Source organism: Thermobia domestica, chromosome 13, assembly GCF_964235325.1.
Source record: "Thermobia domestica chromosome 13, izTheDome1.hap1.1, whole genome shotgun sequence".
Taxonomy (NCBI): domain Eukaryota; kingdom Metazoa; phylum Arthropoda; class Insecta; order Zygentoma; family Lepismatidae; genus Thermobia; species Thermobia domestica.
In genome coordinates, this window is record NC_137466.1 from 177,876,802 (window position 1) to 178,122,934 (window position 246,133).

The 246,133-nt window shown below is 35.7% G+C and overlaps 2 protein-coding genes across 5 annotated transcripts; one reads left to right on the forward strand and one right to left on the reverse strand.

Annotated features, from left to right (window-relative positions):
- The first annotated feature begins 1,204 nt into the window (after window positions 1–1,204).
- Window positions 1,205–1,943, forward strand: SmF (small ribonucleoprotein particle protein SmF). Its single transcript, XM_081736963.1, has one exon. It carries the CDS (start codon window positions 1,366–1,368, stop codon window positions 1,630–1,632), a length of 267 nt encoding a protein of 88 aa, XP_081593089.1. The 5' UTR covers window positions 1,205–1,365; the 3' UTR covers window positions 1,633–1,943.
- Window positions 1,944–23,894: 21,951 nt separating this feature from the next.
- l(1)G0289 (plexin domain containing lethal (1) G0289) lies at window positions 23,895–228,163 on the reverse strand. 4 transcript variants are annotated; one of them, XM_081736965.1, is made up of 10 exons: window positions 227,923–228,163; window positions 80,437–80,960; window positions 58,327–58,455; window positions 55,024–55,216; window positions 52,206–52,415; window positions 50,703–50,854; window positions 49,018–49,168; window positions 46,328–46,453; window positions 33,092–33,228; window positions 23,895–28,911 (listed from the first exon to the last, which is right to left on the reverse strand). In XM_081736965.1, the coding sequence occupies exons 1-10, from the start codon at window positions 228,011–228,013 to the stop codon at window positions 28,843–28,845; spliced, it is 1,782 nt and encodes a 593-aa protein (XP_081593091.1). In that variant the 5' UTR covers window positions 228,014–228,163; the 3' UTR covers window positions 23,895–28,842. The 4 variants fall into 4 exon arrangements, with proteins under 4 accessions (XP_081593091.1, XP_081593090.1, XP_081593093.1 ...); XM_081736964.1 differs by having other exon boundaries at window positions 48,973–49,168; window positions 227,923–228,161; XM_081736967.1 differs by lacking the exon at window positions 46,328–46,453 and having other exon boundaries at window positions 227,923–228,161.
- Between the last annotated feature and the right edge of the window lie 17,970 nt (window positions 228,164–246,133).

Here is a 246,133-nt window from a genome sequence, read left to right on the forward strand (position 1 = left end):
GGTGGAAGTACACAATCAACTAGGGACAGTGCTCAAAAGCCATGAAAATATTAATGATTTCAAGCGAAGGTGCAGGGATTTCTACATTGCAGGCTGCTTAGAAATTAAAAAGAGATTCGATTTTGGGGACGAAATTCTTTCAAAATTATCATGGCTAACTTCCGGTATCGCGCTGAAGATAGATCAGTCACGACCATTATCTATTACGCCTCTTCTATCTAAACTTCCTCGTATAGTTGATGCTAATGATCTTGATCTGCAGCAAAAACTAGACGATCAATGGCGAAAGCTGCCGTATTCTAATCTTCCCGAAGACATGATTTCTTCTGATGTGGATAATTTTTGGCTAACCATTCGAAATAGTGAGGATTTGCTTGGAGAGCGTGAATTTGAAGAATTAGGAAAATTTGCTCTTGACGTACTTATATTTCCTCATTCCAGTGCTTCATGTGAACGGATTTTTTCGAAAATAAATTTGATGAAGACGAAAACAAGAAACAAACTAATCACGTCGACAATAAACGGTCTTCTTTTGACATCGGAGTGCCTAAAACAAACTGGTTGTAATAAATTCCAACCAACAGAACGAATGCTGGCCTCAATGACAAAAGCTTCATTGTATGCCCCTTCGACTTCATCTGCAATTCCGGAGGAGGAAGTGGAAGATATTGAATTTGAAGTTGAGTATTGAAAATCTGAACAGTTGTGTAAATATTTGTGTAGATATGTGAACGTGTGTGTATATATACTGTATATATATGTATGCCTATGTTATGTGTTGTATAGACTATAGACTAAGCAAGTTTTCATATTTGGTTTTCATCATATATCGAGGACTTCAATGAAGGTTCTTATTTTTAGGTAAGCAAACTATTTTGTTTAAGTACGTTAAATCAATTTACTTTACAAAATAAATTTTGCACAATAATAATAATAATAATAATAATAATAATAATAATAATAATAATAATAATAATAATAATAATAATAATAATAAATTTCACAATATTATTATTATTATTATTATTATTATTATTATTATTATTATTATTATTATTATTATTATTATTATTATTATTATTATTATTATTATTATTATTATTTGAAAATATTAAGCCTAGCATAATTTTCTAGTAAATAGCATAATTCTGAGCAACAACTAGGATAATATTCTGTGAAATAGTTGGCAACGCTGGAAGCACGCCATATTCGTGAGTCTGTGCCTGGAACTATTGTCTTTTACCGGTTTGGGCGCCATTAAATATTCTCTCGTGGCTGCAGAAGATAGTGTCGAAGTGTGAGTGACAAATCTTATTTTATAAGCAAAACTTTTATTGTGCTCTTGTTTGTATAATAACCAACACCATGGCTGCTGCTATGCCGATTAATCCAAAGCCTTTCCTGAATAGTTTAACAGGAAAGCCGGTAATGGTGAAACTTAAGTGGGGACATGAATACAAAGGTTTCCTTGTGTCTGTCGATGGTTATATGAACCTTCAGCTAGCGAACACGGAAGAATTCATAGATGGAAATTGCACCGGAAGCCTTGGTGAAGTACTTATAAGATGTAATAATGTGCTGTACCTTCGCGGAGTTGAGGAGGAGGATGAGGAAGGTGAAACGAAAGAGTAATTCATGGCGAAGTTTGCGCCATAACCAATTACAGAACGATTTGTAATTGTGACGTTTCGAGACATTTTATAATTTACAAGAGAAACAATGTTAATAGTTACTAGTGTGTTTGTTTTCTTCATATGTGGATGAACGTTCATGTAATTTGGACTATGAGGAAGAATAATTGAGTTGTATTAAGAAAAACATTCCTGTGTTGTGTTCCAAACCATTTTATTGTGAACTGGTTTGTTCCAAGTTCATTTTAATTCAGTGTAACAATATGTTACTCAAGCTAGTTTATTTGTAATAAAAAAGAAAACTAGAAGTAATACCGGTGTTAGTTAATTGAGGGATAACGTAATTTTACACTTCCTTTCCTTAGCATTTAGTTTGGTATTTACTCCGTTAATCCCCGCCAGCTTTTTCATGCAATTATATGAATAGCTTAAGTAGGTTATGCTGAGATTGGTTTGATGTGGCGGATCTTAACTCCAAATTTATGATCATGCTGTGTACATTTAATAACATTAGTAATTTAATATCTAGTTGCATCTTTACGTACACACGAGAGCTTCGTGGCTAAGCGGTTAGCGTTCGCTGGTTGCATGCTGTATCTCCAGACCAATTTTAGGAAATTTACCAGGTCAGTTGGAGAATTTAAGTTTCTGAGGAAGAATGAGTGAAAGATAAGCGGCACTCTATGTAGAAGCGGAGAGACTGTTTCGCGGAGAGATATACTTGGTTATGATATAATGGTGTGAAAGGTGTTGAAATGCCTCGTGTATTTCAAGACTGTGACATAGATTGTAAAATGTACAGGAAAGTTTGGGCAACTCTATTTCATGTCGACAGCAGAACCCAATGAACCCTTGGGAGGCTTCTAACCCGTTCTTACTACTACTTATACTAGGGATTGTATAGTAAAGCTGCATGCCTAATGTGACGTAATCTAATGTAACTCGATCTAATCCAACCAAATATAACTGAATGCACTACATTTTTGTACTTTTTTTCCGACTTTCAAATTGGTCCGGCTACACAGCACTAATGCCGCGTGAGAGACCCGGGTTTGATTCCCGGTGAGCTCACATGGTTTGGATTCCACGTTAATCAGTAGGTCCCGTCTCATAGCCCTGCTGCTGAAAGGGGCATTAAATTCAGAATCAATTCAACCCTTACGTACACACGAAATGTAGGTCTAATTTAAAAGTGTTTAGCGATTGTTGAATCTTCAGAGAATCCTTTAAGGCATCTGTGGTACGCCTGTGCGGGAAGGTTCTAGAACACAGGGTCCCCCGTATAGGTTAGTGACCAGGTTGGTTCCTTTCTCTACCAAAGTTTAATTCACGTAGTATTGCCGAGCGAGCATCAGCGAATGAAAGCGGGTTACAGTCCTACGGAGCACGTTGTTTTCTGCCTTGATTACAGCTAAATGGGAAGGGACCTGTATTCTAGAGCCTTGCCCACGTATGCGATAGACACCATTCAAACTGTGGTAGATAATTAATACTAGGTAGAATTGTATCTTATCCTTGTCAGGACTGAGCGAAGCAGGACGCTGGCTTGAACGGTATGTATTTTGAACAGGCACGTTAGTGAATGTTGGTATATGCATAAAGCAAGATTTCTTGGGTATACTTCCACAGTTGACATAAGTTTGGCGGAATTTATATACGAGTTCAATGAGCATTGCTGTCTGTGGAGTTGCTTTTATTGAGCGTGGATTGCATCTTTTTCTTAATTGCATAGATCAGTTTGTTTTCGTTTTACAATAAACATGTTCCTCCTTTGAGTTCTTTAGTAATTAGTCTCAGGGTTGGCTGGTTTAAACCAAAAAACCGAAAAATGTCCGTAAAAGCGTAACTATTCGTAAAATCTTGATGAACACACATTTCTGGGTTATCACGTTTCACTCCCATATATTATTCGTACTATATTCAGACCTAAATTCCCCATCCTTTACTCAGAGATTATATTACTAAAGCAACTTTTTTGTTATGTAACTTTATGGATGTTTCTTTTGTGATTTTTTTTTAAATAGTTTGTTATTATTGTTATGCAACCAAAGGAAAATTATAAACATTGTTTCGTTTTAATAATGTTTACTATTGATAAAATACATCGAAATGCCGTACTTTTTTGGGGAGGCGGTCATACAAACCAGGGTTGGCTGGTTTAAACCAGCTGGTTTTTTCAAAAAAACCAACTGGTTTAAACCAAAAAACAAAAAATGTTCGTAAAAGTGTAAGTGTTTGTAAAATCTTGATGAACACACATTTGTGGGTTATCACGTTTCACTCCCGTATATTATTCGTATTATATCCAGACCTAAATTCCCCATTCATTACTCAAAAAGATTATACTACAAAAGCAACTTTTTTTTATAAGTTTATAAATGTTTATTTTGTGATTTTTTGTAGTTATTATTGTTATGTAATTGCAATCGAAGAAAAATTCTAAATATTGTTTCGTTTCAATGTTTACTATTGATAAAATACATCGAAAATGCCGTACTTTTTGTGTGTGTGTGTGGAGGGAGGGGGGGTCATACAGACCCCACGAGAGGCATTTAGTGAAATAAGTATCTTTGGTATCTATTTATGTATAAATGAGTCTGAGCCAAAGTGGACTCAAATAATTCGTATCTTTATTCACTTTTCTTATTGATATGCAGATTAAGTCGGTGTATTTCTTTAATTTGGACCTATAAAAGTCGGTATTAACTAACTTGAACTAAATTAGCTCTTCTGTACTCCGTACTACTTTGAAATTGTTCATATGTAATTCTGTGTAATGGTTTCACTTGTGCAACTGTTTATCTTTTTATCCTTCTGAAATGACTCTTGACAGTTATATTAAGAAGCATGTAAAGATCAGTACAACGTTTTTTTTTTATCAGGATTCCTTCGTGAGTGAGTCGGCATACGTATCGCATTTGTGGCCAATTAGTCCTGGTTCCGAGTTCAAATGGAGGACAATTTCTCTCGGATGTAACTCGAGAAGCGGTTTTTATTCCGCTTTAAGCTTATGTGATCCCTTCCAGCATAACTCGGTTGTCGCATAATAACATCAAAGCGAAACAAACTTATTTCTGTCCATATATGATATGAATATATAGAGCAAATTATTTAAACCATAAAAACCTGGTTTAAACCAAAAAAACCATGGTTTTTGCCAACCCTGATACAAACCCCACGAGAGGCAATTATTGAAATAACAATTATCTTTGGTAACTATTTATGTATAAATGGGTCAGAGCCAAAGTGGACTCAGATAATTCGTATCTTTATTCACTTTTCGTACTGATATGCAAAGTAAGTCGTTAAATTTCTTTAACTTGGACTAATAAAAGTCGTAGTGAACTGACTTAGACTAAATTAGTTCTTATGTACTCTGTAGTACTTTGAAATTGTCCATATGTAATTCTGTATAATGGATCCACTTGTGCAATTGTTTGTCTTTTTGTCCTTCTGTACTAATGATTCTTGACGATTATATTAACAAATATGTAAAGATCAATAAACGTATTTTTACCAGGAGTCCTTCGTGAGTGAATCGGCAGACGTATCGCATTGGCCAATTAGTTCCGGTTTCGAGTTCAAATGGAGGACAATTTCTCTCGGATGTAAGCCGAGAAGCGGTTTGGATTCCGCTTTAAGCTTATGTGACCCCTTCCAACATAACCCGGTTGTTGCATACTAACACAAAGGCGAAACCAGCTTACTTCTATCCATATGTGATATAAATACATAGAGCAAATTAATTAAACCACACACACACAAAAAAAAAAAAAAAAAAAAAACTGGTTTAAACCAATTTTTTTTTTTTTTTTTTTTTAATAAAAACCATGGTTTTTGCCAACCCTGATTAGTCTATATTTCATCAACTTTCTAGTCGTAAAGAAATTCAATGTAACCGTTAACCGTTGGTTATAATATTCATAACGTTCGTCATTTTAGTTTAAAGTTATGGTTGTTTCTTATGTATTTTTTACCCTTTTGAATACCGGTATTATTCGTTTCGTTTTAGTAATCCGGAGACGTATTATAATAGCTTAACTCGATCAATGGAATTTGTACTATTTCCCGCGATCCCATTGAGAATATTTTGATCCCCAGTTAATGCATACTTCACCATAGTATTGACTCTGAATTCGTGGTATTACAGACTGTGTGTAATAGCTTTATGGATTGTGATTTGATTTTTGCTGTGTTGTGCTAGTATGAGTGGTGGTCAGGGTTGGCGAAAAACAGTTTTTATTGAAAAAAACAAAAAACCGGTTTTTTTTTTTGGTTTAAATAATTTACTCTATGTATTTATATTAGATATGAACAGAAGTTAGTTTGTTTTGCCTTGGTGTTATTATGCAACAACAAGGTTATGCTGGAATCATATAAGCTTAAAGCGGAATCCAAACCCCTTCTCGACTCACATCCAGGAGAAATTGTCCATTTGGACACGAAACCTGGGCTAATTGGTCACAAATGCGATTGACGATTCACTCATGAAGGATTCCTGATTAAAAAAAAAAAAGTCGTACTGATCTTTACTTGTTAATATAATTGTCAAGAGTCATTTCAAATGGATAAAAAGATAGTTACACAAATGTAAACAGTATACCAGAATTATATATAAATCGGGAAATTCCCGTCTTAGCCATTGGGAAAATCCTGTTATTACTTTAAATGTATTTGTATGTAAAATTTTAAGGTCAACGTATCATAATCACTAGGCTAAATCTGAGGTATTAAATTACAAATTTGGTATGTGGACAGGGTTTGCCCAAGTGGGCTCGGGTTGGAGCCACCTGAAAAAACCCGCCTGGGTTTTTGAGCTTTTTGTTAGTATATGGTTGGTATAATTAAGGTGATCACATTGAAAGTTATTTTTATCAGATTTTGAACTTTCCTGGGCGAATAAGATGCTTTCACGTTAAGGTATACAACAACAAAATACTTTTATAAACTTCTGAATGCACTGAATGAATTAAAAAAATAATTTTAAAAAAATTTAGCTTGAGATAATTATAGAACAAATTAATGTATAGATTATGCTTATAGCCTGTTTGAAGTAGGATATGCAATTTTATATTTTAGAAAATACTTTCCGTGAAAAGTGTGCTCGCTGACTCGGCGACGCCGAGGGACGCTATCCCTTATCTGGTTTAAGGTCATAGGTACCGGTACTACCAGTAAATATGTAGTGCATTAGCAAAACTATTATTGTTTCAGTACCTTTGATGGTAACACAAGTATTCTTCAGTAAAATTTGGTTTTCCAACAACAACAGTTTAGTTCAGTTATTTGTTGCTACTCTTCAAATAAGCATTCTGCAGAATCAACACCAGCAATAGCGTAATAATTCTTGTAAAATGCTCGGAGTTCCGAAGATTACGTAACTCTCACTATTTCAAATGCTGAATCCAAACTTCCTTACTAGTGGAAGTTTCGATGTACACCAAGAAAAAGCTGCATTTTCGAAGAAAGAAAAAAAAAAGTCGCAAAAGTGCTCGGGAAATTCCCGCAGTTCAACGCACAAAGCGTCGCAACTGAATAATTCAACAATAACACTATTTATTTTACGAAGGAAGATGCTGAATTTCATTTAAGACATTTACTTTATAAAATATGAATTATGTTTGTTTTAAATTAATTTTCTGGAAAGAGCCGTCTTGCAACAAGTGCTCGGTAAATTCCCGTAATTGAACGCACAAAGTATCGGAAGTGAACTCCAACCAGTGGCGGCGGTTGGACGTTAAAAGTGGGGGGGCTAAGACATGATCTTAATATTTGATATCAATGTTAGTTTTCCTGGTTGCGTGTAACACTTCGACGAAAGGTTGTATAACTATTAGGATACTGTCTTTTTCAGTTAAAATACCGTATATCTTGTTACATATTTTATTAAGTAATTTGACAAGAGCAACGCAAGTACATACTAGCCCTTTGTACTCTTAAAACAACGAAGGTGTAAAAGGGATTTGATTTCTTGCTCATGAATATCTGTCTGGAAAATTGTGTGATCAGATTAGGGGCCTATTTAATAACAAATTTGCAAAACAAATAAACAGAAAGGATAATATTAATCAAATAATCATAGTAATGAATAATGAGGCTTGTTTTGCAAAAGTTATATTGAAACTGGAAATTAATGAACAACTTATATTTTTAATTCCATGCATGCTATTATATGTGTTATTACTCTTAGAATGACAGTGAATACTACAAGTATATGCTACGACATTTAAAGAAATACGTTTGCAGCTTCCCGAAACATGTTCGCTTCCATTAAGTACAGTTTTCACTTTCTTGGAATATATCAAAACTCAGCAATACTTAATCACTCCACATTTCAGCTATACAAAATAACCCTAAAACCTAGGATTATGCTCACGTGGTTCAGACTCCACGTCGATCATTAAGTCCACGTCTCATATAACTTCGCTGCTGAACAGGATGTTAAACTGAAAAAAATCAAATCAAAATATTCCTCATTATTAGAAAGAAGAAAATACATTTTAGGAACTGTCGATTTTTGTGCAATTAAAGAATAACTTGTGAAGGACATCTTTTCTTGCAGAATGTTATCTCAATTAGTTCCAGAGCGGCTGACTAACATATCGAGCCCTTGCAAGAAGAAATGAACGTACGCTCGAATTGTGGCGCTCCAATAGGTTAATTTTTGGGCCATTTTTAGTGACAATTCAAACGCAATTCCTGTAGCTTTCTTAATTCCACAGGAAGACAACCAATACGTACTCGTGGAATGACAAATATTTTATGGCACCATTTTTATTCTATGAACCAATAATACAGGTCTTTGTCTTTGGAGTATAAGTGTTAAAATGTGATTTATATTTCAAGATTATCATTGTCACAACTTGCAACAATTTTCTGTTCACTGCTGTTTAAAAGAATGGTCGCCATTTTGAAATTTTACGTTGGATTGCCGCCAAAATACATACAGCTAATTTAGAGGATCTCGTGCTTCTACTCTTGACACTTCCAACCTAAAAGACCGAAAATTACGTTTTGTAGCGTGGATACCTGCTATTTTGAAAAGAAAGAAAAAAAAGCCGTTTTGAAATTTTACGTTGGTATGCTGCCAAAATCTGTACAGGAAATTTAATGTGTCTTGTGCTTGTGTCCTGCAAATTTAAACTTAAAAGACCGAAAGTGCCTGTAATATGGGTGGTACAGGCAGACGAACGAACAAATGTAGATCTAATCATCCCAGGAGCCTCAGTGACGTTCGCCAAATATGAACAACGAATATATTAATTTAAAACAAATATATAACCCGTATTTTATAAAATAAATGTTTCAAAATGTCTTAAATGAAATTAAATATTTAGTTTTATTGTTGAAGTATTCAGTTCCGATGCTTTGTGCGTTCAATTACGGGAATTTCCCAAGCACTTCTTTCGCCACTTTTTTTTCCCCTCGAAAATGGAAGCTTCTTTTTTTACTGTACATCGGAAGTTCCACTAGTACGGTAGTTTGAATTCAACACTTGAAATAATAAACGTTACGTAGTCTTCGGAACTCCGAGCACTAAGCTTCTTAAATTTGACAAGAATTTTTACGCTATTGCTGGTGTTGATTGTACAGAATGTTTATTTGAAGAGTAGCAATAAATAACTGGACTAAACTGTTCTAGGAAAACGAAATTTTATTGAAGACTGGTTACTTGTGTTACCATCAATGATGATAAAAAATAATACCAATAGTTTTACTAATGCACTGCATATTTACTGGTAGTGCCGGCACTTATGGCCTTAAACCCATCAAGCGTATGAAGGAAACGTCCCTCGGCATCATCGAGTCGGCGAGCACATTATTCATGGAAGGTATTTTTTAAAATATAAAATAGCATATTTAACTTCAAATAGGCTATAATCCATACATTAATTTGTTCTATAATTATTTCAAGCTAAATTTATTTTTATTATTATTATTATTATTATTATTATTATTACTCATTTAGTGCATTCAGAACTTTATAAAGGTATTATGTTGAATGTCATTGTATACCTTAACCTGAAAGCATCTAATTCGCCCAAGGAAAGTCCAAAATCTGAAAAATAACTTTCAATGTGATCACCTTAGTTGTACCAATAAAATACTAACAGAAAGCTCAAAAACCCAGGTGGGTCCGACCAAAAAAACCCGGTGGTTTTTTTCGGGTTGGGCCCCTTGGGCAAACCCTGGTTGGGGGAAATACTAAATGTTTTAATTTTATTTTTAAGAAATTGGTGATAATAGGAGGAATAACATCATTGCCATATTGCAGCCTTATGCATAAGTTGTTGACTTCTGAACTCGAAACATTTTTTTCTCTTTTATAATCTACTTCTGCTTTCATTTTGGTTTTAATTTCGCTGAGAAATATAGTTCATTACTGTGTCACTATTTCGATAACTAAGTTCCATTTTTCTTTATTTATTTTATTTATTTCATTTAAAAGTGAAATGAAATCTTTCAGTTTTACGTTCCACGGTTATACCGGTTAGGCTAAAGGAGACGGTGATGATGAGAAATGGTGGAATGAAGAAAGTGGGAGGAAACGGGAGAACCCGGAGAAAACCCACGAGCACGGTGTTTGTTCACCACAAAGTCCACACGGCGCGAGTTGGGATCCCAAGCACCGGAGGTGAACGCTCTACCACTGAACCACCGCTAGTTGCACTTGTGGCGGATGTCAGTGCTTTGAGTTCATCCCAAATAAAGAAAGAACTGAAAAACAGGTCTATGTATAAATTTGGGAGCATTAGAATGTAGAAAATACGTTAAAAAGTGGTTGGGGGAAATACTAAATGTTTTAATTTTATTTTTAAGAAATTGGTGATAATAGGAGGAATAACATCATTGCCATATTGCAGCCTTATGCATAAGTTGTTGACTTCTGAACTCGAAACATTTTTTTCTCTTTTATAATCTACTTCTGCTTTCATTTTGGTTTTAATTTCGCTGAGAAATATAGTTCATTACTGTGTCACTATTTCGATAACTAAGTTCCATTTTTCTTTATTTATTTTATTTTAGGGACCATATTCTCTTTTTCAGCTTCATTAATTCTACTATTTGTTCCCAGTGTTGAGTGTAGTGCCACTGCTCACTGGATACCAATTGGAGCGTGCTTTGAACCCAACAACATGTGCATTCATTTGATTGGTATTTTTGCGAATATTCATCAATGCAACCTGTAAGTCAAATTACACGTTTGTTAGGTTGGGTTGAGTTGATTTTAACGTCCCTTTCAGCAGCGAGGCTATACGTTGTGGATTGTATGGTCAACATATGGGCTAGGTCGACCAATAATTTCTTGTTGGTGGAATGAGAAAGTAGGATGAACCGGAGAACCTCGTACAGCGTGTTTACAAACTTCAAACCCCATTCGGTGGAAATGAATCAAACTAGTAACCCCACCAATAAATTTTCTTTGACGATATAGTTATACATTTCCAATCTGTTCTTATGAAAAAAACATGTGTTTATAGTTTTCTTCTGAAGGGAGCGTGGTGGCTTTGTGATAAGAGTGCTCACATGGAGTCTCATTCGATTCCAGTCTCTGCCGAAGAGGCTTTGTGGAGGATCAACACCGTGTGCGTGGGTTTCCTGGGGTGTCGACTCTTTCGTCATTACACCATTGTCATTATCATCTCAGACTCTGCATATTATTGGGTTTTTAATGAAAGAAAAAAAAATCTGGCGACTAAACTATAGCTGAAAGTTTACACATACATTAGGAATGAGGATCACCTCTATTGCTGTTAATTGATCATTTTCATACAAGAAGTCTAATTTCTTGAAAACTACAAATTTCCTTTTACTACTAATTTTTCCAAAGTAAAGGGTGTATCTATATGAATATAAGCTGCCTTTTGTCACACCATCTCTTGCCTTAGTTTCATAAGGCGTTTTCAATGGATTTTATTTCATCTATTTGGACTGAGAGAACCGGCGAAAGCAAAACCACCTAACCGAAAGTTACGTCGCTATGTATATTTGCCATGGCTTTCTATTGAAAGTTCAATTGATGATTTAGTTCTTTCCCCGAGCATAGCAATCATTGTAACTTAGCAGTATAGAGCACCTTCATAAAAGTAGTATTTTGGAATAGTAGTGAATCTTTTCTTTGTATTGATCTCCTATTTATGTTATGGAGTTTCCTATTGTAATCAGAATTTTTTTATCACTATACTTCCAAAGTAATGGTTTTGTAATGTAGCCTTTACATTTCTTACAACTATTCTCGCACACATTTACAATATGAGGGCACAGTGATGAGTATAGAGGTTCCGTTATATATTAATTCTTTGTAATAATCCATATACTTCCAACTTCATGTTCACGGGAAAAGAAAGAAAAAAAACAAAAAAACGAAGTGTACAGAAAGTGCAAATGTAGCGCTAATTCCTTTAAGATTCTTAATTTTATTGGTAAGTTTTCACTTTTAGTAGGTGTGGTTGCACGAGATTTGTTTCCTAACCAATTTGAGGATTGAGGTGATCAGTTTCTGAGTTCCTTTTAGCAGTGGGGTTATATGAGACATAAACCTACAGTTTAACGTAGGATCCAAACTCCATGAGCTTCCACTGGGAATCGAACTCTGGTAGATACGCGAACCGCTTAGCCACGAGGGCTTATCCCTCTTCAGGGCAGGGCGAAGCAGAAGAGCCCACATTTTGCGACCGTAGGAATAGACGCGTTGGCGAAGGTGGATATGCGCATAAAGAAAGGTTTGTTTCATAATTTAGTAATATTGCTCTTATGGTTGAAAGCAATGCCATTGTTCGTGTGTAGTCTGCGAAAAGAAAAACTGATGCGGGCGAGATGAAATTGATCTTCTGTTTCCTACAGTTTAAGTTCAGTTTATATATAATTCATTTTCTCTTACCAAAAGGACCCATTTACAATTCTGTCGCGAATGTTTCGGCAGAAGATTATTTCCGAAAACTTTATGTTGCAGTGTTGATAACCTTTCCTGTTCACAGAATATAGGAGATGTAAAGGTACAAGGAAGGTTTCGGTAAGATAAACATTCGTTTTCTAACGACAGAAGATTATGTAAAGCACAGAACTTCAGATATGTTGGTCCAAAGAAGTTTTAATTTTTTTCTTTCTTTCCGTGTTTCAAGTACTTCTATAAAACCCAGGCGAAACTTTAAATCAGCAAGTGGTAGACAAATACAGTTTGCTTGTGTTTTCTCGGGGTTCTCCCGCTTTCTTCATTCCACCATTTCCTTCATTTCTCATCATCACCGTCTCCTTTAACGTAGCCGGCATTATTGTGGAACGTAAAGCTTAAGGATTTTTTTTTTTTTTTTTTAAATCAGCAAGTTAGTGCGCAAGAGTAGAACTTGATTCAAACATGACTACTGAAAGTGCATAAGATATATACTGTTATATACAGGAAAGGTTATAAACACTGATGTAGTTCGTCGAGCGTTTGTTTTGTAAAGGATCCGTGCTGAGGATCGCGATGAACATTCGCCGAAACGTTCATAATAGAATTGTAATTTGGGTGTTTGTTAGTATTTAACATGCATCTTATCAAATTATATAGCAATGCCGCTTAATCTTGCGAAACCGTTACGATCGTGGGATGTGATACGCTGTTTCCGTGAAATTGGATGATTTTCCTGTGTGTGTAACAATGTGTCTTACGTATCTAATTGCCACTTGCATACTGATTTTCTGCAGCGAAAAATAAAGTAAGCGCGCACAACGTCGATTCAGTGAAAATAGCTTCATTATTTGTACACATGATCTGCATCTCCTATTACCTTGAAGTGAACAAAATAACATTCATACGGTAATTCATTACTATCAAATTGTTTTCCAAAGTAGTTGTAAATCGAAAAAGAAAAATGAAATCTTTCAGTTTTACGTCCCACGGTTATGCCGGTTAGGCTAAAGGAAACGGTGATTATGAGAAATGGTGGAATGAAGAAAGTGGGAGGAAACGGGAGAACACCGAGAAAATCCACGAGCACGGTGTTTGTTCACCACAAAGTCCACACGGCGCGAGCTGGGTTCCCAAGCACCGGAGGTGAACGCTCTACCACTAAACCACCGCTAGTTGCACTTGTGGCGGATGTCAGTGCTTTGAGTTCATCCCAAATAAAATTTGCATTAAAGGTTCCTTTACCGAAAGAACTGAAAAACAGGTCTATGTATAAATTTGGGAGCATTAGAATGTAGAAAATACGTTAAAAAGTGCTTCTGGGATGTTATTTTTAGTAGGACGTATTCTTTAAGAATTCAGCAGCACCTTAGTGTTACGTCACTCGTAACCTTATAGAAGGAAACGCAACTGCCATAGATACTCTGTTGAAAGGCGATTGATGGTAACATTGGTTTGTAACGGCCGGATAACACGTACGTTGTGAATGAGATGAACAATGTAGTAGCTCTGCTAGAATAGAGTAATATATACTGAGGCCAAGTGAGTGAGTGAGAGATAACATTGTGTGTGGATGTCGGATTCTCCCAGATTCTCATTCCACTTCTTTTATCATTCAGTTCATTAATCATCCGTCTTCTTTAGCTTAAGTTATGTAGCCATGGGACGTAAAACTATTTTTTCCCATTATTATGTATATGCAAGGTGGACTGTTTATCTTGATACTCGCTTGTAACTTTTAAACTAATAGATGCAAAACAGAAATTTTGTACCATGCAAATATGGAGAGAGTAACATTCTTTGATATACTCTTGCTAGCAACTAAAGATTAACTAAAACTAAAGCTTACAATATCACATTAATTATTCAATGTTACAAGTAGGAAGGAAGATATTTGACTTTTTTCAGTTTTCTTTTCCTTTTTAGCACAAAGTTGCATTAGACAGTGAGTTGAGTTGATTTTGAACTTTAGCGTCTCTTTTAGCAGCGAGCCTATATGAGCCTACTGATTAACATGGAATCCGAACCACATGTACTCCCGCCGAGAATCGAACCCGGGTCTCCCAGCATTAAAGAGTGAGTCGAACGCATCGAGAGCATTCCCTCTTGTCATCTCATAAATTTGTTATACAGGTGGTATTAAAAAAGAATACATGAAATTCTAAGCACCTTGCTAAATCGTACTATAATGAAGTAAGGTCCAGATGGAAGATAACCAGTAGATATTACTGTATGTAACAGAAAAATAAAGCAACATAAGATGATAATGATAAACAGGCCAATATTATCAAGACGAAGATAGCTGCGGACTGTAGTGTGCCTTTAATTTTAAAATGAACGGCGAGTAATAACAGAATACTTACGATTATGAATATATAGTAAGAGACACTTCTGGATGGTACACCGATATGGAAATTTACGGCAAAAGTGTACCATCTAGAAGTGTCCCTTACTGTACATAATCATAGAAATGTGATAGCATCATAGTATCAGGATATGAAGTGGTCCACTTGCAAGGAAAACCTCAAAATCGGGTTAATTCATTTACCTAAAATACGGTATGTGGAAGCAACCACACTTGCAAACACCTAAATTCTATAGAGTTCGCTCTTCTTTTCTATAACAAGAACTAACTGATACAGGAACGTTTTGTTGGGTTCGCCCTTACTACTCGGAATGCTTCATATGTTCCTACAAAACAAGAATGCAATTGAATGTGAGTAGATTGATATTCCGAAATATCTTCATATTTTGTTGTATGGTATGGACACTACAAGTCAAGCCGCGATATTTTAACTACGTGACTTCAAAGTTCCGTAGGTTTATCTCTGCAGAAATATCCTAATGCCAAGCCAATTTAGTCAGGTTGCATTGTATGTCTTAATCTAGTTTAGTGAGATTATAGATAATCTAATGAATATTGTAAGCAATAATTTAATTTCAGAGCATCAGGATTTATGACTGGAATATTCCATATATTTCAGTAGGTTTTTCAAAACTTCAACGGTTCTACTAGTGTAGCACCACTGATTTGGCCATAATTGCAATAATAGACACTGTGTAATCAGTTCTTTCGAAGTTTAATTTTTTGCTTTTTATATACAAGATGTTAATGAACTATACCGACAAACTTTATAAGAGATGATTCCTCACATCAAAATAAGACAAAAAGTTCATATGGACCTATGGCGAAAAATGCATAGTTTCAGATCTAGGGCTGTCCAAAATCGCGAAGAAGTTAAATTTCAAGAGGCCGTATTTCGAATTCGATAGACTGTGGATGGTGGTCCTAATCAGCGTAAAGGAAGTCACGCATATGCAATCTAAAAATGCATATTTCATTAGTTCAATGGGTGTACAGATTATTTCCTGCAGGGTGAAATTCCCAGATATGCCATCAATCGAATTTTGAGATATGCTCTGACTTTATGATTGGTCCAAAGCAGGCAAACGATAAGGGTTGATAGCAGTGAACACGGAATCCTATGGGGTGATGTCGGAAATGTTAAGGATTGTCAGCAGCACGGTCTCTCTCGTACTCGGGAAAACGCATGGTGCGAGGTTTTCTTTCACGTTTATAACTGAAGAAAACGTAAAATATACCGGGACGAAATACATATCATCACACATTATTCCGAACACACAAACATGGAGCTGCCTGCTCCTAACACTTCTACCTTCTCTCCGAGGCATTGGATGTCCATTGTTGTCAAGGTTTACATCCTGCCTACTTTGGATCCTTCTTGAAATTAGAGTATATCTGAAAACTCTATTGAAAACATATCTGAGAATTACACCCTGTACGGAATACCATCTACTATTGACAATTGATGAAATATGCACTTTTGGATTGTGTATGCGTGACTTCCTTTACCCTGATAAGAACCACCATCCACAGTTTCTGGAATTCGAAATAGGACCTATTGAAATTTAGCTTTTTCGCGATTTTGGACAGCCCTAGCTCTGAAACTATGCACTTTTCGCCATAGGTCCATATGAACTCTTTGTCTTATTTTGATGTGAGGAGTCACCTCTTACAGTTTGTCGGTATAGTTCATTAACACCTGTATATACTATACGGCACCAAACATTTCTCTGAATCTGGAAAGATATAATACCTGCGACAGTTTTTTTTTTTTTTTTTTTTTTTTTAAGTTAAGCATCATTGGTGTTTTGTTGATATTGGGTGTTCAGATTAGTAAATCTTGCGACTAGTAAACATAGTTCTTCATTTTAGTTTTATTTTACGTATAACTTAGTTACCAAAGGTGTATACACTATCTTGTGTAGCAGGTCAGGCTTTACAACCATATCTAGTTTGATCCAGATTGGATGAGTTTTGTTGATGTACCCCGAAGATGAAATGAAAAGGTTCTCGTTCTTGCACAGAGATGGTTGTTCAGGGTGTCTATCGGTCACGAATGTCACGAAATCAGAAAACGGTCATGAAAGTCAAGAAAAAGCACGAAATTCAGCTTTTGGGTCACGATTTTTTAAAATTTGTACACATATAAATACTGACTGAAACACTTTGTTCTATAAAACGTCAAAATTCACGGCCAAAAATGTCTATGGTCAGATTTAGACGCTAGCAAATCGCAAGTAAAGCACGCTTTTATCACATGCATGAAAATCCGGCCTAATTCGCATCCAAATTCGCTTTAGAAAGTGAGACAAAATTTTGTAGTTTGGTAAAGAAAAGGTCACGAAATTTCATTTTTTAATTTTAGTAGACACACTGTTGTTGGTACATGATTCGCAATAACGTAGGTCAGTTGTCAACTTTACGAATAGTTTTGTTGATTCGGTTTTTAGAAGTAGTTGTATGTTTCGTTCAAAGGGATAAACTATAATATCGTACAGTCATAAAATTATTTGTTTTGGACCATTTATCGGCAATGGAAGTCTATTCAAAGATGATGAGGATTTGTAAGAAGTCTCTTCTTTCATTTAATGCTTAAGAAATGGTGGCTGAATTTAAACGTGGTCGTACTTCCCTTGAAAGTGAAGTGACATCCATTATCGAGAAAGTTCACAGTATGGTATTAAGACTATCGGCAGTTAAAGGTGCATGAAATAAGTAATGCCATATATAATGAAAAAAAAAGAAAGAAAAAAAAGGTGAGTACGGCATTCATTGAATGCTGACAAAAGAAAAAAATTCAGCAATGTTTGTCCTTTCTAAACAAGCAAATTTATTACTGTAGATGAAACATGAGATCACCAGTAGACGCCAGAAATTAAACAAAAATCAAAGCAGTGGGTGGAAGCCACTGTTCTTGCGCGCGCGCGCACACACACACAAAAACTAAGTCAATTTAATCTGCCGGAAGGATATATAGCCAGTGTTTTCTGGGATGCAAAAAGGTTTTCTTCGTGTTGATTGTTTTACGAAGTAAAAATAAAAATAAAAATAAAAATATTTAAGATTTAGGTTTTTGGACTTTCGGTATTTATGGCCATTTAGCCCGCCACATATGAGGATGACGTCTTCGGCTAGCACACTATCCGGGGAAAGGGCAGGAAGGAAGCGGCCTGGGACCTGTAAGTTAGGTACCAGCCCAGCATTTGCGTAGTGTAAATGAGGAAAATCTCATTTATGATGGATGACCTAGAAAAGCTTTTTACACTTTTTCGACCGAGTGGCCTCACCGAAAATCGAACCCAGGACCACTAGCACAGAAGGTGAGAGCGTTAGCGACTAGCCAATATTACGCAAAACGACCAATGGACGAGAAAATACGTGTGAAGAAACCTGGATTACAAAAGAAAATACAGTAAACCTTCTTAACGGACTTTTTTTTTTTTTTTTGCCGAGGCAAAAATATACGTATTATGTCGGGACAACCCCTTTTACGGACACGCATAGTAGGCAAGAATCATTCTCAGCTCTCATGTATTTAGCATAGAAAATATTTGAAAATCTTTGCTTCCAACAAATCTACGAATTATAAGCAAGTTTCGATCAGAAACTAGTGTCCGCAGAAGCGGTCCTAGCTTTTTCAAGCCAGCAATCCCGAGTAAGACTTTTCTTAGGTTTTCCTCGTTTTCACCAGGAAATGCCGGGATAGTACATAACATACAGGTCCTAGGCCGCTTCGTTCGTTCTCCACTCCCCGAATAGTGTGATCATTGAAGGGCGTCATCCCTCATTTGTGACAGATTTAATTAGCATAATGCCGAATGCAGAAATATACTTTCGAATTCTGGTGTTCGCAGAATCACATAGCAAACAAATACTGCAGATTTCTTTTCAAGAATTTCCTAGAATGTCATGATAGGTTAGCTCTGTCAATATTGTCATTATTTAGTAATATTATAATTTAATATATTATTGGGTTACTTCCACTTTCAATACCGTGTCAGTAAAATTCACACAAGCATTACATTTTGTAATGCACGCTTGTATAAAAACATCCCCAAGAAAAACTTGTTTCTTACAGAGAAAGATTTCCTCAGTAATCTGAACGCTGGTTACAATATTTCGAGAGTATCTTATACTTACGACTAATGTATTTATCGTATACTATCATCATGTGTTGTGTGATTTAAATTTTTGTAAACCTCTCATTTGCGGATAAATAAATTATCTTGTACCATCATCAGTGTCCGTTATTAAGATGTTTTACTGTATCATCTTGCAAGACACGACAAGTACATTGGCAATGGGAAGACTAAAGGGTTTGAAGTACGAATTGTTGGAATGTAGATCTATGCTTCTTTCATTGTCATAAATTTTCAATGATCATCAGCTACGTGCCACTTGTAGTCTTCTGCCATTGCTCATTTCCTTTGCTGTGTGCCGTGGTGTAACCCTATGTACAGCAAGAGGTTACGCATAACATCGCACACCAAGGGAGGGCTTAAAAAGAAAAAGAAAAAAATCACTATTTTGTTCCAGAAAATATAATGTTCACTATTTTGTGCTTTCAGTTGTCTTAGTTTACAGTTAGTGCAAAATGGAGAATAATATTGCATTATCTGGACCAGAAATTTTTTTGTGGTAGACATTTCAACTCCCTCCCTCCTTTAGTGTGTAGTGTTACGCATAATTTCGTGATGTACGTAGGGTTTCCACCTCTAATATCATCACTCTGAAACCAGCAGGTCTTCTCTGTTTATGTGTACGACGCTTTGCGTCAGCTATACTCGTAGCGACGCCTAGTGTCAGTCAACTTCAACTGGAAATAACCTCATGCACATTATGGTAACGTGTTACACCAAAGGAAGGTACTTTATGTCCACCACAAAAACTTTTAAAATTTTGCATTATTTTCTAGAAATTAAAAGAATTGGATGGCAGAAAATAAAATTTATATTTGACACAAAATCTGAGTTATGATACTAAAGAAACATCCATAAAAATTCTTATTCTAGTAAGTGGACAACCCACCTTGGTGTACGTAGGGTTAATACGTACATGCTGGCCTTGCAGACATTTTCAACCTCAATTTGTGATGGATTACACGATTTACTGTTTACGGACCACATGTAATAGTTTGGTCACAACACGTTGCAGTATGGATTCTCACAGGCTGCTATATCGCGGATCATCTATCTTTATCACAGATCTTGTGAGTCAATGTCGTTGTTTTTGGATGCAATTTCATTAGTGATGTTGGTTGTGGTCGAGGCTGCCGTGCATAACGTTCAATTATAACATTAACAATGGCCCATCCTACCACAAAGCCATTGTTTTACTATGCAGGAAATAATAAAGTTCGCATGAGAAAGGGCTATGAAGTACCCTTCCTGTAAGTGACTCTTTCCGGTGACATTTTGGCTACTACACCACCTCCAGTCTGTAACAGAACAGTGTATGTGCTTTTGTTATCCTATAAAATCCAGTTCGCCAGGTGTCGCCATCTGCAAGTTCGGACGGAAACTGGTCCACCTCTGCACAAATTAGGTAACACTTTTCTTAGGCTTGTGTTTACAACACGCATGGCAATCAAAACAATTATTTTATGCGTGTCATATGCTTAGTTTTACGTCCAATTACCAATGAAACACAACCACGTTACGTATTGAGCCACTATTGGGGACATACTGAACAGGGAGAAGATACTCTGATCTCCCCTTCCCCAGGCTTTTTAGTACTGAAAATGTGTCCTCCCACTGCCCAAGTACTTCAGCTAGTTTGTGGATTAACATAGGAATGTGATATTCATCGTGGTTAGAATTTTCTGAAAACATGAATATAATACTCACTTTTCTCCCTCTCTATCTATCTATCTATCTATCTATATATATATATATATATATATATATAAAATTCGTCTTTCTCTCTCATTTTCCCAGCTGCGCCACGACAAATCACAAGTCATCCAATACTTACATCCTATTGCAATCGGAGCTGAGAAGCGGCGGACAAGAATATAAGTACCGTAGAATAAAGTGTATATATATATATATATATATATATATATATATAACTTAACTAGGCACAAACAACAAGTTAAAAACTAATTTCATGAGCGAATGTCAAAACTTGGTTTAAAATGTATAGCATATGTAATGACACTCAATATGAATTATAATGCACATCGAACATACAAATAAACAAAACCCTACTTTTAACATTTACGGCCGTTCATTAACGATAGATTTCGGTGGTTTGGTGGCAGTTCGCAATGTATTATCATACTCACGATAATCTTCGACCGGTCACCTCGTTCAGGGTCGTTGTGGTCCTGGTGTCGAGTCCCAATTGGATGCAGGGGTCCACAATAGGCTCCACAAATGGTGATTCAAACTGGTTCACATTAACGCGCTTACAGCTACACAATAACTACCCCAAAATTTCAATCGTAGGATCCAAATGACGCACAGTTACTTAACACACAAAAGCATAGGCTAGTATTCTGGTATACCAGCGTTTCCCAACCTTTTTCAACTTGCGGCACACTACGGGTGTAACTTGAATTCTCGCGGCACACTCATATATTATTATTATTATTATTATTTGCAAATATATAATACCATGGTAATTTTTTCTGTGATTACTGATCTCCTCACTGAGATGAAAGCTCGATTACTGGTTTTTCCCTATGCTAATTCATTGTGCTTATTTTTAATTCTAATTTTAAAATAGAAAACAATTGGAATGAAATATATAGAACTCAGATTTTTAAAAATAAGCTTTCTGTTTCGAAAACTGTATCCAACCTCTGACTAAGAACGAAGATCACTAAATAACGAACGAACAAATGCCTTGTACTTTTAACTTTGCTGTTTTAACCAAAATCAGTGCATATTATTGCAATCACACAGCTTGCGATGCGTCGAAGTCAAAACACAGCTGTTGAACAAAGTGTTGTTCTGTCATTCACGTGCGAATGAGTGTTCTACGAACGTTCACTTGACGCGTACCGTACAAGTGCTTCCATTTCTCGGTGTTAGTATGACTCTCAATTGAAGCTTAACACAGCAGCTAAACGTGGAAATGTGTACGAGCCGAAATACTGTCTGGTACACAGTAATAGATGTAGAATAATATATTACAATTACAGTAATTTTTTCCATGTTAGAAATTCATAGTAATGTGAAATACGAAAACAATTTGGTTGATATAGAATTAATAATTTTGTTTCGATTTCCTCGCGACACACCGGTTGGGAAACGCTGTGGTATACGAAAAACAATATGCGCCACACAACGTACAGTATTTCACTAATTGCAACACTATTGATAGGCAGAACGGCCCACTTTAATATTCTAATATATACGATTGATTTTTTCAAGTTAATGTCTCGTCTCCTAAAATACTCAACCCAGGCAGGGGAGTTCACTTTATGCACTCTTAGAAAACAACTTCGAACAGCACGGACACAAAGGCCCAGCGGCTACGACTGCGAATAAGATATTACCTATGGTGCCTTACTAATCACAACACTGTCAAGGAAAGAAAAATTCACTCTCATAAACACTGAGTTCCTTTTACACTTGGGAATAGTTAATTGATTTCTGATTAATAGCTTAATTTTTTGATGCTCAACCATCCAGGGGAGCGCATATAGAGCAACGGCACGGATCAACTTAGAACGGCACATCCAGCTTACTTCAGGGGTGGCCTACAGAGCAACGACCAAAACGGGTCGTGCGTCCAAGTGAGCAGAAATACCATAGCTAACTATGGCTTGTATATGGTCAGCCGGGAAAATCCCGATTTTCACTCGTAACATTGGAACCAGAATCATGGCTAAAAATATCGACGAGTCTTCCTCGTGGAACGAACGCTGGGCGATTTTTCTTTCTTTACCATGTAAGGGAGTTCTGAACGATTTGGTTAAAGCCAAGAGCACTAACACATAGACAAACATATCAAACTTGTGAGAGAGCAGCTTCGAGATCTTTCTTTCATATACGAGGCTTGGTCAATTGAGTTTAAAATTGACACTGTCTTTCCCATTTTGATTTAAATGCGATAGATGGGTTTGGGAGGCCGGTGAAGAGTAAAGATAAGTGGTGTATGGGAAGTAACGTACTCACGTTTCATGATTTACGTAATTTGGACATCTTTTTCTTCAATCCTTTTAAAATAATTTTTAAAAGGAAATTTTAGATTTTCATTAGGAAATTCTTGCTTGTACCGTAATTAATATTCATGGTTTGCACGTGCGTAATTGCTGAAGAAAAATAAGTTCCTCGTATATTAATTATCTTAAATTCAGGCTTTGAAAATTATTGCCTTTAAAATAAAACAAGCTTTTGAATATGCCAGACATATGGATCCACAAATTCGGGAGAAATAGAGGGGGGTGGGGGTGGAAATCCGAAAATTTTCGTTTTTTAAAAATTTCAGTATCCCTGTGGGGTATCTGCATCTCGAAAAATATATCGTGTTCTAGTCTATATATTATCCAATTTCATTTGTGAAGGTAAAAATACTTCGAGACTACATTACGACATTTTGGAAAATTAATAATAATAATAATAATAATTTATAATTATTTGGAAAGTTTTCTTCCCTCGCTAATCTTAGTTAATAATTGTCGATACATCACGAATAGCTTGTTATCGAAAATTCACGATGTATTCTTTGATTTTTTTCTTTATCTCGAATAATAAAAGCCTTATGGTAAATGGTATGATAGCCTTCAGTATTAGCATCAATATGGAGTTAAGCTCAACTTGGCTGTGGTTTCTGTGTATAATTTGATGTAACGCATCGCAACGTTATTTGCATTTCATTTACAACACATGTAGTGCTCAGAAGTGTAGGTGTTATAGAAGAGCTTAGTCAACCATCTTTCTCGTTACATTCATCCTATCTTGTGAACTTACTACATACACACACTTATTTACTTGAAGAGTACAAATCTACTCAAAAAGATATGCTCGAAGAATGTTACTTAAAAAAAATCTATGCATACATTTCTTTACACGCTTTATTTTTTTATTGATTTAAAATGATGTACAATAATGATGCGAACAAGTTTTTTTTTCCTTTCTTTATCTCTTCATTACAAAAAGATGACAATAACGACTAACGAACGATTTAAAATTTGAACAATACAAAACTCCACATCATTAAGCATAAAATATTTTTAAAAAATACAGAAAGTTGTGTGCAATCATCACTGCAGAACATTCTATAAAAATGATTGTTTACACTGTATATACACTTTCAGGATATTTTTCTTGTTTTGCAGTATAATACAATGCTTACGTATCATTAATCTGAAATATCCCTTATGCACCGAGTTGAAAATGGCGTCACAAAATATATTTACACCAACATTTTCTCTTCAAAATTTAATAACATTTGTTTACATTTTTTAAAAACTAGAAAACGGCGTTTTTAAATTACAGTATAGGCGTTTAAGCAATAAAAGTACAATGTATTACTACGTATGCAACAACCCCTCTGGTAACTCCTTTAACCAGAAAATATATTCGACGTTACTGCTTATTCTTAAGAGTACATACAGGTCTTTGTATCACACTGTGCAATTACAAAACACGGTTATCACAACAAACGAACAGTGATATCACTAACAGTGTCTCATTTTTTTACATTTTAACAAACCAAAATAATGAATTCATATCATTACACAAGAAAGCAGCACGTATAAACACGGCTAAATATTTTTAAATATATTCTACTAACAAAACTGATGACCATTTAAGTAACGTTAAGATACTACAAAGAGAACTAATTTCTGTTCAGCATAAGCTTGAAAGAGATGTAGACAAGAGCTCCACATTGGCTAGACCTCTGTTTGTTAAAAGTCAGATTCTACATGTACTTAGACACTAAAATATATACTGTAATGTTTCCACTTGCTTCAAACTTAAGTTCACCAAAGATTAGTTACCGTAACAATTACGAAGAAAACTGGGCTTAATATACCGATACTGGAAACTAGAATATTTAAAAGAGTAAAACTGGGACACTTTACTGAAACTCCATAATGGATACGTAACTTTAAACTTATTTGAACACACAAAATCATAATTCGTTAAAATAGCTAAGCGTCCTAATTACCACATTCAAAAGTATCAGGAGAAAAGTAGCACCACTCACAAGTGAAGATATTCTTTCTTATCTAGAATAATTTATTAGTGGTCAACAACACTTACTTGTTAGTTGAAAGCTTCTTAAAGGATAAAAGCGCGCGGTTTTCCTTTATAAAAAACATTGATTTCTTTCGATATATTCAATGAAAAGCCATTGCAAGCTTATTACTATTTAACATCATGTTATCGGCAATCTACCAAAATATCCCCTGATCTTAAAAAGTATCTCCGTATACATAAAAACTTTAATTTCTTGTACACCATATATTAAGTTTAGAATCTCTGAAGTCGACTTTCTCATTTTTAGTTCCTAACAACATAAAGTGAATCAAGTAGATTCCTCTTCTGAGTTCGGATTTATATAGAATATCTATTTAGAAAGATAGGAAGTCTTTATGTCTTTCCAAAACAGTATAAAATTTATAAGAAATTGTATATCATGGTATAAAATTTATTTTAGTACAAAAAGAGAGCACTTTCTTTTTCAATTCTATAATTTCCAGTATTTAACCTGATGAATTAATTTATAATTTTTTATTCCCACTACCGATCAAAAATATTTAATATTATTTGAGGCACATATAGTTTTTATGTCGTAATTTCATTTTTGAAGTTTTATTTCTCCATATCGTATATATATATATCGATAGGGTTTCTCAAAATGTCGCTCGTTCAAGAATGTGTCTAAAATATAGCAAAATTGAATAATCCCTTGCAATTATTGGGGATTAATCACTTCCAGTGTTAACAATATAAGGCATTTACCTAAACACTAATGTAGTTTCCCTTCTTTTTCTTTATTCACATTTTTAATTATTATTGTAGCAAAATCCGTTTCTAGCAAGCCAACAATTATATACTACATATATAAGACTATTATTATAGAAAATTTAACTTCCGTCTGTTTAGGACGTTCAATGTTTAGATACAACACTCCTATGGCATTACGCTGCCTCAGTTAATACCATATTTATAGAGGTAAATGGTATTAAGAAAGCAACACATTATAAATAACTAAATCTATATCAACAATAGAACTGTAACAATCATTTACACTGGCAGCTGTAACATTGCCCTTTGTTTCTGTATAGAGGGAGACAAAAAGTATAGCATGTTCCATAACAACTTGACTACTCACCTCTTTTTTAGAAGCTTGCTTTCTGGATCGAGTTGGAGTCCATTATGGTCCCTTCGAACACTTTATTGCAGGATTATGATAGTATCAACAAGGGAGACACGGCTTTGCAACGAACAATTTTTGAACATGACTGTACGGTCTTTTTGAAAGTATTCTGACGCGTTCGAGGAAGTAAATCAAAGAAATGAGACGCGTATTTAACTCTTCATGATCTTTGTCTGAAGTCCAAATATTAAATTATCCTATTTACGTTTGTGAGAATAAAGAGAGGTGAATAGCCAAGTTTTTTCTTTCTCTTTTCAAATAGACTTGTACATATTAGGTAACGCACATCATGGGTTTCAGATGGAATGACATAACAAAGAAAACGTCTTCCTTACGACTATGCCTGTAATTGAAGAAAGAATTAATCAGAAAAAGTAATTCTGTGTAAATGAACAAAGTTTTTGATGTTTCTATCGTAGACATCTCTATCAACTGGAATTCTGTATCTGTCTTCTATGCACATTAATTTATTTAATAGAATAGTTTATTTTCCTTATTCAAACAATTTACCATACTAGACTGTTTGTACTAGTAGCTGATCCGAAGATTGAAGTTTAGCAACGCTATTATTATTATTATAGTAAAAGTATTGATCTTTTCAAGAGAAATGAGTTTTACAGTTAACCAGTTTCTTTATGTTTAATTAAAAAGAGTTCCTTGCTTTCTAAAAAATAAACACTCCGATATATAAATTTAATACTTTATAAATCAGTTAAGGTAATATTAAAATTTATATACAGAATAAATATATACACTTTTTATACAAAAGGAGACATTAAAAATCTAGAAAGAAGAAATCCAAGCTTAATTAATATTCCCATTCATTTCCACTTTTTTAAGTCACAGATGGCGTTAAAAGTACAGATTTAAATTTGAAAGTATCGAATAGATGGCAACACCCTTCTTCTTTCCAAAATATTTTAATATGACAATATTCATAATTCAGTCAATTTTAAGAGAGAAATTCTGATATTTTACGCAATGAAAAATAGAATAAATGATCATATTACAGTGTGCTTTCTAATCACAAATTCCATTTTCCTTTACGTAAAATTTTATCTTTTCCACAAATTGACTGAACTGGAATGAATATTTTCACTCCGTATAAATCCTTTTTTATTTTCTACATTTTTCTTTAATTCTCCCTACATGTCTTGGTTAGGATTCAGCCTCTTGTTTTCAATAAACTGAATTGGTATGCCCGTTTGCAGGTTACTATGAGTACTGTGTCGAAATTTTAAGGTTCATAGTCTGCGCGTGGAAATATTCCTTACATTTTGACACATTCAGTACTCGATAAAATAAACTGATTTTCTGCTTATAATGTGAAGTGTTTTAAGCTTACACATTTTCTTATCGAACCATGCTATAACAAGCGTCACGTTATATTCCATAGTTACACATTAGAAACACTCATTTCTTACAAAGTTAAACATAATCATTATATGTTTCTAATTACCAGCAGATCACGATTTAAAAAGAGCGTGTTCTATCATGTAGTAAGTACCATTTAAACAAATGGAATCTGGTCCCAGGTCAAGAATATGAAACACCATACGAGGATAATCTTGAGTAGCTTGTACACCGTACAGAACATACACAAATTTGTTAAGCACCAGTGTTTTTTTTTTCTTTCTTTTTCAACTTTGTGCCTTCCAAAAGTTATAGCACCTCTTTTATAAAGACAATATCTGTTTTTAGATAGAATCAATACCATGAAATGTTTACTGCAAGTGTTTCTCCGGTTATACGTTTAACACTAAGAGGGATACATAAATTCAGAATAAGAAAAAACATGAGAGAAACACATGCAACAAAGAGACTATTAGATACAGTCTCGTTTTTATTTATTTATTTATTTATTTATTTGGCCTTCTTTATATTCATGGTTAAATTTATACTTTAACATTGTTGGGAATCTCTATAATATTCTACATAGCAAAAAAGTTCCTGCTTTAGATATGAATACACAACTTACCAGAAGCATAACTGACCAGGTTTTTTTGAAATCGATATAATACATACAGATTAAGATAGAGAATTTAAAATTTATGTTTATCTGGCAAACAAGCTACTCAAGATAAACTGTTACTAATAAGAAATTCCTATATTTTATACAATAATGTTAATAATGTTATCTCTTAAAAAACAGAAGGCACATATCCAGGAAAAATGTTAATATTTAATTCCAAATTGTACCATTATTTATCGAACTTCATTATATGCAGATAATCATCGTACAGTGTCTTCTTAATTATTTTTCTTAATTTACAGCTTTACATTATCTTTACAAAATATGTTTTATATACACACACTAGTGTCTATTAACACACCAGTTCTGTATAATAATGGAATGCAGGTTTAATTAAACTTCACACGGTATCGATATACACTAACAAAAAAATTGACTTAATTTTCATTTTAATTCCAAAAGGCACTTTACAATGTACTGCCCTTCTTGCAATCACTATCTTAAGAATCATAAGGCATCTTGCTTCTGAAAATAATAATAATAATAAAAAAAAGTCCACATTATCTTTTCCACTTGCAGAGCCTTGAAAGATTGGCAAGAGGTTGCAGATTACTTTCCAATTCATATCAGACTTTCTCTTCCATCACATATGAATCGTCGCAGCGGTGTATCTTGCTTCCCCTCTCTTCCAACTCCACTGACTTGGACGATACTGAAATCGGAAAAATCACGCGTGTTAATGCCAAGAGTTAACGAAATTAAATATAGAAGTCGACCTATTCAAAGTCTAGACTTAGAAAGAAAGAAGCTGCATAAAATATGTACGTACTTACACAAATGGTTAACTTTTACCAAATATTTCAACAAATTTATTATCGGAAACTAAAAACGGCATGATTCTAGAGGTAAGTATATAGATACATCTAGGATTATTTAAAAACAGTTAACGGAATTATCGTTTAACGAAAAACAATATTAGCGTTTAACGAAAAATGTCCAAAGACAAAACATATATTATTTTTTTTAAAACGTAAAAAATTATGCCGGACGATAAACTGATGAAGATGAAAGTGGTGCTGAAGCATATTCTCACCAAACTTTTCATAATGACACAAGCAAGACTACAGTACATAGTATGATTAATGAGATACAGTCCAGAACTGTGACTACCTCTTGAGTTTTAATTTTTATTGAACTATACCATTATTGAAAGATGTGAAATATCTCAACTGATACGAAAGTGCCTCCAAGCCCACTACTTGGCCAATAGTACTGCAAACATTCTGAACTGTTTATTATTAATGCACTAATGTTGAAGCTATGGAATGTCACTTGTTTTACCTTCCTATCTCTTCTCGTCCCAGAGTAATGGAGTAATCCATGGCATCTAGTGGGGACGTCCGGTTGAAACAGCGGGCTGTCATTGAATTTCTGGCTGCGGAAGGTTTGCGCTCAGGGACATTCATTGCCGACGACGAGTTGTGGATACACCATTATGATCCGGAAACGAAGCGTCAGTCGATGGAGTACCGCCACATGTCCTCTCCTCCGCCAAAAACATCCAAGTTGTTTCATCTGCTGGCAAAATATTGGACTTTTTGCCTCATCCTGCGCCCTACGACTTTTGGCTCTTCCCCAAACTTAAGGGTTAACGCTACAGTTATAACGCGGAGGTGGAAGCAGCAGTTTGGCAATGGTATCGCCAGAATCCACCACAATTCTTCACCGACGGCATGAAAAATCTTGTTTTCCGTTGGCGCAAGTGTGTTGCCCGTAATGGAGAGTATATTGACAAATGATGCCACCATTTGTAGCTGACATTGCAAGCTTTCCACTAATACTTTTATTTGTGTTTGACAGATAGCACCGATACAGGTATCACCTTGGAGGGATTACTTTCTGATTCACCCTCGTAGATCACATCCATCTGAATAAAACATTCTTCAGCAGGAAAACGGATTTTATAGCACTAAAAAGCAAATCGTTCGTTACCAATAATAACTCAAATTTTTATTCTGCTGCAACAGATAATTTATTTATGGTCTGTGTAAGTTCTTTGGCGTGGGAGATCCGGGTTCGATTCCCGGCGGGAGCTCATGTGGTTCGAATTCCACGTTAATCAGTAGGTCCACGTCTTATATAGCCACACTGCTGAACGGAACGTTAAACCCAAAATCAACTCAACTCAACGGTGTAAGTTAAAAAAAAAAGTAGATTGTATCTACACACTTGTTACCTCCTAACGGTGACACACACACATACACTTTTAGCAGTGACGTACTGTACATTTAATTTGGAAATTAAGTGTTAACAGTAAATAGATCTGCCAATTGAAGTCCAAAAATCTACTACTCACTTTGCAATGAAGATATCAACTAAATACGCTAATACGTATTAAGATATCCCTGCTCTGTATCTAATGTAGTCACTCTCTTCTTACTAGATACCGCTTTTTAAGTCTTGACAATGTTAACAGCTGTCAACGAAAATTAAACATTTAATACACGGATAATCATAAGTCTTGCAATATTCGGGTACACTCCACGTTTGTATTTATTACAGATTAACATTCAAAGTATAGCACATCGTGTTGGACTTTCCGCAGCCATTTTCCTACTTGTTCCTCGAAAACTCACGTCTTGTTCTTCGAGACAATGAAGTAAATCATTGGTCTTTTCTATCTCTTGCTGGTTGGTGAGGACTATATGCGTGTACATCAGTTCGGTGCCATGAAGTTCTAGCATTTTTTGTTGGTTTTATGGTCGAGTGTGGTTTTGCGTCATCTTGTCGCACCAGGATGCGCTTTCGGTTTACAAATATTTTTGGCGTATTGCAGTATAGATCTCCACTCCAATTGTTCAAAATAAAGATCAGCATTGGTGACACGACCGTCAGAAACCAACTTGAACGAAACCTTTTATTTCGACTACACCAGAGGAGAACTTTATTCTCCAAACGGCCCTGTTTGACGACCAGTTCTGGAAGTTGGTCCTTGCTCAACCATTGTTTTCGCACATTCGGATTTCGGAAGAGAAAAAGGTCGCATGTGTCAATCCGTTTCAGGAAACGGACATCATGCGGATTTTGCAGTTAGTTTGACAGTCATCGTGTGTTGTGGACGGATCTCCCTCTATGGTGTGTCGTATGACTTCATAATCTGTTACCCTGTTGCGGCTGAACCTTGGCTGATCTTCGACATTTTTACAACCAATGAGCTGCTACGCTGCGGTTCCCTGCACCTTCCCTTTTCGCATGACAAATGTTTTGGGTTGCTGTAGCAGCGTTATACACGAGTTCGAAATCACACAACAGTTCACATATCAATCTCATCGTCACTGCCACTAAAAATCGACTGAAGATACTGACGGTGTGGCAATCTCCGTATTAAATAGTCCGATTAGCACATTACGTTTTGGGCCAGGTTGACCTTGTACTTGCAGTCAATCACGGCATATACACGCTGTTTAGGTTGTGGAAATATTACAAGCATATGATTCACCCTGCTATATATATTTAAATATTCCATAATAATTTGGAGGAGGAAAAGTTGTGCCATTTTATTTACGGTTAGTTTTAATAAGAAATACTTTTCATGTCGATCTCTCTATTGATAATTTAGGTTTGACATCAGATTTCGATTTATACTGAATTAAGGCAACCAGTATTTGAGAATTACTGTAGTAACATTTTTATTCTGTAAGTGATATTTTGAAGCTCTTTGGAGAAAAAAAAAAAAAAAGGTAAAAAGTATACTTCAAGAGGACTGAACTTAAATTCTGGGAAATGACCGGACACAGGAATGCTTATCTAGTAAGTTTAACTAGCTTTACTATGGGTACAATTTTGATTTTTTAAAGTCATTTATATGTCACCACTGTGTGCTGTCAAGGTATACATTTTGTAGTAACTAAACTTCTGATAAATTTTCCTGAGTGACAGACAATTTGTAATCTCTAAGGAAGGATATTTTTCTAAATATTATTTTTGTCATTTGTTAACGACAACCATCGGCTTCCGCATACGAATTGTGCACATGAACTGTGTCAGTTTAATGGCTATCCTATCAATTTGCAATTAATATATTGAAAATGTAAGAGACGTTGCTTCTAGTTTCAACAATTTGCTATGACTTTATTATTATTATTATTATTATTATTATTATTATTATTATTATTATTATTATTATTATTATTATTATTATAACGAATAAACTGTAACCGTGTTTCTTACTGTTAGAGAACAGAATATCATTGACGTACCTAATATATCTCGTGTGTAACTTGACAGAGTATGTTTTGTTTGTGCATTCGCAATGATCTAGTACTAAAACTGACAAATAACGAAATCATTTCTATCAAACTGTAAAACCGGTCCATGTCACTTTAACTACTATGATAGGAAGTAAGTATAGGAATACATAACTTCAATGACAGCGTCAGAGAAATATTTTGTTTTTCAATGAGATTTGTTGTAACGATCTGACAAAACATAACAAATGTGAATGTATTATTTCGATTTTTTAAAGACTTTATACAAGCATCAAAATTGATTAAATTGACGCATATTTCACTTCCGAATTCAAGCAAATACTTTTTAAGAACACACTATTATGACACAATATTGCATCACATTCCAATTTTTAAAAATAATAATTAAGAAAATCCTAGAGTTTAATATAAAACAGAAGGGTAAATGTACACTACGTAGAAGATTGATTAGTCCTATGAACTCAAAATTATCTTTTATCCTTATCGAAAAATAATTACAGTGATACTATATTTTGCTTACAACAACACTTCCAACTTCTATTTATTATTATTATAACCATGATATACATTCTATATCGAAAATACATAAAATATTGACATTATTCTATATCGAAGACAACTTACTTTTATAAGGAACTGTCCAGAGGCTGTATGTGGATTTCTGTACGCATATAGTAGCCATACTCCAAGACCTCCAATCAATGCAACAACGAACAGAATTGTAACAATTCCTGACATACCCATTGATACTGATTCAGCACCTGAAAGAAGATCAATAATTTTATAAGAGGTCGAGAAAAGGAATAAATGTATCAATCTATTGGACAAATATTTGTTTGTTACAATAGCAATTGAATCAAGTGGTTCATATGGCAAAGAGGGGTTTAACTTTATCAATGAAGTTGGCCAACGCATATCGTTAAAATCGGGAGATACCCGAGCTAGATCATTTTTCATTTAAGGGATTAGTACAGCAATTCAACGAGGAAATGTGGGAACTTTGCCAACCGGAAAAGAATTAGAAGAGATCTTCCTCTTGTAGGCAATTTATGAACTATTCGGGATAAAATTTTCAATTAGCATTAATAATAATACGAAGATGATGATGAAGAAGACTGTTAATAAATATAAATTTGAATGTTATAAATTTGCATGAGGCTGTGGGTTATAACAATATGTCAATGTTACATTTTAAATGTATATAAACTTCATAAGCATATATCTCAATAAAAATACTCGAGATAGTATACGTAATTAAAACATGCTATCTTGGATCAACTCAAACATGTTTCAGCTATTTACACTACAATGATGCTGAAGGTGCATTCGAACTTAGCTCTTAGCTGTTAAGGAAAAGACAAAACTCACGATATAATTCAACATAACGTTTCTATTATAATTAAGTTCACTTCAAAAGTTCTGTCCTTTTGGAGGTACACTTTGAAGTAGCATCACATATAGAGTATTGATAGTTGCTCATGTAGTCACCACCATTGTTTATTACCTTTTCCAATTCGGAAACCAGTTGTTGATACAATATTAAAAATGTGAGGAGTTTGAAAATACGTTTGATACCCTGTTTAAAAGACACTTATGCTTGGAAATGTTTCGCAGCTAAGAAGTTTGCAGGGATCCCAACAAAATCGTAATCAGACAACGCTATCCCTTGTTATAAGATGGGGTGAGGTTTGATCTAATCATATTCCACGATTTTTTTGTTTGTTTGTCGCTGTGTACTTACTGAGGCATGCGGATGTGCATTATTGTGCAACAGTAAGGTCCCTTTTTCTGTTAGCAAATGCCGACAACTTAACTGCAGTTTTCTCTTGTAAACTGGTGAGTTGAGCACAGCAGACTTTAGAAGTTATTATTCTATATGCAGAGTTAAGAAGCTCATAATGAATTACACTTCATTATCCTCACCAAATACACCACGTACATTTAGCGGTGCAGATAAATAACTTAGCGGCTGTGTTTGATGTGTCATCGGTTGCTCATCGTAGTCTCTTACGCACAGTATCGTGATAACACTCACTTTTTTATCATTTGCAATGATCTGATCCAGAAATTAATCCTTTTGGTGCAGAGACAAAAGGACGAACAAATATTAGCGCGTTTTCTGGTTCTCCGTCAAATCACGTGAAACCCATTTTCTAGCCCTCTTTGCTTTCTAATAGCATGCAAATGCTAGAAAATTATAAACGCGATTTACGCCTGATATTCCTTCGATTTCATCCATTGTCTTCTACTACAGATTGAAAGTGCATTTGATCAAAATGAGAAGACTGTTCGGATCTTGGAGCTTCTTGTAAAGAGAAATTGCTACTTCGAAAGTTTTAAAACCACCTTTGGTTGTCCTTAGACTCACTGCTACGTTTAATTACATACATATAATACAAGATACATTCAATTAAAGTCATCTTCTGCTGCAGTTTTTTTTTTTTTTTTTTTTTTTTAAATTTGTAGCGTACAATGGCATATACTTTCTCTTGGTAGATTACTCGCCACTCTGAAATCATTACTAGAATTTGACAACATATTTATTTCAGGAAGACTAGAATCCCTAGATTTCAGTGTGTTTTATTATCTACGGAACAGACGAACTCCCCAGGGGGAAAGAATGCACCTTCAATTATCGTTGTGCAAATCGCAGAGAACTAAGTTCCATATGCTACGATTTTAACCATGAATCATACCAAAATAAATGTCTGCCTTTTTTCATGCCTTCTAGAGTTTCTAGGACTACTCGTGATAATTATGTAGTCTGCAACTAAATAAAATAGAATATTTTACATATAGTCTGTATAGATGTGCATGCTCTCTAATATACAATATTCTTTGTTGTATCTCCTGAATAAATTGCTAAATTAAATTAGTGTGTCTAGTTTTATTATAATTATTAAAAAAAAAAGCTCTTGGAGAAAGATGCACTTAAATCCATTTATCCATCCTTTTAGTTCTCTAGAGCAGTTGGTCTAGTTACTAACTATACACTTTGATACCAGACAAAACCGTTCTTACATATTACCGATGAGTGTGACAAAACACCAGAAACATGCAGGAAACATTAGTACTGGACTGAGTGGTGAAGATGATTTCAATCTACATATATAAAAACAAATCACACCGAATCTTCCGCCTGGAAGATGGAATGATAGGGTTTCATTTTCCGAGAGTCCAGTTGTAACTCCTTTTCGGACCTTCGAAAACTTGAATTACATTTCTTTTAAATAAAAACAAATCCTTGACCTCAAAATTGTTATCTATTTTGGTAGTACAAGCACATCTTTAAAATACTGCCATTGATTAGGTTACATTCTCCTTGTGCAACATCGTATGCGAAGATTATCTCGAATGGGTTATACACCATTCAATCATATATTCGCTAATTTAATTAATCTATGTTAATTCTTAACGTATTGTGGTTCTTTACGAAAGACTTTCTCTTCTAAAAGGAATATGAGAAAACAAAATATTGAGCTTATATAACCTGTTTTCACTTCTATTAACAAAATAATACGCACAAAGGATCTGGTAAAACCAGTAAGAAAGATCACGCAACACGTAAGTAAGTGCCCCCCATATTCTTAATCTGCACAGTACCAACTCCATTAACGAACTTGACAGACATAATCGTTCTAGGTATCTATTGAAAAAAAAAATATATTAACTTTGGTTCAAGAGTTAACATGCACAGTAACGGACAAAAAGAAGCGGCCTTCATACTCTTAAATGACACGAGATTGATTCTATTAACGAGCTCAGCAGAGATAATTGCTCTAGTTATATTGAGAAAAAAAAAGAAAAAAAAAGCTATCGTGTGGACTAACAGACATAAAGACATGGCCACCATATTCTTAATCTGTACAAGGCTTATTCCATTTTCAAACACGGCCGAGGCTATCTATTGCAAAAACAATTCAAAATTTGATTTCGTTCACGAGTCATCGAACGGAGTAGCGTACTAACAGCACAATCTTGTCAGTGTCACTTGTGTGATCCTAATAACCGAGAGCTCGATTAGAGGGTTTCGGAGCCCTTTCCGGTGGTTGTCCTCATTATGACTTGTTCAGTAAAACGTAAGAGACGGACAACCTCGAAATCATTTTTATACGTAGTTACTGAGAAAAATATTGAAAATGTTCCCCTATCCTACAGTTGCTATGACTTTTCCAAAATTTCTGACACGTGCCCGTTTATTTTCAACGAGGGGTATTTTATATTGAGTCTCTAAGTTTTAAACCCCCCTTTTCCTCCCTTAAGACACGGATTTTTAAAAAGTGACATGATAAAATCCCAGTTTATGGTAGGAAGCGGGTGATCGAAAAGTCGTGCACATCAAAATAACAATAATAAAAAAAAAACATTAATTAATACTATCTGATATAGTATTATATTTTTTTTACAACACATGCTCAAAATGACTACCCCATTTAGTAATGCACGTACGAACTCTTTTTACCATCTTTGAGGCCACTTTGTGGAGCACGTGTACATTGATGTTGTTAGTCTCGTTTGTTATGTTCATCTTTAGTTCCTCCAGCGTGTGTTGCCTGTTGTTCTAGATCTTACCTTTACGATAATCCCATAGGAATAAATCAGGGAGCTCAAATCGGGTGAAAGTGGGGACCATAATCCTTTGGAGATCATACGCTCGCCAAAAAATTCGCACAAGAAATGGACAGTGTTGTTAGATGTGTGACATGTGGCACTATCCTGCTGGAATCAGTAATCACGATCACCCTCGTCAAGAAATGCAATAACTGGTAATGATATTTTTGTACAAAACACTGTTCACTGTAGTTTGAAGAAAATGTGGCCCACCATACGACAACGTGATATGGCACACCAAACTCCCAATTTTCTGAGAAAGTAAGGGGCTTTCGTGTAACACATGTGGATTTTCAGTTGACCAAATTCAATTGTTTTGACTGTTCACGTAACCGCTAAGGTGAAACCACACCTCATCGTTGAAGAAGAAGAAAAAAAAATTGAAACTCTGCAATTCCATGGTTGTGCACAGATGAGCGAAACCATGTACAGTACACTACCACTTTATCTGGCTTCTTCAATTTCTGAACACTGCGAACATGATATGAATGAAAGTGTACCCTCTTCGTCGTTGTCTGACCATTTCATATGGAATTTAAGAATGCGCTGATAGCTTCCTCAAACAGTTTAATATAGTCAAAATAAGCAATCTTCCGGTTATCTTCTTGTCTGCACAGATCTGCATTCCCTAAAACGAGCGATTAACCTCGTTAATGGTTGAATTGTTAGGCACTGCCACATCAGGATATTCCCTACGAAATGAAATATTTTAGTTTAACATCCCACGATTATGCCCTTTAGGTTAAGAAAAACAATGATTAAGGCAAGTGAATGATGGAATGAGAAAGTGGGAGGAAACAGGAATACTCCGAGAAAACTTACGGACACGATGTTTTCTACCAGAAACTTACTTGGCCAGGGACCGAACCAAAGACTCCACACGCACAAAGGAAGCGCTCTACCACTGAGCCTCCTATTTCCTACGAAAGTTGCTAGAATATCCAATGCCAAAATAATGTTCAACAATGAAAACTCTTTGCTCTTGAGAAAACATCTTCATGAAGAAATACACAAAGCACTAATGCAACCGTCGTATGCTCAATACATATGTCGATGGCATCTAGGTGTGTTATTAATACCCATGGTACAATTTTGAGATAGCCGATGAAAACTTTTCAACTATAATACTATTTAGAGGCAACTGAATTTGGATGCGCGCGCGACTTTCGGATCGCATCATTGTATACATATTCAAAAATTCATTTCGAACGATTGAACCATTATTCGGTTATGGTGAACAGGCAACGTCTTTTTTAATTTCTATCAGAAAGTTCGTGCTATCACTTAGAAGTTGACGAACTATGAAACCCCCTCACCCCTTATAGTTAGGTCCTTGTATGTTAACCATGCAAATTCTGAACAAGTTAGAACAAGTTTCTTTCTTTCTTTCCTTTTTTTTTCCTCGGGTAAATCACTGAAGGTGCAATGATTGACAAGCTTGAGGCACGGAGCGTCATTAAGTTCCTCCATCTTCAGGGGAAATCATCAATACAAATCCGCGAAGAAATTAAAGAAGTCTATGGGGATGAAAGCCCATCCTATGAAATGGTATCCAAGTGGCAACTGCAATTCCAAACTGAACGCATGACTACCGCGGATGTATCTAGATCTGGAAGACTATTTTTCACTGATGATGTCGCCTTGACGGAGAAATTGGAGATTATCATAACACAAGACAGGAGGGTAACCGTTGAAAGTGTTGTATACGCAATAGGTATGAGTTTGCCTGGAGTATTATTCCCACCCAGCTGTATCTTCAGAAAGTGTCAGCACGGTGCGTGCCATGACTACTCACATCTTTCCAAAAGAGAAATCACGAGAACGTTGCAAGAAGAATGTTGCATCGCTGTGAGGTGGATAAAGAGGATATTTTCGGCAGACTAGTGACAATAAATGAAAGTAGGGTTTATCTTTATGATCCAGAAACAAAGGAAATGAGCGAACAATGGAAATACCCCTTCTCCCCCAACCCTAAAAAGGCACCAGTGCAAAAGTCTGACGTCAAGGTGATGCTTTCTATTTTCTGAGTCTGTGAAGGGGTCATCATGACAGATGGGGCAAATTATTACTAGTACTTATTATTCCTATCTCCTGACTAAGTTATGGGAGAGACTGAAGAAGAAACGTCGAGGATTGCTCACAAAAGTAGTGCTGCTGTTGGCAGACAATGCACCAGCTCATTCCGCCCATGCATCCATGATGAAGGCAGTAGAATTAGGATATGAAATATTGCTCCGCTCCTATACTCACCAGACTAGCACCAAGTGACTTCTTTCTCTTGTCAGAAATGAAATGTCCACTCAGAGAACGCCAATTTGGCAATAGGATGACATAATTTCTCAGGCTGAACTGTGGTTTCAAAGCCAAAATGCAGACTTCTAAAAAACGGGCTTACGGAAAATGAACAACCGATGGAAAAAATCCATAATTAAGGACAGTGAATACATAGAGAAGGATCATAATGTCAGAGTTCTCCAGAGTAGATTTTTTTCTAGGTGATTGCACGAACATTTTGATATCTTCTCGTATATATATATATATATATATATGATATACACAAGACTTGATCGTGAAAAAATACTCTGGGGGTAAGACACCGCTAGGGTAGGTTGGCATGTAAAAATAATCGAAAATGACTTATATTATTGTCGAATTTGTAGTTTTCGGGATCGCTAAGTTGATTGGTGATACTTCAGATGCACTTGAGCCCAAGTTTAGGGAAGAAGGGACGTGGCAGCTGGTCCAGAAACTGACTGGGACGTTGCTCTTCGGTATTTATTTATTTCGCTCATATTGAAAGTGATGATGCCGAAGACACTGCTATTCGTTGTTTATTTATTATATTCATATTGACAGGGGAAACGCCAAAGGTGTTACTCTTTGTTATTACTTTAATGATACTGACAAGGCAACGCTGAAAGCGTTGCTCTTCCTTATTTATTTACTTCACTCATTTTTCACCTTCAACTATGATACATTGCATAAACCTTGTCTTCCCTGTGCGAAGAACGGGTGTTTCAGCTAGTAATTTGATAAATCTAATACACCTCAAACTTCCCAAATCCTCTGTAAGTCTAAAAGTAAATAACCAGACAGTGATTAGATCAACGTATTTACAAACAAATTGAAAGAAAAAAGTCGGACATTTCCGTGAAAGAAAGTCAATATGAAATAACAAATTATCAGCTTATAATTAATTATAATTTACCAGCATTTAATTTTGCTATTCAACCATCCATATACAACAGCAATTCTTTCAAACATTTGATGTTCTACCGATGATAGCCACACATCAGCTATATGAACGGATTAGTTACAGAACTCTTTGGCGCAACAACGCACCAAAGAAATGTCCGATCAAACCACACATGTTCAACTGACCATCATTATTTTATGTATTTTTAGATAGAAGTTCAAAAGACCATAGATCAAGTAGATTTGAACTTTATAATATTGAGTTAAGACTGAAAATCATATGCTTCCCCGGAAATTGCAATCAGGACTATAATTAACAATTTTTATACGCGAGTCCAGCTTCCTTAACGGAAAAGTGTCTATGAACATCCAGTTTAATGCTAATGGATGTATTTTAATTCCAGCTGAATTGGATATAATACCAGATTCATTCATCAATTAACCGGAAAAGTTGTGTAAAATGTCTAAAGTACGATTGTAATTGTTGTATGTTTGTTATTTTGCGGGGAATCTTAGGGCTATTCATAGCTGGGGCTTGCATACATGCGTCGAACACGGGACGCTGGGACACAATTACACAATATAGGGACACTTTTATAGAACTGCTCCAAGCTGGAGTAGCAAAGTGTCCTTAGATTTCTATTGAGTGAAAACGTAAGGCCCACAGAAATTCATCGCCGCATCACAATTCAATACAGTATGCAACGAAAACAGAAGTTTACGAGGGAGCTGAGAAGTTCAAACAAGTCATAAATAATGTTGAAGATCATCCTCGTCCAGATCGCTTTCTCATCGAAGTCACGTAAAGCAACACTGCTAGAGTGGACACGGGAAAACCGGCGAATTATTGCATGTGAAATTGAATACTGTGTTTTCCAGATGGAGGGAACAGTAGGATCTACCATATCATGCATGGCATGCTGAGGTTCAGCAAAGTGTGAACCCAGTTTTCGCATATCAAATTTTCCACTTCAGCATTACTTTACGTAACTGCACTGAAAAAGCGAGCTGGACGAGAAGAATCTTCTTCAACACTGTTTGGAGCCTGTTTAAACTCAGGCTCCTCGTAAACTTGTATTCGACTCGTACAGTTGTCACTGTATTGAACTGCTATGTGGCGATAAATTTGTGCTGTCGTCAAGCCTTCACTCAACAAAATTGTAACGACAGTTCGTTCATCCAGTTTGGAGCAATTCTGTAAAGATTCTATTACCTTGTGTAACTATTTTCCAGCGTCCCATGCGCGATACATTCGTGCCAACTCAACTATGAATAGCTCCAGGATGGTTCACAAAATAACAAACATATAAAACACTTATAATGCATTAATTAACACACTTTAGAAAAAAAAAATCTTTTTAGTTCTGAACTACAGTGCCCGAGAATTAACCTGGCAGTGACGTAGACTTCGCTCTTGCTCAAATGCTATCCCACTGGTTATAGCAGACGCTTCGTTCAATTCAACGTCCAATCACAGGAAAGAGAAAATGCGCGAACACAAATACCAACTTACAAGCACGCTCCCTTCTGTACAACAGGAAAGCGAAAGGAAATGAACCGAAATGGGAGATTCATTTTTGATAAATATACTTCTCATCTTTGTATAACGATAACTGGAGTTCGAGGAGACATAAATGCTACATTTTTTGCTATTATATTTATATAACTTTCATGAAGAACATGGTTATTTTATATTTGAATTTTATATTATAAGTATGTGGAAAATAATTTTAAATGATAGCCATTTATGTTTATTATGTTCTAACAACACTCAGATTTCAACATGCTACAAACTTTCGTTCTATTGAAGATAGACACAAACATGCTGTGGACGAAATGGGAAGGGAAGTCCAAAGTTTATTTTAATGACACTCCCATGTCTTTACATATCTCGGTTCTTGAGTTAGAGGATGATATGTCAACGTGTTTCCTGGTCGCGGAAACAGAACGTGGGGGTTAGTGAATGTAGCTTCGAAAAGTATAACATTTACCAATAGGACATAAGAACAGCACTTCCAGGAAAAACAAACAAATTCAAAAACAAAAGCTAAATGAAATGAACTGAAAAGCGCATGTTTTCTTTGTGTAGGGCTGTACAGTCTGTGCTGACTGGTGAAAGTTGTCAATCCTTTGTTTTATTCTCGTTCTCGAAATTTTGTGCATAAGAATGGGTGATGGTACTCTAAAGAAAGGCAAGCCGTTGCATTGTGATACAGGAGACATTGTTTTTAATGTTTACAACTTTTCTTGCAGCAAACAATAATAAATCTGACAGTGTTCATGAAACCTCCCGAGCAACATGTGTCATTGAGAGATCCGTGTGGTGAATTGTGAAAGAGAAGGAGTAAAGTCTGGACAACATGTCGTAACACCCTGTAAAGCAAGGCTAAATACACAGAAAAGATAAATAAATTTAGATTCTTTCGATGAAGTAGTAGTTCGTAGAACAATTCACAATCTCTATGCTGAAGGCATTGTCGCCACCTTAACCCTTATCCGGGCAACCGGGGCCTCCTAGGCCCAGTAGCTTCATTTTTCTAAAATTTCTCAATAACCATACATATTTCGAAGACATAAAATACTGAATTCTTCTATCTTTCGTCGAAGTTAAAATCATGAACATATCGAGTTGGTAAAGCTTTTTTTTTTTTTTTTTTTAATTTGAAAATCTTTTTTCCTGACGTAACCGGGCAACCGGGGCCTAGGAGGCCCCGTATAACTTTAGTGAAATTCCTGTCAAATATTAGATCAAATTGTCACATAATTATATATTGAACACGTGACTATTGTAACCTTTAGTCGGAACAGTATGCGGCAACAGACATTGAATTTTGAGTGTTCTGCACTTAAAATATATAGTGGGCCGGACAGGCCCCGGTTGCCCGTTGACGTTACAAAACTGTCTGGACCGGATTTGCTATTCTGCTTGGTCGGCTTACAAAAGCGTGACACGAAGTTACAGAAATATATACCGGTACATTCTAGACTAGTCTGAACAGTAAGTGACAATAGGCATTGATTTTGTGTATTCTGCACTTAAAATATATACTGGGCCTCACAGGCCCCGGTTGCCGGTTTACGTTACAAAAATGTCTTGCCCGGATAAGGGTTAAATAAATTATTGTGCGAACTTAAGAAAAGCATTGACTTCAAAGGTTTTGAGTGGGCATTACAACAAATACTGCGCATGTTGAGATTTAGGTTTTAAAAAAAATTCTATTGGAAATAGAAAACTGCTTTTTGAAAGGAAAGATATTGTCGTTTGACGACATAAATATAGGGTCTAATCTTATTTTTTCTTTCTTTGTCGTAACAATGCACATATATATGCTAGTATTATTCAAATACATTGTTATCTAAATTCTCTCTACTTCGCTACCAGCATTATTTTAAACTAGTTACGACGTGACGTGCGAAGCGTTCAGTGTGCCATCTAAGCACTATTTGTGAATAGCGTAAGTTGGTAGCCTTGCAACTGAGAGCGTTGACGTCACTGCCAAGATAGTTCTCGCCGACTGTAGTGACACGATTGATGAATAGAACTAAATAGAATATAAGAATGGGCTTAAGTCAAATGAATAATTGCTACTGTATAAATATTAATCTAATTAATTAATAAATAAAAAAAAAAGCAGCAAAGATGTTTTCTGAAATATCTGCAATTGCCAGGGTCATTTAAGTGCAATATCGCATATCTAATGAAACCTTTTCAATGAATAAATTCTAGGTATGAATGGAAGTATAAAGATCGAAGTATTATTTAGCTCCTTAAGCTCTATGAGACGTGAACCTTCAGTTTAACTACAGATTTGAGCTACATACACACCCATCTGAGTCTGCTGCACCAAAAGCAAACACTGTAACTGTTTAGCCACAAGCAAGTTCTGTATAAATTATTTTTACGCACATTAAGTATCCATGGAGTCAAGAATGTACACGCAATGAAGTAAACTACTGGGATAATCAAATTTGAAAGCAATTATGAAAAAAGCATAACTATTACTTAAATGCTCTTGAAATTATTCTAAACTTCAATCAGTGACACAATTTATTTATTTATTTCCAATGTTACTATTTAAGTATTTAATCAATGATGTAAGTAATGTGCTCACTCATACAGTGTCTTTGCATATGAATATTTAAATATGGGCTACGGTGGCTCAATAGAAGCAGAACTCCCAAGATAATACTAGCTTATAGCAAGTTTGTTATGTCTTTCTCGCGTTCTCCCATTCCCTATCTTTTATGATTTCCTTTTCAGTTATCATTTACTACCTTGAACCTATAATGCCTAATCTCGGGGTCATTTAACAAAAGATTTTCAGATATTTATTTTCTATATGGCTGTCACGTGTAAATACAATTAAACATGAACTCATGCACACAAATCCCAAACAGATTCGGTTAGTACTTTTATAAAGCGATTGGCTATACATCTACCAAGCAATATATTATAATTTACTAATAATACAAACATCTCATAAAATAATCAAGCAGCGAAAACAACACCATGTAGCAGTTAGTAACAAGCGATCAAACTCAAATGAACAAGACAACTAGAATATTGTTTAACTACATTACATATTACACAATTTTTATACCAAAAATAAAATAACTAATTAAATCTAGTGGACTCAATAGTAATTCCGATTAATTGGAGTTTAACCTCTCCCAGTACTGAGACTACATGAGACGGGACATATAGCTTGAAAGTGGAATCCGAAGCACTTACTCGGGCTTTTATTGAAGACAAGTACACTACCGACGATTGTATTCAGGACTACGTACGTTAGCCGCTTGAACACAAAGAGAACCAATTCCCAAGGAAATATAAAATTATGTTGATTTCTAACGAAGGTTATAGTCTTTGTAATTTTAATATGTTTTAAAGTATTCCTATTCTTGGAACTGACAAAAACTATTGTTTTCTATCCTTTCTCTTTCTTATCACACACAAGCCCCAATCGATAATTTGTATTTTATTACGATAGTAATTGCGCAACAACATATACAAGTACTTCTAAGATACACAACATGAATGTTTTATCACAATACTCGGTTTTAGCACATAAGTGAAATATTTCCGATTAGAAGGAAGATGTTGAAGTGTTTTGCCTAACAAAATCACAAGATACTTAATGTTGTGAAGTCTTAACCTAGCAACCATTTCTGAATAGTCATTCAGAAGTCTCTCTCATTTTTAGATGTTGAATTCCTAGAGTATTTCCGCTGAAAAGGAACTAAAACTTCTGAAGGTTTATATTATATTTCTAGCAATAAAGCTCATGAAGAGGTATGGTCAGCCAAATGATGCACGTTAAACTGTATGATGAATGGTCAGTGCATAAAATTCCACTGGAATTATGACTTTCTAGGTTGGAATTTGCTATCTTTTACTTCAAGTAGCTTTTTCCCGATTGCCTTACATGATACTGGACTAACAACAAATAATTTTTGGTACCACCTTAAATCGAACCACCAAGCGTACGAAATGTGATCATTTCGCTATAAAGAAATACCCATATCCATCTCTATTCTTATCTAAAAAAACACGAAAGAAAATTAAACTTAATCGACAGCCGGTATCGGAGCATTCAACTGAGTTTTTTTAAAAATACCGATGAAAAGCGATTGTTCCTTTATCTGCTTAATAGAAGAGTAACATTCATAGTTGACTCAAAAAATGTATTTGTTTTACAGTATTTGACATTTCAATCTCTTTGGAACAAATATATAGATCTGATATTAACATGATGTAACTTTCTTTCACAGATAATATTATATTTTAAAGCAGCAAGTAAATTTATTAGACAGCATACATTTCTTTGTTATGACCACACACTAAGCAAGGTTTCTAACCCTTAAGATATCGTACATAAATACAACATTATTGTGTGTATTCGTACGCATTTGCTGTTCTTTACTACTAGTAAGCATGCCTGTGTGTGTGTTAGTATTAAAGCTTTGAGTTTATCTTTAAGTGTTATGTTAATGTCTCCAAAATAATATTAATAAAAAAAACAAGAGAACAGAAAAGATGAAGGAGTTGTTTACCTTTAACAGAACAGGCACTACCTGAAGAGCACTGATCATTAACATTGTAGGCTACTGGGGTAGTAGAAGGAGTGGGCGAAAACATGGAAGTTGAGGTAATTGGAACAAAAGAATGTTTGGTGTCACCTGCAAAAACACAACAAATATTTTGATGCTGCCTTCTTTTTAAGATAACACAAAGAAAAAAAAATGATTAAATGTTATTCTGGGATCAAAATAGCAAAGAAAAAGAAAAAATACAGTTTTGTTCTAAATACACTGGCTACCCAACTATTTCCTAGAAGTCTAATGTAATTAGGAAAAATGTTTCACTAAGTTGACTTGCAGTGTAATGAACATCTAAAAACTATGAACATAATCCTATCTAGGTTGCATATACAGAGCTCTGGACAGAAAGATGGAGAGTTAAGGCTTTTTGCTTTTCGACCATAACTATAACAGATTGATCTTGCTGAATTTTCTGTAGATGTGGATTTTCTAATAATGTGAATGTTAATAAGATGTTCAGACGTTGAAAAATAGAAGAAAAGATACCGGAAGAGAATAGTGCTCTTTTGCACTTCACTTTTTAAAGCTACAGATAAAAAGCACTACTGCCACCTATTACTAAATGTACTAAGCTGTTATATATTATAATATATATATATTTGGAAGGTAACGATATCTCGCGTCTATATCGACGCGGGCACATGCACTCGAATTCTGCGGCCAGTCACCTCGAGACTTCCGACTTCAATCCAACGGACTGCCACCTCGAGAATTTCCAAAAAAAAAATTCTGTCACATCAGGCGAATGCTGGTACGATATCTCTAACATACAGCCCTCGAACGACTTCCTTCTAAAAAGAAATTCCTTCTCTTGTTTAATTGTTCTCACTATAAGATGGTTTCGAAGTTGTACCTAACACTATGTTAGTGAATAAATGAATTAAAATGATCAGCATCCTTTTCCTTTAATCCTATTTAAATATGAACACTAACAGTTATTTTGATACTTTTCTGAAGAAAGCATTCTCGTGGCAAACTGTTGACAACGTACAACATCCTATACAACAGCTTAGTACTTTTAAATCAACTACATCTTCCCTTTAGGATAGATGAAAAAATAGCACCAGAATATTTACCCACTAAAAAGCACAAAAAAGTTAAGTTAAACATTCAGTTCCAAAAAAAATTTAAAGATAAGCAAAGACTCTTTAGATAGTGTGTTCTATTAAAGCACAAACTCACTCCAGTGAAAAGTTATACCAAATAAAAATAGTTAACTGTGATGTTTGGCTGAAGTTTTGAAATTGACAGCAACCGATATCAGAATTGTTTCTCTTACAATAAAATAAAATAAAATAAAATAAAATAAAATAAATAAATAAATACTGAAATAAATATTAAAAATGCACTATTTGTTAAAGAACTATGTATTATAATATAGTACTATAAACAAAAGTCGTCTTCTGCTGGGCGATGTCAACATATACACGTATAAGATCCTATACAACAGCTTAGTACTTTTGAACGAACTACATTATCTCTTCATAATAGATGAAGAAATAGCACCAGAGGTTTTAACCGAGAACACATATTTCTCCAAAGATAAACTCTCAAAAATAATTTAAACATCAAAGCAATACTTTATATGGCAACAGAACTTAAAACTAAACAGAAATTATACAATAAAACAATATGAAATATTTAGTTAAGACTTCGATGTTAATTATATAATATACTTACAATATAAATACTAATCTTTACTACAGTATATTCCAACTCAATTTAAGAATAAACGTTATAATTATAGTTCCTCATACACTCCAGTAAGGTTATTACAAACTATCATTTCAGTTATAAATGAAATCTTTAATTTGAAATTTTGAATATGTTTAATTTTGGGAAGCTTTGAATAATAAATCATTTTTTATTCAAACAGCGTCTATGATTTTCGGGTACTTACAAAAAGACAAATCTCTGATAACCGTATTTAATAATGACTCTCAGATTAGTTTTGGTCAAAAGTATGGGGAATATACCTTATTATTCTTTTTTCTTACCTGCATGTATTACATTTTGATACGTTTTAGTTCTTATATAACCGAATGTAAGGAGTACAGAGCCTGAACATACAATATGTGAAGAGAGTTTTCCTTAAATGAACTACAACAAATAGTTTCATAGCTTTAATAATATTGTAGCAGTGCATCAAAGGAAAGTCTAAACATGTTTCTTCATGCAAACTGACATCATAATGTTTTATGCGAATCATTTGCTCATTTGACTGTGTCCTTTTTCACATAATCCAAGTGAAGTGAAGTCAAAACTAATCAATATCAAATTTATGAAGAATATCAATAGTATGTGCGCTTCTCAACGAAATGGTTTAAATAACTGACTCTTACAAATCTACATAATTACTTCTATTTCAAAATAATCAAGCACGGGAGTTATGTCTAAAGTGGTAGGAAACAATACTATAATACACAATTAAGCCTGTACAGACAAAAGGCAACATGTGGACAGCATTTCACATACATCACAAAAACTTCCCTGATGTGCACGTTTGATTGGCAAATGTGACCCATTCTTAACGCTCCTTATTTCAAAGATTAATTTTTCTAGAATATGCTAACATACAAACAACTGAGAACACTTACTCTGCGTTGATGCTGAATGATTTGTATCTTCGGCATATGGCTCACCTGTGGGCGTAATTGTGGAACTTTTCGTGTTAAGTTCGTCGCACTGAGCGCTTGTCCTGACACCCTTCAAGTTACAGTTATTTAGCAACCACTCCTGTCTGTATCTATCCAATCCATTGGAACATCTGTCAACTCCAGGGCACCATACACACTATAAAAGAAATTTAAGTTACATTACATTTTGATTGTGATTATAATAAAAATATGACTTTTTCCCCCCTCCAAATGTGTGTCATCTACATAAGTCTTCAGAACAGAATAATTTTAATACTTTATGCAGGTTTACATATCTTTCTAGTCATAGGGTCCCCCCCACCACCACCACCAGAAAGAAAAATCCTAGCGAGATTACCAAAGAAAGGCCAGCAGAATAGGCAAAACACAAATCAAACCTAGCATTCATTGCGTATCTTCATTTAATCGACTATTCAAATTTTATACTTTTCTTTATCTTAGTATTCGGTTACTACAACACATTCCCCGTTTGTACTACGGAGGCAGAGAATTAAAGAAAAATATACAAAAAGACATGAGAAATAAATTCCTAATGCAAAAATAATACAACAACATAATTTCATTGTAACAGATATATATTCTGCTTTTTTAACTTAATAAATAATTATGCACAGTTCATATTAAATCAAACCATGAATATTTTATGTATAGATGAATACTTTAATTTAATTATGCAAACAAGAATTTTAGGAATGATCAAAAAAAAAAAAAAAAAAAAAAAGCATCGAAAGATTGCCATCTTGGCCAATAATTAGTTTTTGGATTAGGAGCAACAACATTTTTGAACGGACTTTACATCGAGTTTTTGTATTTTGTACGGAATAAGCACATCATATTGAGTTAACTGCTAGTTTGGGTTTGGCTCCACTATATACAGTTCTCCAAATATAAGGCTAGAAGAAAATTTTTGACTGAAATATATTGAATCTTTTGATCTAAGAAGAAATCTACTCCAGGATCCAGAATATTTTAAGAACAATGAAAATCAAACAGAATATATCTGGCTACATTAAGAAAGAAAAAATTAAAGAATCTAACTTATTTAATGTATCCTTGCGATAATTTTGGTTGAACATTCTACTGCTATCTACAGGCTGATTATTCAAAAGGAAGATTGAACAACTAATTTGTTACATTTTGCTACTTGTCTTAAATTTACGTCGTAAATAGGTACGAAGTTTTATTCTTTACTCTAGAATGTACACAAAAGTGCCAACCTTAACGTACTGAACTTCAACTTCTTTAACGTGAAAATTACGAACAATGAAGTTAGCTATTTTCTAGTAATTTGTACAGTCACGAACATTAATAAATGGAGGTAGGAGCCATAAGAAATAATGGTTTCAGCCTCCATTTATTAATGTTCGTGACTGTACATATGATACTATATTCTAACTTTTCAATTTTTATAATAATAAAAATCATATTGTAATAAAATACCAGACCGCGATATACAGGAAAGGAAAATTGTAGCACATGAACTTCCTGATATACGTATGCAACTCACAAACACATCAATACAATTTGTTAAAATCTTAATTCAAAATTCAATTCCAGTAGCTACCTTTAGCTTAATAAACGAAATTTATTTGTGTTTGATAAAATACAGAAATAAACGATACAGAAATTTTTAAATGCTAGTGCTCAAATACTGGAAATCATAAACATACTTCAAATCCAATCTGTTCAGAAACGCAGGACGAACAATCCTTCATGTTCAAACACGTGGGCAACGCTCTCAAGTAAATGACTGTCCAGTTACGTATGTCGTCTTTCTTGAAATCCACTCTGTGGTATTCATAAATAGTCTTTCTTCTGACAACTAAAACAAAAGATTTCATAATAATCAAACACACGCACTAGATTGATCAATCATTTTCTTCTTACTATAGTTTTTTTTTTTTTTTTTTTTTTTGAAATTAATAAAATTTACTTACAATTCCTAGGTAAATAACACAATAAATACTTATATATTTCTTTTTTACTTCTAATTTGTGATTCCTGAAAATCTTTTGTACTTCCTAGCCTTCGGCATCTCCCTAGAGCCTAGTTTACGGAGGATAAAAACAGAAAGAAAACAATAAAAACATAAGGAAAAACAACCGATTCACCGGGACAGCAGTGGAAAGATACCTTATTTGGCTGCTATTCACAAGTCAAATGATAGGCAAAGCATTGTGGAATGGCGGGCTCAATTTGTGGATTTTTTTTTTTTACGTATATTGCCAGCCTACCTTCCTCTCCCCGTCCCTTTTCCCCTCTTCCTTCATTTGTATTTTATTAGTGGGATATAGAAGCTATTTGATTCATTAATTGTTCTTTTTTTATTTTATTTTTTTCAAATTTATTTACTAGCTATTATTTGAAGGGATACTGCGTACAACGTAACTGTTTTGAGCCATGATCATGAAACTTGGATGGGATAGCACCCTGCCCAGAAATTTTTATTTTACATCATAGTTCTTCCCCTTTTGTATACGATGTTCTGTACATTCAACCAGGATTGGTAAATATTTTCTCTCACGTCACTATTTGGGATATGGGCATGGTATCTGGGCCAAACTATTAATACCCGAAAGTATTTCTCAGGGTACATTAGGACTGCGTACTCTCACCCGGGGCCGCTCTAGCGGGAGCTAAACTTGAAACGAGAGATATTTTCAGAGAAGTTGCCCGAATTTCTCCAAATTTTCCTTTCTTCTAATGTCATACGGACATGCGCCATATTGCGTTTGAAAGTCTGCTTTATTCTGAAGCGGATGACGTACTAACCACGAAATTCGGATACATACTGTTGAAACAGTAGCTATTTAAATAAAGGTCTCACTTCGTACTCCCGAGGTTTAATAGATGTATCTCCACCTGCACAACGAACATATTGATTAAAATAAAGCCATTGACAGAAAGAAAGAACTGCACCAACAACTCTCTATATCATATTTCTTATATCTTGAAAAAATTTACTCACTGTATAAATCGTTCCTTAAATTATGAGATAGCTCACGGATGTTTCTTTAAATTTGTACAACGATTACACATCCAAGCAAACTTAATTTTGCTGATAAAAGTAAAGGCTATTAAGATTAATCATTAAAACGTACATCAAATATTGAGAGAACAACAATAATAATGTGCATAGGTGAACAGATTTAAAACCTATAATGTTTACTTACGAAATATTGTTCTGTCAACGATATACGCATCTGAAAGGCCGATTTTGACTGGATGAACTTGGTCTGTCATTTCCTTTATAACATATGGCACATTCTTGTATACAAAAACTATGTCACCATTTTGATGCAATGTGACTTGGAACGTGAAATTGCCTCCATCTGGATGTTCTTGTACTATTACTGTATCCCACTGGACTGTGAAGGCGGTGCCTGTGAAGAAACAATAATAATAATAGTAATAATGTTATATCAGTGTACTTCGTACTTTTCTAAAATTATTTCTGGCAAAAGTTTGTTAGTTTATTGTACACCTTCGAGAAGCTAAACGTTTTACACGATGCCTTTTGGTATGTGTAGTTTGCTGGTTCATTATACATAGGTATAGAATTTGAGCTGACACCGAGATCTAACTCTAAAGCACTACTGTACAATTACAATTTCAAAATTACTAAAAACGATTAACAACCCGATATATAGAAAGAAAAGTATATACAACAAAATAACACTCAGAAAAATCTGTAAAGAAGAAATATACATGTGTTTTATATTATATATATATAAAAGAAGCAGCAAATATTTGAGAATATACATTATAGGTGACACGGTATCCTATACATCATGGTTACGTTTTATTTATTTATTTATTTATTTATTTATTTATTTTTGTTCATCATAAGTAGCAAAATTAGTTCTAAATCTTTCGTGTGTAGCGAAGGCGACGTGACGCCTCCACATTTGTTTTGTAAGGTACTAGATTCAACGCCGTCGCTTACACCAAAGTGTTGAAACACGGTTGTGAAGCCCTGGAATACTACTAGCGCACGGGACGCTGTTATCTTTCCAACAGCACTCCGTTCCATCTCACATATATTTTTATAATCATGTCAGTCCTAATACTTGTGCCCCCAGCTCCCTAATGTTAACCCAATGAAATTTACGTATTAGGCGTGGCTGAGAGGGAGCTCCTATAGGCAACCACATCACAGTTCTGGCTCAGAACAGTTGTTGTGGATGTAATGGCAGACAATCCCGAAACTTATCTCATTACTACCTGCAGGCGGTTTTGACAGCACATAGTGACTGTTATTGCGGCTGAGAGGGTTTCATTGAATGTCGTCGTCCAATGGCGTAACTAAAGGCTTGGTGGATCCCCACAGACAGTGTTGAGTGTAGCGCCTTCTCTATGTTTTTGTTGAAAAGACAATACGAAGCACTGGCCGCGATTATGGTAATTTTCAAGGATTTATTGATGCTACAATGACTTGTGAAATTCAACACTATAGAACGGAAACCACCACCGCACAGTGCTTAAAAAGGAATGAGTCGTTCAGTTCCAAACCGGTTTTTGTTCATTTATAGAAAATTTCGGATTTTTAGTTCTACAAAACATATATTCCGGAATATTGATTTCTGATGCGAGCTCATGTGGTTTGGATCCACATTAAGCTGTACGTTCATGTCTCATACAGGCTCAGTGCTGAATGGGATGCTAAACTTCAATCAATAAAATACATTAAGAACTCAAGATGGCGAAACGTTGTGTGTATATTCTGATAAATAAAATACTATATTAATTGTATATGTGATTTCAGAACAAGAAGTCCTCAATTCTACGAAAAGCTGTAACAACCTCATACTGTATGCTCTTTTTAACACTCGATACCAAAGGAACAGCTGCCAGAAAAAAAAGTCAAATTCCTCTTTGTTTTCTCTGCAGAAGTTATTTACGTTTTTATTTATCAACCACCTAATGTTGATGATGAGGCAACTTCTGCAACCATTGTTTTAACACATGTTCCACTGCTTTTTTGGCAATGGTGTGAGACAACGATCTTACGCTTTGAAACAACCAATCTTTACACTTTACAATGTAACTGGAAAGCAGTATTGCTGGAATATAATACTGCCTCCGGAATCCAAACGACTCAGAATTCGGACAATAAGGGAATCCGAACGCAGACATCAAAACTCCAAGAAATGCAAACTTAACTACAGATTTTTATGCTTTTCACTTCATTAATTTACATTTTTACTGCAATATTATTACTATTTGTTAGTGCATTACTGTAAAATCATTTGGAAAATTCAAGTTCGTGGAGCTCAGGAACGGATTAATCCACATTCTATTATTTTAAAGCGGAAAAAATGTCTTGGAACTCAAACCGGTTCTGGAACACATTACGTTCGGATTCAAAGGTATTATTCACTGTATATACCAATTGGATTTAATATAAAATCACAGAATCGAGATGTAAATTTATTTAAGACGTAATGGATGGTAAGAGCGAACTTGCGAAATGCAATCTGTATGCTCAGAAATTACATTTCAGATATTCGAGTAGTAACACCAAACTGCTCTGAGGCAGTCAGTTCTCATGCCTATAGAAAGAAATATACTATTGCCTCTACACAGAAAAAGAAAAGCACTGATTAAGATAGCTTCATATAATTTTCTGTATCTAACATAAAAAGATGAATTCGAAAATATGTATTTGTCTTAGTTAAAGTTAAGTAGAGAATTAGTTAAAGTTCTGTTTTCTAAAACTGTCATATTATATATATATATATACAGTGGCGGATCCAGGATATGATCAAGGGAGGGGCTAAACCATAGTTTGCCGCTTTATCCAGTGTAAAGCAGGAATGAATCCCATTTTATCCAGTGTATACCTGAGCGTCAAGGGGGAGGGGGAATCTATAGCCCTCCTTGGATCCGCCTATATATATATATATATATAAAATCAACTATGATAGTAACTACCTGTAGTTACCTAAACTGCTTAGAAGTGTGAGATAATGCAATACATAACAAGCTTACCGTTATCGGCAAATTTAATGTGAGATTCGTTATGTAAACTTGTATCAAAATTTGCCATTAATGGTGCTATATATTGCGTTGCTGCTAGCCACGAATGTACATAATCTCCTGTGTAAAGAAAACCTCCTGTAGCAATCGTTATATTCCTCACTATATGGCCATAAAATGGAAAATCGAACTTCAACTTGACAGTCTGCAAAATAATAATGTATCAATATTATTAAGATAATGAAACACTGTATGTAATAACAGTCACTCGATCCATGGCTTTAGAACGTATTACATGAGTAACTAACATTTTCTGATTAGAGCTTAATACATTTATTCATTGAATTTAAAATAAAATGTTATTGTTTCAAGCTCAGCAATGTATTAGTTATTCATGTAATAACAGTCCATATTTTTTAAACTAGATCAATGATGGAACAAATCTTTATCGATAAACACAACGTTTCATTTCAGTAGCCTATACACCTGCCGCTGATTGAACAAACTTGATCTATTCTGTTTCTGCCACACAAATCTCTCTCAACAGAATATATTACACAGTTTGGTAATCTCCAAATCTCGTATGATATTGTTATGTATAATATTAATATTCCAATTCGTTACAACAGAAGTGTACCTTACTTCTTTTTAAATTACAGTATTTTCGTTGTTCATTCGTTGGCAGGGTACAGGTTTGTTTTCTGGTAGGAATAACACTAAGTTTGGACCTTACATTAAACTGAACGTTTATGTGAGGTGTTCCAGGCAATAAGACCAAGCTCAATATCGGCTCATTTTTTTATATTTATCCAAGTAATAAATAACAAAAATTCATATTAACATACAACAAATATTAATAACTGATAAATAAACATTTTGTTGAGTTCGCCTTTATAAAAAATTTAAAATGCATTTTTCCCCACAGTAAGCCTTTGTTCAGTTTTCCCTTCCTACCAGGAACGCCTCGTATCTTATATACTCTAATGCAGCACAAGTAACGCTACACTGCAATCAAACATTAAAAAGCTAATTTTCCGGCAGCACAAAAGGAAACCTCAAACAAGAAGAAATGTTTGCTGTTATTATGCATACGATAATACTCCAGAAAAAAAAAAAGTAATTTATTGTTGAATCATTGGAAGTTCCATATAATGTTCGTATAGATTTTGAAATGGAATTTCTTTACCTAAAAAGAAATAATTTCATAAACCGTATTTGGAGCGCAGAGTACACATGACACTTGAAGTAAGCTATTACCCACATCCTCGCTCCAAAGAAAAAAAAAAAATCCTATTACGAGTACACATTCGATACGTTCTCCAACTTTCCTCTGTACACGATTTGAATCCGTTTTCAACTTTCAGATTAGCGACCGAAGAAGGTGAAAGAGTCTATCGAATATTATACGGAACTGGTTTCTCTTTCGGGCGGAGAGGTGACTAATAATTCTTTTAATAAAATAACTTCTTGCATTGTGTTATTCTTCTTTAAATTTTCTTTATCTGAACGGTTCTTTAAAATACACAAAAATGTCGAAATTGTCACCCCTTAATTTAGTTATTCTTCTTATAAAAAATACATTTTTTTCTCTGAATGAGACCCTTTGATGCCACTTAACATGTTCTTGAATCGAGTTCATTTCGGTTCTTCTATCTTGCATTTATTTTGATAGCAAGTTAACTGTGCGGTTTATTCATCTCACCCTAAAAATAGACTTACCAGGGAGTTAGTTAAAGTCAATTAGTAGTATGATATTAGACGATTTACTTTCTTTCGTTCTTTGTTTACCAGATTCCAATCATCACGAGTTATAGGGGCAGTTGCCACAAACCTAGTCAGTTCTATGTTTTTTTTTTTTTTTTTTTTTTTTTTTTCCCTCTCCACAACACACGCCATGTCAAATGCTAACTACTCGTAATCAGGTTTGAAAGTAATTTTCTTTCCGTTACACACAAAAATAGCTTAAAAAAAAAAAAAAAAAAAACTGAAATCTTCAAAATCACAGTAATGATTTACAGTACCTTAAGTTATGGTAATTCGTCACAGCAGAAGTTTATCAAGAAGAGGGTTCAAGCTCCCAAATTCATATTGTTTCAGGTGATTGTATACATATTTTAATATAGTAAATATTTCTACAGTGTGTTTTAAAACAACACCGACAACGTTTGGGAGGTGATTCCTGACACAAAGATAAGGCAAAAAGTATAGACCAACCTGGGTGCACAACTGCTTCCTTTTGGAGTTATAGTCTATAACTGCCGAAAACATGGAAAAATGAACTTTAAAGGGACCTCTAGTTCTAAAACTAAGGGACCTATTGTAGTCAGGTCAAGACTTCACTTAGGAACTAGTATGTGCCCTATCCAAATTTCCAAGTTTCGGAATCCTGCGGTACTTCCACAAGAATGTTTATACAGGTAGTTGGAGAGTACTTCAACTTATACGTCCGTAGACAAACTCCCTCTATAAAAATTGCTTCGAGAGTGCCTTAGGATTCTGAAACATGTATTTTTGGACAGCACACATATCCTAAGTGAAATCCCCCGATTGCGGTAGGTCTCAAATTTTTGGAGCTTTACTATTACTTTACTTCAATGCCACTTGACAACCTTAATGTTTACGCCAGTGGCACCCTTTAGGGGGAGGGGCAATTGTCTCCCCCCCCCCAAGAGTTTGAAGAATACATATACTTGAGTCGATTGTCTACTAATGTACTAGTACAAGACGTGAAAGTCTTATGTCGGTGGTGCTCTTGCTCCCCCTTCTCCCAAGCGAAGTTTGAAATGACGCCCCCGGTTTATGTCTGAATATATATATATATATATATATATATATATATATATATATATATATATATATATATATATATATATGAGAGAGAGAGAGAGAGAGAGATACATACATATATACATATAGATAGATAGATACTGTTGCAGACACACTTAGAGATCTCTTGTCCCAACTACTACTCATTTCCCCCCACACAACCCTCGGCTGATCTTAGGCAGCACGTGCGTTGTCATTCTCTTCAATGTTACCATACTTCAGTAACACTTGTATAAACTGAACAAAATTCAATTAAAAAAAAAAAACATGAATAGAAGATAAAAAAAAAAAAAAAAGAATACCAGAGGGATGTGACAACGTTGATTTTTAGGTAACAGGGGTCATAAATCTCTAACAAATGTCGCCAAGAACTTCAGGAAGAGTTTTGAGGATTTTCCAGACTCCAGGAAAAAAGTATCTCTATCCATGTTTGCTAGTATAAATAGATATATAGTAAGAGAGAGCTTATAGTAATTTACTTTTACTTACAGCTGCCCGCCTGTGTGAGAATGACAGCATATCATGAATAGTAGAATTGTCTGGTATTAAATTCACCCAGTATGTTTGGCCCACAGTGGCATTCACAATAAAGGAACTGTTGTAATATTCGTGATGATCCTGTAAAATAAGAATATGCAATAACTTAATGTACATGCAATACAAGTTCTTCTTCTACTACTACTACTAAAAAAAAATAAACTTTAATATGGTCTTAAAATAAACAAAATTAATAAATTTTAATATTGTTTCTGACAATGTTCATTTTATTTTTCTATATTATATATATTTTATGGATTTTTCCCCTCTGCTTGTGAAAAATACTTCGAGATACAAACGCATCCATACGCCTTGTTGCACTTAGTAGTTTTCGCACCTTTGTCGTAAACATTACCTGTCAGAGGTCTGTTTTCAAAAACTCTTTTGTTCTTTTTTTCACTTTTAGCACTCATGTCATTTTGTTTAATTTTGTGATTCTTAATTTTCTTTTAAAAAAGGATAATATTTTCATTTTATATTCTTAATCGAGAAACACTTAAAAATTTCTTATATTTGTATAGTACCATGTTTCTGTGGCCAGAACGGACTAAATTCATAACCCATGTGTCCACTGTAATTCATTATTCCAATATTAGAATAAAATTCTTTATTCGAGTAATTGTTTGAATACTGAAAATGAGCATTCGAATAATTCTAGCAGGGATATCGAAGATAACATACACAGGACGATGATGATTCTAGTTTGGAAGTGGAAGACTACGGGAAAGAGAAAGACATCTTTCGGTAAAAGAAGACTGGGAAACAGAAAGAGGTCTTTGGGTAGAAGACTATGGGAAAGAGAAAGACGTCTTTGGGTAGATTACGGGAAAGAGAAAGACGTCTTTGGGTAGATTACGGGAAAGAGAAAGACGTCTCTGGGTAGAAGACTGAGAAAGAGAAAGAAGTCTTTGAGTAGAAGACTGGGAAAGAGAAAGAGGTCTTTGGGTAGAAGACTTCGGGAAAGAGAAAGACGTCTTTAGCTGAAAGACGACTAGGAAAGAGAAATAATTCTTTGAGTACAAGACTACAGGAAAGAGAAAGAGGTATTTGGGTAGAAGAAGACTATCAGGTAGATACGATCTTCGGGAGATGGATAACAACAATTCTGACCGCGACTGGCTTTGAGAAAGATATTAAACTTTCATCTGCAAGATAAAAATAGTTTACATGAGGTAGAGGTAAAACTGACAGCAACTACCGAAAAGAAAATTATCTAGAAATAGAAAAAAATGAAATCTTTAAGTTTTACGTCCCACGGTTATGCCGGTTAGGCTAAAGGAGACGGTGATGATGAGAGATGAGTGGAATGAAGAAAGTGGGAGGAAACGGGAGAACCCCGAGAAAACCCACGAGCATGGTGTATGTCCACACGGCGCGAGCTGGGATCGAACCAGGGATATCTAGAAATAGAATTAAATAGAAGAAAAATACATAGGAGTCCTCCAGATAAACTAGACAGGCTGTTCAAATGCGAGAATACAATAATTACAATATGACTGACAGTGATTTAGTACATAAGTGGCGGGTTGAACATAGGTTTACAGAAACTAAAGATGGGTTTAACGTACATTCTATACCACCCGCGTTATTATGCGTGTAAGCGTTCCTTGCAGGAGAATCATTTCCCAAGGACATATATATAAAATTGTGCACAGTAGGGGGAATAAATGCAAAATATAAGCGGAAGTGTAAAATAAATGTGCAACAATAATCAGTAATAAGATGGTATAGAATGGATAGTGTACAACACAAGATAGCACGAATAGAGAGCAGTAGTGAAGTAAACTAGCTGCCATAGAATATAGATCTGTGTGCAAATTTGATCTTGCAACGTGTATAAAGACAGAAATGATTTGTTTAAAAGTAAAATGGTAGTTATCCCCATAAAGTAATGCATACTGTTCGAGTATAATATCCTAACAAGATATTGTTACTGATATTCACCTTTTTCTCCTATGTGCAAAAGGCGTGAGCCCTCTAAAGAGAAGGGTTATATGATGAATTTAAAATCAATTTTGTATTATTTGTGTTTTTATGCGAGTATCAGTGTTCCTTATTAAGGAAACACTTCAAGGACAGCATCTGTGATATATATACATGCTAGCTTACATATATGTATGTATTTTTAAGTACGAGTGCTAAGTTAGAGCGTACCCAAGTATTAGGCTAGGATAAGATATGAGTAGTTAAATCGAATTACGTTAATTCCTTTATCGTAATTGTCCTTGTGAGTTCACTTGAAACATGACGATTGAATTGCTGGATAGTTAATCGTGTATATCAAATCTGAAAGAAGTTCTGTACTATTTGGAAGTGTATAAGTGTCTTACTGGTAAATTACGTTCCAGAATAACATTTAAATATAATGTACACGTCATGCTCAACAGTTGAGAAAACTTTCGCACTCCAGTGTATGTGTAGTAATAAATAGAAAAGAAGTACATACATAGAACAGTACTAAAAGTCCAAAAGCATGTGAGCTAACTGTGACTTCCAGTATACTCTGAAATTTCAAATTGACGTTTCTGGTAAGACGATGACTAGCAAAGTAAATAAATAAATAAATAAAAAACAAGAGATTAATTGATTGCATGGGCGTCAATGGAGGCGTCAGCACTGTAGCTATTTGTCCTCGTCATGATATAGGACGATGGACTGAATATCTGCCGCGGCGAAGGACTATCAATCTAAAACTGATAAAAGTGTGTATTATATATATTACAAGAAGTAAACAAAAGTTTATAGTAAATATAATAAACAATAAAATACTGTAAGGAAGGTACAATAAAACAGATAAAACTAAGAATGGTGAGAATAAGCATCAAAATAAATACTAGCACAATAATAATAATGAAAACATGATCAAGCATTACTAGAAAACACATGAATATTTAAAATAATATTGGAGAAACCTAAAAATGAGTTCGGTAAACAATACAAAGGAAAGGGGTAATAAAATGGTTGTTGCCCGTGAAAATCTGTTAAAATCCTCTATAGGACAAAGCCGAACAAATTAGAAGCGGAGATTCAAAACTGAAAAGAAGCAAGAGGACATATGAAAGAAAATAAGTTACAAAGTATTCTGAAATAGTGAAAACTGCAAAGAGAGAGAATTTTAAAAACTAATGCAGACACCATGAGGGAAGAAAGAGAGGGCTTGAAAAAGTAAAGACAAGCTCACAGAGGACAAGAGATCAACTGAAGAAAATAATTCCAAGAAAAAGATGTTCCAAGTAAGGAAGAAGAGCTATTACAAAATAGGAAAAATCAACATAAAATGATATGAAATCTTTCAATTTAATGCCTATTGGGCTAAGGGAGACGATGATTAAGGCGTGAATGATGGAAAAATTGGTAGAATGAGAATGTGGAAGGAAACGGGAATACCCCGAGAAAACTCACGGACACGATGTTGTCCACCACAAACTTACTTGGCTGGGGACTGAACTAGGGAACCCACGCACCAGAGATAAGCGCCCTATCATTGAGCCACCGTGCACCCCTTTTCAGAAAATGGAGAATCAATTAAAGCCAATGACACAAAACAAGAAAACCTGACGAAGAAAAACATAACCAAAGAGAAGTTCTTACAGGACAAGGAATTGATGAAAAAAATGTAAATGGGCAAGAGTCAAGCCGAATGAAAAAGAGGATTTTCAAGAAATAACATTACAAAGAAAGTGGAAGACTGTACAGCAAGCAGGGGAAAATATATTGGAAAATAATAAAATATTGGGAAAAGAAGATTAAAGCAACATACTCCTAACACTAAACACAAATTGGAGGGAGAAATATTGGTAGTAGGCGACTCAATTATGTGTTTCATTTCATACTAAATTTCTTTTTTAAAAAAATAAAATAAAATAAAATAAGACGAAAAGCTGAAGAAGGAATGGATACAAAGAAAGTGACAGTTTTATATTAGTCTTCCTCTTTGTCCAATTCTGCTATCTGAACATAGACGATAGCGATATATTATGGCTCCCACTTGTTATATCAGTTATACTGTCTGTCTAAATTTAATATGGCTATTAAGATAATATATTGTAATAACTATAAAACATTATGAGATAACAAGAATTGTCTGTAGTATATGTTAGTAACTTCGATAAATATAATACAAAGAAATGTTTATTTTTAAAGATACAAATATACAAAGAATGTGTCCTTTTACTTATCGGTATAACGAGTGTACGTAAACGAAAATACTTCAACTTATTAAAACGTTCTTTCCACAAATTTAAGCAGTTACGAACTCTGTTCCGTATGTAGTTTGAAAATTTACACGCAAAATTATCCATTCCGTGCACTTAAGTTTTAGCAATATTTAAATCAAAACAATGAAGTGAAATAAAACAATAACTAGTGATATGAACATAAGAGAGTGATTTCAACTGGTTACTGAATGGATAAGAATGCTTGTCATGGTATGACGCTTGATTGGTTGAACTGAAATTTAAAGTCCTTTTCAAATAAATAAAGACTACTCGTATATGCGTACCCTACAGCTTAACCCCATGAGGTCCTACCTGGAGTCGAACTCGGGTCTTCCGCCGAGAGAGAGAGAGAGAGTACACTAACCATTTAGTGCAACATAAGTAAAGTATTAATAACGAACTAATATACCTAAGGGAAGCTAACCTAACCAAAGGACCAAATTCTAGCAAAACTTGAATTTATAAGCACAAATACGGTCAACGCAAAACACGAAATGGTAATATATGAAATGTACCTTTTCGTAGTATGGCATTTTGGAAATAAGTTATTACATACTAAACTCAATCCACAAATACCTTTGAAAGCGCTAGGAATTTTTACGTTAATATCGTTCTTTATGTAATTACAAAAAAAGTTGTGTTTAAACAAAAGTAGGTGTGACAAGTAATTACACACTTCTTAATACAATATAAAGTGGCAACCTATTTAACGTCAAATCCACTTCCATAAAAAGACATTAATAATACACTCATCCACGAGTAGAAAGTATTGTTTGTTCTGACCAAACAAGTATTACGCGACCAATAACAGCTAGTTGGTTTGCGCCAGCAAATTATCCTTTCCCTTTCGTTTAACACAGTCGAACATACGCGAAAACTGCCTGAAGATAGGAAACGAAAGCGCCAGAGGGAGATTGAGGAAAGGTGCAAAAATATTTTATTAATGACACACAGTCCGTAATATATTTCACGCACTACACGACTACTATTTAGCAGTACAATGTCAAAATCTCAAAAATAGCTAAGCACATGGACAAATAATCAGTCACTCTAACATAACTTATCTAATACCGGATAACACAGCCTAAGTTCTGTTTGAAAGTGACTACCATGTGCTGAATGTATGCAGCATCATTTGCTAATCAGTAGAACCAGTGGTTTCAGCAAAATACAGGAATGCCTATTTGTGCATTTCAGCCGCTGCTATGAATAATACCAAAGATTTTCACTTGGACTTAAGCCTGGGGACTTCTCAGGCCATATATCACGTGCAGGCCCGTATTTAGGTAAGTGCTATTGTGTGTTCGAGCACAGGGCGGCAAAATTTCGGATTTTTTTAAAGATCCACAATAAATAAATATTTAAAACTAACAAACCACAGACCCGCGCAAGCGCGAGAAAATATATTAATGTGTTTAATTCGCTCTAATTACAGTAGTTATTAATTAGCTACCTAGTCAGCTTATCGGATTATTTTTAAAGTCATCCTCTCTCCCCCCCCCCCTTCCGAAGGAGTGAGAATGAACTTGAACTTAAGAGTAATATTTAAGAAATTTAATCATAATTCAAGTGAAATTATGAAATAAAAATGACATAACGGTTGATTAAGAATTAATAGAATGCATTTTCTCCGGGCAGTAAATTAAAACCTACATGAATAAATTACATGCCAGTATTGAGAGAATGTGTCCCCAATGAATAAGTGGTTAAGCTCGTTACCTTGTAATCAAGGGGTAACGGGTTCGATTCACGGTGGGCACACAAGTGGTTCGGATCCCAAGTTAAATCGTAGGTCCCGTCTTTAGTACGCCTTCATCATCTCAGGAAGGCAATGGCAAACTACCACGGGTTCACTTTGCTCAGGGACCTTCGGATCAAACACCTACCTTCGGGCACAAGACCACATCATAATCATAATTGAGAGAATTAGGCCATTTAAAATTACGATGTAACTTTTGTAACTTGTGATATCTAAACTGCTACTCAACAAGAGCTGGTATGTTTGCTTGTTTTCTTATTTGAGACATAAGTTTGTGCAAGAGGGGGGGGGGAGGGCGTCAAATTATTTAGAGCACATGAGCGCACAATACATAAATACGGGCCTGATCACGTGTGATAGGGTGACTGAATATTGAGTCTTGTGAATACGATAGTTATCATCTTGAAAGATGTGAGTGTCTACTATATAATTATGACTAAAATATTGGAGAAAGGCAACACCTGGATTCTAAGAATTACAGTAGTTCAAGTTCACGTTTCCTTGCATGAGTTGGGCCAAGCACGATACACAAATCACAAGTACTACCATGAGCAAAATAAATGACGCGTCTCTTTATTTTGAAGTTTTTTGAAAATATCTCCGTTTTCTTTATATGTTCGAAATTTCGGAAGGTTTCCCCAGCAGGACAGGTTAATAACAAACCCGTTTTTAATATTTGTGTTAGATATTAGCTTAAAATAAAGAAATTAGAAGCAAAAAACATTAAATCGACAGAAATTTCGAGAATTACCAACTCTGCTAAAGTGGGAAATTTTCAAGAACGCGAGGGAATTCTGCAGTTCAACACGAAGCAGCGACATCTATGTCATTGAGAGAAGCGTGGATTAGATCTACAAACGAAAATTTTAACGAAATATTTCTAGTATGTCTTATTATATGCATTATCAGCGAACTCCAAATATATGAATCTATGCTCAGTATTAACGTATAGATAGTGCAAATAGTGGAAATTACCTATGGAAAAAGACGAATTGTTAGCCCAATCGTAATGAAAAATCGTCTTTACTGTAGAACAGGTTCAGCTTACGTAAGAGAGCAAATAGCTCAGTTAGTTAAAGCAACGAGTTTGTATGCCGAAGGTAGACGGTTCGAATCCCGTGGAAGTACTGTTGTCATTTTTATCACTAAGGTTATTTTATTTATTTTTTATTTGGGAAAGAATCAAATTGTAACATATGTGTAAAATTCATGACGATACAAAAAAAAAAAAAAAAAAAAAAGAAAATATCGTCGCATTTGCATTAGTGTCTCTAATTTTTGTTTGCAAACAGATTCGTAATTATTTCCCCTGTGCTCACTGATGCATAACGAATGTTTTCCAGTAAATGTTAATTCTAATTTGGAGAATTTTATTTTATTTGGAAAATTTTCACAATGTTTCTCACTACATAGTCTTCTCTCTACGTGTTTGGATATTTTGATAACAGATTTCCCTATTAAATGTTTAATTTTCTCTATAAATATTTGTCTTAAATTGAAATTGTTTTGAATTTACACATAAGCAAAGTTGCCCGAAGGAGGGGAGCTCAAGTAATAGATATTCTACGTAAAAGCAACCTATTGTAGAATGATGATGCTTCTTACCTTCAGCACATAATTTTAACGTTAGAGAGTCAGAGAGAGAAAAATCCTGGTTTTTCCTCCTCTATGACCACCCATCTTAAACCTCTACATATCATTGTTCGTCTCACATAATTTCGGCTCTCCAAAGACATTCATATTTATTATTATTATTATTATTATTATTATTATTATTATTATTATTATTATTTAACACTCTTTATTCTACATGCCATCTCTCAATTTTTCGATACAGCCCCTTTAGTACTATGAAACTCTCTTCTTCCATAGTGAAATGGAAAAAGATCATATAATTGCCACTACTTTACAAGAATATAAACCAAAAAACGTCAGTAGAAAGCACATTATAAAATATACTTTTTGAGGCTCGTTTTGGTGCCCCTCTTTCTCTGGCGCCCCGGGCAGTCGCCCGGCCCTTAGTCCGCTCTTGAAAGTACGGACGCATAACTAAGGACTGCGGAGGAGAGGTTAACCTTCATGTTATGCCACTGGTTTGACGTGTTTGAAATGTTCAGTAAGTGATCAGTTGGTGAAATAATTTCGACGGTTACTGATGTTTAAAGTTTAGCTAAGACAAAGCTACCTAATCAAATACATTTGATATCGCGATGTCACAATTTGATTTTTCCTCACATAAAAAAGATAAAAACAATAGTAATAAAAACCCTTACTCGTACTGGGCTCCTAACTAACTAACAACCTAATTCTTACAGACTAGTTGCTCTGACCAACTGAGTTTCGATTTCTTACGCGAAAGAAGTCTGTTATATTAAGAGGCATGCTTTTCATTATCAAAACTGTTCGAAGTAATACGAACATGGCTTAAGAACAGAGACGGAACTGAATTACCACTCGATTGACCTTGAGGGCAAATCACCAAAGCGTAGCTATAAACGTAAGTTCAGCATGCATTTCTCTGGAGTTGTGTTCAGTATTCCTATCTGCCAGTCATGCTTGTTCGTAGGAGTAATATGTTACAAACCTAACCTTTCGATAGAGCACAATGACAGAGAATCAAAATTAATGAATTCTTGCCCTTGTGAACTTGGGATACCACCATGTGCAATAAAACTGTCGCGTCTTCTGAAGTGATATTTTATCGAAAATAACTCGTTTTCCTTTATATATCCGAAGTTTTTGAGGGTTTCAAAATGAGGAAACGTTACTGACAAACAAGGACGCATTTAGGGGTGGGTCCAGGTGGTCCGGACTCCCCTCTGAAATCCCAACTTCTCTGTAAATTTAGCCTAAATTTAAGGATTATCTTTTAAATTTTATTATAATTTATCCTAATATTGAAGTCGGACTTCTCCCGAAATAAATTACTGCATACATGCCTGCTGACAATTTTCAATATATTCCTTAAATAAGTAAAATAACTAAATTAGGAGCAAAAAGCTTCAACACGGGCTAACTTTTGTCTACTGCCAATATTGTCAGAAGGGATATTAATAGCAAAAACTGCTAGGCAATGCTGAACCTTGGAACTTCACTCCGAACAGCAAGCTTATTATTGAGAACTACATATGAAACATTTTATCAAAACTTATCTAGCTTTTACCTGGCATGAAATTATTATATACACCAAAATTCACTTTCCTAAAATGTGTATCTAAACATTGCTCTACGTATCTACGAAGCAATGAAAATTATTTATCGAAATATGTGAGCAGGGAATTCTAACAGCCAGCCATTTTATTTAAATCGTAGTAAACCCTGTAACCGGGCGTTAACGTGAAGACAAAGCTTGGTCCATTGGTAAAGTGTTGGAAGAATATAAACTCAATGTTCGTAGGTTCGAATCTATCCACTCACCATAACATTTTGTTCTTATGTGTAACGATGAAATAAGAAAGAAAAAATATATAACCGTTAAGACAAAACTTCAACCAAGTCTGAAGAGAACAATACTAAAATAGTAATACAATGCCGTCAACCAAAAATTATTTCATGTAGCGTTTGGACGAAATTACAGCTGTTAACAATTGCAGAAATAAAAACAGGCTGTAATGCAGTCTAGACTTCTGAATGCATTTACTTCCTGAAAACTTCCGTCTCGTCATTGGTATGCCGTTAATCATTTTAAAACCTTTCAATTGGAAGTGAAATGACACAAACTAAAACAGTTTTAAATCAATAAATGTCTATGTGTAAAAGTAGGTGTCTTTTATCTGTAGTTCTGAGTTCCTTTTACTTTGAAGTGACAAATGAGAGAAGAAAGTATGGTGTTCGAAAAAAAAATCAAATTTGAGATTTCAACGAATTTACACGTATTATAGCCCCTAACACCGAAAAAGTTATTTTTCGATACATGTCCATCAGTTCGTCCGTCCGTTCGCTACACTTTTCTGTGCACTCGCCTAGAAGCCATACCGTTCAACTTATCTGCACCAAATTTTAGTTTAAGATTTTCATAGTATTTCCTATAGTTTTTTTTATTTCCCTCCTACTCCCAAAACAAGGGTAGTTTCCTGTACGATGAAAATTAAAAAAAAGATATTTTCTCATAACTGGCTCTAACGATCTTGTTTTCTTTCTTTTTTTATAAATCAATATTTAATTAGCAACCCTATTTTGTGGTATAAGGCATTTATCTGAGAAAAATCTACAAGGGGTAGTTTATACTAAGGGGGTGAGTTTTTTCTCAGTGATTTTCTCAAAATGGACTCAAATGTTTTCGTTCATATTTCATAAATAAAGATTTCATTAATAACTTATCAATATGGCATAACTCGTTTGTCCTAAAAAATGCGAGGGGTAGTTTATTCTTGGTGGAGTGTTGTCTGGGCGATTTTCTCAAAAACGACTCAAAAGAGTTTATTCATATTTCAAAAATAAATATTTCGTTAATAACCGAACAATATGGCAAAACTCGTTTGTCCTGAAAAAATATGCGAGGGGTAGTTTACTCTTGTGGGTGTTTTTCCTCCACGGCTTTCTCAAAAATGAGTCAAGCAATTTTGTTCGTACTCAGAAATAAATATTTCATTTAAAACCTAGTAATATGGAATAACTCGCTTACCCTGAAAGAATCCTCAAGAGATAGTTTATTCGGGGAGTTATTTTTCCCTCACGATTTTCTCAAAAATTACTCGGACAATTTTATTGATAATTCATAAATAAGTATTTCATTAATAACCCTATATTTTAGTATAAGTCATTTCTATGAAAAACAATTACAACGGATAGTTTATTTTTGGGGTCAAGGTTTTTTCCCCGACAATTTTCTCGAACGACAGGCGATTTTGTTCAAATTTCGCAAATAAATATTTCATTAATAACCAAAAGTATATCTTAACTCATTGTTCGAAACAATTCACAAGAGGTAGGTTACTCCTGACGTGTTCTTTTTGAACGACTTTCCCAAAGTGACTCATTTGATTTTTTTCATATTTCATAAACAATGATTGCATTAATTGGTCTATTATATGTCTAATGAAAATATGCTCAAAGTGTGAGTTAGTTTTGTAGTATGGATTTTCTTCAATCGAAGTTTTTTATTCGATAATCTGACATTCGATGTATTTGAATAATACGATAATTTTATTCGTATTATCCAAATACACACTTCAGTAACAACTGCGGCCTAACATGGTTAAGAAATTGAATTGAAAAAGTTTAGTGCGGTGGCCCTGTAATTGAACATTTTTTGAGAAACTCCCTAGCTTTTTGTGGTAAACTCAGGCTTTTCTTTTTCGAGCGACAAAAGAGAGAAGAAAATATAGTGATTGTGAAAATAATATCAAATTCAGATTTCAACGGATTTACATGTTTCATGGCGTCTACATACCGAAAATGTGACTTTTCGACAACCGTCCTTCCGGTCCGTCCGTTCGGCACACTTTTATATGCACTCGCCTAGAGGCCATACCGTTCAACTTATCTACACCAAATTTTAAACTTAGGGTTTACTTAGTATTCTTACAGGAGCTTTTCCATTTTTTCCTACCACCTAAAATAAGTGTGGTTTACAAACAGCCGAAAATCGAAAAACGCTATTTTCTCAAAAATAGTTTTAACAATTTTGTTTATTTTTCATTAATCAATATTTAACTAACAACCCTATATTGCAGTATCAGATATTTCTCTTAGAAAAATTTACGAGGGGTAGTTTATTCTTGGAGGTGACTTTTTCTCGACGATTTTCTCAGAAAAGACCCTGGCGAATTTTGTACACACTTCATAAATAAATATTTGACCTTACAACATGGTATAAGTCAATTGACCTGAAAAATATATGAGTAGTAGTTTATTCTTGGACTTGAATTTATTCCCAGTGAGTTTCTCAAACACGACCAGTTGGCAACCCTGTATCTCGACAACGAAGCTGAATTCGAAAACTGCAAGAGGACCATTTGTCTCCTTTTGATGTCACGAATCACCTCCCGAAGTTTGTGGACATCTTTCAGGTTCACCCTTAATGAAGCTTCTTTTCGAAAAGTTAACTATTAACTTTAGGCATTGTTTATCTTTTTTTAAATCACAAATGTCGTTATTAATTTTAAGGCAGAGAACTACTTCTGAGAGAATAGATCTTGAAAAATAATTTTAAAACTTAGACTTTTGTTTTCGAGACATTCCAGACAAGACGAGACATTTTACAAGCTATCTCGTGTCCAAAACATTTGCCTCGTATTATCTTGGATGTCACAAAGCGCGTCTTGTCTCTTTCTCGAGACATGTCTTATCTCGTGCGCATTCGTTAACACTTGGGAAGGATTATCTTTCTACTCAAAGCATTGTTTTTATAATGGTTGCATATTTATGATAATTGCTGTCCACATAAATTACAGTCCTTTCAGTTGAATTAATTATTATTATTATTATTGAAATTGCAATATCTAGTTTAACGTTGGACGATTATGCACCTACGCTAAGGGAGAATGATGATGAATGAAATGGTGAAATGAAGAAAGTGGGAGGAAAATGGAAAATCTCAAGAAAACACATACCCATGCACACGGTATTTGTCCACCTCAAATTTCACTTGGCACGAAGTGGAATCGAGCCACGGACACCCTGCACCAAAGGTCCCTGCAATGCTTTATTATTATTATTATTATTATTATTATTATTATTATTATTATTATTATTATTATTATTATTATTATTATCATTAATAATAATAATAATAATAATAATAATAATTGAAGTGAGCTTAACGAGTTTCAACCGTACGACTCAACCAACGTTTGGGTGCCTGTTCGTTCGTCTGCTCCTCTCATAAAAGACATTTCATTTTAATGAAACTAGTAAGTGCCTTCTTTTAGCTCTGCGAAGTAACTATTGCTTGGAATATGAATCTGTAAAACATAAGAGGTAAAATTAACCAAATGGTGCAAGTTTCCACTTATATATACAAAACAATTTTGCAATATCAACTACGTGAATCTTGTCCCATAAAGAAGCCGAAACCCCTACACCGAAGAGCCCTCCGAGATTTGATCATTGTCCACACGGACTGAAATTGTCATTTGAAGCCAAGACTTTAATATGAAGCCAATAATTTCTTTAAAATAGACGGAAAATTCGGAAGTTATAAGCATTTTCATATTTTTGCCTTTTCCCATAAGGGAGCCGTAGCCCCCTATACTGAAGACCCCCCGGAGATTTGATCATTGTCCACTCGGACTGAATTTGTCATTTGGAACCAACACTTTAATACGAAGCAAAATATTTCTTTAAAATAGACGAAAAATTCGAAAGTTATAAACATGTTAATAATTTTGCCTTTTCTCATAAGGGGGCCGTATTAGCCTACACTGAAGAGCCCCACGAGATTTGATCATTGACCACTTGGACTGAAATTCTCATTTGAAACCAAAACTTTAATATGAAGCCAAAAATTAAACTTTTACATCAATTTAAACTGACTGGGTTCCGGTTCCCCCCACTATTGTTTAGTTTAGTTAAGTGGTAATTTGGGACAGCTTCACATCATCAAAAGAATGTTTCACTTCCCCTCCCCTCCCCCAGGAGTTCGTGCTGGATCCACCACTGGAATCAATAGACACTTTTCCTATACTTTTTGTCACCCTTGGTTGTGTGGGAGCTCCCTCGAACAAATAAAGAAGCTGTAATATTACAATCAAGGGGCGCTATATATTAGGTATTTCTTTAGTTACCTACCCCTAACCACACAGGGCTATCTTCGGTAGAATAAAAAAAGCTATGTGATATTCCAATTATTAAGGGGGGAGAGGATGCTATAAATATATTTCTTATGTATTTTGTCTGCCCTGCTTATCAGAATTTTTTTTTTTTTTGTTGGGAGGGTACTGAAATGAGAGGGGCAAAATAAAAAGTCGTACCCCCTCCTACATGGTTGCTCAAATAAGTACTAAAGAAAGCATTTTAAACTAAGATATTTAAGATTTAAACTAGGAAATTAAGATATCCTACATTATGTAAGGATGGCATATTCAGGATTATTATTATTATTATTATTATTATTATTATTATTATTTGAATGTTTTTGGAGCACCGAAATTTTGTGAGACGAACAATGATATGTAGAGGTTTAAGATGGGTGGTCATAGAGGAGGAAAAACCAGGATTTTTCTCTCTCTGACTCTCTAACGTAAAGATTATGTGCTGAAGGTAAGAAGCATCATCATTCTACAATAGGTTGCTTTTACGTAGAATATCAATTACTTGAGTTCTCCTCCTTCGGTCTACTTACCTTATGTAGTAAATTCAAAACAATTTCAATTCAATACAAATACATTGTAAAACTTTTCCGTAATTAAACATCTAGGGAAAATTAAACATTTAATAGGGAAATCTGTTATCAAAATATCCAAACACGTAGATAGAAGACTATCTAGTGAGAAATATTGTGAAACTATAAAATTCTCCAAATTAGAATTAACATTTACTGGGAAACATTCGTTATGCGCCAGCGAGCATATGGTGAGCAGTGAGCACAGGGGAAATAATTACGAAACTGTTTGCAAACAAAATTAGGGACGCTAATGCAAGTGCGACAACAGCATTTTTTCTTTTTTTGGTATCGTCATGAGTTTTACACATACGTTACAATTTGATTCTTTCCCAAATAAAAAAATAAAAAAATAACAGTAGTGTAGTGATAAAAATGATAACGGCACTTCCACGGGATCGAACCCGCTACCTTCAGCATACTGACTCGTTGCTTTAACTAACTGAGCTATTTGTTTTTTTACGTGAACTGAGTCTGTTCCGGTAAAGACGATATTTCATTACGATCGTCCTACCAATTCGTCCTTTTCCATAGATAATTTCCACTATTTGCTCTATCTTTATGTTAATACTTAGCATATATTCATATATTTGGAGTTTGCAGATAATGCATATAATAAGACATACTAGAAATATTCGTTAAAAGTTTAGTTTGTAGATTTAATCCACATTTCTCTCAATGACATAGATGTCGCTGCTTCGTGTTGAAATGCAGAATTCCCTCGTGTTCTTGAAAATTTCCCACTTTAGCAGAGTTGGTAATTCTCGAGATTTCTGTCGATTTAATGTTTTTTGCTTCTAATTTCTTTACTTTAAGCTAATATCTAACACAAATATTAAAAACGGGTTTGTTATTAACCTGTCCTACTGGGAAAATCTTCCGAAATTTCGAACATATAAAGAAAACGGAGATATTTTCAAAAAACTTCAAAATAAAGAGACGCGTCATTTATTTTGCTCATGGTAGTACATCTCGATACTCTGGACATCTGGCATCGTATATCTCGGAAACGCAGTCTTGCCGGAACAATGGTTTAGTAATTTTGTGTCAATGAAAGATTGATTGTTATACTATGAAAGATAGGTATATAGATAACTATGTTGGAAGATAACTGTAATTAAAGTGATTACAATTTGTTTGTCTATATCTAGGTACGTATTTTTTCGTTTGTAACTGCAAGTAAAGGTTTTATGTATCGCAAAAGTAAAAATATACCTGAATACTGAAATGTTAACGTACCAGTAAAAATTTATTTTGCATCTAAATGAGTAGATTGTTTTCAAATAGTTCAATATTTAAAGGCACCATAGAGTCGCTTATTTTTAGTTGTATGGTATGCTGATTTTTTAAAAACGTGTTATAATTGCATCTATGTTTAAGATGATGCTTATATTACAAAGGCAAAAGGAGTTAAAGAAAATTTGGAAGCATATATTATGAATACTTTGTCAATAAAAGTATTAAATTTAGCTTACGTACTTGTATAAGAAAAAATGATGTGCAAGTAAAGAAAAAAATACATCTGTATATCAAGGTATTTTTAGTAACTTATTTAGTTTTAGTGTCATTTCCATGGAAGTAAAGGGTTTTTAGTATCAAAATTTGTAAAACTAAAGAGTACACTTGAATGCTGTAATATTAGCGTCTCAATAAAAATCCATGCTGAATCTATATGAACATTCATCTTGTATTTTTCAATATGTATGCAGAATAAGTGAGTAGAATATTTTTAAATAGTTCAATATTTAGAGGTTTCACACAGTCGCTTATTTTCAGTTGTATGGCATGCTTATTTTTATTTTATTTATTTATTTTTACATGTGTTACAATTGCTTATATTTAAGATGATGCTTACACTGTATTACAAAGGAGAGAGAGAGAAAAAAAAGGAAATTTGCAAGTATACATTACGAATAGTTTGTCAATAGAAGTATTAAATTTAGCCTATTTGTTTATTTAGTTGTATTACAAAACATGAAGTGCAAATAAAAAAAAGGTACACCTTAGATCAAGGTATTTTTTCGTGCCCTTTCATATCTATTCATCTTTATTTAGTAAAGTCTTAAGTTAATGTGACACATAGAGAAGAGAATCATGAATATATATATATAGAGAATTATGAATGTATGTTCCTCTGTGTCATCTGACGTATTAGTGAGGGTCCATGAGATCTGAAAAGAAATGCCTTGCATTATGTAACATGAAACGCGAGCTTATCCCTAACGGCATAATTAGGAAACTTGCAGAAGCAGTAACTCTGAAATAACTTGGTTTTAGGACTAAAATAATCGCACAAGCGTATTTCTGGTAAAATTCTAGTCTTTAATCAATATAACACGATCCCTTTTGCATTTGAAATTTCGAATTGACTTAACTGTAATTGTCATTAATCTTGAGTAGCGCTAAAAATAAATTACTAAAAACTAACGTGTTTGCCGAGCATGTGTGTGTTTTGTATTTCTTGTCCCGGGTTTGGTATCCAACACAGGCAAAGGAACCAGGAAGACTACACTAAAAGAACGCAACTTCAGTTTAGAAAGCCACAAATAATTGTGATGAGAATCGATATGATGACCTCGCATCAGCCAATTAAAACGCATCTGACAGCCTATGATCCACTGTGGGCAGTGACGTTAGAAAGTTTATTTTATTAGAATACAACTGGCTTACATTCTATTAATATTTCGCTAATCCATACGAATGACTACTTGGGAACGAACACACATAGGGGAGGAAGTATGAAGGTGATAAGGTGATAAAGTGGATGAAGAAAAGAACAAAGTCAAGGTTGAATGACGTATGCTATATAAAAGAAGTTTCAGCGGAAATAATAGACAAATCACTTTTTATAACATGTTATAAATATCTTGATGAAAATGATACTGAACAAGTTTAATCAAAAAGTAATTTAGTGACACTTATAAGTTCTAAATTCAATTTTAATACTAGTCTAGATCCAACGAAGATTTCCAGTTAAAATATGTCGAAAGATTAAAGTATAAAAGTTACAAAGGATTGCATCAATGAGAAGGACACCAAAGCAATTTGTGGTGAGAGGTCATTTTGTTCCTTGGTATTAGTAGAGGCGCAGCTTTAAGTTCGTATGCAAGTTGATGATACAAACATGCCGTTTGCGACATTCGATTATTCTCACGTTCCTTATGAACAACTACCATGGTAAAACTCTTTCCAGACCTTAGGACGCGTGTGGTGATGTCATCAATATGGCCGGCACTTCAAACTACTTAACACGTATTATCTTGAGAACTGCTCAACCGATTTTTATTCTGTTTGCGTCAAATGAAAACTTTAATTTCAAGCTAAACATTATGTTCAGTGACATTTTTTCATATAAGCGATAATTAAAAATGTACGAGGGACTTTATATATTTTCCGAAATCAAAATGTTTTTTTGTCAAATTACAAAGAAACTACCAGGTTTACGAAAACACGTAACGGGACATAAATTTTAGTGTAATTTAAAGCCTATAATTTGCTGTAAAGAAAATCAAAATCGGCCTATTAGTTCTCGAGATATGGACATAAGTATTTAAAAAAAATCGTAAATGCTCGTCACTACCCAGACGTCATGAAGTAGACTCCATGTTGAAGATGACCACATCTTTAGGATAACGAAAATAAAGATATACGTAGGTGCTGATACCATAATATTGCAACTAACAAAACAGCGCAGACGGATTTACGTGATACGCTGGGACTTTTTTTTTTTTTTTTTTTTTTTGTACCACGTTCTCTTTTTAATTTAGATGAAATGATGCATCTATGCAGTAACAAAAGCAAGTTAGCTAAAATTTTGAAGACTACCAAAATCTGATACTTCTCGAGGAGAAGTGCAAGTGCTGCCGGTTTCGACTGACCAAAGAAAGAACTAAAAACTATCCTATGCGAAAGGGACTTCTCAGTTGCTTTAGTTGATGGAATGCCGGAGCTACATGCTCAAGTAAAGTGCCAAACGTGAAGACACGTCATAGCAAAAGAGTTCACAAAATTAATTATTAAAAAATACTGTGACTTCCACGGAATTCATCTGATATTTGATAGATATGAAAACAAATCCATTAAGAATCAAGTGAGATATAAGAACTTCAAGGCATGGCTCCAGTTTAATATAGGATTGTAGAAAGTACGATAATAGCAAACATTCCCATGAACAAACTTTTTCCGCACATAAGCACTAAAGATGAGTTAATATACTACTTATCAGAGAAAATTATTTCACATGCTAAATGCTCTCAGAAAAACCTTGTAGTTGCAACTCTCTGCAATTTGGAATACCTAATTTAAGTAGCACTCAGGAGGAAGCAGATACCAAGATAACTGTTCAGTTTATAGATGCAACACAAGGAGGCGCTACAAAGCTTTATATATTTGCTCAAGATATAGATATCTTAGTTTTATCATAAGGAGTTACCCAAGACTTCCCACAAACTCCTACTTTAGACCGTCTGCACGGAATTGTGTAGCTTTGTCAGATATTTACCACATCGTAGGCGCTACAAAGGCTTCTGCACTTCCAGCGTTACATGACATCTCTGGATGTGACAATACTGGATATTTATTCGGCAAAGGAAAAACACATTATTGGAATGCATTTGAAAACTCTAATGAAGAGACCATCAATTGCATTACAGAATTTTGGAAGGCAAAAATTTTCTGCAAAACTAATAGATCAGCTTTGAAGCATTCATGCCAAATTTATCAAGCAGCAACAAAAATTACTTCTTTTGCAGAACTTCGTTGGAATATGTTCAACAAAATGCACACAAATTGAAGAAACTACCTCCAAATCGAAACTCACTCATACCAGCTTTAAAGAGAGTAAACTACCAAATGATTGTATGGAATCAAGATGATAAAGTTAACCCTTGTACACCTTCGCCAGTTGGCCATGATTGGTGTGAAGAAAATTGAGATATTACGTCTGTGTACTGTGAATTACATATCTTGTGCGCCAGATTCTATTTTAAAGTTAATACATTGCTCGTAAACTAGAAATAAGTGCAATCTTCCGTGCAAATGAATTATTTTGTTATAATAAATTTAAGAGTAACCCTCATATCTAGATGACGATGTTAGCTGCGCGGTGATGAGTTTGATCAATAAATATAGAGTGGTACCTTGGGTTGGCCATGTGCAATGTGTGTATGAGTTGATTTTGAGTTTAACGTCCCTTTCAGCAGCGAGGCTATATGAGACGGGACCTACTAATTAACGTGGAATCGGAACCACATGAGCTCCCGCCGGGAATTGCAATGTGTGTAGTGATTTCACTTTTGAATGGTAGTATTTCTTCGAAAATAGAAAGGTACCTTGTTCGCAGGGGTGAAAAATAAAAGTTATTTCTGTATTACATATTTTCTTTATGTGCAATATATTTTTAAAAAGTGTAACAGAGTGCCAGTAACTGCTCTTGTGACTCCATTGATTGTTTCTATCGAGAGTTGAAAGAAAATAAATACAAATTTATTTACAGTTCATTTGTTATTGATTCATATGCTATTATCCAACAATATTTTAAGTAAATTTTACCACAATTCAGGAATTCACATCTTTCATGCTATCTTGAATGGACACAGTATGTGTATTATATTTGATGGTGTATTGGAAAGGTTCGTCCTTATCGCCGCCGGCTGCGGCATTTAAAAATTAGCTTTTCAGTTCCACATTTCGGTTACGGTCGGATGATCAGTTTGAGATGGTTCCCTTTTGGGGGTCGGTATGTGAAACAGAATTGTCATGGGACAGTAGCCGGAACTTAAAAATCTGGATCGCGTTGTCGAAGAGCGAAATGGCGCTAGCGGGTGGCCTCATCTACCGTTTTATAGAAGCAGTACCTACTGTAGGTACCCAAATTACCTGCAATGTTATGATATCAGCACCTACGTATATCTTTATTTTGGTTATCCTAAAAATGTGGTCATCTTCAACATGGAGTCTTCTTCATGACGTCTGCAACTGGATAGTGACGAGCATTTACGATTTTTTTAAAATACTTATGTCCATACGTCGAGAACTAATAGGCCTAATTTGATTTTCTTTACAGCAAATTAAAGGCCTTAAATTACACTAAAATTTATGTCCTGTTACGTGTTTTCGTAAACCTGGTAGTTTCTTTGTAATTTAACAAAAAACAAATTTTGATTTCGGAAAATATATAAAGTCCCTCGTACATTTTTAATTATCGCTTATATGAAAAAATGTCACTGAACATAATTTTTAGCTTTAAACTAAAACTTCCATTTGATGCAAACAAAATAAAAATTGGTTATGTGATTCTCAAGATAATACGTTTCAAGTACTTTGAAGTGGCGGCCATATTGATGACGTCATCACACGCGTCCAAAGGGAGGAAAAGAGTGATAATATGTTAATTATTCATTAGGAACACGAGAATAATCAAATGTCGCAAACTGCATGTTTTTATCACCAACTTGTATGCAAACTTAAAACTGCACTCCTACTAATTGATTTATGTCCATACCTCGAGAACTAATAGGCCGATTTTGATTTTCTTTACAGCAAATTAAAGGTCTTAAATTACATTAAAATTGACTTCTGTAACATTTTTCATGAACCTGATAGTTTCTTTGTAATTTGCCAAAAAACACAAATTTTGATTTCGGAAAATATATAAAGTCATTTGTACATTTTAAATTATCTTGCATATGAAAAACGCCACTGAACATAATTTTTAGCTTGAAATTAAATTTTTTATTTGACGCAAACAGAATAAAAATAGGTTGAGCGGTTCTCACGTGCCGGCCATATTGATGGCGTCACCACTCGCGTCCTAAGGGCTGAAAAGAATGACACCGTGGTAATTGTTCATCAGGAACGTGAGAATAATCGAATGTCGCAAACGGTATGTTTGTATCATCAAATTGCACACGAAAGAGATTTTTCCTACAACTGCGCCCCTATTATACATACCAAGTACGTACCAAGGGACAGGGATTTTTATACCTAGGAACAATATTAAATCTAATTATAATCAATTGTTTTCAATGAATAATTTAGATTTGTTACAAAACAAACTATAAAATTACTATCCAGAAATCATTGCTTGCCTCTCTTTTTTCATTAGAATTGAATTTCTTCACTATAAACTAACTTTTAATGCCAAGGGACATAATCTTCTTTTTAAAGTAAATATATTGCAGCTTTATCAGATCATGTGTTGAAAGTGCTTGCAATAAATATGGAATTAGACATCTTGGTCACAAAACCAGATATATTCATAAGATAATTAGAATAAATAGTGTTTATTATATGCAAAGCATTGTGCCTTGGTACATCAAGACGTGTGTTCTTTGGTATGACAATTGCCCAAAACAAACGCCAATTCTAGAAAAGAAATGCACAATAAATTAAAACATAAACATAAATGACCTATTATGTTTCACTTGTTTCACTGTCGGATGCAACTGTTTCATGGTACGCAAATCACTCATGAAAAAAATGACTAGAAGGAACAAAAGTGCCTAGGAAATTCAGGAGGGGTGCAGGTGCCATGTCCCATGACATATTCCAGGATTCAGGGGAGTAGTTTCTTTTACGATGCCAATTTTAAATAAACAAATTAATTTTGATATACTACGATTGTAGATGGTCATTCTACATCAAGACAAAGAATGCATAAAAAATCTTCAATTTTAAGCAACTACCTACCAATGTCGGTACAATACTTTTAATAATAAACTAACAAATTGCTGGAAAATTAATATTTAAAAATACCACTTTACCTCTTGCTCTTTGGTGATATTGTGTTCCGCCAATGTTTCGTTTGTCAGCTCTTTTGGATAGCCAGGCAAATCGTCTTCCGTTGTAGCTTCATGAACAGTGGTAGTCTCTGGTGAAGGCTCCAGTAATCCATCGTCCACCTTGCTGGCGGGTGTTGAAGTCGAAGTTTTCGTACTGTTCGACGAAGTTCGATTCTTATCCACATCTTCCACTTGCGTCTCATTCACAGGAACACTACTATTACTTGACACTGGAACAGTAGTGTTAACAGTAGCGTATGTAACAGTACTACTAAGTTCTACGTCCCCTTTCACTGCGGTCTTAACACTTGCATTTTCACTATCAGTATTGTTTTTCGTATATAGATTGATAGGTTTCTTAGCACTTTGGTTTTTATCACTTTTTTCAGGTTCACTATGTTCTGTATCCCGCCTACTCAACAAATGTACACTAGGATAGTTTTTTGAACGTTCTAACAATTCATTTATTTGGTTGGACGATCCTACATGATATGTGTAATATGATTCTGCAAAAGAAAACAAGCAAGAATTAATATTGCATGTTTAATGTTCAGTTTACTTACATTCTAGTATTCAACAGGGGTGTAACAATGCTATAAAGAACATTTTATGATAATGTATGAAATAAAATGTATTCAGTATACCTATATCAAAATACAGGTGTACATTCTAATAATGTAACCGCTGATTTGTCACAATTATACATACAAATCGTAAAAAGGCTGTTAATTTTTTATCAGTTCTACATTAGTATTACTTTTCGTCGTATTACTTTATTACTTTTCCTCAGATACAAATGTCAGGGAAAGCCTTCTTTGACTTCACTTGAAGTGTGCACTTGAACAGAACTAAAGCACTAATAATAATTTATGACACCCGTTGCCACCCCTATATAATTAAGACATCATATTTACTATAACACTGCCAAAAAGAAAAAAAATCGCCGGAAGTAACTGCGAACAACTATTACGTTTCTGTAATGCTTTAAAGATATACTTCAGAGCACTAAGTTTTCAACCTGCCAGACAATGCGGGCCACTAATATTTAATACGAGCATTATGTTAAGCTGTTTTTATGTTAAGCATTTTGTTTGTAAGAGTGAGGGCCAGGGCCATCCACTGTTAATCCCTAATAATTAGTTTGTTTCTATTTATGGGCATTTTCAGCACCAAGGCTATACGAGATGTGGACCCTGAACTCCGCCTTGGACCCAGGTCCGGATTTAGAGTTTTGCCGCCCTTATCGGGGTTTGACCACTTTCCGGAAAATTTTGAATATATATGGTACTTAGAAATAGGTTTTATGCTACTTAAATCCTCAAAAGTGTTTCAAAACCTAATATTCTGCAAGAAATATATATTTTTAAAAATATAACCATTTAAGTTTACCTATAACAAGGTATTGTCTATAGGAGTCTCAGGTCTTAAGGCAAACGACAAAATACTTACCTGGTTTATTTTTCCCATTTAAACAACATAAAACTTGTAAATCAGCTAATCTACCTTGTGGTCTTTTCTGCCATCGGTTACATTCCTGATGCGAAATAGCTTGAGGTTTTTTTTTCGCTCCACTTGGACTGAATTTTATCCGAGGCCTGAGACATCGAAAATCGAAATGTATAGTGGTCTATCGAGTAAATATTCACTTTCTTTGTTTAGTAATATTCTGATACTCAGTAAGAGAAATAGATAGACAATTTGTTAGTTTTACAGCTCAAAAATAAATATATTTGTTTACTTAATATTTGTCAGTTTTAAAGAGGATAAATAAGTACACAAGTTTTTTCTTTTCCGTAATTTGCCACTTTAAAAAATGTTAAAATTTGCCGCTCTAGGTTGCAGTCTACTTAGTCTATTTACACAGTAATTACTAAAAGACTACAAATAATAATATCTTGCGAATGATTTAGAACAAAAACACACACACAATTTAAATGTATTTTTCAGCATATGCTGAGGCCAGTAAAATAAAGATCTCCATAAAAATCCAGCTTGTTCAGATTTTTTTCGAAGTTAAAATCTAATTTTAACGGGACAAATATTGAAGCAAAAATTTCACTATCGTGTGCACCAATGATGGATGGTTACTTTCACATGATTGTGATTGCACTATTGTTCTTTGACATTGAGCAATTTCCTGAGACTGTTTCTTGTTGATTCAATGTAGATATTGATATTAGATCTCTGCATTAAGAATTCCAACTTCATTAGTATGAAGGTGGATGATTAAACTTTTCTTTTCAGTTCATTTCATACGTTTGACACACTCCTTGTCTGGATAATTCGCTGGCAAAGTGATTAATTGATTACTTGAGTTTGACATCCCTATAATACTACGTACAGAGACTAATTCAGGAGGAAGATCGGGGGAATTCTTACCCTGGAGAAAACAAATTTTCTCTGGGTAAACTTTCAATACTTCAATTATACTTGGATAATTCTCTAGTCTCTCTTCGAAGTTCAATATTGTCTTATTTTGCTCCGAGTATAGTTATACGAAAGAAAAAAAAAATTCCGGAAGGTTTATAATCATCCTGCCTGTCTGCCAGATCATAGTTAAATCTGTCTCTGCTGGATTATTTACTACTATGCTAACATTCCAACTCTATCTCTCATGTCTTTATCTTCAACTTTACGAACTATTTATGAGGTGCAATTTGATGGAAATAATCTAATTGAATCACTGGCGTACTATCTATAATATAACTAAAAGGATAAGTTTTAATCTTAAAAAGAAAGAAAAAAATAATACACAAATGTCTTAATTTCGTGTGAAATGTACAAGCTAAAATTTGTTCACTATAAAATTACTTTAATAATAATAATAATAATAATAATAATAATAATAATAATAATAATAATAATAATAATAATAATATCGTCTAAGAAATTTCTTATGAACTACTGTCATTACATGGTCTTATGACCTCACCACAGAAGCACTTCGAGTGACAAAGAAGACATTTCGTCATATCCTGTTATCCCGGATCTGCGGACATTGATAAAAATAATTACCCATCAAGAAAGAATTAAAAATACTATTGGGACTGCATTAGATATGATATAATAATCTCTGTCTTGTAAAGTTAATCTTGAAAAGGATTTGGGTATTATCTTGCAGACAGGGCCGTAACTTGTGGGGGACTGGGGGCAAATGCCCCCCAGGGAAGCTTCCCGCCGTTCGAGGGGGGCCCATTTAAGACAAAATTTTCTTACTCCATATACGATACCAACATGAAATTATAAATGAAGCATCAAACATGTTCACTATATTACATACACAAAACAGCATACAAAAGCTAAATAAAACAAAAATGAGTCGTGGGCCCATTTCAGTAAAAAATAAAAAAAAAAAAGTCTACTATTAGCGGCCCTAGAACTAATATTTGTTCATGTTCAGGTCAAACTGGATGAGAGTGGTTCGTGGTGGGTCAGAGTGGGTCACGGTGGTTGGTTGGTCAGTGGGTCGTGGGTCACGGTGGGTCGTGGGTCAAGTTTTCATTGACCCACGCCAACTCTGCCCACGGTTATGCCGGTTAGGCTAAAGGAGACGGTGATTATGAGAAATGAGTGAAATGGTGGAGTGAAGGAAGTGGGAGGAAACGGGAGAACCCCGAGGAAACCCACGAGCACGGTGTTTGTCCACCACAAAGTCCACACGGCGCGAGGACAAACTTATTTGTGATAAGAGTTCTCTGAAATGGAACTATGAAGCCATCATGGATTGTGACTTATCTGATATCTCAACACAAATCATTCCGATTTGATCAATAAACTTGCTGATTTTTTTAAAATTAATATGTGAAAGAGACGCACTTAGCTATCACTTCCGTTGTTTCCACAATGAATAACATAAAAGGCAGAAAACATTTCTGTTGTAATTCAAAATCTTGATCACAGTCGGAACTACGGCAATATTTAGAATCGAGATGTTATATATCTGTTAAATTAATTTTGTACGCGTAAGAAAATTTATTGTTTATTTGTTGAAGTTTAGCTGGAGTTATGTGAGTCGTGAATCTAATGTTTAAAGTGGAATCCGAACCACTGTAATGCGTTCAACGGGGAGGATATGTACCATGTAGTAAAGTATTTGTATCTATCTGACAAACATTTACCTGCTTGTGTCCTGCTTAATCGACTCCTATGATGAGTTAACAATGCATAATACTTTCATCACATGTTTAAAACAAACCATCATTATTAAAACCAATTTATAATACAATAATCAACTTTACACTGAATAATATCCTTATAAATGTTTTATCAGAATGGGAGATGTGAATGAAAATCAGGAGAATTTAACTTAATGCTGCTGCTATCAGAAGAATCTACAGCAGAACAAAACATATAATTAGTCCACCTATTTCTTATTATCAGTTTGCAAACTGTAGTTATATATTAATCGATTTGTCATGTCTTATATATAAGTATGTAAATAAGCTTCAAGATTACGCCATAATTAATTATGTTAACTGAATAATGAATTTTAATTTGTACTGGTTTCCGATTGAGCAAATAAGTATAATGAAATATAAAATTGTTCTTCATTGGTTTTAGCAAATCTTTATATAAGTATGCACTGCCAGGGTATCTACTAAAATTCCACAATGAAATTTCGTGACTTTATCGTGACCTTTTCTTTGCCAAATCATAAAATTTCCTAACATTTTCAAGAGCGAATTTGGGTGCGAATTAGGCCAAATTTTCATCCATGCGATACAAACGTACTTTGCTTGCGATTTGGTAGCGTCTAAAGCCAACCATAGACATTTTTTGTGTTGAATTCTGATGTTTTATAGAACAAAATTTTCCAATCTGTACTTACATTTCCACAGTAAAAAAAATCGTGACCCAAAAGCTGAATTTCGTGACTTTTTCGTGACTTTCATGACAGTTTTCTGATTTCCTGACTTATTCGTGACTTTCGTGACCGATAGACACCCTGACTGCCTTTATATGTTCATTAAGTTTAACAAATTTGTTCCATGTATTTTCCCATCATTTTTGGTATAAATATCAAATAATGTTTGTTTATATATATATATATATATATATATATATATATATATATATATATATAATGTGTATGTGTGAAAATCTGACCAAGTTCAAACTCAAGCTTTGATGGCTCAAATCGAAACCGAAGAACTGTACAGGAAAATATTTAGCATGATTACTAAAGAAATCAAGATCTACATTCATGCAAAGTTTGGGAAGAATCGGATGAGTGCTATAGACTGCGTGCGATATATATACTCCTCTTGTGATTGATGTTTTAAGGAAAGAAAAACCAAACGGATGAAAAATCAAAGATGGCTTTCCCCTATATAAATAATTTACAGAGTCATAGACTCACAAACGTTGAAAATCATTAGTGTTTTTATTTATTTTGTTCCAAAACTATTCGCCCATTTCACCCTATTACCGTTTGCTTAGTTCACTGTACTGTACACTCCCGTTCTCTGCTCATCCATGTAGTATGGAATTTGCCCAACACACCACCACCAACAGTCCGGCGCTGCAGTCACCGCCTGACCGCTGCAACCCATATATTGGTGTGTTTCCATTAAATTGATAAGGATTTGTATATAACAAGTAGCAAATGGTCCCATGTTTATTGCGGCAATATTTTGTGTTCCTTCTCCTGTTTTCCATATAAAGTTCATCTGAACTTTTAAGTCTTGCACGAACGTCTCGTATGGGCATCGCAGTGAACCACTTCGTCCCTTTTAGTTCCCTTCTAGGTCAAGTTAAAAAACGCTTAAACACATGTTTAATTATTTAAATTAAGGCTCAAAATACTAAATTCTATGCCTAACTTGAAGGGATTCTGGGAAATGGACCGAGGCAAATTCCCAAATATATTTCTTTAGTGGTATATTACGACATAAAGTTTATATACTGTCCAAATTTCTAGCTTCTAGCTTAAGCAGTTTGGCTTAGGAACTGATCAGTTAGTTTTCTCATTATATATATATATATATATATATATATATATATATATATAGATAGATAGATAGATAGATAGATAGATAGATAGATAGATAGATAGATAGATAAATACCAGTAGGCATGAATCCATATCAAAACCACAGATAATCAAAACAACAAAAACTTTTGTAAATGAAATGAAATGAAATCTTTAAGTTTTACGTCCCACGGTTATGCCGGTTAGGCTAAAGGAGACGGTGATGATGAGTAATGAATGAAATGGTGGAATGAAGAAAGTGGGAGGAAACGGGAGAACCCCGAGAAAACCCACGCACACGGTGTTTGTCCACCACAAAGTTCACTTGGCGGGGGCTGGGATCGAACCCGGGACCCCAAGCACCAGAGATGAACGCTCTACCACTGAGCCACCGCGGCCCCACAAAAACTTTTGTGTGTCAGTGGCTGTGTATGCTTGTATATTAGAATCTCTCCTTGCCAACGAAATTCTTTTTGAGTGTACATAGAACTATACATCTTCATTCAAGTTGTCACAGAACAATCAAGGTTATTTAATAAGAGGAACCTGGCACCATTTCATTACGTAATTTGTGTGAGATGGAAGTGTCAAAAGAAAATCTGTTCAGTTTTCAAGGATGAAAGAGCCCATATATACTCTCATTTACTACCTACTAACTTATATAGACATCCATAGTAGGCCATTTTACTGAATCTATCTCAATTTAAACTCTTTAAATTCCCGTGGCGATAAACGTTATGAAGGGATATGGTATTCTTGACGCCATCACGTTCAAATTCAGTAATACACAATCGGCACATCAAATAACTATGGTTTAAGGAATCAAAATCATCGCCGCAGAAACAAAAACTCATCCAATGAACTCTTGTCTTGTGCGGAAGCAGCCCATTGTTTATTATTCTTTGCACTAGTGTGAATTTCTGAAAAGATGCTCCATCACCATTCTCCTCAAACATTTTTTAAGGGTATTGGAAAAATCAAAGAATTATATGTGCATAATTTTGTCCTAAGTGAAAAAAAAAGTGTTATTCAGAAAACCTGTGAATGCTGCTGAGACTGTCTTCGTTCTTGCTTAATTCACCACCTACGTTTATGACATCATAGACGATTTGAAGATATTCCTTCACAATGTGGCACATATCGACAGCACAAACTGTATTATCAGAAATAAAATAATCAGATTTAAATACTAATACGCAGAGAGAGATATTCCAGTATTACTATTTGATTTACATATTTTGAAAAACATAAAAAAAGATGATATTGTTTAGCAGCCTTAAGGTCTTACTGTTTATTATTGTCTTAAGGTTTTACAGTTATTATTGTTTCATTTTCTAACTTCTTAGATACATCGGCTTGTTCCCGCATTGGTTATCAAGTCATTTCTGGCTTCTCTAGACCGGATTTCGGTACCTCTTAATTGAACCAATGCCTCAACTGCTACGCGAAGTTGGATACAATTGAAAATTCGGATTTTCATCGGGAACCTAGGCTACACATATTAAAAAAGCACACACGCTAAAAATTGGCCTACACAGAAGTGCCTTATTGCAAACACTACTATTTTCCAACTTCTATAAAAATACGTTGTCAAATATTAATAATATGGAGTTAAGACGAATAGATGAATACTAAACACGAAACAAATTGAAGAACTAGGACAAATGAACTTCATTCAACTTTTGCCAACCTATACCAGTGGTTATCATTTTTTATTTTTTCAAGTGAGGAACACTTTAATTAGTCAGAATATTTTACGGACCATAATAAACTCGACTCTTTTCAAAGCAAATTTATAATTATTTATTTAAAATTTCTTGTTCATATTTAATATTAGTATACTTATGTTTTGAAAGTAGTACTAATTGACATTCTCTTGATTTTATATTGGTATAACTGAAAACTATCAAGAATAAAGATAATACGGGAATAAAGAACAACCCACACTTCTTATGGAAAAATTGCTTCCGTTAAATTTCTTGAATGTGCGATATTTCGATTCTTTATATGGTCCAGAAAAGAAGTCATGATGGGAACAACCGGAAAGCCTGTATTAATCTATATATATAAAAGAGAACGTACAAATCCTTTGTTAGCTCATCACGCTAATACGGCTGAACCAATTTCTTTCATTTTTGGGGGGTTATTAAGATTTGGACCCTAGATGGTTTTTATCATATCACTTTAATTTTCAATTACCAGTGTCTTGAGATAATTGACCATTCAAGTGTCCATAACGTAGAAATCCTTTGTTAGCTCATCATAGCTAAATCTAACCGTATTTATATGCAACCCACATGACCGTGTCACTCGGCGGGTTAACATAAATGACAGGCGATATAATGTTAACATTTACTGCAATCTTCTATGGTTTTTATCATATCACTTGAAAGCGAAAAAGTAAAAATTATCTAAGTAACAAAGTTTATTGCGTTCCGGGGTGACCCCAGCGAAGCGGGGTGAACGCTGCTAGTTCCATATATAGAATTTTCTACCAACAGTTTTTGTAACTTCAATATGGTCATTTCTAATTAAATATTACTTTCATTTAACAAACCATCGAAAATTGCAGCTGTTTACATAATTGGATATTTAAATTATTAGATGACTGGACCATAATGAAGCTCGTATGATATAGAAACAAGAAATGGCATCTGTAAGACACCTATTTTTCGAGGGTTCGTACTGTCGATTTCACATCGGTTCCGTTCGACATCACCAGAAACGTTCAGTATTGGGTTCTATCACCCGTATCGCTATGCAGATTGAACATGTATTTCCGTACTGTGGATAAGTCCATCCAGCAGCTCGTATCTTAACATTCCCGCTCTTACACAAACATCCTAGTTCGTCCAGATGGGTTTCGGGTTGCAATCGTACGTAGAAGGTCGTGCCAGACTTTTCAATCGGAGAACTGGTCAGCGTGGTGGCCACTACACATCTGTAATATCCTTGTATTCCAGGTATTTCTCTATTACCTGCACTGTGTTGGCGGCCATTATCGCCTACTAGACGAAAACTAGTGTCATATACACCACAGAATAATGTCCCGATAGATCACACTCAACATTCTATCCTTTGAAAGTACACACAGGGGTGTTCGTATCCCTAACATGACGTCATCCAATATCATTACCCCGGCACCGCCATAACTATCTTGTTCTACAAAACTTGCAGTGAGTAGAGTAGACCATAGACACGTTATAAGTACCATGAGTGTGGAGTGGCCAGTACGCTTCCCGGTTCTTAATATAACTGAACGTGTCTGGGAAGCCTTTGTAAGTCTGATTGCAAACCGAAAACCAAACACCAGGGATTCTAGGTGACGTGGGTCGGGTTTATGCAAGAGAGACGTATTACTATACGAGCTGCTGGATAGCCTCATTCGCAATATGGAAATATGATGTGCAATCTGTATAGATAAAACCCAAGTAATTTCTTTTTTAGATGAAGATCGAATGTGTTAGCAATTTCTATTTCTATTTGCGAAGTAAAAAATGTTAATTCTATGCCTGACGTTTCGATAGTGATCTGGGCAGCATAAACAAGAAGCGCATTGAAATGTGTAGTATACTCTATTTAAAGAAGCATACAAAGGCCTTAATGAAATGAACATTTTTTTACTGTATAAAATATTGTGCTAACACTAACTTACAAGTTTAAATTTCCAAGTCCTACAACTATTTTAATCCAACGTAATGTTTTATTGAAATGCTTCAAATGCATTTATTTAAATTTTATCCAGAATAGTTTTCACGTCATAAGGTCATACTCTTAGTAATGAACCTTGTCTATTGTAAATATAGTAAGTGCAATCACAATCATGTTGAAGTCTTGCCAAAAACAAATTCTACACTGTCTGCCTGTTTAGCAATCCAAATAGGTATATTCACACTCTTGTTTCGTAATTTAATATGAGAAATTTATTTCAAAATTTACTGAGTACTTCTTGGATCGAATTGATTACCAGTGTAGTAAACTGTTGATTACCACTTTACATGTTTGATGTAAAACCAACCAGATATAACGCATAAAAACTCATTATTTGCGAAACTATATGTTCACAGTAACTGAAAATGCAAATTAAATCTGTGTGTTTGATAGAAAACAGGAAAGAATCCAATGTACATCAGTATTGTGTAACGTCTGGAGTTTCACCACAAGACTCTACAATGTCTTACGGGAGAGAAAGAGAGAGAAAATAAGGCGGCTTCAATCACGAAACAATTTTGAGACACTGCCTAAAGCCATTTTTAATATGACAGATCCGGCAACATTGCTTACAAACATTGTTTCTCGATTCAAGAAAAGGAGCTGTTTGTAGCCTATCCTGGGGAAAGTGCTGTGGAGAGATTTTTATCCCCTTCAATTTACCACAGAATACGTTAAAGAGTACTAATGGAGATTATATCGTGCAGACGCTCATTCTCTTATTATTTTGCCACCTCCTTCCAAAGCATGTATTGATTACCATAATGTAAAGGACAAAAGATTTTTCGATGGGCGATATAGATATGCTGTTTATTAAGGAAGTTAATACGCATCATTCGGTTAGCTTACAATAATAATAGGTACCAATAGGTTACAGCAAACGTTACATCAGTTTCACTCATTTCGTATCTTTACCAGGAAATAATACGAAAAAGTACAGGTTATGTGACATTATTACGCACGATGTGTTTAAAAAAAAAAAAAAAAAAAAAATTGACGAACTTCAAGCAAATGATGAATAATTGTCCATTGTCGCCAATATTTTTAGGAAACTAATTCCTATGGCACTACTATGATGAGTAATATTTTCATTCGTTAAAGCTCAAGATAATTAAGTTGAGGCCAAGTGGCTACCGTAAGTATTTTATATTTACGTTCTCGTGTTCTATTCGTTGTGCGATACTTGCCTAGAATACAAACCCATTAATTAGTAGGTTCAGTCTCCAACAGCGTTAATGCTGAAGAAGACAAACATCAACTAACCCACTTAATCAACCTCCGAAATCCTCTTCTTACATAGTTGTGCACACTTTCAGGCAATGTTTAAATGAAGGATATACTAATTTAATCTCACCTGAGGATGATAGCGGATTCCTATGGGTCAATACACAGCCAAATCAGTCCATCTAAAGACCCGACACGCTACTATGGGATTTTTACAGCACCTAAACACCCTCATCCCCAACAAAGTTTTGGCTATGCTACTGATAGGAGCGAAAGGGGTTACCAATCCTTTTCCTTAATAGGTAATGCTAGAATCAGAAAAGATTCCTATCAGTATTCCTGTCCATTGTTCCTCCCAACATTAAAATTTGATGCATTTATTTCGCTGTATAAGGTTTTTATGCAGCCTAACGTTATTAGGGCAACAATTACGCTTAAAGACTTTCAAATTAAAGGCTATCTATTATTTTTTTATAGTAATACAGTATCATAATACGGACAGCACTTCAGATATATTTAACTTTCTTCTTCATCCTCCTGTTTGATTAAAAAGACACCGTTCCAAGTCTATTCTAGCAGCGTAATTGTTTCCCTACTGACCACGTGGACGAATAGGCCTTTCGTTAGTCAGTCAGACCCTTCGTTTAAAATGAAACATAACCTTGTTCGAATCTGCTATATAAATGTTATGAGTTTTTACAGTTTTGACTGACAAATAACTTTGTTTGTTGATTACATATAAACATTTTTAGGACAGCCTTTCATTACATTTTAGCTTTATTTCCTTTTCCTCTCTTTTAGCACTTACAGCAGGCATTTCCAACTGGACGTAGACGCCCGCTTTTATGCTACGGAGGAAAGGGGATAAGATAGGAGAATGGAATTAATGGTGTTGACAGTGTACACGTAGTCATGGATCCATGAGTAGTACGCCTGTCACCACTGTCTATCAGGTTTCCCACCTTCTTCTTCCCATCTTTACGTGGTTTACTCAGAAGGGAAGCAGTAGACCATGACGTCACAGAGCATTTAGTTGGAAATGACTCAGACTTTCACATTCTATTCTAGTTATTCTAGTGTTTTCTCCAATACCGGTAATTTACTTCATTAGTGTTTATCGTGACAGGAACGAATAACCTCGCTGCTATCATTATACACATAATAAATCAACCAATACTTAAGCGTTAAGTTCGCAATTGCGAGACACCTCTGTCGCAGGTTCGAATCCCGCTCGCAACATGTTATATATTGTCCGCTCTTTTATAATTCTTTTTATTATCATCATTCATTGCTCTTCGCCTACTTTAACCTAATAGACGGAATCGTGAGAAAAAATCCTTAATACACAAATTATCGACTGTTGTTAATTCTAAAGGTTATTGAAAAAACACAATTTACAATTTTTATATAGGTTCACGAATGAGTTAACACATTTGAAAAACCATTACCTACATATTGATTTATGAAATCTGTTCAAAGGCAAGTTTGGAAAAGTCAGAACTTTCAGTTTTCGTTTATCAATTAATATCCTCATAAAAAAAAAAAAAAAAAAAGCAGGAATTAAATAAAGTTACAAATTAAAAAGGGATCTGGAAGCCTATATGCTAACCGATCATCATTAATGTTTATCTCAACTTGAGGCCTGTCTAAAAAGTATCCGACCTTAATTTTTTCCACGCAAAGTAGTGATTCTCAGGCGGCGCCACCGTGTACGGTGGAAGGAGGAACCTTAATGCGCATGCTTGAATTTTTTCACCGCGTTCACGTGTGCCAGTCGTGAGCTGGTGGTCGCGAAGTGAGGTGCTGTTGGTAGTGTTCGTCGGATTTAGTGTTTCTCGCAAGATGACTGAACGAATTGAGCAAAGATACTGCATCAAATTCTGTCAAAGGCTGGGTGATTCTCAAAGCCAAACAATTCGTAAGATTCAGCAGGTGTTTGGAGAAGATGCGATGGGTGTAACACAAATTAAACAATGGTTCAACCGATTCAAAGATGGCCGCACATCAGTCGAGAGTGAGCAGCGTAGCGGCAGGCCCCAAACTGCTCGGAATGCAGCTGTTGTTGAGCGGGTGCGAAATTTGGTGATGGCAGATCGCCGTTTGACACTGCGGGAGATTGCAGAAGATGTTGGAGTGAGTAAAGATTCTGCACATGCAATTTTGCGTGACGATTTGAACATGAAACGAGTGGCTGCTAAATTTGTACCCAAGTTGTTGTCTCAGGAACAAAAAGACACCCGTTTTGACGTTGCACAGGACCTTCTGGACACCACCAACACTGATCCTGGGTATCTGAATTCCGTGATAACTGGAGATGAGTCATGGGTGTACGGGTACGACCCAGAAACAAAACAACAATCGTCTCAATGGAAGCATCCCGATTCTCCAAGGCCGAAGAAAGCGCGGCAGGTGCGAAGCAAAATCAAGGTGTTGCTGACTGTTTTCTTCGATGCCCGTGGAATTGTGCATCACGAGTACGCACCGGAAGGACAAACAGTGACAAAGGAGTACTATCAAGATGTTCTCAGGCGACTCCGTGACGCAGTCCGGCGCAAAAGACCAGACATGTGGACAGCGAAGAACTGGCACGTCCATCATGACAACGCCCCAGCACATTCATCCCAATTGATCCACACGTTCTTAGCCAAACATGGAATTACAACCGTTCGTCAACCTCCCTACTCTCCAGACCTGGCTCCTTGTGACTTCTGGTTGTTTCCAAAATTGAAGACGCCTCTGAAGGGATCCCGTTTTGAGAGTAGAGAAGACATAATGCGGAACACGACGACGGAGCTGAACAACATTCCAAAAGAAGACTTCCAGCGGTGTTTCCAGCAGTGGAAGGATCGGTGGGCTGTGTGTGTGGAAGCACAAGGGGCCTACTTTGAAGAGGATTAGGGTCCCAAATCTGTCAGGTATTCGCAACTATTTTTCTGGCCAAAGGTCGGATATTTTTTAGACAGCCCTTGTATGGTGTTATGTTCTATGAAAATCTACGGATCGGATGAAAGACCTCGCATCAAATCTCAACGGCATTATTTCTATGTTTGTCTGTCTACAGAAAGAGTTTGAAACATCTTAATTCAAGTTGTTACCCAATTATTTCCTACTGTGGATCCACAGCGGAAGAAACTATCCACCAACTGAGAACAAAACATGAAAAATGAAAAGAAATCTTTTAAGTTTTACGTCCCACGATTTTGCCGGTTAGGCTAAAAGGAGATGGGATGATGAGAAATGAATGAAATGGTGTGATGAAGAAAGTGGGAGGAAACGCGAGAATCCTGAGGAAACCCAAGCACACGATGTTTGTCCATCACAAAGTTCACTTGGCGCGGGCTGAGATCGAACTAGAGACCCCACGCACCAGAGGTAAACGCTCTACCACTGAGCTACCGCGGCCCCAACAGAACATGGAATCATACGCCAAAGACACACGAGCTATGCATTTGGCTATATCTCAACCAAAAGCTGGCGTAAGTTTTGTAGTTCGTTTTTACGTTTCAGTTTCCCCATTGCCTCTATAGAATTGCATTATTTGTAACCTCTGATAAAAAGTACCAGCATATCTTAGCTTAATTTCCCATAAAACTTCCTTGGCCTTAAGTCTTTATTAAATAGATTTCCTAGTACCACAATTTGCAAGGAAACTTGAACTTCTTTCCTCAGTAACGCATGCGAAGATTTACTTTTTATGCCCAACTTACTCAACAATTTTATTCACTAAGGTCAGAACAATTAAGCATATACAATGAAATTATAACCATACAATTAGTATTAAAAAGTAAAATTAAAGAAAGCATGAAAAAGGAAACAACTGCGCTGAAGCTCACTGAAGTTATTTTTCCTAATGTACGCACGTAACGACACTACCATTATTATCCTTCTCAAGGTCAAGTAGTGCATGTTGAATTGTTAGAAGCTGGCAATGAATATCAGCGTTTGCAATCTCAAGTCGATTAGTGTCTTTTTCTCACCTGGAAGACACAAGTTTATCAGTCGCGTAATAAAACCGCCATGGGCCACCACGACAATTAATTCGAGCCCGTCTTCTTGTACTGTAACACAACTTAAAACAGCAAACATCTGTCCCACGTAAATTGTCTTACTTCCTCGTGGTTGCTGTTTGGGACAATGATAACTAAGCAACAATATAAAGGTAGTTCACCTCAGAATAGATTTTCAGTAGGGATGGCCACAAAGTTCCGGTTCCGGCGGAACCCGTTCTTGGAGATCCGGTTTTCAGAACCGGTTCCAACCTGGATCGAAAATCTCCCCAAAGACCCGTAAAGGAGGCACAAAGTTCACCTTCGAAACAGTGCAAAGAGGACCATACGCTTGTGTCCTCCCCACCCTGACCCGCTTGTGTACCCCAGAAAAAAAAATTCTTGGTCCACCAGTAGGTGTTTAGGCAAATGAGTTCGCCAGTTTGCCTGTTTAGCTAATGAGTTAGCAGTTATAGTGCTGCCAAAATGTCTTAAGATGTGGCAAAAAATACGAACTCAAGCTCATATCTTCGACATACCCACGCGTTGAGCCAATAAGAGTTCAGCTCTTGCTAAACGAGAGTGCGAATGACGAAAGGGAGTGGAATTCCTTCAGCCGATAGCAGCGCTTGGAACGGAAGACTAGGTGTCAAGTCAATGTGGTATATATATACCAAGTTTGTTTAGCCAAATTAGACAAGCGGCCGCCGCCTGTCGCTTCCAGCATTTAATCTAGCACACTGTTCACAGCCTGCCAGCAGCTCGGATTTAGCATAGGAGTGGCCACAAAGTTCCGGTTCCGGAACCGGATCGTAGTAACCGGTTCCGGCCATCCCTAATTTTCAGTGGGATTTTCGCATCAACACAAATTCCCTTTTATGCTAAGTGTAATAAATTCAGTGATTATTGTTTTTCTCTGGAGAGGAACTGGAAATTTGTTGTTCATTTTAGAGAGGACAGAAGTAGTACATATACACATTAATGAGGTATTTTCCAGTTAGCACGTGTGAGCACGTAGGACCAGGGCTGCCAACAGAACTGTATTTTACCGGAAGGGCAGGATATTATGTTGCTATTCTGAATAAGGTCGGTTGCCGGTACAAACTCCTTACCTGCCACATACATGATAGGTAGTTTTTTTTTTTTTTTTTTTTTTAATACACAATTTGGATGAGTTATAAAGGGTTAAATAATGCATACCAAGTGCTATATTAAACATAAATGCATTGTTCTTAAATATTGGGTCGATGCATAAGTTCGTGCGGTTCTTATAGTTTATATTTTATTTTTATTCTGCTGTTCTGTTAATTCAAATACAAACACAACATAGACATAACATAAAAATATTCTACGAGTGTGATAATACATTGCATACACCACATTCAAAAACTTGGGCCATTTCCCGAGTTGTTTGACGAAGATGCTCATTCAAGGGATTTTCATCAAAATCTGAAGATTTTCCAGAATGCAGATCATTAGACAAGTCAAACTGTCCTGCTCGAAAGCGGGGAAACCATTTCTCTGCTGTTCTTTCAGCAATGGCTTCATTCTGGTACACTGCACAAATTGTTCTCGCAGCTTCTGCTACACTGAATCCTCGGTTAAACTCGAAGAGTGAAATATGACGGAAATGATCGCTTTTCTCAACTTGACATTTTATATTAGTTTGTCTTAAATATATACAATAATACGTTCACAATTAAGAAAACCTGTGTTTTACAACACACAAACTCTAAACTATGGTAAAACAATGGAATAACGATAAACAATCGCTTCACGCCGCATTATTGCCAACCCAAAAGAAAACCGCACGACCCTACGCATCGAACCAATGTTTATTTTTATGGTAACATTATTTACTTTTTTATACTTTTTATACAATATCCTGCAATCAACTGTTTACTTGTAACTTCGTTAACTTGATATTTACTCAATCAGTCATAATACACACGTACGTTGGCTTCGAACACATGATAATGCAATAGTTTGTGACTTTTGCGTTCGAAGCTTCAAATAAAGGTCTCGAACCAGCGCAGAACCATTGTGGCTTTATTGAAGTAATGCTTAATAAACTGACGTTCCGTATTCATACACGCAACCTAAATATAGACCCTATCTGTAATAACTTAATTCACTTTACAATAAAACGGTAAATTAGTAAGAACTCTCTCAAAGCTATGTGATTAGCACAAGCGCATTTGGCGCAGAAGAACAAGGTTCAATTCCTGGTGGAAGCTCATATTTTGGATCCCTTGTAAAGCTGTAGCCCTGTAGGTCTCATAATCTCGGTGCTAAAATGCACGCAAAATTTCAATCAATAAACGAAAGCAAAAATCATGTGAAAACATTATATTGCCATTGGGTTTATGTCCCAGTAAAACATTTCAGAGATCTAATCAGTATGGACCAATGGCAAATCTAGGCCGGGGACAGGGGACTTAGCCCCTCAGTTTCTTGAATGACAAAAAATCCACAATGTCAACGTCCAACTTAGCCGTAACATCCACCAGCAGAAAGTTGGAAACTTCTGCAGGACCCATGGAAAGTTGTACACTTAATAAATGTCATAGTTTGAGTTCTGGCTTCCCCTTCCCCTGTTTTTACCTTCTAGATCCGCTCCTGAGAAATGCGTGAGATTTAAGCTACAAGATTGACTCTAACAAATAGAAAATAACTTAACAAAAGCTTTGTAAAAATTACAGGTACTATAAATAATAAGCATTAACAATTCTATTCCAAACAAGCGACTTTTACATCTGATATCTTATTACAGAACTATTTACATATTTCTTAGCACTGCCTTTCTCAGTGATAAACCTTTTACTATTCCCTCATTTGCGGAAATGGTATATTTAAAGAATTTTTTTTTCATTCATTGCTATCGGTGAAAGTAAGTGGTGTGACAATTTAATGCGCGAGGAAAGTACTGCGCAGTAACAAACACTTTTTGAAAAAGAAGAAATGACTAACCCGACAACTTACGCGACAGGAAAAGTTGTATTTTGATAAAGTTGTTCTCTCAAAATGTAACCACTAATGTTCCACGAAATTATTATTATTATTATTTTCAGTAAAATATTGACAATATTGTATATCGTACTTTGATTTAGCATCTTATATGTTTCATGTATTTCATTAAGATCCTGGTTATCTCAATCTTTCCCCGAAATTTATAGACATGATGACTCAGCTTTTTCCGGTTTGAACCTATGACTCACAATTAACGTAGTTCTCATTAATAAAGTTTGAGTAGAGAAGACATAAAAAGCCAAAAATAGTCATTATAACAAACAATTATTATTTTAAAAACCCAGTCCATATAAAACTAGTTTTATGAATCGTTATCCCTAATTGATTAACTATGTTGGCTCAAACCAAAGACACACTCAAGCTACAAAACCACTATTCGCATCAAAGGTACCCACAACTATTTCTTTATATCCACAAATGTTCCTCTTTTACAATAACTTTTACTGAAATTCTTATGAATCGTTACTCAACAACAATTAGAAAATATCTGTGTCCTAGGTACAACTTGGTCACAGTCCTAGCACACAAGTTCTTTCACAGTCGGTTCACTCGAATACAGGAGAGCGTTATGATTCTTCAATAGTAAACGTATGTAAAATACTAGGAATTCGCCGAAAATTAATAACTAACGAATAACAAGAGAAAACCACTAGTTACGATTTTCTAACCCAATTAATTTCGTCGCTTACAAACGACAGTCAACCGACAGATTAAAAAAAAAAAAAAAAAAGGAGTAAAAAGTAGGAAATTGCATTTTCACTTGTAACTCTGGAATTCTTCTCTTTAAAAAAGCCTCATAACCGCACGTACAATTTAAGAATCGCAACAGATAAAGGAGAGGAAATTATTTGCAGTGCACATACGCCTTTCCTCTATCAACAAACCACACAGCCGGCAACATCACACAAATGAACTGCCAGCCTGCATGCTAGAAAGGGGTTTTACACAGCTACCACACCGCTCGATGCTCACAGCGCGGGACAGGACAAACACAATATCAAATGACGTAGCCACTTTTAATTTCAAATATGGATTAAGAGATCACTTCCGTACGAATACTTCCATCGAGATTTTATTTCCCTCCCTCTCCGAGCTCGCCTTTCTACAGGTATGTTGTTATTACTATACATTGATAGTTATTTCATATCTGGAGTACCTGAAAATACACTGACACATTAATAACTTAAAACATGATCAGACACGAGAAGAAAACTGTGAAACTAATATACTACCTCTCGCTATGATCGAAACATTTTTATTCGAAGTCTCTAATGTTAGGGAAAAAGAATGAAGTGAAATCTTTCAGTTTAATGTTCCACGAGTACGCCCTTTACGCTACGGGGAACGGATAGTTAAGGCAAGTGAGTGATAATGGAGGAGCTGCTGGAATGAGAATGTGGGAGAAACAGAAATACCAGAAGAGAAACCCACGGACACGATGTTGCCCATCGCATACTTACTTGGTCAGGGATCCTATAAACTATCTACCACTGAGCCACTGTGCCCTCCGTGTTAGGACAAGAGGATGAATGATGTAAGCTAATATGTGTAATAGATTTATTTTAGGAAAAATACTAAGAAACTATAACATACTTTTTTTTTATTTATTTCATTGGAAATATTTTAACAAAAAGAATAGTAAGCCCATAAGTGATTCAACAATATAGCTCAATCTGGAAACCATGATTAATCCAAAACTTTGATTAAGGTGATTATTTTTTCTTACGTATGTATTCTTGAATGTATAAAAGTTCTAAGCGTTGTATCAGCTTGACTGGTAGTCTTCGCACTATAAATTACATTATTATTATTGTAATCTATTTTTCAAGAGATGAATCTCCAATGCCAATGAAGTGAATACTAAATAATGTCCTGCAATGATTAATACTGATTTGTAATTATGTCCTTTGCAGCAAGACTCCAGTTTTTCAGTAGGATATGAACCACTGCAGTCCGTTCAATGCTTTCTCACCAGCAAAAACACATGCTCCACCCAATAGAATAGAGAGGGAGGCTGTAATACAGGCATTTCCAACTGTTGGAACATTTTGTTAAAATTTATTTCCATATTGCACTCCTATGAAATTGAACACAAAACATTTTTACTTAGATTGTTCCTCCCCAAAAATGCACCTTATATATGATGTAAACGTTTGACGTAACTGGCATCGAAACTGAGTATAATGATTGGAGGAGACGGAGCTAATACCAGTTTTGACCTTTTTCATTACATCTGCTTCCAACTCCCGCATTCCTTATTAAAGGTTCTTAACCTATTTCTACTGATTATACATTGTTTAGACATTAAACAAAGGTTAGGGTCTTATCCGTCATTATTAATTACTTCCCTTGTATCCCTAAATGATCCAATGTGCACGTTCAAAAGAACCACTCCCTGAAAAGAATTAACATTTTTAAACAGGGTGTCTACTAAATGTTCATTTTCAAATTCCAGGTTTTTTCAAGGTTTTCAAGGTTTTTTCTCCTTTTTTTCCAGGTCTATTCAGTAGAGTGACATTTATTATAACACGTATAAGTTAATGCAATTTTATATAGTTCTTAACAAAAATTGGTTCTAATTAGAGAATGCATATGGGAAGTGATAGTTTCTTCAAGTGACAAAGATGAAAAGAAAAAACTGAGTGAAATGTAGTTTTTCAAAACATTCTAACAAGCAAATGTTTAATTAAAATATCTCCTACCAAAAGGCCGGTTGAGAAAAATGTGCAGTAGCTTTAAATATCCTAATGTAGCAATACTATACAGGGAAATGATTCTCGGCACCCAAACAAGAAAGAAAAAAAAAAAAAAAAAACATTCTCTAACTTTTCCAGGGCGCATAGTTTCCGAGCTAAAAGGTGCCGAAAATGTGGAAAAATGAACTTCCAACGCCTATATTTCCAAAATTATCCAAAGTAGAGTGTGCTGCTTAAAATCTCACAAAGGAAATCATATGTTCAGAACAGATAAGACTTCCTTACAGAGATATTAAGCTGCATTCTCTACGTTGGATAGGTTTGGAAATATAGAACTCGGAAGATCATTTTTCCACACTTTCGGCACCTTGTAGAGCCAAAACTATGTACCGTGGAGAAAAGTTAAGAGGAATTTTCTTCTTGTTTCGGGCTCGAGAATCGCCTCCTGAAGTTTATCGGTTTAGTTAAGGTTTACCCTGTATAAATTTCCGTCAAAAACTATACTTCAAATAAACTATTATAGTAGTAGCACGTGAATGTTTATGAACAATGACAAAATGGCGGGAAAATAGCTTACTCACCGCTAAGTTATGGGATAAAATACCACAAGAGTATTTTACTACAAGCACTCCCCTTTAAAGTACTCTTGTGGTATTTTATGCTAACTACTGGTAGGACTTAGCGGTGAGTAAGCTATTTTCCCGCCATTTTTGTCAAACTAGTATTAGTTTAGAAGTAAAAAGAAAATGATCATATATAATACAAAGTTTTAACGCAAAGTAGTCCATATTGTTAAACGTTACTGCACATTCTTCTTGGATGGGGACTGGCCATCAGTTATATTTTATTTAAAAATGTATTGTAACGTGAAAGTTTAAAAAACTGAAAATGTTATGGAACCACGCACACTATATGAACAAATATAGAAAACAACTTTCACAGTGAACAGTTTTTGACATTTAACTTCTAGAGCTCAACATCCCTTTTAACTTTTTCGCCTGTTCTTCCAACGCATCTACTTCTGCTTCGGCGTCAGTATTCTTTTCTTTAATTCCAACTCTTATTTTCTTCTTAACATCTTTCTTTTCTCGAGCTGCTCTGTCTTCTTTTTCATCGCGATCTTTCAGATACTCATTTCTTCTGCTTGATGCATTCCTCATACTGGATCATATTCTTTGTGATATTCATATTACGTATGTCACCAGCAACACGCACAGCATCCAACACACTTCTCTAGGCAATCAAGCACCCCTCTTGGAGATTTTTAACAATGCACTCTTTGTTAATGGAGAAACTCCTTTCCACTGCTGCGTTGCTATGGAAAAGTACACATATCTTAAACATGAATGTTTTAAATGCATTGGAGACACCTTTACTTAACAGATCATGGAGAAAAACGTCTGTCATTTTTGTAACTGAAATTTGACAGTTTTCGTCCTGTGTCTTTAAACAAAATTTTAAATATTCCAAATTCACCATATCAGCATTTAGACAAAGGTCTCCAGGGCGAGTGTGATACGTGATTCACGAAGGGTTTCGTTGGTCATAGTTTCTGGAGACAAGCAATTTGCGGCCCTTGTTACACTGTATTTTAAAGGACATTTTAGCATAAGTTTTCTTACACAGTTCTTGCAAGAATCTTCTACTTTTTTAAAGTTCAATATATATTAACATCCTTCACTCCTTTAAGCGATGTAACCGCAGAAAATCCAACATCAACTAGATTAAGTGGTTTTAAGATGTCCTTATCAAAAACATCTATTAAGTTTTTTAGCTACTTTTAAGACATCTTTCACGAAGCGGCTTAAACTACGAATCAACGTGTTTAGGTAATTCCATAGAAACGGTAGTAGAAATGGACTGTGTCTGGTACTTAGTGAGGAATTCTTCTAGTTCTACAGATACGGACTGAAGGAACCCTAATCTAGCAGGCAACAGTACATCAGAGATGTGGGCTTTTACTTTAGAGGAGTGATGTTTCAGGAAGTTTTGTTTTCACTGCATCAACATAAACTATTAAGGCAGGAATCATAGTTATGGCACGGTGATAACTTTAGAATGTTCCACCCACCTAATAGAACAAAATTTAAGAGGGAAAACTGCTGTTCCAGATGCTGCCATGAAATCTGCTCTTCTTGAAGGGAAGTCCTTGAATAAATAGCACAACGCTCTTAAAAACTCTGTCACATTTCAACCAGCTTTGGTATGCACAGTCTTAAAATCCCCATTAACAATATGTAAAGAGCACGTTCCTGCCTCCAAAAGCTGTGGACCTTCACCATTTTCTTCACTCAGATAGGGATTCAAATCACTCAGAAATTTCAAATTAACGTTGAGGTCATCAAGAGAAACCTGAAGTAACTTTAAAAAATCGAGACCCTTGTCCTTGAAAGTATTTATAAACGCACTTAACAAATCCTGGGCAGTAGCATGTCCGAAGAATACTGATGTTAAATAACGTGTTAAAACTATTTTCGTCACTGCGCCAGAAACAAACTACTAAGTCCATTTAATTTTTCTGTGAGATAGTGTTTACGCTTTCGTCGAACGATAATTTTGTAGTTGACGAACTAATGTCTGTTGGAAATATGGACCCAATCCAAAAGTGATGACATAGCCTATTTTGTCTTTGTGCAACTGCATATTTTTAGCGACTTCACACTCAGGAAACATTTAAGGAAACAAATCCGTTGCACTCGCTTGGCTTCTGGCCGATGCATGACTTGTAACGTTTGTGCAATATCCAGATTATTTCTGCTTTCGTCACTTGATCTTTGATAAGATAACTCTATTACACCACTAGTTTTTGCTGGGCTTTCATTTTTCCCCTGAACAACTGGAGTAGATGATGTGCCAGTCACTGAACTGGAAGACGCTGTAGAATTTTTTGTACAGGAAGGCTCCTTGTTAACATTGCTTGAGAACTTTACGATCGAACATTGTGCATTAAGAGCTTTAACAGCTATTTGATGTTTCTTTCCTTTTTCATGAGATTTCAATGATCCAGCTCCCATATTTGAAATGTCAAAATGAGTTCTGCAGAGTTTACAACTTGCTTTAAATGGATCGTTGGACCTAATAACCAGGGTTGGCTGGTTTAAACCAAGGTTTCAACCAGCTGGTTTTTTTAAAAAAAAAACCAATTGGTTTAAACCAAAAAACAAAAAAACAAAAAAATGTTCGTAAAAGTGTAAGTGTTTGTAAAATCTTGATGAACACACATTTGTGGGTTATCACGTTTCACTCCCGTGTATTATTCGTATTATATTCAGACCTAAATTCCCCATTCATTACTCAAAAAGATTATACTACAAAAGCAACTTTTTTTTTACAAGTTTATAAATGTTTATTTTGTGATTTTTTGTAGTTGTTCTTGTTATGTAATTGCAATCGAAGAAAAATTCTAAATATAGTTTCGTTTCAATGTTTACTACTGATGAAATACATCGAAAATGCCGTACCTTTTGTGTGTGTGTGGGGGGGGGTCATACAGACCCCACGAGAGGCATTTAGTGAAATAAGTATCTTTGGTATCTATTTATGTATAAATGAGTGAGCCAAAGTGGACTCAATCGTATCTTTATTCACTTTTCTTATCGATATGCAGATTAAGTCGGTGTATTTCTTTAATTTGGACCAATAAAAGTCGTTGTTAACTAACTTGAACTAAATTAGTTCTGTACTCCGTAGTACTTTGAAATTATTCATATGTAATTCTGTGTAATGGTTTCACTTGTGCAACTGTTTATCTTTTTGTCCTTCTGAAATGACTCTTGACAGTTACATTAAGAAGCATGTAAAGATCAGTACAAGTTTTTTTTTTTTTTTTCCCTCATGATTCCTTCGTGAGTGAGTCGGCAGACGTATCGCATTTGTGGCCAATTAGTCCTGGTTCCGAGTTCAAATGCAGGAAACTTTCTCTCGGATGTAACTCGAGAAGAGGTCTTTATTCCGCTTTAAGCTTATGTGACCTCTTCCAACATAACCCGGTTGTTGCATAATAACATCAAGGCGAAACAAACTTATTTCTGTCCATATATGATATGAATATATAGAGCAAATTATTTAAACCATAAAAGCCTGGTTTAAACCAAAAAAAAAAACAGTTTCTTTGGTTTTTAAAATAAAAACCATGGTTTTTAAAATAAAAACCATGGTTTTTGCCAACCCTGCTAATAACCCATTTCCACTGGCCTTTCCACGAGTCCTGGAATTTAGTTTTACTTTTCCCCATTTCAATGGCTGAAAAATAAAATGTTAATTGTTAGTGTGTAACAGGATTTATTGCAAGACTAGTAAAATGTTAACCTAAATACAAAAAGTGATTCCGTTAAGATGTGGGCAATTTTACTTTTTTCCGGTGATACACCTTTCGACCACCGGAAATGGTGTTCACTGCGACATCCACGGACTTGAACTCCTGTTAAAAAGCTTCGGCACAGTAGTATAAGCGGAAAGTTGTTCCAGACCTGTCTACTACTCTTGCTACAGAAACATGTAAACCAATGTCTTCACAAAGCAGAAAATAAGCTTGATTCATACTATGCAAATAAGCAGCAACTACAGAGAAAGCTTCTAGCTTGTATGCCAGTATTCCCTCAGTGTAAGACACAAACTTAATAGATCATAAAATTTAACTTTTTCAATTACCTTACTCTCATCATCGGGGACTAATTTAGCTCTTTTTGAAGTCACTGGTATTCACATGCCAAACAAATAAAATCTTATTCAGTCTCTTCTTGTACCCTCAACATACTTTCCCAAAACATTCACTGCTTGCACTCTGCTCACGTCTGTCTGTCTTTCTCAACTACGTCTCCACTGAATAAGTTATTATTGGCTTTTAACTTATGTTGTAGTATGTAACTTTCTTGCATTTTACAAAAATATATTCCATACCAATCCCAAAAACAATTTTAAAACTTCCAGGTTCCTCGTCCAATTCCAGGCTATTTCCAGGTTTTCCAGGTCCAAAAGTAAATTCCAGGCTAATTCCAGGTTTTCAAGGTTTTCCAGGTCAGTAGACACCCTGTTAAACGAATTGTTGAGAACTCCCGAAGTCCTTGGTACAGAAACCATGTAAAAAACAGTTATATTACTTAACAGTACTAGAGAAAACTTTCACTGAACTGTATTAATGTGCAGAAGAAAACATAGGTAATTTTCACTCAACTACGGCATTACTATAGTGAACGCAATAGGTGTGTCCGGGTCGTGAACCCCCAACTATAAAATTTTCCAGTGTCGTCTCCCGCGTTATACGGAGAACATCTCCTGAGGGTGCACTGTTGTAGGATTGCTGCTCGTTTGGTTTTATTGTTGTTGTTGTATCTTTTTGGTATTATTATTGTTACAGTTTAATTGAAATAATTATTAATTTTCGTGTTATAGTTCTTTAAGTGCTGTTTTATTTGGCAACGCTGTTGGTGCGCTTCTGCTGTTTTACTTTTTCTTGTGTCCGTTCGGAAGTCAGCTCTACGAATCGTACCGAATTCTTCCGATGCATCACACGTGAAGGAAATTAGTTCTATGATTCATGTAAAGCCCTAGCTTCACAAGTCATCGCGGTCATTATAGCAGAATATGTTCTTCAGATGAATATGGTGTTCCTTGGTGCCACGCAGAACCTATACTCTGTTCAAAATAAGAAACAAATTGACATTTACAGAAAAACTTACTTTGTTGCTACACCATGAGTATGCCGCTAAGGCGTCCTCTATAACTCTGCCCTCTCTAATGAAAAAGAGTTATAGAAGACACTTCTGCGAGATAATCATTATGTGGCAGCAGAGTAATAGATTTTGTCTAAATGACAATTCGTATCTTATTTTGAACACAGTATAAATGACTTGCGTCATAATCCTTAAGACATGACACTGATAATATGGCGTCACATAAAATTCAATATGGCGAACGTTAAACGACATATTATTAAAATGACAAATGAAATGCCAGTTAAACATTTTACGTGAAGTGTATCGAATGAAAGGGCTCTCGACAAAAGGATTTTTTTTTTTTTAAATGGTGGATTTAGCTTGTAAGCCAGAAGAAATAAACGACTTAACATTTTATGAAATGTTTCTTCAATACGCTTGGATTTATACAATGGGCTCTACGCAGTCTATTTACAAGCAGTATGTGCGTCAGAAAACAATAGGTGCAATCTACTAGTTAACATTTTTTTACATATCCAGTACATACATAAATAATATATTCAAGCAAAATAACACAACCAATTATAAAAGAAACAACATACATTTTAGCGCCATAAACATTTGTTACTTATCGATTCATGAATGTATCACCTATGGATAACATTACAGTTAAACAAAAAGCTAAACCCTTATAGATTATATCGTATATTTTTATACAATAGGGCAGTAATTTCTTGTTAGGCCTATTTTTATTGTTTTTTGGTGGGCTTACTTTTGCACCTAGAACACTGAAATTTTGCACACACATTAAGTGCACCCCGTAGTTTTTTTTTTAAATCTCTGCATTAACACAGAGAGGTCCAGAGGAGTAAAAACATAAAAGGGATATTTTTAACAAGAAATCCCTTTTTCGCGATTTTACCACCTCGGGGACATAATAGCGAAATTGAATGGTGATGTTTGAAAGGCTGTTCTATCTGAAGAGAATGAGGAACGACGCCCCCTCCCAAAGGAACGAACTATGGCCCTAGGATAAATAGGTATGATGATGTAGCTGCTTGATTAAAAGTCTATTAATTTACCTTTTAAAATGTTATAATTTAAAAAGGACTAAATGCGTTAATTATAATTTTGGGCCATATCTCATTAACCGTACTGTGCATTATCGTCTTGCTACTACCAAAATGGAAAGCTTCCTTACTGTATACCTCAGTATCAATTTCATCTTAATAGCATACATGGTTATCATACAGCAACTTTTTTTTTTTATTTAGAAAATTAAATGTTGAGATTTTTTTTTTCGAAAACTAAGATTGAGGATTTGCACTCGCCCATTTCGTTCAGCTTAAGAGAGACTAATTGGTATATTTGGACATTTTCCCCGTTATATGGTAATAATACTCTAATCCTACGTTTATATGTCTGTGGCCATTTCCTTTCAACAATGAACTTTTGGAAACTCCAAGCTCTGGAAACGTACCTTTTCGACAGTCGATTTCAAATTTTGTGTTGAAATGTTAATTTTTCATTCAAATTTATCTATACAGGGTGTTTAAAACAACACTGACAATATTTGGGAGGGAATTCCTGACCAAGATAAGGCAAAAAAGTACAGAACAACCTGGGTGCACAACTGCTTCCTTTCAGAGTTATAGGCTGCCGAAAATATGAAATAATATACTTTAAAGGTCCCTAGCTCCAAAACTATGGGATCCACCGTAGTCAAGTCAAGACTTCATTTACGAACTAGTATGTGCCCTATCCAAAAATCCAAGTTTCAGAATATTGCGGTACTTCCGCAACAAGTTTTATAGAGATAGTTGGTGAGTACTTCAAATTATATGCTCGTAGCCAAACTCCCTCAATAAAAATTGTTGTGTGAGTACCTTTGGATTCTGAAACATGGATTTTTGGATAGCGCGCATATTATTTTAGGGATCGTTTTGTAAGATTAACACTGTCGCTTGGGTATTGCTAAAACTGATATCTAGGCAACCAGTACAAGAGGTATGTTTGGCGGGTAACGGACATTGCAGGCGCTTTGATTTTAGTCTGAGTGGCATGCTGGCAACTTCAAACGCATACCATGTCTTATCACAAAATTACATGTACAGGGATATTCCTGATTGATCTTCCCGATTGCAAGCTTTAATAACTCATATTTGTTAACATGCACATACATGAAAGCGATACCGGGTAAAGGCTATAGGTGCGAAACGCATTATTATATCTATAATCTTCCAATACAAACTGAATAATTAGTCTCCCTCAGTGAGCCACTATCGAACTTCACACATCTCCAGAACTGGTTGTTCATGGCTTAATAATAATAAGTTTTCTCTTTTTCTTCACATCAGCACTGCAATCTTCTGTCCTAAGATACAATGTTTTTATTGCCACATAGACTCGACGTTTGCATGTTGGGGAACTGTTCCTTCCCTGTTTAAATTCATATGTATTATGATCATGTGCAGATATTTATTTCGAGTCTAATTCCTGACTACAATTTTCACCAAACTGCCTCATTGGTGTGTATAAAGGAAACCAAAAACTATAATAATAATAAAACAAATCACAATCGGCAGGAAATTCAAATTCTCGAAGTAAGAAGACTACAGTCTGCATTGTACTACTCCTAACATTATATATTTTTTTTTCTTCCTTTAAACCAGTGTTTTTCATTTCGATACTCTACATGTAGGGTCTATAAACTGAAAATTGTATTAAATTTCAAGTGCGTTTAGCACTTGTAGAACAAAATGACTAGGGATGGTACCGAGACCGAGACGGCCTTTTATATACCGAGACGAGACCGAGACGGCCTTTTATCTACCGAGACGAGACCGAGACGGAGCTCTATAAATCGAGACGAGACCGAGACGAGACTTAGGTCAGTCTCGAAAGTCTCGGTCTCGTCTCGAATATTGATATAGACAACTATTAAGATTGACCTTTACTCAAAATTTCTTTCGTTGCTGTATTAGGTAATATGGGAACAGTTGACTAATGTTCAGTGGCGTATTTAGAGGGAATGACTATCGGACTGAAGCCCCTCCCGAAATAAATTTATGATCATTGTTTCGCATTGCACGCACAACACAAATATTTCTTACTCGTTCTCAAGCCTCTCCCGAAACAAAATCCACTGCTGATGTGTATAGTCATCTCTGTCTCCCTCTCTCAACATATATATATATATATATATATATATATATATATATATATATATATATATATATATATATATATATATATATATATATATATATATATATATATATATATCCCAGCGGATCCAGGATATGATCGAGGGAGGGGCTAAACCATAGTTTGACATTTTATCCAGTGTAAAGAAAGAAGTAGGATTGAAGCCCATTTTATACAGTGTATAGCTGAGCGTCAAGGGGAGGTATAACCCCTTTAACACTCCCTTTGGATCCTCGCCTGTATATCATATCTAATATAAGTTAAAGGAAGAGTTCGTTTGTCTGTGTGTGTGCGTGCCTGTCTTTCTGCTTGCCTGTGTGCGGCCTGGGGACCAGACGAGAGTCCAAGAGTTACGAAATTTTGGTGATGTCCCAGCCTCAGACCAAGAAGAAGCGGTTTTTTTTTTTTTAATTTTGAATCAGGAGGGGCGTTTACCGGGACATGTAAAAGTAGTAGAAAATGACCGATATTAGTGTCAAATGTATAGTTTTTGCGGTCGTTGAGATCAATGGTGTCACTTCCATTAGCGATGACTTTCAAATTCAGCTAACAGTGCATGCGGGCCAGGGTTCACCTGCTGGGGAGGGGGTACCGAGACATGTAAAAATAATACAAAATGACCGATATTAGTGTCAAATACATAGTTTTCGCGGTTGCTGAGATAGTGATACTCCCACAGGCCTTGACTTCCAAATACTGGTCCCATGCGAAAAATGGGTATTTCATCTAGTTATATATAATAGTCATATATATTAAAAATGCTGAATTTTTTTAACATGCTGTGTGAAATATGGAAGAGGAAATTCTTCTAGATACTCTGCAAAACCACTAGATAAACAAGCAATGTTGCCAACGCAATTTGTAATTTCTCAAATTGCACTACGTTTGATATTACATATTTCTGTTTAGTTAATTTAGTTTAGTGCGTGTGTTTCTTCGGGGTTGCCCCGTTTCCTCCCACTTTCTTCATTCCACCATTTCATTCATCTCTCATCATCACAGTCTCCTTTAGCCTAACCGGCATAACCGTGGGACGTAAAACTCAAAAATTTCATTTCATTTTCTAATTGATTGAGTTTAACGCCTCTTTCAGCAGCGAGGTTATATGAGACTGAACCTACTGATTAACGTTGAATCTAAACCGCATGAGCTCCTGCCGGGAATTTAACCCGGGTCTCTCACGCCATAGGCTAACTGCTTAGCCACGAAAGAGCTCTACATATTTCTAATTTAGATATTAAATTAAACCACAAAAGCACATATATTATTCAGTGTAACAAAGGACAATACATACAACTATCATCAACATTTTGGAGATCTCTAATAACTCAAATGGCAGGAACATTATAACATTAGTGTTCAGTAGTTTTAATTACAACAAGTCGCAGTTATATTATTTTAAGCAGTGTTAGGAACTTAAATAAATTGCTAAATATTATTATAAATATAGTGCAAATAACGTAGCTAAAGTGCAAAATATTTTAAAATTACTCGTAATTTGTTTTATGGTGCAAGAATGATTTCAAAACACGATATGTTTCATAGTCTTTGGGCTACTTATAATGTTAATGTCAAAGTTTTCGTTCCAGCAATACATGTAAAAGCAAATTGTAACAGAAATTAAACGTAACTGGCAACTTTTCAGTAGCACTAGTTGTTCTTCCTAAGCCTTAGGCCTGGTGTATTTTTTAGATTAAAACACTGCTTTATTAAAATTTTAATTACACCCTAACTGCATTTCATTTGTTATAGTTTGACCACCGACCACCTCAAACTCGATCCATACCATATAGCTATATGCAATTATTCAAAGACTTACAGTTAGTAATACACATTGTGTTGATTTTTGGTTTGTTTTGTTTTAGTTTAACGTCTCACGATTATGCTAGGGCGGCTAAAGGAGACGTAGAGTTACTGATCATAGTGGAATGCGAAAAACTTCGGTCGTTGAACATTACCGCAACCGGGAATCGAACTCGGGACCATGCGAACCAAAATCAAGCGTACTAACCATTACAGCAAATGGGGGTTCTTACATTGTGTTGATTTAAATACTTGAGTCAGTGTTGCCAGAGATCAAAAAGTAGCGTGTCTGTGCTCCAAAAGTAGAGGATATGAACTATTTGTAGCCCAAATATATATAAATGAATTATTTGGCAACTAATGACTGGTACTAATAAAATAATGTTTAAAATAGACCGGAACATGTGATAGACATATTGCAAGACGAAATTATGATCGATAGCCGAAAACAATTTTAGATTGGATACCACGTGACAAAAACAGCCTAGGAAATGTCCGCATACAAGAAATTGTGACAAAACCAGGAACCACTGGGGAGTAACCTGGAAAAGAATTACCCAAGATAGATAGTTGTAGAGAAAACTTGGGAAGACTTCATCCAGCAGTGGATTGATAATGCTTGATTATGATGATGGTAATGATTTTATATCGAGACCTCAGAGGTAAACTAAACCAAGTCATAATTTCGTAATTGTACAGGAGAAGCGAAAAACCGGTTCCTTAACTAAGATCTATAATACTGTTTTTCAAACTATACTAAGTAGTTACAAAGTAGTAAGATGGCTTTAGACTTACATTATTACACCACTAGAAAGAACATAGTCTATTTTAAAAAAAAGTATTCTAACTCAATTTGACCAAAAAGTGACTTAACATAGTCTATCACTAATGTTCAGATATATATATATATATATATATATATATATATATATATATATATATATACCGTATAAATTTACTAGGTAAGGTAGGGTAAAATTGGATCCAAAATTTAACGAAAGTCATACAGCGAAAAAAAGATATATATTTTTGACTATTTAATGCTTCATGTTGCTGCAAAACTACGAAAATGAATACAAAAGAAAACTAGAAAGTTAAGAATCACTTGTTTTGGCGAGAGAGAGAAAATAGATACAGCTAGCTCGAATTACCTATATACTTATATAATATGTATGTTCATGTTTTGCAAGTAATTTTCAATCAATATAAAATTTCAACGTAATGAACGCACGATTGGTTTTCTTGAATAAAGATCACATGCACCGCTAAAAGCTTAGGAATAAGCTTAATCTTTGTTACGGCAGTGGATATACGTATGCGTATGTAATGCATTACAATTTTAGGAACTTGTATAAGAAACAGAATGTACTTAAATTTAGACGCGAACTATGCGAAACATCTGACTTTGAATCTAACTTGTTTCGTGATGGAACCCGAGGCCACACATAGCAAAGATGAGTGTCGTAGCTCCCACCACAAAGTTCAGGAATTTCGTGTTATAAGGTGTCAATTAAACACGTAGATGTGAAACGGTAATAAAGCATTTGATCAATTTTAAACAAAATATATTGTAGTAATATTTTTTTTTTTTTTTTTTTTAATGACAGTCAAAACAGAACGTATTGGATAATAAATGAGAAATTGTAAAATTTCAATTTCGGTACGATTAAATACATTCATGCTGCTATGTGTTGCGTTATCCGTCAGGAGCTATTGAACAATTCTTATTCTAAGGAAGGAAATAAACTACTATATAGTACTGAAGTTATTTTAATAGAGTTTAATTGTATGGGCAGTAGTGAGGCCATATGAGAAAGTCTTTTGCTGAAAGTGAAATATGGGTTACTATTAGAATTTTATCCCAGATATGATATACCCACTGATGATTGAAACTGGAACACACGCATGGAAGGCATCAGCGCTAGCAAATTAGCTCTGAAGAAGTACACCATACTATAATTCTAAGTCAAAAATAAGGCCAAAAATAAGAAGCAGAAACGACAGACTTTACAATAATAATATTTTTACAATTTTAATTTCACCTATTTATTTCGAGACTTTCGAGACGAGACCGAGATTTGGCCTTCGAGACCGAGACCGAGATCGAGACAAGCATTTGTTGACCGAGACGAGACCGAGACGGCGATTTTTGACTCGAGATGAGACCGAGACGGCTGTTTTTAAACCGAGACGAGACCGAGACTGTACAAAGTCTCGTCTCGTCTCGTCTCGATACCATCCCTAAAAATGACAAACATTTCCTTACGCTACATATTAACTATAAGTGTGGAAGATTGCTTATATGAATCTCAGTAATTAAAAACAAAAAATTAGGTTTGAATAATGGTGCATGATGGCATAAATTCAATTTCTAACCAAGCAATGTCGATATTCAATTTCATGAAATTTGAGTTTTATTATGTTTAAAGAATAAGTTCGTGACTTACAACTATGTCCAATATTTACAGTGTAATCCACACTTGATTCGGGAAAACTTATTTAGTCTTCTAATACTTCAATACAACGATATATAGCAAATCATTGAGCTGTATTTATTGAAGTGAGCGTTGACGATGCTTCAATCATTTGAGTGGATTGACATTCGAGTAGATTGTCTGTCTGAATGCCCGCCCGTCTATGGCATAACTCTCATTAAAAAAAAAAAAAAAACTGATTTTAATGGAACCTGGCATATGTATTTTTTTAATTTGCAGAAATAACTTATTATTTGGAGTTTCAATCCATCGAGTTAAGGAGGTAAAAGCCACCTCATCTTGCATGTTTGAACATATGAACACAATAACCCAACGAATAACTTATTTGATTTTGATAAGCAGGAATGTACGCAGTGAGTGGGTCTACGGGGTCCGGACTCCCCCCCCCCCCCCGAAATCTCGACTTCTCTGACCATCAGACACCTTTCTATGCAATATACCCTTCTTGACAATTTGGACAGATATAAAGCAACATCATAGAACACATTGACAGATGGGTTTGCAAGTGGAAGGGCGGCAGCTTCTTTCCTTCTAAAAGCAAAACGTGGTATCGACGTGAAATCGAAGAAATGACCTGAAGGTGGATGCAGACAGCCCAACACGAGGGATTATACTTTTAATGTGGATCTACTTTCATTATATTATAATAAATAGAAGTTTGTTGTGTACCAGCGCTGCAAAAGATTCCAAACTACGATATTTTAAGCCTGAAATAACGGTAGTGGATCACACACATCAGCCAATGAAAAGCCGTCTTGCTAATCATAACTCATCTAGACTGCAATATCCGAGTTGCTAATCTGTTAAGAAGGGCACTACTCCTCAACTCTCATAAATTAAGGCCTTACAGCAAACATCCACACTAGTACCGTAATTGCGGGCTACTTGGACCCTTAAGGGGCTACTTGGACCCATACCAAAAACTCGTTTAAAGTCCTATATGCAATGCAATAATGAGCGAGTTCAGAGTTAGATCCGTTAGATGGGATCATAATGCAGGCGCACACACATTGAAACTAGTTCTGTGGTAGGCTATGATTGAGCAGCATTGGTGAAAAAGGTCGTTGACGAAAAGAGTGTATTTATTGAGCGCCAAACTTTTATGTGCGGACACTATTTGCAAGGAAGTGGAACCAATGCTAAGTAAACACATAAGTAGTTACATATAGGTTAATGAAACTGACATGGTAAACTTTCTCATATACAATAAGATGTTTGCGTAATTGCATTATACAGTATATGAAGTGTGCACATACCACCTGGAAAACATGGATATTTTGTCCCACATCTTTTGTTATCTTTATCCCACCCCATCCTTTGTTATCTTTATCAATGAAAAATAAGGGTCTGTTGTCACGTGTCACACAAGTAAGGACTTTTTATTGTTTCCTTAAGGATACCGGTACAAAATGGTACATCAATATAAAAGATTGCTTGCAGATCGAAAATATGCTGATTTTTCATAACAGCTTGAAGAATGTTTACCAGCAATTCAGTCGGGGAAAATGTCGCGAAAAGAAACAGAAACTCACTTCAAGATAAGTCGTTCCACCATAGAAAGAAGATTAAAGAACAGGTCAAGGCAGAATCCGGGCCATCTGAAAGTGTTCACTGAAGAAGAAGAATTAGCCTTCGCTAGTCATCTTGATAAAGTTTGTGATTTCGGATTCCTCGTTAATTAACTTGATTTCAGATTTATTGTGAAGTCCTATTTTGCCATGCATGGGAGAACTGTCATTGCTTTCTAAGACAATCTTCCCAGTCGAGATTGAGTAAAGTTATTTTAGAAAATGCACCTCCAGTCAACGACTAGATTCGCTGCTAATATAGATAGGGCTCGTGCAGCTGCAGAAGAAAACGTAATCAGCTATTACAATCATTATATTTGATAGTACCTCTTAACATGTTCTCTTTGTGGTTTGCAGTAAATAAAAAGTGTTGTTCTTGGAACACCTACGTCCTACTTAGTCTCAGAGTAGATTTCAATGGTTTTCTGTAGGAAAATATGGGGGTGGGTTCAAGTAGCCCGAACGCGAGTCTTACTTGGACCCATTTTTTACAATAATCGCCTGTGCTTTGTTTTTAATATATGTAACTAAAACTGTCCTCGATACGTGCAATAAAGCCTGTAGTTCCACTTAATATGGGTTATGACAATAACTTTCGAGTTTTCGTGGATGAAAATAGGCCGAAAGAACGAATTTGTTGCAAAATTGGGTCCAAGTAGCCCGCATCTACGGTAATTAAAAAGAAATCCACTAACCCAATACGCCAATAAAAATCCATAAGAAATAAAGTTCATTGTGCAACTGTTAATGTCAACAATTTGTAACTGATATATTTAGCCACACATATCTGTTAAAAATAGTTCCAAAGTTTACTACGCTTTTACAACTCAGATATATTCAAGAAGCAACGGAAGACTTAGGGCAATCAATACTTATCAGGACTTAGTGAGGTCATCAACTGGTGTAACATGTCAAACATGCGTAGATAGTGTATTAAATAACAGTGCAATGATTGTGCTTTGCAACAGATCAACTTACTGCTCAATGAAACATTACGTAGTCAGACTTCCTGTTTTGGTGAATCGATACAAGCTACATTATTTAACTCAATCAATAGAGCAACAAGCACACGTAACACTATTAACAGTTCTACCATCTTAAGGGAGTTGTATTATGATAAATATCTTAAGTAAACTAATAATAATGCTGATATCTTTGTGTGCTGATGTTGACACGAAAATTTCAGAATTAAAAAGTACAAGGGCGAATCAAAAATTATCTATACTTTTGTCATAGTTTTTCTTACATTGCGCACTTTGTCTTCTGTCCTCGCATATTTAATGTTATACTGTTGTGGTAATGCTGTGAAAGTGTGATCTTAATTCCTCCATTTCTCTTCCTTGTGTTGCAGATATATCATGGCTGCTCCATTAGAAGTTTGCGCCAAAGAGGAACAACAAACAGTGATCCGATTCCTCTGGTCGGAGGATGTCAAAGGGAAGACCATCATCGCAATATGGGAGAAGTGTACTATCACGTAAAACTATGTTTTTGTGGCTCGAGAAGTTTAAAAATGGTCGAACAAGTATAACGCATGAAGAGGGAGCACGAGGGCCGTCACCCTCTACTACAGATGACAACATTCAGCAAGCTCGAGAGATGGTTCTGGCGAATAGGCGAATCACTATCGATGAAGTCGAAGCTGCTTTGAACATGTCATGGCTCTGCCCATCAAATCATCCACGACGAGCTCGGTTTTCATACTCCTAAAGTCAGATTTGTACGTGCAAAATGTGGTGCAAAAGTGGCTTCACGACCAACCAAAAACCTTTTATTTGGAAGGAATACGTAAGATCGTTGACCGTTAGGCCAAGTGCATTGATAAGGAGGGATGTTACGTAGAAAAATGATGTGCATAGTATAACCCTAGCTTCATGTAAATGAAGTGTAGAATGAAAAGTATAGATAATTTTTGACGCCCTCGTATTTTCACTACCACAGAAAAATTTAAAAATGAAAGATACAACAGCAGTACGAGTACTGTAACTACATCGAGGCGTCTAAGATCGTCTGTGGTTTAATGAAGAGTAGCAACTGATGTATTTTATCTAGGGCTGTGCGATATGTCGATATATCGATATCGATATCATCTTATATCGATAATCGATATCGCAAAAATATCGACGTCGATATATCGATATCGTCGATATTCGATATCGATATCCGATACCGTCGATATTCGATATCGATATCCGATATTGTCGATATTCGATATCGATATCCGATATTGTCGATATTCGATATCGATATCCGATATTGTCGATATTCGATATCCGATATCGTCGATATCGATATTCGATATTGGTATCCGATATCGTCAATATCGATATTCGATATTGGTGTTTCACACTTCCTCGAAAAAATTGCGGCGTGTTTTGCTTTATATATATATATATATATATATATATATATATATATATATATATATATATATATATATATATATATATATATATATAACGCTTTTTGGTTTGCGATAGTAGCTGCATTTGAATTTCTTAACCGAATGAAACCAAACTGCACGATACTCGTATGAGGCAGAAAAACGCCCCGTTTCATGAGTCAAATTAATGTAGGGCTTGGGGACTATGTTTCCCAACATTCCATGTTAATATTTAATTTTCTCTTTTGACTTCATTTCTTAACAGAATGAAGCCAAATTTACAGATGATTAGTATGGGTTAAAAGTTTGGTTCCTTTTGAAGATAGTCCAAATCGGCGGCGGTGGGGTAGGAATGTTTCTACGTCTACTTAATCCAACTAAATATTGTGTATTTAACTTATATTATCGGCTACACTTCTTCACCGAATCAAACCAAACTTTGTGCAAAAATTGTATTGGGCAGAAATGATGTTCCTTTTGAAGATAAAGCCAAAACCAGTGCAGAGCCAGGGAGCTATGCCCTCCAAAATATTTCTCATCATTAACATGGCTGCATTCCTTAACCGAGTCAACTTGATATCCTCACTACAATTAATGTTTGTGCTGTATTGCCATTGCGAGTGAAAAATCAAATGCCTGTGCTAAAATTTGCTTAAATCTAAAGAGACAGGGAAACAAGAATTTACTAATTTTTTGTGCAAAGTAGTAATTTTCCGTTTATTTGTATGTGGTTACTAGATGTAAGTTGAGCCACATAACTCAGCCCACTAAAAGAAACAAAAGCCTCCATTCTGTCATTTCACTACACAGACCTATATTCTGTTTAGGTAGTATTAACACTTCCCTATTTCTTTGGATTTGGTAAGTATTAGAATATGCATTATTAGGTGCACTGTTAATAGGAATGACTTAGAACCTTTCTAAATTGATTTCATAAGCAGAACTGAATAATGGTATAAGACGTAAAGTTTAGCCTAAATTTAATAAAAACATGAACACCTTTAGATATGAATTTGCACAAAACCAATAACAAGAAACCTCTTAGGTTCATGTGGGAGATGTCACGTCTTTGTGTAAAGCTCTTTAATACAAAAAGATTATCAATTTAATAATAACATGAAAGAGATCTCGATTGATCGCGTGCTTTTTTTAATTGGATATTAAAATAGAATACTACAAAAGAATAAGTCCAAGCCTTAAATTTGTAAAGCCAACGGATTAACTTAGAAGAACACAAACACACACATCACACATAGGGCCTACAGAGAAAAATGAACAATAACTGTCTTGTTTAGAAATATGCTTATTAGCACTGAGTTTTTAACTAGAAATGTATGATGCATTGAAGTTCATGACACTGCTATTTAGGAACGAGCTCTTTTGTTCATGGAAAGAAAATCAGTTGTTTCGCATGTTCTGCACTAACTGTACGTGAAGTATGAGCATCAGTTACGATATTGCATCCACAACTAAATATTCTTTCCGATAGAACGCTGGTACCCTAAATACACAAATACTTACGAGCCAGAAGAGCTAATTTTGGAAATTCACTGTCATGAGATTTCCTTCAGTGAAGGAGGTTTTCTTCCATATCTGTAGGCAGTGGTGGTGCTATTCTAATTTTTAGTGACTGGTTATATACAATATATATGAGAGAGAGATAGTAGATGGATACATAGAAAGATATCTCTCTCCAGTGGCGTAACTAAGGGCTTGGGGGCTACCCCGCAGACAACGTGGAATGAGGCCCCTTTTCTACGTCCTACATCACAATCTGGGGGCCCCGTGATGGCTTGGCCCCCCGCAATGCGGGGTTTGCGGGGCCCTTATTTACGCCCCTGTCTCTCTCCCTCTCTCTTAGGAAGCAAATCATACAAGATAGACAAAGGCAAATTTTTCACTGGATACCACAAGTGACAAGTAGAGACTTACACAGCAACCGAATATAAGGTGTTGTGACGAAATTAGGTAGCACTGCGAATATCTTGGAAACGAATTATCCAAAATAGATGTTTGTCAAGAAGTATTGGAAACACCTTAACCCAGCAATGGATCAACAATTATTGATAATGGTATGAATGCCTTTCAAATGTAAATAACCCTCACCACTGCACTCATGTGATCCCAGTTTTCATTCTTGATATCTAACCAGCCCATTTGAAATTAAGAAAGAATCGCTTATACCTTATTCTGAGAGATCATATATCTAACCCTGTAGCTGTAAGAATTTCTAAGAACAAAGCTAAACAAACTGAAACTTGCTCGTTCTTGGGTATAACTGGATAAAATTTACTGTTATGTCTGAGTATAACAAACGGTTTAGCAAACTCGAAATATATTAACAACCGGTTCTAGCGAACCGGTGCGAGCCGGCTGAATAGCACCACTGTATGTAGATGGCACTGAAAGATATGCATCGATTTCCTGTTGCAGTGAGGCATCAAATGATTAGCACAAAAGAGAAACGGGGATTCCCCGATTTTGCTTTTGTTGATCGGGTACGTCATTCGTCCATATCTGAAATGAAATGAAATTTTTGAGTTTTACGTCCAACGATTATGCCGGTTAGGCTAAAGGAGACAGTGATAATGAGGGATGAATGAAAATGGTGAAATAAAGAAAGTGGGAGGAAACGGGAGAACCCCGAGAAAACCCACGCAATGGTGTTTGTCCACCATAAAGTTCACTTGGCAAGAGCAGGGTTTGAACCCGGGACCTCATGCACCAGAGGTGAGCGCTCTACCACTGAGCCACCACGGTCCCTATCGTCCATATCTGGATCAGGTATTGTTTGTGCGTGAGCTTAAAATACAACGCACGCACGTGTTATGCTATAGAAAGAACTCCTCTCTCTCTCTCAAACGCATACCGCCACACGAGCACATTCACAAATGCACATACATGAAATAAACACCTACACACAAATAAAACACGCATATTCTATGCCACCCTGTTTCACTCTCATTATTTCCGCAATGATGACCAATATGATAGCTGGGAACGAAATTAAATGACTATTTTTATTAACTTTTTCTGAGGAAAGAGTGGTGGATTAGAAGGAACACAAGTCTGTTTTCTGTGACTAACAAGTATTCTGAGATATCCCCCATTGAAACGTTTTGAGATCAGATTGTCTATATCAACATGAATATTCAAGACCAATCAATATGTTGAATATCCATATTTGATGTTGTCGATATCAATATTGGATGTTGTCGATATCGATATTTGATGTCGATATCGATATTCGATATTATCGATATCGATATTCGATATTGTCGATATCCGATATCGATATTCGATATCCGATATCGATATTGTCGATATCGATATTCGATATTGTCGATATCGATATCCGATATTCGATATCGATATTGTCGATATCGATATCCGGTATTGTCGATATCGATATCGATATTGTCGATATCGATATATCTATTCGATATCGATATCAGAAAAATATCGAATGTCGATATCGAAATTTTGATATCGCACAGCCCTAATTTTATCGTAGCTAATGCTTAAACTATTTTATTCCAGATTCCCTTGTCGAATGAACGTATCCATTACAGCGAATTCGTATTAAAATGTTTACTGATTTCTTAGATGCTAAATAACATGCCCAGTATGAGTTCTCAGTTTACTAATTTGCTAAACGGAACCGACTTCAACTGTTTACTACATTTCACTGTCAAATACTAATATCTGAAAATTCCATCACACATGTCATTAAAAAAAGTAAGAAAAAAAGACAAGAAAAAAGGACCAGTAAAGTAAAAGCGTGAAATGTAGTAACCACAGGTAATAAGTCTTAATTGTTCTGCCAAGTGCAATGTAGGAATAAAACATAACATCCGAAGGAATACGTTTGCTAACTCTCACATAGCAACAAGCCATGTATTTTTTGCATGTGTTTTCAACTCTCGTTATTGATTTTATGGAAAACGAAATCTTTCAGTTCAACGTCCCACGATTATGCCCTTTAGGCTAAAGACGACTATGATTAAAGTAAGTGAATGATGGAAGAATTGGTGGAATGATAAAGTGGGAGGAAACGGGAATACCCAAGAAAACCCACGGACATGATGTTGTCCACCACAAACTTACCTGGCCGGGGATCGGACCAGGGACCCCACGCACCAGAGGTAAGCGCTGTACCACTGAGCCACCGTGCCCCATCGATTTTATGCAGATAGCAATCTTAGGGACTGTGCCATTCAAGTCCAATAATGTTCGAATAATTGATTCTCCAAACATTCGAATAACAATAGAAAAATTATTCGAATAACGAATATTCACAAAATTATTCGGATAATTTTTAACACCACTAACGTGAAATATTTTGTTATTCAATATGACACAGTGTCAAAACATAAACAAATGTTTATAACGAAGTTACACCAATGGGGGCTGGCCATCGACATGTTAGCGTAGAGACAATATATTCCCTCACTCACGTTGTGGGTCCAAATAAATTGTCACGTTGCGTTTTCATTTAACATTGGGCGCATAAAGAGTGTACAGCCCAAACGTCTCGTCCGATTTAAAAAATTCCTTCACTTCAGATTGAAAACACCATATTTGGAGATGGTTTTCCTCTTACATTTTGCTGTAACTCTGATAATAACAGAGTTACCCTATGAAGGGGGACTTTTGAGATATCCTGCATATTTACAGACGTGAGAAGTAACTTGAGTGTTACCACACTGTAAAATTTGATATGAACATATTTGAGTAAACTTGAAACACACAACGTCTAACAGATTACTATGATAATATCCTTAAGAACGTGAGAGTTAGCAAAACATATATAAACAGTAGTATGGCATACAAAAACATTTGTTCCTGTTTCTTAAATTTGGAAATATGGTTCTCCAAGTTTATACCTCTCGTATCATTACTCAAAGTTATCGGTATTCGTCATTCAATGAAGATTTTTTTCAACTACTTACTGCAAAATGTCGTGGATAAAAAAATAAATAAATAAATAAAGTTCCGTTACGTTCACTAAAGTTTTAGCGCTTAATATATGCACATCTCACTTTTTTTCTTTTTTTTTAGTGTGTGTATGTGTGGGCGTTAACTGTTAACTATAAACGTCAGATAGCAATCTAGACATTATTATGAATTCAACTATGCTCTGGTACTTCTAATATTTAAATTTCGTCACATTAAAGATTCATTTACATTTTACTACTTTTTTTTCTTCGTTATTATCTGGTATTGTTTACGACGGACGTGTGACTGAACTTTACGCAATACTTGGTTAAGCCTTTAATGACTTGTACACCAAGCTTTACTCCCACGATAAAATCACATGGTGCTCCTTTGTTTCCTTGAAAGATAATCTCTGTAAATGCTCACTTTTTTCAATGCAGTAGCAGTATTTATTGTTGAAGATAATATTTGCAAAGGATTTTATGGCAATGTATTAAAGCTGCAATTACCATCGCCATCATGATCTTTCCAAATTAATACTCGTGATATTAATAGACAAATTAATAATTAATGTCCTTCACTTGTAAGAAGTATCTTTGGTGAACTTTCTCTAATTTTATTTCTTATTTGTTTACAAAATTCTTCAGTCACTCCTGGAATTATTGTTCTGCACTGGACACAAAAGGCGGCGGTAAATATATATTTGAAGAAAGAAAAAAGAAATTTGCCAAAGCCTATATACGAGAAGCGTATTTTAGGATATCCTTATCACTTTTCTCTGGCAGAAATAAAAAGCACTCTGGCAAACATCTAGTCAAGATGACAGCTACGAGATCCGAACTAGAGACCTCCAATTACGAAGCGAGAATTAATTTTCACCTTCACCGGCCAGTGCCAATATATGATTACTCACTATACTTATTATTTTATCTGCAATAGTCCAATTTACCATAGAGTTCACACAAAAAGCATTATTCAACAATTCGTCTCACTGTCGAATGATTTTAAGACCTTGTGAAAATTCGAAATCATAACACGACTCTTCTTTGTACAGCCACCAGCAAAAATGAGAATACGCATACATTCTACATACATTCTTTTGTTTCCTGAGCATTTGAAATACAAAATAATAAGAAGAACCGAAAATAACGTCCCATGATTACTGGCTATCAGCTATAGTTGTCGCATGATTAATGAAATTGAATGAGAAGGTGAAATGGGAATGGGAGAACCAAGACACGATGTTGTCTACACTCACATGTTCTGGGATCGAATAAGAAACACTCGCACAATTAGAATAGCTTTTAGTGTCGTAACGAGACTAACATTCTCACCATAAAAAAAAGAAAAATAATAATCAAAATTGGTCGACTTGACCCGAAGTTACTGACACACTACTTTAGTAATTCTAGGGCTATAAATTTGAATAAAGAAATAATAATCTTTTTGGTGCTAAAACCCGTGAAGAGCTATGATCAGCTATACAGTATATTCAACTAGGTGATATATGGTCAGCCCTTTGGTAAACAACGCTATTATTTCTGCTTTCTAGACCAGAGCTCAACACCTCTTAATTCAAGTAGCTCCTATAGTTACGCAAAACACTGAGTCAACACCAGAACACTGCTCCAGCGGTTAACCAATCGGTCATTCAAATGAGGGATGTCAATGAATATTGTGTTATATATTTAGGAGGCAGTTCCTTATATCAAATGAAACAAAAAGTTCCAATAAACATGGGCTCGGAGAGCATCTTTCAGTTATAAACTGTCGAAATTGTGAAACATCAGGTTTTAAAATGTCCTGGCTTTAAAACTAAAAGATCTACCTCAAGCGGTTTAAAGAATTACACAGAAACTAGTGTGTCGTTCTATCTAAGTACGGTATCCAAGTTTCATAAATTTCTAGTACTCACACAACGAATACTCAAATTAGTACTTAAACGTGTATGCCCGTACTGCAACTTACTTTACACAATGCTACGCCGGTACCGCGGGATTGTGAAACATGGATATTTAAATAGAGTGCGTACTAGTTCCTATGTAATTCTCTAAACTGCTTGCGATAGGTCCCAAAATTTTCAAGCCATAGCATTTTAAAACGCGATGTTTCGCATTTTCGGCTATTTATAACTGACAGGAGGCGTTTCCCGAACCGTATCTACTAGATTTCTGACACGGTGTTCGTTAACATCCTGTGTAAAAATAAATAAAATATAAAAAAATTAAAAAAGATTGATAATAATCATACATTACCACTTAACCTGCTTAAATCTTAGAGTTGGCTATGTAAGGTAATGAGATCTGTTCGGCCAGACGGAACCGAAAGCGGATCTCCGACCGGGAAATTAGATGAATAATTTGTTGATATTCTATTATTCTTTTCTTTTCATGATTCCTCCTACGCAAAAATAATCTGCCCAATATTTCAATTTGAAAGAATTATTTTATTTGAACTTCAACCGTCCGATTAGTGAAAATTCAAGTAAAAAAATGTCGCCAAGAACTTAACTGCAATGCTTCCTCTATACTTCTAGACTTTCTTTCTGGTAAAAGTGAAAAATTTCTTTCTCTTTTCTACAGTGTTTCACATAAGGCGATATGTATAACAAACATGTTGATTTTATGCGGACTTTCTTCTATGCACGTGGGAAAAGCGGAATGGGAATTCTGATAGTGGCCTTCGTTGCATTTGGAAAACTAGGTCGGAATTGTCCCATGCTTTTAAATGTCTCAAGGACGTGTGTAGAGTGTTTTGTTTATTTGGAGAACACAGCACAGGAACTTCTAGAAAATATATAAATTACTTATTCTTTTGTAATAGAGGAAATTGGTTTCTTAATTACTAAAAATTTAAAAAAAAAATGCGTACAGAAAACTGTCTTCCTGCTTCGCAGGCTTAAAAGAAGTAAAATCATTACAAGCGAAGGTTACTCATTATTCTAAGTTCTTACATTAAAAAATAAATGAACTATTGGATCAAGCCAGTGCTGGTAATGAGAGAATATGCTATATGCTGGTGTACGATACAGGAATTACTTTCTTTTATTAATTTTAATATTTGTTTGAATATCCTGTCCGAACGCAGGTTGTAGCCCACTTACCCTAGCATGCTAGGTGGGATCATTAAACCAGTTATTCAGCGATAGGGCAGGCATTTTTTTTTTAACCCAATAGTTCAAAAACGGATACGGCAAATGAACGTATGCAAGAACTGTGTATGGATTCTTTACACAAATAGTCGCTTTACACATCAAAAATGAAATGAAATCTTTAAGTTTTACATCCCACGGTTATGCCGGTTAGGCAAAATGAGACGGTAATGATGAAAATGAGTGAAATGGTGGAATGAAGAAAGTAGGAGAAAACGGGAGAACCCCGAAAAAACCCACGAGCACGGTGTTTGTCTACCACAAAGTTCACACGGCGCGAGCTGGCATCGAACCAGGGACCCCAAGCACCAGAGGTGAACGCTCTACCACTGAGCCACCGCGCCCCCTCTTTACACATCAAACTAAACTGGATCCGATATCAAGCACTCTGACTTCCTAGTGTCAAGGAGCCAGAATCTTCACATAATTTTATCAACTTCTCACTTGTATGACAGCGCACAAAAGACTATGGTTGGTTGGATAGCTTTTGGTGGTTTATAGTCCTCACATCGACTTCTGTCACCATTATTTCTGCTTTCTAGATCGGAGTCTGCTATCACTTAATTCAATGATGGATAACACAAAGAAATGTGACCCAAAGGAATCGAACCCTGAAGCAGTGGCCATCAACTGCTATAATGGAGACGATATATATAAAATTCGTTAGAACAGGCAAGGCCGTTTTCTTCGTTCCAGAAAATGCTGCCAAGTGCAGTGTAGTGAATTAATTTCCAGCCGGCTGTGGAATTCTTGACCCTCTAGTAAGCTTTATTCAAAGCTACAGCTCCGAGGTCAGTGAATTTAGCAATTCATAGTAAATATTCAGTTGGAAGACCAAAGTCAGTCCGTGGATCAATGCAAAACATACATAATTGCACGCGTAGGTGGCTTTTAACTAGCGCTTTCATTGTTCATTACTTTTCGAGGAGTGATGTCACCGAGTGACGTGAGTAGCTTTCTTTATACAGTACCAGGGTAGCACATGTATATGTATATTTTATCTAGCCTGTCTTCACCTTATTTTCAACTATGAGAAAAATGAGTCAACTTGTGAGGATTTTAGGTCATTGACTCATGTACAGAAAAAGGTGTGAGCAGGATTCATTTAGAACACTTGATTCAGTGATCATTTCACCAACTTCAGAGTCCATTCGTAGCTAAATTATCAGCATTCACGCTTTTGTGCAGGAGGTCCGGTTCGAACCCCAGTACGAGTACATGTGGTACAGCTTACACGTTGAACTCTGTCTACGCCTCATATAGCTGAAAAGCAACGTTAAACCTACCCGACACAGTCCTAGCACTTCAGCCCACGGAAGGCTATGGCCAAAAACATGGCACACACATTTAACTATGTGGTGGATGGTCAGACCATCGGCTCCTAAGGTCATTATTCCTAGTTTCTAAGATGAGGTGCTACTTCTTAATTTAACTATATAACGATGGATCAACAGCGAAATTTCCAACGAAAATCGAACTTCAAAAGATTCTCTCACTGAAGGCACGGGTGCTTACAGTAGATATTAGTGGTGGGCACAAAAACCGGTTTTTCGGTTTTCGGTTTTCTTCAAAACCGGTTCGGTTTTTCACCGAAACCGGTTATCGGTTTTCTCCAAAACCGATTCCGTTTGTTTTCCAAAATTTGTTCTATTTCTGACCAGAATGGTGTTTCGTTGTTCTCCGGAAACCGAATCCATTTTCACAGAAATAGTTTTATGTGTTTTCGAAAAGTTTTCACCGAAACCAGTTTCGGTGAAAAACCGAACCGATTTTTTAGAAAACCGAAATGTCGGTTTTTTATAGAAACCGGTTTTCGGTTTTTATAAAAACCGGTTTTGCCCATCCCTAGTAGATATACAAGGGTATTTATAGCTACAGTATTTTACTAGAATAGTGATGGCTACTGTCGACCAGCGAATAAACTAAAAAAAGTGATCTAATCCTTTATGCGTAACAGGGAGTGCAGCGACCATTGTAATAAATCAGAAACGATACTTGACTTTCAACTGTTAAAATATTTTCTTTAATCTTTTGGTTACTAAGCTCATTCAGCATGAAATGAAATTTTGAGTTTTACGTCCCACGGTTATGCCGGTTAGGCTAAAGGAGACGGTGATAATGAGCAATGAATGAAATGGTGGAATGAAGAAAGTGGGAGGAAACGGGAGAATCCCGAGAAAACCCACGCATACGGTGTTTGTCCACCACAAAGTTCACTTGGCGGGAGCAGGGTTTGAACCCGAGACCCCTAGCACCAGCGGTGAACGCTCTATCACTGAGCCACCGCGGCCCCTTCATTCAGCATGGTTAGACCTTCGGTGCAGGGTAGATTTTTGAAATAAATTGAGATGTAATGTAGTTACTTTCAAAGATTCGTTGCTCGGGCCCTATTTGGCCGTAACTCATGAAGCACGCAACAGAATACACAGAATACAACAGATTTTCAAAATGCATGACCTCCGCACATTCAGCTAATCGTCGCTACAGGAGACGGAGAATATGGTCCCCCAAGAATGGTTTTTATTTTATTCTTGCCTGCGGATCGTAATAATTCAGCCATCAATGTACTAGATGAAGCAGACTATACAGAATACCCAAGGAGATAACAGTGCCATAGATCAAATTTTTGTAGCGAACCAAATGATCGGAAAGGACTTCAAGCATGCCTCGGAATTATACACGCTATTCATAGATTACAAGCAAGCGTTTGATAGCGCAGAAAGGAAAATTCTACTAGGAAACTCTAGTTAAATTAGTTAAAATGATAATGATGAATTCAAAGACTACGCTTAGTCAAAACTGTACACTATCTTATTTAAAATGTTGGGATTAACAACGATAATAGGTAGGGAGAATGGCTATCAGCTGTCTTGTTTATAATAAATATGATTGTTTATAACAGATGTCATCGCAGTGGATAAGACACACCAACGAAGTAAGATTTTCACGAAATCAGTCAGATATGTGGATACGCTGATTATACTGTAATTCTATCAAGATCATAGCATAACAAAACAGGAAAAAACAAAATTCATTAGCATTATCAGCGTCAGAAGGAAACCTCGAACACTATAAAAATAAGTCAAAGATTATTTCAGAGAGTCAACAGCTTCATTTAGGAAATGTGATTGATAGCGGAAACGAAACTGCCACGCGAGAGACTATAAGCAGAAAATAGGGCATATTATGCAACCATCTCATACTTAAAGATCGATATCAACCAACATTATATATATATATATATATATATATATATATATATATATATATATATATATATATATATATATATATATATATATATATATATATATATTGCTTCCTTTCTTGATATCGTTAGCAAGTTCATTCTCAGTTTTCCACCTCTGGCATCTCCTTCAGTTTTCCCTCCTCATTCTGAACGGTGGATTAAAGAGCTAATCACGCTATTTGTTCTCTCTATCGTAGTCAAAATGGATTATACCACACGACGGGAAACAAACCAATAAATAAGTTCAATCACATTGAAGCAGGCTCATCATCTAGCTGAACTCTGCTCAAACTCCAAACTGACAAGTGACACAGAAAATACTTTTACAAGTTTGATTCCTTTCTTTTTCTTACTTTTTTCCCAAACATATGAATTTATATGTGACAGATTTTTAAAAAAAAAAAAGTTTCTGGACATGCAGATTATTTGTTCTCTCATCATTTGTTGAGATTTCTCAATTTTTCGCAAGAATAAGTCCAAGGACGATATCGTGAGAATCAGTTACTAACCACGTTCATCGTTTAGATGCTTCTTCCAAGAATTTATTAACAGAATTACGTACATACAAATAAACACAGGAAAATTAAGACCATCTGATGTAAAATCTCAGATAACAAAGCTTCCGTTAAAAAAAAAAAAAAAAAAAAAAAAAAAGTAATACATTTACTATATCAATGTTTCCAACCAGTGTGTCGCGAAATTTTAGGATTTAAAAATTATGAAGCATTTAGTTTAAATCAATTCTGAGAGATTGTGCCAGTTAACGCCTCCAGTGCACAGTGGTCCAGAAACCCTAAAAATGTGGCCAAAATAGGAAGATGTGGTTCTATGTCCATGAAACTTGACAGATAAAGGTTTGTGAGGTCGCTGAGTACGATTCTGATATCCAAATTTAAAACTTCAAAATGGCGGATCCAATATGGCGGACAGAAAAAAAAATCAAGCCATGGAGCTGAAATTGGGTAAATAAAGGTTTTTGGGGTCGCTGAATACGAATCTGATATCCAAATGAAAAAAATGCAAAATTTCGGATCCAATATGGCGGATGCAATATTGCGGATTGTGGAAACAAATAAGACATGTAGTCACCAAATGTGTATAATAGCATGCAATATATATATATATATATATATATATATATATATATATATATATATATGAATACATAAAATGGACGTATGTATATATATATATATATATATATATATATATATATATATATATAAAGTAAACAAATATATATTTTCTAACTGAAATATGTACCACGTTGGTTGCAAAATGTGCACACTCCTCAGTCCGTGTTGCATTGTACAGTACATACAAAACAAGTATTTTGTTCAGAACCAACGTGGCAGATAGGCAGTTAATAGTCTTTAACACAGTTATTCGGACTGATCATCAGAAGGCTGTGCGTGCGGAGCCTCTATATCTTTCAAAAGCATGAGTACAACTGGAGACAGTTGCTTTTTCCTATGCTTCTGTGCCATGGGTTCACGAAGCGTCGAGATTTTGGGATCACTTGTGACCAGGAGTCGCAGAAATATATCTCGCAACGTGTCCCCTCGTGTGCACTTACGAGAATGATGTTCCCTGTACTGTTTGATATGCTTGTTTCGGGCCTCCTGGGCCTTTTCGGACATCTGCCCAATCGGTAATATGCAATGACTGATAATTGCGGGTCCATGAACAAGAACTTTATGCACTGAAGCGGGCATGTAGAACCACGAATAGTGTTGAAGGTACAGTTCCAGTATATCATTTGACCAAGCTTCAAATTTACGTGGATCTATCTCCAGCCCACAAGATAAGGCGTGAAGCAACACAGCACACTTCTCGATAAGATCCCGGTTCGATGAATGCAACCTTATCGGGATATTGAAAGAAACGACGGGCAATGTTTCCGTCATTTGAAGTACCGCTTTCGCCTTGTCTTGGTTCATCGATGATCAGCCCTAACTGGGCCTTCATGGCCTTTTGGATGTCGGCTTGTTTCTTCCTCATGATCAGTTTGTGTTCTTTACGAATTTGCCATCTTCGAAGATCCAAGCGGTATGCAACATGAAGCAGCCACTCCATAAAACGGATCTATGTATGAAGAGGAGACAGTCCGAAGCCAAGATTGTCAGGTTTTACTGGCTTAGGGCCCTTTGTCAATGTGTTCATCTCCTTTGGCGTTGCGCCACACACATAGCAGGTCTGTGCTGATTTTGTGTGCGTAATCGCGTTACAGACTTTGCCGTCAACCATTGTGAAATGCAGGCTGTGTGTGACCTCAAATACCTTTCCTGCGATGGTGATTTGGCTAGGCGTCAGTTCTTGTATTTGTCCCTGCATTAAAATTCTTGTCGTATCAGTTCAGTTGTTTCCTTCTTAAACTGCAACCTTATGGGCCAGCAGAATCTTGGGGATGATGGCCGCTGATTCTGCAACACTACGACTCGTAATCACTTCCTTTCATAGAACAGTTGAATTGGTACAATTGACGTGAACACAATGTCAGTGTCTGTAAAGCCCTCCTCTTGTGCAACTTGTTTGTATTCAGCGTGTCCAGTAGTACCATTGCATCCCCATTTGGTGATGAGCTGAAGTGACATACTATATTTCGCTGGAATTCTTTCTAGCACAGGTTCCTGTGTTTGTACAATTCGTGCAGCTGTGCGGTCCTGCGTCCTGCAGTGGCTCGTAAAACGTGGACAAGTTTTCGTCTTGATATGTGATACGCCATGTCAGAAACGAAAAGAAAATGCCCATTCAGCATTAATAACCTATACTGTTCGTCACATTACGATTATCATAATTACTGATACTGTAAGTAATAACTCTGTTACACACAACACACTGTTGTTGTATTGCTGAGGTTTGTCATTGTGATTTGTATGGCAATGTATGTGCTGACATCGCATATAGTCTTCTATTTACTCCTTCATGCACAATTTCTCGTCATTAGGGTTTCAATTTCCAATCGTTTCAATTGTACATGCTTTTAGTTAGTTTAAATAGCTTTTATGCCACAACTATTTTATTACAAACACAATGAGAGCATTATTTGCAAAGTAGAACACACATTCGACGTATAATATACTCTGTTATGAAATGCTGTTGGATTCGTTTGTCTACTCAATACCTTACTCCAGCTTTCTTTGCAAACCTTTAGTCTAGCAACACTGAATATCTACAGATGGCAATACTGAAGGTGCTTTTTCCATCTCCTTTGTGTCGACTAACATTATCTATGGTCATGGTACGTTACTATTCATTATCTCTATTCGTTTATGAGACAATAGCAAACGAATGAATATCAAACCTTTGCCTTCCAGAGAGTACGGCCGCCCCTTACCTTCATTTATTTTCATTACTTCAACTACAAACTGACGCTGTTAGCATGTTTCTGGTTTCGGATTTACACTTCTCATGACATAATGCTTTAGAACAACATATTTCCATATATACGACAGTTTACCCTTGTTGTTCAGTCCCTTCGTAAATTTTTGTTTACTATCAGCTTCCCACAAACATCCCTCGATTTTACACAACCGAGCAAAATGGAGCAAAGTTTGTTTGTAGTGTCTAATTCCGAGGATATTGGGCTCATATGTACGAGAAACATCTGAGCTTCACTTGGCTTCACTCAAAAGAAAAGTCTAGAAACACAAAAATACACGTATACTTTTGTTTCCTTTGCTATGCTTACCTTTAACGCTCATTCCAACGGGACACAGCAATCACATCACACATTTACGCACACCAACAGCAAGCATAAGCTTTGCATATATAATATATCCTGACCCCCTTGTTCAGTTGACGAAGGACGTACATAACACAACACTGGTAACTTTGTTGTCTCTAGCTGATAAACAACTGCTGTTTTGTGCACAGGCAACCTCTTACATTGGACGCCAGTCACAGACTGCGGGAGGCTATTATTTGAAACACCCATGTCGATATGACTGCCCAAGGTCAATGCCTATCCAGCACTACTATTAGTTCCGACATTTGCGTAATGTAATTTTGGCCAGGTTTTGAGGGTCTCTGGACCACTGTGCAGTGGCACCAAAATGCTTAGTACTACATAAGAGTCGCTACTTTATAGAAACAGATAAGTCTAGTATAATTTATATTATCAGTGTGTGTGTTGTGATGTTGCAGGCGTTCAATAAAGTGTCGTCAGTCAGAAAAGATTGGGAACCACTGCACAATACAATGTTTTGTACTGTGTAAGTGCTTTCATGTGTTACACTTTCCATACTTTAAGAATCAGCAACTGCGGTATTACTGGTTGATTGGTTTGGCGTTTTTAAGTCCAGTTACAGCACCGAAGCTACATGAAACATGTACTACAAGTTAATGTGAAATCTGAATTACATATACTCCCATCGGGAATCGAACTTTCTTACCATATATATATATATATATATATATATATATATATATATATATATATATATATATATATATATATATATATATATATACTCATGAGGGAGATCTGTAACACTATGTCTGCAATTACATTGGGAATGATCTATAGAACACGCATGCAAGATATTACTATCCCACTTAATGGTGTGGAAAAAGGAACGTTTGGAGTCTACCTCCTTGCCAGATACGTTAACCGTTTAGCAGAATACCTTCGATAATGCAGATCAGTTGTATGCCAATTGAGAAAAAAATAACGTGTTTTTCATTTTTTTAAAAAAATGGAGTTACAACCCATGCTACGAAGGACAACGACCGACCAGACAATTTTTAACTGGGTGATACGTGGTCAGGACAGGATCACCTTCGCTGTTACTTTTGGTGTTTCATTTCTAGCGTTTGCTACATCTTAACTGAAATAGCTTCCCAATTCCTTCACAAGGCTGGATCAAAACTGAAAACATTGTACTCTATCGAGAATCAAGGCAAGGACCATGCACACTGCAATGTAAACAGCAGGACAATTCGCAGGCCAAATGGATGCATCAGGCCACACAAGGATAGCCTTGAACGATACTTATTGTGGTCACTTCTAGCACAGTATTTTGCATGAGAACTGGGAATTCCCAAGTACGCATATCCTCCTTTCTTGAGCAACAGTATTAAAATAGTAAAACTTTTTTTTCATTCTCAAAATTAATTAAATTAATTTATACAGCCTTTCCTTTGATAACACAAGTTTATCCTGAACAATAAAGAAAACGATCAAAGTGACTGCCTTTTAAATAGTTATAGTAGTATTGCATTCGATGTTCACAGAAGTTAATTCATTTGTTATTGGAAAGGACTGTCACACGTAATTATGAAATAATTAGTCGAATTATACAATGGCAAGAAACAATGTATTCCTTGATGGGGGGGGGGACTTTCATATACTATTGGACTACCTCCTCAGACCCACTGATAAATACAAAGACTAGAGAACCAATAATTATCTCCTTTATCCCAGTTGTATAACAGCAGCTAGTGTTGTGGTGATATCGTTATTAGAATAATTACTCGAGACAACTGTACTCTAACTTCTACGTTAACACGCGAATTTGTATTGCACTCTTAAGTTAAATAATGCAAGATTACGATGGCCATATAGTATACGACGCAATTGTAAACGAGAGGGCACAACAGCTTACTGATAGAGCGCTCTTCTCTGGTGCGGGGGTCCTTGGTTCAGTCGTAAGACTGTGAATTAGTAGTGGACAACATGTCCGTAAGTTTTCTCGGGGTCTTCTGTTCCCTCCCACATTTTAATTAAACTATTATTTCATAATCTCCACCTCCTTTAGCCTACAGGGCATAAAACGTCAGATGCAGTACTAGAAATTTCATTTAAATTTCAAACTATGGCAAAAGGTACCTACCACCATGAGTAGAAGCTGACACACTTGAAATTTTTCAGAGTGAAAAAAGGAATGGTCACTTTACCAGTTAAAGCTACTATACTAAAGTTCAGTTGAGTTGATTTCAACGTTCCTTTCAGCTACGAGGCTATATGAGATGTGGACCTACTGATTAACGTGGAATCCGAATCACATGAGCTCCCGCCGGGAATCGAACCCGGGTCTCCCACGCCAAAGGCGCGTACGCTAACCGCTTAGCCACGGAGGAGCTCTACTATACTAAAACATCTAAGCCTGATATAATATCACTTCTTTCAAGAATTTTATTTTTCATTTTTAGCTATAGAATTATACCGGAAAAATGATTCATCAAACCTACTTGCGCATAAAACTTTTACACCATATAAGTAAAATGACGGAAACCAGTCTTTCCCAAGGTTGCGTTTTTTCTTAACACGAACAGAAGAGAAATACACAAAATACAGAGACTATCAAATGAAAAAAATATAACCACGCAAATGATACTTGACACACCATCTGCATGTCTGTCCTGTTGTATTGTGTCAGTGATTCCTCAATAGAGATGTATACAAGGCTAGCAAAGAAAGTGGAGACACACACATACACAAACTATAGTATAGGCCACCAGATAAGATGATACGTTTTTATCTGGGATCAAATACAAAATTATTTCCACCAAAAGCACGCACAGCACTAGACCAGCGTTTCTCAAACCTTTTTTTTTTTAAGTGGGGATCACGTTTACTAGTCAGAATGTTCAACAGACCACCTTATACTTGTACCCTTCGTACGTAAATGTATCTTTTTGTGTCTTTGTTTTGAGCAAATGTTAACACCAGTATAATTATATTTTTAAAATCGTGTTATTGTGCGCAGCAACCAAAATGACGTTTGGCTTTGTGTGCTTCTCTCACGTCATCAATCCGCTTACAGTGACGTTGCCATTGCTGTGATGTGGAAATTTCACTTGTTATTTGTTCTTAGTGAGACGAGAATCTTTTCGGCATATTGAAATATTCACTCATTAAAAAACTATTCTCTCATCGGAGGTTTGGGAACAGTGCATTTTAAAGCTCATTGGTTCACGCCAGAAGTCACTTCGGCTGACATGTAATATACCGGTAATTAAAATTCGGTTAAAATAAGTGCTCTAGTTTTCGTTCAAAGAGTTATCGTGCGAAGTAACGGACAGATGGATGTTGTACCATTACAATCTTCTAAGGCCCACCTGTGTGATCCTAATAAGTGTAACTTAATATACAGGAAGTTCTTAATTGATTAGGATGTAGAACCCTCCATATTTTAAAGCATACGAACTTTTCCATAAAACCGCATCCAATGCATTCACTCACAATCGACAAATTATTTAGTATTAACATAATGCGACTCCCAAGCTATAATGCGATTATTTTTAAAATCTTAAACGTGAATACGGACTTAATTACCACTTTTTTAAAAACTCTTTACAATAAAAGACACCAATCTGTTTTGAATCGCAGGAAAATGTTTATTTGCAGTTTAATGCCTTGTTCAAGGACTGGTGTTAAGTAAGGCATTAACTAAATTTTCGACTGAAAAAAGTACTTCCACGCTTAATCGAATCCAAATCCACTACACCAAGACTAGATTATTTAGCTATAAGATACAGTGTAAGAAGAAAAAAATGGATAAAAAGTTAAAAGCTATTCTTCACGTAAGATTTCCTTCATCAGCTGTCTACTTATCGTATTTAAATGCCGCAAATCATTCAATCTTTGAGCTGGGGTATTTATTTTACATGGATTTTCACATAGGTAAAAGCAAACCAGGTTTTTCCCATTAGTAATCCTCACGCATTTTTTTTATAACAGTAAGTGCGTGCGTAGGAATTGGGGGAATTTCGCTGTTAAGCACGCACATACAACTTCTTCACACATGAAACAGTAATCACATGGTTCATCGTTTTATTATTACTATTGAATCATATAAAGAAAATTTATTGTATTATGCAGAATTGTTTAATATAGGGAAAAAAGTTAGTAATCTCACTGTAAAATTATTCAGGAAATATGAACAAATAAACAAACAAATTGCATCATTGATCATTTTTCTACAAGCGACTGAATAATGTACACGCCTGTTGAGGTTACTTTTGTCTTAAGAGAAATATTGAAGAATCGATTGGGATCTCCGTTTGATAGCTGTGAATTCATGTTTTAATGAAACGCAACGTAATAGTTAAAGGGTTCCCACTCAAATAATCGAATTCACGGCTTTTTCATGGTTTTCAAGGTCCAAAATTTTTCAATTTCATGGTCGGAAACTTTACAAAAATAACCTTTACTAACAGCATAACGACGATGATAAAAAAAAAAAAAAACTGCACGGTGCGGGACCAATTATAAACCGCGTGGAAGGACCCAAGCCTCGGCGTTGCGGACGACACACTGCATTGGGGGAATAATTAAACTTGTCCTCGTTCAACCTTACGATATCAACTGTACATACAAGAAACGGGAAAACACCAAAAAATTACAATTTCTTTGGACCTTTATTTTCTTTTAACTTTTTCTATTAATTTGAAAATTTTCTCGATTTTTCACGGTTTTATAGGTAAATTCACAGCTAGCCTTGATGTAAAGTTCAAACAAAAAGTTGGACAAGCATGATGAAAATGTGATCCAACACTGTACTACTCTGTTTATCTGATTGTGGAATAAAGTCCCCACAGAACCCGTTACCTTACTTTTCGAAACACCCTCGTATATAGTCCCTGGCTTCATGTTCGGTGACACCACACGTGACTCAGGTTCTATTTTAACCTGTAAGCCCTGTATTTTATGCTGTCATTAAAACTCACTCAAACACAATGTATTACTGCATTAGTATTAGTATTATTAGTAGCTAGCAGTTAACTTATGACCGATTGTAAAGTTTAGTAGATATGGTTATCATCACCGACTTTAATAACAGCAATAACATAATACATAATACTGCTTATACCTAGATAATATACGTTTTAAACTATCACATGATAGGACGGAGGTAATGCAACACTCAAACATAAATTAGTTTGTTTAATTTGTAAGAGTTCATTCTAAATTTTGTACAAGTTTTAATCCAGTGTAGCCGCAGCCTAAACAGTCGGCAGACGATTGATTAAAATGGTATTTTTATGCCCGGACGGTCGTAACCGAAGTCGGCCATAAGTCGATGATTATTATACTAATAAAATCATATTCCATGTTTTATAAAAATTGTGGGACACTGCCTTCTCTAAAGCAAGGTGTTTCCACAATACATTATTTGTATAGATATATTATTAACAGTATCAATGCAATGGTATATATGTTGAATTTTTACATTGCTTCCCCTTCAAATGATCAAAAAACAAGCATTACAGCCCTCACGTAAGTCGAGAGAAACTTACGTAACAGAACACGTGAGATCATTCCTATGACCGCAAAATATAATTTTCTTACAGATTAATCAGCCATCTGCGTGAAAGTCGTTTAGAAAGCCAGACAGACACTGATGAAATACTGCAGAATCTATGATCATTTGGTCTGTGAATTGTGGAAAAAGGGATATAGTTCATACAGGCGCTTCACATGAATTCAAAACACACATTTTCTTTAACACATATATAACGTTATTTCAGAAAAGCAAGTATTCTTAACCCAGACATGAATATCCAATGTTTAAGATGTCCTAAATATTCCAACGCCTAAGCTGCAGTGAAAACTAGATTTCGTTAGGCAGACAATCTACACCTAACGTGTTTCCATTTATTCTCGTTTTAAGAGTAGTATAATTACAATGCAGCTTTAATGATTACTTGGTCTCGATAAATGTTTAATTTAATACAAATATATTAACATTTCCTTCTTTCTATTACTTTCAATATTGATATAATCTCTCCAACAAACTTAACAAATACATTTCTGGCATTATATAGCGTGTTCCATATAAGATGCAACGCTTTTTTTTTTTTTTTTGTGTGTGTGTGTGTCTCGAAGTTATCTGTTGTCACTCAATATAGCTTCAATGGTTTTGGTTTTCAGGTATGGAGCTATTTACGACTGAGCAAGATAGTCTTATTGTGAAGAGTGAAAGTGCAATGCAAGGTTATGTGATTTTTTTTCTTTTCTTTTCTTTTCTTGGGAGCGTTTCTGAAATCGAAGGTGTAAATCATGCGTGATTGAAGGCATCGGGATAGATAGAGCTTAGCTCACGAATCTCTGCCGTGATTCTAATTCTTTTTTGCCGTCAACCGCGGCAGAGATTCGTGAGCCAAGCTATATCTGCAAAAGGATTATCAATAGGGGTCGGAAGGCGATGAAATCAGTACAGCGGACACGATGTCCATCAAATACACCTATTACAATTTGTTCTGAAACAAAAATAGTAATTTAGAGTGCAGTTTTTGGTATATTTTGCCAATTTTAAGGTTTCAGGTCATTTTTCATAATTTTTATTAAGTTTCGGTGACTTTTTGGCCATTTTCGGTACTTTCTGTCATTTTTTTTAAATTTTGGCAATATACTCGAGAATTTGTACCGAGGTAAACGCATTTTCTCGTAGGATGACAATTTACAACGAAAGAAAGAATCTGAACTACAGATGTCTTTGTTCCTATATTGTCAAGCGGAAGAAGATCCAAAGTGTGATATTTTTCCATTGATTACCACGCAAATACGCAAATTTTGAGCCCTATTAGAATTCGATACTCGAAAATTTGATTTTTTCGCTCCACCCTAAAGTGCTTTCAAAACTAGAAACATATTAACAGCTAAAAAACACGTGCAGATTTGTTTTGAAGAAGGGAATCTACGTCACATAGTTATTGCGGTCACTCATCGAGGGTCGAATCATAAACGTCATTTTAGCATCAATGGGTGGAGGGCTTCCTTGGCAACAGACTTTAACATTCCGATGTTGCCGCTAGTAAACACGTGTTTTCAGAAGGAAAAAGGCTATTTTACTCTTTCGTTTCTTTGTGCGTGGAAGTGATAAAAACACACACACACACAGCCCCCCGTCACCTTCCCAACATGCACAAACTAAGACCACAAACATATCCTTTCATCTATCCAACCAAATCAATGTTTATAGATTTTACTTTTCGTTAAGACTCTCAGCACAGTTCCAGCTGATGACTCACCTGGATGCACACGAAGTGGCAACAGCGTACCACGTGCTCTCCAAACGTCAATTTGTTTCTAGTTTTGAAAACACTATATTTGGCATATCCCTGACATTGTATTTCACATGCAAATGAAAAACCTTACTGATTACACATGTAAAATATATTTTCATGATACTTACGTCCTATAATAAACACCTTATATTTGACCAAAGCTCCTTAAGCTTTTTCATCCGAAAAGTGTACGGAATAGAAGGTATTGATGTCATGTCATACATTCATATTCGTATTGCGTGTTTTACTCTATCAATAAAAAACATATAGGCTATTCAAATTATAATTCATTTATCACCTTTACAAAATACGAACTACTATTGATAAAAACGCCAGTTAATCATTCCTTAAACTGCAAAATCCCCAGATTTCCCTCGCTTTTAATGATAATATCAGAAAACAATGAGAAAAATAAGTTTGGAAATGTGAAGAAGAATACAGAAAATGAATTGGTTGAACTGCAACTAATGACGTCCCACGTTTATTCCCTTTAGGCTAAAGAAGACGGTTGATTAGTGAAAGGAATTATCGAAAAATTATATTCCTTTTGCTCTCCTACCGGGAATCGAAACCGGGACGACGAACACCAAAGGCACACGTGCTAGCCACTAGAGCAGCGGGGAGGGGATGACGAACAATAAGAAATCTTATAAGCTGTGACAGGCTCAGTAAAAGGTAAAGACGTTAAAATTAAAACATTTGAATTATATAGAAGTTTTTAATTCGCAGGAATAGACCCGCCAGTGATGGCATAATATTTCCTTCGGCATGATCACTGAATATTCAAATATGATTTTTTCCCCTAACTATTGTAGTTCACATAGACAAAGACAATTGTCCAAGTAAACTAAAAAGAAAAAAAAAAAAGTACACACAACGCTGCTAGATGGAAACCTTCGTACCAACCAATTCCAAGGTTTCTCAAGTAGTTCAATGCAAAGGTCACCTACAGGAAGGCCTTCACCATAATGTAGTCTTTTACGTATAACAAGGAATTTTAATCTATTTACGGATTTCTTTTTTCTTTTTTTCAACGACACTCATTTTGATGTTACAATTGCTGTTTCTGTGCAAAGAATACGAAAAACTATTTGTCGTAGAAACAGCAAATGTAACATCGAAATGAAAGTGTCGTTGAAAAAAAAAAAAAAGAGAGAGAGAGAAATCCCCATATTATATATATATTAGGGATGGACAAAATTTTCCGGAATCCGGATTCCGGAAATTTTGTTTTCCAAGATCGGAAAATTTACTTTCCGGAATTCGGAAAAATGCCGGAATTCAGAAAAATTCCGGAATTCAGAAAAATTCCGAAATTCGGAAAAATTCCGGAATTCAGAAAAAATCCGGATTTCGGAAAAATTCCGGATTTCGGAAAAATTCCGGAATTCAGAAAAATTCCGGAATTCGGAAAAAATCCGGAATGTAGAAAAAATCGGAATTTTTCCGAGATCCGGAATTTTCCGATTTTACTTTCCGGATTCCGGAAAGTAAAAATTCTGGAATTGGCCATCCTTAGCTAGTAGCTGTTAAAAGAGAAACACAATAATGAATAGGCTATATATACTGTATTAATTTCTTGTAGTTGGATATGTCTTTATCATTTACGTAGACAATTGCTACTGCAGTTATTTACTACTTTATGAGAAAGGTCTTATTTTCACACACAAAAAAGTCGCCGGTATGTCTCAAACATTATCGCGTTCCGACCTGCAGCTGCTCCAAAGCACTGCAAACTACTTTTTAACCAGGCGAAAGGCAGTGGAGGAAAATAAATCTCAACAAATATTCTAATAACATTCGCTTGTTGTCAACATACCTACAGTGAGCGCAGAAAGTGTTCGTACACCGTGCATACTTTATATTGAAAACAGCTAGCATGAGAACGGGAGGTGGAAAATATATATATAACCAGAATTAAGACTACACATTCATACATTTTATTTCTATATACAAGAGAAAGGCCAAACAAACACAATCACTGATTTGTTCAGAAGGAAAGAGAGAATTCCTTTTTTGTAAACGCAAAAAGTCACCGTACACTTATGCTTGAATTAATGCTTATAAAGTATATTACGTTATTTAATATTTTGTGGGATTACCCTGTGCGTTAATGATTGTCTGTAGTCTTCGTGGCATTGATTTCACCTGTAGTAGTTCGTAGTTCTGTAGCTTCGGGACTGATTATGTCCCATTCTTCTTGAATAGCTTTTCTTAGGCCTTCTTTAGTAGACAAGCTGTGCCTTCTGATGCTTGTCTCCAGAACAGATCATAGATGTTCTATGGGGTTCATGTCTGGGGATTGGGGAGGTGTGCGAAGCTGTTTCAAGGTATTATAGAGTCAGGGGCGGATCCAGAGGGGGGCGATCGGGGCCATCGCCCCCCCCCCACAAGAGGAAAATTTCTTATTTTATATATAAATAAACCCATCCATAACAAGTTTGGAGCTCTTAAAAGTAGCAGTATTACCGCCGACCGCCCCCCCCCAGAAGTTCGTCCTGGATCCGCCCCTGGCAAACCTTGCAGACAGGCCTCGTTCAACAGTACAAACAATAACTGCGATGTATAATGTTTCTATCACTGTGCGAAACCATAAAAAAAATAATAATAATAAAAATAATAATATAAAAAAAAAAAAAAGAACTGGAAGACCAAGAGTGTTGAGTGAACAAGTTAGACGTTACATTATTAGGGAAAGAAAAAAGGTTCCAAAAAGTAGTGCTGTGCAATTGGCAACGGATCTGGAAACACGCGGTGTTAAAGTATCAGCCAGTACAGTGCGGAATATTTGCAGGGTATCATGGTCGGATAGCCAGGAAAATGTTCTGGGTGAACAAGACAAATCGTATAAAGAGACTAAAGTTTGAAAAAGAGTATAAAGATAAGGGATCAGGCTTCTTTCTGGAATAGGGTCATATTTTCGGACGAAAGTAAATTTAATTTTATCGAGTCCAATGGGAGGCGTATGGTATGGCGCAAGGTGAATACAGAGATGAATCCTCAAAATCTCGTCCCTAAAGTAAGACACGGAGGAGGGTCCGTGCTCGTCTGGGGTTATTTGAGTGCCTCAGGAGTGGGTCGTCTCCACCTTATCGATGGAGTGATGATACACAAAGTGTATATTAACATATTAAAGGAATATCTCCATACTAGTGCGCAGAAGATGGTTCCTGAAAACAATTTATTGTTCAGCAAGACAACGACTCCAAACATACAGCGGAAAATACTCGATTGTGGCTACTCTATACAGGGGCGGATCCAGGACGGACTTCTGGGGAAGGGGCGGTCGGCAGTAATACTGCTACTTTTAAGAGCTCCAAACTTGTTATGGATGGGTTTATTTATATATAAAATAAGAAAGTTTCCTCTTGTGGGGGGGAGGCGATGGCCCCGATCACCCCCCTCTGGATATGCCCCTGAGATTTGCTATCTTTCTCAAAGACTTACCCTTCTTATGCACTTTAATAATTACTTTTCTTGTCTCCTCATTTGTTTCTGTTCGGTTGCTTCCCATTTCGACAGCCCACCGTGCAGTTTTTTCACTCCTATTCACAACTAAACTCATTCTGTTACTCGTCATGCTATACAGAGGTGTATACTCAGGTGAATACTAGTGAACCCCAGTTGTGGTATCTTTGTTTCGTATTCGTACGTCAGGTGTACGATCACTTTTTGCGTCTACTCTATACATTTTCTACGGAATTTATTTACTTTCTGACCATTAAACTTGTCTTTGTGGTTCTTTATTGATATATTCATAAAGCTTAGTTTTCATTATTCATATTGTGTGTGTTATTACACTTCTTAAATTTTCTGTTTCTTTTTCGCAGGCATTCTCGTTTCAATAGCATAGGTGTACGAACACTTTCTGCGCTCACTGTATGTACAGTAAATACAAATTTATAATTTTTGACTTTACGATGTATACAATGTAATTGTTCAATAATTAACATAAGCAGGCATTCATTAATTTATATTAATATAATAATTAACAAAACTAATAAGCGGGTGATTGATGACTCAGTGGTAGAGTTTTCATCTATGGTATTCTAACCCAGGAATATTTTCCCGTTGGTAGGCCTACTCTTGGTTCCCTTTCTTATATTTGTTCCATCATCACTCATTAACGAATTTAGTTTATCAAAACTCTATAGCCATGTATTCATTCTGTCCGTCAGTGAAACAAACAGTCTCAAGAACTATCTGATGGATTACCAATCAATTTTGGCCATGATGTACAGAGCCAATAGTTAAGAATCGAGTTCCCTGATGAATGTAATATTCAAACCGGAAGCGGTACAAATGAACCATTTCCGGTTTTAACGTTAATCATTATATAGTAAATATGGTAATAGATAGCGAGAAGCGGTTTCCAGTAATCGACATATATAACATTCATGTACATAGAATGTTACCCAGTTTGTGCATCTGCTGAAAATAATGAGCTTAGGTATTTAGAGAGCATTTTCCGCTTTAGAAAATGTGTGCTTAGTAAAGAATGTAGAGAATTAGCTGAGTCAGGCACGTAGCTAGAATATGGTAATAGGAAGGGGAGGGGGGTTTGTCACGAAATACTGTGGTTATTTACCAGGGGCTCAATCATTCTAAACTATTTTATTGGCAACATATATTGGTTCGTTTAGCCACGATTTCTAATGGGGGCATGATATGAAATACTGTGGTTACACACCAGAGGCTCGATCAATCTAAATATTTTACTGACAACATACCTATATTGATTGGTTAGGACAATAAAATGAGGATATATTAGTAAGTATTTTAATAAGAAGCTATGAAGAAATCTCGAGTAAAAGAATATAAAAAAGTATTGAAAAAGATATCGTCTTCCGAGGTCATTCGAACGGTGTCGAGAATTTTGCGTCTGGGAAATTTGCGCCCTACCTCAAGAACAGGGAAAATTGCGCCTGCGATGTACCTCCACCGGGAAGTTTGAGCCCTGCGAAATAAAAGAAACTATTGGAGCTTACGCATTTCCTCGGAGGGGCTGACATTACAGCATAAACAATCCTCCCCCCACAACCATGCCATTTGTGATTTATTTTCATTGTGGCTATATAAGGGGAGAATAAACTTCAATATAAGCCAAAAGAACACAACGGATCAACGCAATCACTGCTTCTTCCAGAGATGATTTTGGGGGAACACTGGCCTCCCCAGAGCTCTCAGAGTGCCCCCTCGGAGGAGACCAAAATAATATGTCTATAATATAATAATAAATAGAATAGTACCAACAGTGACCCCCCTCCGGAATACTAAATGTGCCCCCCGGAACATTTTTCCTGAAAGAACGACTGAACGCAATTGTGTGTTTGAAGTGTAATTCCAGAAAGTAAACACACTGTACATAGTTTTCTTGATAATATTACTGAACTGATTTTACATTCACTTTACATTTTCTTTTCTATATTTTGTGTCCTGAAAAGTCAAACAACTCGCAAGGATTGTGAACAGAGATATCTGGGTAGAGCCAAACAGCCTTTTGTAGATTAAATTATACTCTTTGATTATATTAATAAATAATTATATATCAGTCATTTATACGTTTATTGTAAATTTTGTAGTATAATGAAAAACTGTATTTGTATGGATTGTCCTTTAAGTGAACTAAAATTGTATTTTTTTTTCATTTATTCGGAATATTATAACGGATGGAGTAACTCACTGAGACGATGAGAGGCAAGCCTAGCTCAAGTGCGAGTGAAAGTTACTTTACACAATACAATAATAAGTTGAATCTGTAACCGTCCGGAGTTCGTGGTCCATGTTCGGGCGGTATTTATTTGTAACCGGTCCTGAGTTCAAGTCGCTGTTCGGGCGTCCATTTATTTGTAACCAACTCAAGTTCGTGGTCCATGTTCGGGCAGCTATTTATTTGTAACCGCCTGTAGTTCTGTTCGCTGTCCTCGGCTCGTGGTATTACCAATAAGTATACTCCTGATACTTTAACTTACCTGGACAGGACGACGAAGACCTCTCCAAGAAAGGTTACAAACTGTTTCCCAAAAAGCTCGTCGGTCTCAATAATGAGATGAGCATTAGGCGCCGAGAGGTTCGGGTGTCTCGTCTCGAAAACCTCACGGACGATCAGACGGTCATCCAGACCATAACGCACACAAACATCACTCATACAAACAACGAAAACACACTGGATTAATTGACACTATACTTATTTATTAGAACACTATTTTGAAACAAAAAATAACAAAGAGAAATGAATACAACACTGGACACTAATAAATTTTGCCGCGGAAATTACGTTTTGCCCTATTCGGGAAATATAGCCCTTTCTATATAAATGATTATAATTCAGGTATCACTATAAATACTTTGCTCACACCATTAATACACTTGGGGGATTAGCACTGGGGAAAAGTTGTCTGGATCGTCCCACGATGAATCCAGTTGTTACGCTGAACAGTCCTGCAGCGTAAAGGTGAATCTTCGAAAAAAAGATCTGCCCAGTGGGATACTGATATTGGTGGGCGCGTATATAACTTTTTAAACGCACAAGGTCTGAGGACCTGGGATTTCACTGATTGGGGCTAGCCGTAAGAAATCGTCCTTCACCGGCTAAATAGCTTGTGCCCCTTAACACAACTTATGTTTGAAGTTCAACGCGAGATGCGTGGTTGCATCTTCCAGACCTGGAGTCAAACTCCCCGAGCGTCCAAGCTCAAGCTACGGGTTGCAATGGTCAACGGAATAGTGTTGGCAGTTCAATTCAAAAATTACTCAGTTACTCACCTGTATGCACATACAAACAGAATACGGAAAACAATTTGTGTTAATTTTAGTCAACTGCCCATAATGCACTAGACACGGCGATAACACTGGCGTGAGAAAGTACAGATAACGGGCTGGAATACAACGCAGTTGGTGCCACTTCGGCTACTGGGACATCTGGTCAGCCCGTATTTCTCTAATCTATTGTAATGTTTCCATAAGCGATTAACGAAAGCACTTAATTCAGTTCCCAATAACTATAGAATATATACTGTGCATATAATAAGTCAGGGAGAAACACTGAAATGGTTAGTCACTAACTGAAATGTTCTCAGCAAAAGCAATGTTTTAAATATATATATGAAAAAACGATGAAAGACTTCTTTGTCCAATTGTGTGGGAAAGAAGCAATTCCCACCAAAGAAAGAACTTATATGCGTTGCAGAATAAAGTATAAATCGAAAATAATAATCACTGTCTTCACGAAATATACAGGGCGTCCACAAAAAATCCTTCTATAACCTGGTAGCGGTTATATATGGTGTCTGAACGTGGAACGACCTGTCAAGTGCACACGTGGACAGGTTGAGAACCCTTGGTCGTCTGACGAAGTATGAATAAAATTAGGTCTTTCACCTGAAAATTTAAAATAAGTTAGTTGGCAACACTGTCATATGGTGTGAGACTTACGTGCATAGACGATGAATGGTTTTTCACCTGAAAAAGGGCTATTTAAAATAGTTAAAGAACTTGTTCACTCACTACAACATGATGAGGTTCCTGCATGAGCAATGTCCAATCCAAATGTTCCATAAAGTAATAAGATCCTCTTGAACAGTTGGTGCAGTTGGGTTTCCTTATCTTCCGTTTCTTCACATGTTGAAACCATGCTGTCTTCCTGTGTTGAGTATCCTCCGCGATTCTCCAACGATGAGTTGATGAGGGGAGAAGGGGAGTTTTTTTTTTTTTTTTAACACTGGTGTGAGAAACGAGACATGGTTATAACACCTGTATGATAACTTTTTTTTTTTAAGTTCGCAGAAAGCGTTTATAGGGCTATTAAAATTCTTATTAAAAAAAAAACACAAATACTTTTTGTAAAATGTTTAAGTGTTCCGTTTCGATCACTTTATTTGATATAATATGAAGTAAATACGTTATAGGGCTATTTAAATGCTTTTTTTTGTTTTTTTAACACTAATAAATTCTTTTCATAAAATGTTTAAGTGTTCCGTTTCGATCACTTTATTTTGTGTAATATGAAATAAATATACACACACGATAACTATTCTTGAAAACATCGACTTGAAGAATTATCAAATATCTTAATAAAAATTAGTAAATATACTGATATCTGTATTTAAAATATAATAATATGAATGAATAAGCAAATAGCAAAACATGTTAAAGGTACTAAAATATTAAAATTATTGTTAAAGTTTCGATATCATTCTAATATATTTGAAAAATATGAAAATCATTGAAAAAATAAAATGAATGGAAATGTAAACACATGATAAAATGACAATATATAAACAAAAATAAGCTTTTCACCTGTATGTCCTTTTTTTTTTTTTTTTTTTTTTACTTGCCTCGTGTTGTTTGGCAGAAAAGAACGAAAAATAGTTTTTCAAAATAAAAAAAAATAAACTTAAGTGTCAAAATTGACGTTCATAGTAATTCCAAGAAATAAGCATGATCCTGCATATCAAAGAAAAGATCGTGATTTCGTTGACTTGTATGGAGAAAATTCGGCACGCCATAAGATCAAATGCCATCTGCTCGTCGTGAAAATCGAGACTTTAATTCAATAATGCTCATTACAACAAATGGTTTCGTTCTAAAACAAAGTTATTATTAGCTTAGGCCTAGAATAATGGTTGTTCACTTCCATAAACGTAAACATTGTAGGGTTACCAGAACATGTGGGTATTATCTGCAAGAGAACTTATTAATAAAGCGTTGAAAACTATAAAGTGTTGATCCAAGTTTTTCAAAGGTCTGAATCAAGGAAGTTGACTCACTAGTCCAAACATTCCTGAAAATAAATGGTCATTACGCCATGAATTGACCAAAACCATAGGTGGGAAAAATGTGTAATACTACACGTACTTACACACACAATATGCCATCGACACCTGCGAGGCAAAAAAACTAGAAACGAGGAAGGCCTGCAACCCTAGGCACTTACAAAATTGTTTCTGCACAAAACTGAAATATAAACATTAATATTTAGTAAACTACGCGTATGTTCCCTGGAACATTACGTACATCATCCACCTGGAAAAAGATGTGTAAACACACGAAATACAAATGCTCTCCTAGCATCGTAAAATATGTCTCCAAAAGACAAAATACATGAGACCTACTAAAAGAAAAACATGGGATACAAACACAAAATGTAGTCAACGACATTACAACTTTCTGGTTGGTCTGAAACATCCAATTAAATTCCCTACAAAACAGTTATGTCACTCCACGACAATTAAACTTTCTTAGGCATCTTCGCTACAAAATATTCAAAATGGTCTTATTAACACATTAAAATTCAGTCATCGAGCATACGAAATAATTGACAGAAAATAATTTTCATAAATCATTATGGCTTCATGCTGTTGGAAAGAAAATAAGTTTATTATTCGGGATCTATATCGAATTCGAATAGTTTCTAGGACATACTGGAACTAAAATACAATTTTCTCAAAATTAACATGAAAAATAAACATTACAACTCATTAGCATACAAGTACACAATATAGTTACGATTCATAAACGTTAAAATATTCGCTGAAATGTTACTAGACAATAACATACACTAAAAAAAATCTAACCTAAGAATACACATGGTTAGTTACAGGTTACTATAAAAGAAGAAGAGAAATGAAAACTATATTTTGCGATTGATGGCGAAAATACAGTTAGCTATGGAATATCCAATGGATTAGCCACATCCATTTTTGCAAGAGATCTGCAATTCCAGGAAAAATTGCCTCCCTAAAAAAAAATATTTATATTTATCCCCATAAAATATCCTACCCGAAGAAGTTCCCCTACGGTCGTTCAGTGGTCTAGAGAAGACGAAAAAAAATGTTAATTAGAAATTACAAGAAAATATAGAAGTTAAACATATTTCCGCATATATATTAATATGAGGGGAAAAACGACCGTTCACCATCAGAATATCTGTTCATATAGTTCCTTCTACAATAAAAAGATTACTGCTTTCGTTCGGAGAATTATACTATTCACACGACATTCCTACACACACTATTAGCTAACAAGGAAATGTCTGTTATCACTTGTTTAAGGCTTAGCCTACTTTCCGTTCTAAACTTTTCTCTTCGAACAAAATATATCATGTCACATCCTGGAAATTCAAATAAGTCAAAATCGGGTAAATGACGTAAATGAGGTTCAATAAAATTACAGTAAACACTTCAAAATGAAAACGAAAATCTAAGATTAAAACTAAAAAATAACATTGATAATCGTAAAATTCCATATTTTACGCATGAGATTACATACTAAGTTTCAATGACAAATATACACGTGTACAGTATATATAATTAACAACTAAAAATTTTCTTATCTATACATTCTACTTTTCTTAAAGGGAAATCAAACTAATGGTGAGTCATACGTATGATAACATGTTTAAGAATTTGGAAAGTGGGAAGGGATTCTAAAAAGATTTTTTTTTAATTTTAAAACAATAAAAATATATATATTATAACGCCAAAATATCTTCCCACTGGCTCGGGATACGGAAATCGCGCCAAGATTTCAAATTGCTTTTAAAATGCAATTCCCCTACGTATGTGATACGTTAATTATTTACTAAAAAATCTAAATTCAAACATCTGAAATGAAAACAAGAAAAAATTAATAACATTAAACTAATAGTAAGTCAATGATAAGGTTTGCAACACTCATACACAGCTGACTGAGGTGTGAAGTGCTACACGGAGCAAAGACAGAAAAAAGAAAAGAATTAATCAGCTGTATATCACCCGTTATTCGTAACCATAAACACAAGTGGTTCTACAGTCTGGCGACTGCCTTATCGAAACAAGAAAAAGAAAGAAAAACATGTTATCTACTCTTTGCCGGACAGTTAAAAGCTGGAAGCAAAAATGAGTGAAAGAAATGCGTAGTTCTTCTTTTCGTGTCCAGGTGTTCTGATCAAAAACTAAAAGCAAAAAGGAAGAAAATGAATACATGTTTATCGCTTAGAAATGCGTCGCTCTCCTAGGAGAAAAATTTGTATCAACACACAAATTCTTGGTTACTTTTTTTTTTCTACGATTACTGTTTCTGCTTTGATAATTACGGTTTGTTCGTCTATTTCTACGGTGGTTACCTTGTAACGCCCCATTGTAAACGATTCTACAATTGTATTATTATTAGTACAAGTTATAACTTTCCTCTTGTAATCCTTTTGTATTTGGCAACCCTGCCGAAGCATCATGTTCGCGGGTTCGCGCAAGGGATTCTGGGTACTGGAATTCGAAGACGAAGGCATCATGGCATGATTAATTTGGTGCGCGTTGATAAACCATGTCAAATCTCTAATTTGCAGCCGCCATCGTTACGGTTCACAGGCTGTGTGCTTCACTTTATGCTTCAAGGAACACTTTCACAGGTTTTGGCAAGTGTGCCACTATTTAGCATAATATGAAATTCCGAATGTAGTTGGGATACACTTATTAGCCCAGGCTGCCACGTGAACCATCTTTGTGAAGGTGTATTGTTTTAAGTTGGCTCTGTTCAGTTACTTCTGCATACTCAAATATCTAGTGAATAACATTCTCAGAGCAGACTGCTCATCATGTTTTCCAGTGAGCCATATTTTTACTTGCAGTCAGAAATGATGTATCTAATGTTCACTTAAATTTTTAGCAGCGGGGCCCCCCAACTCATTCGCCATGTCCGTGAAGCGCATCAGAAGTAAGTACCTTCCCTATCAGTCCTATTCAGGAATATCCATGCCTTTATGTAATATGGAAGCATCAGGAGTTTATGGTAAATTTGCCAGTGAAAATATGATATTCCGGAAGTGGAATCCAGAACATTGTCATCATTGTGATTTATTCGAGTGGCAAGTACGGATACAGGTTTATCACTTGTTCCTGCTAATCTTGCTTGTGCTGTTCAACCATTTAATCGTATGTAACCTGGTGACTTATGTGATCCAGTTCTCCCGAGTGATGATTTAAGAAGTCAATAATTCAGCATTCTCCCAAGAAATTGGAATGAAACTTTGTACATAGGCTTACAGTTTGAAGTGTCTATTTATAAGAGTTAATATCTACACGTTTAAGTTTCACCAATGCACTATTTTTGCCTCTTACGAAGCGTTCGATTAATATGTCCTCAGTACGATGTTATAATAGCACCACTTATTAGTCAAATCTCCGTTGACATTCATTATATATACTGTATCTTCATTGTCTGCTATATTGTCTAGTGAACGTCATGGATCGTCAGCATCAGGATCGGTGTATCTACTTCTGGCGACGGTGCCCCCCAGCTCTCGCCTGCCCAGATCAGGTTGTGTGCAAGACGAAGAATTTTCTTCATGTCCTATCTTCTAGACGTCGTAGCTTAAGGGAAGTTCTCCACTACAGTGATCAGTTATTCTGTCTCAGTTTCTGTGCATCGTATGCGTTTTGAATAGCAGTTAGTGTGTATTTCTTGGTGTCCAGTTGGAAATGTGTTCCGTTAATAGTGCAAGTGCATTTATGAAAGGTATAGCAGTCTCTGCTTGTTTACACCTGTCAGAAGGGTAAGTACCCTGTGTTGTGAGTGCCCGCCTTCGTAGCAGGCTGACCATAATTCTGCTTTGTACAGAATTATCTTGTTTTTGTTGCTGATTCATTGGAATCGTAATTGCATAGCGCCCGTAGGTGGATTTGCTGATGCCCGCCTTAAGAATGTAACTTCGACGATTGTCTATTTGCTCTTATCAATGCTGTGGTAAGCTATAGGAACACCACTACCTATATGATTGTATAGTTAACTGCTGTGCATTGAATGTATCACTATCGGAAGCAGGAGTGTGCTTTCAGTATTTAGGAGACACCTGGCCGTCTAGCACAAGTTGATTCGATATGTTGTCTTTTGTTTCTCCACTTAAAGCTAGTGTGACTTTTACTGTTGTCAGTCTATATGGATCACGTTACAGTCATTTCCTTTTAAGTTCTGTCCAAATACGCCACTACTTGACGATTACATGGGTTTTATTAGTCAGAGCATTACGTTTGTATAATCATGATGCTCACTTGTACCTGACATCCTGATCAGCACTGGCGTTCAGTAATACATTGTCTGTTTTACTTATAATGTCTAATATTTACACTTGTCTAATTTGTCCACCTCTTGTTTACATTCATGTCCGTATTCATTTGGGACGAGTCACTTGTTTTATGTTTACATACTATGTAGCGAGAACCTATCTAGCATGATGTTTCTTTGGGGTTCCTTACTGCTATGGTGGTTACTAGTAAGTGCATCATATTATACTTCTGAGTATTACATAATTAGTGTAAACCCGACTAGTCGTGGTAAGTAAATCTACGTTTGCTCGAGCCATTTATCCTAGTATCTGTTAGTGTCATATTACTAGTTATGCAATTTTATAGAAATATATATGTATATGTTCCAATATTTTTGTTTTATAAGAGTGTTGAATCCCATATCATTATTTTCAATTACAGTATAGCCATATGATGGGTGTGAGTTTATTCAGTTAAGCAACTGAGCAAGTCTATAAGCATAACATTGCAAGGTTATCTCAGATAGCAGTCACAATGGTAATTTCAATAGTATTTCAGTGTGATAATTGGTGAAATCCATTATTCTTAATCTGTGAATGTTTTACAGTCCAATAAAATGTTGCAACACCCTACCATAAGTGTTATGTTTTGCAAAATTAACTCTGCAGCCTTGTATTTCAGCTTTGGCATTTTCATAAGCTTCAAATAGGTAAGGAAATCACAGCACAAGGGAAGGGCTGTGTTCTGTGCATTCGTAGAGTGTACAGGGGGCAGTCTCGCACATGTTGGATTCGTTTTACCGTTGTACTAAAAGTTTGTTTTTTTTCTTTCCTCGTTTTTTTTATTAACGCATTGATTTAGCGTAATTTCATACAGTGTTAGCATCTGTTGCTATTCCTTTCCTGTGTTCAGAGTAGATCACAGGTGGCGACCCCTACCATATACTTATCATCTCAGTGCTCTGGCACTGAGCAATCAAACTTAGCCGTAGCCTGCCAGGGATTAGGGCCCTCTGGGGCGCTACAACCTCTCCGTACAAATCTATGCTTAATGTCACACAAATTGCGGTTCCTGTCTAGTATGTGATAACTCATATTACGTGGTCGTGATTTACAACTCCTTCTCTTTCTGTTACTACCTTTTCGAGTGCGGTCTTGGTTCTGATTCCCTTTAAATTTCGTATTGTTTACGCTCCGGTCTGCGTATCTTTGCCTATTGCTATCACTGTAATCTCGTTTACGCCTTTTCTCTCTGTGCTTTGTGGTAGTTATTCTTGTGCGCTTACGACCTCTGTCGTGTACAATCATATGTTCGCAATTTTCACTACTACTGTGACTACAAGTGGTGTTGCTAGGTTCTGAATGAATAAAATCATTATCGGATTTGTTACGAGGTTGGTTGAGACTACCTGTCTCTGGTTGGAGTTCAGATTCCTGCGTTTCCTTTTCATTAGGAGGATTAGCTTCTACCTCAGGTTCCAATTCCAATGTTTTGTTTACACTAGGAATATCAGTCACTAATTGAGGTTCAATTCCGGTGTTTCGTATCCAGTAGGAACATCTGACTGTAACTGGGGTTCGTATTCCGGTGTTTTGTTTTCAGCATTTTCCGTTTGCTGACTATTTTCACGAAACACGTCCCGTAAACCGTCTATCTTTTGCCCTAATTCGCTCTTTACCTCTTTCTCTAATCTGTCAATATTTTCTTTATTTCGATTTATATATCTATCAACATTCTCTTTAAAATCATCACGACTCTCTTTACTTTCGTTTATGTATCTCTCAATTTTTTCATTATTTTTATCTAGTTTTCGTTCTAATCTAGCTAAGTTCTCTTTAAATTGAGCAAAATTCTTTTCAAGAAATGCATTCATCTTAGTAATCATATCTACTTCCTGTGCCATCTTGGACAAAGATAAAACTTAAAACATATGATTAGGATAAAATATACTATCACAAAAATATATGATTAAAATCACCTGAAAGAGATTTTTTTTTTCAGATTACTGGTACTAAGCTGAAAGAGAAATGATATATTAAAATATTAATCTTATATGTATATTCGAGCACCAACGGTCTCGATTCGGGTCGGTAGTTCGGGCGTCATTTATTTGTAACCGTCCGGAGTTCGTGGTCCATGTTCGGGCGGTATTTATTTGTAACCGGTCCTGAGTTCAAGTCGCTGTTCGGGCGTCCATTTATTTGTAACCAACTCAAGTTCGTGGTCCATGTTCGGGCAGCTATTTATTTGTAACCGCCTGTAGTTCTGTTCGCTGTCCTCGGCTCGTGGTATTACCAATAAGTATACTCCTGATACTTTAACTTACCTGGACAGGACGACGAAGACCTCTCCAAGAAAGGTTACAAACTGTTTCCCAAAAAGCTCGTCGGTCTCAATAATGAGATGAGCATTAGGCGCCGAGAGGTTCGGGTGTCTCGTCTCGAAAACCTCACGGACGATCAGACGGTCATCCAGACCATAACGCACACAAACATCACTCATACAAACAACGAAAACACACTGGATTAATTGACACTATACTTATTTATTAGAACACTATTTTGAAACAAAAAATAACAAAGAGAAATGAATACAACACTGGACACTAATAAATTTTGCCGCGGAAATTACGTTTTGCCCTATTCGGGAAATATAGCCCTTTCTATATAAATGATTATAATTCAGGTATCACTATAAATACTTTGCTCACACCATTAATACACTTGGGGGATTAGCACTGGGGAAAAGTTGTCTGGATCGTCCCACGATGAATCCAGTTGTTACGCTGAACAGTCCTGCAGCGTAAAGGTGAATCTTCGAAAAAAAAGATCTGCCCAGTGGGATACTGATATTGGTGGGCGCGTATATAACTTTTTAAACGCACAAGGTCTGAGGACCTGGGATTTCACTGATTGGGGCTAGCCGTAAGAAATCGTCCTTCACCGGCTAAATAGCTTGTGCCCCTTAACACAACTTATGTTTGAAGTTCAACGCGAGATGCGTGGTTGCATCTTCCAGACCTGGAGTCAAACTCCCCGAGCGTCCAAGCTCAAGCTACGGGTTGCAATGGTCAACGGAATAGTGTTGGCAGTTCAATTCAAAAATTACTCAGTTACTCACCTGTATGCACATACAAACAGAATACGGAAAACAATTTATGTTAATTTTAGTCAACTGCCCATAATGCACTAGACACGGCGATAACACTGGCGTGAGAAAGTACAGATAACGGGCTGGAATACAACGCAGTTGGTGCCACTTCGGCTACTGGGACATCTGGTCAGCCCGTATTTCTCTAATCTATTGTAATGTTTCCATAAGCGATTAACGAAAGCACTTAATTCAGTTCCCAATAACTATAGAATATATACTGTGCATATAATAAGTCAGGGAGAAACACTGAAATGGTTAGTCACTAACTGAAATGTTCTCAGCAAAAGCAATGTTTTAAATATATATATGAAAAAACGATGAAAGACTTCTTTGTCCAATTGTGTGGGAAAGAAGCAATTCCCACCAAAGAAAGAACTTATATGCGTTGCAGAATAAAGTATAAATCGAAAATAATAATCACTGTCTTCACGAAATATACAGGGCGTCCACAAAAAATCCTTCTATAACCTGGTAGCGGTTATAAATTGTAGGGCGCTAACATCCCAGTGCAAATATATAGCCGGCGCATTTCCCCCTCTTTTTGTGGTAGGGCGCAAACATCCCAGTGCAAATATATTGCGAGCGCATTTTTTCCTATTTTTGTGGTAGGGCGCAAATTTCCCGGGCGTAAAATTCTCGCATTCAAGGAAAATATAATGTCCGTGAAGTTGACAAGCCACTTATGTCAGACTCCAATTTCGACTTTAAACGTCGCTAGTGCTACGTTAGTGTTCGATAGTGACGCAAATCGTTAGTACTCCAACTGCATGCCAACACGCCCACTTCTAAGAATCATCTCAAAAATGAGGTTAATCGTTAGAGCAAGTAAGTGCTCATTGGTGCCATTAACATTAACGTTAATGCCTCCATCGTACAGCCCTTTGAGTAATAATAACACCACGTTTTTTGTTAGTCTCAATGCGTCCCTATATTCTCGCGAACATTCTGACGTGCCCAAGTTACTTTTTTTTTGGGGGGGGACTATTGTTTATCTGTTATTGTTTATTGTTTATTGCTAGTCTGCAGAGTAGTCCTTACATTAATATGCCATTGTCCTTGATAATCATTGCGTATTTACAAGCAATTTGTTATTACTGTTAGAAGATATCAAAAAACAACAGATAAAATCTACTACTTAACGGATCATATTTTTCTTTTACAGTACATAAACGATTAATAATAATACTAATAATAATAATAATAATAATAATAATAATAATAATAATAATAATAATAATAATAATAATAATAATAATAATAATAAGACTATTCCAGCATAAAAGTTATCAATTGAATCACACTGGCAACAAGCGATTTTAACTTCATAAAAAATCGTTTCTCACGATTTTCTGGAAAACTACGTATGATAACATCTTCATTATGACAAGTTGTTTATCTCAGTGTGATATATGTCTTACCTCTGGACAATATCACAGTAAAACAAAAATTAAATATTAGGAGTACATCGTACTTTTGGACTACATCTCATTAACCATGGGAAGATTGAGTAGTGTATACTTTAGGATGTAAGTTTCAGCTTAACTTGCATCATACATTCTTAGGATTACAAAAAGGAAATTTGTTCGTTTGCATTTGAACAAAATTCTTAGGATTACAAAAAGAAAAAATAATTTTTCCGAATTCCGGAATTTTTCTGAATTCCGGATTTTTTCTGAATTCCGGATTTTTTCCGAAACCCGGAATTTTTCTGGATTCCGGATTTTTTCCGAAATCCGGAATTTTTCCGAATTCCGGAATTTTCCGATTTTACTTTCCGGATTCCGGAAAGTAAAAATTCCGGAATTGGCCATCCCTAATATATATAAATGATAAATATATAAATATATTATATGGAACTGGAATATGAAGAACTTATCACCTACCAGCTGAATGAATAGCATATGTTCAAGTCCCAATGATTTCAATGCTGTGGACATGGACGCCCGCACGATTTTTTTTCCCCCAAGGGAGCCCAGACACACACACACGCACATATTATATACAGGGCCGGACTTAGGGGGGTGCAAAAATGCACGTGCACCCCCCCCCCCTTCCCTTCGTTGTAAATATGCACTACCTAAAGTAAGAAGCTAGCAGTGAGTTTTGCAAAATCAATAGTTTCAGTCAATTTTCTGAAGGTTGAAGGAAAAGGAAAATGAAATGAAATTTTTGAGTTTTACGTCCCACGGTTATGCCGGTTAGGCTAAAGGAGATGATGATAGATGAATTAAATGGTGGAATGAAGTGGGAGGAAACGGGAGAACCCCGAGAAAACCCACGCACACGGTGTTTGTCCACCACAAATTTCAGTTGGCGGAAGCAGGGTTTGAACCCGTTGAAGGAAAACAATTTATCGAAAGCAGATATTTAGCATTTCCAGGGCAACTCCTCATTCACACCACGTGTCTACTTATTCTGAAGAAGGATTTTTATGTATCATCTCTCTAATATAAAAGGTTCGTGAGATACTCTATTTTTATGTGCATTTAAAAGTTCCCCTCAGAATATGCATTTTAATGGAAGTGACATGAGAGTTGTGAAATATCCGGGTTTGGATATCGAAAATTATATAATCGAAATTGATCGACATACTGAAAAATTGAAGTATCGAAAAATATTGAAAACTATCGATATATAAAAAAAATTCGAACAGGAAAAATATCGAAACTATCAAAATATTGTGGTGCCAAAAATATCGACGGAAAACCAATTATTTCTAAACATAGTCTCCTTTTAGCCCGATACACTTTTCCCACCGATGTTCAATAGTTTCGACACCCTGTTTAAATTGAGAACTATCGAGCTCTTCAAAATATTCATTAACCGCAGATTCAACCTCTTCATTGTTGGCAATCTTTTACCACCGAGTCATTTTCAAGTCTGGAACGCAAAAATAGCCTGAGGGAACTAAATTTGGCGAATAGGATGCACGAGGAAGTAATTCGAACGTTATCTCATTGATTTTGGCCACTGCAAAAACGGGTGTGTGAACTGGTGCATTCTCTTCCTGAAACAACACTTTCACTTTCGCCAAATGTTTTTTTTTTTTCTTTCTTTCTTTCTTGATTTCATCAGTCAAACTCTGCAATAAGTTTGCATAATACTCTCTGTTGATTGTTTTTCCTTTTTGAAGATAACAAATGAAAATTGTCCCCACGCGTATCACAAAAAACTGACGCCATGATCCTGCTAGCAGATAGAACTGTCTTCAACTTCTTTGGAGCTGTTTCTTCCCTTTCAGTCGATTGTTTTGACTGTTCCTTTGTTTTAGGTGTGAAGTGATGGACCCGTGTTTCATCCATGGTTATCAATTGACCCCAGATCTCGGCTTTATTAATGTGCAAGACAGTTAAACATTCTCACGACGCTGTTTCTGTCCGATCGTGAACAAACGCTGCACACATCTCGCGCACAGCTTTCTCATATCCAAATTTTCAGTCAGTATGCGATGTACAGCACTTTTCGAAACGCCTACCATGCCTGCTAGCTCGCGTACTTCCAGTCGACGGTCATTCAATACTATTTTGTGAATTTTCTTCACCATATTTACAGTGGTCACCTCATCTGATCGACCACTGCGATGTTCGCCTTTGCAGCTCGTACGGCCACGTTTAAACTCTGCTACCTAATATTTTACTGTTGTAAACGAAGGAGCAGACTCCTCCAGAATAGAATTTAGCTCAGTTTGATATTGGTTGGAATGAAATCTTTCAAATGAAAGTATTGTATCAAATAACAATGACCTATTTTTTCCTTTTTTACAAATTCATTGAGAGCGTTCACTATTGATGGCTATTAAACAAATACTACATAACGTAGGGTCTTCAAAAACTTAAGCTTAATAAGGTTGGTACTTTCGACCATCGTGATGTTTTTCAAACATAAACCACCATCTATATGTCAGGTCGGGTACTTCTGGTACTACCCTCGTATCGCCACACGAAAGAAACAAGGATCTAGGCAGCTCACAAATATGCTAAAACATTACAGAATCATTGAGAAATTGAACTATTCGATTCTATAGTAGGGCAACATCAAAGATAAGTTTTATAAGGAAACAAGCTGAAATGTTCGTTCTTCACGTGGGGAGAACAAGTTTATGGAAAATATTTGAACCCCCTTAGAATACTGGCTTCAATGAAAGTACAATGAAAAAAACCTTTTTAGGATACGCTTTTCTGGCATAATCTTTGAACCCAGGGCTGGATTAACCCATCTGGGGGTTTGGGGCTAGACAAAATACGTAGTCCCTGCTGACTTCACCTAATACAATTTTCTAAAAGTACAGTTGGAAAGTTAAGGGAATATGTTTCATATTTTTGGTCATATTTTATTTTATGATGATGATTGTATCTTCAGATTTTGATCAGAGTGGAGGCCCCTGTCTACCTGGAGGCCCGGGGCTATAGCCCTCCTAAGTCCCCCCTTAATCCGGTGGCTAAACGGTAAGCGTACGCGCCTTTGGCGTGGGAGACCCGGGTTCGATTCCCGGCGGGAGCTCATGTGGTTCGCATTCCACGTTAATCAGTAGGTCCACGTCTCATATAGCCTCGCTGCTGAACGGGACGTTAAACTCAAAATCAACTCAACTCAACCCCTTAATCCGGCCCTGTTTGAACCCCCTACCCCTTATATGTTCTTTAATAAAAGTGATACGATTAAAAGTCACCTTGAGGAAAGTAGGACTACCATGTTCCAAGATTCATTTCAACTGATGAGCCTTTTCCCCCGTGATGCAATCAAAAACAACAGTCAGCGTTGCTTTCAATGTGGCGCATAAATGTAGAGATCTCTTCTTCCGCTCTTAAAACGTGAATTTTCAAACGCAGAGGGAGATGTGTCCGTTTATTTTTAATACGGAGTATATATGCTGAATTTCATCGTTCTAATGCGACGGGTTCGTGTGATACTCTATTTTCGCATAATTTTTGAACTCTCTATATTCCCCCTGAGGATATAAGTTTTAATCAGAGCAACAATATAAAAACACAGTTCGAAGCAGGAATTATTTTCCCAAGTACATTTCAAAATTTTCAGATTCCTAGTGAGTGCTTATGAGATTCGGATTCTACGTTAATGTGTAGATCTGCGTCTCATATAGCTTTGACTAAAAGGAAAGCTAAACCTTAATCCAACCAACAATCAAACGGTTTAGTCGGTTTCGTATAATGCGATCCGCCACAAGATCACTTTCATTTTATATAGTGTATTAGCTGGGAAATATCGACATATTGAAAACAGAAATATTGATCAGAAAAAAAATCGATATCGATAAGTCAATAATTAAAAATATCCATCAATGAATCGAAATATCGCACGGCTCTAAACACAACGAGACCTTGGCTCAAGCCAAGACGCTATGCTCAAAAATAAATTTGAAGAAAGTCAATGGTGTAGATTTCTATAGCAAACATAGTCATTACATATAAGTAGTAGTAGTTAGTTATTAAAAATCAATAAACTGATATAAGTATACACTATTTTGCCTTGGCACTTCATTATTCAGAGGAATAAATACATTATTTCTAATCGATGTGAAAATGACAACTTCATTGGATGAATTCTTTCTCTCTGTCTCTACAGCCTATTCTGCAATTTACTGAATCTCAATTGCGCTCCAATATTTATTCATTCTCATTCTCTTTCTCTTTCTCTCTCTCTCTCTCTCTCTCTCTCTCTCTCTCTCTCTATATATATATATATATATATATATATATATATATATATATATATATATATATATATATATATATATATATATATACAGTGAAACCTCTACTAACGGACACCTCCCTTAACGGACATATTTTGTAATCCCCAAACATTGGAATAGGAAAAAAACATATTGGAAAACCTCTCTAAAGCGGACACTCTCTAGTACGGACACGGACAGTCTTTTCTGCCTTTTATAGTTATTATTTACCTCCGTATTACGGACACTTTCTCTAGAAATATGTTGAAAAGTGTAGTAAAAATACATTTTTAGTAATTCATATATGTGTCACCAAGGAAGCATTGTGACAACATTTTGCCCCCTCAACTGTCTGCTCAGCAACCCAGACGAAGCGTCTCTGTTTAATAACACTCTTATGTCCTTTGCTTGCACCCAAGTTGTTTTAGACACAAAAGTGATTGACAGTTGCCCGCCGTTTGGGATGACACGTTATGCTACTGTCCCGTTGTAGTCTCTAACCAACCAGAAGACAAGCTTAGTAATTTTTGCCCTCAGGTATGTATATTGTCTCAAAAAGGACACTTCAGGACTGCAATTACCCCACAAATTAAAGCGCCATACTGAAAACGAAGGAAGTACTGATAAGTATAAAGTGCACAGAACTATAACATGTTATTTCCATGTTGTGCCTCGAACACTGGATGACAGAGGATAATGCATGTAATATTCGTAAATACGTAATTCATGCAAAAATATTTTTTCTAATTGTATATTACCTTCCTCACTAATTTACATAACAAAATACTGAAACCTCTTGAAGGCGGACACCTCTCTATAGCGGACAATTTTTGATTCCCCACGGCTGTCCGCTTTAGAGAGGTTTCACTGTATATATATATATATATATATATATATATATATATATATATATATATATATATATATATATATATATATATATATATATATATATATATATATATATAATTTTTCGGGCTTGAAAACCTGTAGTGAAGTAATAATCGAATAATCGACACTATCTATAAACATGGGCCTCTGCATTGGTATGTTATGAGCGTCGTCAGCTAGTATAAAACCGCTCCTAACAACAACAGATTGTTAACACTTACGCAACGGCGGGAAATTTAAATGTTAAAGCGTGGATAACGGCATGAAATAAAGGTATCAAAAAAAATTAATATCTCCGTTATTTATCACTTGTTTTCTTTGAAACTTGCAACACTTGGTAACAATGGATAGATTTAATCATATTTATAAAATGATGGATTTATCTTGTATAGTTTTTGAGTTGCCTACCTTTAAGGATAGACTCTATTTTTTGCCTTTGAAGAATAGTAAAAGTACACAAAAAACACAAAATATTAGCGAAAACTACAGGAATCTCTACAAGAAACTATCTAAACTTACCCATAGTACTATGCATTCACCTCTCCATCCCCATAATAATATTTACATTGTCACATACACTATAATCCACAATAGTACATTAGAACTCAAATTTTTCGCGTGTACGATATAGTTGAAAGCACTTTCGAACACATTATGACTTGTTTCCTTTGAAACTTGCAACGCTTGGCAATAATAGACAAATGTAGTGATATTTGAAAACTGATGATTTTATCTAGTACTGTTTGGTTAGCCTACTTTTCAGGATAAATATTATTTTTGCGGATTTATTCTTTTTGAAAAGTAAACAAAAAGAAAAACTGTAATGAAAAACTACAGAAAACTACACAAGAAAAACTATATCTATAGTCACTTATAATACTATGCACACTCCTCTTGATCTTCATAATAATATATGCACTTCCACATCCATATGTACTCACACAGTTGTGACCTAGAAGTCCCAATATTTTTCGCGTGTATGATATAGTTGAAAGCACTTTCCAACACAAAGGGCAACATTACACTCAGGGCAGTAGTAGGTTGTGTATTTGTTTATTGGTTTACCAACGCGATATTTCCCATGGTCATAACAAACTTTGCATTTTCTTTGGCGTTTTTTCTGGGCTTTTATTCCGGGCAAATTTGAGCAGTTGGGGAAGGGAAAGTGATCTCTTGCAAGAAGTCTTCCTGCCGTGGTTGGTAGACGAGGCTCAACAATTTCTATTCCCACTGAAGCAATCAGTCCGTCTGTAACTTGGACAAGAAACTGTCGCAGGCTTATTTGTTTACCCGTGGCCTTTTTGTAGAGGATAAAAGAATTCACTAGACACAAATCAAACAAATGAAAAAATAGTTTCTTCCACCATTTGACAGACTTGCGCCGCAGAGAGTAGTACGCGAGAAGTTGGTCCGATTTGTCTACACCGATTTTATAATTGTTGTAATCAGAGACAACAGAAGGTATCAATTTCTCGTGTTTCCCTTTTGCAGTCTTTTTCTCAACAAATTCAAGATTGTGAGCACTCGTAAGCATGTATACATCTCGCACATCTTTCCACTTTAGGGCAAGAAGATGGTCTCTTTGGCTCGCAACAAGTTCCCCTTTTTTCAGTTTCTGTGATAAGGCATCCTTTGGCAGCTGCTTTCTGTTTGCCATGACAGTCCCTACACACTTGATACCATCCCCCCACATCTTGTCAAACAAAACTGGACTAGAGAACCATCTGTCCATGTACACAGTGTGCCATTGATTTTTTACATTTTCGCAAAGTCTATCAACGACATTTATTGCTTTATTGTATTCCGCATCAGTAGTTTGAGCACCCGTGTATACTTCTAAGTTACAAACGTAACCGCTTTTGGCTTCTGTAAGTTCAAATATTTTAATTCCATACTTTTGAGGTTTTCCTTTCATATATACCCGAAAACTTACACGTCCACGAAACCCACAAATAGCCTCGTCGACCGTGAGGAACTCCTCGGGAGCATACGTGGTTTTGAAAGATTTTTGCAAAATGTCAAATAGTGGTCTGATTTTATGTAAAGGATCGTATCCTGCCTGTTTTTTTGGTATTTGTGTTTCGTTGTTGTTTAGATGCAACATCGTAAAAATTTGTAGAAATTTATCTCTCGACATGCCTATTGATTTCGTGAAAGTTGTTTGCAACACGGGAGTTGTACTCCAATAATCATAAAGGGTAGGTTTCTTTACCAAACACATGTGTACCAGAACCGAGACGAAGAGTTTCACATCTTTGATAGTGACAGGTTTCCATTTTCTGAAAACTGATTTTTTTTTCAGTGGACCTTCCTTCTCTCGTTGAGCTATTTGTTGTTGAGCATATCTGTTTGTTTCAACAACAATTAGCTTGAATACATCATCGCCAATAAAGAGAGACAAGGCATCGACAGGAGACATTTCTGGGGACCAATTGGTGGATGGGGTGATACCTGAATGACCACGAAACGTTGGCTTGTTAGTCATTTCGATAACGTCCGCCCACGAAGAGCGCGAAGTCCCGTCAACTTTTCTTTTTTTTTCAGCAGGCAACATAACATCTTCTTCCTCCGAACTGTAAGCATCACTTTTTTCCTGCTCTAACTCACTCTCAAGTTCATAAGCATCGGAGTCTGAATCAAAAATAAGTTCCGCAATCATTTCTTCACTTATTTTCGTTTGCCGAACAGATAAAGACCGATCGCGAATGCCTGAACTAGTGCTTGGTTCATCCATCGTATAGTACAAAAAAGGACTCGAAATGAACACAGGTGCACTTATCAACACACAAGGAGAAACTAGCTTACTGTAGTATGATTTTTAATTTTAGTAACGTAGGAAGAAAGAAAAAAGAAAGAGAAAGAGGAAGAAAAAAAAACAACAGCAGTAGCTCCATGACAAGAAACACGTGCTGACCGAACAAAGGCGTTTTATTTTCTTTCTCTAGTATGGTCAGCAATTTTGTGGCTATGATTACGTCATAGACTAGACATAACATAATCAGTGTTTCTAGCCAACACAAAAAAGACCAAAGATAGTGCCCAAACAAAAATCTCAGTAAAAATTTAAAACTACGTCACATTTAAAAATTAAAAAGCACGAGGTTGTATATATACAACCACCGTCGTCTACGCGACTTACGGTTTGGTTGTACATATACAACGGTCGTTCACAATGTGTTAAATGCTTGGTACACAATGGTAGTAAATCATTTGACATTTTAGCCATCAAACTTCATGCATGCTTTCTGTTTGTCTCAACAAACTGTCTTCTGATGTGCAAACAAAGCTCCGCGCACTAACAAAAAAGAAAGAAACTGCTGACGCGATTTAATTTATTTCCTTTACCACTGCTAAATAATGCTACCATTTACGTAATCATCTTACGAAGCAGTCTCTTGCCACCGATTTGCTATGTAGTCGCAGACACAGCACACGACCTTCAAAAATGTCGTCATTTTCACGCTAACTCGTAGTATTTTTTTCTCCTTTTCTGATACAAGAGAATTGACATCAAGTATTAGATTGACAGCATAAACTTCACATATTCTGGCCACTTTCGCTTTACGCCGCATGCGCAATTGAACACAACCGTCCCTCCATAAGTTTGGATCTATTTTCTGCTCTGCTCGTTTCCCTATCGAGGAAGCAGTTCGGCTTGTGAAAAAAACAAAAGTATCAACGTGATTAGATAATAATGAATTAAGCATGCCATGATCTTTCCTGCAACAAAATGAACTGAGCTCTGAAAGACGGCCTTGGAAACTTATCAAGCCAATTCAAGAACACTGTATATCAGCAACACTTTTTCTGCCAATGGAAACACAACTTCCAGATTCAAGCAATCACCATATATATAATAAGCTAAGATACTGAACACTCATCTATACTCCACAATGTGAATTAGATCAACAACAAGAGCATTTTACGGAAAGTAATTAAAGTATGCTTTACCTCTATGAAGGATCAGCTTTTTGACACCAAGTCAAGGTACACTCACTCCAGTTCCTAATTTCCAATTGGAGTAGGCACAGTGGTCATTGGTTCAACGCTCATCACTACAGGGTCTTTGGTTCAATCCTAATCCATGCCAGTTTGATGGCTGACAATATTCTGTCCGTGGATTTTTTTCGGAGCGTTATTCCATCAATTCTCTTTATAACCATTTACTTCCATTAATCTTCCGTCTAAGAATATTTGTGGAACGGCAAATTATACAGAGTGCGGAAAAAGTTCCGGAACTGTTCAATATCTCGCGAAATATACAGATCAGCAAAACAAAAATAACACGTGTTAAATAGTTTTGAAAAAGCTATCCAATGATACCAAATGCAACCCCCTATTCCCACCCCCTTCACGGGTATGGGGTAACTTTAAAATTTTAAATGGAAACCCCCATTTTTTTATTACAAATCTGGGTTGTCCAGAAAAAGTGACAATGATTTGAGCCAAAATTGAAAACAGAACCTTCACGGATGGCACTTGAATTGACACAAAAAAAAGGGAGCGGCAAAACCTTATGAAAAAGTGGCCCCTCTGTATCGTACTTTGTGGCCATACGGTTAGCGTACTGAACCGTGGAATTTGAGGTCGTGTGTTCGATTCCTGCGCAGAATAACATTTTTATGTGACTTTTTATACCAAAATAATGAATTCACACATTTTAACTTCGATAAAAGTAATGTATTTTTCCATATTTATTCATTTGCAAGAAAATACAAATGGCGACAAAAACGGTTTACTTTTGTTGTAAATGACCCTATGAACTGTAACCCTATTATGAAGAACTCCTTCATAAATCTAGTTTGCAAAACAATTATCGAAATTTGTATTCTATGTAACTTCAAAAAAGTACCAATTGAAGTTAAAACGTACGGAATTTAATTGGGGAAATAAAAGAAAAAATTGCCTTGAACGGGGATCGAACTCAGAACCTCTGTAATCCAATACGCTAACCGTATGGCCACAAAGAGCGGTACTGACAATTTGCATTTTCGTAACGTTTTGGTGCACCACGTTTTTTGTGTGTCGAATTCAAGCGCCATCTGCGAAGACAATGTTTCCAATTTTGGTTCAAATCACTGTTACTTTTCCTGGAAAATCCAAATGTGCAATAAGAAATAAGGATTCCCATTTAAAATTTTAAAGTTACCCCTCGTACCCCCAAAGGGGGTAGAGATAGGGGGTTGCGTTTGCTATCACTGGATAGTTTTTTCAAAACTATTTAACAGCGTTATTTTTGTTTTGCTGATGTTTATACTTCGCGAAATATTGGACCGTACCGGGACGTTTTCCGCACCCTGTGTATATAATTCACTTCATTTTATAGATTTCTAGTTTCTCATGCCCCCGTATAAAACAAAGCTATAAGACTATAGAATCTAAACATCTTAACGTAGGATGTGCTCCCATTGTGCGTGTAACCCGGGTCTTCCGCTTTAACGCAAGAACCACTTAACAACGAATGGGCTCCAGTTGTACAATAAGATGATTATTTCTGTTTTATCTATAGCTTAAATGAATGCGGAAACTTTATTTGATTACGTTAATTTCAATCCATTTCTAAAAATAAAAATCAATTCGCAAGAAATTAACATTCGATTTTTCGCTCGTTCTTTTTTTTTTTTTCTAATGCTTGTATTTCTACACGTTAGTAATACATAATTATCTAAATCGAAGACAGAATGTTTATATGAATATCATTTTCCCCTTCACTGGAACCTATATCATACACGTCTTGTAATGCCAAATGTCCCGTACGTATACAGCTATACAGAATTCCTCTTTCTTTGCCAGAAGTCCCTTACGTTTGATGACCAAGTGTTGGCAAAAGCGTAAAAACGTTCCACGCCGCCCAACAATTTAATCGACTGTATGCAGATTGACCGCCTACTTCACACAGCAAAGAAGGAAGTTCATGCTAATGGGATCTGCGATAAACATAGCGGGTCTCCGAAAATATTGTCTCCTTGATTTTACCCATGACAGCTCTTAGAAGGCCATGTTATAATCACTGTCTCTTCAAATCACTTCACTTCAGACATACAACTAGGCACTGAAAGGATTACGTCAGCAGCGGTTTTAGAAGTAAAAACTGGGAATGGAGGTGGGAGGGGGTGCAGCCAAAACCCAGACCATAATAGGTATATCATGAATTTATTATAAACTTTCAAAATATATAAATAATGCCTTAAATAATTTTAGATACTAAAAAACTGGGGAGCCTAGGCCCCCGGCCCCAGGCTAGAACTACCACTGGATTGTGTTAACAGTTAATGACGGTTATACAAAGCTATCTCTGAAATTGACATTTTTCTCTATGATTCCAGACTTATAAAACACACTGTATTACAACAGAACAACGTTTTACGATTGCGTGTCATAAAATTACAAATATAACAGCAAATTACAAGTAACAGCACATGTATTTACTGCAATTATTTCTGTTTCATAAACGACTTGTAAAAAATACTAGTGAATTATTAAAGTTTTCTCAAATAGATCATATTTGAAGTGTTGCATTTGATTGTATATATCGGCTTTATTACTGCCTATACTAATATTACATTAATATTTACATATAAGATTCTCCACTAGCTAATTTAATGTTTCTGTAATTAAATGCAATCTACAATTATTTCAAGTAAATTATTATGTTTTTAGTTTATTACAATCTCCAAACTTAAAATTTCCCCAAAGGTACAATCACTACTCCCTTTTAGTAGAGTATCTTCATTTCCTCATTAACGAGATTTTTTGCTTTCTCATTAGTGATCCAACTTTTCTCAACCTCATAAGAGGCATTAAATGTTATATAGATGAAATTCTTGTGAAAGGGCACGTAATTCTTATGAATAAATTCCAGCAACTGAATCAAACGTTCAGCAAACCATGCCGTTTTCAGAAGGCGCTAGTTCTCTGATATCCCAGGGCAAGGTCGCCAGTCGCCACGTACTTTTAAGAACCAGTTTCATGTTTCCTTTTCCAGCCAAATACTCTCTGCTGTTCGCCATGACTTACTGCCATCGCGATGACCACGCTCTATTAGGATTTCCCAGGAACGATTTTTCCTTCAGTGCCCATTACTTAGAACAGACAAACATGTTCCTGAATCATTTAGGAATGTCAGAATGAGAGAAAGTTTCCTTCAAGTATTTCATGTGCAATCTTGACTACACAAATTTTTCACGATTTAATCGTAAATGCTGTAATGTGATCACCATAAAGGTGACCTCATCATAATTAATCGAAAGCAAATACAAGCCCATTTAGACTAAGTCGGCGTCTTACTCCCACGCATAGTATGTAGACTTCCAACGTAACTAATATTACTGGCATTGTTCAGACTACTGTTCCCGATGCTTCACTCAAGGGTTATAATCTCGGGTTCCCAATGGCGGTGGGTTCCTTCGGTTACGAACATAAGTAGTGGTTCGTTTTTTTCTTTTGAGCACCGATGCTATATTAAGAGAGGACCGACCTTTTAAAAGTATATAAAAAAAAAAAAAAAAAGTCAATGAATTACACCAGTTTGAATTCAGTTTTAGGAATAAATTCAGTATTCTATCCAAGAAATCGCTACTCTGAAGGTTCTTTAAAATGTTGGAAACAACTACGAATTTACTACTCAAACTGAATCAATATAATGATGATATCTAGAACGAATAATAATTAATGTTTGCTTTACTAATATATGAAAGATTCACAGAAAACAATGGCTTCAATTTTATCCCCTACTATAACCAATAAAATAAACGAAACTGTTGCAGATCAAAGTTTGAACAGTCTCAACCACTGAGGGAATAAGAGAACAAAAATGTTATATTTCTACTCACTACATGTCAGGAAAAAGAAAAAAGGACCTCAGTTACGTTGTCAAGAAACCATGCAGATGGTCACCTGGTGTAACAAGAAAATTAGTATTTTATAAATATTCCTGACACTCGAGTCTTTTGATGAAATGAGAAAATTAGTAGGACACGGGAACGGATCGATGTAATCCACCGTAAGATTACATGGGTTGAGACTAGAGGTGGGCACAAAAACCGGTTTTTCGGTGTTCGGTTTTTAGGAAAACCGAAATCAGTTTTTGAAAATTTTCAAAAAAACGGATTCGTTTTTCTCCAAAAACTGGTTGGTTTTTCACCGAAACCGTTTTTTTTCCCCAAAAATTTGTTCTATTTCTGAACAGAAGCCTTTCGTTGTTCTCCGGAAACAGATTCCGTTTCCAGAGAAATAGTTTTATGTGTTTTCCAAAAGTTTTCACCGAAACCAGTTTCGGTGAAAAACCAAACCGGTTTTCGGAGAAAATCGAAATGTCGATCTTTCGGATTTCGGTTTTTATAAAAACCGGTTTTGCCCATCCCTAGTTGAGATAGAAACCAGCGCAACTCGTACCAAATGTGTGCTCCCTACTATTGAGATACCTCCAAAAGGAATCAAGAACGAAACGATCCTGACTGTGAGTTCTAATCTTAATGCAACATGCTGTTTTATTGTTGTGACCAGAATTAAGTCGAAGTACGTAGCTGGAATTAAATCTAACTTCTTTACAGTAAGATACATACTAGTACGTTTTTGCTTTTACGTTTGATTTGTAGCAAGTCGCTCACATCGAATATGTGGTTCAAAATTCATATAAAACATGAATCATGTTCCTGAATTTACCACTTCCTTTATTAACAGATTCTCCAACGTGGTCATGAAATATGTTTTCATTTCTTTGCCAAATAAGCTCTGCTAATTACAGCTCGCTCCTTGTGCAACTATTGGAATATTTAGTGTTTTGTCCTTCATTAGCAAGTTTCCAGTTAACAGTTGGGTGCATGAGATGTAAATGCAAATAGCAAATACTACGGAACACACTGTTTCCGAGCCCAGAAGTCAGTGAACTCGGCTACAGCAGCACTCTCAGCGGAATAGCGACAGGACAAACACATTCCAAATGATACACTTAGTCGACCACACAACAAAGCGATTACAGATCACTCACTCTCTGCAGCGTGACGCACGGCAATTTCCAGTTTATTACAATAAATAAAAATAAAAGAACAACACACATTCGGGAGCAGAATCAAAGCATAATCCAATACCGATCATTAGGAAATCAATGAAACTAATTACTGAATATAGACAACACATCGCGTCATGTTAGGAGATCTAACCTATGTTTACGTTAAAGAAAAAAATAACACTACTTAAATCACCTAAGACTACTGAGTATACAACTAGCAATAAAATTACACACGTAATGCATTCAAAAAGCAAAAAGCAAAATTTGTGTAAAAGAAATAAATAAATAAAAAGACAGAGATCTGATAAGCTTGTTTGGGTCCACGGATACATTTTTCTACGTAAAAAGAGTATTTTTAAGTTATCCACACAGATATATTTTCAATTTCGCGATCCTTATTCATACTACGGCTGAGACGTGACTTAAAAACAGTAGCGTCATTCCGGGTTAGACAAGAACCGGGGGCCACAGTAGCATCATTCCGGGCCTCCTCTTATGGGAGGCAAGAATCTCCACTTTCTAGGTACACTAGATATATCAAGTACCTACGTTTTTCATTAGCATATTACTTTTCTATTGATTAAAACATGTACATCTTAAGTTTGGCAAACTGCTCCGCGTCCCTCTTAAACGACGCTCCTGAACTCACTCCTTAGGCTATGGCTATACAAGGATGCGTTTTCTCCACAGCGAACGCGACCTAGGTGGCTACTCAGTAATTTACTTTCGCCCATACTGTGAAACAGTCAGGGTTTCCAGGCCTTACTGCCACACCCTTATGAACATTCACACGAATCACGAAAATTAACTCTATTGTGTTACATAGATTTTTCAGCGATTAGCTAATTTTTCGGAATTTCCTTGTATTTTTGTGAATTTTCTTTTGTTATAAATGCACATATTTTATAATAACAGAGTTCCAATACTCAGCACAAAACATCTTTCATGCAGCTGTTTTCTGCTAAAATCCCCTTGCCTGGCAATACGTCTTTCCTTTTTTTCTTCTTCCTTTAGACATCTTTTACTGATTCCGAAACAGCAGACGGTCTATTGTTCCGAAACGCACCAAATACGTTCGAGCCGACGTATTCTGCACGTTTTTATCGCTTTCGCGTTTGCAACGCATTGTGATTACCCAGCCACTTTTAAATACATGGTCCGCGTACTCCAAACGTACGCATGAGTCATACAAACGCCCTGCGAACGCATTGAGTAGCCGTGCACTTAGAATGGGATTCGAACCATTATTTGCACTTTCAATTTGAGGCTTAGTATCCCTCACTGAGAGTGGTAGGATCAATTTCACGGTGTTAACTTAGTCAGGAATAAGCATTGTTGGCATGGTGATTTTTTCCTTTAGAATAGCTATAGTCGTTCGCCACTATTTCATCAACTGTTTCACCATTACTCACTCGCAATTATCACCTTCAGTCTCCAGATCGTACAACTAGGAAACATAAATCAACTTCACAGCACAATATGAAACTGAAGATTTTACTTCAGATTATAAATAAACGTGTCAAAAAAAATGCAATGAATATCTAAAGATGTCATATGTTATCTAGACAATGTCCATACATATTCTTCATGAAGTATATATATTCATGTATTTCAGCAATTCATAAACATGATCTACGAGTAAATATATTAGGAATAAATGCCTGACACAGAGACAATTGTTAATGTGTAAAGTTGATGACTTCATTGTAGTTTTATTATAAGCTCTATATAAATTGAGAAACTACCTACGCATAAATTACATATTTTAAACGAAAACATGTTTGCAAAGTAAATATTGTGAAGCATTCACACTACGTATACTCCATAAAGGGAAAAAAAAAAAGAAGTTCAATGAATGGTTGACAAGCTCATGACTCGGTGTTCAATTCTAGTTTCGTATGCAAAAACTCCATGTTATTAGACTCCACAGAATGTGTATGTTATGTTTGTTGCTGCGAATTCGTGTGTTTGTTTTACTTTCCTTCCTTTATTAACTGTCTCTCTTCCTCCATGGGTTTACCGAACGTTTATTGTGTTAAACGTTCTTTTTCAGAACTAAGACTGCATGACATGGGTCTTATTATTTAAAAGTGAGTTTAGAACTGCCTTTCTCTCGAAACTTGTTAACACCAGTGGGTTTAAACTTGGGACTACGCGCATTACTCACCTGGCCTATTTTTCTTTGCATTAAAGTTAATGTATACGTACGAGGGACAGTCAAAAAGTTCCCGGAATGTTATTTTAGTTTTGGCATTTGTGATGTACAGTGCAGTCCTTAACTTGCCTAGGTATGAATATGACAAGTGTGAACAGGTCATAACAGTCAGTTTACGAGTAGTACAGCTAAACGGAGCAGTATGTGGTGATCAGTTGTGCAATGTCGCGGATCAAGCAATGCACAAACATCAAGTTCATGCGCAAAATGGGAAAATATGCTTCGGATACTTACTTTGATAGCCTTAAAATCAGTTTAAAGTGTCAGTGTTTTAAGGAAAACAGCACCGATAAACGTTTCCCCACCGTAGAAAGACGGTATCAGGACATTTGCAGTACAATGAGAAAACCAATTTTCCTGGGACGTTTGCGGTACTGTTCAAAACTTTCCTGTAGACTGTGGGGCACTTGCTGTACACACCGTGGAATGTCTGTATATTCTGAGAATAGAGGATGAGAAAAACTTCCTAGCAGATGATCACAGAGGAAGGAAGAATGCTAATATTTTGCACTGCGAAGGGAATATAGTGTACAACTGAGCACGATATATATATATATATATATATATATATATATATATATATATATATATATATATATATATATATATATATATATATATATATATATATATTTAATGGACGGAACATTCAAGTGTAGTCAGCAGTTTGCCCAATTATAGACAACACAAGCAGATATCGGAAGTAACTTGGAGGAAGCAAACATTGTCCCTTTAATCTTCGGCCTCTTTATCAGCAAGAGATAGTAAGACGTATCAGAAATTTTTCAGTTTGGTGAAGGCTAGTATTAATGATTGGAATCTGAAATTAATCAAATTGTATTTCGATCAAGCTGCGATAACATCTCTAAGAACACTGTTCCTGGAAACGCACATTAATAAGTGTAATTCCATTTTAATCACTGCTTGTGGAGTAAGGTACAGGAATTAGGACTCACAAATGATTACAAAGGAGTTCCAGAGATGAGGCTCTCCTCAGAATGTGTTCTGCTCTATTTCTCCTTGATGATGTTGATATTTGGTAGCTTTCGATTATGGAAGATGCACCACATCACGAAAGACTTGAGAGGTTTTTACATTATTTTGTAAAACTGTGCAACTGCTTGAATCAGAAGCACAGAACTAGTGATGAGCGCAAGACTCTTGGTCTTGCAGTTTTTGCAAGAGTCTTGCATGCAAGACCAAGACCAAGACCAAGACCAAGACCAGGAATTCCGATGCAAGACCAAGACCAAGACCATACCTGCAAGACCAAGACCAAGACCAAGACCATACCTGCAAGACCAAGACCAAGACCAAGACTCTTGCGCAAGAGTCTTGCACAAGTATGGTACTACTTGATTTTTTATAGAATGTAAAAAGGAAGGGGAAAAATCATTACATCTTTCACGTGAACTTCTTGGCTCCAGTAAAAATACCGCCGGAGTGAATGTATTCCCAGTAGTTTATGCAATCCATGTGAGTCGATCTGCTCCTGTAACATATAGTTACAGTATGTCGTTTTTTGAATCGGTTGTTCACGAGAGGACCGATAGCATAATTCTATGAATTGTTACAAGCTATAATAACTTCAGTGTCTGATTTACTTTGGTCATCATTTGATCATTCACGACGGCCCATGATTGGATTTTGGGAAATCATACGAAGAATAGTTGTGTCCATAAGAAGTGGATAAGCAAAAATAAACTAGAGCATGTTATGGACACGGTAGCTCAGTGGCAGAGCGTGCACCTCTGGTACATGGGGCCCTGGTTCGATCGCGGCTTGCGCTATGTGAGCTTCTTTGGTGAACAAACACCCTGTGCGTGGGTTTTCTCGTTTCCTCGTACTTTCTTCATTCCACCATATCTCATCATCACTGTTTCCCTTAGCCTCAGTGTAATAATCGTGGGACGTTAAAGTAATATTTCATTTCATTTCAAAACATATTAATGGCGTTCTTCTTCCAAAACTAAAGAAATGTAGTATTGAACATCGGCAATTCCGTACACCATAGATGTCGACTACATGGGTATGGCATTGGCTCTGAGGTTCAAGCATCCGTTGGAAATTTTTAATGTGTACTTATAAAATTAATATTGAAATAACATTTTCATCACATTGACAAAAACTTAGCGCATGTGACCGCAAGTTTGATTTCATAGGTGGATGCTTATACGTTGAATAATTGTTTATCAATATAACTTATAGCCCCCTTAGGTATACGGCATATCTAGAATTCAACGATATAACATTATACAACAATAAATAATCTATATTCACAACTGAGAGTGATTTCGTACTTATTTCAAATAGCTTAAAGTTTGATGCCGTTATTATGTATTTCTAATGTAGGTCAAAAGTATTGATATAAATTGAGTTTACACAAAAGACATAGCCAGTTGAGTCGTTTTCAGTTTTCACTCAAATTATTTTAAAATATTGGGGCCGCGGTGGCTCAATGGTAGCGCGTTCAGCTCTGGTGTTTGGGGTCCCGCGTTCGATCCCAGCCCCCGCCAAGTGAACTTTGTGGTGGACAAACACCGTGTGCGTGGGTTTCCTTGGGGTTCTCCCGTTTCCTCTCACTTTCTTCTTTCCACCTTTTTCATTCATTTTCATTATCATCGTCTCCTTTAGCCTAGCCGGCATAAGCGTGGGACGTAAAACTCACAAATTTAATTTCATTTCATATTCTTAAATATTAAGAGGTTTAATTATTATTATTTTAATTTTTTCTCTCTATTTTGGTCAATATTGCAAAACATATCATCATCGTCATAATAATAGCTATTCTGCCATTATTGGCAAGTCACTTGCTGCAGCTGAGAAGCTTCGATGACTGTGGTCCTCAGCTAGTCTCTTCGTCTTAACGTAGCAATTTTCTGTCTTAATATCTTTCTTCAACTACAATCTCCTTCGCCCCCTTCCTCTAGTACGTCCCTCATAATACAGTTCCTCCTCAGCCAATGTCCTCCTCATTATTACATCTAAAATTCTTCTTTTCTCTCCTACTGCTACTATTTCTAAAACCTTCGCATTCGTTTTCCGTTCAACCCAGCTGATTCTCTCCTTTTTTCTCCATGCCCACATTTCGAAAGTCTAACTGTTTCATCGTTTTTGCGTAATGTCCTTGTTTCTGCCCCATACAGTACATATTAGAATCAGTAAAACTAAATTTCAATATTTAATTGGGAGTTTGTTCAATGCAAAGATGAGCTAATCGTGGTTAGAAAGAAAAAAATCTGACGCCTTTAGAGTGTAAAAATAATTTTGCAATTTATGGTATTTCAGTAATCTGTGCCGTCTTGGTTTTCTTTCATGCGTCTCACTGTCAGGGGTAGCCTCCCCAGTTTGGGAACCAGTGGAGTATTGGATCTGTTAAAACATATAAAAATATTACGAAATGTTGTGATTTATCTTATAAGTAGTGAAGCGTGATCACCCATTGAAAAAAAAAAGTAAAGGTCATCGCCTATGTTGTACAGTATCATCACACTTACACGAAGGTAAAATATATTACATTTAGAAACATACATTGTATTTCCCTCACTATTGACGCAATGTAGGATTTATTATCCCTTATATCCAGAGTAAAATTTACTTATGAAAATCATAGATTTCTTAAAAGCAAAACTTGCAAGACTCTTGCAAGCAAGACCAAGACTGGGTATGCAAGACCAAGACCAAGACCAAGACTAGGTGTGCAAGACCAAGACCAAGACCAAGACCGAGGGTTCCAGTGCAAGACCAAGACCAAGACCGCATGTGCAAGACCAAGACCAAGACCAAGACCACCCGGGTCTTGGTCTTGGTCTTGCATTTGCTCATCACTACACAGAACGAATAACGTTATTAAACGGTGAAACCACAAACTCAAATAATTAGGTAAGTCAACTCATAATGTGTATTCTTTGATGAAGTATCTAAACCGTGAGGCTGTGTACAACGATTACCTATACAGCATGGCCCAAAAGTAGGTATACACCCCTGCATTGATCAAGTGTAACATTCTAGTTTATGGATTTATTTGCTTCGACTGTTCCGGGCTTAAATTATAAGTAAAACGACGCTAGGAGTAAATTATAAAGAAACCAGGTCTACCCGTTTGATAACAATAAGAAATTATATAAAATTCAGCACGGGACTGTATACCTACTTTTGAGCCACCTTGTATGAAAGCAGAACTTTAAACATTGAAGGAAACGTAGACGACGTCAATACATAAGACGGGCAGAAGAATAGAAAACGTATTAACTGAATATGTAGTCTTGAAAGATGTCAAGAAATTCTTGAGGAAAATGGCACACAATCAAAAGTTTGATTTTTGTTTGTTCCAGAAAGAGAAGCTATCTACTAATAAACTAACTGAACTCTATCATAAATCAGAAAAATAAATTTGATTTTGACTTTATTTCTTATACTTACAGGTATTTCGTGCTGATCTGACCAGCGGCGCAAATCTGTCTTCAACATTAGGGGGGGGGGGGTTAAGACCATTCTCATATATAAGCGATGTTCAAAATACTTATGAAATTGAAAAACAATGCTGTGGACGATCGGGTCTTCAATATTCGGAGACGGGCAGATTTGATGCTTATTCTGGAGGGACATCAATTTCATCTCACTTTACTTTGCGGCAACGGGACACAAGTAATCACATTTCTCCCCCAAAAACACATTTCAAATCGGATTATTAGGGGGACAACCCTCCAGTTGCAAGATTAGTAGGGACATGTCCCACTCATCCTCCCAGGATTTGCGCCAGTGGATCTAACCGCTAGCAAGTTGTTCTTCGGAATATGTTAAAAGAAAGAAAAAAGAATATTATATTTCAGCTTTGAGTAACCATTGGCAAATGGTTTTTGAAAAACTGTTAAGGAAACTATAAAAGGAAATTAAAAAAAAAAAAAATATCTGTAGAAGTTCCCTTTAAATATCAGTCAAGCGTTCGAGCAATCAGAGATAAGGATTTATTTACATTTTCCAGTTTTAGCCAATCATACACAATAATTTGTTTATATCTTTCAGATATGTTTACCGTGTATCCCAGTAATTGTTCTTTCCATCTCCTATATAATTGATTCTTATATTTGCATTTACATGTTCTTAGGTGCTATGAGAAAGGTTTGTATGGTGAGTTAATAATGATTTATATTCTGAAAGATTTTAAATCTGCTTTCGGTATGCAAAAAGCCGAGCTCCTGAAAGTCATGTTATTCCCCCCCCCTAGAACAACTTGCTGGCTACACCAATGTGATAAAACTTGGTATTTTCGTAGCAGTTGATACTGCGTGCCTGTCCTCCAACTGAACACCTGGAAAAATCCTCTCTCAGCTTGGAGAATAAGTCATTTTGAATAGTACCAAGTGTTGTGTTTTCGTAGAAGACATCAAAACCAACGCGACGACTGAACTTCGGAAAATACCAAAAGAGGACTTTATTCGGTGTTTTGAGCAATGGCAAAGGGAGTGTGTATGTTCCTTGGCCTACTTTGAAGGCGAATAAGTAAATGTGTACTTATATTGTGGTAATAAAGAGCCACAATAACATTCCCGGAACCTTTTGACTGCCCCTCGTATTCACTTTTACTTAGTCGATTATGTTATACACGGTCTTCGAATTCTATTCATAGGGAAGACCAAGACGCCTGCAAGATTTTCTCCAGCGGGGGAAAGTGTAAAACATCGACACAGAATTTCAGTCGCTAATACACACATACTTTGATCCACGCGAGCACATAATATTTTATAAACAATAATTATTTACGCACTATATATGTAAACTTCATTAACTACAGTATTTAATATAGGGAATGAACACGCAAATCAGTTTTCAAAAATCCAGGGAAGGACAATTACCTTCTCCCACGGAAGCCAATAAGGAAGGCATCCTGAGAGGGAGGGACTGTGCAAAAAAAAAAAATATATATTTTTGTTAGTTTTCTTCATTTAATTGTGATTATTATTTTTTTTTTTCTTTTCAAATTTCAATTCCCTACCGACAATTTTTTAGCCTATGAAATCTATGCGCAGGAGGTCATAGTGAAGATATACATTTTTGCATCATTGCGAAACAGACCTATATAAATTAAGAAGTGGAGAATTTCGATGTAGAAAGACACAAACGATAGATATCAGAGCAGATGTGCTGATAACACCCCAGTTTAAAGTTTAATTTATCTGAAGAGAAAGGTAACGAAATAGTTACTTTGGTGGTTAGACTCATTTCGCTTGAGAAGCAGTGGTTTATTCAATTTGTATTTGTTATACATGCTACAAACGGAAACGAACAATTTCGCTCTTTTGTCTTCACAAATACGACAGGCGCCAAACAGCAGAAAAAGCCGCGTCTGACTGGGTACTGTGCTCGCGAACGTGGAGAGAAGTCTTCTGCACGTGATGCTACTTCGTCAAAGATTCTATAGAAGTTGCTGCACATCAATCGTCCTCGCAATCAATTTCCTTAACACTATATTCAGCTTCCATAATGCTCAAGTGTAGATTCGCTGCAAGAAAAAAATCTATACGTTGCATCGGGATACTTGGAAGATATTCTGCTCACAAAAATTTCAAAGCTTCAGGTCAAAGCACTCAAAGAGCACTTCCAAGGATGTGTCGAGATTTGGGAGGGGGAGGATACTCCTAGAAATTCTTACTGACTAAAATATTTTACAAAATTTTCAGGTCTAACTAGTAAAAAAAAAAAAAAAAAAAAAAAAAAAAAAAAAAAAAACCTATTTGCTAACCATTTTTTCAACCGCGTTAAGCAGCTATTTCAACTAAGAAAATAACCGAACATCATTTTTAGAACATCATGGAGTTCAGAAACAGACATGACAATGAAAAATATGAAAATCTCGAATGATTCAAATTCTAATTTATGTACTCTTAAATATTTATTTCTGTAAAACTACACGAATTGGCACTTAGTGCAGACGTAATAATAATGAATGTGTAATATGTATATATGTATGTATAGCGAATTATTAATACTTTTCTCTCCTAAAAAAAAGACTTTTGGTTTGCTCTTAGTATGTAACAGCCGGCTCCCCTTGAACACCCTGCTGGCTACACCGCTGCGGACATAATACTTGTATCTGATTCACAAATCACAATTTGTACTTCAAGACAACGTACTTTTTCATGTCAAAGCCACTCATAACCCATTGACATGGCAATGACAATAGATTCATGAATCACTTTACATCCAGTTCTCCTACAGACGAGTGTTAACGACCATTCCCGATCATTCGCACCTGCCACTGCTGGTTACGAGTGAAAGGTTTGAGGCTATAACCGCTACCAGGTTATAGAAGGATTTTTTGTGGACACTCTGTATATTTCGTAAAGACTGTGATCATTATTTTCGATTTATACTTTATTCTGCAACGCACATAAGTTCTTTCTTTGGTGGGAATTGCTTCTTTCCCACACAATTGGACAAAGAAGTCTTTCATCGTTTTTTCATATATATATTTAAACATTGCTTTTGCTGAGAACATTTCAGTTAGTGACTAACCATTTCAGTGTTTCTCCCTGACTCATTATATACACAGTATATATTCTATAGTTATTGGGAACTGAATTAAGTGCTTTCTTTAATCGCTTATGGAAACATTATAATAGATTAGAGAAATATGGGCTGACCAGATGTCCCAATAGCCGAAGTGGCACCAACTGCGTTGTATTCCAGCCCGTTATCTGTACTTTCTCACGCCAGTGTTATCGCCGTGTCTAGTGCATTATGGGCAGTTGGCTAAAATTAACATAAATTGTTTTCTATATTCTGTTTGTATGTGCATACAGGTGAGTAACTGAGTAATTTTTGAAATGAACTGCCAACACTATTCCGTTGACCATTGCAACCCGTAGCTTGAGCTTGGACGCTCGAGGAGTTTGACTCCAGGTCTGGAAGATGCAACCACGCATCTCGCGTTGAACTTCAAACATCAGTTGTGTTAAGGGGCACAAGCTATTTAGCCGGTGAAGGACGATTTCTTACGGCTAGCCCCAATCAGTGAAATCCCAGGTCCGCAGACCTTGTGCGTTTCAAATGTTATATACGCGCCCTCCAGTATCTATATTCCATTATAGAAATCTTCTTTTGTGTGTTTACTCAAGATTTACTTTTACGCTGCAGGACTGTTCAGCGTAACAACTGGGTTCATCGTGGGACGATCCAGACAACTTTTCCCCAGTGCGAATCCCCCAAGTGTGTTCATGGTGTGAGCAAAGTGTTTCTAGTGATACCTGAATTATAATCATATATATATATAAAGGGCTATATTTCCCGAATAGGGCAAAACGTAATTTCAGCGGCAAAATTTATTAGTGTCCAGTGTTGTATTCATTTCTCTTCGTTATTTTTTTTTTCAAAATAGTGTTCTAATAAATAAGTATAGTGTCAATTAATCCAGTGTGTTTTCGTTGTTTGTATGAGTGATGTTGGTGTGTGTTATGGTCTGGATGACCGTCTGATCGTCCGTGAGGTTTTCGAGACGAGACACCCGAACCTCTCGGCGCCTAATGCTCATCTCATTATTGAGACCGACGAGCTTTTTGGGAAACAGTTTGTAATCTTCTTCGGAGAGGTCTTCGTCGTCCTGTCCAGGTAAGTTAAAGTATCAGGAGTATACTTATTGGTAATACCACGAGCCAAGGACAGCGACCAGAACCACGCCGGTTACAAATAAATGGACCACGAACTGAGGACGGTTACAAATAAATAGCTGCCCGAACATGGACCACGACCAATAGTTGGTTACAAATAAATGCCGCCCGAACAGCGACACGAACACTCAATCGATTACAAATAAATGGACGCCCGAACAGCGACTTGAACTCCAGCTGGTTACAAATAAATGACGCCCGAACTACCGACCCGAATCGAGACCGTTGGTGCTCGAATATACATATAAGATTAATATTTTAATATATCATTTCTCTTTCAGCTTAGTACCAGTAATCTGAAAAAAAAAAAAAACTTCTCTTTCAGGTGATTTTAATCATACTGTTTTGTGATAGTATATTTTATCTTAATCATATGTTTTAAGTTTTATCTTTGTCCAAGATGGCACAGGAAGTAGATATGATTACTAAGATGAATTCATTTCTTGAAAAGAATTTTGCTCAATTTAAAGAGAATTTCGCTAGGTTAGAACAGGGAAACAAAGAAACTCGTGCTGAAAATAAGGAAAACCTAGATAGATTAGAACGAAAACTAGATAAAAATAATGAAAGAATTGAGAGATACATAAAGGAAAGTAAAGTTGATTTTAAAGAGACTTTTGCTGAGGTAAAGAGCGAATTAGGGCAAAAGATAGACGATTTACGGGACGTATTTCGTGAAAATAGTCAGCAAACAGTAAATACTGAAAACAACCAAGAAACAGAGAGCGCTGAAAACAAAACATCGGAATGTGAACCCCAGTTACAGTCAGATTTTCCTACCGAAAACAAAACACCGGAATTTGAGCCTCAGTTAGTGACTGATATTCCTAGCGTAAACAAAACATTGGAATTGAAACCTGACGCAAGCAGTTCTGTTACATAATTACTCCATCGTTGAAAGTCTTGGTGTTTCACCAGCAAGTTTGTATCTTAATATTCATTTTTCTCGTCCCATTTTTAAGCATTTTGGTTTACAGGTATCTGAAGATTTTGATAAGGAAGACGGGATTAGTTGGTCGAATAAATTACTTATGGCAGACCACCGACGAAAAGCCATCATTGAAAAAAGGAACGCACGATGGAACGACAGTCAGCAACAGCGACGACGTTTAAAACAAGGAAATTTGATTTTTCTCAAGCAACGTAATATCAGTAGTCTATTGAAAGGTGAAATATCAAAATTTTTTGATTTGTACCGAGGACCCCTTTTATGTGTTAAGGTCATTAATGACCGTGTTGTTGAACTTGTTGACCCTTCCACAGGTGAATATTTAGGACTTCATTCGATAGACAGGACTAAGTTATGGGAACCTACCCCTGAAACCCGTGAAATTTGGATGGCCTTGGCACGTCGCCAACTACCAGAAGATCTTTTGCATGACCTTAATTTGTCACCTGTTAATGAAACTCAAGAACCAATCTCTTTTTCCCCTAGTGGAGAAGTCAACTTGTCAAATTCCGAAAACAAGTCCGATGAGAATAATTCAACTCCTTTACAGGTTAATAACTTATCAACCACCCGTTTGTTATCTCTTTATTTAGGAGATCCTTGGTTACATTATTACTTCAATTCAACATATTGGGAGCCTACGTGTATCCCATTAATCGCACCTAACCTTACCGGTGGACTACAATTACGTAGAAGCTATACAGAGAGCAGGAATTAAAACAGATGTTAAGTGAGATTCACTTCATTAATAAAAAAAAAAAAAAAAAAAAAAAAAAAAAATCCTACACTGATACGAATTTTCTTTTAGGAAAGCAATGCATTTCTTTCAATTTTTCTTTTAACTGTTAGGTGATAGACATTCATTCATTTTCTTCTTTTTTGCTTTTAGTTGTGGATAAAACACCTGGACACGAAAAGAAGAACTACGCATTTCTTTTAAACTCATTTTTGTCTCCGGCTTTTAACTGTTCAGCAAAGAGCAGATAACACGTTTTTCTTTCTTTATTTTGATAAGATAGTCGCTGCATTCTCGACCACTTGTGTTTATGGTTACGAATAACGGGTAATACACAGCTGATTAATTCTTTTCCTCTTTTGGTCTTTGCTCAACGTAGTACTTCATACATCAGTCAGCTGTGCATTTGTGTTGCAAACCTTATCACTGACTTATTATTAGTTTAATGTCATTAATTTTTTCTTGTTTTCATTTTAGATGTTTGAATTTAGATCTTTTAGTAAATAATTAACGTATCATATACGTAGGGGAATTGCATTTTAAAAGCAATTTGAAATCTTGGCGCGATTTCCGTATCCCCAGCCAGTGGGAAGATGTTTTGGCGTTATAATATATATTTTTATTGTGTTTTAAAATTAAAAAAAAAATCTTTTAGGATTTCTTTCCACTTTCGAAATTCTTAAATATGTTATTACATGTTATTTAGAATTAATGTTTGATTTTCTTTTAGAAAAAAAAATGTATCGAGATGCCCAGGATAAGAAAATTTTTAGTTGTTAGTTATGTATATATTTCTGTATTTGTAAATGAAACTTAGTACGTAATCTCATGCGTAGAATATGAAACGTTACTTATAATTAATGTTAAATTTATCTTTCAGTGTAAATCTTAGATTTTTGTTTTCATTTTGAAGTGTTTACTGTAATTTTGTTGAACCTCATTTACGTCATTTACCCGATTTTGACCTATTTGAATTTCCAGGATGTGACATGATATATTTTGTTCGAAGAGAAAAGTTTAGAACGGAAAGTAGGCTAAGCCTTAAACAAGTGATAACCGGCATCTCCTTGTTGGTAATAGAGTGTGCAGGAATGTCGTGTGAATAGTATAATTCTCCGAACGAAAGCAGTAATCTTTTATTGTAGAAGGAACTATATGAACAGATATTCTGATGGTGAACGGTCGTTTTTCCCCTCATATTAATATATATGCGGAAATATGTTTAACTTCTGTATTTTCTTGTAATTTCTAATTAACTTTTTTTTTCGTCTTCTCTAGACCACTGAACGACCGTAGGGAAACTTCTTCGGGTAGGATATTTTATGGGGATAAAGATAAATATTTTTTTTCAGGGAGGCAATTTTTCCTGGAATTGCAGATCTGTTGCAAAAATGGATGTGGCTAATCCATTGGATATTCCATAGCTAACTGTATTTTCGCCATCAATCGCAAAATATAGTTTTTAATTTCTCTTCTTCTTTTATAGAAACCCGTAACTAAGTATGCGTATTCTTAGGTTAGATTTTTTGAGTATATTTTGATGTCTAGTAACATTTCAGTGAATATTTTAATGTTTATGAACCGTAATTCTATTAAGTGGATTTGTATCCTAATGAGTTGTAATGTTTATTTTTCATGTTAATTTTAAGAAAGTTATATTTTAGTCACTGTATGTCCCAAAACTATTTGGAATTTTTTTTAGTAAAATTGTTTTTGTTATGGAGTATTTCCTTCAGAAATCAACATGGCCAAAGGTTTTGGAATACAAACCTTTAGGTTTCAGCCATACTGCCAATGACGGATGATTTTCTTCAAAAATCGACATGGCCCATTATTTATGAGGTTTCAGCCGTCTTAGAGATATTGATATAGATCCCGAAAAATAAACTTATTTTCTTTTTTTCCGACAGTATGAAGCCATAACGTTTTTTGAGAATTACTTTCTGTCAATTATTTCATATGCTCGATGACTGAATTTTAATATGTTAATAAGACCATTTTGAATATTTGTAGCGAAGATGCCTAAGGAAGCTTGTTACAGCTGTTTTGTAGGGAATTTAATTGAATGTTTCAGACCGACCAGAAATTTGTAATGTCGTTGACTATACTCTTGTTTGTATCTCATGTTTTTCTTTTCACAGGTCTCATGTATTTTGTCTTTCAGAGACATATCTTTACGATGCTAGGAGAGCATTTGTATTTCGTGTGTTTACACATCTTTTTCCAGGTGGATGATGTACGTTATGTTCCAGGGAACATACGTGTATTTTACTGAATATTAGTGTTGATATTTCAGTTATGTATAGAAACATTTTGTAAGTGCCTATGGTTGCAGGCCTCCTTCGTTTCTAATTTTGCCTCGCAGGTGTCGATGGCATATTGTGTGTGTAAGTACGTGTAGTATTACACATTTTCCCACCTATGGTTTTGGTCAATTCATGGCGTAATGACCATTTATTTTCAGGAATGTTTGGACTAGTGAGTCAACTTCCTTGATTCAGACCTTTGAGAAACTTGGATCAACACCGTATAGTTTTCAACGCTGCATTAATAAGTTCTCTTGCAGATAATACCCATATGTTCTGGTAACCCTACAATGTTTACGTTTTTGGAAGTGAACAACAACCATTATTTTAGGCTTAAGCTAATAATAACTTTGTTTCAGAATAAAATCATTTGTTGTATTGAGCATTATCGAACTAAAGTCTCGACGAGCAGATGGCATTTGATCTTATGGCGTGCCAAATTTTCTTCATACATGTCAACGAAATCACGATCTTTTCTTTGATATGCAGAATCATGCTTATTTCTTGGAATTACTATGAACGTCAATTTTGACACTTAAGTTTATTTTTTTATTTTGAAAAACGATTTTTCGTTCTTTTCTGCCAAACAACGCGAGGCACAGTAAAAAAAAAAAAAAAAAAAGACATACAGGTGAAAATCTTATTTTGTTTATATATTCTCAGTTTATCATGTGTCTATATTTCCATTCATTTTACTTTTTCAATGATTTTCATATTTTCCAAATATATTATAGTAATATTGAAACTTTAACAATAATTTTAATATTTTAGTACCTTTAACATGTTTTGCTATTTGCTTATTCATTCACATTTTGATATTTTAAATACAGATATCAGTATATTTACTAATTTTTATTGAGATATTTGATAATTCTTTAAGTCGATGTTTTCATGAATAGTTATCGTGTGTGTATATTTATTTCATATTGCACAAAATAAAGTGATCGAAACGGAACACTTAAACATTTTACGAAAAGAATTTATTTGTGTTTAAAAAAAAAGCATTTAAATAGCCCTATAACGTATTTACTTCATATTATATCAAATAAAGTGATCGAAACGGAACACTTAAATATTTTACGAAAAGTATTTGTATTAAAAAAAAAATAAAATAAGAATTTTAATAGCCTATAAACGCTTTCTGCGAACTTAAAAAAAAAAAAAAAAAGAGTTATCATACAGGTGTTGTAACCGTACTTCGTTTCTCACACCAGTGTTAAAAAAAAAATCTCCCCTTCTCCCCTCATCAACTCATCGTTGGAGAATCATGGAGGATACTCACACAGGAAGACAGCATGGTTTCAACATGTGAAGAAACGGAAGATAAGGAAACCCAACTGCACCAATTGTTCAAGAGGATCTTATTACTTCATGGAACATTTGGATTGGACATTGCTCATGCAGGAACCTCATCATGTTGTAGTGAGTGGACTAGTTATTTAACTATTTTAATAGCCCTTTTTCAGGTGAAAAACCATTCAACGTTCACACACGTAAGTCTCACACCATATGACAGTGTTGCCAACTAACTTATTTTAAATTTTCAGGTGAAAAACTTAATTTTATCCATATTTCGTCATACGGCCAAGGGTTCTCAACCTGTCTACGTGTGCACTTGACAGGTCGTTCCACGTTTCAGACGCCATATATAACCGCTACCAGGTTATAGAAGGATTTTTTGTGGACACTCTGTATATTTCGTAAAGACTGTGATCATTATTTTCGATTTATACTTTATTCTGCAACGCACATAAGTTCTTTCTTTGGTGGGAATTGCTTCTTTCCCACACAATTGGACAAAGAAGTCTTTCATCGTTTTTTCATATATATATTTAAACATTGCTTTTGCTGAGAACATTTCAGTTAGTGACTAACCATTTCAGTGTTTCTCCCTGACTCATTATATACACAGTATATATTCTATAGTTATTGGGAACTGAATTAAGTGCTTTCTTTAATCGCTTATGGAAACATTATAATAGATTAGAGAAATATGGGCTGACCAGATGTCCCAATAGCCGAAGTGGCACCAACTGCGTTGTATTCCAGCCCGTTATCTGTACTTTCTCACGCCAGTGTTATCGCCGTGTCTAGTGCATTATGGGCAGTTGGCTAAAATTAACATAAATTGTTTTCTATATTCTGTTTGTATGTGCATACAGGTGAGTAACTGAGTAATTTTTGAAATGAACTGCCAACACTATTCCGTTGACCATTGCAACCCGTAGCTTGAGCTTGGACGCTCGAGGAGTTTGACTCCAGGTCTGGAAGATGCAACCACGCATCTCGCGTTGAACTTCAAACATCAGTTGTGTTAAGGGGCACAAGCTATTTAGCCGGTGAAGGACGATTTCTTACGGCTAGCCCCAATCAGTGAAATCCCAGGTCCGCAGACCTTGTGCGTTTCAAATGTTATATACGCGCCCTCCAGTATCTATATTCCATTATAGAAATCTTCTTTTGTGTGTTTACTCAAGATTTACTTTTACGCTGCAGGACTGTTCAGCGTAACAACTGGGTTCATCGTGGGACGATCCAGACAACTTTTCCCCAGTGCGAATCCCCCAAGTGTGTTCATGGTGTGAGCAAAGTGTTTCTAGTGATACCTGAATTATAATCATATATATATATAAAGGGCTATATTTCCCGAATAGGGCAAAACGTAATTTCAGCGGCAAAATTTATTAGTGTCCAGTGTTGTATTCATTTCTCTTCGTTATTTTTTTTTTCAAAATAGTGTTCTAATAAATAAGTATAGTGTCAATTAATCCAGTGTGTTTTCGTTGTTTGTATGAGTGATGTTGGTGTGTGTTATGGTCTGGATGACCGTCTGATCGTCCGTGAGGTTTTCGAGACGAGACACCCGAACCTCTCGGCGCCTAATGCTCATCTCATTATTGAGACCGACGAGCTTTTTGGGAAACAGTTTGTAATCTTCTTCGGAGAGGTCTTCGTCGTCCTGTCCAGGTAAGTTAAAGTATCAGGAGTATACTTATTGGTAATACCACGAGCCAAGGACAGCGACCAGAACCACGCCGGTTACAAATAAATGGACCACGAACTGAGGACGGTTACAAATAAATAGCTGCCCGAACATGGACCACGACCAATAGTTGGTTACAAATAAATGCCGCCCGAACAGCGACACGAACACTCAATCGATTACAAATAAATGGACGCCCGAACAGCGACTTGAACTCCAGCTGGTTACAAGGCTGAACTTGATTTTTTTTTTTTTTTTTTTTTCACGCACACACTATATCGGACAAATACGACAACCATCCGAAGTCGTTATTTATAGAACTAACACTCACATTATTATCCCAAACGGAAAGGTTGAAACATTAGCAAAGTATTATGCTTCTTGTTGAACTATCAAGAGAAGAAATTTAAATTATTTAAAAAAAAACTGTAGTTTTGTATTACTATATTAGTAGTTTATCCAGAAAATTATCTGTAAAGTCCATCCTGCAGGTAGTAATGTTTCTGGTTTTTGATAATATAAGATAGAATGATTCAGCACTGTAGGAAAGTGTGAGTTAAGAGTGTATGGATAAATCACTATACTATTCATATTCAATTAGCGTGACATGAATATTTGTACAACAAAGAAACGGAGGAAGATGTGCAAGCTCCTTCATTGCGCTTAACCTCCTTCGAGAACAGTATACTCTTATTCGTAGTAGTGTCTGATTCTATATGGGTAAGGAAATAACTAATTCACTTCTGGAAAAATCACATTAATCACCAGTTCCTTTTTAAAAACATAGTGAAGTTCCTCTCTCTCTCTTTATATATATTTTATACACAGGACTTCGCTTCGTAGGATTACAGCAAACAAATACGTCTCTCGGTGGGCGCAGTGGTTCAATGGTAGAGCGCTCACCTCTGGTGCACGGTGTTCCTGATTCGATCCCACCTCAGGGCTCTCCCATTTCTTCCTTTCACCATTTCGTTCATTATCATCATCACTGTCTTTTTTCGCATCGGTTCATGATAGTGGGAGTCCAACTTAAAAAAAAAAAAAATCTGATAGTTATTGATGGTCTACGTATAAAAGCATCCTTCCAGTGAGTGTGAGTGTGACTAGACGACATTTAAGCAAAGATCGAACAATCAGAATTTTAAAATTAATTCTGCAAAGTGTGTTCGACGTACCATTTTTCAAAATAATATTGAGAGAGACAAACTTGAGAAAGTTTGAAGTCCAATGTGTCCTCATCAGAAAGAATTTAACCTGGAATTTCTTGTCCACTGAATGTTTTGAAATTTAGCGTCCCTTTCATAAATGAGGCTATATGATACGTGGATTTACACCTTAATGTGAAATCCGAACATGAGATCCACCGGAAATGGAACCTTAGTCTCTTACCAAACGCGAGTACGCTAACTATATAGTCACAAGGAATTGTTGGCAAATTAGGAAGATGTAGTTACAGCATTAATAAGTAACAGCTCATAGCAATACGAAAAGCTGGATTAAAGGAAGAAACAGAACTGTGTAAGAGCTGAGATTATTTATAGCTTTTGCTGGACGTTCCAACGTATGACATCGACACTGAATACATAGTTCATGTTTACATCAGCTTCTGTGAAAAATCGTTCTTGTATTAATATATATATATATATATATATATATATATATATATATATATATATATATATATATATATATATATATATATATATATATATATATATATAGTACATTTAGTAATCCCTTATTCGATGGGCATTTATTTATCAAGGATATAGTAATGTTCGTGTGTAGATAGGCCTAAGTGATAAGTTAAACATGAAATAAGAAGTTACAACTGAAGTACCTATAGCACCTAGCATATGAAACTTCTAACGTACATAACAAGGAGCTCTGGAACCTCTGTGTACAACGCAATGATTACTACCATTGTTCAATGTTCGATTATTCCAGAGGATCTTCAAATTTTTTTTCTTTTCTTTTTTCTCAGATTTTTCGGCCTTGATTAAAACCTCCCATTATCTCAATACATACGTGAAATTATTTTCACTTGCGTGGTTAGATTCAGTGAACCCATCATTACAGCCACTCACAGGCGTCTATCCGGTTTTCCTTCGTTCAGCATAACGTTAGATTATATACCAGGCTGTACTTCCCATTTCCTCTTTCATTGTGTATTCGGTTCTGTAATAATCACACCTGTATGGCTAGCAACATAGAACAAAATATAGTACTACATCACATAAGGCAATAATATAACCAAGAGCCAAGAACAAAATTCAATAGTGCCCTACTATTAATTTTTGTTGTACATGAAATATGATGAAACAATGAAAAGCTAAAGTGAAGTTACACTTTGCAAAAATGTTCATATTTATCTGTTTCACATCTGATGGAAGCAGTGCTGGACCACGATAAAGTACCAGTTATACATCGAAAATTAAATACTTATACTCACAGAAAAGCTTATCTTAAAAATTTGGCTCGGAATCGGTCGACTTGGAAAATAGTCAAGATTTACATATAACGTATCATCTTATTTATCTTAGGGACTTTAAAAATATGTGGAAAACCAAAATGGACTATTCCAGCAAGAAACGTTCTTCCCATTATGATACACAACTATCACACTGGTTGTGTTCAAGTTATAAAACGTGCTTAATGTACTTCTTACAAGCACGAAATCGTTACTACAAATCCATTGCGGCTGGTAACTGAATGAAAGAGTTATTATCCTAGCTCTACATTCTAACTTTCTTAAGGCAATTTACCTCTTAGGATACAAAATCCTTAATAATTTCGAAATCAAGATTAGATGCCCTACAATTAAATGATAATGACTTCCCATACAGCGCACGATACTCATTCTATTCTCGGTATGAACGATCCATTTTACTCTATAGGTCCACGTCTCATCCACTTCAAATTCAAGAACTTAGTTTTTCTCTGATCTCTCCAAAATACAAATAGAAATTAAAAACTTGTTTGAAACAGATTTCATGGTCGATTATTGAATTTTACATCGCATTCGCATGTTCTTCAAAACGTCATCAATAATAATAATAATAATAATAATAATAATAATAATAATAATAATAATAATAATAATTAAAACGTAACATTTTAGAACTTCGAAAATAATGGAAAGTAAAGCGGTTAGTTCCTTGCTGCTTACATTGGGATTGACACTTGCGTTGAGTTGATTTTAGTCTAGCGTCCCTTTCAGCAGCGACGCTATATGAGATGTGGAGGTGGACCTACTGATTACCTGGAATCCGAACCACATGAGCTCCCGCCGGGAATCGAACCCGGGCCTCCCACGCCAAAGCACTGACACTTGACATAGCTAATGATATCATGTTACTCAGTCACGAGAAATGCTTGAAAACGTGGGTTATTTGGGTCTATAGTGTTAGGTTAAAGTACTGAAATTTTATTTACTTATTTCACGATGACCACTGTAAATATTCTCCAGTCATTAACACGTTATTTGCCATAAATGGAGACATTGCTTTCTACGCACTACGTTCATCAGTTAACTTCATCTCTCAACGTAATAGTTAATAGTATCAACTGTTGTGTTAAAAATTTAAAAAAAAAAAAAATCATACATTAAACACCTTCCTGAGAATAAAATTTCTTTTTAATCTGTAACAACGAATTTTTGTGAGCATTCGTTATTCCAATAATGTTCTTTTCACCATCACTATTCCTAGCATAGTGGATCTATTAATTTTCCTGTCCTTCTCAACATACACACTTCGAAAGCCTCTAGATCAGAGCTTTCGAACTCGGATGTCGGAAGTGTCACGTGGTAGTACCAAGGGTGTTGCGAGATTTTTTTTTTTTTTTTTTTTGTTATAAATTCATAATATAAAGTGAAGAACTCGTGATAAAATAATACTAAAATTCCTTCTTTTCGTTCAGCGTATTAATTGCGTGATCAAGAGAGATTGATTTCCATAATTTTATGCGAATTAGTTGCAATGATGATACTGGATATTAGGATCTGGATATTGGCACCATCAATCGGTTCATAAATTTTCCGAGTCGACGCGAGATTCCAACATTCGCCACGTCAATGTGAGTCTTTGAACTGTCACATAAAAATACAAGTATTCTATATTATTGTGAACAGAAATTCCACACTAAACACGAAGGGGGGGGGGGGGAACGGTGCCACAACACTGCTTACTTCTTGTGTGTGGCGCTGTTTCGATCCCCATCCAATTAAGTGTATGGTGAACAATATCGTGTCCGTGGCTTTTCTTGGGGTACTCCCGTTTTTCCACATTTTCATTTCACCATTTTTCCATATCATTGCTCACTTGCCTTAGTCATCGTCTCCCTTATCCTAAAGGGCATAATCGTGGGACGTTAAACTGAAAGGATGATTAATAAATTTTCAAAGAGATTATTTTATTTATAAAAGAAAAGGGGGAAACATTACAACAAATAGCTACATTAGATTTTTTTTTTTATTATTATTATTAATCGGAATTCCGTTTAGTTCTCGTGTCTCCCTAACTTTCACACAAACTAACTTCTAGAAACCGTGAATATATACTCATTCCGATTAAATATTTTTAGGCAAGCAACATCCATACAATCATAGTCAAACGAAGTGATGGTTAGCACTCTGTCTGACAGCGATTCGAGAATTCCAGAGCGTGAATAATCAGACTCGCTGCTTTCTCCTGTTCTGTAGGTAGATAAACGAGCACAACGTTGACTAAAAGTTGCGGCCCAGTGATCTGCTATCCAAACCAATAGCCAATTAGGTCACTTCACTTGTAGACCGAAACGGGCAAGGGAAGAAGGCTCTTCCAATAATTCCTCCATCCGTTTAGCAGGAAACGATACAATCACATCCGGTAGGGGGAAAAAACTATATTTAAAAATATTTCTGTCCTCCGTCCAGTTTTAATAATATTCTGATTATGGAAATTTATAATTTACATATTCCAAATCTGTGCAAAAATCTAGCTCAAAAAACTTTTCTTGAAAGAAATCTTACTTTTGTTTTCATAGCAGTGATCGTTATTCGATGATAATGCCCTTAGCGGAAGACATATTTTATAATAATTAATTTTCTTAATGTAGCTGGCAGACTGGGGCCACTAAGTTAGCAGAATGGCCCGAATGGTAACTTCAGTTTTCTTGTCGTTCCTTCAACTGAAAATGAGGAAACTAAAGAGCTTGAATAGAGGAGCAGAGTGATTTTTTTTTCAGTACTTAGCTATATGAAACATGGGATTCCCCCTACATAAGCTTCCATCCAAAATCGAACCCGAGTCTATCGAACCATACAGCCACGACGAAATCAATTTGAACAAGAACTGACAAGTAATTGTCTCAGATATGCATTTCAAATGTTGTCATTAATACTAGCTGAACCTGCACTCTTTACACAGCGCATCATTCACATATAAGCATGAATCTCCTTGTCATTCCTCACATCTGTACACGTCCCTTTACAGACACAAGTGAAAGACGTCTTGATAAAAACAGGTAAGTTATACTATAAAGGGGGGATATTTTTTTTGATTTTTTTTAAATATCTCGCACCGTTTGCAAGATTTGATAATACTTCCGGTTGGAGTTTCCAGCGGACCAGTGTTTTCTTTTCTTTTTGCATGTAGTATGTAATAAGCAAATGCATTACACACACAATTAATTATGTCAGCGATATATGGTGTTCATTGAGCAAAGCTCTCCAAACAAAGATTCATTTAAGAGTGGAGAAACAGTCATCCTTCGTTTTTCATTATAATTTATCCATGAAACAAATGTCTGAGAAATATACAACTACTGGACTCAAATCTAAAGTTCTGTGCCCAGGTATAAATATTATCTTAAACTACTCAACTGCAAATTAACTGTGAACTCTAACTGTACATTAACACTATTTCATGCGGGTTACTTATTCACTTGATAATTCTATTACTTGCGAGCTTAACAAGATTTGTACCGTAATTTTAAAATTATGCCTAGCTACTTGTCCTATAACTTTTGTCATTTTATCTGTTATGTTCAGTAGTTTTCCATGACTTCCGAGCTTTAGTGATGACATATCTTATCAATTACCTTAAGACAAAGGAACACATATATAAGATGCACACATATGTATACCCAAGATAAGAACCACAATTCGAACTTAACGACTCAAACAACGTGAAAAATTAAATAAATAAAATACACTTGTGCTTTTGTTAGTGTTTTAAAAAGACTGAATACGATGCATCTTTATTATTTTCACATACAGGTAAACATATAGGTGAACGCTTATAAATAGTTATCTTCCAAGGTAGGAACTGCTACCTACTAGTTAATTTCCAATTTAAAAAAAAAAAAAATCCCAAAATGTTGGAAAGGTAAACATGACTTTCTATAGATATTTACAATTCATGAAAATAATAATTTCCCTCAACACGAACGAATCGAACTGGTATATAATGAACTGGGAACAACAACAACAACAAAAATAGTGTTCATTCATTTAAAAAAAAAAGACTGAAATGAAAGAAAGAGACAAGAGTTCGATTCAATGGCGCGTGATCGGGGAATACAGACACCATATGCAAGATATGAATTTTCTCTACCAATCTCTTTGAATATACAGTAATATATTTGCCTGCACCATCGTCTCTTGTAGTCAAAAACAGAATTGATAATCTGCCAGTTAATTGAGCATGTATTATGTATTTCCATCTTAATATTGACGTATTTCTGATTCGTATTTATTATTAATTATTCTGTTTGTCGATAGGTATCGGGACTAATGAGGTTTTATTTTTTTCTTAGGTTCGGGTCTGGAACTATTTGTTCCACGTTTCTCGATCATCAAGTCACTGATCAATCGTGTTCTTCCTACTTCTTGCTTTCTTTCCATCATTTCCTCTATGGCATTATGAAAAAGACAATTTCTTCGCAAGATGTGTCCAACTCAATTGGCCTTCCTAAATCCGTCCTCTTCTCTCCTACCCGTTTTGAACCTCTTCCTTAATAATTCTTTGTACAAATGACTGCATCTCTTTATCAAGAATGGAAAGAGGCCAATTTTTATATTCCGTATACCCTAATATGCCTTTACAATACATCTCGTCGTATTCTAAAGGAGAATATTACATAAGATTATTATATTCAAGTGCTTCCAATTTTTCTTTATATTTCTTGATTTCTTCACATCATCCTGAATGAAGACATTTGCTAGATCTCTACTTGGTAAGAAGTCAAGTATTATGTTCGTTATGTCGATCTTAATTTCTTCCAATTTGTCTCACTGCCCCTTCAAAGTTTTTACTTTTTTAGTATTCACGTCAGCACATTAAATACTAGTCATTACTGAATATCAATTGTTACAAATTTTTGCCGGAACTTCTCTCTTAAAAATTGAATTATTACTTTGTATTCTCTTTTAAATCTTTATAATATGCAGTGAAAATATTTTTCCTTATATTTGGATCCAGAAAATGGAATGCATCTTGTATGCCGGCAAATATTATATATACTTTTTTTTTTTTCCAAAGTGAATACATTTTTATTCAGAACACATTAACGTTAGCATCTATCATACTGTATTGAACAGCTGTGGCTGCTCGCAGAGTACGAAAGGTACCTAAGAAAAGTTTCCCTAATATTCCATAAGGGTGTAAATTGTATATTGGGGAAGTTCGTATCTTTCAATAATGAAGAGGGGGCACACGGTGGCTCAGTGGTAGCGCGCTTACCTCTGGTGCACTGGGTTCCTGGTTCGATTCTCGGCCAAGTAAATTTGTAGTGGACAACATCGTATTAGCAGGTTTTATCGAGGTATTTTCTCCTTCCACGAATTCTCCCATCATCACTCACATGCCTTAATCATTGTCTCTCTCAGTTTAAAAGGCACAATCCTAGGACGTTAAACTTAGATTTCATTTTTCGATCATATAAAGACATGCAGCACTAATAATGAGTATTGAGTCTCATACTGGTAATCTTCGCTTCTCCCATCGTTAGACTTTGATTTGTTTTGGTTAAGGAGTGAATGAAAATAAACAAATCGAAAGACTTGGAAAACTAATGTAAGCATATATTTATTTATTTTCGTAAGGCATTTTGACTGGATCTGTTCCACTTCATTGCTCATTTCCTCCGCTATTTTTAACTACATGGTAGAACAACATACACAGTCGTTAAGAGTTCTCGGAGTGAGCAATATTCAGAGGAATTTTGTGTCTATTACTTAAGGTTATTCAGAACGTCCAAACAGTTTGTGTCTAAAACGATAGATGGCGCCACCGTCACCAATGTTAACATATACAACTAATAAAATTAAAACAATCCAATATAAAATAAACAGTTCAAAAATTAAGCAAAAACGGATATAATCTGGTTAATGGACGTTACAAAATCTAGGGAATGGTACGTGTCGATTTCAGATATTGTTATTAGTTTCATTGTTAGAGGCCACCATTGTTAAGTAAACAATCAACTTTATCTGCCGTACTTTCTACCAGAAACTGACCAAACTTTGCACACCCATTTAAGATTGAGATATCTAGGGAATGGTACGTGTGGATTCCACATATTGTTGTTAGTTTCATTGTTAGAGGCCACCATTGTTAAATAAACAATCAACTTTATCTGCCACACTTTCTACCACAAACTGACCAAACTTGGCACACCCATCGGATTAGCACAGAGATATCTACTGAATTTTACCAGTCGATTTCACATATTGTTGTTAGTTTCATTGTTCGAGGCCGCCATTGTTAAATAAACAATCGTTGGATTTCTCCATTGTTAGATAAACAATCAACTTTATCTGCCATACTTTCTATCACAAATTAACCAAGCTTGGCACACTCATTTACGATTGAGATATCAATGGAATGGTACGTGTCGATTTCACCTATTGTTGTTACTTTCATTGTTAGAGGCCGCCATTGTTAAATGAACAATCAACTTTATCTGCCATACTTCCTACCAGAAACTGGCCAAACCTTGCACACACATTTAAGATTAAAATATCTAGGGAAAGATATGTGTCGTTTTCTCATATTGTTGTTAGTTTCATTGTTGAAGATCACCATTGTTAAATAAACATTTGTTGGATTTCTCTATTGTTAAATAAACGATTAACTTTATCTGTCATAATTTCTACCACAAACTAAGCAAACTTTTCACACTTATGAACGATTGAGATATCTATGGAATGGTATGTGTCGATTTCACATAGTGTTGTTCTTTCATTGTTGAAGGCCACCATTGTTAAATAAACAATCTTTGGATTTCTAAATTGTTACATAAACAATCAACTTTATCTTACACTCTTTCTACCAAAAACTAATCAAATTTGGCGCACTCATTTACCATTGAGATATCTATGAAACGGTACGTGTCGATTTCACTTATTTTTGTTAGTTTCATTGTTAGAGGCCACCATTGTTAAATACACAATCGTTGGATTTCTCCATTATTAAATATACAGTCAACTTTATCTGTCATATTTTCTGCCACAAACTAACCAAACTTGGCACACTCATTTACGATTGAGATATCAATGGAATGGTTCGTGCCGATTTCACACATTGTTGTTAGTTTCATTGTTAGAGGCCACCGTTGTTAAGTAAACAATCAACTTTATCTGCCGTACTTTCTACCAGAAAGTGAAGAAACTTTGCACACCCATTTAAGATTGAGATATCTAGGGAATGGTACGTGTGGATTCCACATAGTGTTGTTAGTTTCATTGTTGAAGGCCACCATTGTTAAATATACAATCAACTTTATCTGCCACACTTTCTACCACCAACTGACCAAACTTGGCATACCCATCGGATTACAACTGAAATATGTAGGGAATGGTACCTGCTGATTTCACAAATTGTTGTTAGTTTCATTGTTATAGGCTACCATTGTTAAATAAACAATCAACTTTGTCATACGTTCTACCAGAAACTGACGAAATTTTGCACACAAATTTAAGTTTTAAATATCTAGGGAATGCTACGTGTCGATTTCATGTATTGTTGTTAGTTTCGTTGCTGAAGACCACCATTGTTAAATACACAATCGATGGATTTCTAAATTGTTAAATAAACGAACAACTTTACCTGCCATACTTTCTACCACAAACTAACCAAACTTGGCACACTCATTTGCGATTAAGATGTCTATGGAATGGTACGTGTCGATTTCACATATTGTTGTTAGTTTTCTTGTTAGAGGAAACCATTATTAAATAAACAATCATCTTTATCAGCCATACTTTTTAGCAGAAACTGGCAAAACTTTGCATACCCATTTAAGATTAAAATATCTATGGAATGGTATGTGTCGATTTCACATATTGTTTTTGTTTCATTGTTGAAGATCACCATTGTTAAATAAACAATCATTGGATTTCTTCTTTGTTAAATAAACAATCAACTTTATCTTACATACTTTCTACCACAAACTAACCAAACTTTGCACACCCATTTAAGATTGAAATATCTAGGAAATAGTACGTGTTGATTCCACATATTGTTGTTAGTTTCATTGTTGAAGGCCACCATCGTTAATCAAAGAATCAACTTTGCTGTATTTTGTACCAGAAACTGACCAAACTTGGCACACCCATCGGATTACCACTGAGTTATCTATGAAATGGTACTTGTCGATTTCAGTTGTTGTTGTTAGTTTCATTGTTAGAGGCCACCATTGTTAAATAAACAATCAACTTTATCTGTCATACTTTCTACCAGAAACTAACGAAACTTTGCTTACCTATTTACGATTAAAATGTCTATGGAATGGTACATGCCGATTATCAAGGGCTAACAAGCCCTAGCCAAATTGTGTGTAATACGTCATTATGCTTGGGATCAAACGATAATTATTCGTGATCAAACGAGCTGGCCAAATTCCGATTGAATTTGTTTTCATGGTGGCTGTGGTGGAGGGGCTAACAAGTCATCGGTAAATGTTATTGTTCGGAAAATGGAATAGTGCAAAAAATTAAACATATTTCATTCAGAACTTTGTTGTGCCTGCTTTGTAACCAGTGTGAATTAGTTGTGTGCCGCCAGATTTCTTTTCATTCTTTTTTTTTTTTTTTTTTTTTTTGTCTCAGGTGGAGTGGGATGGCCCCCTACAGCGTTCCTAGAATTACACTCTAAAAGCCCACAGTGTTCCTAGAGCTGCACTCTAAAATCCCCTCCCATATAACTGACCTTTGTTTCACAGCAGACACCTCACATTTGAACTCTGTTGAGATTCTGTGTAAGTTTGTCGGTTGTACGCACAAATTGAGAGTATAAACATGTATTAGGGAATGAGAAGTTCTCGAAATAAATTTGCAAGCTGAATATTTTTTCGCGACATAAGTGAAGAGTAATTGTATATCCTTGAAGAGTACCCTGGAGAGTAAGAAAACTATAAGCAAAATAATCATTGAATAAATAGCAATGTAATCACAGTAATGTACATATGGCATGTTGTATTTCTACCAGATTGTCAGAGCACTAATTCTCTCATTATTTGATGTGAGCGGTCTCGCTATCGAATCTCCAGAAGAACATTAAAAAAAAGATGAATTTAGGTCTATTCCATTTTAAACAAACGAAATACGTTGCGTAAAAGAACTTTCCATGTTAAAATATTTGATGGGTAGAGTAGTTTGTGTGGGATTTGATTGTTATTGCATGTATCTATTGCATGCTGATTGGGTAGCTGGGAAGGCAGCCAAGATATTCATTCTGACGGTTGCAAGCCCGTGAAAATACAGAGCAACAGTTACTCCAAGGAAGTAGATAATAGATTAAAAAAAAAAAAAAACTACCGTGAGGGAGAGAGCCGAAAAGAGTTTATAGTATGAAATTTTGTCCGCAACTAGGGATGTTCCGCCAGGAACGCAGGATCACCTGTATATGGCTCTCATTGTTGAGACACTAAAATTTTTCAATTAATCGTATACGGAAGATAAACATTAATAAACTATTTTTATTTATTTATTTATTCCTCGGGGGGTAGTCTATCTCAGAAGATTACGATTATCATAATTCTATGTTTCAGGGGTGCGCTTCCAATCCACCTCCCAGAGGCGGTTTTTGGGTGGGCGAACCGGACCTTGTCCTTAGATCCACACATTAATTAAAGTATATGTAACACACATGTACGTATGTGTGTGTGTGTGTGTGTGCGTATGATATGTGTATATGTATGTATGCTAAATGTAAAATATTTTTGAACCAATGTTTCCAATCCAAATAATAGAGCCCCACGGCTCCAACTCGCCAAAAACAAATTCCGCCTGTGTCACCTTCTACACATCAGCGGCTATGCCCATAGTATATTCTATGATAACAATTAACTGAATGTGCTTTTCAAGTTTCTAGCTCATTTTCTTGGAAAGATAATGCGTAAGACTCTCTTAGTGTTGCAACGAGACGAGACAGGACTCTTTGAAGCGAGACACGATACAATACGAAACGTTTCGTAAAACGTCTTGTCTCGTGTCTCGAAAAATACAAACACAGTTTCTGAATTTGCTTAAAAATTTATTAACTCGGAATAAATTATTTGCCTTCGAAATGTATACCATCTTCTATTATTTCAAATGATCCAAATGATTCAACGTTTTATAACCGCTACCAGGTTATAGAAGGATTTTTTGTGGACACTCTGTATATTTCGTGGAGACAGTGATTATTATTTTCGATTTATACTTTATTCTGCAACGCATATAAGTTCTTTCTTTGGTGGGAATTGCTTCTTTCCCACACAATTGGACAAAGAAGTCTTTCATCGTTTTTTTCATATATATATTTAAAACATTGCTTTTGCTGAGAACATTTCAGTTAGTGACTAACCATTTCAGTGTTTCTCCCTGACTTATTATATGCACAGTATATATTCTATAGTTATTGGGAACTGAATTAAGTGCTTTCTTTAATCGCTTATGGAAACATTACAATAGATTAGAGAAATACGGGCTGACCAGATGTCCCAGTAGCCGAAGTGGCACCAACTGCGTTGTATTCCAGCCCGTTATCTGTACTTTCTCACGCCAGTGTTATCGCCGTGTCTAGTGCATTATGGGCAGTTGACTAAAATTAACATAAATTGTTTTCCGTATTCTGTTTGTATGTGCATACAGGTGAGTAACTGAGTAATTTTTGAAATGAACTGCCAACACTATTCCGTTGACCATTGCAACCCGTAGCTTGAGCTTGGACGCTGGAGGAGTTTGACTCCAGGTCTGGAAGATGCAACCACGCATCTCGCGTTGAACTTCAAACATAAGTTTTGTGAAGGGGCACAAGCTATTTAGCCGGTGAAGGACGATTTCTTACGGCTAGCCCCAATCAGTGAAATCCCAGGTCCTCAGACCTTGTGCGTTTCAAATGTTATATACGCGCCCTCCAATATCTGTATTCCATTATAGAGATCTTCTTTTGTGTGTTTACTGAAGATTCACCTTTACGCTGCAGGACTGTTCAGCGTAACAACTGGATTCATCGTGGGACGATCCAGACAACTTTTCCCCAGTGCTAATCCCCCAAGTGTGTTAATGGTGTGAGCAAAGTATTTATAGTGATACCTGAATTATAATCATATATATATATAAAGGGCTATATTTCCCGTAAAGGGCAAAACGTAATTTCAGCGGCAAAATTTATTAGTGTCCAGTGTTGTATTCATTTCTCTTCGTTATTTTTTTTTCAAAATAGTGTTCTAATAAATAAGTATAGTGTCAATTAATCCAGTGTGTTTTCGTTGTTTGTATGAGTGATGTTTGTGTGCGTTATGGTCTGGATGACCGTCTGATCGTCGTGAGGTTTTCGAGAGGAGACACCCGAACCTCTCGGCGCCTAATGCTCATCTCATTATTGAGACCGACGAGCTTTTTGGGAAACAGTTTGTAACCTTTCTTGGAGAGGTCTTCGTCGTCCTGTCCAGGTAAGTTAAAGTATCAGGAGTATACTTATTGGTAACACCACGAGCCGAGGACAGCGAACAGAACTACAGGCGGTTACAAATAAATAGCTGCCCGAACATGGACCACGAACTCCAATTGGTTATAAAATAAATGTCGCCCGAACAGTGACCCGCACTCCAATTGGTTATAAAATAAATAACGCCCGAACAGCGACTCGAACTCCAATTGGTTACAAATGATTGGCTGCCCGAACAGCGACTCGAACTTGAGTTGGTTACAGATAAATGGACGCCCGAACAGCGACTTGAACTCCAGCTGGTTACAAATAAATAGCTGCCCGAACATGGACCACGAACTCCTGGTGGTTACAAATAAATGGCGCCCGAACAGGGACCCGAATCGAGACTGTTGGTGCTCGAATATACATATAAGATTAATATTTTAATATATCATTTCTCTTTCAGCTTAGTACCAGTAATCTGAAAAAAAAAATCTCTTTCAGGTGATTTTAATCATATGTTTTGGTGATAATATATTTTATTCTAATCATACGTTTTAAATTTTACCTTTGTCCATAATGGAACATCAGGAAGTAGATATTATAACTAGAATGTGTTCACTTCTCGAAGAATCGATGAGAGACAATAAAAAGAATTTTGCTCAATTTAAAGAAAACCTAGCTAGATTAGAACAAAGAAATAAAGAGAATTTTGCTAGATTAGAACGAAAACTAGATAAAAATAATGAAAAAATTGAGAGATACATAAAGGAAAGTAAAGTTGATTTTAAAGACAGCTGTGTTGAGTTTAAAGAGAATTGTGCTCGCTTGAAAGAGAATCTCGTTGAGTCAAAGAGTGGATTAGGTCAAAAGATAGACGCTTTACGGGACGTGTTTCGTGAAAATAGTCAGCAAACTGAAAATGCTGAAAACAAAACTCCGGAATGTGAACCCCAGTTACAGTTAGATGTTCCTACTGAATACGAAACACCGGAAATTGAACCTCAGTTAGTGACTGATATTCCTAGCGTAAACAAAACATTGGAATTGAAACCTGAGCTAGAAACTAATACTCCTAATGAAAAGGAAACGCAGGAATCTGAACTCCAACCAGAGACAGGTAGTCTAAACCAACCTGGTCACAAATCTGACAATGATTTTATTTATTCAGAATCTAATAACATCCCTAATAGTAGTGCTAGCGACGCCGCTTGTAGTAGAAGTAGTGAAATCCACGAACATACGATTGTACACGACAGAGGTCGTAAGCTCACAAGAATAACTACCACTAACCACAGAGTAAAAAAGCGCAAACGAGGTTACAGTTATAGCAGTAGGCAAAGATACGAAGACCAGATGTTAAACAATACAAAATTTAAAGGGAATCAGAACCAAGACCGCACTCGAAAAGACAGTAACAGAAACAGAAGGAGTCGTAAATCACGGCCACGTAACTCGAGTTATCACATACTAGACAGGAACCGCAATTTGTATGACATTAAGCATAGATTTGTACGGAGAAGTAACCATCGTAGAAATAAACGAACAAACCGTAATTATCAAAGTAGAAACAGTAATCATAGAAAAAGAAAAAAAAAAGTAACCGAGACTTTGTGTGTTGATACAAATTTTTCTCCTCGGCGAGCGACGCATTTCTAAGCGATAAACATGTATTCATTTTCTTTCTTTTTGCTTTTAGTTTTTGATAGAACACCTGGATACGAAAAGAAGAATTACGCATTTCTTTCAATACTCCTTTTTGCTTCCAGCTTTTAACTGTTCAGCAAAGAGCAGATAACACGTTTTTCTTTCTTTATTTTGATAAGATAATCGCTGCATTCTCGACCACCTGTGCTTATGGTTACGAATGACGAACGACACACAGCTGATTCTTTTCCGCTTTTGGTCTTTACTCCGTGTCGCGCCTCACAATTGAATACTAATGTTGCAAACCTTATCATTGACTTACTATTAGTTTAATGTCATTAATTTTTTCTTGTTTTCATTTCAGATGTTTGAATTTAGATTTTTTAGTAAATAATTAACGTATCCAATACGTAGGGGAATTGCATTTTAAAAGCAATTTGAAATCTTGGCGCGATTTCCGTACCCCCAGCTAGTGGGAAGATATTTTGTCCTTATATTTTTATTAAATGTTTTAAATTTTAAATCCCTTTTTAGGATCCTTTCCCATTTTCGAAATTCTCAAATATGTTACTACATGTTATTTACAATAAATATTTGATTTTCTTTTAGAAAAAAAAGAAGAAGAATGTATCCAGATGTGCAGGATCAGAATATTTTAGTTGTTACTAATATATATGTGTATAGCTATATGTTTATAATTAAAATTTAGTATGTAATCACATACGTAGGGAGATTGCATTTATCCAAAAGCAATCTTGAACTAGTGGCGCAGTTCCGTATTCCCAGCTAGTGGGAAGATGTTTTGGCGTTATAATATATATTTTTATTGTATTTTAAATCTTAAATTCCTTTTTAGGATCCCTTCCCACTTTCGAAATTCTTAAATATGCTATTACATGTTATTTACAATTAATGTTTGATTTTCTTCTAGAAAAAAAAGAAGAATGTATCCAGATGCGCAGGATCAGAAAATTTTAGTTGTTATTTATATATATAGTTATACGTTTATAATTAAAATTTAGTATGTAATCACATACGTAGGGAGATTGCATTTATCCAAAAGCAATTTGAACTAGTGGCGCAGTTCCGTATTCCTAGCTAGTGGGAAGATATTTTGGCGTTATAATATATATATTTTTATTGTTTTCAAATTAAAAAAAAAAAAAAAATTTTTTAGAATCCCTTCCCACTTTCCAAATCCTTAAACATGTTATCATACGTATGACTCACAATTAATGTTTGATTTTCTTTTCAGAAAAAAAAAATATATCGAGATGCTTAGAATGAGAAAATTTTTAGTTGTTAGTTATGTATATATTTCTGTATTTGTAAATGAAACTTAGTATGTAATCTCATGCGTAGAATATGAAACTTTACACTTATAATCAATGTTAAATTTATTTTTCAGTGTAAATCTTAGATTTTCGTTTTCATTTTGAAGTGTTTACTGTAATTTTATTGAACCTCATTTACGTCATTTACCCGATTTTGACTTTATTTGAATTTCCAGGATGTGACATGATATATTTTGTTCGAAGAGAAAAGTTTAGAACGGAAGGTAGGCTAAGCCTTAAACAAGTGATAACAGACATTTCCTTGTTGGTAATAGAATGTGCAGGAATGTCGTGTGAATAGTATATTCTTCGAACGAAAGCAGTAATCTTTTTATTGTAGAAGGAACTATATGAACAGATATTCTGATGGTGAACGGTCGTTTTTCCCCTCATATTAATATATATGCGGAAATATGTTTAACTTCTATATTTTCTTGTAATTTCTAATTAACATTTTTTTTTTCGTCTTCTCTAGACCACTGAACGACCGTAGGGAAACTTCTTCGGGTAGGATATTTTATGGGGATAAATATTTTTTTTTCAGGGAGGCAATATTTCCTGGAATTGCAGATCTCTTGCAAAAATGGATGTGGCTAATCCATTGGATATTCCATAGCTAACTGTATTTTCGCCATCAATCGCAAAATATAGTTTTTCATTTCTCTTCTTCCTTTATGGTACCCGTAACTAAGCATGCGTATTCTTAGGTTAGATTTTTAGAGTATATTTTAATGTCTAGTAACATTTCAGTGAATATTTTAATGTTTATGAATCGTAACTATATTGTGTACTTGTATGCTAATGAGTTGTAATGTTTATTTTTCATGTTAATTTTGAGAAAGTTATATTTTAGTCACAGTATGTCCCAAAACTATTTGGAATTTTTTAGTAAAATTGTTTTTGTTATGGAGGATTTCCTTCAGAAATCAACATGGCCAAAGGTTTTGGAATATAAACCTTTAGGTTTCAGCCATAACAAACAGTATGGAGGACTTCAGAAATCAACATGGCCAAAGGTTTTGGAATATAAACCTTTAGGTTTCAGCCATAACAAACAGTATGGAGGACTTCAGAAATCAACATGGCCAAAGGTTTTGGAATATAAATCTTTAGGTTTCAGCCATACTGCCAATGACGGATGATTTTCTTCAAAAATCGACATGGCCCATTATTTATGAGGTTTCAGCCGTCTTAGAGATATTGATATAGATCCCGAAAAATAAACTTATTTTCTTTTTTTCCGACAGTATGAAGCCATAACGTTTTTTGAGAATTACTTTCTGTCAATTATTTCATATGCTCGATGACTGAATTTTAATATGTTAATAAGACCATTTTGAAAATTTTGTAGCGAAGATGCCTAAGGAAGCTTGTTACAGCTGTTTTGTAGGGAATTTAATTGGATGTTTCAGACCAACCAGAAAGTTGTAATGTCGTTGACTATATTCTTGTTTGTATCTCATGTTTTTCTCTTAGTAGGTCTCATGTATTTTGTCTTGTAGAGACATTTTATTGTGCTACGAGAGCATTTGTATTTTGTGTGTTTACACATTTTTTCTAGGTGGAAGACGTATGTTATGTTCCAGGGAACATACGTGTATTTTACTGAATATTAGTGTTGATATTTCAGTTATGTATAGAAACATTTTGTAAGTGCCTATGGTCGCAGGCCTTTCCACGTTTCTAGTTTTTTTGCCTCGCAGGTGTCGATGGCATATTGTGTGTGTAAGTACATGTAGTATTACACATTTTTCCCACCTATGGTTTTGGTCAATTCATGGCGTAATGACCATTTATTTTCAGGAATGTTTGGACTAGCGAATCAACTTCCTTGATTCAGACCTTCGAAAAACTTGGATCAATATTGAATAGTTTTCAACACTTTATTAATAAATTTTTTGCAGATAATACCCATCTATTCTGGTAACCCTACAATATTTACGTTTTAGAAGTGAACAACGACCATTATTTTAGGCTTAAGCTAATAATAACTTTGTTTCAGAACGAAACCATTTGTTGTATTGAGCATTACTGAATTAAAGTCTCGATTTTCACGACGAGCAGATGGCATTTGATCTTATGGCGTGCCGAATTTTCTTCATACATGTCAACGAAATCACGATCTTTTCTTTGATATGCAGGATCATGCTTATTTCTTGGAATTACTATGAACGTCAATTTTGACACTTAAGTTTATTTTTTTTTTTATTTTGAAAAACGATTTTTCGTTCTTTTCTGCCAAACAACACGAGGCACAGTTAAAAAAAAAAAGGGACATACAGGTGAAAATCTTATTTTGTTTATATATTGTCAGTTTATCATGTGTTTACATTTCCATTCATTTTACTTTTTCAATGATTTTCATATTTTTCAAATATATTAGAATGATATCGAAACTTTAACAATAATTTTAATATTTTAGTACCTTTAACATGTTTTGCTATTTGCTTATTCATTCACATTTTGATATTTTAAATACAGATATCAGTATATTTACTGATTTTTATTGAGATATTTGATAATTCTTCAAGTCGATGTTTTCATGAATAGTTATTGTGTGTGTATATTTATTTCATATTGCACAAAATAAAGTGATCGAAACGGAACACTTAAACATTTTATGAAAAGAATTTGTGTGTGTTTTTTTTTTAAAAAAAAGTAAGAATTTTAATAGCCCTATAAACGCTTTCTGCGAACTTAAAAAAAAAAAGTTATCATACAGGTGTTGTAACCGTACTTCGTTTCTCACACCAGTGTTAAAAAGAAAAAAATCACCCCTTCTCCCCTCATCAACTCATCGTTGGAGAACCATGGAGGAATGGAGGATACTCACACAGGAAGACAGCATGGTTTCAACATGTGAAGAAACGGAAGATAAGGAAACCCAACTGCACCAATTGTTCAAGAGGATCTTATTACCTTATGGAACATTTGGATTGGACATTGCTCATGCAGGAACCTCATCATGTTGTAGTGAGTGAACAAGATATTTAACTATTTTAAATAGCCCTTTTTCAGGTGAAAAACCATTCATCGTTTATGCACGTAAGTCTCACACCATATGACAGTGTTGCCAACTAACTTATTTTAAATTTTCAGGTGAAAAACCTAATTTTATTCATACTTCGTCATACGGCCAAGGGTTCTCAACCTGTCTACGTGTGCACTCGACAGGTCGTTCCACGTTTCAGACGCCATATATAACCGCTACCAGGTTATAGAAGGATTTTTTGTGGACACTCTGTATATTTCGTGGAGACAGTGATTATTATTTTCGATTTATACTTTATTCTGCAACGCATATAAGTTCTTTCTTTGGTGGGAATTGCTTCTTTCCCACACAATTGGACAAAGAAGTCTTTCATCGTTTTTTTCATATATATATTTAAAACATTGCTTTTGCTGAGAACATTTCAGTTAGTGACTAACCATTTCAGTGTTTCTCCCTGACTTATTATATGCACAGTATATATTCTATAGTTATTGGGAACTGAATTAAGTGCTTTCTTTAATCGCTTATGGAAACATTACAATAGATTAGAGAAATACGGGCTGACCAGATGTCCCAGTAGCCGAAGTGGCACCAACTGCGTTGTATTCCAGCCCGTTATCTGTACTTTCTCACGCCAGTGTTATCGCCGTGTCTAGTGCATTATGGGCAGTTGACTAAAATTAACATAAATTGTTTTCCGTATTCTGTTTGTATGTGCATACAGGTGAGTAACTGAGTAATTTTTGAAATGAACTGCCAACACTATTCCGTTGACCATTGCAACCCGTAGCTTGAGCTTGGACGCTGGAGGAGTTTGACTCCAGGTCTGGAAGATGCAACCACGCATCTCGCGTTGAACTTCAAACATAAGTTTTGTGAAGGGGCACAAGCTATTTAGCCGGTGAAGGACGATTTCTTACGGCTAGCCCCAATCAGTGAAATCCCAGGTCCTCAGACCTTGTGCGTTTCAAATGTTATATACGCGCCCTCCAATATCTGTATTCCATTATAGAGATCTTCTTTTGTGTGTTTACTGAAGATTCACCTTTACGCTGCAGGACTGTTCAGCGTAACAACTGGATTCATCGTGGGACGATCCAGACAACTTTTCCCCAGTGCTAATCCCCCAAGTGTGTTAATGGTGTGAGCAAAGTATTTATAGTGATACCTGAATTATAATCATATATATATATAAAGGGCTATATTTCCCGTAAAGGGCAAAACGTAATTTCAGCGGCAAAATTTATTAGTGTCCAGTGTTGTATTCATTTCTCTTCGTTATTTTTTTTTCAAAATAGTGTTCTAATAAATAAGTATAGTGTCAATTAATCCAGTGTGTTTTCGTTGTTTGTATGAGTGATGTTTGTGTGCGTTATGGTCTGGATGACCGTCTGATCGTCGTGAGGTTTTCGAGAGGAGACACCCGAACCTCTCGGCGCCTAATGCTCATCTCATTATTGAGACCGACGAGCTTTTTGGGAAACAGTTTGTAACCTTTCTTGGAGAGGTCTTCGTCGTCCTGTCCAGGTAAGTTAAAGTATCAGGAGTATACTTATTGGTAACACCACGAGCCGAGGACAGCGAACAGAACTACAGGCGGTTACAAATAAATAGCTGCCCGAACATGGACCACGAACTCCAATTGGTTATAAAATAAATGTCGCCCGAACAGTGACCCGCACTCCAATTGGTTATAAAATAAATAACGCCCGAACAGCGACTCGAACTCCAATTGGTTACAAATGATTGGCTGCCCGAACAGCGACTCGAACTTGAGTTGGTTACAGATAAATGGACGCCCGAACAGCGACTTGAACTCCAGCTGGTTACAAATAAATAGCTGCCCGAACATGGACCACGAACTCCTGGTGGTTACAGTTTCAAACCCTACAAAGAACAGGGAATACCTAAAGCACTTTTTAAAAATGATTCTTACAAACAGCTTTCACTTCCATTTTTCAATCGATTCAAGTTTAATTATTTTGTGATAGTGCTCCAGATTCAAATACAATGTAAAGCGTTCATTGAGATCAGTGTTTCAGAAGATTTTATTCCGGGGGCTGGTGGAGATATCTACGTATAAAAATCCTTTAATAGAAGTACAAGTACGCGTAGAAGTGGCAATTTTATCAGTAACTAACTATTGTTTCATGGTCTTTCTCGTTCCGAACCAAGACAGAAAAGTGTCAGCCTTTCTCGATACTGAGTTTTGAAAAGATTCTGATTTGACAATAAAATTTACCTTTTTTATCCTTTTATGATGTTATTCGAAGATAAACCATTTTTTAAATTGGAAAGTTACATAGGCCTCCTTATTTGTTGAAGTGGCGCCAGGGGTTCTGAAAAAAGGATATCAGAATAAATGGGGAAATCTTGCCTTTCGTCTGTACTGACGGTATTGACAAATGTTCCTATCGAAGTAATTACGGGTTCAGTCGAAACTAAGCAGTCGTTGCTGGAGGATTGCAGTCGTGTTTTGTGTTGTGCTCTGTTAACCAAACTAGGTTAAAAGTTATAATTTTAACCACTTGGTTTAACAGCTCTTTTGTGGGCCTCAGCCTTTCTGGTGTTGCCACGAGACGAAACAGAACCATTCGATACGAAACGAGACGGGTACATCTTTTCTAGACGAGACGACACACCCAGAAATCTCGTCTTGTCTCGTTTCGTCTCGTGGCAACACTAGACTCTCTAGACATATCAGTGAAAGGAATGACAACGTTCCTCACGGAGCACATGTTAGCTCTCAGCCTTTCTTTCACTGATGTTTGTTTACGTAGTAGATGAATATATAGAGAGTAACAAAAGGATGAGATATGCAGATTCTCCTGAAACCACATTAAAATTGTAGCAGTATTTGGAGCTTGTTATAAATGGATTTACCGGGGAACTAAAATAATTCTGGGAACTGATCATACAGTATTGATATAAATAAACATGGAAACCAGTAAATACAAAGAACTGAAATCGTGAATTGTTTTCAAAATACAGAAATCTCGAAGGAATATCTGTTTAGGCGGCTTTAATTGTAAAGGAATTTTGAATAAATTTGCATCCCCTGAATTCCTATACATAAAAAGTAGAAATCTTTCTTTTAGCGTACGAATGAGATGCTTTAGGAAATTAGGTTAAGATAATTAAAATGATACTCTCCTTTGCAAAATTTTAGAGGAATACCATGATCGAAAAAGCATGAGTCAAACTATAAAGGTCAGTGGTAGCTTTTGCCATTTCTTACGACCACTATACGCACCTTATTGCGAAAAATTTATTCGTATTATAAAACCGATATCATTCAATAAATGTCAAATTTAACAGATCTTGAGAGATGAAATGACAAAAATTGTCATTACCTCTGTCGCATAAGATATTCTAGCTTTGTGACCCATGTTATTATATGACTTTCACGATAAGTGACAAGGAGAATATAAATCCCAAGTTCAAAACGTAAGGAAAGAAACCGGCTGTTCGCGCTTCAAATTATGAAAAATGTACCAAAATGGTTGAAATTATGATTTTGTATTTCTTTACGAGAAAGAAGAATAAAAATAAAAATTGGAGCAATTCTAATCATGTATGTATAAGTCCACTATCTTCTTCAAGTTACTAAACTAACTTCAAGTGTTTCAACCATTTTTGACACATAACTCGAAAACTTTTAGAGATATTCGAGGCAAGAATACGTGGTTGATAATGAGCTTTTTAATTATGTCACAATACTTTTGAACTTTACCTTATGAGAAATGGTATATTCCAAAATTAATTCAGTACCACCCTAACCTGAATTTTACCAAATGATTAGCGAAAGTGATACGGTGTGCATCGTCCAGGGATTAATTCCCGGTGTGGCACTCAAACATTTCTGTGTTGACCAAATATCGAGAGAAAAGTTGGGAAACTAAAAGATTGCGGACTTCAATCTAGACAGCCGGCGACGTTGGGTGTGGTTGTGCTTACTACTAACATAAGCCCGCTGCAGGCTCAGATCACAAGGGACTGTTGCTCCAGGATTATCTATCTATCTATATATATGTATATATATATATATATATATATATATATATATATATATATATATATATATATATATATATATATATTGGCGTTATTATTTTACCTTACATTCTCTCAGTAGCGTAAGTAAAGGCGAATGGGCCTCCCCGCAAAAATGTTAAACGGACCCCCTCTTTCCACATTCATGAGTCACGTAAAATTTACAGAGAACAGTTTTGACTTTCTATGTTCTATCTAGTGAGTCACAACTTGCTCATATGCAAAAAAATGCACATTATTATTATTATTATTATTATTATTATTATTATTATTATTATTATATTGTGCTATAGTTTTCGTCTATTCTGCTATACCAAATTCGAGAGTCCACGACATCCGACATTTTTAATGAGGTGTGGTCGTCCCACTTTTTGTTGTTTGGTTCGATGCTGGTTTCACTGTTCTTTTCCCATCTTTGAAATACATAAGCACGGCAGATCGCGAAAACTCGACAAGTCGCGTTGTTTCCGAAATGAAGCTCCCAGCCACTTAGTCACCCTGATATATCGTCGTCAGGACCCATTCAAGGCACAAGCATCACACTGACTAATCGAGTGAGATTCTTGTCGTGTTTGGCGCGCGGTTGTGTTATGCCTTGTAGCTCTTATCTCAGCCCGATGATTTCGTTCAAAAAGTAGCGAGTGGTCATAATGTTTTCGCTGGTCAGTAAAAGTTTTGTTGGCATTTAATTTACTAAATAATCGCTCAGGCGTTACCGTCTTCATAGGTAAAAATGAAATATAGTTGGAACATCACATAATTTTTAACATCTTAACATTATAAAGTTTAACTTCGAAACTGAAATGGGCCTCTTTCTGTTCTGGGCCTCTCAATGTTGCGGGCCCTGCAGGCCCTTTAGTTGCGCCACATCATTCTCTCTACTCAGAAGGATAGGGACAAATAGAAAAGTCAAAATTCATTTTGTCCATTTTTCATGCATCATACACTTCAGAAAAAAAAATCATATAATACTGATATGTAAGAAAATATTAGTATTGTTTGTCTGTTTTCTGTATACAAAGAACCATTTAGGTTCTTTTTATCTCATATTCTGGTAATAATCAAAAAAAGAAAAGAGTTTCATGTGATAAACGTACGAAAGATAATTTGTCAACGCGATGTGAATGACGTTCTCTGCAACCTAATTCCCGTTTTTCGTACAAAACTCTATTCCTACTGCAAAAAGAAAAGATTTACTGTATGTTACTCATCAATGGTTGAGGTTTTGCCCTGCGGCTGAACAACACGGCTTGTATAAATAGACTCTGACTGACTGCAGGTGCACGAAAAAAAAACTGTTGGATTCCTCTCCCCGCCCACTTCAAGTGTGGATATCCTGGACACATTCAAACTGAGCGGTACGATCTTTCAGTTCTTCCCAGTAGAGGTACCAGCAGTGATTGCTAAATGAAAAAGTGAGCATCTGGTGGCGAAAAGGCGAAGTGCTCGGACAAGGGGGAGTTCACAGGAACCTTAATTGCCCTGTCTGAAGGCTCATTAATTTGACATTAAAAATTGCCGAAAAGAAAAAAGTTTCCGAATTTTTAAACAAACAATAAATAATACATTTTACTCAAGAAATTAATTGTTTCTCGAATTTTTATAAAGCATTTGTTTCGCTCTTTTTTTTCTTACTTTATTATTTCTACCTGTATTTTACAAGTTCATTTTAATTTTACTTCCCTTAATATCCCGAAATTGGTATGAACCGAACATACAGCCAGAACTTCGATGTCGGAAGCAGCCAGGACTTCCTTTTAGAAAGTTCACAGATGATACTGGCCACATTAGTAACTAAATAATACCTTGAATTCAGAGATTATTATAAGTCTAAAAACATTAAGTCAAGGAAATATGTGAGACGTTACTCTTTACTATATATATAAACTATAAGAAATTAGACTAAGCATCTGCGCAACTTAGTCTGAATTGGATAATTAATTCCTGCACCTTCCGCACATGCTACCTACTAATCTTCCGCGTATTCTCGTAATAGGGGATGTATCTCCGGAATCCTGTTCGTGAGTGTTTAAGGCTATGCGCATATATTCATTTTAAATATATAACTATGCGCTTTCGATACGATTCGCCTTTGTGGACGATGCTGGTCAATGCTACTTTGTAATGCCATTTTCCATCTTCTAATGTGGGCATTAAAGAACTTGAATGTTCCGGTTCCTTGTTCTATTGTAACGTGAGTCAGACTGTTGCAATACCTTAGACAGCCATTCTTTAATAGTATACAGGATTTGTCCGGAATGTATTTGGTCTAGGAATTAATTCGTGCGGGTGGACAAGAGATGGCGCAACGAACGGAGCGTCCCACAGTTCTGTGTATCCACACATGTGTTGCAAACCCCTGTCATCGCGTATCGTTCGTAGTATAGGGCAGTGGATTAAAGCGTCAACAACACCAGTTTGTAGTTAAGTGAACATGGCGCAATTTGTGCCTGATAAAGTGTTTTTGCGGGGTGTCCTGCTGCATTACTTTAACATGCAGAAAAGTGCGACTGAAAGTCATCGTATTTTGGTGGAAGTGTATGGTGACCATGCTCTAGCTGAGCAAACGTGTCAGAAGTGGTTTGCACGGTTTAGAAGTGGTGATTTCGGCTTGGCAGACCAAGAGCGAGGTGGACAGCCAAAAAAATTTCAAGACGAAGAATTGACAGCATTGCTCGAGCAGGATTCGTGTCAAACGCTGGAACAACTTGCAGCAGCATTAGGCGTTGATCAAACAACAGTCTCCAAACGCTTGAAAGCCATGAGAATGATTCAAAAGATGTCACATTGGGTTCCACATGAATTGAAAGACAGAGACGTTGAAAGACGAAAAACCATTTGCGAATTGCTGCTTCAACGACAGAGCAGAAAGGGGTTTCTGCATCGAATTATTACGGGTGATGAGAAGTGGATCCATTACGAGAACCCTAAACGAAAAAAGGCCTGGGTGAAACCAGGTCCATCACAACCAAAACGAGATATTCACTGTGCAAAGGTTATGCTGTGCATATGGTGGGATATGAAAGGTGTGGTGTACTATGAGCTGCTGCAACCGGGTGAAACTATGAATGGAGAACGTTATCGACGACAATTAATGCGTTTGAAGCAAGCTCTGGCCAGAACACTACCAGAATGGGAGAACAGACATGATAAACTTATTGTTCAACATGATAACGCTCGCCCACATGTCGCAAAACCGGTCAAAACCTATTTAGAAAATGTCGGATGGGAAGTTTTACCCTACCCGCCGTATTCACCAGACGTTGCTCCTTCGGACTACTACTTGTTCGATTGCATGAACAACGATTTGATTGGACAGCGGTTTACTTCTTCAGAAGATATCGAAACATGGGTCTCTGACTGGATCGCTTCCAAGGATGAGGACTTCTTTCGCCACGGAATCCGTACATTGCCTGACAGATGGGCGGAAGTGGTGGCTAGCGATGGACAATATTTTTCTTAAGGTATTTATGTATTTTGTTTGTACTACAGCTTCAATGTGTGCGTACCAACCGCACGAATTAATTCCTAGACCAAATAGTAGGTCAAAAAAAAGTAAAACCATAAAATGTCATTTTGTGCATTATAAACTTGAAAATGTCGGTGTGAGAAAAGTTTTCTGAACTTTCGTATTTATCCTGCGGACAGCCTCACTGTATTCAAATATCCAAAATAATATAATGAGTACAACGACTCGGAAGCTTGGGCTCTACAGAATCATAGAACTGTTTTGCCTCACGTATGACACCGTATCGGTATCGGTACGATTTGTCGAGCTGCCTTCCGCATGCACAGTTGAGAAAACCTCAAATAGAGCAGTACACCAACAATGTTGTCAAATTCTGAAAACATTGTGAACGAATGAATAACAGACAGCATTTAAAGAACTATAATACGAACGATAACAATTACTCGGATTAAATGGTAACAACAGTAACATCAAGAACATAAAACAAAGATAATAACAACAAAAATTATCAAAAAGGAACGCAGCCGCAATCCGACAACACTGTACCCTCAGATGATTTCTGTACAGCGCGAGACTAGACACTGGCAAAATTCATGGATGACGTTGACGACTGAAACACATACTCAAGTTCTATTGGGTGATGGAATCTATTGATCAAGGTCAAGCTTCACGACTGCTTGCGATCACTATATTACTGCGTTACAACGTGACCTAATAAGTACCATGGTCAAAAAAAAAAAAAAAATAACAACATATGGTAGGTTACGTACTAACCATATGCGTACTTAAAACGTTAGAAGTTTCCGTGAAGGGCTATTAATACTTTCAGAGCTTTTAAAACCCATCGTGTGTTCAAAGCATCAATTCATATCACACAGTAACAAACACAATTGGCCTGTTACATTGAGAAGACTGTAAACGCCTACACATTCTGAAAATTATAAACTAATTTACATACTTTGACAACCACTGGGTAGCCATTTCATTTATTTATTTATTACAAAAAAAAAAAAAAAACTTTCCTTTATCGCATCACTCGCTTCGCACGCAGTCGATATAAAATAATAATAAAAGGACGAGGAAGACGAGAGAAAGAGAAGAGAGCATGCTCGTTATTTTGACATTGTTCTCATGACTAACTGAAAGAAGGTACGCAGTCCTTTTTCATTCAATACTATACCTATCGATATAAAGTAGTTTCATCTTCCATCAGACATGCCCATCTGGCTGGAATTATAGTCCCCCCACTTCCTCGTCCCGTGCCTATCATTCACTGATATAGATTACGAAATAAAAGCTAATGTTTTCATTGCCGCTTGTGAACCCATTTCTGAGGCTCCAGTCAATCATGTAATATGGACAGGACACTTGCCTTCCACCCGGGTGACAGCAACAAAGCACCTGTAAAAGCAGCTCAGCTGAACGCAAAAAATACATAACCTAAAACTTTGTAACAGACATGCAACCTTGTAATACCAACTATCTTATAAGAAGTTTCCAAGTTCAACATAAAAAAGGAAGAAAGAAAAATGAAGCAATTACATATGTATCTAAATATTCGAAAGATTGAAGGCATGTACAAAACGGCTTGGCACCACTCCCCAGTAGATAATTATCTGTTAGGATCTAAATGGGGATCGAATACATTCTTTTTTGATCCATCGGCCCTGATATGAAGAGGGCCAAATATGACATACAATCAGCAATGCAAAAATTGAGCAAAATTCTGAATCGAGGCTTGTGTACAGTGACTCACATTAATATTCGGACACTTGTATTTTGTTAAAAGTAGGAAGGATTATGAAATAAATGAGAGCCGTGTGAGTTAAATAATTAGGTATTTAGATATTCATATACTTATAGAAAGAAAAGAAGTACAAATGCGGTGTCTTGAACGAAAGAAGCAGAAAGAACTTACAGATACTGATGACAATGTGTATTTGCAACGCCACTTTAATATTCGGACACCTACTACATAGATGTTTTGTGTGTGTTGTTGCTTGCTCGCAAACGCTTCACTAGTACTTAGTGAGAAACCCACGACGTTTCCTTACTTCCTGTAAACGGTTGGACATGTCTCCAACAAGTTTGTTGGTAGAATGGGGCGATATGTCATCCCATGCTGCACGGAGAGCCCTTTTCCAATCGTCTCGTGACGTTACTTGTACCCGTTTGACCTTATGCTGTAGCCCATCCCAGATATGCTCTCTAGGGTTAAGGTCGAGACTCTGCGGTAGTGTTTCAAGCACTTTCGGACAATTATACAGCAACCATTCGCGCACCACATGTGCTTTACACTTCGAGTCATTATCCTGGTAAAATTTAAACATCCCCTAATTCCTAAGTTTTCAGCACTTTGGTGGAGATTTTGCCGGAGAATATTCAAATAAACCTCCTTTCTCATAATCCCTTCAACAAACACCAATTCTCGTACTCCCGATGCAAAAATACACCCCCATACCATCACACTTCCTCCTCCATGCTTTACCTTAAGTTGAAGATTTGCAGGATCTAACCCTGTATTTGGCTTCTGCCACACAATTACCTTGGCATCGGACTCATGGAGATTGAATTTTGATTCGTCCGTGAATAACACGCCATTCCACCAAGTTGCGGGCTTCTCAATATGAACTTTAACGAACTTAACTCTTTTATCTTTGTTAATTTTACTAATGAAAGGCTTTTTTCTAGCTATTTTCCTATTAAACCCTTCACTTCACAACACTCGCCGCACAGTTTCAAGATGCACCGTCTTCCCTGTGTCTTCATACAGCTCTACTGCTCATTTCAGCGCACCTATTCCGGAATTTGCTTCACTTTCTGAATAAATTTGCTTTTCTCTCCATCATTCAGTTTCACAGGTCGGCCCTTTTGAGGCACTGACTCGATTCAAAATCTCTATTAAATCTCTGTACAACGTCAAAATGGTGCTTTTGCAAATATTGAGTAGATCTGCAATTTCCTTGTACGATAGACCTTTCGCATGGTGAAAAATTACTAACTGCCTTTGTTTAAACGTTGTACTTGGTCACTTGTGCCCCATTTTCCTTTTATGCTTTCTCTCAGTCACACTAATCACTCGTAAACTAAGCAGATACACATGTCCTGTCTCGGGACGACTTAAATTGCAACTGGAACTCTTCCACTGTCTCGGTCACTATTGGTAAACAAACGTCAAAACAACTGTCCGAATATTAAAGTGGCGTCCAAAATACGGTATATTGCAATTGCGTGCTTATAAAGTGGACTTAATTTGCATAATCTAATTAACTGATAGCATATTTGCTCGACTAAATCATTGCCTTTTTGCTTGTTTTCCGTTGGTTTCCCATTTATTATTTTTTTACATGTATAGCAAGCAAATTATGTGTAATATCTATGGTGTCCGAATATTAATGTGAGTCACTGTATATTAGGCCGCTTTGTATTTGTAGGCAAGAGCTAGAAAGGGGTTTTTACCATAGTTGTCCTCATATAGGCGCCCGTACACTCTCATGGCCTGTCTCAATACTCTTACCGAAAATAGGTCTTAGCCTATACATCTAACTTCGCCAGGCGGGACTACTAGCCCAGTAAAGCAGAGAAGGGTGACAACTTCCTATCCCCTGTGGTTTTAAAAGGTATGTATAAAAACTGGAAAACGTGGGAGTATATGGAAAACCGGAAACAAGGGAGTTAGAACAAAAGGACAGATGGAGAATTACTGTTACGGACACTACACATACAGGAACTCGGTATTGCTTACATTACAGACATTTCACTTGTGCATAATATAATATTAGTTGAAACAGAAAACTGATAAAAACTTGTAAGGCGGTATGTCTTTCTATCTAACCAAAGACAATACTGTACCAGCAACTAATATCTGAAAGTCACGACAACTGGTCAAGCACCTTTTCAACCAATCTGTACTCTGTTTACTTACATGTATAAAGAAAGAAGAAAAAAAGGCAAATCTTTCTTTTCACATGCAGCATGGCATTAAGATAATTTCCCACTTACAGATTAAGAACCGTCGCACGCCGTGGGTATTTCAGACGAGAATTTCCCTTCTTTTAAAAGGCAAATGGAAGCGGAATTATCTTTTCTTATTAACCAGGCTTTCATCTGTTATTGAACTTTCGTGTAAACTACGGTTCATGGCCATTTATTAAAATGAAAAATCGAAATAAATAAAAAAGGAAAACAACCATCTTTATGTGAGTTCTGTTAACGGAAATTTAAACTCCCTAAAACTACAAGAAAAAAATAAAAAATATCAGTATAAAATATGAATATTCATTATATTTTCATCAACAAGAATTTTTCATTCATGTCGCATGAATCTGCTCAGTATGCTAATGAAGACTGTTCATCCATTAGAAATCGAACTGAAGAAACACAGGACAAATAGAAACATTCCAACCACTAAGCTTTTCATTCCTTTCTGTCTGACAATCAACGAGAAGAGTGACATTAAAAATACAAATAAAGGGAAGACTTTCACTCCTATGATTCACGCTATAATAAAAATTTCCTTATATATATATATACTGGAAAAACCAGGACGATTTAGTCATCTTGCTGGAAAACATTAATTAGATATCTTCTTCCCGACAGTTCTTACGACAACTAAATGGCATTGGGCATAACATGGTTCAGTGATATAATGTCGCTGATTTTTATCCTCCAAGCCTATATCCATGAAGGATATACTCCACAAGGCCAGAATCCTGCCCCCTTCCCCGTCCCTCTCCGGAGCAAAATTTACTTGCCTCTCTATTCTAATTACATAAAATCAGTTCACATCAACCAGAAGTCCCAGAAGCGACCGTTTTCACATAGTCCTGTAAGAATAAGTTGAGTTGATTTTGAGTTTGACACCCCTTTCAGCAGCGAAGCTATATGAGACAACGTGGAATTCGAACCACATGAGCTCCTGCCGGGAATCGAAGCCGGGTCTCCCACGCCAAAGGCGCGTACGCTAACCGCTTACCCATGAAGGAGTTCGCCTTCTGTAAGAATAATTTCGACTGGGGTTTACCGTCCCTTTCAGTACTGCGACTATACAAATGTGAACCTACAGTTTAAGGTGAAATCCGAACTACCATAATGTTTTCATATTTCACAACTATCTCCACGGAAATCGAACCCGAGATCCGTGTGTCAACTGCGCATGCTAGTCACTAGACCACCGGGAAGGAATCTGGTAATGACCAGATCGCTAGGTGAATTAGAAACTGTAGCTAATTATCCAGTTGTAAATAGATGTAAACAGAATGTTGTGTTAGTTTCTAACTTGCAATTTCAACATGTCATTGTTGTCAAGCTATACAAGACTACATGTTGTAACGTCTCCCCAACACTACATTAGGATGAATGGCAAGATGACATAAGGTCACTTCCTTACCTAAGTAAATAATAATTCTATCGAAAAAAAAAAAAAGTGAATACGTTAACTGATCAATTCCTAAATCGTAAAGTTACTACAATTAACTATTTATTAACACGTTTAAGCAATCACTTCTATTATAATCAATCTGCAAGCGAGATACAAAATCATGACTTCTAATCCAAAGTATTGAAATAAGTCACCGCTGATACATTCTTACATCCTTGGAAATGCATTTCCTTAAAGCCCCATCAAGCCAATATACAACTTTTTCCCTTGTCGAAAATACGAAAAAAAAGTCAGTCTAATAGTATTATCTGCTCAATTTTTTTTTTTTTTGGGGGGGGGAACAAAATACTATTGACTATACAGGGTGTCTACTAAATGTTCGTTTTCAAATTCCAGGTTTTATCAAGGTTTATTTTTCCTTTTTTTCCAGGCCTATTCAGTAGAGTGACATTTACTGTAACACGCATAAGTTAATGCAATTTTACATAGTTCTTAACAAAAACTGGTTATAATTAGAGAATGCATATGGCAAGTGATAGTTTCTTTAAGTGACAAGATGAAAAGAAAAAACTGACTCAAATGTAGATTCTCAAAACATTTTACACAAGAAAATGTTTAATTGAAATATCCCCTACCAGAAAGCCGGTTGAGAAAAATGTGCAGTAGCTTTAAATATCCTAATGTAGGAATACTATACAGGGGTGAACCTTAATTAAACCGACTAACTTCGAGAAATGATTCTCGGCACCCAAACAAGAAAAAAAAATCCTCTTTAACTCTTCTCCAGGGCGCATAGTTTCCGAGCTAAAAGGTGCCGAAAGTGTCGGAAATGAACTTCCGACGCCTATACTTCCAAAATCATCCAAAGTAGAGAGTGCTGCTTAAAATCTCACAAAGGAAATCATATGTTCAGAACAGATAAGACTTCCTTAAAGAGCTATTAATATTAAGCTACACTCTCTACATCTACATTCCTACTTTCCAAAAACATTCACCGCCTGCACCCTGCTTACGTCTGTCTTTCTCAACTACGTCTCCACTGAATAAGTTAATATTGGCTTTTAACTTATGCTGTAGTATATAACTTTCTTGCATTTTACAAAAATATACTTATTCCATACCAATCCCAAAAATATTATTTTAAAACTTCCAGGTTCCTCATCCAATTCCAGGCTATTTCCAGGTTTTTCAGGTCCGAAAGTAAATTCCAGGTTTTCCAGGTCAGTAGACACCCTGCTATATAGTAATTTTTTTTTTTTTTTTTTTGAAAGGTGACCTCGTGTAGCGTAGCCGTCAACGCTCTTGCATTTAGTGCGAGTCGTCCCGAGTTCGATTCGCGACGAGGAGTATTCGGTCGCATAGGTGTAAAGCCATCCTGAGTGAAACTTTCTCTGAGTTTTTCTCATTTACACCAGGGAAATGCCGTGGTGGTACCTAACATAAAGATCCCAAGCCCCTATCTTCCTTCTTCCCTACTTCCCCGGGTCGCGTAATCGCCAAGGAACGTAATTTTTTTTTTTTTTTGTACGAGACAGGCTTAAAAGGCCATAGATGCCGAATGCTCAAAAATATAAAAATTCTAATTCCTAAAAAAACTTTTTAGAGAAACATCTTTACTCTAGCTCAGTTCGTCGTCTAAGTCAATGTCATAAATCATTCGGGCACCAGCTCACCATCATTTATTTCATTAAGTACCATTTACTAAATATTAAAGAATTACAAAAATATAGCATCTTCTTCGCTTTGAGCAATATTAAGAAAAATGTGAAAATTGGAAGTCAGGAGAGAGTTAAGAACAGCCCTAAAAATCGGCCAAAGCATTATTTGTAAAAAAATCGTCCTTATTAAAAACATTCCTCCTGAATGAATATTCCAAAATTTTCATTTTTAATAATAAAGAAAAGTCCTTCAGTGTACACACAACTAAGGTGTTTCTCAAATATAAGGTGTTTCTTTTCATATCAAACTGTAATCTTATAATGAAATATTAGACGAGGGCGCCAAATGAGGATTCAAAAGTTTATAAAACTGAAAAAACCGGAAGAAAGACAAGTGTCTGAAATATTAAATTTTACTAGTGTTTTACAGTAGAACACATCTGGAACGACAAAAACATGAACACAAACACTGTGATATGATATGATAAAGGAACGAGTATGTAAATCGCCACAATCTACACGCGCAAGTCATCGAAGGTACTACAAATGACAGTAACTATGAATAAAACCCACTCCTGCACCTTAACCCATGTGCTTCCAACCTTATTTTACTCGCACCGGCTCTTAACATTTCCCGTGATTAAACAAAGCCCTCTCCTCGTAAAAATCGTTAACAGAACATAAGCTTTTACGAAAATGGGAAACAAATGTTATTTTATATATAGAGCTTAACGTGATACCTAAAACAAGTATGCTCCCAACGGAATGAGTCACACAAGTCTCCTACACCCCAAGGCTAATACGTTATACGGGGGACAAAAGCACCAGAATCCAGTTAACCTCATTTTTTCAAGCTTTACTTGTAAACCATAACTCATTTAGTCGGGTTATTAACTATATATCCATAATATATACGCAGACTGTCAACGTATATGGTGAAGGGCGGACAGCGCAGGCGTAAAAAGAATGCAAGGTTTTTGAAGTTATCAATAACAAATTTTTGCAATAACGATTATAATACATAAAATTCTAGGTTTATACCCGAACATAGAGTAGCCTACACATCCTTAATCTTCTCGGCGAACGAGTTAAAACAAACATTTTTATTCCTATTAAAATCTAAAATGCACTATTAAAGGAGAAGAGGAGGAAATCATGCCACACTGTTCATCTCTGGAACAGAAGTCGCAAGTCCGATTTCAGGTAGCGCCACATGTTCTTATTAGCTGACTACTTTCCATTTCTCTTTCAGTATAATTATAGATAATGCAGAATAAATAATATATTTTGATATAAATCTTAAATATTTATCCTCATGAAAGATTGTGTATTTCGAAATTGCTTCATGAACTCCGCTTTTTACAACTGAACTTGCATGATTTCAAACTGTGTGCCCAGCCGTGATCTGCTGTTTCCATTCATTTTGTCATTCTGATATTATTTGTGGTTAACACAATCTTCTTGCAGAACGTAACACCATAGCCACGTGACGCTAAGGGGTTCTGGTTCGACTTTCAGTGGGAGTGCTTACTTCAGATACAAACTCAAGTCGTAGTCCAGATTCCACTTTCTACAGTACGTTCAGTTTTACCAAAAATGCCAGGATGCAATTGAATAACTGTCACACGTAGTCGTCTTAGTATAGTAGTATAACGAACGGGGCCAACTACGTACTAACCAAATTCAGAAAGACGGACGCAGGTGAAAGAAAAATATCACATCACCCAGCCCCACCTGAAATCGATTCCAGGTTCACATACAGAAAGGTACATATAAATAATACCAACAAGGGAGGCAAGAAATTCAAACGTTACTTCTTTTTTAAATTACACATGAAGTACCTGTACGAGCAACATCTTTCACCTACGTTTAAAATTTCGGCATTACTCGAGCAGACGGTTCTACCAAATTCTAACAGATTTCTTACATTTTCAGGTTAGGTAAGAGCTTTCTATTTCCTTTAGCAGACCATACATTAAACGAGGAGCTCGATTGCTACTTGCAGACTCACTTCACGAGGGCTCACTATAAATACAATGTGGACGTATGACACGAAACTAGTGCATAAAACACGAACCAACTTGTGCTAGATATCCACAAAAAGCAAGAATGACATCTAACAGTCAGAGCAGGAGCGCGGCAGGGTAGGGGTGAACGATAGCGAGGGGGTGTCCATAGGAAGCGGGCGCGTCAGTGACACGGGGTACACGCATAAACGAGGATAGAAAAGCATAAACATACAATACTTTCACTATCACTCAAAATTCATTTCAATATGCTGTGTTCTGACAGTAATTACTTATATTCATACTCGCACTCCTACACAAAAATGTTTCACCTTGTATTTTACCTATCTATTTGGTAGAACCATCTGCCCGAGTGAACCCAAAATTTCTTTGCCCTAAATACATTATAAAATGTTGGAACTATTATTTACATGAAAAGACATTTTAATAACATATTCTTGAAATATGAAGGAAAAAGCTACAAAACTGAAGTATTATTTAGTTTCTCCCTCAAATCAACTGGTAATGATTGCAGTTAGGTTAGGTTCCCAGTAATCTTCTACAACGGCTGACTAAAGTCACAGGACCGGCTCCCGAGCCGTCGATGGATTTGGGGGAAACTAATCACCATCCCAAAACAATTAAGAATTATTCTGATTTTAAATTTTTTAAGACTGTGGGATCTAACTACCATATTTTATGGATCTTTCCAAAGTGTCAACTATTAAAAACCATCAGCACGTATCATCAGTTACGTAGTTCACATTGGTAGAAGAGAAAGGTACTCATATTGTCTCAGAAACATTCAACTAATTACTTGCAAACTGTCGCTCATTAGTTACATACTTTGTTTCTGAGCATTTCATTAGGGAGAAACGACTCGCGAGGATACGCATGTTTGTTTATTATAGCTATTACGAAGCTGTATATCATGTAGACAATTTGCAAAGTATAAATCATAGCCAGTTACATACAAGCTGTGTAGCACACATTTGCAGATCAGGCATAAATCATTTTCGGAAGATTTCTTTTCAGAAATACGACACACAACGAACTTTCATGTGTATCATAACTATATATATTTGATTTGCGCATCACTTAACATTCAGAGTGAATTAGTAACTCATAATTTACACACTAAATACTCATATTTACTAGAATATTATATTCAGCGTATAAGGAAATCGTAAACCCGTGTAGGTATCTTATTTATCTTTACTTTTACCTCTTGCACATTCTAGATATCGCATAACCTGGCCCCCATCATCCATCGTTCGCGTTCATTACTCTTTAGTTTTACCCAAACAACATATCTTTGAAAATGGACCTACCTGTTCCTTTGGAAGACGTTGAAAATACACAAAAGTTAATCACAATACAAATACACAACCACAAACACTTCTCCATACTGATTATCGCCATTTCTAACAAACACAAGCACAGAGCGTAAGAAACTTCTCATTCAATGTCGCTCGTCATTTCCCTCTCCTTATACTCGGTGGAGTTTGAGAGTTGCGATTGCAAGAATAAAAGAATCACAATACACGCGAAAATAATCAACAACAGCCATCTCTTGAGAGTCAGACGTACTATTTCCACCACCAAATTATGCAGTTCAAGCATAAGCAAATCACTTGTTGCGCCATCAGCATCGTAATTTCGAACCTTTTCTGGATTAATATTTGGACAATCTAGAAAAATATGAAATTTGGCTCTCCTGGAGTTTTAAAGCTTTATAAACACTTTTATTATTTCTAAGCGCCCCAGTTCGCGTTTTACTGAAGTAAGGTCCAGGGACACATTTCATAATGGTATTCCAAAAATTTGTGTATCGCAACGCAACGGAAAAAAATGTAAAAAGTATTGTCATTCCAATCCAGACTATCACAAACTACAAAGAAAATTTTGAGTTGTGTTGATGCAAATTGCTACGGAATCAGGCTCCAGATTACATTTAAGCTTCATATTAGAAAATATATTTTGTACAGATGGGACTAAAACAGCACCCATGGGCGTTGGCAGGGGTCGGTTGACCCCCAAGAAATCTAGTTATAATATCATCTTTGGAATGGTCAAGTGTATATTTTTAAACATATACGTATTCACACATATTTTAAACAGAAACACAATCTTATAATCAGGAAATATATACTTCATTGACTTTAGAAGTTTTAGAATACAAGATCGTACGTCCTCTCCCTAATAACGTATGGTAAAAAAAAAAAAAGTTTGCACAAAATTTGCAACACTGCAAACCCTGGCAAAAGTGGACCGTGGCACACGATATGCAGTGATGACAATTTAGCCTATTTTTGGCTAAATCTAGCCTATTGGAAGAGGCATTTAGCCATACAAGTCTACGAAATGCTTATAGCCTTAAATGTAGCTTATTTTATAAAACTCTTTTGACTTTTTTTAATAGCCGTTAAATTAATTCTAAAAATACTTTTTCTTTGAAAATAAAGTGTAATTTTTTAAAATTAGCCTATTTGTCATTAGATACCGGTATTATTATATTTGTGATTTCTGTAGACAGGGGTGTTTTATAACGCAACAAATACACAATTTTCATTCTTCTTCTTTTCTCGCCTCCCCCCACAGATTTACAACTACTTAACAATACTTATCGACTCAGAAAGAATTTTAATGGTGCTCCCGTAATGGCCCCATTTGTTACTTTTTAATAATTTTTAATTTTGGCATTTCATTCCAAGAATGAAAGCTCTCTAATTAAATACAAATTTAGTAAACTGTTCAGTTCTTCAAGCCACAGAGATTGTTTTTGTTTATTGAAGGAAACAAATAACATACCTAATTAGCTTGAAAACTCTCAATGCAATTATGATAATTCAAGTGGGTGTACGGAGAAATAAGAAGTGATTGTAAAGACTATGACCTGACAAGAGAAGTACTACTGAAAATTAGGACAATGGCAGTCCACACAAACACAACTGATCCACAATCGAACGACTGTGCAAGTGCATCCAGTTCCAGCGCCTTGGCTAGCTGCGACACCATCGATGTTGACTTATTTTAGTTCAACTGATAATATGGCTGTTGGCTTTTACAAATCAGAGGAGTTGTTGATGGATTTCATTGTAATTTAAAGTCATGTATGTTGCGTGTTAGTTTTCAGCGAATAAAATTCAGCATCTTAAATTTTACAGAAAGGGGTTTAACATCTATAGTGTAGGTTATTAGTTAGCAGTTCAAAATCTAGCCTTTTTTTTTTTTTTTGCGTAAAAAAAACATTTCTGAAGGCCATCTAGCATGTCTTCAGAGGTTGTTGGCAACACTGACGATATGAGCTATGCAGGGAGATTAGTGTATCTGTCGTGCATTAGCAAGTGCTGGAGAAGAATGACGCACAACGAAAAGAGTTTGGCGTTAAATGAGGAACAGCGTCGTAAAATAATCGTGTGAGCGTGTAGCCCCCCTCACTCCCTTTTCATTTTAATTTTCCCAGTTACTTTAGGCTGAAGTGGAATAAGGCTCCATGGATGATACGTCGACGCAAACTTTGTTAGTTTTATCTCTTTCAATGAGTTGGCAGTACTGTGAATGGTGACTTGTATCTTTTGTTCATCGCACAAAGGAATGAGACGTGGTTGTGACTTTATAAAAAATAGTGCCGTTAAATCTAAGTTAATCGAAGAATACTTTTACTATTTTTAATACTTTGAATATATCACTCTAATGGTGAATACTTATAACACCTTTTGATATATATATATATATATATATATATATATATATATATATATATATATATATATATATATATTCCTTGAAAAGAACATTTCGTATAGATATTATTAAAATTTCTCTCTGTCATCACAAGCGCAAGCATACAGACGCTAGATAGAGAAGGCGCGAGAACTATTGTGCGAATGGACGCCGTCGAAAAGAAAAGATGTGAACAACTTATCAAGGAAATCCATCGATAATTTGGTCATCATTTATGTTATTGTGCTAAAATCAGTGTTGGGTAAGTTACTTGTAAAAATGTAACGCGTTACAAGTTACTTTACTATCTCTTAAAATGTAACGCGTTAGTAACGCGTTACTCGCCCTCCAAAAGTAACTGTTACTTTACTTCGAAAGTAACGCGTTAGTAATGCGTTACTTTTAGGTCCGAAACTTTAAAAATGTGAAAAATAATTATGAGTTCAATTTTCCGTACTGCTATTACTCCCGCAATAATAATAATAATAATAATAATAATAATAATAATAATAATAATAATAATAATAATAATAATAATAATTATTATTATTATTATTATTATTATTATTATTATTATTATTATTATTATTATTATTATTATTATTATTATTATTATTGCACGTTCTGAATCGCTTTATGTAAATGCAAGGACAAATTTTTACTTGATATACACCTGTATGAACATTTTCATATAATGTAACATTTAAAAATGCCATACTGCGTTACTCGTAGGGATGGACACGAGCGAGTTTGAGCGAGACAGACATCTTGACCTCAACCCGAGAACTCGACTCGAAAAATTTCCTCCAACTCGACTCGAATTGGGGTCGAGTTCCAAGTCGACTCGAGCCAAATCCGGTGTGTAGTTTCGAGTACATTCTTCAAGTATATTACATAAACAGTATAATTATTATCAATGACACTACTACTACTACAACTTATATTATTATTATTATTATTATTATTATTATTATTATTATTATTATTATTATTATTATTATTATTATTATTATTATTATTATAACAACACTGTATATGAAAAGAAAGATAGGCGGTTTGTATTTGAATACTAAAAAACTAGTTGATTGCTAACCTCGGTAGTCGTGAAGTCTAGTAGTCAAGGACATTGTTCACGAGCTTCTGAATTTGGGTTGAGGGTCTAGGTTGAGTATTCGGGCTCGAGTCACACACATTTAAAAGTTATAGGGTACTGGCCAAATATCTTCCAAACTGCTCGGCCCGGGTTTAGAATTGCCAACGACTCGAGCAGCTCGGCTCACAGCTCATTCACTATCGACCCGAACCGAGAAGTGAGCCGAGCCAAAGCTCACCCAGTCGACTCGGCTAGAGCCCTCGGCTCAGTTGAGCCGAACCGAGCAAATGGCTCATCCCTACCAAGCCAGATCGAGCCGATGGTTCACCCCAAGTGAGCCGGCTCGAGCCATCTTCTCAGTTGAGCGAGCGGAGCTGAGCTTGTTATAAAAAATCTCTTGTGGTCTCGTTATCGAGACGAGACGGGATGCGAACAGTGTCACCTCTAGTGAGCAACATTAAAAGTATTCCATGGCTTTCGTTTTCCAGTGTAATCAGGCCATGATTTCAAGACGACTTAAAACGAACGAGCCATTTATCAAACTCGACTGGACTCGAAACTCGACGCAAAAAACTGAATCGGCTCGGAACTCGACTCGAGGATATTATCCTTGACTTGACTCGAAAATCGACTTGAATTCGAGTCGAGTCGAGTTTTAGCTTGACTTGTGTTCATCCCTATATGTTAGAAAACGTGGTTGCTTATTATTATTCTGCTAAACTAATTATATAATAATAATGTTGTTATGTAAAATTAAAAATAAAGAATAAAGAGAAAAATACACTACTCTATAATCAACGGGACTCTAGGATAAGCAAACTGATCTGAAAGAACTCCAATATTAAATGCATCAACAAAGTATTTTCTAGGAATAAAGTAGGCCTGCTCATTAAAACACAGTTTATTCATATTAACCCCTTACTGTAAATCGTTAATTATGACACCCTAGCTGTTGATAAATATTTTCCGTCGGGGCACTTCAGACAATTTACTTTTAAATTCTGTCCACCATCATCCTCAGCACTAAAGAAAAAAGTATTCTTTCAAATGTTCGAACGGTAAAATATTTTCGTTCTCCATCTTTATAAAAACAACACAAATGAAAGTAAAATAGACTACCGGTATCATTGCACTACTAGTTCACTCACTGAATGTATTGATTTGGAGCTGTCAAAATCTACGACAAAATCTTCCAGATGCTTGCAATCAGTACACGTGATTTCCCTAAGGCTGTCCTCATCAAAAAACAGCAAATGGCACTACGAACTTATCTGTTTCTCTGTGTGACTGTGACTGTCGGTCACTGACATACGTAGTTCATTCTCGATTGTTTCATTCTGAGAAATTCACCTACAGGAAAGAAAACATTTGTTTCCGAAAAAAATACATATATTGTAGTTTCTCATTCGAAATGTAACGCGAAAAAAGTAACGCAAACTAGGTACGTTACTTAAAAATTTGTAACGCGTTACCGTTACAGTTACTTTGGAAAAAATGTAACGCGTTACTAGGAAACGTTACTTAAAAAGTAACGCGTTACAAGTAACGCGTTACTTGCGTTACGTTACTTCCCAACACTGGCTAAAATATGTATCAGTGAATTGCGGAACTTATGTTATTTCGTTTCCAACGTGAGTTAAAGTGAATTTCAACGAAAATGCATTAAAACAACTTATCTGAGATTAAGGAAAACCACATTGTCTCAGTTCCTTGCAAATGTTGCTGTTCTAGAACAAATACCAAATCTATTATTGAATTTTACTTATATTCGTGATGAAGTAATGTAGGTAAGACAAGGGATAAATTTACTTCTTAGATTGTTAATCAGTGGCACCATAAGTAAGTTTACGGTCGACTACCCAGCCGGACAATGGAAATTGGAGCTAATCAAGAAAGTCTAAAATCCATTCAAAAATGGGAAGAAGAATCTAAAAGGATTGCCCTTCAAAAAATCCACTGACCCCCTCCCCTTCTTCTGAAATCTCCAAAATCGAAGTGTTGTGTGGATTAGTGTTCAGTGAGCAATATGTGCAAAGTAACCATGTCTCTTGTTACGCAATGAGCCGGCTTCGTCGACATAGCATACAATTTTGAATTAATCTTTCGAAATTCTTTTTTTTTATTCTCCAATAAAAATTCATGGGCTTAAATTTAAGATGTTAAAATGATAAAAAGAAAAATCTAAAATACAAAACTTCAAAAGGTATCAATAATATTCATATTAATCAAAATACATAAGCAAGTATGTATGTTACATGTATAATGTTTGTGCTTAAGTAAACCAGTTTCGTATATGTATTTTATTTCAGTTGTTTCATACCAGTTTCATACGCAAATCACTCTTGGAACGGTAAGAATATTTTACTTGGTGTTGTAAAATTATATGGATGCGAAGTGGGCGTGTCACCGAGGGTGGGTACGCGCATGTATCACCTTGGATCGAACCCGTCTTAACTTGCGATCTGGTGCAATTTGTCCCACAACCTCTAACCACTACCATACAAAAAGGAGTTTCTCATTCCGTTCCATCCGTTAGACCCACTGTAAATGAAAATCTTTAGTGTCCGAACGAAAGAATCGTACTCAGTTGGGTCACCAGATAGGCGTACCAGACAAGACACGAATCCTACCGGTCATAAGAATGGCTTTCCCAAACAGAGACACGATCAAATCGGGTCATAAGAATGTCTTCCCGAACATTGACAGCCAAGGTTCGAACCCGCATACTGTCATAATCGTGCAATATTGGAAAGACAATCCGAATGTTACAAACTCAGACTTTGTGAAACACTTCTAGAATGTGGGATATTTAAGACGAACGCTGTATAATATTGTGTCGAAAGTAGAGAAGGGTATGAACGTGGAAATGAAGGTCGGCAGTGGACGGAAATCGACTTTAAGTGATCCCAAAGTGTTGGGACAACTTCGACGAGCTATTGCAGGAAAGGTGGCAAAATCGTACCGAGAACGTGGCAGGAAATTCCACTGTGATAAAAATACAGTGAATGATGCTTTACAGAAAATGGGAATTACCAGACATAAACGAAAAACAATGCCGAAGGTTACGGAACAACAAATTGTGATTCAGAAACAACGTTTAAGACCTCTGGTCACCAAACGTTCACTGCTACAAATAATGTATTGTGCATCATGGACGGTGAGACCTACTTTACACTAGACGGTCACGAGTGGCAGCCTAAATCGTACTACAATCTAGGAACTGGTGATGTGCCTGATTCAGTGCGTTTTCCCCCGAAATCAAAATATCCACAAAAGGTGTTGCTATGGCTTGCGATGAGTGAAAGGGGACTCTATAAACCACAGTTTTTCACCACCGGTCTCGCCCTAAACACTGAACGTTATGTGAAGTTCTGTCTGCCGAAAGTTAAACAGTTTATCAACACGTATCATCGTGGAGACAATGTGGTGTTTTGGCCAGATTTAGCCAGCTGCCACTAAGCTACAGCAGGTCTTGCAGACATAGCATACTATGGTATACGCTACCCACCCAAAGATCAAAATCCTCCTAATTTTCCTCAACTTCGGCCTATTGAGAACTTTTAAGCAAATTTAAAGGAACAAGTGTATACCAATAATTATCAGCCAATATCCGTTGCAGGTCTTATCTGATTGATCCGTAGATGTTTGAATGAAATTGACACATCGTGTTTGCGTCATCCATGCAGAAAATTCCCTGCAATTGTCGCAAGGCCAGCAGATATGGCGTAAATGCGTTTGTACATTAAGGTTCAAATGTCATTCTTGTTTAACAATCAGAGAACACAATAAAATTGCGAATGTCCAGTGTGGCAAACGAATTATAATTTTGTGCATTTTTTTTCACCATACGTTAATTCATGATCATTTCTGTTTTCAACATCTCAAACTTGGAAAGAATCAAGGAATACAGGTATCCTGAATCATTCCTACGGAAAGTGAAGAGACATCTTTTAATATTTCTGGCATAGTTTGCTTTGTAAAGCAGAATAAAAGTGTTTTTCTGGCTCGTTTGTTTGACCTTTGCAACAGTCGGAAAAGTATGAGTATTTAACAAATATTGATGTTTAAAATACCCCAAGAAGTCTGTGAAATCAATAAGGTCACCGACTCGTCTGCACCTGTTTGCAATCTGGATATAACAATGGTATTGAATGATCCCTCAATCTTTTAGAACATCAATTCTAACAAGGGAGGGCCACGAAGAGGCTCCCGCTAAGATCCGAACGAGACAATTGTGGTTGCATTAGATATGTTAAAACTAGACGGATCCCAAAGTTATACGTACCACCGGGCGGGATATCGTGAGTTACAACATATTTTGAAATGTAAAAGCTACAAAGCTGGCAGAATAGTTCGAACCGGGTCATTTATTCGGAAATGGTTGGATAAATGGAAAGCTGGACGAACATGTATCCCATCTTTTCAAGGGCACACTTTTGGGGCTAAAAGGTTTGTCCCAGGGTCCAAGACGGGGTCCAACTCAAAAGTTCCAAATGGAAACCGGGGTTAAGTAGTATATCGTTTAAAAGCTGTTGTGAAATGAAAGAAAATGGAAAAAAGTTTCGACTATCTATGACAACCTTGTGCAAAACGGAGGCGGGTCAAAATGTAAACCAAAACTTAATTAAAAGTCCATGGCCACCCCTATAAATCGAAAACGGTGGGACAAATGTGAAAACAGGAAAGAACGTGACATTATTTTCAAAGTACATCGATTTAAGTTAAAAGGACTTGTCCCAGAGACCCCACAGCGTCCCCAGATAAAGTTTCAAATGCAAGAGGGGTTAAATAGTACATAGTTTGAAAGCTGTTGTTAAATGAAAGATGGTCCAAGTCTTAACGGACGGACAAGTCTCGATGAAGATGCACGACAACACTGTGCAAAATGGCGGTGGGTCAATATGTAAATAAAAGCTTAATTGAAAAGTCTATGACACCTTGAATCCAAAATGGCCGCTTACAAGCTGTCATTCATAACAGTACAAATCTATCACCGACCTTAAGCCCATTTTTTTCGAATTTGAAAGAACTTTTCTTAAGTTAATTAAGTGTTAATTTTAAACTTTTTTTAACCAAGCTTCGTATACACAGGAACAATCTCCAAGACTTCATCTGTTTGGTATTTTGTACATTTGTGATCGTAAACCCAGCTTCGGTTCTACAGTCATATATGGTCATACGGTAGAAGAACTGATCACGTGACAGCAACATGCTTGGCGACTGTCTCTTTGTGTCTGACTTTCGGGACAATCACCCTACACCTACGCACTGTTATAGCTAAGAGCTAATTGGACGATAATTCTGATCCCGACATTAGGAGTAAAAATCGGAATTTTGCCGGTTGACCATATACAAGAGATAATCAACTAAAAGAACCCTCAGAGTTTTCCACGAACGCTTGGACGCGAGACCCGTTACGGGCGTCGCTCGAAAAAGCACCAACGAAGGAGCGTAGGGTGCCTTGTTTTAAAGTGGAGATACGCATTCTTTCGTATATGCTCTCCTGTATGGGTCGAGCTATCGTAAATTCAGTTGTCATTTAATTATATGAAAGTAAACTTTTTGTGGTTTAGTATCAGTGATTGTGCGCTAATCATATACGTTTCAGTGTCGTCTGCGTTACCATACTTTTTAAGTAACAGTGCAATATAAAAGATTGCTGAGTCAAACATACATTATGGAGTAAGGGTGCAGCGACTTTTCAGTGTGGAGTAATTTAAATTATTTGTTGTGGAACCTAACGACATACTCTTAAAACTATCCCAGGAACTCTTCTGTGGAACTCGTTTGTATCCAATTTGGATTCGACGCCAGGACGCAAGCGACATCAGCAGCGAATCAATTGACCGGTGGAAGTTCCTCGCGAGTAAATGATATTTTAATTTATCAATTGTGCCACATAACCACCTCCATTTTAAAAAAATAGAAATAAAAAACGGCAGGAAACATATGAAGTAAACGTTTGTTTGTCCATTTGTTATCTTCTGATGTTATTTTAATAGCATAAAATTATATTAAGTGTAATTACATTCTTTTACTCACTTTAGTTAGGCTTTATGATTTGATCCTCAAGTAAATTTCAATTTCTCGTTATTTATCCCTAGTTTAGTCATTTGCACGCATTTTCATTTTTACGGTACTTGTGTTTTTCTCTGCCGTCTTCCCAGCTTCGGATTAGGACAAAAATGTAAGTATGAAAAGAAATCGTTCTTTGCCGTGGCAGAGCTAGAAAAAGAAAGAGAGAGAGAGAGAGGCGTAAAACTTCGAAAGAGAGAGAAAACAAATATAAATGTTACAGTTATATCTACAAAATTCTAACCACGACAAAAACTCGATTTCAACCACATGGCGACCGTGACAGGACAAAATTATAGTAATCTTCGGACAATTGCCTTTACAATACTATTAGTTATACATATAACGTGTTGAGTTTTGAATTTGAATAGCGTAGTGTTGAAAGTCAATTTCCGTCAGCTGATGTGCGAACACAATTAATTAAAATAAAGAACAGAGACAGATAAACACAAAAGTAAGTAATGTAAAGTTTTTCATATATTTTGAGTAAATTCATTTCGATATTAAGAAAGAAACCAGTAGAGCTCTGGAAAAAAAATTTCTATTGATTCCTGGCGTTATTTAGATGTGAGTGGATAGCGAACATCTGATTGAGTACACACACACACGCGTACATGTTTCACACTATGCACCTTTAAATGCATTTATGAATAAGAGAAAATGTTTTGTGTATGGTACTAGTTTATATCTGTGTTAATTTTAAATTGAAGCATTCCGTAAAGTGAAACCTGAGTATTAAAAAAAAAAAAGTTCTGTGTAATTGAAATAGTGACACTGATAAGTTTCAGAAAATCGTGCGTCCACGATAGATTGTTAAATTTAAGTGTTTATATTTTCCATTTTTTGTACTTTGAATTAGTTGTTCGTAATACATATCAATATGGAGGCTAATGTTTTAGAAAAATTTCAAGCTATGTTGACAGAGCAATTAGAGAAACAGTCTGCTAAATTAGAGCAGAAATTAGAAAATAATAGCGAACGGTCAGAAGAAAAATTAGCTGAATTATTAGGCGAATGTAAACAGTCTATAGCTAAACTGACGAATGATTGCACGCAAAACAGAGTTGAATTAGGAAGTAGATTTGATGATTTGAGTAGTGATATTACATTGACCAATAACTCCTTAACTGATGTACGCTCTGAATTAGTTAATGCGGCCAAACGTTTTGATTTAGGAACTATCGAGTTTAAAAATAGTGTAGTGGAATGTAAGAAGTCTCATTGAGTTTCGTGAATGAATGCAAACAGCAAAGGTTAAGCACGAGGAAGTGCAAGGCAAAAGAGAAACCGTAAACACTCTGGAATTTGCTCCGGCCCACATTGCGGAAGATACGCATACAATAAACCAGGAAGTTGATTACAGTCAGATAAAGAAAATATGTAGTGGGGAGGTCCGGAGGTTCAGCAGCAGACTCATTCGGTAAAGCATGTGCAAGCTAACGTCACTCTTGTAGAACATGAAAGTATAGAACGATGTCAAGTCTCCACACCCATATTTATTGAATCACCACCATCAGTTTTACGTCAGGCTAGCGTCAGTGAAATAAAAGTAGACTTTCAAGAAGTAAACACAGTTGACATCAATCAGGAAGCGTTTGAAGTAGTGACACCATTGATTAGCTATGAAACGAGGGAAATTTGTGTGAATAATATCCATTCTGAATGTGTTAGTTGCGAATTTCCACCTTTAATAGTACATCAGGCTAGTGTTAGCGTACTTCCAAGTGTAGCATACGTAGTGCATGCGCATTAGAGATCGAAAAAACCCTTGAGTACGCACAAGCCCAAGTTGCGGAAGAAAATTTTGAGTAATTTGATAGTCATGTCGTATTTGAAGATATTTGTTCGTTTACACCGGAAATAGTGGTTAGGAAAAATAACGTTAGTGTTACTATTGACTATGACTTTGGTAAACAACTTTGCGCAGTGGCGGACGAAATGTTTTGTGGGTTCGAACAGGAACTTAATGTGTCCTGTGAAACGTTTGAAGGAAAGTCGATAATAATTAAATGTAAAACAAAACAGGAGGATGTTAGTGTCCAGAGAAAAGAAATGGGCAATACAGAGACATTAACTAAATATGGTTTGATGCGAGTAGCCGTAGACAGACATGTTTTAAATGTAGTTGTATTGCCAGTGAGGGATGCCGATGATTCACACATAATGAACGGTAGCGTTGATGTTGCGCGTACCCATCCTCTCGAAGAAGCCAGGGAAAGCTTGAGAGTTGAATTGTTTTTGTGTGATAATGAAGTTATAGTGTTGTCGTTTTTGTGTCGCAGGCAAATAGTTTTGCGCGACTTAACAAATTCAAATTTGTCTCTGGTACCATGTACGCCTAACGTGATTTGCATTTTTGTGCTGCAAATCCAATCCGACTTTATCGACTTTGGGTATAGGCGAGAGGGGGGTACATTTGAACAGGGGGTGCCTTTGAACATTTAAGATAACAGGCTAGAAATAATAGCATATCTGGTGGTTTCAAAATTTTTAGTTTGGCAAAACTGCGTTGCGTGATGGTCAACTGTTATCTGCCACTTAAGTATAACTGTTGATGAACAGCAGTACTTTGTTACATTTGTGGGGTGTAAAGTTGGAATTTTTGTAAAGTTTTGTAAGATTTTTGACAGAAGCGTGTGTTTTGATATTATCTGTCATTCATTGCAGAAGCAAGTACATTAATTTACTTATCTAATGTTGCCCTTTGTATTTCACAATAGTTTGTACTATCTGGTTATTACCAAATTCTGCTTGATCATGCCGGTTGGGGCAGTTTTGAACAAAAATTAGGGGGCACATTTCAACATTGTTCTACCTATACTTTTCTGAAACTTATAAGTACCAGCAACATGTTTGTGTTCTCAGACAAGGAAGACAAATGTTCAGTGCCAACTGCTGATATTGTGTGTAGACTTTCTAATCCCACAACTTCTTGAGAGACAAAGCGTACTGCAAAAATTCTGACATTTCATGTTGATTTGCAGAATTTTAGGGTAGAATAAATTTCGTGTCCAGTACCCGGTTAGTGGTGAAAAAAATGTAATTTCTTAGATCTCTTCGATTGCTAGTAGTAATAGGTTTTCCATTAATCCTATCAGGTGTGACGAGCAAAATTAAAAAGTGAATGATAATCATATTTTCACAGACATGCTACGATGATCATATTCTTTTAAAGTTTTCTTCAGATCACATCTACACCTATAGATATGTTGTCCACATATCCTTTTTTGTGTGTGTGTGTGTAACGTATAACGTACAGCATATATACAGGCCCGTATTTAGGTAATTAATATTCTGTGCTCGAACACAGGACGTCGCAATTTAGAGGGCGGCAAAATTTTGGATTTAAAAAAAAAATCACAATAAAGTTATATTTAACACTACCACACTCAGAGTCCCGCGCAAGAGCGAGAAAATGTTTAATTCGCTCCAATTACAGTAGTTATTAATTAGCTAGCTTATCTGATTATTTTTTAAAAAGTCATCCTCTCCTACTCCCACCCCAAGGGTGAGGGTGAACTTGAACATCATGAAAACTAATACCGTTAAACTCAGCGACCTCGAAAACAATGAATTTAACACTAAGATCTGTCGTTTTCGATTACTTTTAAAATCTCGCCCGCCTCACTCGGGAGTTGAGTATGACCTTGAAGTTGAATTGGATTAAAACTGTCACTATTCATCTCAGTGACCCCAAAAACTATGTATTCAACTCAATTACTTTCTTAGTTACCTTTATAGATAAGTTCTGTATACAAGGGCTTAAATTGAACTAGTTATGCACAAAGGTATAATGTTTGGTACGGGGCAGTATTCTTAGTTAAACATAATAACACCAGGAATATAATTTATGAAGAAAAAACAATAAATAAATAAATAAAATAATAATAATAATAATAATAATAATAATAATAATAATAATAATAATAATAATAATAATAATAATAATAATAACCTAGAAACAATGAAGGAAACCAAAACTTTCCAGATTTTTCAGGGCTCAGAAACATTAGCTGCAACACATTTTTTAAAATTTTGTACATTGCAGCTGGCCCCCCTTCAAAAACGACGGGCCCCCCTACCAAAACCTGCTGGCTACACCCCTGTGCGCAGATGTGATCATAATATCAGTACATCGTATCCAACATTTTGCAGCTTTCAGTTGTCGAAATGTGTGAATTTGCAAGCTAGTACTTCACTATTGCGAAATTGTAGAAAGCGAAAATTTAAGTGTAGGACTACTCGAAATGTAAAACAGCTGATTGCTCGTGATGATAACAATGTTCGTCGACCTCAACATAAAGCGTAGTCACAGCGCGCACAACCACGCATGAGATGTGTAGCAAAAGGTAGGGCAAGAGTAAAAGAAACGCATTCCCGAAAACTTAAGCTTAGGGTAAATTAACCGTGGTAGAAATCGATCCATACGTAAATCAAAGTTAGTGCATCAGCAAATTTGCGAGAAATTTAAGACGCGAAAGAAGCGTACGCCAACTCCGAAGAATACTAGAAGGTGGAAGCGATAACACGTACGAACATTGTGTAGTAAATTACATGGCAAATATAGTAACATAAGTGCAAACGTGAAAAGCAATATATGCAAGTAACCATGATGCACCGTATATCTAACTGTCGTAAACGAAGACGCGTCATCGCGTGGAAATTTAGTAAATACGTTGTGAAAAGGAGAAAAGTCCCACGAATCAGGAAAAACAACCGGGAAAGTACTCGCAAGCGTATGAACTTGCAGGCGTACAAGTGTAATCGGCTCAGATGGAGAATTAAAAAAATCTTAGCGCAACCAAAGCGTGAACTTCACCTGAACTCGAACCAAATCCAGGAAGAGACAAGAAATTAAAAAAATACCGAATCTGACTTTTAGGCCATTAGACGAAACAAAGAAAAACTATTGGCTATTTATTTAATTATTCCCCTCGAATTTCGAAAGTTAGGAATTTGCTTTTCAGCTTCAAGTGTGTACCCACCACCGACAACGCACCAGCCCGAGTTACTATCGACGTTCATTTGTAAATCAGGTACGTTTATTTAAATGTCATGTTTTATGGTTTCTTTACAGCTTTTGAAGACATTGGACTGGATTTTGAAAGCAGAGGAAGGACAGCATTGGAAATTTTGAATAGGTAATTAACTTAGAACGCGAATTCGGACTTTGAAATTGTAATAATGCGCCAGCACTTTTGAAAAGTATGGTTACCCCGTTTTGGATACGGAACTTCTGTATCGAATCCTTGTTAGAATGTTCATGTTTTGTATGTTTTATTTCTTTTCAGGTGTTTCCAGTTTTGGAACCAGACTTCATAATAAAATTTTACTATATAATCTTGTTTTGAGTTTTTATTCGTTCTCCTGTATGTTTATATGAACATTTAGCTATCCCCATATAATCGTACATTTAGAGAAATATTAGGCAATTAGAGATATTTACAAATCTAATTAGAGAAGTATTAGTAATTATTACAATTAATTATGAAACTTGAATTTTCGGTAATTAAAAAATGTACTTCTCAGTTAATGAATATTTTCATCTGATGTAGTATTTGAATAATGGTAAAAGTATACTAAATTTGTAATGCAAGATTGATTTGGCCTCGAAATATTGTAAATTAAACATAATTTAGTATAATATTGAAAATAACTGACAATAATGTTGGATTTGATAAATTTGCTTGTGAATTTGTTCGAATATGATGTTTATTATGAAAAGTCAACATGCAGGCGTTACGATCATGATGAGATTTGAAATTTAATCGAGTTTAAAGACTCGTTAAGTTAAGAAAAGTTAAACTATAATTCATCCCTTAGGAACATCACTACTTTTCTTACAAAATTAGTGATGAAACCAGGGTGGCGTCTGGTTGGATTCCAGCTAATGTGAAGAATTTGGCAAATCGACTACACATTTCAAAGTTATGTTTCGATTTTTAATGTTTGGCACGTTTTAAGAAAAAAGCATAGTAGTAAATTTGATGTTCGGATTTTAGATTTTAATGTAATATTTACTTTTGATTTGGATTTTTTAAAAAGATTAAATATTACTTCTTTTTGATTTTGAAAATAACTCCTCTTTTCTTGTGCCGGGGATTACAAATTGGTCTTGAGAAAAGAAAGAGAACACCAGTTAGTAATCCCATGGTACCTACTACTGCGATAAACACCGGATACAATAATGTATCGATAGTATTGGATGCCTATGCTAGTTGTATATTGTAAAATTAAGGATTATGTTATGGGAACATATTAAGATCGTTATGTAGGAATAGGCCATGAATAACATTAATGTGTAATGAACAAGTTAATATTATTGTTAGTTTGTTTTTCACTATTATGACAAATACTCCCGGATGTGACTTTATTCTCAATAGTGGTAAGTGCTTTTGGTACTATGCCTCACATTTATGTTGGCTAGCGCTCTTTGAAAGGTTATGTTTGTAAACCAACTAATTTTGTAGGTATGAGCGGACTTTAAATAATATTGATGGTTAAATGATTGATGAAAACTCAGGTGCAGGGCTGTAGGATTGAAATTTTCCCCCAGGTATATATCTTATCGCCCTTTCCATTGTACTTTATTTTCTTAAAATGCCTCCTAAAGGCCTGAATGTTGACAGCCCAACCGGGGTTGGGAAATTAACTCGGACATGACAGAGCCGTAATGCGTAAAGCATTCAGCTGGGTGGTATATAAGGTTTTAGTGTAGAAGCGATTCATTCGAATCATCAAGGACTTTAGCAACCTTGCACACTTCAGCTGTAGGAGATTTTAAGTCTGCGTCCTTTGGTCTTCGGGACCAATTCATTAGCCTACATTTTTTATAAATGACTTACGTAATTCTTAACTGCCGTTTAACTTGATTATATATATTAAAATGTTTAAAGGTTTATCAGTTATGCTATATAAAGCAAGTATATAAGTAGATACTTCAATCATTTTATGTGTTGTGATACAATACGTGGGAATTTTAAATAGTATATATGTATATTTTACTCAAATTTAAGATTTTTCTAATTCCGTAATAAATCTTGCATGTTTAGTGATGAAAATATGATTAGTATTTAAGTTTTGTTTGTATGTTATAATATATTTATAAATTATGTTAATACATTTTAATTATCTTTCTGAAGAAAAAATGTATACCTGAAATGAAGATAGTAACTTTAGTGCGGAAAGCATATTTTTAAAAAGTTTCGTTTCAATAATTTTTCATAAATTTATCTATTGCTCAACGACTCGCACGACGGAGAGAAAACCTAATATATGTTTTGTTTTGTCTCAAATATTCATACATGTGGAAAAATTTAGTTAATTCATTTTACTAAAGTTTTTATTCACTTCAACGCGAGAGAAGTACTAGTTGAAACTTTCGCTACATGATTCATATCAATAGAATAGTCACAACTAACGAATTACTTTGTTGTTTAACTGATTGTTTTCATGTTCGTCAGTTTAAAAGGAGACAAAATATTGTTTAAAGCAGCACTTGTCAATAAACTCACATAATAGTAATACTATGTAACGAAATTTAAATTGAATTTAAGAATTTCGATAAAAAAAGAAGAGAGAGAGGAAAAGGACATAAGGATTTTTTTTATTCATTGTGTAATCTAGGTCCCATTGCTTGTGGTACGTTGAGGGAATCAGGCATAAATCTATTAGGCACGTGGATATTGATAATGGTAATCGAGCGAACAAAATGATTGAGTATGAAGTATCTTTGGGCTGCATACGTTTGAGATCAACCGAATGGCAATTGAGCATTATAAATGATTTCGGGCTATGTTTAAGATGCCAAAAGGCTGTCATAGAGCGGTATCTTCAGGTAACTTTCTTGCTATAACGCATGCGTGTTTTAACGTGATGTCAAAGGCCATTAGATGGCGGCTCACGTTCGGAAATAGTTACTCCTTCTTGCTTCTCGAATGCCTAGCATGTGAATGCTAGATGAGTAGGAAGTGTTTGTTGTGCATGTTTAATATTTTTAGAGGTGGATTGTATATCCCTCTTGTAATATTTGCTTGTGATTAATGTCCATAAATGTGTTAGTAAAGTTTTGCTTTGCCATTGCCAACAAGGTGTTTGCTGAAAATAAAATTAAGTAATGGTTGTGTTAGCCAATGATCACATGTTCGCCAAAGTTGTAAAGATCCGTGCGCTAGTGTTGATGCCTATATACCTGTTGTAGTTGATCATTTATTAAAAAATAGTAGCTTATGTTTGTGAATAATATTGGTTTAAATAACAGCAAGATAAGAGAGATTAATTTGTGAGTTGACACGTGGTTCTAAATTTATTTGAAACATTTCAATGAATCTTTCGCTTTGTCGTTTGAGCAATATGATTATTGGGATTTAAGATTTTAAATGATTCTGTATTCCTTTAGTACTTTCGATATTTCGTAAGTTGTAATATAGTATTCTAAATAATCAGTATGTCATTAACGCTATAAAAATGCTTGTTTTGAAAATTGTTTCGCTTTATTAATGTTTTTATGTGTATGAACGTATACATATTAATTTACACAATAATTTTGATGCTATATTAGATATTTATATTTGGTAGTTGAATATTACAAAATATTTTGAATAAGGTTTTAGTATTAGATGAGTTTTGTTGTAAAAAGGTGCATACAC

Excerpts from the sequence above, each read along its gene's own strand:
- SmF (XM_081736963.1), top strand. The coding sequence starts at position 1,366 with ATGGCTGCTGCTATGCCGATTAATCCAAAGCCTTTCCTGAATAGTTTA.